The sequence below is a fragment of the Rissa tridactyla genome, chromosome 10, assembly GCF_028500815.1.
Source record: "Rissa tridactyla isolate bRisTri1 chromosome 10, bRisTri1.patW.cur.20221130, whole genome shotgun sequence".
In the NCBI taxonomy this organism is placed as follows: Eukaryota; Metazoa; Chordata; class Aves; order Charadriiformes; family Laridae; genus Rissa; species Rissa tridactyla.
The window spans coordinates 10,113,844-10,402,201 of NC_071475.1; the positions used below are offsets into that span (position 1 = coordinate 10,113,844).

At 41.4% G+C, this 288,358-nt stretch overlaps 1 protein-coding gene across 1 annotated transcript; it reads left to right on the forward strand.

Annotated features, from left to right (window-relative positions):
- Nucleotides 1-4,669: 4,669 nt before the first annotated feature.
- TAFA1 (TAFA chemokine like family member 1) lies at nucleotides 4,670-230,453 on the forward strand. Its single transcript, XM_054216409.1, has 4 exons — nucleotides 4,670-4,787; nucleotides 184,007-184,147; nucleotides 225,415-225,539; nucleotides 230,436-230,453. Exons 1-4 carry the CDS (start codon nucleotides 4,670-4,672, stop codon nucleotides 230,451-230,453), a joined length of 402 nt encoding a protein of 133 aa, XP_054072384.1.
- The last annotated feature ends 57,905 nt before the right edge of the window (nucleotides 230,454-288,358 follow it).

A 288,358-nucleotide genomic window follows, 5' to 3' on the forward strand; every position in this document is an offset into this window, starting at 1 on the left:
TCTGCAGAGCTTGTCCTGAGCAATAGCAGCATCTGTCAGGGGTTACAGTGGCATTAGCCTCATGGAGCTGGGAGTTAGCAGTGCTTGGCAGAGTGACAGTTCTGCTGTACCTTACATAAATCTGTATCTTGCATAAATATGTCTCTGCCTACTCTGTCAAGGTGTGTGGTCACAATTTGTCTGATTCCTCCTGCTGTCCACAAGGCCTTTCAGTTTCCTAGAAGATTTTATTTGCTTCTTGAGGCCCCTCTCCCTCTTCTTTCTTCACACCTCCCCCTCTATGCCCTTTCTCTCATAGCTTTCCCACAAGTCCTAGAGGCAATGTATCTTGTTAAAGCAGTGTTATTTTAAAATAAATTCCCATCACCTGCCCCTCTCAGGTGCTGCAGAAAGCTCCCCATATTCCCATGGAAAGGGGGAAGGTCTTGAGCCTCCCTCTGGCTTTGGCAGCAAACCACAGCAGCCCCCCGCCCACCCCCTTCTGCTATGGGCTGCACCTGATCCCAGGTCCTCGTTCCTCACTCATTGGTACTTAATGGTACTTGGTATGCCTTGGTTGGCTCTTAAGAGCTTTCTTGGACACTTCTAGACCTTCTGAGGCCAGAAAGTAGCAGCAATTGCCCCAGTCCTTAGCTTTCTTCCAGTCTCCAAGGAAATTCGTGGGGAAAACAAGAAAGTCTTTATTAAACAGACCGTGCCATGCATTTTCGTATAAAGCACCTGAAGAAATTATGACCTCTTGGAAAGCATCTCTGTTCACCACAAGGCTTGTCCTGAGCCACCCTCTCCTCTCCAGGGCTGCTCAGGGACCTGATGGGAGCCATGCTGTGGTGGTGGCCTGTGGTGTAGGGAGGGTCCACTCACCAGTACTCTCTCATGTCACTTTGTCACCTCCCCAGCTGCGCTATTGTTTCAAGGCTGTAATAAAGAGCTGCTCTGAGCACTGTGGCAGAGACCAGCGTAATGTTCCTGTTGGTCTGCAGGGCCAATCTCTTAATATGTATTACCCAATAAAATACAGCGGCTCCAAAGGAGCGTATGGTCTGTCAAGTAAGCTCATTGCACCTCTCTGTGAGAGTCTCCACTGAAATATGTGTCCTTGGGTGCTGAGAAGGAGGTGCTTGAGAGTAAGGGTACTTATTACTGTTATTATTTACTATCGTTTGGTGTCTGGAGCTGATAAGTGGTGAAGGTAGTACACTCTTCTACCACACGTTATCAAGGGGGGGGGGGGAAAAAGCAACCCACGTTTTGTTATAGCATGCACCCTGGGCTCTTAAAATGGAAGTTTCTGTTTCGTCTCCAAGCTTGCTTTCTTCTGTATGCAGACGTGAGAGCTGTAATGTTAAGTGAATGGTATGTATTAAGTCTATACAATGGCTCTTTAAAAAATAATTAACATATGGTACAAGAGGGAGAGGAAATAACTCCATTCCTGTAAATGGCCACTTAAGATGTGGACAATAAATAAATAACCGTAATAAATAATCTGGAGTATATGAGTTTAAGCATTTAGGAGGAGTAAATCAGCATTCTTTCTCCATTGTCTGTTGAGATGCATCAGAAATAGAGTTGGAAGTAAAGATTTCACTCAGAGCTGTGGCGAGGTGTTGGAAAGCCCATGGGCGTGTGTAGGAATCTCCTGCCCTCCCCTGTCTCTCCCCTGGCTTTTTGTTACACTTTCCCTGCACCACCCCTCCCTGTTCACAAGCATGTGCTGTGTGCTTGTGAAATGGAAGAGACTCTCTTAAGTCTCACTTGCGAATAAGTGCAAGAACAATGCCTGGGGAATAAAGCTTCTGCCGGCAGAATTAAAGCATCTCCCAGATTGCTCATTGGGTGTTCAGTCCTTCGCCTCTCCAACGGCTTTGCCTTTCCACCGGCGCTCTTCCACCCTCCTCTGCCCATTCATACCTGCTCCTCGCAGACGAAACCAGCCGCTCTTCTGGCTCTGTGCGAAGTCTGAGTGTCGGTATTTAAATGCAGCTCCAGTTGCTAAGCCCCGGTGACTAGCGGAGTGCCTAGCTGGGGCTGGCAACCGAGGGCTGTGTCGCTTTAAGGCATGTGATACTTTCCCGAGCAGGGATGTATTGAAATAGGCTACGGTACTTACAGCATCGTATAGCAGTGTACGTACAGCTGCCTTACTCTGCACCGCCCGCGCTGGAGTGAGGCTGCTCTGTCCTTAAGCATAAACTGCTCCTCGTCCTTAAGTATCCTGGAAGCTGCAAATTATCTCAAGATCACTTCAAAGGTCTCATCAGGCAGAAGGTGATGCTAGGAGATGATTTAAAGGTGAAAATGAGAAGGTTTCCACCCCTCAAACCTTGGCCACTCTTCTGACGGCAGAGTCTGAGAGCTCAGATGTCTTCTTTACTCTGGGAACAGGATTTGTAACGAAAGAGATTTTTTTTTTCTTTTAATCCTGATAAAGAAGATTATTGGGAAGCCATTAAAAATCCCTTATTGTGATACAGATGGATTTAAAAAAGTGTTAGATCTTTCCAATGAACACTAATAGAGTGCTCTGCTCTTGGTTGGATTACTCAGGTAAGGAGCTTCTTTAGGATTTAAGATTCAGAAAGCAGATCTGGAACTCATCAGATAATAACTGGAGGAATACTTGCTGCCGTGGGTTTTTTTACTAATGATAAGATGATCTGTGTGTAAAAGTGTGCATGTGGCAGCAGTTTGCTGACAAACAAGTGCATGAAGAAATGTTTGTAAGAAATGCTGGGTTTTGAGCAAAGGTAGTTTGAAATAGCATAGCTTGAGAAAGACTTTTTTTTAATTTAATAAAAAAAAGGGGGGGGGGGGAGGAGCAGAGAGCTAATAATAAAGCCTGAGTGGGTTAAGTCAGTCTGCTGTACATGTGGTTAAGAATATGATGCCCGAGGAAAGACAGAGGAACGTTTAGCAGGCTGTAGAAGTTTGGCTTTGCTTCCCTGTTTGGCTAGGATTTTTAAAGTTTGGTTTAAATAACGTGAATACCTGAAATATCCCTGTGTGAGAGTCACCTTTCCCTCTTACCTTGTATAAAAAGCATGGGAGCACCAAATATGACAAGAAGGCACTAATTCCTGAAGACACAGGAAGCCTGGGAGCTCCCAGATCTGAGGGGATTGAATCTATTTTGCAAGATAAATAGGTCTAAAAAGAGAGGAGAAAAAGTACACTGTATGCTGCAAACTAAGCAGTTGGAAATGAAATTAATTATATGCTAAGCAGTGCATCAAACACTCAGTACAGAGAAAGGAAGAGCCTCATGCTAATCAAAATAATGGTTTGGTATTTTCTTCTAATTATACTTGTCAGTTTATGTGGTTCTTTTCAATCTGACTTAAAATGCTTCCCAAAGACCGTGCTTATTTTAAAATCAGGAGCAAAAACGTATTTTATATGCATATATTTTATTGCAATTTTAACGTTGTTAATTTTCCTACTGCAGTAATCCCCCTGCCATATCATATACAGACTTTTTAAAAAATTTTTTCTTTAAGGACATGATTCTTCTATGTGAGCGATTTAATCTTTCAAAGTCTTTCTTGCTCTGTGAAAATGATGTTCAGCTGATTGGATTATTAGATAGAAGATGGCATCACGTCATTGGCTGTGAGGAGTGTGCCTGAAGTTTTGATAAATTTGGCAATATGAAATGCAGCAGAAGGTGGTGTTAAGGGAACTGGACGATGTGTAGCGTAGCTGAGCCTTGCAAACCTCCCGATCCTTGCAGGCATTGAGAAGGAGCTGTTGAAGTTAAAAAGTCAGAGGGAAATTTAGCCAGTTACTATAATAATGAATACAAGTATGAAAAATCACAGTTGCCTATATCAGGTGGCCAAGTATGCCAGCACTGGGAGACAAAGAAATTGCTCTTTCCCTTTGCAGTAGGAATCTTTACAATTTTGACACAATCTGCGTTGTGAAAAGATCAAATCTTCTGTGGAGTACATATGAAATTCAGTCTGGCCGTGCTCCAGTCCCTTTACACGCACAGGTCGAACAAAAGGAAACTGATTTCATCTGGGGATTAGAATGTAATTCTGAGAAACAATTACTTTGTTTAGCAGACAGCATCAGGATTAAAAATTAATGCTTGTAAAACTCAAAAACAATAAACTGTTACCTTCTGGGTCAGTATTAGCCTTCCAGTCTGGGGGATGGGGTATTTTTGAAATGCATCTCAGATACCTGAGTATGTTGTATGCCTCTCTGTAGTGTCTTTAAAGTAGTTTTGATACTGTCTGGACATCATGTGTATTTTTTTTTTTAGCTGGCAGTGTGATATATTTTTTTAAATTTTTTTTTAACTGCTTTGTAAACTCAGCTATGGAACAGTGTGGGGATATTTTCCAGCCTTCTATTTACATTGGGTTTTTTTAGTCCTCAGATCATTACAGTTTCATTATTACCACTGAATTATTAAAGTCACCCAGGCTCCTGTGTTGACATCTCTTACCTCAACTGTCCTTTTTGGCCATGACCTTTATTGTATGACGGTTGCATCCTGCAGGGGGGGAATAATAACACAGAGACAAAAGCCATTTAGCAAGAGGAGTAAAAAAATGTTTAAAAATAAATAATTAAAATACTGTTGTAATGGAAGCTGACTATTCTGTGTTATGTAAGGCAATGGATAATAATGTCTGTCTAATATTTTGTTTAGAGAATGGCAGTGGTCTCTGCAATGTCCTGGGTCCTGTATTTGTGGATAAGTGCCTGTGCAATGCTGCTCTGTCAGGGGTCCCTCCATCACACTTTCCAGCAGCATCACCTGCACAGACCAGGTAGGACTGAGATCAGCTGTAAGATACCATAAGAGTGCAGGCTTTCTGCCCATGCTTATGTTTGTCTTGATAATTGATTGAATAATCAAAAAATCTGTTTTGCTATTTAAGTTTTATGAGTTGCTTGCCTCTATATTGCACAGCATCTTTTTTGGGTTGGTCTAACATGTGTTGTCCTTTGCCAGTCTGATATTGGAATAGTCATCCTTTAACGTCTTCTAACAACTTCCCAACACAGGAATCCCGTTTTGGATAACTGTTCAGTTTCTCTGTCTCTTTCTCTGTCCTTATTCTATCTCCCCTTCTCCGCATTTTGTGCAGTTCCAGAGTGGGTGTGTAGCTCAAAAAACATTGTGACAGCACAGGTTTGAGTAACTTTGCAGTTATCTGACCCAAACTGGACATGGGTTTGTTACTTAAATTAATGGCACCAAACATCACTCGGAGTCACTAGTGTTTACTGGAGGTCAGGTGTTTGCCTTTAGCATAAATGAGAGAGTGAGTTATTCTCAGGTTCTGAAGTTTACCTCTGAAAATTGATGGGGTTGCGAAAGTGCAGCCCAGAGGAGAATTTGGGACTGTCTTTCAATGGAATTCAATACCTGTAAAGTCAGAATAAATCCCCAGGTTAGCAGTGGAGAATGCACCTCACTTTGACTGTTGTGATCCACAAAGACTGCACACCAGTAGTTTTACTGTGTTTTTATTAATAGAAATGGATCACATAACTTCTTCAACTGTTAATTGAGCTTTGAAGAATATGTGCCATGTTAAAAATTAAGGGGTTGGCATATTCTAGCACAGTATTATCATCTGGTTAAAATTAGAGAGGCCAAGAATGTTGCTTAACAAATTTGGATCCAAAGAAAGGTGGGAGAGGTTTTAAGAGCTTTAGAAATGAAAGATGCAAAGTGTTAACTTGCAGTGATGAATCATTTAACAATGTGGCAACTAATACTTTAATAGTTTTTCTTGATGTAATGGCATACCTTCAAAGATGAACAGTCTTGAACCGCAGGTCTTTAGCAAACTTAATGACTCAAAGCTTTTCCAACTACTTTCATTATCCAAAAGCTGTAGGTATTGGCATTGTCTTGCTTTCTTTATAAATAAAGTATGCATAGTATAGAGGAATAGACCAAAACCTTCGATAGACCAGCTCTCAGTAGCTATGGTAGAGGACCAGATTAATTAATGGTGTTATTTTTACTAGCTGGCACTGAAAGTTTGAAAGTATTTGAAGTTTTAGTGGCAAGGTTGTTATTTGGGACTTGCAGAGAAATGAACAAAATATTTATTAAAATGCATCTGTAAGTAACATTGCCGGTTACTTGAGTCTGCCCCCCAGTAAAGGAAGTTGGGGGGGTGGGTGGGATCAGCCCAGGTAAACAGATAGGTAAAAGGAAAATGTAATCTCGTTTTGTAAAATCAGTTGAAACAAGTGACATGATGAGAAAAAATGAGAGCTGGGCAGATTCCGAGCTCTGCAACATTTGCCTAAGCTTGAAAAATCACCTTTTTTATGAAGCAAGAACAGCAAGACACTGAATGCATACCAAGTGTTGGGGAAATGTGAAAAATGACAAAAATCTTTCACTCAGAGATGCGATACAGATAGAGTGAAGGTTTTACAGCTGCCTCATCACCTACTTAGAAACAGCCAAGCTTTCCCTCTTGCGAGCCTTTCTCAGGCAGCTTCTCCGCACCCTACGTGAGTAAGATTGATGGTGTTCTGATCCCAGGCAGCCAATTTCAGTCTCTCAAGAAATAATCCACTACGTTGACAGATGAGTGGAATTTGACATGATGTTCACCTCAGATTCAGATTGTGCTGCACCTGGGAAGTACCAGCTAGTGAGCGTCCTTTAGGGAAACTGTTAGAGATTTTGGACAATTTCTGCTGTCACAACAGAAAATCAAGACAGTGTTTTTTATAAGGCCATGAATTTGCAGTCTGCCAACTGAATGTGAAAGGTTGTACATAAAAGGGATGGAAATATGTTAACTAGCAAACTGAGTGATTTTAATGTATTCAACTGCAGTCCCTGAGCACACCCTATTTTTCATATTTATAATATTAGGAATGCGTCATTTACTTTTAGTTAGTCACTGTGTAAGTAAGATTAAAATGTTCAGCCAAATAAAAGTGAATAAAAAATGGATGCAGATGAGCCAGTGCATAGTTTCAGTAATTTAATATTTGGTATATGAAATTTCAACTTATTGAATCATGGCAAATATAGTTGTAATCAATAGCATGCTCAGCATACCTTTTCCTTCAGTTCGTGATCTTCCACAGATAATGAGATCCTCTGAAATAAGAGATTTTGAGCTGCTCAACCCCATCATGGGGCTACTTTCGTACAAGATAATTAAAAAGGCAGGTTCCACCCCATCTTGTGCTTCTTATACTTGATGCATAGAAGAGTCTCAGTGAGCACAGGAAGCTGCAGGTAGAAGATAAAATCCTCGTGGAGTGTATTTAACATAATAAGCTTGAACTGAACTCGGTGGATTAGCACAGTGAATATACCCATCTGTACTACTGCGGTTAATCCAGTTTTGAAACACTGGAAACAAAGGGCAATATATGAAAAGGTTAGGTCATCATCAGAGATGTCTGAGCTTGCTCTTTTCTTCTGAAACTTTCTTAAGCAAGGGTCTGAATGGGTTGAAATAGATTTCTACGCACTATGTGCAATCACAAAACCTTAAAGCTTCCATTTGGTGTAGTATAACTTTCAGTTTTATAATTCAGTACTTCTTTGTTCAGTTAGACATAGCAGAAGGTACAAACCTGAAAACAAATGCAATAAACCGCTTTACATGAAAGTATTTGTAATTGACTGTAGCTTTATTTTTCTCTGAAATGTTCACAGGTGGGCACAGATAGTAAGGGCATAGTAAACACTGCTTGAATGTAAGGTGGATGATGCTGTATTACTTGTACTTGTTCGTTCTTGTCTCATTAATGCAATGAAAAGTTTGAATGCTATTGTTAAGTAGCCTTAAGTATCGGTGGCTGTTCCTTTTGGCTATGATAGATGTGGAGGGTAGGGTACATTTTTAGGCTGCTTCACTAGGATCCAGAGGAGACCTTTGAAGTAAGCTAGCCGAACACCACTGCAGCGTAATTCCCCTTGGGTAATACGTATGGCTTTCCACAGTTTTTTTTATGATTATATTTCATTTTCATGAAAATTATGTTAGGCAAAAGACGTATGAAAGCATTCACAGGAAATAACTTTATGTAGAAACAAATCTCCATTTTTTTTCTTCAAGCATGTCATTTCTGTGTGATTTAATAAGAAAGAGCAGTAATAAGAAGAATTCCACATTGGCTGTTTTAGGCTCTGATATACGCACAGTTGTAGAGCTGTTGAATTGGCCTGAGGATTAGAGTGGACAGGTTGTGATTTGCAGAGTTAGCTGAGTGCCTGTGATAGTCCGTTGATCATCTGATTGATGGGATTGACCCTACCCAGAGGTAGGAAGTGAAGTAGATGCTGGCATTTGGTAAGACAGCAAGATATTAACAAAGCAGAGGGTTCAAGTTTTAAAAAAAAAAAAAAAAAAAAACAAAAACCACTCCCCAATCATGCAATTTTTACCAAATTTTCTGGCTTTGTTCCATAAATTAGGGATGTTTTGCTCCTAGTGAGGACGATCACCTAATACTGGATCACAGTGGACAGCACTGGCCATGTGTTGGTAAAAAATACAGAAAGCACATTAGATTCACCTGTAAGTTGATGCGAAATAATTAGCTACACATCAAGGATGCTAGGTTAGTCTTGCATACAGTGTAAAGATGTGAGGCAGACATAAGCAGAAACACGTACCTGCTGTAGCAATGCTGACATTTGCAAATATGTTAATTAAAAATAGGCCTCCTCAGAGGAAGAAATCATGGACTGAATCAAGGCTGGAACTGCATGTCTACTAAACATGAAGTACCTTTTATTGTGACAGTAGTTAATGATGTGCCCATTAAAAATCATCTCAAGAAGTGATTCTCTCTACCTCATATTACAATGAGGAAAATCCATCTCAAAGCAATTCTGCACAAACTAACAAGCAATATCAACCTAAGGATGCTCTGAGCAGGTTTCTCAGTAGGCAGCATTTTGCAGAAGCTTGAGTCTGTGCCTGTGAGCGAAGTATTTCTTAGTTCTGATCTTGGCCTTCCCACTGTTTTTTATAGCCGTGGGGGGAAAACACGTATTTTCATATTTCAAAAGGTCTGCTATTTTCATATGCCCCATATATGTGGCTATTCAGTTCAAAACAGACTGGGAAGAACGTTGGTCTGAATCTAATTCTCAGAAAGTGTAAATAAAATATTGTCTTCACTTTGCAGAGCAACTGAGATCTGGAAGATGAATTCAACAGGATTTTTACTCTTGGAATTGATAGAGCGAGTGTAGGACTAGGTAGTTAATATATAAATGTATACAGCTTTTGTGATTAGCAAGAATTGCATTACATTAATCATACACTGTGAATGCAAACTCTTGCCTTTAGTACACAATGTCCAAATTGTCATGCAACAACTTAGCCAGTATCCAGTAGATCACCTCACGGATGTGAAAGCTGACAAATGGTATTTCTTGCTGTATTAATTAAAATGAACAAATTTATAAGCTCTAAAGGCTGATTTGATCTCACTTGCACCAGTAAATGCACAGGAGGCACCATATATCCTGGTTTGTTCACGATCAGAAAATCCAGTTCACAATGAGCTATTCCAGTCGCTCGCTGGAAATCATCTCTCTCATGATACCTTTCTGTCACATACCTCTGTCCTTCACAGTCTGTTCTTGAATATGTGAAACTACCAACTGCTAAGTAAAGAAATCCAGGTTGGAGGTGCTTACTCAGTTCCTGGTCACATACAAAATACACTTGGATGTGTGTGGACAAACATATGTATTTTATATAGGCAGAGAATGTATGTAATGAAATCAATACTTAAGGATGAGGTAGGATTACTAGCAGTGTGATAGCCATGAATTGCCTACTGTGATTGTGTGGTACACTTGTTTACAACAGCAGACTTTATTAGAAGTATCGCACACTGTGATTTTTACTTATTTTTTTCCCCCTCTAAAAACATCCAAAAGAGAAAAAACGTGGCTATAGGGTGTGTTTGCAGCCAGAGGGTTAAGTATGTGTTTTTCTGGGGTCTGTAGCCTGTTACTTTAAGGGACTCCCCTCTCTCAGGTAAAGGGGAAAGGGTAGGCAGGCATTGCCAAGGAGCCACCAGTACTCAGTGGAGGGTCAAAGGCACGAGGACACCTCTCTTCACAGGAGAAGGGTGCGTAGCTGGGAGTCTCACAGCTCGGTTGCAGGTAGAGGAAAGCTGTCACCAGTCATGCTGCTGAATGTGATGCCTTGTTGCTTCTGATCCAGGTAGACGAAGCAACCTGAGGGGGAGCAGGTGTTGCAGCTTGATGGACTGTGAAGAACAGCATGGCTAAGGTGCACGGTGGGGCACTGAGCAGACCGCTGTGCCCAGCGTGGCTCTGCAGGAGCTGCTGGAAGCGTGGCCGTGTTCCCTGCGATTGTCCCCGCCACACACCTTGTGCTAAAGTGCAATGGCAAGGTGCTACCAGTGGTATTTTGAGAGAAAGGACATGCCTTTTACACATGTGGCTTGCACTGGCACTGTCTGGTGCTCTGGTTCAGTCCTCCCTGCTCTGTCCTTCCTCCCGACCCTGCTTCTGTCCCTGTCCCGTGCCACTTCAGCTCTCAGGGCCGTCTGCAGGCAGCCGCAAGCAAAGCACATCCCTCTTTACGTGGCAGAAGCTGCTCTGGGGAAACAGAGACCAGAAAGCGCCTCTTGCTGCGATGGCCCCAGCAGGCATCTTCTCCTCCCACACCCGTGTGCTGAGCCTCCATCTCCTAGTGCAGCCTGGGGGCCTTGGTGAGTCATGGAGGGACCTTTCAGTGCACCGCACTATTTGTAGCGCTTGCTGTCATGGTATTAGAGACTGTGAGAATTCATGCTATGGTGGTTAAGTCCCAAGGAAAATTTGGCACCTACAAATATAAACCCCAAAGGCAAACTACATTGCTCTGCGCTGAAGTATTTCTGCTGATAACATCAGAAACCTGCCTTTAATGATTAGCCTACTTTAGTCCAAGGCTCATTTATATTTTAAAAGGCAATATCCAAGTGCATTTCCTCATAAGATAGATGTGTTTTCTCCCATTAAGTTTCATATTGTTTTATCCTATCCCGCCTATAATCTTTGTATTTCCTTTTGAATGTTTTCTTTTCCACTCTGCTGTGAAATCAACCTTTGCTGTGAGCAAGATTTATTTTCCTGATGGGATTCAGCATTTTTGCGATTTCCAGAGATGCTCTGTACAGAACAGTTCTCTCCAGCTAAACAACTTCTTTTTTGGTTTTTTTTTTTTGTGTGGCGCTGGTGCTGGAGATTTCTTTTCATTGTGCTCTAGGCAGGGACTGCAAGGACTGCAGCACAGTTGGACTCTAAATTTATGAGACTCAGTCAATGATGCACAATGGGGAATTGAGGGTGTAAATTAAGCTGAATGAAGTTACAAAGCCTCACGTATGTATCTGTGACTCATATTTCTATGCTCTATTTAGAAGATTGTTATGTGACATCTCTCTCTTGCCTTCTGTATTCCTATCAGAACAACGGGTTTCCCCTCTTCCTTCACAGTGGGTGAAGAAACCAGTCCTGCCCTTCTTGAATGGCCACGTCAGTGGCAGCAGGTGCAGGGCCACTGTTGCTATCATATAATTCTGTCATAGTATTCCATTGTAATCCTTATTTTACTTTGAGAGAACAGCTTTGTTGGGAACTGAATTGGTGGCAGGAATGGAGGATCGTACTAGTTCTTGGATGATGTGAAAGTGATTTCCTTAAGGATCACCAAGTGAAGCACGATTCGTGGACAATCTGTTATCTCAGATGGCTGAATTTCCTTCGACCAGGGTGCCCTCATTGTGGTGTCTTTGAGCTACAAGTAATCTGGGAATAGTCTGCTCTACATCAGCAGCTCCCACCGACAGTCACGTGTGCTGGGCGCTATTTAAAATTGTGCATAAATATTTCTTCTGTGAGCTGTGAAGTTTTAATGCATATCATGCGCCTTACCTCTCACTAAATGAACAGGCAATTAAAAAGCAGTTTAAATGGTGATCCTTGTCTCTTGATTATTAGGAGAGCTGCTGGTTCAGATCAAAATATGCATTGAATCTGTCCTCATGCATAATCGAAAACTACTATTGGATTAATTTTGTTTTCTGTAGATGACAAATCTGAATTGAGAGCCTTCATTGTGAATCTATGAAACACAATGAGCAAAAATCACTTCTGTAGTTAACTTGTGTGGAAGTGAAGGTTATATTGATGGACAACTTGATTGGAAAACTCCCATGAACATAATGTCAGTTTATTGGAAAGTGGGGAACGTGGAATTGTGATTTCCTTTGCTGTAAATATCAGCAGCCAACAGGCACTATATATCAGCCTGAGTCCAGGCAAGAGCCTCACGTTCTTAACTGCACACGCTCTGATAAAACTTTATTATCTTTTTTTAGTGTCCTCATTAATGCTCTTCAAAAATGCTGTTAAATATTTCTGGCAAGCAAAGCTTCAGCATAATTTTACTCTATTGTTAAGGATTTATTAATGATAATCTTTTCTTGCAGAGTCTATTTATATTTGATCATGACATTAATTGGTTGCCAAAACAAACTACAGTTAATTGTGTTTAATTAAGTGGTTGGGAGCAAGCAAGGATAGTTTATTTGGGAAATCGGTTTCATTGATTTATATGTTTATTTTTTAGAAGAACGTGAATAAATGAAGGGAACCTATTGTTAAGCTCCTTTTTCCGTACATACTATCCAGGAATCATCAATAACACAGTTGTGACTTTGGACAGATTCAAGAGTGGAAAAGAATTTGTATTCTATATATTTGCCTATACAAATCTGTTAGGAAGTCAGTATTCACTTTCTGAATCATTCTGAATTCAAATAAAACCTAAACCCAAGCAGAAATAAGCTCAAGTAACACTGAAACTAACGGGAAGGTAGTGTTCAGAACAACACGTGTTGAAAAAATGCATTGCAGAGGAAAACTTAACTTCATTTCAGGTTTGGCTAAAGGTGTTTTGGATAAGGAAGGTGTGATAAAATACAGTAAGATATGAATAGATAAATGTTTTCTATGATAATTATAGTAATACAGTGTATAGTTATATTGTATTTCTATGATACAGTAATTTCTATATTTTCTATCATGCATTTCAAAATCCACTAATTTTACACTTCAGAAGCTTTTGAACACCAGCCTATTTCATCTTGTAATGTAAAATCAGAACTGAGTGGAGAATCCGGAGGACATAATGTTTTTTTGAGGAGTCAATTTCCTAAGTTGAAACTGTAATTTAAGAAAAATAGTAGTTTGGTATCTTTGTGCATTCCTTGTTTCTGCCTTGATATTCCTTTTTTTTTTTTTGGGGGGGGGGGGTGGGGTGGGGCGGGAGGAAATAATCTGCATAAGGTTTCTGTTATCCCAGCATCTACCTGAAAGAAGGCATCCTGATAAACGAATAAATCCTGTCTGGAAGCATATATTCAGATATGCCAGCAGCTGCCTCTTTTTCCCAAAAGAAATTGAGACCTCACAGACTTCAAATCCAATACCAATGCAAATATGAGGAAGGGTTTGTGTGTCCCCCTAGCTAGTAGCAGCTCTTCTTTTGGTTTGCAGCAGAACTGAAATTAAAGGAGAGGTCTAATGTTTTCAGAATTTGCCCTTTTTCCCCAAATCTCTGCTGATTTAATAAAAGGTATTTCCTTAACTTGTGGTTTAAGCAAGATTTTTGATATCAGGGCTACACTAATACCGTTTGCTGTGAGTATCGTCAACTCATCAAGTTGCTCCTCTTGGTTACTTGCATGAGATGCTTTCGAATTTGGGCGGTCAGTCAGCCAGAAGTCACTATTGTGTGTTGAAACAGAAACTCAAGGGATGAGCTGAAGATAAGAGGCTTTTGAGTTTGTGATTGGTTTCAGTGTACTAGGGCAGGATCTGACAGAGAATGATTGTGTCTAAGCCAGCTCCCACATCTGCAGTATAATTATTTCTGCAGTAATATCATATTTTTGTGAGGCTTTAAAATGGAGCTTCTGTGTCATCTGTCCCACCCCACCCCCCCAAGTAATTAGAAACTGTCTTTCCGTGGCTAAAACCTCAGTGCCTTCTCCATCAAGTCAGCCGCCTGGGTGGTGTTTATCTTAACCTTGTTGTGAGTTTCTCCAACAAATAGATGACTCCTTTAGTTCTAATTTAGTTTCTCTTGGTATGTCTATTATCTCTTTCTAGTTGGCAGGCAAGGAAATCAGTTGTGCATCAAATGAAACCATTTGTCATGGATTAGTGCATGCAAATGCCTTGATAACAGCAATAGACAAAAGCTGGCAAGCGTCTGAACGCTAACTTCGGAAAAGAAAATTAATAAGGCCAAAACACCAGTGACAGCAGTCCCTAAATGAGATTATTCAATGCCTGAGAGCAAGGTGACTCTTCTATCCCCTTCCTTGCCATTTTTTTTTCTCTTACTGAAATCTTAAGACATCAGGGTATTGCAGTGACCCCTGCGAAGTGGATGAGTGTCCGTGGGAGCCCCTGGCTTTCCCAGGGCTGCTTGATGTCAGGACCTTCCCTCCGTCTATTCAAACCCTTCTGTATCCACAGCAGAGTCGGGAGATGGGATTCATAGTTGTGCAAAAGTAGAGAAGACCATTGGCAGAAGATCAGCGCGTATATCCCAGTTTGTCACAGCACACTGGAATTCAGTAGAGCTGCCAGGCGGGATACCTAAGTGAATCATGTTGAAGTGGAATAGATCTTCCTCGGTGTCTTGGTTAGAAATATTTTGCATTTCCCTTTTCCCCGAGGACAGAATTGGGTAATTGTTTAATGCTGATCTCCTACAGTTGATAAGACACTGAATTGAATGAGTTGACAGCAGCTATTAGATATTTATCTCATGCTTGTGTTTGTTACTCCAGGTTTTTTTTACAAGCCTGGTTGGACTCTTTTCAGTCCTAAAATTAAGTGTGGGCTCTGCCAATTTCCCCACTCAAAGGATGGTGTGAGGAAGAGCTGAGACAGTTGTGGGAAGGAATTTTGAGATGCCCTGACTGGGAGCAGGCTATGGACAACAAGCATCTTTTGCACATTTTATTTCCAGCCCCCCCAAACCACTCTTATGAGAGCACCAGACACAGACACTGTAATTTAGTGTAAGGACCACAATGTAGACAGATTACCTGCTGTCTTCTCCTGGGGTTTTACCATGTTTCATTCCGCCCCCCCCCCCCACTGCTTATTGTATTTCTAAATCTGTCTCCCTTCCCTTAAATCAGTTTCCTTTATTTTCTTTTAAATCTTTCTTTATGTAAGCTCTTACGGCTCTCAGTTTTAAAAAAGGCTCTCTGAACCTCCTCCTCTTAGAGTCAATGTACCTTGATGTGCTGTTTTAGCAATAAAATGCCGCTTGATTTCATCCCAATTAGAACACAACCCACACTTTTATGAAATAGTTTCAAACGTTGTTATTTGGAAATAATCAAAATGGAGCTATTTGATCAAAATATTTGAAATGTTAAAATACATTTTTCACTTTCTGATATTGACACCATTTCTAACAAAAACTGTGGAAAATATAAATTATAATCTCTTTCACCCATAGGAAAAAAATTATTTCTGTTGATCAGAATTTTCCAGTGGGAAAAATTTCACAGGTACTTTGTGCCTGTCTCTGCAGCAGGCTGTATGCAAGGCAATATACTATCGGAGTTGTTCCTGGGTTTTGTTGCCCCCCCTCTGCCCCTATGCTTTGATTTTGTGTATTTGTGCTGGAAGCAGACCTTTGCTATTTACACCCCCAAAGTTTATCTCTGTTTTGATGCTGTAGCGTAGTCAAGACACCTTGTTGAGGCTGTGATGTTGCCACAGACTAACTGTGTCGGTCAGATTGGGTAAGGCAGGCTCTGGAAAGCAAACTCTTGGCTGAACAGGACTAGTTCTGAAAATGAACAAATGTCGGTGATAAAAATAGGTGCAAATTAAAGGGAAAGGGATTTTTCCTTTTAGTGTGAATCATTTGATGGTTTCCCCTAGTAAAACAGTTCCTTGACTTTTTAGATTGGATTTGAATTGGCTTTGAGCTGCCTGTTGCTGTGTGGCATTTTGTGATGATGTACCTTCTATGAGCAGTGTGGGATCAAGCAGTTCTTTTGTACTAGTCACACTCTTCTGAGGTTCAGGCTATGCAAGTCCCCCCTGAACCATGTTCTTATGTAAATTGAATTATTTGCTTAGTGTTTTTGTTTTCTAATCTATCAAAGGTGCAATCTATAGTGTCTAGAGATGGAAAGAAATTACAAAGCGGTATCGTATTTATGCTGAAGTCCTTCTGATAAGGATTGTATGTCTTTAGTATGCTGCTCCCTGCATCTGAGCGACTGTGCTCTTTAACAGGTAAGAGGAGATTATCCCTTAGTCCTGACAGAATCTGTGAATCAAATTCTGTAAGGGGAAATTCATACGGAGTTTAAAATGCAAACCCACTTTCAGATGTAACTAGCAAAATCATTTCCTCTGTATAATACGTGTACGTTGTATGAATTAGTACCTAAAGTTTCAGAGGTCATGCTGTCAGCTGTGTCCTGTCTGCTTTTAAAGTGCTTTAATGTCCAGGTTTCACAGAGGAACCAAGCAAAGATATGAACAACATTCAAATATGCCTTTGTCAGGAGGGATTTTTCTGTATTCTAGTAGCACATACAGATCTCAGAACATCCATATTTGCTATAAAGAAACCACAGTTTTACAGGACACCCGACTAACACCTGCCTTCCTGTTTCGTTCTTTTCTTTCTCTTTATGCCCAGCCGAGGGCCAGTCGATCCCCCTGTGCAGTCTGTACGCAGTATCCAGCAGTGGAATATATCATCTGAGGAAACTGAGATCTCAATCATGAACATATGCAGGGCAGCTGAGATGCAAATAAGTGGGGCTTTGTTATTCTGTTCCTCATGTAGCCTCGTTAAGTGAGATTGGTGGCTGCCAGACACTGTCCACCCAGCTGGTACCCGCAGCCAGCATCCCGTCCCTAGTGCTCCCGCCTTGGCATGGCTTGGTGTGCAAGTACAAGCATCGCTGTGAGCTGGGTGGTGGATCATGGAGGCTCTTAGCTCCCTCTTTTCATGAAATCAAGTGCTTTAGTGTAAGCCAACTTCACGCTGGCTTAAACTTTCATGGTAGTTAAGCTACAATCTATCAGACTGCCCCAGCTGTGAGGTGTAAAGAGCCTTCACGTTCACTTACTGTTACTCAATTGACAAACAAGTTGTACCGTTGTAGTGAATTTTTTCCCCTGTGTCCATGTTCTCAGCTGAACCACAGGCTCAGCGCACGCAGACAGGCAGTACAGCGGCTGCTTCAAATGTGGAACTTCCCACTTTTAACTTAATTGCTTCCTTTAAAAGATGAGAAGCTTGGGCCTGTCTTTGGACAAAAAGACTCACACTTCAAGTGTGTTTCTCAGTTGAAGGCTACGCTTCCCACCAGAGTTTTGTGCAGTGCTTCCAATCTTTCACAGGCAGCATAACACTGATTCTGCATAACTCTGAGTGTAATTTTTTGTAACATGTCTGACTTGCAAATCTTGTTAACTGCACACTGTTATCTCAATATGCTTGCAGGCCAGCTACAGCAACATAAAAACTTGTGGCAAGATAAATCATGTTAATTGTTTTTAATAGAGGGGGAAAATTCAGATCTCCTGATTGCTTCTAAAGACACAGATTGCTGTGGGGAAGGACCTAGAAGATTGGTCCCAGAAGAGGACTGTGCTCTGGGGCTTCTAGCTGGAAAATCACCTGCGAACATGTGAATGCTGTGGTTGGGTTTTGAGCCAACTACAGAAGTTTTGCTTCTTGCTTGCTGGGACCTAGAAAACCTCCAAGCTGGGGAAAGGTCTTCTCTGTTATTCACTTCTGTTTTGCCAACAGAGAGGCTCAGTGGTTATATTGCTATTTACCAGTGTCGTCATGTTTCCTGGCAGGATTTCATGCTGTTGTAGAGGCACAGCAGAAATCCCATGTCTCGGTTTATATGGGATCACCTGGTTGGACTTGGGAGTCCTGGCAAGGGATCCTCTTCCACAGGGTCCTTTTCCTCTCGTGCAATGAAAAGGTGACTGAGCTTCAGCTGATGTCCACTGCCTGCCTTGCAGAGGGTGTCTAGAGGCTCTTGTTAGGCCTTGAGAACCAAACTAGGACTTGATTCCATCTGTTTTGCTGAATTGATGTGAGAATTCCTCATTTTAACCTCTTGTGGTTATAAGCTTTTACGTGCTTGAAGAGTTGTAGCAGATTTTCTTTTCTATTGTGACAATCGTTTGTTTATTTTCGTAGGCTGAAGGAATACAGGGCAACACTCTGCATTTTGCAAAGCAGTGTTTCTTTTGTTGTGTGACTAAAGCAGTGTAAATAATTGATTTTTATTTTTTTTATTTGACAGCCAAAGCAAGATATCAAGTGTTGGTTTGGTGCAATATTTACATTTTTAAATTAGTTTAGAATAACTCGATTGTTTTTCTTACTAACTGGGAAAGAAAAAAGAAAACAAAACCTGAAACAATTTGTCAGATTTCTAAACACTGAAAGAAAAGCAAGGAAAAGGCCAGATTAAATTAATAATAATAAAAAAAAAGCCTAGAGAAGGTACTGCTTCTTTCCTTAAACAGAATTGAATCGGAGTATCTCTAATCAGAAGTTGTGCTCTGCTGTAGGTGTTGACCCTTCATCTTCTTTCTCCCAGAAATAGAGCTGTGGTGTTAAGATATTCCTGGTACCTCTTGAGTTTTCCATTTTGAATAAATAAGAAGGTAATCAGGAGAGCAGAGATTTTTTTTCTCTCATTTGCTATGAGATGGCAAAAAAAGCCAGTCCATTGCTGACAGTCTTCATGGCTAATGTAGTGTTTTATGTGAGGTTGAATGGGCTTTGAGACAGGCCCTACCCCTGCCAAAAATTGAAGAGGTGGAAGAGGTAGTGCTAAACTCGGCTGCTAAAACTGAGCATGCAGCTCTGCTCTGAGCTGGTGGGGGCTCTCGTATGGTGGTGGCAGAGGCTACTCATTGAGAACTAAATGCGTGTGAAAAGGAGGCTTTAACAAACAAAGGATGGGTATTTTAAAAATACCTCGTTGCATGGTTTAGCCTCCAGGAAGGGCATCCTTTGGGTGGTTTTGCTTTTCTTTCAGAAGGAGGAAGCTGAACCACAGCCTGCTAAATCTCAGCGTGGTGCAGTAGGCATAGATTTTCTGCCATTCTTCTGATGCGTTTGAACATATGGCTTGAACTGTGGCTTCCCTCACCCTGCTTGCAGTTTGGAGGAGGCCAAGGCTGTGCCCCAGCAGAGCACCACTCCTCGCCTCTGCTCATCCATTCAGAAAGAAGCAGGAGCCCACAGGGAGGGACAACAAAGGTTTGACAAACTGATCTTTGTCTGTGGTGCTGTTGGAGTGTTTTGCTGACTTCTCAGTCATATCAAGATCTTTGCTAATTTAATGAGGCAATTTCACTCGTCAAGGTGACAGTTATCCATGTCAGAGACCAATACTCCTTCTCCTTTACAATACACTTGTAGGAGTGATTTTGCTGTCCTTGAAGAAACACAGACTGGAATATCACTTTGAGAGATGCTTCTAGTTTGTTTGTTTTGTTGTTTTTTGTTTGTTTGGGTTTAACTTGATAGCATCTGCTTTTGTCATTTTTATGTAAACTCAGCTCTGCTTTGCAAAGCACCACTGTTCTCTTCTGGAGAAAATGTGATCATCTATCAGCAGTGTTGCTATGTCTGTGTGCTCTAATACTAACAACTGAATCCAGAAGTTATTTAATCTGTATTTACTTGTGCCTTTTTCATGACAAGTTCTTGGGGGGTGGGAGGGAGTGTGGTGGGGTTCATGAGTGGCCATACTGGATTTTAAGTAAGACTAATTACAGTAAATTAGTTAGGGATTATGTGGCAGAGACCTTTAGTGAAATACAGACTTGTAATAAATAAATAATTCTGGTAGGAACTTACTTGGCAGTTTTGTAGTTGTAGGAACCAAATTTTGGTAAAGCAGAATGAGAGAGAGGCTGAGATCTAAGGTTAAGACCAGGCTGGACGGGGCTTTGAGCAACCCGGTCTGGTGGGAGGTGTCCCCGCCTAGGGCAGGGGGTTGGAACTAGATGGTCTTTAAGGTCCCTTCTAACTCAAACCGTTCTATGAATCTATGATCTTGTCAACAACATGGCCCGTGGTGTGGTGGTTTGAGCACTTCCCTGGAAGCTGATTCAGATGAAGGACTTGAATATCAGTCTTCCACTGGGTTGTTGAGTTTGTCTGAATTTTTCCTTTCCTGGGGAGAAAGTCTGATTCAGGCAGCAAGCCGCCCGTTCAGCACACAGGGAGCTGCGGCATAGCCTGGCAGCAGCACAGCATAAAGACCAAGGATTGTTTTTTTCAGCAGCACAAAGCACAAACTTCTTTCCAAAGCCTTGTGATTTTTGTGAAATTACCAGCCTATTTCTGCATGATGCCTTTTCATGTCGTTAGCCAGCTCAGTGGACGATCTGTAGCTGTCAAATCTTGCAGAGCCCCAACTTTCTGCCAGCAGAAATAGAATGGGGTGTAAAACACTTAGGGTTGGTTTTGACAGCCCTTCATGTGGAATAGAAAATGTAGATTCACTTCATAACTGACAAAGAGCTGATTATTTATGTTTCTTAGAAAACAACTAAGAATGTCTAAGAATCTTTTTTTACCATTATTTATGACTTTCCATGTATTTTCACGTCATTCTTTTTGAATCATGACAAACTGAGATTAAACAACAAACAGCCCCTGAGATCTGTCGTTTTTTTCAATGATTTACATAGGATGGTACCCATAAACTACGGAGGCAGCTATCGGATACTGTGAATGAACAAGTACTTTATGGTGTAGTTTTGAGAAACATCCCATGAATTCTGTCTGCAGAAGGTAATGGTGCCATCCCATAAAAAAGGGGGCTTAATGTTTCAGGACACAAAGCCATGAGGCAAAGGTGTAAATTTTTAATTTTTTTTTAGCATTTTTAACATAATCCCATGAGGTTTTATGATGGATTATATCACTGTCTGCCTATCTCTTTTCTCATTGCCTTTACCATGTTTTCTAAACGTCAAAAGAACAAAAACCCACCTCCTGTATCATGAAAAGGATGAAGATTTTTCCGTCTTGGTCTGGTGCTCTGAATACTTTGATGTCTGTAATATAATTATTTTTCAGTAACTAATTTACCCACTTTTGGACACCCTCTTTTGTCTGAAGCATCTCCCTCTTCTGTAATGGGAAGTTTTGGAAAGATGTTATAAGAAAAAGAGGCTTAACTTTGTTCTGCTGCAAAGCCTTCGTATTTATGGCTAATGGTAATTATTTTATATGTTTTCTTTCATTACTGTTTGAGGAGGATGGAGGAAGGTGGCAATGTATCATCTTCCAAAATGAGAATTTGTGGATATGCATATGGCCAGACATGTCTAACCCTTCTGTTCTCAGTGGTGCAGGCGTATTCACATACAGACCTCTGTGCGCTACCTCATCTTGTAGTGCAGAGACCCATTTGTAGTGTACAGAGCTGGATTCCGCACTCATTTTCTTCACGGAACATTGTGCTTTGCTCTTTCCTTATTTCTTGTCTTCTCAAAATAGTCCATAGTGGCGGTATTCAAAGCAGCAAGGTTTAGTCAGTCTCATGGATAACTAAGTGATAAATGTTTCCCATCAGCTGACCAGGTCTTGCAGTCAGTTATTCAAATAGTCACAAGGGTTTGTGGTTTGGCTGTATTTCTGCTGGATCTTGACGAAGACTGAAATATTCCCAGTTTTGCTGTTGCCGAGGGCATCTTTCCTCATTGTACAAGTGCCACTCTGGAACAAGATGCTTCCCCCAGGACTGTGGTTTGTCACGGGCCAAAGTAGCAGTGGCGATAGCATTATAAGGGGCAGCAGAAAACCCCTATGCTGTGTTGCCCAGGGGAAATGAATGTTTCTGCTGCTTTCAGACTTCTTTTTTTGGTGTCCCCCCCCCCCCCCCGAGAGAATTCTGCAGCTACCCTAATAGCAGTAAAGACATCTGTTTGCAGCTGCAGAAGCAAGATGTGTCAATAGCCGCGCTGGGCAGGGCAGCGGCAGCAGCAATGTCACTGCAATGCTGGAAGCTCAGCACACACTCATTTTCAGTGTTTCTTGTCCGTGCACCCCCCAGGCCAGCCTAGTCCCCAGCGCACAGCCCTGTCAGACTTGAAGTGGTGCTGGCGAGCTGCGGTCCTGGTGGAAGGGGTGGTATGCGTGTCTCCTGCCAGCCCAAGGCAAAATCCCCAGCTGACCTGGGGAAGAAAAGGTGTCATCAGAGGCACAGGGCTTCTCTCGCTCTCTTCAGTTCATACGCACTTGTGATCTGCCCCCCCCCCCCCCCCCCCTTTTTTTTTCCCTGTCAGTGAAAACCTTCAGAAATATCACTCCATTGACTGGAAATATTTATCAGACTCCCTGGATCTTTATTATTTGCTTTGTTGTCTGCCTACCTCCACCCTAAAGAAAGAAGATACCCTTTTCTAACTCTTTTTTTTTTTTTATTTCTGTGCTCTGGTGGCCACATCTAGGCAGACCTCAATGCTTTCAGGGACTGTGTTTTCTAAATGGAGTACTTAAAATCATAAAGGATAAATGTATGAAACCTGGGAACAATGTCAATTATCCTGCCTTTCTTATCTAGAAACATTTTTCTTATTATATTTCGAATTATGATTCCTGTAACTAACTCTAAAGTATATACCTATTGATTCAAGTGTAGAAAATGCCCAAAGTGTCATTAAGTTTGCTATGACTGTTTCTGTCAGTATTTAATATTTGGGTAAGTGCAATTCCTGCTGTAAACAAAGCCATGGTAAATTGGTGGAAGGTAGTGCCTGTATGTGTACACATCCATACCTTTACTGTAAGCCAACTCATTTCCCTATTTACATTCCCCACACTCATATGGATTTCTTTCGTGGGGGTTTCAGGCACTATACGCTTCTGTACGTGTGGTAAGATTCAGAAGCTTCAAATCCACAAACGCAAGCTGCTTGGTGATCTTCTGGTAAATAACACCTGAGAGTTTATCGTTTGTTCAGCTTTGTGATAGATCAGAATTTGGATTTACAGCCGTTTGCCAGCCTGGTGGGCAGAGGGGTGTAAATCTCCTCCCCTCCAGGAGCCTCCAGCCTGGCAGCACCCGTGTGTCGTGCTCGGAGCCCAGCAGCGAGGGGATGCTTATGACCTCCCTGGGGAGGGACCGGTGCCTCCCTGCTCCGGCAGCTCCCGTGGCTGCCCTGTGCTGCAGCTGCCGCTTGACGTGGGCTATAGGGATCTGGTAGTTAGCAGAGAGTGGGGATTTGAGGTAGTAACAGGTTTTCTTTACAATAAGCTTGCCAAACATTTTGGTTTCATTACACTTCTGGCAGTGATAGATGTATTAATTAGCATTTTTATCACATAATAGTCTATAGCCTGAAAATGTCAAATTGTGAGCACATTTGTAGATTAGGTTTAGCTATTAGTGCTTTTCCAGGAATTATATATAGATATGTATTATTTCCTTATTGGCAATATTAAATCATCGTAGATGGAGAGCTATACATCTGTTCTTTATTCATTTTCCCCACCACCAGAAACATCAAGGCATGACAGCATCTCACCCAGCTGTCAGTATTTAAAGAGGTTTTCTCTTTTTAACTATAACTTATAATATGGCGGAGTGAAGGATATAAAGGTTTCATCAGTATGCTTTTCTGTAACTTAATTTATGTTTATTATTTTCTCAAGGAGGGAAACTTCCACGCCGACGAGGAGAAAAAGAGGTAGACTATGAAACATCATTCTTAATGGCAGCAGTGAAAGTGTTTCGTGCTTTGGGATGTTAGGGCAAGTCTGCAGGGAAATGGATTAGTAGGCCAGGAGTGGGTATTGTGATCAAAGTGCATAGTAAATTAATTTACCTCACACTCCTGCAATTTATCACGTAGATATCACCTCTGCACATGAAAAGATACATGAGTATGGATGCAATATTGCTTTAGTGCTTATATCTTATTCCAGAACTTAAATAATTTAATGCTCCTGCTTTAACCTTATTGAAATATTAAAACCCTGCAATCCCTTAGATTTGCTTTTGTTACAACTTTAACATTACACTTTTGTGTCATTATGACACGGGTTCATAATTGCAGCCCAGACAGGTCTTTGGCCATTTGAATAGAGAGTAAAACTGGTTTTGACTGGTAAATGCTAAGCAATCTCACCATGAACAAGGACACACATTATAAAGAAGGAAGAATTATAGATTCAGTGACATCAGGAGCCTTTTTTTAAATAACTTTTTCATTTGTTCACCCTTGCAACTTTTGGCTTGCGGTCATTTCCCATCTATATAACAGTTCTAAGTGATTTTTCAAGTTGCAGTAGTTACGCTTCACAATTAGACTTGCCTGGTAAACAGTTCATTAAAAATGCCTACTTCAAAGAAAGATGAAACAAATCTTTCAGCGGTTTTGATGGAGAATGGGACAAAATAAAGATCTGTCTATTGGTGAAGGGCCTCTAGGTTGGGGGTGTGTGTGCGTGCAGTGAAATTGAGCACGGAAAATGCAGTTATGTCCTGGCCTGAACTGTGGGGGCCACAGTTGTCATTTGTCATTTGCAGTTGTCATTTGCTACTCATGGTCCAGGAAAGTGCTCTGATGAGGGCATCTGTGCCTTTGACCAAAACCTGCCTTGCTCCTGGGCAACTCTTCCCCATCAAAATTACTGCCCAGTGGCTCTGCTCCTCAAAAAGTCCTCCAAAAGTTTCAACCGTACAGAATATGTGCTATTGGATTACAAAAAGATTTCCTAAAAAAAAAAAAAAGTCCCTGTTTGCTACAGTCACTGCACTTAATTGAATTTAGCTGAGCTGATCCCTGCTGCTCATGGAGCTGGCAAGCACAGTGTTGCGGAGGGAGAGGGTCTGCTCCTCTCCTGCTGTCCCATGTCCTCTTGCAAATGATTGCTTGGCTCCTGTCTGCAGAGCCACCAACTTCTTTAGCTGGAATCCCTTTATTGCCTGGGTTCCTCTAATTAATTACTTATCTCCAGGTCATTTAAAAACTTGATAATTGGTATATGTAGCTGTCTGTTTCCTCTAAAGTCTGAAACCATTTTATGTACAGCTTATCTAAGTGTACAATCAACTCAATTAATAGTAATTGCAATTTCTGAGATTCCCATGAATTCTTCAGTTTCTGAAGAGCAAAGAGTTTTCTCAATGGTTATTTCTGGGTAGAGGTCATGAATATCACTGTATTAATCTTTTTTGATTACTGAAACCTGATAACTCAAGTTTCTTCTTCCTAAAGTATTTTTTGTTCAATTAATTTGCTTTTACTGCTGGATTTAACACACGTTCTGCCATACTAAGTAACCTGCTAGTGAAACTACATCTTTTTAAAATCAGTTCAGACTTGCTTGTGACTATGATTGTTCTTGTCAGACTTACATTTGAGGAAAAACATGTACCTGAAAACTTATGGAAAAGTCAAATAAAAAAAATCCAATTACTCGCATATTTCAATTTACCTGAAATTTCTGCAGTGAAATACTGTTACTTCTAAATTTCTTGTGATTTTGACACCAACACAAGTGGGTTTAACCATCCTTTGCATAATTATTTATTTTTTTAGCATAGAATTACTAGTGTTTCTTGGAGGTCTTTTTCTGTTTACTGAAGTTGTAGGTCTCGCAGCCTTTACCTTCAGTATGAAAATACAACACACACCAGACATGGGGGTGGATATGCTAAGGGTGCTCTTTGCATCTGGCAGTGATGTCAGATCAGCCCAGGCTCTCATAGCTTGGCCACGCAGAACAAGGCAGATGCAATCAGCTGAGATCGGCTGCAGGGAATTGTGCGGGAGACAAGCTACACCGTGAGGGTGGCAGCGTTTCCAAAAGCTCGTTGAATGAGGTGGTGCAAACATTGGAACTCAGACTCCAAAACTGGCAAGAAAAAGGTGATGGAAGAAGTTGCTACTCTCATAGAGGAGGAGGAAAGCTTTCCAAAACAGGCAGTTGGCTCTCAGTTGAGTTTTCATTGTAGTGTTACTCCATTGGCAGAACGTAGGCACCAAGTAGGACCATATTGATTCAACGGTGTTTTACAAACGTTGCCCAAAAGACTTTGGGCAGTAGACAGCTGTTTTCTAGGGTTATGTATAAAAGCACCTTTAGACCCTGTTACTAAATGAGATTCATCAGTGGCTCATGTGAGAGATTTCAGATGAGCGAAGCGATTCATCACAGAAGGGAGTAAATGGTTAATCATGACATTTGATCTTAACTGGTGCAAAATTAATCTCTTCCACTGAGGTAGAAAATTTGTCGTGACAACTCTTGTTCAGGTCCACAAGAGTAAGCAGTATGTAACTAGGTCTCCAGGTGACAAAGAAGTGTTTGGGTCGTCAAAAGGGAAGAAAGAGGCAGCAATCTTCTTAGATTAGATGAGGCCAAAGCTACAGAACAGCTTTGCAATGTGCTATTCTAATCACAAATCAACGATATGCTGGGATTCAAAAAACAGATTAGAGATTTTGATGACTAATGAAAACATGTGCAGATATATTCAGATGTTGTTAGTTTTTAGCATATAAACCCCATTTTAATAGTATAAGCTTGCTATTCACCTCTTAACTTCATGTCTCTGGTGCAAATCCTGGTTATGCCTGCACTAAAAGTTGCACCTGTCTCTCTGATGTCTATGACATCTGGCTTTTAACTCTGATGCAATATAGCTGAACAAAATTCTAATCTTATGGCTAAAGCAGGACTCCTTATTGTGTCAAATCTCACTTTTCAGTATTGTCCACTGTGAATAATTCTATCCTGCCTGTAAACATGGGTGTCATCTTCAGCTCCTCAGTTTCTGTCATCCTGGCCACCTCTGAATCATACTGCATGAGCCATCTAAGATGCAATCGTTCAAGTTTACATGTGCAGCCAGAAGTTGTCTTAAGGCTCTTATCTCATGCCCTGATTATTTCTACCTTGATTTGTCTGTTCCGAAGTTTTATTATACTGTGCTAGTGTCTATCTGAAATGATGAGGCAAAGACCATCCTTAACCTGATGTACCTCGTCTTCCTTCTGTCCTGGTATCCCCTTTGCTATTGTATCAATCATAAACTGCTTGTTTTGGTATTTTTTTCTATAATAGCCTTTTTGGTCTATTCCCAGCAGATTTATTTCCTGTTTATTGTGTTGCACCTGCTTTCATGTGCATCTCGCATTGTGCAGGCTTTCATGTCGTTCATTCACATAGTACTTTGTGTATTTTTTAAAGTACCAAGCCACTGTAGTGTTAGCTGCTGTTGGGATAATGGATCAGATGTAACAATTGGTCTAATAATATATATAATAACTTCTCTGTAACTGAGGAAAGGTCTTCAAAGATCTGTACTTAGGGTAACAAATAAATTATTCTTAAACTCGGGCAACCGTGTCTGATCTACAGAGGCACCTCCTGGGACATACTGCTTTAGGAGCCCAAATGCAGGTTTGTACCCACTGTGGTTTTTTTTCAGCCAGGAGTTTTCAGGCATCTGGTTTAAAAGATCAGTTGTGTAAGGATTTCACTTCAACGGGTCTTAGTCCTCTGGATATGCCTTTCATAAAAAGAAGATTCTAGGCATATCCACACGATGCAAAGGAAAAGAGAGATGTCCTACTTGGAGCCTGTACTATCTCCAGAGCCAGCATAGCTGCACCAGGACTTACTAGCTTGAACTGATTGCTGTGTTCATTTGGTGCCCTTCTTCCCTCGCTGGGCTAGTTTCTGTACTGCTCCAGCATCACACATGATTAAAATCTACCTTCTGTGCTATGTTTTTCAGTATAGACTAGTTTTAAGATCTTTATCAGTTTAGGTGCTCATAAAAGTCAATATTTTAAACTTTATCAAAGATTATCTTAATTACACACATGTGTACGTGTGCTATGTGGTTCTCAGATTTTGTTAACAAACTGACATTATCAACAAAAAATTATTAAAAGATGTAGCCAAAACTTAATATTGATTGAATCACTTATGCATGTGAATATGCATAATATGGAGCACCCCTGATTTAATAATCTGAACCAGACTATGCTGCTCTGCAAGAAGGAAGATGTTATTAAAGTGAAGTATATGTCTATGGCCAGGCTATTGCTTTGCAAACTGTGGTGATAAACCTTGAGGCTTAGGTACTCTTGAAAATATCCCCTATAGAAAAGTGCATGCATTTGTTTATAATAATAGTCGGAGACTTAGAACAGGATTTCTGTTGGTGTTTGTAGCCCGTGCCCTGGCAGCACTCAATTAACCCAATGTTAGGGCCTCCAGGGTGACCTTCAGTAGAGGGGAGCAATCAGACACTTTTAATTTCCTAATTACTGAGTGGGGCTAATGGATGTATGGTGACATCAATTCCACAAAAACTATTCTTGTTCCTCTTGGGTTCCTCAGACTCCTTTACTTCTATTGATTGCATCTCTGCCCTGAAAAACGTATAGGTAGTGTGAAAGAAAGCTATTTTGGCTTGAGGTGCTGCAAGATCAACGCTGTCATAGTATATGTAGTGATTTTAATGTGATAGTCCAAAAAACAGGACAAGATACTGTGCTTGTCTCCCCTGAAATAATGGTTATTAATAATAATATGTTCTGTTTTTAAGGAAATAAATGTGGCACAGGGAATTCCCTCAGAGTTGAGGGGTTTAAATTGCTCCAGTCAATAGTACATATAATACCATCAGTAATAGTTATTAAACACAAACCTCCAGAAAGGAGAAGCTGACATTTAAAAACATCCATGGGTGCTCGCTACTTCTGTAGCTCAGCTGCTGGCTTACACCTACAGTGTGCTCACAAAGTGTCCCTTCTTCGCTGAGGATGGCTTCCTGAGCACGGGGACTGGGGGCTGGTGCAGAGCAGGCAGGTTCTGGGTTCCAGACCTTGCTGCAGGTCAGTGACCTGCCGTTGGGTTCGGTGGCCACACAACAAACTATTTCCTTTGCAGCGCTGGGCTACAGGATCCTGCTTTCCCCTCTCTAGCTTTTCTTACACTTCTTGGTAGCACAGCTCAAGCTCGTGTAGTGACCTAGAACTAAATAATTACTGTGCATAAAAGTACACATATTTACTGGAGTAAAATACTAATAAGTGTGGCACATAGTAATTATGCCACTTCAAAATTACCCATCTAAATCAATTTGATATGTGATGTCTTTTAATGCTTTTCACCAGTTTTGCATTATGAAGAATGGTAAATAACTGCTTGGTCTTTCATGTCATCTGCTATTTTTTATGCCTTCCTGTGTCCCTCCCCTTTATTTGTTCCTGCTGGAAATGGAGTGTTTAAATCTGTTTAGTGCCCTTGATTCCCTTCTGTCCTTTTCCTGGTCTTTCTCTCTCTCTCTCCTGTTTTTCCTCCTTTGCCTTTTTTAGGGTGTGAGTCTTAAGTTTTACCCTTTTTTAGTATGATTTAATTATATTCCTTCTCTACTAATTTTTTCTAAGCTATTATTTTTCTAGCTCCCTAATTGTCTGACATTATGGCTGAACTACCTTTTTTTTTCCCCACCTGACATTGTTTACTTTAGAAATATCTTAGAGAAGGTACAGCTGACTGTTATGACTCGAAGTGGAATTGCATCTGTTCTGTTAACTCTTGTATAATTTAATGATTTTTCCTCCTTTTTTTAAAAAACAAAAACAACTGAAAAAAAACCCAATTGAAATGCAGTTCAATGAATGAAAATAACAATTAATGTTGGCTTTCAAAGTGAAGCAGGGGGGAGTTAGTGCCGGTATTCCCTCCAGAGCCCCAATGCTATTTTTCTTCCTTTGATAATACCAACAAAGTGGAAGCAGCTTGGGCAGATTTGTGTGAGGAGGTGTAAAAGTTGTGGGAGTGTGGAAATAGCAAAATAAATTTATCTTCATCCCACTACAGTGTGTCATTGCAGCTGTTTATTTCAGTAGTTGTTCCACATAAAATACCGAAGCAGAGCCAGCTTCTCCGCTGCCTCAGACTGGCTGCAGTACATGGATATTTTCAGGTAATGGGCCAGTAGGCAACAACAGGCCTGAATGGTGCCCGTATTGCCACATGTGCCTTGGGCTAGATGCAGGTCCTGCTTCCCCATCAGTTGACAAAAAAAACCCCACTGCCAGGAACTGTGCCTGCAAATAGCAAAAAATGTGAAGCCCTCTGAGAAGGAGCTTGCGGTTGGAGGATGCTCTTGCCTCACAGATTTGGAAACCAATGTTCTGTCTCTTTCCCCCTCCCCCATGCCCTTGCTCCTGAAGGCCGCCTTCCTCTCACCAGGAAAGTGCCATAGTGATGGTTTTTGTCAGAGTTAGGCTGATGGTTGGACTAGATGATCTGAAAGGTCTCTTCCAACCTAGGCGATTCTATGATAGTGAGTCACCGTTGTTTTTTTTAAAAACAAGAGGTGACTCCAGGAGTGCCGCTGCCACTATTGACGGTATGTGGGGTGAGCTCCAACATCACTCTGATGAGCCAGCATGCCTGCCTTTGCCGGGCTATGTATTTTGGCTCTGCTATAAATTAAAGGCATTAGCACTTCCCCAGGCCTCCTATGGCACCTGTGAGTTGTTGCATTGGAAAGCAACCTCGCCGTCTGCTCCCAACTTCCCATCGTACCTGGCCAGAGACAAAGTTTTAGCTGAGGGGTGACTCTGGGTAGTAGAAAGGGGAGAAGAGACTTTGGACAATTAAATACAGATTCTTTGGTGTTTCTTAAAATATAGTAACTATCAAATTTAAATAGAAATATAGCTGTTGCAAATGCAAATTTTTTCTAAAGTTCAGCTGCTGCTAAATGAGATTCTGGTGCTCCTATACTTAGAAATGCTTAACATAAATTATGACCTAATTAACATTTGCATGGTAATCTAGACTTCCTACAGCTTATTCTGCTAATTAACACATGACAAATGATCAAGAATTAATATTTCATTGAAACATAAGTTGTCCAAGAAAGCCTATTAATGCTGTAGACAACACTTCATTCCCTTATAGTTTTATACCTGAAAAGTGTTCTGTTAGTTAAGACTATTTTATAATTGTTGTCATTAAAATTACTCGTTATTAGAAAAAGTACTGTAGTAAGGATGATTACAGGTGTTTCAATAAATTCTTCTCAGGTCTATTTGAAAATAAATAAATACATGTCCTGACATGATTCACTGGGCTGATGAGGGTTTGGGGTAGTTGAGATTCTTCTGTAATACCCCACTGGACTTCAAACAGTCAGCTTCAAACAGGTTGAAACAAGAAACAAGTGGAAAACGGTTCCTCTGTTCTCGTTTGTTTGTAATGTGATAGTACCAAAGGGTGATATCCATTCTGTGTAATGCAGTGTTATGAGCAGATCTGCAGGTGAGCTCCAAGCAGGCTAATATGAGTACAGCATAGTGGCACGCAGAGCTACCAGCTTGGGTCCTTAGCTGCCGGTGCCTCATTCGCTCTACGTTTCGTGTTTTCCCCTTTTTAAGGCTGCAAAACATCCTTGTGCCTTATCGCTACCGCAGCGGGGCCAGGCTTCCAGCACCTTCAGCGGGACCCAGCTCCTTGTCCTCGCCTTTCCTGGGGAGATGGCTCACCTCTTTGCAGGATGTGAAGGTCTAAGAGCTCCCTCTTAGACTTTCTCATCTTAAATGGATGGCAAAGTACGGCTAAAATGGAGCGCCTACTCTTCAGAAAAAATGTTTTCTTTGGATCCACAGGAAAGTGAAAAGTGCTGGAAGACTTCAGTAAATGTGTATAGGCTAAGGATAATTAATACTTAAATAATAATTAACTGGTAACTCATATAACCAAGAAACTGAAGTTTTAAATCAAGGTTGTAATTAGGATTACATGATCAATGCAGCGCAAAAATCCAATGAGTTCCTTGAGTTCAAAGTGATTAAGCATTAGCTGTTCTTACCATGTTTTTTTCAAGCATTCCTATTTCTGAGCACTGATTACCTAAAATTTGAATACAGATGTGTCTCCTTGGGTTGAAACAGTAAGTTTGATTACCCTTAAAAACCCAAAAATTAAAAATAATCAAATGAAAACAAATTATTTTCTTCTGCTTCTATTCCTATGCAAATAATACCACTAAAAGCATTAGGTATTCTTTTGCAGGAATGGAAGTCTTGTCTTCATTTTTTTTCTTTTTTTTGGTCATCAGATACATCTCTACAGGCACCACTTGCTCCATTTCTTTTAGATAATATATCATCATTTGTTCACTAAGCAATAAATCCTTAGTGATTAATCAGTCAAAATGCCTATTGGTTTCAGAAGGAATCTCAACTGCTTGCAAATACAGGATCTGCTCTCTAAGGAAAGAGCAGAAAACATGCACATATTAGAGTAACATTTGCTTTGTTTTAAAGTCAAATTAATTTTGCCTTGCCTGAAGCTGAGAAGGAACTTAATCATATATAGCGAGTCTGTAATAAATCCTGCTTGACATATGGTATTTCCCAATGAGCTTCCAAGAAGGAGGGGGACACAGCAGATATGTTGTTGAGGGACAAAGGCCTGGTATTTCTCGAGCACCAGTTGAACTCCGACATTTTGTATTTGCTTTTGTACTCCAGTTGTATGCGCTTTTCTTGGAAAGAGCTCATAACTCAGTTTTGCTGCACATGGCTGCTTGGCACCAGTCTCAGACGCAGGCGCAATGCAGAAACATGTATCTGAAAAATTGGTTTTGTGAGCTTGTCAGAGAGCTCGTCTCCAATGTATAAGGTCAATGTCTAAGGTTTGAGCTTTATGGCTGTCATTTTATAATAACTTGAATACTTACCTAATTATAAATTACTCATTTTTAATTCCGCACAGAGCAGTAAAGATATTTGGGTCTGTGTTATCGGGTTATGAGTATCTATCTTAACAGTTCAACATGCCCAAACTTCTTCAAATTTAGAGTTAATGTCTCAGACCTCTGATCATGAGGAATTGTGACTGATCAGGTTGGGGAGCCTTTTTTTCTCCCTCACTAAATGAAAAATGGAGTATAAGAATATGGGGCGTTTTGGACAAAAGGGGGAATTGCTAAGTTTGTATCTGAATGATGGCGTTACGGAGCATATCGTTTTGACTGTCAAATGAGTACTGAAATGCTGAGAATCCTTGTGCAGTTGTTCTCCCATTGCCTTCTTGGGAGAGGCCTTAGTGAGTATGGGGTGTAACCCATTGTGTAATTAACTGCTGTTGCTTTAATATTGTAATGATCTGAGTGTTAGCTGAGTCGTATCTTTGAATTTCTTGTAAGGGTTACTGTTAGAAGAGTTTGCTTTGTCCAGAGATGGGAGTGCAGACAGAAATTGGTAATATTGATCTGCCAACAGTGATATATTCTACAACTGAGTCTGAAGCATATCATCCCTTTGAAGCTCTCTTTCTTCTTTAACTCTTTTTCCTTTGTTCTAGTTATTTTTTATGTTCTGGCATTGATGCCCACAATGCTGAGAGAACTGAATGAAAAGCCCTTCAGAAATACAGCAGTTCGTGCCTGTTTACATTCTTCTGTTCTACATTAGATATTCAAACACATTTGACCCTGAAAAAAGGCTTCCTTTAAGGCTTTTGATTCACTGTGACATGTTAACGTGCGTCTGCATTATGAAGGTGGCATCATGGCATTTGCCCTCTACCATACAGCTGGAGGAGAGAAGTAATAACATAAAACTTTGTGTTGATCACTTCAACTGTAGGTGGCCTTTCAGTGCTCCCAAAACCCTGATGTACATAACTTCTCCCCCAACTTCATCGGAAACAATAGAAGGTTACTAGTCTAGGAGTTGTTCTTGTATCAAAATATAGTACCATGTTGTATGTTTTCTTCATCTAATAAACGGACTCTTGTGTATGGAGAATCTTTGAGTCTGCTCTGAAACTACAGATTTGCTACTGTTTCTCCACGACAATCCTGTTGAATTTCCTTTTCTTTGACATCCGGAGGTTGTCTTGGAATCTTGAATTTGCAGTAGTCTCTGAACCTTTGTGATTTGCAGATTTAAATGATGTTTTAGTGTTTCCCAAGAAGGATTGGCACCTGCAGCACAATACAGATGGGATGGACCATCCTTCTGACCTCAGGATGCCCTGGGTGCGGGACCGTGTCGATGCTGCTGATGTTCCAAAGGCCTGTCATATTTCCTATTTGGTTGCCATATTTTGCATAAATCTACATTTACCTAGGCTTGTGTTGCATCACGTAATTGAAGCAATCTGATTTGTGCAGCAGAGTAACACTGAAAGCCAGTGGCTCACTTTTAGAAAGTAGTTTCCTTTAAATTCAAAAGAAAATGTCTTGAATGTCTTTAATCTATGACAAAAGGTCAAAAGTTTGAGATGCAGGAGATATTGCATGTTGCCCATGGATTTGGGGGTGGCAGAAATGTCAGTCAGGCCCCTGACTGTTTGGCAGTAAGAGTGATTTCATGTCTCCAGTGATCCTACATCCTCCAAATGCAGAGTGCTCTCGCACTGGTATCCTCCAGCTTCTTTACTTTGAACTTCTGAAGGGTGACTGTAACTTGGCCTACCGACTGAAATGAATCAATAATTAACTCTCTGCTCATATGGTTATTTTGAATCAAACAGACTCTGATTCGTGTAGGTTGCTCAGCTTTCTTTATGCCAGAGTTTGGGGATTGAATATCTTGACACGGTTTTATTTTTTTTTTACATAATGAACAGCAATCTCTCATTTCTGCATTTTGTTATATCCTAGCTCTATTACATCTGAAGGTAAAACCACAGCCCTAACTGCTGCAGAAGAGGCTTTACTACTTTCCAATTGTTAGAAACAAAAATCATTTGCAAATAAACAGCAAGTTGGTAACCGTGTTCTTTAAGAAATGACCGGTCAGTGCAGTATGGAAGGAACTGCTCTTCCAATTTGTCTGTCTAAATGCAATTAAACGCTGCTAGATTTGCCATAACAAACTGCTAAATTGTCACTGTCATCTACTGAAAGAGACACCTCAAGTTATTGAGGGCACTGTTCATTTCCTCCTGGCAGATAAGGGATCTGTCTGGCTGTCAAGTGTCAGTTGTCATCAGGCGATGCAGCAATGTGCCCGGACTTCAGAGCACGCACTGTGGTTAGTGCTTGGATGGCATTTTTACTTATTCTTCTGCTTGGGTTTGCCGCTTTGGGGGTGCATATGAATTTTCAGCTTCCTAAAGAATGACTTCAGGTTGTAATGAGTCGCGGGTAACTGCTCAGAGAAAGAGCAGAATGGGAGCAGCACTTAAATGGGTAAAAAATTGGGATAGTTTGGAGACAGGGCCCAGCTCAGTTCCCTGGCCGTGGTAAAGGAACAAGCTGTGGATTTATCATTTTGGGTCTGGCTGCGTGAACTGGTAATCACAAGGTTGTTTGGTTTTCCTCACTCAAACTTATGCTTTGTTCTGAGTATCTCCATTTACGCAGACCTTGCAGACACAGCAAAGGTTAAACTGAGGGAGAGAAAAGAGTGTTGTCTTTGTTGATTTGGCAGTGAACGCATCATTAGATAGGCTTTTCTTGCTGAGAACAGGGGCTGTACTACTTGAATTTGGTCCGTCTCTAGCATTGAACTCTGTTACTCTAAGCCATTCTACCTTTTTGCATCTCATTTCCCTTTTAAAATGGGAAGACCCCACCAGAGCGTGTTTTCAGCATTAATTAGTTGGCATAATTTGAGATGCTGAAGAAAGTCATGACAGTTCAGACACTATTTTGGGCTACTGCCTCTTTTATTTGATGTTGCTTTTTCCTCACATACTTATTTAGTGGCGGGATAAAAACCCTCCCCTTTTTCAGTTTGATGTTAGACTGACTCTTCTTTCTGTCTTCTCCCATCCAAGGCATCTGGAGCTCATGGAAGCGGCTGCCTGCGTGCCAGGCCACTACCAAGCGAAAGTGGCTGTGCTCTGATGCACATGTACGCTTCTTTCTGACGCGTTCAGCTATATTGGTGTTGGAAGGCAATATTTTGGCCGCTGGAGCTGGTATTTACATTTAGAGCTGAACTGTCAGTTTTCTTCTTGGTTTGGAGATGTGAGGTTGTACGTCCATAGACCCAGCGCGAGTGTCAGAGAGCCCTTCTGCTCATAACGAACGCGAAGGGATTGCTTCGCAGTGAGTCATCCAGTCATATAATCAAAATGTTTATAGTGTTTGTGTCTTGGCAAGGCCGTCTGCAGTGCCCCAAACACAAATTCCATCAAACAGATTGTTGCAGCGCAGCCATGTGTATTAACTCTATTTATCAGATAATTAATTTTGGTAGCAGAGAGAAGGGATGACCATAATTTACAATGTGATTCAGGGCCACGTGCAAAAAAAGAACAATGCTGTAGTATCGTGGGCTGCAAACAGGGATTTTAAGTATTGCCTTAATATTTCAGTTAATATACGAAATGCATTAGGTAAACTTCTAACCAGAAGAGTGTCTGTATGGTAACAGGGGAGTCTAGTTCATGCCCTGCTTCTGGCAGGACAGGACTAATTTTCTTTTATGGGTGTCTTTGGTAAACGGTGGGGTTTGGTTTTTTTGTTTGGGATGTTTTTTGGCATTTTAGTGTTGCATTAGTCCTCAAGAAGAGATATTATTGGTTGTCTGGCAGTAGTCATATTTTAATGTTTTTAATCAATATGATGTTTATAGGCCAGCAAAAAGATTTGAAAATTATTTTAAGCCACAAATCCTGATTAGATTAGGAGGTGTGGAAATAAATTGTTCCAGACAGGGTCTGAACCCTATAAATATATAATGAGCCCTGCTGCTATTTCCTGATGCATTTTGTTGCCAAGCGCCCTACCAGGGCCTGTTAGATGACTTTACCTCTGTTTCCCAGCTCCTTGCCGGGAGAGAAGGAGCAGACATCACCTGTATCTTCTGTGGAGCACATGGAGTGCTTCTGCCTTCTATCCCTCGGCAGCAGTGCGGATCCGAGGCACAGGGGCAGGAAGCATATTTATCCTGGAGATCTCCGTATTCTCTTAGTATCGTCAGATGCCGAGTACGCCCATTTGACAAAAAGTGTACAACGTGCAAAGCTTCATCTGATTTTTTCATCATTGGGGTGACGTCAGTTTGTCAACAGCTCAATAATTATTGATATTACATTTCCTACAGAGCAGGTAACATCTTTTAAAATCTATTTTCCTTCCTTACAGTCTTCCTCCATTTTCTAGCTAGAGGGGAGAGAACCAAAATGAGCATTCAGTTTCATTTTCCATTCGGGATCCTTTTTGTTCCTGCAAACGCAGGTCACGCTGCAAGCGCTAGATAAATGGCTTGTTTTACCTCATCGCCAAGCGAAACGTTCTTGCTCGCTTTTTTTCCGTAGTTACAAGTGTTTGGTGTTGTTCCATTTGCAGCATTTGTAACAAGTTCCAGTCTGACGACCTCCTGAGATCCTCTCAGCAATACCTGCAAGTGGTGCATTGTTGTAGCAAAAGAGGGAATGGGCAAAATTTCCTTTACTGCTGCATGACTCCTTTCAGAACTGCCAATACCTTTGGAATATGCTGCATTGTCAGTTCGCCTTTTATTTTGAGTGGCTACGATCAGTTGCACCAACTGTTGTGAATGGCCGCGATGAGGCAAGGCTTGCACCGGTGGGGGTGTCAGCACTGAGAAGATGACTATGCTCCACAGCAGGTCCTGGGAAGGAGCAGCCAGGTGGGATGCCCCAGGCTGGGAGGTGCTGTGGCTCATGCTCGTCCAGTGTTCCAGCTGGCTCTTCCCTCTTCCCCACCATGGGTGGTGTGTGAGTCTCTGCAGCCGCTCTCTTCCAACAGGATATCAGGACTTGTGCTGGTTAAAATCTGGGTTTTTCATTTGTGGTTTTTTTTTTATTTGAAATAGCTTTTGTTTTCCCCCTTTTTTCATATTTTATTTATTAATTTTGCAATGCTTTTTTATGAGTGAGTAGTGGTTCAATATTTGAACTCATCTTTCATGTTGTATCTTCTTTCATGTTGTTTTGGAAATCGTTATTGCCTTGCATTGATCAAATCACAGTACCCTTTATGTAGAGCAAAGTGTCTTCTTTGAGATGCAATGTAGGGTAAGTTTGACACTTGTACAAAAATCATGCATGAAGGCATTTCAATGGTAAAGTAGTGCAAGATGCTACTACTGTCATGTTGGAAAATGTGGGCATAATAAGAACCACAGAAATAGTAAAATATATCAAATTATTTTAATACTCGACTTGAAATTTGGGGATTTTTTTTTTTTATTTTAAAGAATACCTGATTGGAATATGTTATATTCCACAATATCTTTGTTGATGTTTGTATTGAATTCAATAAAATTTGTAGAAAAAATCTTTTTTTTTTTTTTTTTTTTGACAAAGACCAGCACTTGGATCCAAGACCCTACAAACAAACAAACAATATATCATAAGGGTAAAAAGGCCCTTCATGACACCCGGATCCTCACCAGAAACTCCAGAAGATTGGTGCTCAACACGCTTTTTATTCTTGCTAGCTTTTTCTCAATCAGCCTCTATTGTGGGAGAGAGGGAAGGAAGAGCTATTCTTTCCTAAAGCCCTTTCATGATGATCTGAAATCCAAGACACAATCAAGTCTTTATATACTAGACAAGTGGGTGGTAGATGTCAACCTAAATAGATTAGATGAATTATTAATGTGCATATTTTTGAGATTGACAATAATCGGTAGAAGATGACAAATCTATTTTCGTAAGTAGTGTGCCCCCAGACACAGCACCAAATTGAGGGTCCCTTGGTTTGGAGGGAAGAAGATTGAGGGGGATATGGATATGGACATGGACATGGCTTACCAAATCACAAGGGCAGGAGAAACAGCCAATGTGGAGCTGTTCACCATGTCTTTAAAAATTAGAGCTATGGGCACCTAGTGAATGAGCAGAAAACTGATTTTAAATGGAAGTTTGTCCCCTTGAATGTCCCCAGTGCAGGGCTGTAGGTGCTGGGTTAGGATGAGGGGATGGGATGGCACAAATTGGCAGAGGCTCACTTGCTCCCCCAAACAACACCTAATTGCTGCCATGGGAGAGGGAGCGCTGACCCACGGGGCAATTCCTATCCTAATATGTCATCTCAAAAAGTCCTCAGTCTTTCCTTATTTTCTTGCCTTTTCCATATATTCTGGGAAGATGGGAAGGGAAATGGGCATATGGATTTGAGCTGAGAGAGAGGGTGCTTTGGTTGTTTTCTCAAGTCCTTGGAAAGTACCATTGTAATGATAATGTGGAGGAAAAAAAATCCTATCCAAGTTTTCCAACTTTTCTCCTTTACTGCCTTGCTGACAACCCCACAGACCCAGCTCTGGTCGTCACCAGAAGCTAGGTTGCTGCTTATGAAGAACTGGATGAAATTTCAATGATATGGACAAACACTTTTGAGATTAGTTTGCAATGTGCTTAGCTTGTTTCCAGAGTCACTTAATCTCAGATTATCCAATATAAAAAATTAATCTTCTGTTTAGCTTTCAGTTTCGCTCTGTATCGTATGTTCAAGCTTTCGACAAGGTATGCAGCTTTTGAGGGTGTAATACTGTCATGGCAAATGTGTGCATAATCTATCAAACCTATTAATAAACAAATACTGAATTATGTTTACCAACATTTGCTGTGTATCCAAGCCAGTCTTTTCAACTCAATTTATATAGATCTTTCATCCTGATTTCCACCCTTCCGATTAGGTTTTTTCGACCCATTGCCCTTAATTTTGTCCTTTGGAGCTGTAAGAATGACAGAAGTGGTGCTATTGGGTTGCTCTTTGGAGAGCTGATGGTGACAGTGGTGGTAGCTTTCATTTCAGGTCACCAAGAATCTTCAAGTCTGTGACCGATAGTCCCATATTATTTTCTCTCTCAGGTCAATTCCAAAAAAAAAAAAAAAAAAAAGGAGCAGTTAATCCAAAAACTCAATCATCCCTAAAATGAGAAGAGTGTAAAATAAAGGCATTAACGGTTGGTAGAGCAGACACCTCTGCTGCCTTTTAGAGCTTCTTATTTTAAATGACATGGACACAACAGCTTTACACGCTGATCAGAAACATAGAGGTTAAAATTTAATGCAATTGAACACTATCTCACTTGTAGGGTTGTCATGAATAGTATCTGCAGCCTACAGAATGAGAAGGATCTCCTTGACAAGATACCCCTAAATCCCAAGGCTGCATTTACTTTCTTAGAGGTGGGATTCTCCGATGTTTGCATGCATTTTCCAGTTTGGCACTTGTGACTTTAAGAACCGCTGAAATATTTATGTGTTGTGCAAATGGTGCTGCTTAGTTACTATTGGATACCTGTTGCAGTACAAGGCTGGAATCAGAATTACATGAAGTCTGAATCACAAGATGCAAAATGAACCCCTGAAAACAGCCCCATTTTGTTCAAAGAAGCTGATCCTTTAGTTTGAGGCTGAAGGAAATTCCTAATTCTGTCCATTTCCAGAGGGATTGTGCTTTTGTCTGGATTTGCTGTATCAGGAGAAAGATGAACGCTTGGCAACATGTTTTGTGAGAACAGTAAAAACACATCTTGGCTGGCGTATTATATATTCTTAGATCTACTCCACAGGGAAGAGCAGGTCGAAAGGACCATCCTGCCGGCTTTTAGCTGAGTCTCACAATGTGGTCATCAGTTAACTGATGAAGAACCACACTCTGCAAGATGCAAGGTATTTTTTATGAAAGGGTGATTACCTTCTTTTTTCCCTGGGAGCTGAAAATGCCGAGCATCTCACATGTTACATTCAGTGCTTTACAGGACTAAAGGTGACATAAGTATCTAAGGGCTAATTTTAGGGGCAAAGACCCACAGAGAGGGACTAAAAATCATGACACTGAGATGATAATTTCAGACCTGCAGCTGTCCTACAGCACCTGTTTAACTTCTTGGTCTTCTGTGGAGATTGGAGACAGGGCCACACATGCAGGCATTTATGTATGCATGTAAAATGCAGCAGGATGCTCCCAAAAAATCTCCCTGAATGTTTCTTCCCTATTATTAAATATTTTGCTCTTGTCACTCTGGCCCTTAAGTTGTGGCTCTTTCTTAAGCCTTTCCAAGCCCTGCCTGAAATAGTCTGTCTTTGTGGAAGTGTTTTGAGTTGAATTTCTGAGTCATGTTTTCACTTTGGAAAGTTTTTGACATTTGTGGCTTGGGGTTTTTTTTATTATTTTATTTTTTTAATACTGTGAATTATTTCCTGCCAATTCTGGAGTGTTGACTTTTTTTCTTTGGAGCATTGCAAGACCGATGAACTTGTTGTCATTTGATAGATACGTACAACTGTCAGTGCCATTTGCTCATTCAGGGATGAAGAAACCTTTAATAATGATAAATGGTTAATAATACCAGCTTTTAATGTCTACTCTCTGGAATTAAAAATCTTATGGAAGCTTTTACTTGCTTCCAAATTGTGGTCATCTAGTGCTTTTCTACTTTTACATACTAGGAATCTAGCAACTATCCTCTTCGTGCCCGTTAGATACAGAACTACAGTTGTCTGACTTCAAAGTCGTTAGTCAGAATGAAAATGCAAAGATTGCTAGAGCTTTCCTAAGCATTTGCTTAAAGACTTATTTTCATTTATATTACTTGGTGATTCTAATCTTTGTTTCAATTACTGTAACATGATGATAATACGATACCTGGCTATAGATATAAACCAAAATGGATGTATATGTGAATTTAATAGGTAGATCTACCTCTTTATCTGATGCAGAAAAATTTCCATGGGTATTAGTTGTCTATACAAAGTAATACTCCTGCATAATTTGCAAAACCAATTAGTGCATGGTATTACAACGCACATCTTTGGTCACCTTCTCAACAGTCTGTCCACAAACTTGTTGGTTCTGGAATAATGCTGGGTAGAATCGGCCTCTTGTACCTTAGCTGCTGCATTTAAATGAAGCCACCCTGGAACAGCTCTCTGGTATCTCCGTCAGTGTGGAACACCGGGTGGGATCAGTGTGACCATGGGCACGAGATCAGTTGCTTCTGGATTCACTCTTGGATCTATGGGAGGGCTGAGGTGCAGCCTCCAGTGTCCCTGCTGGATTAGCAGATGGAAACAGGATCCCTCTTTCGCAGACTGAGAAGTCATTCCATCAGGCCCTAAACAGTCGTATGTTACCTACCCTAAAACAAATCACTGGTGTATGGAAAGTTTCGTACAAAATTGTTTTCTGAAGTCTTTCAAATGGGTGTCAATATACCCCTGGTACTAAATTCGACCAGGTATTTAGTTGAAGCAAAAGAGAAAACTACCACAGTTAACTTTAAAACACTTTAAACTTTTTTTTGTATTCAAGTATTTTGCTTCTCGTAGTATGGATTAACGTACTCTAAGGAATTTGCAGACGTTTCTCTAGGATGACCTTCATAAATTCCTTGGGAGTTTACTATCTGCAATGGAGACATCCCCAAGGAATGCCAATTAAATATTTATACCACAACATAATATTGCACAGATACAGTGGTCACCATTAACATTTCAGAATTTGTTTACAGATGCTGCATTCTCACCACAGTTATTTGCTAATTCAGGCATATGCACAAACAAATGGTATCTCAAATAACTCTAACTGTTGGAGGAAATACTAAATTTTTAATTGTGAGCACTGTATATACACGTGGTGTGTATTGTTATTCTTAAGTATTTGGGCCCAAAAGCCCCAGCTGAGAATAGCAATCCATTGTACAAACTCATGTAGGAATCTGGCCAAGTGTCTTTGCAAGAGAAGAGAGGTGCCATTCAGAAGACCTTCAAAGATTTCTGGGTTAATGAAGGTACCTGCTAATTGACGGTAGACTGAGGGCATTCATTCACAGATTGTGTCAGAGTGTAGGACATGAATTTAGGTAACGGAGTGTTTCTCCAGTCATGTTAAAACAGAAATAATGCAAGGTGGAAAAAGTTACTTTAAAGCTAGTGAGTGATGTGTCCTTACGTAGTTTCTTCTCACTTTGGATTGAGAGTTAAATGCAATTTACAGTCCAGTGCTTGTAGTGGAAATGATGTTTCTTTTAAGTTGCAGTGATTCCTGTGCTTAAAGGGTACAGCTTAATAAAACACAACTTCTCTTTGAAATGTCTCTTGTCAAAACTAAACACTTCGGAAATTTTCAAACAAACATCAGATGAACTCGCTGTAATTGGCACTAGTGTGTTGAATGTAAAGTACATTACTCTTGTAGGATTTGTTTCACTCTACATTCATTTCAAGATACTGGGTTATTCTGCACGTTGAAAATGTTTAGTAGCGAGAAAAATAAGTGATGAATGAATGTGACTAGTGGCGAAAACCTAAAATATGCTAGTAAGTGTGCATTCATCATACTACTATGTAAACTTCGAGTTGGATAGACTCAATTCACGCACATTTTGCTGAGCACTGATCAGATTCAAGATTTTGGCTATTCCCTGTCATGTATTGTGGCCAATGGAGAGATCACATCCAGCCTAGTGATGAGCAAGTTGCGAATACGCATGGCTCATTGCTTTTGACTCTATTTAGTCCTCCCTCCAGATTTCTCAACAACATGGGCATGGCATCACTCACAGAATCTCCTCTTGATCTTCTCCGTTGTCAATGGGACTGCCTCCATCTCTGACTGTTGCAAGATGCTGTAAACTCCTGAGGGTTTTTTTTTTAAGGTATTTTGAAGTACTGTCATACTGTTGGAAAAAGAAACACTGCGTATCTCCTGTCCATAGATCTACATGCAAACACAGATGGCAGTTCAGCGTTAAGACTAAATTGCCTTTGGTTTCATATATTTAAGTAGCTGCTATTACCTCTGGCTATATGGCTTCCTGGGGAGAGCTGGGCCACAGTGGAAGAGCTGAGGTCCATCTGCAGCGCCCAGAGAGGTGTGCCCTTAAGTGGACCTGGGGTATGGCAAGACTGGGAAAGGGAGATAGGGTGTGGCTGAGAAAGGGCTAAAAAAATCATAGTGGAAAGAAAAGCAAAATAAATCAAACGAACACATAGAGAAGTGAAAAGAAGACACAGCACCCCAGAGGCAGGGACATAAGAACTAAAATTAAATTAAATTGCTGTAAAGTATTACACCTGAAATATCCCTATTATCTAGTCAAAGAAAGAAGCAGGCCTTCAAGGAAGGCCAGTACTGATATTGAAAAGGAGAAACAAAAAAGAAAACCTTATTTCCTGAAAAGGAAAGCCATGGCATGAACACCTCAAATATTTCCCCTGTTGTAACTCAGACGAGACCATCTGTCCCTTCAGAATACAATTCAGAAGATTATTTTTTTTCCTTTTTTGTCTGAAAGGAGATGGAGGGAAATACCTGGGAGCAATGCAGTAAATAAAATTAGTGCTGCATACTGAAAAGCAAAATAGTTAGGTTGTCTCTTGATTTTTGCTTCAGCTTGAAATGAAACTAAACTCCAAATGCATTCATGCTTGGTGGTGCAAGTCACCTCCCAGAAGAATCTGATAGGTGTTGTTTTGGGGTGGGTTTGTTTGGGTTATTTTTCCGGAGCTTACTAGCCAGGCTGTGCAATTTATTTCTATAAAGAGGGTGCCCCAGCAGAAGTCACTGGTTAAAAGCCTTTGGCTGCGTAGCAGTCAGGTTTGACTTAACCAACACATCAGGAATCGGAGAATAAACTTGGTGGTTCATCTTGGTGGCTGTTGGTGGGTTTCTGCACCACAGCGATAACAAGCATTGAAGCTGCAGTGACATGGGCACTGTATGTCAGCCGGTGATGCCCTGCACTGCAGTGGTTGTTTCTGGTGCCTGCTAAATCCCGATTCACTCCATAGGTTATGCAATAGGAGTGAAAATTTCCCCTGCTGTGCAAAGGATTGTCTCTTTTTGTTTTATTTTGGTTTGGTTTTTTGCAGATCTTTTTAGTTGAAAATAAGCATAGCATCTGTGTCCTAACTTCACTCCAAATAGAGAGAATGGTTGTAGAATTGACCCATTTCAATATTGCTGGACAAGTGGTGGTCTTTCATAAACGATGCTTGTGTTATCTTTACACAAAGAAGTTTCTGCTCTGCTTGCTCACTTCTAGCTGGTCTTTTCCCTCACCCATGGAGTTTATCACTCACAGCCCCAGTCTTGCTTCAAAGAGCCATTGAGGGCAGGTACCCTTGTGGAGGCACGCAGGCTCTAGCGAGAGCAGACACCTGGGATGGGGGAGGATTCTTTCCAAATTGAAGATGCTTTGGTTTAGTGATGGTTTTGGCGGTGTTAGGTTGATGATTGGACTCGATGATCTTAAAGGTCCCTTCCAACCTAGGCGATTCTATGATAAGTGAATTTAAACTTTTTTTTTTTTTGTAAATTTACCCTTTCTAAAGGACTGTAGGCCAGCTTCTAGATCCATTCTCAGTCTTGCCACTGCTGTGGTCCTCAAGCAAGAGCTGTCTTTTCACTCTTTCCTCCCTGATACACCGTGCAAACAGAGTGCACGTAAGCCACACGCACTCCTGTTCCCAGGAGTATCTCTCCTTAGGGACAGACAGAAATATCAGCGCAACGAAACGCGACGCGTGTTGCTAAAGGTACGTCACAGGCCTCAGGAAAGATGCAATCCTGGTGGCTGTGTGTTTGCTAGCTTCAGCCTAGCTGACGTGGGGAAGGTGCAGCATAAATTTCAGCACTGCCCCCTCTGCTCCTGGTTGTGTTTTTTTGTTTCCGACCTGCGTCACTGAGCTGCCGGGGTAGAACGCCCTGCTCTGCCCCGGGTGCAGAAAGGCACCGTGGGAGAACGGGGCTCTCCGTAAGAGCCAGACACAGCAGAGCTGAATGAATTTCACTCCTGTGCAATTAATCACTCAGTTCTCTGAGAATAATACAAATTATGTGCACTTGCATTAAAAAACCTCCTCCCGACAGTGCTGTTTAGAAATATGTGAGCTTCTGAAATCAATGTTTGAAGTCTTTGGTTGGGAAACCTGCCTTTTCTGAGTTCTTTTCTTACTAGAAGATGATATCAAAAGCTGACATGTTAACCGCCTACTAATTTGCTTCTAGTCAGTCAAATGATGAGTTTAGCTAAATTCCTTTTCCTCGTAACTGGCAGCATAAGTTAACATCTACCTTTTCTCCCTACACAGAGGCAAAACTACACAAATACCTTCTGACTAGGTGTGTATGAGCATTAACAGCTTCTTAAATAATCTGTTACCTAAAAAGCGGTAAACTCTGTTGCCTGTAGAGTTTCAGAATATTTACTTTAAAAACTTTGAGCAGTAAGCATTTGGGTTTATAGGCTTCTGGAATTTTTGTTTCAATAAAAGGAGTAGTTTTTGGAAAAATTGCTGTGAAAAAGTGGCACTTTCTTTCTTCACAGCAGTTCTACTCCTCAGGTGTATTCTGGATCACCTCTGCAGAAGATGGTTACAAAATATGTTCACGCAGCTCAAAGTCACACATGACCTTTCCTGTACACCCATCAGGAATGGGGCAGAAATGTTTCCTGCAGCCTAAGCACTCCAAATAAGCATACCTGGAGCAGGCGGGATTACAGGGATATTAAGAAGGGCAATCGATTTAATACTGGTTCTATGAGAGAAGTCAAGCGCTCGCAGTGCCTTTCAGCTCAGAAGCTGAGTTTGTGGGGTGTGAATTTGGGAGGTTTCTCAGCCTATTAATACCTGGGAATTGCTGACTGGTGATGTGGAAGGCCAAAACAAGAGTAACTATCATTTGTCAGAGCTTTGAAATTAGTTTGTCCTCTCTTTGCATTTCGGGGTGTTTTAGAGGGCTAGGGAGAGGCAGATACACAGCAGAATAATTAGTTTGTAGTGCATAAAGCAGTCACATGGTGAAAGCAGGCAAATAAGTTCCTCAGGGAGGATGTGGGATGCACCCGAATTAGCCTGCACGCCCGACACGAGTGATAAAGCTGACCCCATCCTGGCATAGGGGTATTAAACACTCATCGTCACAGAGACATCAGGTAGTCATGCTGCAATTTGCTACAGTAAATCACCTGGTAAACGAGAAGCAAGCAGGTGAGCAGAATTTACACAACGCTGGTATGTCATCCTTTTACACAAATAGGCACTTAAGACGTTTGGTGCGGTTATGTCTTGTTCCCCTGGGAGGCTGGAGTCATTTTTTGTAGGGGTAGTTTAGTTCAGCTCTGAGGTTTGTCTGTGCTCCTTATTTTATGGCACAGTGAAAGCTGCTGATCTATGTTAGCCTGTCTTTGCTCGCAAGTGCTTGCTGTCGAGCTGCATGATACCTCCGTTTCCCCAGCAACTTTGTTAATTCATTTAAACTCTCTCTTGAAAAGCAACTTTTGCTGTCTACCTCAGGATAGGGAATTGCAGGGGAATTACAAAATCAATATACAAACCAAACCGAAACTAAATTTAGAGAGAACTTTGCCAAAACAACGTGTGTTTGTGTTCCTTATCTAAGATAGATTTACTTTTTGTGTTGTTCGCTTTGTTCTTCTTACATCTATTCCTTTATCCATCGTATCAAACATAGGAAAAAATGCCAAAGCTACCGAGGTATGAGTTCAAGCGTGAATTTTAAAGTGTGATGAATCCGTGTTATTTTCTTCATCTAGCTGTTTCTTAAAAGAAGATGCCAGTTTGTGTAGTCTGTATGGTACGTTTATGTGGATATTTAGGAGGTACAGTGAATACTTTGAAGAGGTGAATTCTGTATGGCTGGACACAGTGCTGGAGGGAGAGGCAATCCCAGAGTTGAGCCAGGATGATTTACTTAGTTACAAACATTACATCAAAACTAGGGATGTCTGAATCTATTTTGTTGGTGACTAACTAGAGTATAAAAATTGCAATTCAGAGAAACCATGATATTTGGTGGATGCACAGCTAAGAGCTCTGCCTTTGGCTCTGGTTTAGAAAACATTGGCATTGAGATGAGAGGAGTTTCCCCCACAGTGCTGAACTCCCACAGTCTGCCCAGTTTGATTCCTTAGCACTCTAAATAAAACCCCCAGGGCGCTGGCAGAGTCTTGAAATTTCTTTGGAACTTGAGAGAATTTGAAAAATAATGGGAAATAATGGGCATTAGCCTTTAATCAATTGGCACAAACCCTTAAAAATCAAATCCTTTCCCTTTCCAGACTGTGTGACAAAGCCTCTTGGGTTGCAAGAGCTCTTTGAGTCCAGACCTTCATGGTGGCTTGACCGGAACTAGGCTCTGAAGATGTGCAAGATACCTTCTTGTGCTGAGCAGACACCAGGCCTTCTCTTGTCCATATTTGCTTCCCAGACGCTGGAGAGGAGTGGCGAGGGCACAGCCCTCTGCTGCACACCCTGCCCCATGGCAAGTGGCATTTGCAAACTTTTCCAAAGTCAACAACCTCTGCTCTGTGTTTTATAGGCATTTCCTGGGAAATCAGTGCCTGATGGGGAAAGCTGGGCCGTGTTGTCTCTGCATCCCTTGTCTGCTTCTAGGACATGAAAATTAAACTTGCAGTAGCGTATCAATCCTGAGAAAGTTGTGCAGAAGCCTATTGCCTGCAGTCTGCATGGGGGCCAATTTCACCCTGCGTTTCTTCATAGCCCGAGGCTGTCAACTCTGTGCTTTCCCTGAGCCATGAGGATTCAAAGGAGAAATAAGATAAAGAAAACAGCTTTGATTTTTATATTTTTGCTACCACCACCGAACAGCATATAATTAGCCTTTCTTTTACATATTAAAGCTAGTCTGATGATGCAATATCCATTATAACTCTAAAAGCTTAATCTTAAACAGAGCAAAAAAACCCCAGAGGAGGATCATATGCCTGGAAATTAGCATAGGGTTTTTTCCTCTTTAGAGGAATGCCTAAGCGCATGGATGCTGAGAGGATGTGACTCATGCAGAATGAGGACAAGTTGTTCTTCAGCCTCTTGATATAGTGCCTGGGATATCAAATCAAGTCCAAGCCCTGATTTGAAACTCCCTTGGAGGACCAATTTTTAATTGGATGTGAACTACTTCTAATGATGGAAGGATACCTCTTTTGGTGTTATATTTATGGGGAAAAAATGAAAAAGCAATTTTATAGGAGCAATAACATACTCTAGGGCATGCAGTCACAATCAAATAGACGTATTTCCCAGTTGCTGGATTCACAGCTGAAGCATAGAGTATATAGGCTACATGTCGCATCTCACGCAGGGCTCGGTCCTTTTTATGCTGCTATTGCTATTTTCTACAGACAGCTTCCGTCTCAGGGCAGGGGTATTTTGCCATGTTTGTCTGAAGGAGAGACTAGATCTCCCTTGAATTTCCTCTGTTCAGTGCATGTGAAGAATGGATAACTGACTGACCCTCAATTCTTTTCCCCTTTCATCAGACCCAAATTTTAGCGTATAGGCTGTGATGGACATTTCACTGCTGTATATGCTCATTATCTTTCTCGTTAGCACGGTGTGGAGGTCTTGGCACCATCCCACTGGGGAATGGGGTATTGTGTTTGTGACTTATTCCTGTGGTTACTAAGTGGTTTTAACTGTAAAATGTTTTGGGCTAGCTTTTCTTCAGTGCCAAGGTCCAAGCTTTTAGGAGATGCCACCTTCCATCCTGTACTGTGCTAGAGTCCAGGCAAAGCAATCTTTCCACCCACTGGTTGTAATCAACGTATACAGATTGTCAAACAACTCATGGGTAATTGTTACTCTTTTTTAGAAATCAGACTGTGCTGTTGGTTTTGGTTTTTTCCCCCCTCTTATTAACCAGATGAAGAATGGCTTATACAAAGCCACCATTTAGAACCTCCCCTTTTCCATTGGTCATGACAAGGTTCAATTTGAATTGCAGAGCACTGCTTTTGAAAGGAAAAAAATAACACTTGGTCTTTGCCTTGTACTTTTTCCTTTATTCAGAAATCATCAACAAACAACTACCTGGCTATTTAAATAACCTTTCATTCTAATAACTTAGTTATTTGTCTACCGTAACCTCATTATTTAACATTAACAGAAGTGTTTTGCTTTGCAAAATCCCTGTGCTCTTTCTACCCATTACTGCTGTTCTACCTGGGAACCCTCATACCAGTTGATTTTCTGTCTTTGTTTTTACAATATAAGTGAGTTTAATATTCTGCCCTATGCTTCCTGTGCCCTGGATGTCCTCACAGAGTTGTTATAGAGTCGCTAGGGCAGACTACATTTATAATTTGCTTCTCAGTAATTTTCCTGTGAGGACAAGTCCTAAAACAATTATTTTTGAACTAAAGGTCTTGGAAACTTCATTTGACTATCCAACAAGCAGAGACCTGATCTCAGGGGTGACTGCATCCATGATGTTCTTCCTATTCTCTACAGGTTTTTGTAGCCACACATCCACAACTGCACCTGAACGCCTTTATTTCAGTGTGTATTATGCAACATGGCTAATACCTGGTATGTATTTTTCTTCTCACCTGCTCCTTAGGAAGGAAAGTGTGAGCCACAGTGTGCCTGGGTGTCTTTGTTTGGTTTATGCAATATGCACATTTCTCTGAGTGAGTTTGACTCAAGTGCACGTTCTTGAAAAGAAGATGTAGAAGGGTCTGTAATTCCTGTTTCAACCTAGGAAAGCTCAGCATCCTGCACACATGAGCCTAATCCTCCTTACAGCATTTTTTTCCCCACACAATGAAGTCCTGAAGACATGGGTTTTAATCTGCATGCACCATGCGCTGCAGGAACAATGAAGCTCGGTTGTGTCAGGAGAGAGCAGTGCTGTGCACGCCTAGTGCCTGCTGGGTGGGCTCCCCAAAGCAGCATGGCCATGTCAGAGAAGCAATCTATTGCTTGTCCTGGTTATTTAGAGAAACTAGTTATAGTACCATACTGATACAGGTATTTGACTTCTAGTCTAATTAGCTGGGTGGGCACTGGGTGCCATGGATTCACGCCTTAATGTAGGTGGTCAGTTTGGATTCAGGCTGTCCAAGAAGGACTTTGAACCTTTCTGGGGGTGTTGGATGTAGAAAACAGAAGACTAATGTGATTTAGTTGCAAAGGGATTGTTGCAGCTTTCTGTCCTGGATGGGATTTCTCTGACCAGTTCTTTCGGTCCAGGACATTTGCACCAGGTGTGGACCTGACTAGGTAGGACCAGGCTGGGATGAGAGTCCTCATCTGCACCATTGAGGGGGACAGGGAGCAACCTTTGTGTGTGCAGACACTTGTAACCTCGGGTTTTATAACTACTGTGAAACTCTTCTCTAGACAGTAGGACCCTTGAATCCTATTTCATCTTGGCCACAAAGGAAAACTTCTAACAAATTTCATTATTTCCTCACTGAGAGTTGAATAGACCTCATGTTAATTGCGACACTGCTTCAAATTTTCCATTAGTATATGCTGTATCATTCTTTCATGTCAGTAATTCTTTGTTCAGTCTGCCTCACTGCAGGAATATATTAAGAATCCTTATAGCCCAGATTTAGGCATGCTTAGGCATGATGATTTTTCATTTATTGTTGTAGAATGAACATTGCAGAGCAAGCAGGAGGCTAACCATTTAACACCAAGTGTCTTATTAATCAGCTTTTGTTTATTTAATTTAATAAGCAGCTTTTGATAGCTGTAAGAGTCTGGTTGTATATTTAATTTAAGCAGCACTTACTGCTTGGGTCTTTGGAACATATGACTTCAGCCTTCCTAATACTTCGTTACTGTGTGGTGGCCTTTAGATCTCAGAAAGTTTGTTTCATCTTTTTTTCTTTTTCTTCTGAAAATTCAAGAAGTGTTTTCCCCTTAGGATTCCAGGGAGTCCACTTTTTTGGGCTGAAAGTTTTACACTGCCTTCCCCTTAATTTTGGGAGGCAAGCGTAGGCACACAAAAGCCAAGCAAATGCTTGCTTTTTGACTTCAAAACCCAGGGAAGCAAGTGCTAGAAACTTCTGCCTTTGAATCCTGTCTGGTCCTTTGGGAAGTTATGGAACCTTCTCACCACCTTCCTGACAAAAATGAGCATTATCACATCTCTGCCTTGAATAAGTCCCGAATTATTTCAAAAGCGCTACTATAAGAGATAAGGACCAGAATCCACCTCTGAGAGCACTCTCTTACAGTCCTCTAGTCACATCAGTCCATGGGTTTTCTCATACATTTGTTCTATAGAGCCATTTAAAATGCTTCCCAACACGCAGCACGCTGCGTTCCTGTGCCTGGCACTGCAAACCTTGTCTCCTTAGGGATTTGGGGTCCAGGAGGTGGTCGTCACTCTGGTCCCACTCCTCAAAATTCCCCGGGACAGAAAGCAGAGACCTGCAGGGTGACAAGGCTCTGAGAAGCCTTTCTTTAGTTTCATTTGCATTTCATGTAATCATTACTTATTAAGTAATTAAATCTGGTTTTATTTTTCTGAACTAGAAGAATGCTGTGTGCTTTTGTATCTTCCGTTAGTTCAATCATGTCACATTTACAGGATGGGTTTGCATGTACAGCCTGTAGCTCCAGTTGGCCTTGGGCATCCTTTCATGGATCCAGTCGCTGAAGCTGGACCTTGCTGTATCTAGTGAAAACTCAAGAATTCTCCTTAATATCCAGTGCTGTTTGATTCAATGAAATCTTGATAAATTGAGGACAAAATACTACTGAAATAAATATACATACATGTGAGTTCCAAGATATTGTTTTTCAAGCAAAAAAACGATATAAAAAATCCTCCTGTTACGCATGATGGTCACGTTTGTGCATTTTTAAATCACTAGATTGACATGGAGACCACATACTTTATATATATGCCGAATTCTATTCACAGTGCTGTGGGCTATAATACTGTGTTTTGAAAGACTATTCAGGATTAAGTCTCTAACTTCATGACTCCTTGCATAAATTATTTAAATACTGTGAGGGTAGGGTGGGGAAGAGAGTTCCAGAAAAATGGATAATGGTAATTGTCTTGGTGAATCCATGTTGACAATATTAATGTTTAACTATTTGATAAAACCTTTGAAAAAAGGTACTGTCTGCTGCAGTTGCAGATAGATACGTGACTGTGGAGTGCTACATGTCCTTGGCTGCGGCCCCCATTACAGCAGCCCCCTGCAAGTAGCCCCTATTATGCCATTCTGATACCTAAACAGGATGATAAGTGAGGGACAGTATTGAGTTCTGAAAAGCTTAAAAAAGACACCCCAAAACCACAACAAAACCTCCAAAAACTGTTACAATTTCTTTTTATTCTGTCTATCTGAAAAACACCATAACACCCAAAATTCCGTGCTTGGCAGAAAGCCAAGGTCATGGTCCAATTTGATTTTCAAAAGCATGGGTATACAAGTAATTAACAAAGCAAGCTTTTAAACACAATTTGAAAGGGAAGAGGGAAGTAGAGTTTTGAAGAACGTAATTCAGTTTCTCTTTCAGTTTATTCCCATGCTTTCATTGATTTTTAGGGGCCGTTGAGTAGCTCAGTTGTAGTCATTAGGATCCTAATTCTCTTAATTCACCAAATTGCTTGCTTGTGCCACCTAGTAATTCGTTGTCCTGAAATAAAAAAGAGAAGGGGCACAGACTGACATCTGAATTGTTGTTTTTCCTATTGTGTTATCTGGCAGAACAGTAAAATCAGCATTTTACGATCTTTTCTTCTCTCTGCCCTATAATCAGAATGTAAGATATCTCTAGTAATGATGGAAATGTCTCATCTAAATGGGAATACTTAAGTGTCTGTTCCCATGATTTTTTTATCCATCCAGGAACAGGCATTATTATAGGATTCTTGGTATCCAGCTCCTTCTATTTCCAGATCTCCAAAGAAAAAGACCACTCTGTGCTGGAGCAATGTAACGTTCCTTTATCCAATAACAGTGGGGACTTTGACCCATGTTTCCAAGTAGGATTTAAAACAAAGACTTTAAAGGTTGATATGGGAAACTCAGCTCTTCACTGCAAGTGAAAATGGCTGTGATGTGGAAGCAGTCATGGAAAGTTATTTTCATATGTCCATCAGCTACAAGAATGGCCTGTCTCTCAACTCTAATGCTTGTAGGGCCCATGTGGACGTCTAAAACGTATTTCTGCTGCAAATAATGTCAAAAGGTCCATAGGTTAATTATCTCTGAGCATTAAAGTTCCTTGGGGAGGCATAAGCACAAACCCAAATGTGTGCAGCAGACACAGCAAGTGCAGCAGTAATGTTTTCAGCACAGATAATGCTGAAGTGGGAAGCTAGCCCACTGCCAAGCCTTGGGTACCTTGGCTTCCCCAAAAAACAAGTGGCCATCTGCAAATTAACCTGCGATGGCTCTGCACTCTAATGGAATAGCTGATATGCCGGAGCATCAACAAGTGCTTTTTGACAGAAGAAATCCTTGATAAAAGATGTCAAAAATAGTCCCTGGGGAGGAGGGAGAAATCAAAAGCTCAGGCTGGTGGAGGAGTCAGCTTTGTAGAGCAAAAGGCGACACCAAGCTCTCCGCATGGGATGATGGGCAAGAACTGATCTTGAAAAGAGCTAGGGCCTGTTATCCTGTAGTGACCTGAAGGGATGTCAGTGTGAAGGAGCTATTAAAGGGCGGTGGAGGCTGAGGAAAGATACTCCTTTTAAGTGATAAATGAGTCATTTGAGGAATGAGTTTGCTTTTATTTTTTTATTTAATTGCTTTTCTCTCTGTCTCTATTAGCTAGATATCAGCTCTGAGAAATGTGCTATTTGGGCTTCTGGGAATTTGTCGGCAGTATTTCAAGCCTGTTTGTCTATTGGTTTTATAGATTGTCAGCAGAAAATCATGGGAGAATGCAAATCAGGAAATCTTTAATTGTGTGTAACTTACAGTTCATTTCCATGCGTATTTCTCAATAATCTTATTCCCACAACACTAAAAGCATGTATGCATTTTATTTTCATTGTGTTTATTCATTGAAAAGCTGTGTTCTAAATAGAAAAGTGTTTTCCTAAATGCCATCTTGCTAGCGTTGTAATGTCATGTCTCTGGCGCTCTCAGTTATGCCAACAGGAGTATTTACTTTTGCCAGTTCCAAAAAACAAGTCATAGTTAGCTGCTCCCTGCCTGTTTCCTGCACTGGGCTTTTTTACCCCAGATCTGTGTAGAACTCCTGTGAGAGCTTCCCATCTTCTTTGCACCTTTTGAGCCCACCCCTGCTGTTGCTGACCACCTGCCATGCAAAACTGCCACGTGAATCAAATCACCTTCTCTGGTGATACCTCCAGAGTCACTCCCCAGTAGGACACCAAGTGCTGCTCCAGGCTTCGTCCTTCCCTTGTTGCTTTTTTTCTTGTCCATCCTTTGCCTTTTTTATTTCTTGTACTCTTCAAAAAGTTTTTCTCTTCTAGACATCTCACTGCTGTTTCCTCTTTCCCTGATCACCTTGTCCCTTTCCTTTCCCATATTCCCATCTCTTAAAGGCAAACCACGGTGTTTCACCTACTCTGTCTCTCCCTCTCCCCCAGTGGTTGCTCTCCCAGTGATAACCATCCTGCTTTCCTTACCTTCTTTCTCTCCCCCTTTTTCCTGGCCCTCTAGCTTCTTTTCAGGGTGGTGGCTGACAAACAGGTTTACACGACTTTACCCGAACTAGATGAAATAGATGTGCAGCTGTTTCTGTTCATAGCAGCTTATTTCAGTTTATATCAAAACTGCTCTTACACTCTAGCACAGTGGAAGCAGCACAGAAGAGAACCAAGAGAACCTTTTTTTTTTTTTTTTTTTTAATGCTGAAGAAGCCACCCAGGGCATTTTGCTGACTGATCCCTGGCGGCTTTTGAGTAACCAGATGTGGGAGTATGTGGACAGGCTCTGAGGGCCGTGCTTCAGTTCACAGCCCCTCCATTAACTGACGCTTCTTCCACTGGTTTGTTTTCAGAGGAAAGAGACATTTCCCTTACGACTCAGCCATCTGCCTTGGTTGCACCACACTTTTTCTCTTCTGTCTCTAAATGGAGTTTGCACCATCTGGGCCTTCCCCCTCTTAGTGTAAATATCGTGATGGGTTTTCTGGTTGGTTTCCTCACGACTTCCTTCTTTTAGCAAAAGCGTGGAATCAGCAGAGCAGTCACCTCATGCATGTTAACAGAGTCGCCCTCCTCAGCACCTCTTCTGCCCCATCTTTTTCACTTCAATTTGGGTGCTTGAGCTGGAATAGCTTCCTCAGTGTCTCTGCAAACATTACAATATTTAATGGAAATAGTAGTGAATAATGCTGTTAATTCCTCCTCTCTGTGGTTTGATTTCCTTTTTTTTAAGCGTAGCTTATTAAGACTGTAGTTCATTTTTAAATTTCTTATTATCTCTTAGTTTTCAACCTAGATGCCATCCTACTGCTGATTTTCTTTAACCTCAACGTCCCACTGCAGGTCTAATGGTGTCTTACTTGGTTTCTGGGTACTGCTGAGGGCTCATCTCTGACAGCAGCCAGGCCTTTAACACTCTACGATCATATAAATCAGTCTGATTTACGTGATTTTTATTGCTGTCGATGGCACGCAATGTCTTCAATTGTAATGATAAAATATACATTTGTACCCCCACTCTCAGCTTTGCCTTGTCTGGCTCAAGCCAGCGATGGTTATTTCTCACATCGTTCAGTTTGACATAGAGGGCAACTGTTGTTTTGTCTATAACTCTGGTTGTGAGGAGAATATAAAGACACCTATAGGACATTTGCTCGTTTACAGAGGGATGGATTACCCCAGCCAGCCGTCCACTCGCAGACTCCGATGAATGGGCTTGATGCCTCCTTCAGCACTAGGTATTTACTGCTTCACTGAGCTGGTCTACTTATCTAACTGCACTGAGGGTTTTCAAATAAGTATCATTGCCTTCAGCTTAATTAATTAAATTTTCTAATTGTGCTCTCTCTTTACTGCTGTACAAGGTAATAACTGATGCTTTAATTGGGGTAATTCAAGAAAAAGTCATCTTGTTCTTATTACTGGGTTGTGGGTTGTGTTTGTTTATTTAAGGTTTCCCTCAGTATAATACCGGTAACATTTAGATTGCTTAAGACCGTGGGAAAGCGTCTTCCATATACAACACAGGAAAGACGCCGAGAGTCCTCCGTGATATGGCTCCTGGGTCAGGCTTGACTTCCTAACAGCCCTACAGCCGGTAATGTTGGATTTCATACCACTGCTGGGAACCCATATACCCCACGCTCCTTTTAGGATTAGTTTGCAGGATGAGGATCACGGGTCATTTAAGCCTGATCCCAATTTTTAATGATTTTATCGTTCCTCTGAAACGGATATTGGAGAAGAGAAATAGGCCCACTGGGTGTGTTATGATCATAGGGTGTAAACCGCAATCCGATCCTTGTGTAGTCTGTTTAATAGAACAAAACACAGCAGAAAGATCCGTTTGAATGGTTTTAAGATCATCATCTCTCTAAGTATTGTCCTTATTTTCCAGAGATGTTTCATAAATGGTAATTGCTGCTTTGGGAACAGGCCATTGAGAGTTTCTGTATATTTGGCAGCGACTGAAGTCAGAGGGCTTAAAGGCTCTTCCACATTGGGAAATTTACTGATGTAATTACACCAGTGTAATTATACAGCTGTAATTGTACCAGCATGAATACCCCATTTTTTCCAGTATGAGGGTTATTTTCATCTTGTTTATCGTGCTTGCACTGTGACATGTTGGGTGAAAAGGAGCAAACTTTGACAGGTACGTTCACCCTTACCGGGATGCTGGAGCTCAGGCTGTGCCACGTCCCAGCAAGCCATCCACAGAAGGCGTACCATCATCTACTGTACCCACAGCCACGCAGAGTTATGTCCCAGCGCCATGGAAAAATTAGGAAGGCTGCATTGCACAGCCCAGTGGGATTATTTTGTCCATGGGCCGTGCTTCAGCCGGCTGCATGGTAGGTGTTATCCCACTATTCTGCAGAATAATAGAAAGAGCTGTCTAGCAGGGACGTGTCTCTCTGGGTACCACAGATTCTGAAAAGGGATGGAACGACATGCGCTTTCAGCGAGATGATATTATAGTGTGTTATCCAACAAGCGAGCCATGGATGTCTTTTGAGAAATGTAAAAGCAGCGTGCTCAGCGAGTATTGCCTTCAGGGCTGGGAGGAGAACGCTCCCGGACTCAGAGCTTTGCTTTGAGGCTGGGTAAGTCAAGAGTAGAGGAGGCAATGCAAGTGAGGGAATTAATTTGCTGGAGTTTCTGTGCAAGGTGCAGTTAAAAGCATTAGGAGTCTTTGTGTAACCACTGTTATTTGAAGAGGCAAAACTCTAATTTTGCAGTTCTGTGTGTTTAGGACAAAGAAATGTTGCTTCTTTCTGCAAGTCAGCATCAATAGCCAGCTGGAACCTGCCTAAAAAAGTTTCTCTTTGGATTTGCAATTATTTTTTTTGATTAAATAAAAAAGAAGGACCTCATTTTGTTTCAAGTACACATTCTGCAATATTTCTGATGGTATGGGAAAGAGCATACTACGCACTTAAAAATTACTGCTCATTAATTAGCTTCTTTGATCCTAAGAGTGAAAACATGCCACCTGTGCTACAAGGTGGCTTGCAGAGTCTTCTTTAGAAAAAAGACTTTTGCTGAAAAAGCTTATCCTCTCTGCTGTGTTACACAAACAATTTTTTTTTCTTTTAGTAGGAGTGGAATATGAGGGTTTTTTTTCTTTTCCCAGCTTGCTAAAAATGTGTGATAACAAATTGACTTCAGTGGGGGTTTTGCATGGGTAAAAGCTGAAGGATCAATCCCCATATTGTATGTGATTTTGCCCTAGTAATTATTCTTCAGTTGAACAGCTTCTCCATGGCAACAGCTTCAAATAAGTCTTGTAGCTTCACCTATTTTTAAAAAAGGACATATTAGGGTGTATGTTTTAATTTTTTTTCACCCTAAAAAGAGAGGCAGGAAAAGAATCGACACAAGCGGAAGCGGACAGGATTTGGCCAAAAATGTCCTTTCTTCCACTCACATCCCCACCTTTTCTCTGTCCTAGGAAGGGAAAAAGAAAAAAAAAGCATATACAGTTGAAAATAAATTCTCTACCTTGTCTTTCCACGTCCCCTTCCTGAGCCTCTGAGACATTACGACGCTGACTTGATCAATCATCCCATGTCCACCCCAACAGCTCCTTAACACAAACTTTCTTCTTCCCTCTTTTTTTCAGCCACGGTCTGCTTTCAGTCTGGCAATTAATTGTCCTACTTCTCCTGTCCTCAGAATTGCGTTCTTGTCAGATGCCTCAGCTGAAAGTCAGGGCTTCTTAGCTGCTTGCTTTGTTTTGCGCTCTCTTACTAAAAGTAAAGAGAGGAAAATATTCTGTGGCTGGATATTCTCTTTCATGTTGGACTTACCTCACAAATTGGTGATGCCTCCACAGGCAGTTCTACTCCTAAATAAAGGGACTTTCCTAATTTTTTGCCAGAGACTAGAAAACATATCTGTTGTCAGCAATACAATAGTCAGGAAAAACATCCAATTATTTTAGACTTAATTTTCTACTTTCATTTTAGTATGGCAACTGTGCTTTCTAATAGAACTCCGAGAGCAACAGTTTCATAAGAAATCATCTTCATTTTATAGTTTTCTATTGTTGGAGGTCACTATCTTTTGAATTAATGCATCTTGAATTAATGCATCCTTTGGGAAGGTCCTTTTCCGTAATTCATTTCCAATGTGCGGTTATTGTTGTATGCTGGACATGCTATTTTTGTGTTCAGTTCTGTATGCTCTGCCACGTTTTAAAGGATAACGGGTTAAAATGGGCCCCCCTCCTTTCTGCTGAACACATGAATATGGAAGCTCCGGCAGGTAAGTTTGCCTGCCCCAGTGATGTTATTTTTGAAACACTGCTGACTGACAGTTTTGCTGGCAAGTTTTCACACGTGGCTTTTTTAAACTAATATATAAGGCCATGTTACATCTGTTTCACCTGAAAACCCACATCATGTGGCCTACAAAAGATGTTATCTAACTGGTTTCAAAAGGACCGCATCCCACGTGAGAACTGTTTTGTCATTTTTAAGGTTGGCTCTGAAAGTTTTTGCAGGTTGTGTCTAATATAAAAATCGCTGCTCAGTCTTGTGAGGCTCGGCAAATGCCGATGACTTTTAGTTGGTTTTTAGTAAATCCAGGATGACTGACACTGGCCCTGAGTCTTTCCTCCTGTAGCTGCTCGCCCCTCTGGTTATATGCTGCTCTCATCCTCCCTGTGATGCACGTTGCTTTTAGACATCCAGTCTGTATTATGACCCAATAAAGAGTTTTATCTGCAGAACTAAGATAGGCAGCAAACTGTGGCAGAAGGTGGGAAGAGTTTGCTGGAGGATAAGAATATCATAAAACAGCTTTCTCATTTAACCTGATTTATCACAGTACCCTGAGCCACAATACTCATGCATGTCAGCAGGTGCTGCTCAGTTTTCTTCTTTTCTTTGCAACACTCAGTGTCAAAAAGAGGGCTCATCAAAAAGAGGGCTCATCAGGCAGCATCCACAAGTTTGACGGTGCACGATAAAGCCTTGCCTTTTGCTGTTTCCTGACAATCAGAGTAGAGAGAGTGGTTAATACAGCTAAACTAGTATTTTTCAGTCAGAATATTGACAGCCATTTTGCAAATGCCATCTATGCTCTGACATCTTGGGAAACAGCTTAATAATTAACGTTACAGTGGAGATTTTAACTGTCTGCCAGTTCTGACTATCAGCAAAACAACACACAAACTCATGAGATGTAGCAGCGGTACCTCAGGTGGGCTGGACATCAGGCACTGAAGAGCAGCTGTCATGTTTGATACGGTGCCATCAGATAGAAGAAACTCTAACTGAATCTTAAACAGGGTGCATCTATTAAGTTTTCATTATATATATTTGGCTTAAACAGTTGCAACACCCGTTTTTTGTTGGCATTAAGAAATTAAGCCAGCAATTAAAAATGAAATAAACATAACTAGCAGTGAAAAATCTAGGATTTTTTTTTTTTTTAGTATGTCTTGGCTGTAATAGTGATTAAATGGTATACTGTCAGTCAGGTCAGGAGACCAATTTGACTCTAAAAAGCTGCGAGACAAAAATTTCTTGTTACCCTCAGTTCTACACTACCTGTTTTGTCACTTAGTCTAACACCAGAGTAATTAATTCCAAAGAGCTACCTTTGAAAAACAAATAGCCCTGCTTTCCTGCTGAAAATGATAGATATCACTCTATGGGGAGAAAAAAAACCCAAAACAATAGTTTATTTTTATCACAGAAATTTGGACCATTCTATTTCATTGAGAAGTATGCAAACTCTCCAAGTATTCTTATATATACTTAATGGGTAAAAATGGGTGTGATTTGGTACCATTCATCACTGGCTGTACTGGTCTTTTGGCCAACAAACCAAAAACTACAGAGGGTTTTCTGCAATGTTAGCTTTATTACTAAATTTTTAATAATAATTAAAAACAAACAAACAAACAAAAACCCCAACATCTACATTTTATGGCTTAATCTGGTTCCAAAGTGAAATGCTTACTGGAGCACCAGAGAAAGCTGGGACAGCAGGTGGGATCCTCACTGCGGTCCATGGAATGTCTTTGCTGAGAGTGCAGAATTTCCGTGGGCATTGCATTTCAATCAGGACCAGTTTCCCCACGTGGCAAAGAAAAATACCTTTTTGCAGCAGCAATAAAATGATTGATGCTGTTGTTTTTTATTACAGCTAGGTCTTAAAACTTCCATTTATCCCGTTCGTCCAACCCATGCAGATTTCAGACAAAGTGACATCTTCTCCATGAGTCTCCCGAGCTTGCTTCTCTCCCCGAGGCAGGGCTTCCTTCAGCGCTTGTATTTTCCTCAGGACACCCATCTCTTTGCTTGTGTAAGTAGGATAGTGAATGAAGTATTCTTTGGTGGGGAATTCAGCAAGTTTATTGTTTCATTTATTGCTGGATTTGGATTTTGAGCGAAGAGTGAAGCCAGAGGGACTGCACATTGAATGCTGAAGGGAAGAATAAATGTTGCACAGTCTGCATCATTGGCTGAACTCTACATACTGATTTGGGCAAGGTCCTGAGGAGCAGGGGGCATAGAGTTATGTATAACTCAGGAACAGGATTAATCTTGTAGGATGAGACCTGACAGCAGATGGGATCCTGCTTTCTAAGGACTTGACTTTGCAACTTTAGCATCCTTCCCAGTCACTTTGTGTCATTATTGCTTATGAAAGAGTATCTTTAGAGACCTTCCAGCAACTTTCCTTCTAGTCAAAACCTTTTCCACCCAAACCAGATCTTGTGCCCCACTGTATTATAGGAGTTATACTTCCTGATTTCAGCTGACCCCCAGATGCAGCTATCCAAACGATGAAGAATGATTGTGTGTCAAATCAAGAGCCATGGCACAAGGGAGAAGGAGAACAGGGAATAATTTGTGTGGTTGGAGACCAAAGGAGGAAAGGTTGTCATACCTACCTTGCTCTCTGACAGTAATTTACACCACCTGTTTTATAGGTTTCTGCAGGTTAGTTTTCATTTCTTGCCCCTTAAAGCTGTCTGTTCATATTTGGAATATGTAGTTACTTGAAAAGTGATATTATTTAAGATAAGATGGCAAGTGCGTCTCTGTCAGTTGTTCAGCTAGCAACAGATATCGTAAACAAGGAGGCTAAAACTCTTTTCATACCATACCGTACCGTGTCATCTCGCTGTTGCAATTAACATCTAGCAAAACAGGTATTAGGTCTCTACTCAGATCAGAGCATCCCAGCTGTTATTACAAGTGAATGACACCAGGGCACCAGACTAGATGGGAAAAACTAATTTATCAGAAGTGCAGCTTACAATTTTGAGTCTTTAAGGAAAAAAACTGCAGACAGGGCTTTGTATGTGTTAATATCTTCTAAACTTAAAAATGCTTGTTAAATGTGGTAAACCTAACACATGCTTCTGTCAAATTACATTTCTGGCTATGGAAGGTATATGAGAAGATTATAGCTTACTGTTTTTCTCAAGGTATATATGTTCAAGCTCCATCACAATGTAACTGCAAGGCCTGCTGTCTACATATATTTTGTTATATTTATATCCTATGCCCAGATGTAGGTAGCACGTAAGTGAAAATCTGTCATTTATTAAGCAGTTAAAACTGATCCTAATTTTCAAGTGTCTATTAGAATGCGAAAGGAGTCACGACATTTATCTTGCAGACTCATGCTTTTGAGATCTAAATGCATATGTAATATCCAGTAATGAAATTTGACTTGCTGGGCTGCAGTTTCAGGTCACGCTGAATTTACGCTTGTACAATCTTTTCTGAGGGAAAGAGCCTTTGCTCGTATTTTTGAAGGGATGTGAGATAATGGACTTTTACACTGAGACATTTGTACTTCCAGAAAAGCTTTTACTGGCCAAAAGCAATGCCCAGGCACTCCTGTTGCTTGGATAAAATTAATTGGTGAAGAGGCATTCCACATTCAGTGAAAATGAAAAAACAATGTTTTGATAACTTTAGGGACTTTCTTCCTTCCTAAAAATGACCATTTGAGCATGCTGAGGAAGGTATACCATCATGTTCGTCCTTTGAAATAAATCTCAGAGAAATATATTAGCAGGCAGGCGATGTAGTCGTGGATGTGGGCTAAATTATATGGCTGTGATTATAGTTACGGAGGAGAAATCCATGAGGTGAATTCCACATGTAGCTGTGTGTGCAAGTTAAACCTTTACAAAGTAATAGCAAAAGAAATAGCGTATGCTGTGAAGTCGGAGTTGAAAAATAGTCCTGCAAACTGCCTCCTTTTTAGTTAATGAAGACAGAGGAATCTTTATAATACATAGAAAATCGTGACTCTCTAATGTGTTGATTATCCTCCCATTAAACATTATCCTGGACATAGAAATGGAATATAAGTTAGCTTTATAGGGGAAATATTGACTAGACAGGCTGCTAACATAGAGATTAATTTTATTATTTAGGAAGGCAGAATATTAGGATACATGAGTGTTTCTTTTTTTAACCAAGATGCTATGCTGTCAGTGGTGAAATATTACTGCAGGAGAGTTTTCTTTTTATAAACAGTGGTAAGAAGTATGGCTTCCTTTCTCGGCACTTCAGCCACAGATGCCATCAGCTAGACCATCTGTGGTGACAGATTTGTGTTATATCACTTAGAAACTAAGCGAAACTGGTAAAGCCTCCTACTACAGGATATAAGTAGCTTCTGCTAAGGCTGGGATGTATTACGATTCCGTCTTTCTTCAGGGGGCAGAGGAGTGGGAGGATTGTGTGGATAGAAGCTCACAATAGCTTTCAATCATGTCTTCATCAAATCTTGAAATGCTGGCGTGGATCTTCTAGGGCAATGTCCACATGAAGATCCTTCTTCTGTGTGCCCACAGGGGATAGATCTGGATTCTTCTTGTGCGCTGTGAGCTACTAGCAAACATAACCAATCTGTGGAGGTCAAGTGGGGCACTAAATCCAACCTCAGAGGAAGTCTGTGTATGTACCAGGCTGTCATGTGGCCCATATCTCCTCTAGAGGAATGACTCTGTGGAAAGGACAATGTCTCCTCAAGGTTATATTGTCTGAAAGGTGGTGACATTTTGGGTCATGGTGAGTTCTTCCTCCCCAGTTGTAACTTTTCTTTTTATAATCTTCAAAATGTTCTTAATTGGTGTTCTGAGGTTTCCCAGAGGATGACAACCTTTCATGAACATTGTAGTTAGCAATTGACCGTGGTGACCATGAGCACATTTGAGCACTGGTAGGACTGAAACCATTACACCACACAGGGAAACATGGCCACACAAGGGACATGCAAGAAAAGGGTGTTGTTGGCATGTAGTGTCACGCAGCATTTCTGTGCAGTGAGATGTGGTACAAGTAGGCATTTTGGCAAAAACATTACAGAAAGCTTTGCTGAGCCAAAAATAGAAACCTTCAGTCTTCACATCTGAAGGTGTTTGGAGATGTATTAGATGGGAAAGATATTATTTTCATGTCTCCATAAACACAAAAGAAATGTGGTTTTAGACTGAGAAACAGTTTTTGCTGCTGAGAACATTGTAATGTCCTTGTTCTATGTTCAGAATCAGTGGGGTATGCTCAGATACCAAATGAGCACAACAGGATTTAACAGTATGAACGCACTCCAAGTATCTTGTGTTGAGAATTACTGGTTCCTCAGCCCATAGCACTAGCAACTCGTTCCTCATCTCAAATTCTAAGGTTGAGCACCTTTATAGGAGCTAGCATTTCATGATCTCAAGCTCCCCACGTACAAAACAGAAGAGATCATCCATTTGGTTATGTAGAGGAGTGGCCATGACTTCTTTCAGTAATAAAACCCATAAACCATCCAAAAATAAAACTATGGCATTTTACAAAATCTAAGTGATAACAAACACCTACTTGTCAGTATAAATTTGCGAAATTGTCTTTCCGTTCTTTTAAAATAAAACCCTACTGATAACTTATACTTTAAATCCAGCACAGAGGCTTTCCAACAGATGATCTCAGGAAATTGTTTTTTATCTTTGTCTTTGGGAATTTAGGCTTGCTGCATCTCACCCACAATAATTTTGCAGAGGGAAATCATAGCAGTGGTTTTCAGGGTACTGTTCCTGCACACAGTGCAGCCAGCTAAAACTTTCCGGTTGGTAAGGCAAATACTGGAAGAGTCATAAAATGAACAGCTCTTTTCTGTGAAGTCAAGTTTCCTGAAGGATAAATCAGTAGTCAGTTAAGTCCCTAGTTGGAAGATATAGCTTACATGCTTGTTGGTATCTCAGGTGTTACTACTACTCCTTTTCTTAATTTGTAGCCTTTTTATTCTTCCCTTTATCCTTCCTCCCTGCTTTCATCCCTCTGAACTTTTGGACCCCACCTTTACGAAGACTTAAAGTAATGCACCCAGAATAGCTTTACTGACTACAGCGGGTACCACAGCTATGGCGTCTGCGGTTGCCATACTGCCTCTGAGCAAAATCTCCACTCAAGTTCTCTTCTTCCTTCTTCAAAACGTCCCAAAACACCACTGCAGGGTAGAGAGCATCAGAAGAGGTTGCTGAGCCCGTCTTTTGGTCATGGTAACACAAAGAGCACCCAAAGCATGGGTCATGCTCTGATTTCTCCAGCTCGCTTGTCAGCTAGACCCCTGCAGAGCTGGCCCAGGCATGTGCCATCAGGAGGGTAGGCAGGCAGCAGGTTTGCTATTGGGCATGGCCAACATTACATCTAAGGAGAAGGGTCTGTGTATAATGTTACGCAGGCATCAGGCTGCTCCTCCACAAGGATCTGCTGGTGCACCACAAACCCTACGTCGAGCATTCCTGTGTTACTGTTTTGGGGAACGCAGTCATCACTGCACTGAGTAGGAAACAACCTTGCCCTTGACCCAACACCCTGAACCATCTCTAAATAACACTGGAAGAAGACAGACCTGGAAGCCTCAGATCCTGTCAGCAACCTCTAGTCTATTTTAGGCACCTGCTTCTCACCAAGATCTGTTGCGACTTGGTGTGCTGGAATACTTTGGAGGATTTAAATAAAACTACTTAGTATAATAAAAAGATAAGATCAGCCAGTGTGCCATACAGGAACATTTGAAATTAATTCTTTTCCCTTTTTTATTTCCAGAAAATATTATTTTTTGCTTTTAAAAATGTGAACTGGCTATCATCCATTTTAAAGCAAAATGAAACTGGCAACAAAGACTGCTGCATTTAATTATTTTTTTTTTACATATCAAAAGTATTGCCTACAATGGATGCGTATTATCTAAAAAGAGAAGAAACTGTGATTGGTTTTACTTAAGGATCAGTGGGTCTGTTTAACTAGGCTTTTATCTTTATCGGGCATTTGTCAGGAGGGTTTGTCGTATGTATGCATGTGGTAGGATTAAGCTAAACTGAGACACAGCAGATTTATTCATTTAACAGGTTTTATGGTTTATTGGGGTTTTTAGTTTGCAGTCTTCAATATAATTAACTTGTTGCTTGCTGGCTCTCTGCCCTGCTGCCCCTCATGTGAGGTGAGGGAGCTTTGTGGTGTCTTTGCAATACCTCGCTGCTCTAGGAACACACAAAGTCAAGACAGGCTTCCTGGTCCCTGCTTTTGGGGAGTCTTTCTACACAGACTTTGAGTTCCTGAGCACTTTCTTGATGCTGACATCCAAAATCCTGCCTTAGGAGAGGTTCCTTGGTGTCTGTGCTCGTCTGGTTCTCTGGCCAGCAGAGCTGTGCAGCAAGGTGGGGTGCAGTCCGTGGAGGGTTGCAGGAGGTCTGTCTGGGTTTGTCTCCAAAATTGAATACTGTTCTGTGCCGAACACTCCACTTCCAGCATGCGCACAAAGATATTTTATCCGCAGTAACTCTTCATACAGCTCAAGTGATCAATACTGGAATCCAGCTGTCCCTGATCCCCATATCCAGCGTGCTGTTGACTGGACAACGTATCGCCTTGGTAATATATTGCTATAGGGGGTGTTATAAATAATTAGAGTAGGGAGTGTTATAAATAATTAGAGATACAAGGAGTCGAACCCCGGGCTCTTCTCAGTTGGAAGGCACCTCTGGGCATCATCTAGTCTAAACTTCGGCTCGCAGCAGAGTATGTAGAAAAGCCTTCTCAGGACCTTCTCCAGTCAAGGTCTGAACAACCCATGCTACATGAGGTCCTAGCGAGGTCTGCGGGTGAAGCTAAAACTAAATGCAGACAGGAATTACTGCAATAGAAAAGGTCCTGCCAAAAAAAAGAGATTGTCACTATGCTATGCGTAAAAGGGGAGACAGAAGAAACACAAGATCTTTGGCACAGAGTCTTCTCTCTGTTATGTCCTTGTCGTGTCCTTGAAGGCAGAAAATCCACCCATTGGATAACTTGGGTCAGAACCCGGTTCTGCAGCAGAGACACGATGATTCTTCTGGAGAGAAGAGCATTTTATTAACAACATGTTTAAGTTATGTCAGCTATCAGCCATTCATGAACTTTTATTGACAGTTAAATAGAACCTGAATGGTTTGGGTTTTTGGCTGTCATTCAGGGGTGCTTTTGCTTTCAGGTCTATCTTAACCTGAAAGCATGTAATTTGTTTCATTTGTGGTGCTGCATAGGAAATGAACCTAGGTCTCTAGTGCTCAAAGGCAAATGCAGTAATCATCTGCATGACTTGATTCCTTATTCCGGTAATATGAAAATTGTCAATTATGGATGAATTATGGGCTCTACTGATACCTGTAATTTGGTTCTGCAGTTTTGTAAACATATGCAGCTGCATTTAATTGTATTTTACTAGTCATGTAATTCATTAAGGTGCACCTGCAGTCACCTAAGATACAGATATTAATGAACTGAAAAGCTGTATTTCATTGTCTACTATTTATATTGACATTTCTTACAATTGTTTCTTTTTACTCACATATCTGTGTATCTGAGATGCTGATATTAAAAAAAAATTAAATGATTGTGAAATAAACAGACAGCATAGCTAGCTGCTCTATTTTAACTTCCTGAAAGCACTTGCTAAATAATTAATTTAAATAATTGCTTTTTCCATGCAAAGCCCAAGACTGGAGGAAAGCTGTAGAATTGATTTTTGCAACAGTTATTGTGGTAAAGATGAATCATTAGATAGCTGATTCCAGGGATGGGAGCTGCTGAAGCCCTTACTCTGTATTTCCATGCTTGAGAGGTGATGGATGTTGTTCAGCTCTGCCCGAATATAGCACCTTTACCATTCATCTTCCAGTCCAAGCTCTTGGAGAAGTTATCTTCAGATTTGGAAACACACTTTTAAAATAGACATTATATTTTGCGCAGATACGTGCTTAATATGCAGAGATGCACAGCCTGTTCCTCCTCTTCTGCTTCTAGATATTCGTATCATTTGGATTAAAACAAAAAATGAGTGGTTTTATTAGCCGTATAAGCATCCCTCGGTTCAGTGCATTTTGCAGAATGCACTGGTAGAGCACTGAGAATCAGATGATGCAGGTCATACCTCGGATTTCTTTTTCCCCCTTCCTTCAGCATGTCTCATTTTGCCTATGGGGAAAAAACCCTGGTCTTATGGCAGAAGCCTGTGGCTTCAGCAGGTCTGGGGTAAACTCTGGCTCTGTGGGGAATTGTCATAACTTTACTGCACGGGGTAAAGATGGAAAAGAAGGCGACACAGAGAGCTTCAGTTACTGTCTGAGTCCCTGGGAACATTGTTCTGTGGCTGCTGTCTGTATGGGAGCGCACGGAGAAGAGTGATGAGCCCATTATCTGCAAGCTGCTAAGAGGAAACTCAAATCTTTCCATCAGCTCAGGAGACATACTCTGATCTCCTCTCAGTGTTGGTCTCTGCCTATTCCTGCTCTGTGTGTTACCTACCTCTTGTCGCCGATGAAGGACGACGGTCGGGTACCTTCTTCCTGTCGTTACTTCCTCCTTGAACAGAGTTTCAGTTTTCCCTTTTTCCCTCTACGCTACCTCAAAGGATTGTCCCCAGTCAATCACAGTTACACATATTAAAGAAGCAACACCACTAAAGTTAAATAGCGTAGTAGCTAATCAGAATGAAATTACTGAATCTGAGAACGGTGTAGAGTTGCTTACCATCAGTTACAAATGTTGGAGTTCCCATCCCTGAATCAAAGGTATTGTATATCCTGAGAAAAACCCTCTTTTCCTTGAAGAACCTGTTGGCTGGTTGAGGATCTTTCCTGGAAACAACATTAACTTGTTGTATATTCTCTTTTCAGTTAAATATTTTTTGTCAGGAAAGTTTTCTGAGCTCTAGCTGTTAGAATATGCTTTCTGCATTGCATAAAGTTGTTCCTGTGCCCTGTAATGTAGGTCCTGGGTCAATAATAGAGTGAATCCTTTTCCATATAGTTTTATGTTTTCAAGAATGTGTAACATTTTTGTTGCAGATTGGGCAGGAGGGGTGTTAATTCAGTATTTCAGAAGTTTTTGCGGTCTGAGTGAGCATGATGATATGCTAAGAAATGTTTTCTGGCCTTATCATGAGATTCTGTGATAGCTGCTTTTGCAGTTGCAATATTTGCCACAAAATGGACTAATCCCATCACTCAGATGATGTACTTTGCGGTTTGGCACCATTTAACTACACAGTGATGGTTATTGTAAGAGCAGGCTAAATATTCTTCAGCCTATCTAGGATATTAAGCACTACCAGGCATCACACCTCCATTTCTGGAGGTGCTTTACAGATACAGTTTCCAGCTAGGAAAACGTCAAGCAAGAAGATGAATTGGAATCTGAATAGCAAGACTTGTATAAGGGGACACAGGGTCCTCAGATGGAAAAGGCAGATTTCAGGACAGATGCTTAATTAGAAGGAATTAAGGATTAATGTTGTAAATAACTTCCAAAAAACACAGGAGTTGCTGGAATGAATAATCTGATTATGTCTGTCCTGACATCTGTGCAAGTGTTGGAGTGTCCAACAGTAAGAACATTTGCACGGGAACAATCAAAGTACTCATGTTCTTCTTATGCTAAAGTCTAAAAACAGATGAAAAAGTTAATTGTGTGTTTATTCTGTTTCTTTGTTATGCTTATTAAGAACATCGCAGACAACTAAAAGAGAAAGTAAAGAAAAAAGGAACTGCCATTGTTGGAGAGAGGACTGGGAGATATGGAAAGGTGGATGGGAATTTATTGTATGCCAGGACAGGGTGGTGTTATTCACTGGGGCAATACTGTTCAGAAGTCTGAGTTAATATGGCAACTTGGCCGTTTTATGATTCTGTTCTACTGACTGTATTGAAATGAAGTATTAAAGAACAACTGAAATGCAGAAAAATGTTAACAGTAGGCTACATTTTCAAATCACTTTATTCAAGCTGTTCTTTCCAAGGAAGTATAGAATAGATGAAGCATAGTTCCATTAAATTATTGTGTTGGTTGAGTCATTTTAAAGCCCTCTTTCTGCATGATACCAGAATTTGTAAGGATAATGAGGTGCCCAAATCCCACAAGTTGGTTTATCTACCAGGCATTTTAGCCAATTCCATTTAGGGTCATTTTCTTCCTTAGACTCAGATGAAGTCTCCTCCGAAGTTTGGCTTTCACTGGCCTTTGGAGAAGTTCTTTGGGTTACTGACATCTTAGCCACTTCGCTGTTCAAGGGAATAAGATTTAGCCCTTGTCTCTGCCTATACACATCATTTGAAATTGTCTTTAAAAGAGATGCTCTTCCAAGCCACATAGATACCTAGATTAGAGGTAAAATATCTCAGTCAATAAATGGTTCCTTGTCTTGCTGCACCTCATACAGTGTTGGGAATGGCTCAATTAATTTTGAGTTTGCAAACCTATTGATTTTCTGCTCCTCTCCCCCCTGTCAGGCAATAGACACTAGTTACGACAGCCCCTATCTCTGTTTTTATGAGAAAGTTCCATGTGCAGCAACAAACTTCAGAAATTAATGGCTTTATGACAAACTCACAAACTTGCATGATTGCGTTTACTTTGATCATTGATTTGTATACAGTCTGAAGTGTTACAAGAGAGGAGAGGTGTATCCAACTCTCAGCTGACCAGTAAGTGCCTGTATCTAATTGATTCTTTTGTGCCAAGTGGAAATTGAGTTTTCTTGGCTCAGAAAAAGGTATCTATTTCTGGAATTTGCTACCATTTAAAACACTTCTGTTTATGCTCATGATGCCATTGCTACGGAGCATTGTCGTTTCCTTTTTGCTGTTGGTTTCTAAGCACGCTGAACTAATGAACTTTAGTTTATAACCTTAATGCTTGTTTGTATAATTGGTTCTTGCTACATTGAACATTTACTCTTATATCTCAGGTCTTTTATTGCTGAACTCCACTCAAACACTTCAATGATGTAGGCTTATCCAGACCACAGAATTGTTCGATACACGATATGGGTAATTCAGCGTTTTGGTTTCCTGCAATCCACATCAAGGATAGTTATCCTAAACTGGGTTTGTCTTAAATAAGGACAGAACTATGATTCTTTCTGGCATCAATAGAAGGCCAAGGGGTACAAAAAAAGAATAATTTTCTCTTTTTTAACAATACTGTGAATTTCAGGATACTGCAAGACATACTTTTCGCTAACTTTGCTTGCTTCCTGCTGTCTGTTCATACTTCTGAAAGGCTCTCAGAGCAGAACTCACAGTATGAAGCACACAATGGCTGTGTATTAAACACAGCTTTAATTTGAAAATAAGCATAGGATAGTTTGTAGTTTAATTTGTTTGTGGCTTCATCTGTCTAGGGAAGGTGGGAAGAGAGTATACAAACCGTCCTCCATTCTGCAGCTTGCTTAAACCTTCACTCTCAGCGAGTAGGCCAGGAGACGGTGGGTAGTTCCAAGGGCTGGGTAACACCTTGGCTCAGCCCTCCCACTCACTGGGTCAAAATAGCTGAGCCAGCACCTGTGTGCGGGGAGGTATTAATTTAGTCCTGTTATAGGCCAGTGGTAAATCACTACCCTTTCCCTCCCACGGGGAGTAGGTGATTGTGATTCAGAGATGCGTCTCTGAGTCAGGTGGCCTCCCGGGGCTCATCGTGGGATGTTCGCTCTCGGTTTAGCGTGCAGCAATGCAGAGGAGTCGACGCTCGCCAAAACATTGCTGGAGGAGCCTAATTGCATGCAGTTTGAGAAGAAGGCATGAGGAACTGCTTTGCCTTTTGGTTCTTTCCAAACAGTGTCCCATCAGCCCTTTGGTGATAAAGAAAGGTTTAACATCCTGAAGTTGAAATTTTACATCCATTCTTTCCAACTGTTTGTTTTCTAAAGTATATATTATAATGCATAGGAATGTAATCATAGTAAAGGCTGTGCACCTGCAGAGATGTCATAAGTGTTGTTTCACGCCTGCATTTCAAAAGGCAGCACTAACAAATAGGAAAGAGGAATCTGAAATAGTTGAGGTTGTAAGAATTTTCTGGCAAATTACTTTCCAAAGGAAAATATCTTTCTTCCCAAATCCGAAAATGCCCATCATGAAAAATGTCAGCTTAATGCAAATTAATGTGGAAAAGAAAATTGGAAGTTTTCTCTGGTGTATCCCCGAAGGCTCTCCTGAAGGACCATGATGTTGCTGTCACTGCCTGTCTGCTGGAGGGAAGGGAACGTGCAAGAAATTTCCCCAGGGCAGCAATTTCAGCCATGCTTAGATGGTAGGTTTTTGTTTGTTTGGTTGGTTTTTTTCTGGAAACTCTTACTGGGGAGCACAGGGAATTATGTTTCTTTGTAGTTTACGGTGATTTTTGTAATTATCTTCCCCCCCTCCCCCCCAATAGTTTTTCCTAATATAGGAGCAAATGTTCAAACATGAGCAGAAGGGCCATGGTTGTCGAACTGCAGCAGGAGCGTGCTGTGGGTGCAGAACTGTCTTTCCTCTGCACCTCACTTTCTGATTAGGTTTGTTTCTTGAAACTGTCTATTTCCGAGATTCTTAAAAAAGATAATGACACCCTCTTGTTTCTGACCACTTCTGCTCCAAGACGAGCAAACGTGCAGGTAGAAGAAAACCCATTTACAATCCACCCAAATACACAAGAAATGTCTTGTTTCTCCTCTACTGGGCCCAGTTATTCACTAATGATTTCTAGGCAGTCAGTGCTCGTCTCGATCACAGGGAGCAACAATACTATTACTTGTAAATACATTACTAGTGAACACTTTATAAGCTAAAACGAAAGCATACTCAAAAACTTTCCTTAGGTGGGAGTGAAAGCAAATGAAAGAACAGGAGAAATTCACGATTTTGATATGTCTTAACAGTAAGTGACTCAGACTCGTACAAGGTACCTTTTATTCCAGTCTTTTGTGCACTCATGTCATGACGGATACTCGTGTCTTGTTCTCTCTGTAAAGCGGCTGTGGTACTTCTGAAACGGCTGTCATCAGTGCCAGAGAGAGAAATGCTGCGTGAAAAGTGACAGTAGAAGTTTTCCTGCTCCACAAGTGTCCTTGCCTTGATTTTTTAGGAGCCATCTAGTAGAGTAAAAGTAGTACCTCTGCTATTATGGGCCAGTCAAACAAAACTGACTATAAATACCTCTGTCAGCTCCAAGTATAGTGTAGTTTTTAACTGGAGGTGTTTGCTCAACCAGTGTCTCCTGACCATCCTCAAGCATCGTTAAGTAATGTCCCTGTAGAAGAAGGGCTGTTCTCCAGAGAAACGCCTCCCTGCAAAGCTGGAAATTTAGTCTCTCTTAAAGATTCTTGGTGAGAATTATGGTCACCTTCATCTCCTAATGTCTCAGAAAGGATGGCTTGCACCTCCGAAATGATCTGATCGTTGATGGAGTGACTGTACTGTTGGCTGTTGCTGGTGTCAGTGTGGGGAGCCTGTGGTGGTCCCAGAGCTGTGTTGTTTCAGGGCTGCTGATTTCCCAAATGATTGTGGAGGCAATCCATGCAAACCCTTTGGAGACCGTTTGTCGGAGGTGTCCAACTTTCCTTACCCAAGGAAATTATTTTTCCTCTCTTATTCTAGTACTTGTGAACGAATCCTGTAGTTCTAATCTTAAAATTCAGGTTGAACACTAGACTAAAATTTCATTCTAATATAATTGTTTCATATGAGATCATTCCACTTCATAAAAGGTGGCTTCTGATGGTCTGGAAATAATGTTATAAAACAGAAAGACTCCAGAAACACTAATGCATCCCCATCTCTAGAACTCCGCTATCTAAAAAATACTTGAAGTGCCTTTCTGCTGTGCACTGTGTCCAGAATCAAAATGAGGAAAGACAAATTTTTAAGATAAATTGGTTTGTGAAAAATTTATGTGCACTTTACTAGTGCAGGCAGGATGTAATCTGTTTTGTATTGAATCTGCTTGAAAAAAACCCCACAATGATAATGAGATTTTTTAAAGGCACTTTTAAATTCATGCTGGCAAAAGACAAATAGTCATGACTTTTAATTTCTATAAACTTAACAGCTGGGGACAAAATAAAGCGTTATTAACTTACGGGGTGTAAGGAAGTTGCTTTTGTTTCAAGGACGAAATAAGTTATTCTATTCTCAGTGTTATTCATCTAAGCTGTCTGTCTGGTCTTTCTGCTGGTACGGCCAGGCCAGTGAGAGGTTGTATTTATGTTGCTTTTACTGTTAGTAGTGAGAGAAGAGGGGCCGCAAACATCTCCGGTCATGTCTGTGTTCCCCGTCCTTGGTAATGCCTGTAAAAACATTGGTTATGAAGGAACAGGGGCAAGTTGCTCTGCTACTAAATGGGATATTCCTCGTATTCAAAACATAAATTGTATTACCAAATAATGAGGGGCTTCTTAACCTCATTTTAGTGTTTGGGAAAATGTTATTTGTCTCTTCTATCTTGACTGCCATTAATGATAAAGACATTTCTCCTTGTCAAACTGTGTTCTTACACTCATTTCAATTGCATTAAGTGCAATTTACTGTTATCAGAAGATAAATAACAGTTATTTTTCTTTATCACCATATGTCTTATATTACAACTAAGAAGTAATCTGATTTTTTTTTTTCCATTTTGATTATGAATTTAATGGTAATTCAAAGGCCAACGACAGTTTCTTCGTATTCTTATTTGCCTGCTGTTTGTTTTGCCTGTTGAATTGTATTCCATTTATATTAGTGACTTATTTTTACTGTGAATATGTTTGTTTGCCACCTACAGACTCCTCCTGTATTTTCCCAGACTTCCCCATAGAAGAAGTTGTGGAGTATATTGTGTTAACAGTAAACCACAAGTTCATGTTTACATACCGAGGGGTTTCCCTTGAGTCCCAAGTCTTTACTAACTGATTTGTCATAGAGGTGAAGGGCACAACCTCTGTGTTTAGGAAATCAATAGCAGTTGCCATTTCCATTAAGGAGTCTTGGCTGAAGTTGTTCTATCTTGCATATTACACTGCTGTCAGTATATGCTTTTGTTTGCTCGTGGCCTGAAGCTAAAAATGGAGACAGACCAAAAAGGGTAGAGGGTTTTTTCTTAAATAAGTGTATCCTCTCAGTACAACTGGGGAAGGACTGATCTGAAGATCACTTAAGCAAAGAGGGAATACAGAAAAACTGTTGTGAGTAAATGTTATAAAAGGGTGTACTTACACATGCTGAGCTAAACCAGAACAGTGGAACAAAATATAGTTTGATCTAGTGTAGAAAAAATAAGCACAAGTGCCTTAAAAAAAAAAAAAAGGGAGAAAGATCCCACTGCAGGGAAGATTTCTTAGTACATTATAGGGGTAACAGACTAATATGTCTGTTCAATAGCTGTTGGTATTCCTAGGCATCTTGAAGAATGACCAGCATTTGAAATGACTGTAGGTGGAGCAGCAGCACAGAGCCACATGCCAGTTAGGAGTGAATGCATTGCTGCCATTGTTTAGCTACCAAATTATGGCTTCCCCCAGGGGCTGACTTGGGCTACAGCCCTTTATTGGTACCCGCGCTGCTGTCCTTTTTCACTGCTTCTGATCATCAAGACATGTTTTGTTGCTGCTTACCTTTGAAGTGCAGGAATGCACACGAGTGCACCAGCGTGATGATGTCATCACAAAATGAACTTACATCACTGTAAATTCCGGGGAGAAAATGGACTGAAGCCAACCATAAGTACTCCTGAAGCCAGCATGTGAAATTACGAACCACATCTTTCATGATTTTGTATTGGCACATCCCAGTTGGCACTAACCATTTCCTCTGGGCAGGAGTGTCATTTAAAAGAGATTAAACTGCATGTGATAAGGCTAAACTCCCCTTCTCCTCCCAGGGTGCTACTCAAAGTTACCTGCTTCATACCAGCATTCGTAACCTCTTCTCTCACTATAACATCAAGTTGATTAGACCCTGAGGTCTCCATGGTAGGACTAGAGAGATGCTCACGGCGTGGGGGCACCGTCAGCAGCACTTCTCAGGACTGTGCCGGAGCACCGAGGCTGCAGGAGCCCAGCCCATGGGTGCTTGTCTGGAGCGTCTAACACCCAGGTAGTGACAGGAAAAGATTTGTCCCCCAAGGCAGTGCTAAATTCACAGCAACCACAGTGGCGTGGAAGTGGACTAATGGAAAATTTGCTAGCTCTGCTTGTGTTTTATCATATTTCTGCCTGCAGAAGAACCACTGTGCCATTATTGCTAGGTCATATACACTGTCCCATGTATTTCAAATACTTTACTTTTAAACACTGACCACCAGCAGAATGATGCTACTGCTGAATGCTGTACTCACAGATAGGATAATCTTAGGGAAGATATGTTTCTACCAAAATTATTAAAGGGACATCTGATAGCAGTGTTTCAGTTAAGGCTTATTAAGCACTCTCCATTTTATCCTCCATTTTCAGGGATTTATAATTTTGCTATAAAAATTCACTCAACCTTGAAACTTGGCATCCATGATTTCGTTCCAGAAGATATTTTTAAAGATACAAAAGCAGAAATATCCTTATTCTGGCAATGGCTTAAATGGATATTAACTTGCAATCCTGCTGCACAGCACATTGGAAAGTTGAAAAAACTGCTAAAAATTACTGCTAAAAAAAAGAAAAAGAAAAAGAAAAAAGAGAGCCTTTGCAGCAATATAGCTTGGATTATCCACTGAAATCTTGATGTCTTGAATGTGATCTTGTACATTTTGAAGGTTGTTATCCAGTTTCAGAGAGCTGCTGAGGTGCAGATACCTCTGCAGTGTACATCTTGCAGGGGGTGCAGCCACATGCTCCTTCTTCAGAGGGCCCATTGCCCCATGAAGGAACGGCCTTGTAGACAGGGAGGATGCCCAAGCACAGGCAGTCCTGGAAGCAGCGTGAGCTAATAATTTTAGCAAGTGAGCTTTAGCTTCAAGGGCTGGGAAGTCCTGTATTACATGAATGCCTGGAAATTTTGTAAGATCGATAATGGGTACGGTTGCACTGAGTTTGAGTGCTCTGGAGAATTACAGAAAAAAATCTTTCTAATTGTTAAGTCTCGGAACAAATTGCTTCAGGTCACTGTAGGGTCTCCATCATCAGACCTCAAACTGGACAGCCTAGGCTAGGTATCTGTCAGTAAAGTAACATCTCAGGTACAGTTAATTCTGCCTTAGGGCAGAGGGAGAAACGGACTCTGCCACATGCCCCCCAGCCCATTTTTCACTCGTTTTTCATCATAAAATTTGCTACATACTTTGTCATTGGTGCTGCTTATTCCTCGCCCCATTTCACCAGGTGAGTGCTTTATGGTTGTCTTAAGTGAATCCTTATTTCTTAATGCAGAGCAAAGTTTTTTGTTCTCAGTAGAGGTCTCCGTTTTCCTGTCCTTTTTACCTAACACGTCTGAGCCTGGTGTCTCCTTGATTTCATTGGCATTTAAACTGCTTGACATCTTTAGCCCTCAAGGATGCTCTGAGCTGTAAAGGCTCCTTGCTGAAACTGCTGTTCTGGAGTTATAGGTGATGCGCGATTGGTTGGCTGCATCATGCGCTAAAGAAATCAAGCAGTGTGTAGCTTCTTCCATTAAAAATTAACGCTCTGCAGTAGGCAGTAAAGACCTTAAATGTTTTGTTGTTAAGGAGCAAATAATGGAAAAACATCACTTTTTTTGTTAAAGAATGAAGTATGCTTCAAGTTAGGAGCTTTTTCTTGTTATGTGGCTAGCACCACCTTGAATCTGACAACTGGAGAACAGTGGCCAGGAATGTGTGTCTATGGGTTGCTCAGATGTTATTCCACCGTTCATAATCACACTGCTTCTACCAGAGATGGCCAATGTGTGTATGCAGTATGTTAAGAAGTGGATAAGTACCTATGTGATTTGACAGTATTTTGGGTATCATTTCATATACTTTGTGTGCGTGTAAAGTTTCACACGGCTGCAGATGGCTAATTTGAAGAGAAGCCTGTGGAAAATTTGGTGTAGAGTGCATTCGCTAATACAAATAATTCATGTGGGAAAGAGAGAAAGGATCATTTAAAATGGAGCACTGGTTCCAAAACTTTCCAGACATCCGTGAATATCCTGGGTTAAGAGGCTAAGCTCATGGTGGGGAAACTGGGGATTTGGTAATTGTTTGGTGTTATGTGATGATGACGAATTGTGGGATGTCACTGTTCATGTCTATTTTCCACACTCAGTCTGCAGCGGGAGATTTGCCTGGTGCGTGGGGCTCTTGTTGCCCTGTTGTAGCTGTCTCAAGCTGTTCTTCACTCTCTAAAACAGCGATGACTTGAAGCCTGAGAAATGTCCATAGAGCGGGATGCAGTGATTAGAGCAGACCTGTGGAAAGCAGGCACGTTTCCTCTGTCTGCCTGAAATGGCATAATGGCTTTGGCAAGGACCACAGCGAAAGAAATGAGAGGGGGCATTCTGTCCAGCCAACTGTCGCTGCTCATGTCGACCTCCCCTCCGCGCCTCTGGTACATCGGCCCTCTTTCAGTTGTACCATCTAAATGCTAAATAGCAGGGCTTCTGCACGTCTGCAACCATGCAGCGCTCTCTTGTTATACTCCATGCTGCTATCAGATGGGAAAGAAAAATAGTTACTAAGTAATTGGAGATTTAGGAGAACTGTGAAGCACTGCCATGCAAATAAGAGGAAAAAATATAATGTTATAAGAATGAAGTGTTTGGAGAAGCTCTCTAGAGTAATATAAAATGAAGTCTATCTATTTAACAGGGTTGCAGCAGAGGGGTCCTTCAGCTCATCTGGGATGTGACAGCGGCTTTTCTGGATATAAAAGCTGGTGCTCCCGGTCTTTGTCTAATTGGGAGTAATTGCAGTAAACTAGTGGTATAATAAAGACTAGTTAGAATAAATGCTACTAATGACTGTAACACGTGTTAACAGTGATATGATTGTTGGGTACTGGTGGGTAATTGCTCATTTTACTTTTAATTTTACAAAAGAAATCATGTATTGTCAACCACCCACTTGCCCAGTACAATGCAAAGGGAGGTAGTGAAGAAAGGCACCTGCATTTAGACTGCCCGTTTGCTTTACCCATGTTGCACCATGCTCCTCTTTAAAGTATGGCCACAGCCTCCAACTCACATCCTTTATGGAAAAAAAAGAGCAATGTCACTTTGAGACGGATCCACGGGGTTTAAACCAACTTTCCATTTCCTCAGTTAATTACCAACATAATCTCTAGATAATCTCTTCTCAAGTCTATGAAGATTGGCTGCCTTTGAATTCAGAGGACACTTGGTCTTTTTGGATCCTAGCCATAGATTAAACTTCTTCAGAGTGAAGATAGCTGTACTTCCCCGCTGTTGATTGAAAGACGCCGCTGAACACTTCTGAAGTTGGATAACCCCTCCAGAAATGCAAACAATTGCTGGCCTCCCTGTGTCCTCCCAGCTCAGAGGTGCCAAATCCCATTATGACTCATTTCTTTGCAGACAGTCAATCGTAGCCTTGTTGTTCGATGTGTGAGAGGATTTTCCCGTTATGCTAGGAATGCTTTATCAATAGGAAATTGCACATTATGAAAGAGCTATTTCCATCAAACTTGCAAAATTGTGTCTGTAATTGTACTGTTATGCATTTGTTGCATAACCCTAAAGAGAGGAATTTTCTCATTACGTTTTCTTAACTATCCTTATGTCCCGTGAAAGGAGAGATCTCCCATCTGCAGGAGACAGTAGCGAGGGGGGAGTCGGTCTCTTCTTCCAAGTAACAAGTGATAGGACAAGAGGAAACGGCCTCAAGTTGTACCATGGGAGGTTTGGGATGGATATTAGGAAAAAATTCTTCACCAAAAGGGTTGGGAAACCTTGGAACAGGCTGCCCAGAGAAGTGGTGGAGTCACCACCCCTGGGGGTATTTATAAGACGTGTAGATGTGGCACTTAAGGACATAGTTTAGTGGTGGACTCGGCAGTGCTAGGTTAACAATCGGACTCGATGATCTTAAAGGTCTCTTCCAACCTAAACCATTCTGTGATTCTGTGCACTTCTCATCTTAATGGGCTCACTTAAAAATGCTGGGATCTGACAGCATAAATCCATTTTGTGTCACTGTTGGGGAGTAAAAATACTAATTTTCTAAAAACATTTAGTAATTTATGAGAGAGCAAGAGAATCAAATGCTTAATATATGCTTTCCTTTAGGGCAGCATTTTAAATTAAATTTTGCTTTTGAATGGGACTTACACTTCCAAACTATTTCACATCAAAAAAATGCAGATACCTGCATGGTCTTGTTAGTGGCATTTGTCTCTGGTTTAAGGTCGAGTCTGTAGCAGCAAGTCTGTCATTTAATTTGCTGATGTTTATTTACAAACTAAACCCTACCCATGTCTGAATGTAACTCAGTAAACGTCTGCGTGGTTTCAACACAAGATATGACCCATCGTTCAGATATCCATACAGTAATTTCCCATGAGCTCAGAGGAAATCATTGCATCTCCCAGTGGACATCCAGCACCATTTTCTATTGTACTTGAAATTTTTTCGCTTGTGAATATTGCATTTCTCCCCCGCCCCAGACACACACAGTCATTCCAGTTTCTGGTAACAAGTTTTTGATCAGGTTTTCTTTGTAGTCTCAGCTTTTGAAAGCTCACCATCGGGGTAAATTTCTCTTTCATCTTCGTGTAGCCTTCTCCTCCCCTTTTCCTCTGAAAACATCTGAAATTGGTAAGGAAGAAAGTTGCAGTGCAAACATAATTTGCTTGTTTAGTTTGAAATTGTAAATCCCCTTTTTTTAAAAATTTTCCCTACAGTCAAATGAAAAAAAAAACAAACACCAACCTAAACCAACAGGTTTTTTTTTATCTTGTGACATTAAAATCTGGAATTTCTACTCATGAAGAAGGCAGCTTCACCAGCTGTATGTGTTTTTACAAATGTCAGGCTTAGTTTTGAATGAAGGAATGCATGCAAATGTAACTTCATACTTAAATATGGTGCCATAAAGGCATCTGAAAAGACAGAGTTGGGGTTGACACTCTCTGGGTAGAGGGAATTGGTGCAAAATTCGCTTCTGCCCCATTTAGGCCTGATATTTTGAATGTCGTCTGAAAAATACAATGTTGAAGAGTTTGCTAATCAAATCCTGCTCTCTACCAAAGTACTAAAGAAGTTACTATGGCTAAAATGTTTATGTCTGTGTGAAATGTAGACAAGTGGGTGAGAAATAGCTTTTAGAGAACAACAGTGATTTTGGTTTAAGACATAGGAAATTCAGACTTGTCTTTCTACCATGAAATAAATAGAAAATGAACTTAAATGCAACCTCTGAAGCCATTGACCTAACAGTCAGCAACATATGTGTTATGAAGTGTTAGAAAGGTTGACTCTGCATGCTGCCATGGGATGGAGCTGTCATCCCTGGGCCATGGGCACCCCAGCTCACTCCTGCCATGCAGCTCCGGTTTCAGCTTGGCCAGTGCCTTGTCCAGCCCCGTGGCGGAGACTGCTCCAGCATGACTTTCCTGTACAAAATGCTCAGAAAAACTATAAGCAGTTAGGCTACTCTTTACTCGTGTTCCCTCTTCCCCACCACTGCCACAGAGCATCGATTATCTGCAGGTTGGGCATGTCTTTATAAAACATCATTACAGTAACTTGCTGCATGTAGTACCATATTTGCTCTCTTCTCCTGCCATGCTCTTTATTTTCCAAAGGTTATGAACAGCATCCAAAAATCCTGTGACCTGGACATATTCTGTTAATGACTATTCTATCAGAGTCCAGAAAAAATAAAGGCTGTAGCAAGGAAAGGGCGTGCAGCTCAGCTCAGGCAGGTGAGCTCTACTGGCACTGCTGCAGCCACCTCAAATGCCACCAGCTAAAGCCCTAATCCAGAGTAAGGTGTAAAGCCAGATGTTTCAGGCAGGGATGTCAGCTGCCTTTTCGTTTTCTGAAATGAGGACTGTGAGTAATCTTGAGGTTGCCATCTCATGAGAGTGTCATGAGTGGATTTAGTAAAATTTTGGGAAGCAGTGAGTGTGTATGAAGGTATCAAAAAAATTTCATTATTTCTTGTGCCGAGCTTGTCGAATGTAAAACCTCCCTGCTCCTATCTGGTTTGCTACACAAATCACAGTTTAAAATAGAATGTACGTTTTATGTCTACATATGCATGTGTGTGTTTGTGTGTACAGTGAACACTTTAAAATGTATGAATTACCTCCATTTGGTGGTTAAAAAATTCTTAAGGGAGAGAGGACCCTCCTGAATTTCCCGATCAAACACGATCAGTTCCTGTAACATTATAAAAGGTGAGCTGGATCCCAGCTGATGTAAACTGGCATAGTCTCCGTGAAACCAAAAGAGCAGTTCAGATCAGAATCAGCTGAGAATTCAGCCTGTTTAATAAGCAAGTTTCAGAAATACACCGTTTATCCATTTTACTGTTAGAATATTTATTGTGGCAGGATGTTTTGAGGCAGCAAAAATAAGCAGCTCCCAAACTTGCTAAAAATAAAGAAGAGACTTAAGCACTACTAAAAGGTGTTATTTTTACTGAATGTGGTTTATTACTTGCATAATTGGCATAAAATAGAAAGCAGTTCATGATAATGGTATTGTTCATACTTCTGTAATTAAGATTGTATCAGTATTTCAAGGGCATAATACCCAGTTAGAAAAATGCATGCAATTATAGCATTAATTCCTTGGGAAGCAGACCTTCAGCCAGTTTTTATGGGGAAAACACCGTTTTGGTTGGCAACCAGGTAGAGGAGTCCAAAGAAAATTATTCTGGGTTCCAGCATGGCATCAGGTGTTTTGCATTCCTCACATAGTTAAAGCCTAATATGGAAGTGATGCCTTAACGGACTTAACTAGCAAAAATGCAAATATTAGACCGACTTAGTATGTTCCACTTTTACAATGTATTAATTGCTGTAAATATGCAAAGGTATGCAATTAAAAGAGCAAATGAGTATTTCTAATTAGGATGAAATGGTAGCACATTTCATCAAAGTAGGACACAGTGTGCTACTTAGCTGTGTATATGTTTTTGCCAATTAGTCAACAAGGAATTCTCGTATAACAATTGAGCCTTATATAATTGGAAAACCAGCACTGAAGCACCAAAGTCCAAAACCAACATTTATATTACCCTGTAACACAACAGGGTACTTTTGGCCTTCTTTGCATCTGGGGAAAGGGATAATTCATTGACAACACCTGCGCCCGCATGCGGGAACGTGGCTTCCTCCTTGCTGTCTGCTTCAGCGTGTGATGGGGCCGCCCGGCAGTGAGTCCTACTCGCCATCAGACAGAGCGATGCACACGGGACTGGGGAAGCAGGTCCCTTAGCAGCCCAGGGCCAGACCTGCTTTCTGACTCCTTGCATTTGTTCGTTCGTGTGTGTCTTTCAGCACGCCCAGCACTGTAGCAAGTGTCCACAGAACGTCGCAGTGTGACATTGAGGATTGGAGCCTGGTGGTCCCAGCAGTGTCTTGCAACTACCTGATTCTCAGTGGCAGAATATCACACAAACATGTTCCCAGCCCTTTCCTAGAAGCATTTAGAAACAGGTCTGAGTTGGAAGCATAATGGAAATGATAATGGATGAACAGGGAGCTCCTGGACACACTGTCACGCAAAAAGAAACTTTATAAGGAGTGGAAGGAAGGACAGCTAGAATGGGGGGCATATAAGGAAGCTGTCTGAACAGCAAGAGATCTGGTGAGAAAAGCTAAAGCTAAGTTAGAATTAAATCTAGCCAAGGGGATCAAGGGAAACAGCAAAAATTTCTATAGGTACATTAATGGTAAGAAGACGACTAGGGAGGGTGAGGGCCCCCTCAGAAAGGAAACGGGGAAGCTGGTGACAAGTGATATGGAGAAGGCCAAGGTTCTCAACAACTTCTTTTCCTCAGTCTTCACTGGCAAGGGCTCCAGCCACACTCCCGGAGTCACAGAAGACAACGGCAGGGGTTGGACAGAACTGCCCATCATAAGTGAAGATCAGGTTCATGACCATCTGATGAACCTGAAAGTGAACCAAGTCCATGGGACCTGATGGGATACACCCACGGGTACTGGAGAAACTGGCGGATGAGGTTGCTAAACCGCTATCTATTATATTCCAAAAGCCATGGCAGTCTGGTGAAGTCCCCACTGACTGGAAAAGGGGAAACATAATCCCCATTTTCAAAAAGGGAAAGAAGGAGGAACCAGGGAACTATAGGCCAGTCAGTCTCACCTCTGTGCCTGGTAAGATTATGGAGCAGATCCTCCTGGAGGCACTGTTGAGGCAGAAGAATAACGAAGAGGTGATTGGGTACAATCAACATGGCTTCAGCAAGGGCAAATCGTGCCTGACAAACCTGGTGGCCCTCTATGAGAACATCACAACGTCAATAGACAAGGGGAGAGCAACTGACGTCATTTACCTGGACCTGAGCAAAGCCTTTGACACTGTCCCGCATGACATCCTGGTCTCCAAGCCGATAAAATATGGCTTTGATGGACTGACAGTTCAGTGGATAAAGAACTGGCTTGACAGCTGCACCCAAAGAGTGGCTGTCAATGGGTTCATGTCCAAGTGGAGGCCAGTGACAAGTGGAGTCCCTCAAGGGTCAGAACTGGGACCGGTCTTGTTTAACATCTTCGTCAGCGACATGGACAGTGGCATAGAGTGCACCCTCAGCAAGTTTGCCGACGACACCAAGCTGTGTGGGGCGGCTGACATGCCGGAGGGAAGGGATGCCATCCAGAGGGACCTTGACAGGCTGAAGAGGTGGGCCCATGCCAACCTCATGAAGTATAACAAGGCCAAGTGCAAGGTCCTCCATCTGGGTCGGGGCAATCCCAAGCACCGATATAGGCTGGGCAATGACTGGCTTGAGAGCAGCCCTGAAGAAAAGGACTTGGGGGTGCTGGTGGACGAGAGGCTCAACACGAGCCGTCAGTGTGCACTAGCAGCCCAGAAAGCCAATCGTAGCCTGGACTGCATCAGGAGAAGCGTGGCCAGCAGGCCGAGGGAGGTGATTCTCCCCCTCTTCTCCACTCTCGTGAGACCCCACCTGGAGTACTGCATCCAATTCTGGAGCCCCTACTACAAGAGAAATATGGACGTGCTGGAATGTGTCCAGAGAAGGGCCACGAGGATGATCAGAGGGCTGGAGCACCTCTCCTACGAGGACAGACTTGAGAGAGTTGGGGTTGTTCAGTCTGGAGAAAAGAAGGCTCTAAGGAGACCTCATAGTGGCCTACCAGTATCTTAAGGGGGCCTACAAGAAAGCTGGGGAGGGACTTTTTAGGATCTCGGGTAATGGTAGGACTAGAGGGAATGGATCAAAACTAGAGATGGGTTGATTCAGACTGGACGTTAGGAAGAAGTTCTTCACCATGAGGGTGGTGAGACACTGGAACAGGTTGCCCAGAGAGCTGGTGGAAGCCCCATTGCTGGAAGTTTTTAAGGCCAGGCTGGACGGGGCTCTGAGCAACCTGATCTGGTGGGAGGTGTCCCTGCCCATGGCAGGGGGGTTGGAACTAGATGATCTTTAAGGTCCCTTGCAACCTTAACAATTCTATGAAATAAAACTCTTGGCTAAAATAATTTTGCTCTGATCTCCTCCATAGAGCTGCATCTTTGTTGGGTGCACGTGTGGGAGAGGGGCAATTCCATGGGGTGGCTGTCTGTGGGATGTGCCAGGACTTCACGGCCACTTGGACCGTGGCAAGCGACCTGCTGGAAGACTGGTGTAGCTGAGCACCATGCCAGCCGTGCAGCCCTCAGGCACAGATACTAAATTCGTATGCTGAACCTCACATAGTGGGGAAGCAAACCAATTTTCTGTGCAGTCCAGAATATCCCAGTGAATGCTCCACATTTTGGACAAGGGAGCACTCAGAGCAGGTGGAGTTTCTCTTAGTTGATGCCATGTGGCGCGTACACTCCCATGGGAAGATTTGTGTTTTGTGATTTAGCAAATGAACTATTTGGTAATTTTAAGACCAGTTCACTTCTTTTTTTCTCAGGTGAGGGGAATAGGATTAGATGGGGAATAACTTCGGTTCTTGACTAACACCTCTGGGGGATGCTGTATGGAAAAAGATGCTACTGATACAAATTGGAGCCACAAATATATCAGTCAAGATGTCAGTTCAGACTGATGTGAGGTTTGAAGGAAGAAGCATTTAGCCTGCCTGTCATGGGAAGCTAAAAACCTGAAACTGCTTTGAAAAGCCCTTGAAGGGGCACCGGAGCATGAGAAGGATGAGAGGAGTGGTGGAGCACACAGCAAAGACCCCAACCCAAGTGCTTGTGGGAGCTGCTCGGAACAAGAATGTGCCTCTAGTCTATGAAATGTGTTGCTGGGTTTGGGGCTGCTCTTGCCTTGCTTTTGGATAATGTTTCCTTGTGTTTGTGAGAATTCAGAATCTGTGTTTTGGATTCAGTAAGTTTAAGGAGTTCATTTGGGGGAAGGAAAAGCCATCTCTCCTTCGTATAATAATACAAATACACATAGATACAGGCTGTACTTAAAGAACTGACAGTCTCTGTGACAGACGAAATAGAACGTTCTGGGGTTGCAGAATGAAATAATATAATTCATACTGTACCGGGCAGCCTCCTGCCCTGAGCCCTGACCCCTCAACAGATATTCTTCCCATAACCTCCTGAAATATTCCCAGAGCCTCTTTCATGGTGAAAGGTAGCTTGCTTAGTGCTTCTCCTATGCTCAGAAGGCACTAGCCTGTAGCTATAAATAATTACTGACTACTCACACTGCCTAGCACAAAGTTCAGATTTGAACTTTCATTCGGATACCTCTGTGCCTGTTCGTGCTTGCTGCATGTGGTGAAAGTTGTATTTTCTACATCCACCCCGTTCGCTCCAAGTTAAAGTGATTCTGTCATCTGGTAGAGATGCTCAGACAGGGAATTAAGTTGTGGGCTTTTTTGGTGTGTTGGTTTTTTTTTTTTTCTTCTTTTCCTGAGGAAAGTTTCTAAAACCTTGTTCTTTCCAAAAGAAAGGAGGGAGTGAGTCAACTAACTCCAGGTCATCGTCGTGGGACCGTTTAATTCCCTTGTGCTCCATTTGAACCACCACAACCAAAAGACTGAGCTGCGTCCTACAACTGCCTTTCACAGGAATTAGTGAAGTCGCTTGGCACCCAAATGGAGCGGGGGTGGGGATGAGCAGATGAAGGTGGGTAACATCTACGGGTCTCTCAGTCCTGAAAATCTTTGAGTCCTGGCAGCTGCCCCAAGGTAGGACATTGACCTTCACACCACCTTTGCAGAAGCCAGGCTGGAGGTGGCACAGCCATGAGGAATAGGGATCCTCTCTGCTGGGCTTAGCTGGAAGAAGGGTCTCTCCAGGCTGGCCTCCATCGAGGGTGTACTAACTGATGGCACTTGTGTAAGATCCTTTATACATGCCCATGGGGCTGCACGTCTGTTTCCTTTTAAAAAAGACCAATTATGTGTGGTCATGGCTGAGTCTGATGTGTTGATAGCTGCACACGCACGCAGATGATGCTTCGGCAGAGTGAACCGTCTTCTCCAGCTCTAAACAAACCTCAAGGCATTTTACATCTGGTTATTTGCATGCTGCTATTTTGACAGACCTCCCACCCGAAATGCTTTGTATCAAGCTTGCCAGATATTAAGCTTTGTATTTTGAGTGAGGGTAACTTTCCTGATGTATTGAAGGTGTTTAGTACTTTCATTTGACCTTAGCTTTAACTTGCTCATATTTGTCACTGGAAAGAAAGGTGATTAGGAAGATATATGGCACTCTATACTGATGGCAGACAGTGGATATGCGGGGCTGTCAGAGTGGGCAATTGCTGATAGAACTGTTTCAAGTTTAGTACAGTTGGGATCTCGGGCTCACATCTCTGTCAGCTCCATTTGAATATCTCCTAGCACAATTTCAATATTTACTTCATGCAGAATAGAGAACATCTGGGATTTATGCGGCTTCTCACAGGAGTAAAGCAAAAAAAAGGGATTCTGGGGCCTTGCCTACAAAAGTTTCCACTTTCTGAGCAAAGCTAAATGGTGTTTGGCAGCGCTATAGTAGAAAATTAGAATGAAAATGGTATAAAGGCTCCTGTTGGTACCAAAAGAACTTGTATTTCTGCAGAATTTGGCATCGCAACATCATGCATTCCCAGAACTCTCCCTATGTATTCACAAATAATGAAGTGAAAACAAATTGGGTTTGTGGAGTACATTATATGTGCCAGCAGGCTTGTTTGTGTGTCTCTGAGATAAATGTGCGTGTGCCTATGTGTATGTGAGGTAATTGTTATCTGCTAAGTGGTGTGTGATCCCCCTCCCTCCACGAATTTACATCACTGCTGTATGCTGCGAATAACAAAGAAATATTGGGTACTACCTTTTATATGTCTGGACTCAGTTTCCATGTAAAGAGACTAATCCTAGCTAAGAATTAAGTGGTCTTCCCTTCCTGCTACTTTTGAGGCATTTGGGAATATTTTTAATCCCTTTTGCTTTTAATTGCTGTTGTCCCTGCTTCATGCTCTCCCTTGGCGCCGCTTAGTCCTTGCTGAACTGAAGAAATGGCTTTTACACAATGTTCTGTAACTATTGAGATCTTTGATTATAAAAGGTACATGCTGTTTCTGCTGCCTTCCGTAACTGCAATTTGCACAGGGAAGTAATGGTGAGGGTTGCATCGAGGGGGTGGCCGGAGCCTTAGGAAACCAGCTGACATGAAAGTGCTGCTCTGCTTTGCACGGGGTGAGGATCTGTGTCTCTTCTGTACCCTCAAAGGTGGTTATTTTTGTCAACAAAATAGGGCTTCCCTACAGTGTCAGGGCTTTATTACCCCAGAGGAAGTCAGCTGAATTTCAGGACAGCACAGAGTCTTCCCAGATGTTTGATGCTGTGATAATATACGCTCTATTGACAGCCTGCATTAGAGCTGATGCTTTGCACTCAGTATATTAAGAGCCTAATATGCTCCAGTAATTGCACAACAATTCCATTCTTACGTTGCCTTTTTTTTTTTCCATGAATCCTGATTCCTTACGTAGTTCAGAAAAAATTATTTGCATTGGGCGGTGCCTGAGCCAGCTGTTCTGTGTGAGGTAGAGTCGCTCAATGGAAGAGTCCTTGCAAGAAGTCACAGCACCTTGCTGCTAACTCGGGACTGCTGATACTATGAATTTCCAAATTCTACTATCTATCCCATCTCCTGTATTCATCATGAGTCAAACTTCAAGGTATATGTCTGAAGATTTATCTACTTGTTTTCCTTTTCAACTCTATAAATTTTTCAAAGTAAATTTTGTCTTGTTATATGATATTTTTTTTACAGCTACACAGTAGTCATTATTAATCTCAAAGGACCATCAAAAGTCTAAACTATATCTAAGCACTAGCATATATCAGTTGAGTGTTGTCTCTTATGCATAGTCCTCTCTTCTGCTTTCCTAATAACTCTGACACATCCCTTTTTTATTTTTGACACGTTTCTCCATAAGCATAGTAGTAAGATGTACCTCCCTACATGAATCTTGGTTTGTACAGACTTCCATACTCAGATTTCAGCATTAATTTCACCTTAAGATAGTTACAGGTTGTCACTGTGCCTAGTCTAGGTATATTATTTCCATATAGTTTTTGCATGGATGCGGTGATATTTATTCATACACAAACAAAGCCAATAAAGCACATATCTAGTGCATATATTATTACTAATGTAACATTTGCAGCATTTTAGTGTTAACATAAAATTATGGTACACATATAAAAAGCAAATGTTTCGGCATAAATCACTCTCAATGTTCAGCCAGCATGACCGTCTCGTGTAATGTTTCCATTTATCAATCAATATGCCAACATGCCTCGATGCAGCAGATGTAAATTATCATCTAAGGTATCTTTAACTCCTCAAAATGTCACCCATTGAACTGAGCTCATTCAAGTTCACCTTTTAACTTTTTCCCTGAGATGCTCACTGTCCATCAAATACGGGAAGGAGGTCAGAGGTTAATGAATCTTAATTGGACTTCATTACGTGGTAATATAGCACCTCGAGTGCCTAATTATGCCCCAGTGCTGAAGAGCAATGTCACAATGTAAGGATGTAATGAAGTAGAAGCCGTGCATTATCTGTAGCACTTCGTGGCTTGCTGTGGTTCTCTGCAGTGTCTCCAGTGAGGGACAAACCTTGGTGCGTACTAATACAGTCAAATTTTAGTTTTTAGAAGTCTTTAAAACACATTTGCAAGTATGAAGACTTCTGATTGATTGGATTATGCTGTAAGGCAAGCCCAGTGCTAGGTAACTTCTGTCATTACTATAATCTGTTGTTCTTCATTGCCTGTGATGGTAGAAGAGAGATTGTATTCCTTCACTGCAGGTAGGGCAAGTCAGACTGAAAAAAAAAAAATCCTTTACTCCCAAATTTTATGGTGTTAATTTGCCATGTATTAATTTTCATGTATCATTTGAGAGCAAACAATTAAAATAGTTCAGTAATAAAACTGTTTTATTCAGAGTTGTAATTAGGCTATATTATTTTCAGTTTCCCTCTGGAGGGTTGGAGGCCATGAGCAGAAAATGATTGTACTAGTGTTTCATATGTCAAAAAGTCTGCTTGTACACTAGCTTTTAGCAAAAATGGGTGTAAGATATTAGTGAAGTTAGCAGGGTGCTGCAGGATCAAAATATACTGGAACAGTAGCGTGTCTTAGGTGCATTGTAACTACCTCTGTGTGTATGTGTGTGTATATATATATATTTTTCTGCTTCCCAAAGTTTCATGTTGTGCATCAGGTGCATTTTGGCAGTTCTTTAGCAGTTGCCAGTTATATAATCAGTTTGTCCCCTTACATAAAACGGGAGCCAGGTACGATGTCCGGTTGCTAGAAACCGTATTTTATCAATAAAAGTTGTAGTAGAAAGTTTGCAAACAGCTTTTCACAGAGGTCTGTTCGCTAGCTTGGGTTTGGTGTTTTGTTTGGGCTTGGGCTTTTGGTTTGGTTTTTTTTTATTTTAGTCATTCCGGAGCAAAATATTTTTTCTTAGTGAAAGAAATCAATGACTTCAGGCTACCTAAAACATTTTGTTTGAATAAAAATGATGTTTTGTATTTGTCCTTAATTGTTGGGTACAATAACTGTTCTGGCGTTTTTTAGAATGGTATAAGCCAGATTTTAAATTGAAACAGACAAAAAAAAAATTAAATAATTTTGAAATTTTAAAAAAACAAACACCTCTTTTAGACAGAGTCTTTATGGACTTCACCCCAGAAGAAAGGCAATTTTCTGTGTGTAAACTATTTACTTTGCAATTTTTAATTTCTTGGATCTTGTATTTTTCATTATTTTTTTTCTTTTCACCTTCAGAGATTCTTTTTTTTTTTTCAGGGGAAAACCCAACCATATTCACTCCTAACATTATCTGTTTGGGCTAAATCTTGCTTAACAGTGTGTGTTATTTGCAAAACCAAAACAAATGCAACGCAAAAGATGACAAACGGTAGGGCCACTCCAAACGTTGCTTCAGAGGGAGAGAACTTTAGTTTGGTTTAAGAATTGGGCTGATTTTTCCTGGTATTGCAAATGGCAGCTAATTTACAATTGTTTCATAAATAAATGATTTTCAGTCAGCAAAAGAACACCTTCATTTCTAAGCTGAAACTGGTAATTTTCTTGTGGACTTTCTGTTGTTAGGAAATGAAACTGAGTTATACGCTGCTGCCTGTAGCGTCAGGTATCCTGCTTTGAATCCAATAAGTGAGTTCAACAGCCTCAAAAGGATATTAAACATCAATATCCTTTCCTCAGCGAGAACTAATCAGTTCCATCTCTCTAGCTTTTGAGATAAAATGAGGCTGCCTGGTTGCTGCAGGATTTATAATATTTATAGCTGCATTTTATATACTCTGTTTATACCTGTCTTTGTTTCCATCTCTCTCGTTTGCTGTATTTACATAGGATAGGCGTCAGATGAATGTAACGCTACAAATTGGTTAAAGCAACCGATCTGTAGGACGTATCTGCCTCAGGAAAGGCTCCAGCGGTTTTACTCAAGAACAGCCATGTATCTATCTTTATTTCTTATTTTCAATTTATAATAAGAGCCCCTGGGGCTAAATGGCCACTGGGGAGACTCTTTGGACACAGCAATGACGACTTAGTCATCACCTCTCTGGAAGCGCGCATATATCCTGGGAGCCTGGGCTGCAGTTGGGGCAGAGCTCTTCGGCGTTCACAGTATTTGATATGGTCATATGCTTAGGGATGGTGGGCAATGCAGATTTCTGCTATCACTAAATGTAAACTGTGTCTCCTTTTCTTCCTCCCAGGGTCTGTTCTGAATTAAATCCAGCCGTGAGCCCTGCTGGGTAGCAAGCCTTCCTCTTGCTATGTTCTTACAGCCCATAACGCGGTGGGACCCTGGTCTTGACCAGGCTGTCGTAGGACTCTTGTAATGATGTGTCTATTTTTCATTGCATCAACTGATAACTTAGTTCAGAGAAATGATTACATGAAGAAAAAAACCCCAAACACCACAAAACCAACACCCCACCCCCACCCCTGCCCCGGCATATGTGGTGTATCAATCTCAGCCCCTATTAATTTTTAGGCTGTTAAAAACCACTTTCCTAGAGCATAACACATTACTATTGTCCCTGTCCCTAGAATGTGAAATGTAATACAAATAACCAGTGGCAGCGAGAGATATATTTGCTGTATGCTCAGGTAGGGTTCACGTGGTGGAGTTCTATCACATTCTGATAGATTTATGACAGTTCAATCAGAAGTACAGCACTCGTGCGCGTGTGCTCCATACCTGCAGGGACAATACAGATCTCAGGAAACGCAACGAGCTTCCCGGCAACAATCACAATTCAGGACAACAGTGTCTTCACTCTGGATATCAGTGGCAACATCTAATTATAAAGAAGAAAATGTCAATGCTTTCCCTTTATTACTAGCATTGTGGCTGCATTAAATCTAACTTTATTTGACAGGGACTACTCAAAATTATCTCCTACAGAAATGTGCTATCAGACAGCAAGAGTATATCTTTGTCAAAACTGCAAGTAGTAGCTGCTGTTAAGCAATTTTGCAAATACGGTACCTTCAGGCACATATACTATATTTCATTCTGCATTTACTGATATGACAATTAGCCTTCAGTGTCAAGATAAAAAAGATTATGGATGCAAATATGGCTATTTCTTTTCTTCCGGTTGATTGTATCTGATCACAGCCAGATACTACTACTCAGAGTGATGAGTTTAAATATGTTTTACTTTTTTCTTAAGGAAAAAAATGGAAATTGACAGCAGAGTACTTAACTGCTGAGATTCATATGCTCACTTTATGTATATACGAAATGTAATTCAAGTGGCTGCAAACATTGACTAATCCAAGAATTCAAGCTTATTTGAGTTTTCTGTAGAGAAGCTTAGATTAGATCGAGTTGATGAGTTCTTTTGAGTTGCATATTACAATGTCATAAAAGACTAACTGAATTCACACCAAATGCGAGCTGGGCTTCTGCTCTCAGCACTGCCAAAGAACAGAATCAGGATTTGCATCTTCTCTCACAGACAGCAAATCTCCTTTTTGATTATTGATGGTGTTTTGGCAGGTTGTCTTACTCCGGAGCAGCAACATAACATGAAAAAGCCTTATAATGGAGTCAGTCCTTATATGCAGATTTTCTCATTGTCGTTTTCTATGTTGTGTGATATAAAAATATGAGCTGTTCTTCAGTTCGGCAGCCTGGAGGTGGCTTAAACTTCTCTGGGAAATTTAGTGGCAAATGTGTCTTAACAATATTCTGGAAAACTAGCTGGAATTATAAAAAAAAAATATAGTTAAAATTAGTCACTTCAGACTCCTCTATCATTGTAGTTCAGCCCCGAGGAGCTCTGCTGAAGGATTGGTGCCGTCTGAGCTTGACCTGGCAGTTCGGTTAAACCCAGCGGGCTTGTTCCCAAGTGTGCCAGGGAGGGGCGGAGCCCACCATTATCACCTCCTGCTCATGATACTGCAGACAGCAGAGATTGTTGTGCAAAACCGGCAGTCTTGAGCACAGTCTTTGTAATCAGAGGCCCTTTCCTTTGTATCTACACCAAAAACCTAGTTGCATTATTTTTTTCAGCTTTATTACCTGAAAAAAAAACAGGCATTACAATGGAAGGAGTGCATGTGATAAGGAGATGGAGTCAGGAGCTAAATAAAGAGAACAATAAATGCTGCTGAGATTATGCTGTTGGCAAAAGAACTGGATGCAGTTAAAAATCCAGCAGATCAGTTTAGTAAGATGAAATTCATTGAAGGATGCTAGGCAGCAATAAGAAAAATGTGTTCCAACCACAACAAAAACTGAAAAGAAAACACCGAGATGGCCACAGCAGGTGTACTTTATACTGCTGGCACTTGTGAGACCTGCCAGAGAACATTATAGACATGTGGCAGCAGAGCATTTGAGTATAAAAGGAGCATAAAGTTGCCTTGGCATTCACATCCAATTTAAAAGAAAAGCACTGCTTGCATACATAGAAAATACATATCTTCCAAATATTTCATATGGAGATTATGGTGCTTATGCTGCTCTAATCAAGAGGACATTCATGGAAGAGACCAGTAAACAGCAGGCTTGAATAAATGCTTTCCCAGCTCCCAAGTAGGAATTATTTTTAATCATAAGACATAAAGCATCCATTGGAGTTAACCCCTGATCAGAGTCTTGCTGTCATGTGAGTTGTTCCATTGATTTCAATGGAGCTGTTAAAGGTAAGCACATGCTTGGCTGGGTTGAATGATGAAGAGGATACGTTATTTTTGCAAAGATACCTGACAAAAACTGCACTCATTTGCAACTTACCTCCCATTTCATGGTTCTGTCCTTTCAGAAAACATTAATTCACTGAGAATGAGAAAAAAGTCATAGACCAAAGCTGCACCAAAATAGAGGAAGAATGTTTTCCCTGCAGAGATTTCAACAATGTGCAATGACCTCCAACAACTTTACTTCAAGAGAAAATGCATACAGAAGAAAACAGTGCAAAGATATAGCTAGGGCTAATAATTTAGTTCAGCATTAAAAGTCAGTAAATCAATGTGCTTCATGAAAAGCAACTGTCAGTCCTTGGCCAACAACTACAAAACGTGCTGTGATGCACTGAAACATTAGGGGGGACAAAAAAAAGTAGCTTTTCCTGACTTCTTAAAGCTGGGCACACAGTTCATATTCCTTTTAACTACCTAAGGGAATTAATTAATGAGGGGAAAAAACACCACAAAGCCAGAGTCCACTGGGAAGTTAATTACAGGTATCTGCTTTCCAGATCACCTGCTGCTTTGGCTGTTTCTATCCAGGACTGCCATCGTTAGCTGGTGCTGACCTCACCTTGCGAGACAGTTGTACGGGCTTGCATAAAATTCAAGATGCTGTAACCCGGCGTGGCGTTCACCTGAGCTGGCTTTCCCGTGATTAATCCAGGGTGGGTGATTATCAGGGAGCAGCCACCTTTCATTTCACATTAGTTGCAAACCTACAAAATTTCCATCTCTGTTAATGGACGCGGGACTAATGGACTTCTCTGCTACAGGGTTTCACTGTGTCTCTGCCCCTCCAGCTGCTTCTTTCATTGATTGCACCTCAGTCCTCTTTAAAGATACCTTTGGGGACTCCTTGCTTCCCCCTCAGAGGGATGGAAAGGCTTGAGCTGGGCAAGGGACACTGTAGGTGTTTAATCATGACCTATCTTTATCTTGGGTGCAGCCACAAAAAGCCAAAGCAGCAGTACGTTTCTTGACTTCATCTGCAAATGGTGTCTTCTGCTGTTGAGGTTTTTCACCTTGAGCAAATGTCATTCAAGAAAATATTAGGGCATGCAAATGCAGATTACTTTGTAGATTTTTCTGCAATTTTCTGGAAAAAAAACCTATGGATTTTTACCCCAAACTCTACTCTGTATTTGCATATTTGTTGGAAACTTCTGTAATGTGTAGTGATGATCAGGACAAAGGGCTTTGTCTGGGATGTCTAAAAGTCACCTGAATTGAAAGAAGTGAGGAAACAGCAGTCAGCAGCTCACGCACCAGCATCTTCCCTGCTTTGGTCCTGTGCAAACACTCCTGCAGGTGGGGAGAGAGGTTTGTTTGTATAGAAGGGGATGGGTACTGCCAAATTAGGGAATTAAATTGTAAGTAACCAGGTTGGCCAAATTATCTATAGTTAGTGCCTGAAAGTTACTGTTGAATTCAAGGCATGTTTGCTTGTTGGCAGCTCTGAGTGGAGATACCCTTTCTAGGCACTAATGGAAGCGATAGCATCACTTGAGTGGTGTCAGCTGGAGTGATATTTCTCCTTCCTTCACCTAATGGAGACTGAAAGGGCGCTGAATTCCTGGATTTAGTTGTGTGAAAGCATCAGGTATGTGGGAAGGAAAAGGAAGATAAATATAGGAACCAAGAACACTACAAAATCAACAAAGTGTAAAATAAAGATCAGTTCGTCCAGGGTTGGAGCCTGCCTGTAGCAGACCTGTCTAGTCCAGACTAGGCCAGGACGCAAATTTAAAGAAACACTATAAAAAAGTAAGGCTGAATCTTGGGGATTTATCTATCGGTTGCATTGCTTAGCTACAGATCTACATGACTAACAGTGTTCTAGTATGAACTGGACGCGATCGTTTCCCTATAAGGATGCTTTTGGAAATACAGATGGCTTGATTACAGAAAAGTAGTTGGAGAGACCTATTGAGAATTAGAGCAGGTTTGCTGTACTCTTTGTTTTGTTTACAATGCAAGGTGAATTTGTTTTATTTGAATGACTCACTCCCATACAAAGTATTACTGCAAATACTGTGTCTGAAACTGAATAGCCAGTGGTCCTGGAAGTATTTATTTCACCTTTTAATCTATGTGTGTAGATTACAGTTTGCAAATTAAAACATCAAAGAAATACTTTTATTTCTTCTGAATAAACCACCAAAATGTGTTTCGGTGGCAAATTTCGGTTCTAGTTCCAAGCAGTTTAGTAGAAGTTTTACCAGTGTAAGGATTCAAAATTGAGCTCACTGATTGCAGGCTGTCACTTCTCTGGTAGGCACAGTGATCTCAGAGAAAGTCTTCTGGCTGTTAGTGTGACATCCGTAGTAGTACAACCGCATTTCTTGTTGAAGTGTGTTTCATCTAAACTGTATCATTTAGCAAATAAAAACCATTTAGTAAGATACAGTAGACGGATGCTGAAATTGGCCTATTAAAGATGCTTTAACAAATGGTATAATGAAATTTTCTGCAGCTGAGACACTAAGCTTAATATGACTCAGAATAGATAAAGCAAATAGTGACTAAGAGTAAAAGCACTTTATAGGAGATAATTATCATTTAAGTAAGATATTCTGCAGATGTGAGGAATGTCTGTGATACACTTCTCTTTCTGCTAGCATTAAAGGTAGTTTCCTCTCGGTAGTGACTCAATGTGGAGCAATTTGTTTCATAACTTGAGAGTTTAAAACGTAGTTTGGAGGTTTGCAAAAATGTCTCAGACTCTTCATTTTCTGATGCTTTGAAATAGGTTGTGTATTTATGAATGATTTTCCCCTGAGTCTTTATTAACTATCAACCACAAGTCTCCCTCATCTTCCAATACAAACTCCTGTGAGTAGTAGATTTTCTTATTTCCTGCGTAGTATTTTCATATGCTACAAGAAGCTCTGCTTTATAGACAGATACTCCAGTAGAATTCTGGCTGACTAATAAGCTGTATGATTTAAGGTCAGATTTCAAGTAAAAGTTGGAGAAAACCCTTTTTTTGCTTACATATAATAGTTGGATGAGTGTACTAGGTCTGGCTGGGTTAGAAATATGTGTGTGTCTTATAAATATCTTATCTGTTCCCACTGTGTTATAACTATGATCTCAGTAGCCTTGTAGCCTTAGCTTGATAGCTCTTTCAGACACATGGAGACCGTTGTCAATTCTTTATGAACCAGGTTTTGATTTCCAGAATCAAATTGATTCCAGTTGTGCTAGTTTTTCCTCTCTGCTGTTGTGTTCAAATCAATGACTGAAGTTATCCTCACATACTAGTGACTCCTTAATTTTATCTGTAGATAACAGTAAACTAAAAGTTAAGAGTAAGTCTGTGTCTAGGTCATACATGGTCAAGGTCCAAAGCCTGGCCTAATCCAAAGCCAAATGAAATGACAAAGATGCCTCATGAGCTGTTCTTCACAGTCCTTTGAAGTCAGCTTTCTCTTCTGGGCAGAGGGACTGCTCCTGAGTAGGGCTTCTGGTGGGACAAGCTTCCCGAGATGAGGTGGAAAAGGTTGACACACATAAATCATTTTACCTGCTTAAGATGTCTTCTGAGATACGTGATTACTGAGTCACTTTTTAAGTAGGTGACTTACTTGATTAATTAGTTTTCTGCAATACGTGTTATTCATGAGCAGCTAGGAAGCTTTTCCACTTCATGACAAAGCACTTCTATTTTGCCAGACATTATTTTTGTTTAATATGCAATCTATTCAGCAACTGATTGCAGTGCCCCATACAAGACTTTTATAAGTGTTGCTGTATGTTTTAGTAGTCAATGTAGTTATTGCAAGGTTTAATGTTCTCAGCACTTCTGAAACAAATGGCTTTTCAGTGTCCATATTATTTTATCATATCAGTAATAAGCTATTACATGAATATGGAACAAGTTTTATGTGACACAGCAGAGAAACAGTATTAATTTCCCATACCATTACATTCTCATTTTGAATTAGCAGAGGTGTGACTGAGAACCGTTTCTACAGAAGGCATTGTGCCATATATTGCTGTATGAGGAATGTCCTGATAAGGAGTTGCTGCAGTTACAAAGAGGATAAACGGAACCTTGATTTTAGATGAAAATCCGTTCTTTACGTATCTTTCTCCATCTGTGATGCTGCAGAGCAGAGTATGACCATGCTGTTTAGATGCTGGCCAGGTGGCCCACGGGAGTCCTGCAGTAGTCGCTTGCACGTTCGATTTAATTTCTCCCAGGCACATTTGATTTAATTTCTCCCAGGCTGAATCCCATAGCAAGGTGACTCTGAGATCTCCTCTTACCCACTGCTTTCCCATGCAACTGGTATATTTTGTACCACTGCCTGTAACACGTCTTGCCTGTGGCTTTCCACCTTGAAAGGGCTCTACAGCTTGCACAATGAGTGTTTCAGGTTAAGATTAGATTTAGGGTTAGGTAAATGTTTTTCAGGGATTAAGTTATTCACACGCAGAGGTTGGAGCTATCCCAAAACTCCTCACCGAGAGTTTAAAATCAAATCTGCTGAATAAAATATTTCAGGCTAAATCCAATTGGGGGCTTGGGCTATCAGCACACAAGGAAAAATTCTGCATTTAAAGGAGAGCAGAAGGCAGCGTGAGGAGGAGGGTAGGGGCTGCCCTGGCTGAGCATCCTTCTGACCTCACTCCACGCAGCAGCCGGCGCTGCTCTGCACACGCTGCTTGGCGACGTCTGCGCGGCTCCTGCCCTCGTCCAGACACCCACAAAACCTGCCACAGACTCCCCTCATTTTCACTTTGTGTCGCACTGTATCTCCAGAGCCAGCTGAGTCCCAGTTTGCACTGGCACATCGGATTTGCCTTCCACACAGTGGTACTTCGCACTCGTCTTCAGTGAATTTCATTTTCTCCGTTTCAGTCCGTTTCTTCAATTTATCAAGATCGTTTTTCTGTGCCTGTCCCTGAGAGACTTCCCCGTCTCTCCCAGCCTCTTGTCATGTGCATGTTTCAGCAGTGGGCTCTCTTTTCTAATTATTCACTGTGTAAAAAGCAGTACTGTCGCCATTGATAAAGAACGGTAATCATTTCTTTGCAGCCTGCAGAATTTAACCAGTGTTGCACTTCTGCTCTAGAAAGCTATAAATGGGCTTAAAAATCTCCAGAAGGTGTATAATTATTTATTTAAATGGAACGGGCTTATCGATTCCTGTTGAATCCAATTGATTTCATACCTGTTAAAACCCAGGTAACTAAAGAATGTAGCCTCTTTGATAAATTAATAATTGAATGTAATGAATTATTAATCACAGCTCTTGTTCTGCCTTTGGTGACACAAAGTGCAAAGACCCCAATTAATCCCCCCCCCCCAGTTTCATTCAGTGAGCAGTTTCCGCACCAAATTCAGGTCTATTATAAATCTAGCAGAGGAATAATATTAGATATGCTGTTGGTCTATTTAGTCTGTAGAATGAACTACATATTTGCAGTGTTTGAGGCTTACTGAAGTTATTTCAGGTTGGTTTTTTTAACATACCAGCAGAAACTCTTGTATTCCACAGGTGTAAGTTTCACTATATGGATGTTATCATTGGGTGTGAAGATGGGCATTCATTCACCTCCGAGTTATGGATAAAAATTACAAGTGTTCCAAAACAATCATTAAAATTATAAATCAGATAGTTATGTGGCAGAAATAGCTGTGTGGAAAAAAAGAAAAAAGCCTGAAAAATCAGGTCTTGAACATCGTGTAGGGCAATAAGTGGAAGTCACCCATGGTACAAGAAAACTTGGCTTAAGGAAGCCTTGCCCGTGTTACAGGAGGAATCAGCCAAATGCACCGCACTCTGCTATTGGCTTCCATTTCAACATCACTGTTTGCTCTAAAGACCCCGTTTACTGCAGCTGCACACATCACTTTTTCTCAGGATCTTGACTTATCTTCTTATTGACCTAATGGGGAGAACTCAATATATTTTCTGGAAGATGGGATTACAGACAGCACTGAACAAATGATCTCTCCTTCTCTTATCCTGGCCTCAGGTACCAGGTCCCTCACTGGCCTAGTGACTAGCAAAAGGTGCTGCTCAGCGTCATCGCCTTGCCTTAGGAAGTGGTAGCCCTCCTAAGTGTTGATCTTGCCAAAGGATTTTTAAGTAGAACTACCTCATTCCTAAGATTCTTTTCTCTTTCCTCTGAATTATTTTAAACCAAGATATTCTCTAAAAGGATTTATAACTTACCATTAGAAATCCTCTTCATTGCTTTTTAGCCCTTTAGGATTTTGTCAGGATTACTAACGGGATTTTTATCACTAGGGAAATATGGCTTCAGACATTATACCTTAAAAAAATAAATCTGAAGCATAGACTGTCAATGAAGCAGCCAACAAATTTATATTCTTCTCCAGAATAGTTTGCCTTGTAAACCAGAGGGTTCTTTGGCAAGGTGTTTTAATTTTTTATGTGTCAGAATAAAGCAAATTTCTGACTGAGGAAAACCATCTGTATAGATGAAAGCTTCACCATCCTGGCTTACTGTTTTGCTAACATGTACCTGCCACGTAGGTTTAAAATATTTCACCATGTTTTGCTGCAGCTGCATTCTTACTCGTTCTCGTCCCATACTTAAATATATTCTTAAGTCTAGCTCTGCTCAGCAATTCATTCAGGATTACAAGCATGTACCTAAGTAAATCAAACAGTCTCTCAAGCATTCCCCGGCGTCAAGATCTCTCTTCTTGTGTATAGAGGATGAGTAAAGAAGGAATTAAGGACATTAGTTCCTTCTGTGCTAGACCCAAGAGGCACTGTAGGGTAAAAAGCATTCAAGCTCTCCCCTACGTTTATCTCTGGGCGTACAGATCATGGGGCAAAAACTTGGGTGGGCTTGAATACAAAAGGGAACAGTATATATGACTTCATTTAATGGCTTTTCTACACATGCTTCTTTGTCTTGACTTAAGGTTGTTATCATCATCCCACCTAGAGGAAGGATGATCAGCAGGTTTTTACAGCCTCAGCTTACTGCGTACCCATTGTAAATGCCCTGAGTGAGCAACGGAGGCAGCTCACCTGCAGTATTTATGTAGAGACCTGTCTGTGACCTTGTCATATCTCCGTGTTACACCTAGCATATCAATAGCTGGGGAATGGGAGTCAAATTAGGAAGGAAATGGTCCTGAGGAAATGTTGCACTGCAGTAGAAAATGTGTTAACTTTAGATACGGTCTTCAGGGACACAAGAGATGAAGTCCATGCAAAAGCAGATTTTACTTCAAAAAACGCTTCCTGTGACCAGATTCCTCTCATTGTTTGTCAGATGAAGCAAGAAAGAAATACATTTCCTCTCCTCTCCCTTTAAGACTGTCCTCACATGGTGTTTTAGAAGAGCCCTGTGTCTTTGGTAGGCTATTTCTGCCTCCATTGCCTCCTGCCCAGTGCAGACTGTTGATCTGGAGTAAGGAAGGCTGGACCACTGTCACAGCAGAGCGGTTCCAGGTTGGAGCTGGAGGAGGCCCTTAAAATAGGAGGTAACGAGTCTCTCTTTCTGAAAGTGTTTTTTCCAAGTCTTGGTTTTGCCCAGGGGGTAGGCTCCCGTGGTGGGCCTCTGTGCTCCAGGTTCACTGAGGCTCAGCATGTTCTTGTTGTAAACTGGTCAAAACCATTTTCTAAATAACTGCTTTATTTAGAAAAATCCTGTGGGTTTTTCTTCTCCTGTTTGGTTTTTTTTTGTGTGTGTTTTTTTTTCTGATCGATAAACAGCATAGTTCATTGGTTAAAATGCATGACACTGCAGAGGTTAGGGGGTCACATAAATCTTTTAGAGCCAATATTTGAAAAAGCTTATTTAAAATTGTGTGTCTGGGCATGTACTGTCAAGGCTATTTTAGTTCCATATCAACTATAATTATTTAAATGACCTCTGATCTGTTACATCTTAGAAAGTCTAAAATGCAATAGTAGGAATGACATCCTGTGAGTACAACCTTTCTAGCCACTTACAGGACTATCCTTAGCAATTCTCCAGTGCTTTGGGAGGTGGGGATGAACAGACCTTTCTGAGATATTTTCCTGTATCATTGATAAAAACTTTCTGGATCACTTACACAACAGGTTTGGATTAATTAACAAGTGCAAAATACAGAGATTCCTGGGAATGACAGAAGAAACCCAAGAAATAATAAGCATGATCCATCCACATCCAAGTGCCGAGGGCTTTGTCAAGCTGTGACCATATGATGTCCATGAGCTGCATGCTCATCTTCCGTTTATAGCAGTATTTAGGATGTTCTCCAGCTCATCTTCATTTGCCTGAAGAGTATAAAGAGGTTTTGCAAAAAACGGTCACAATAAAATACTATTAATTTTTAAACTGATGAGTACAAGCCTCACAGCTGGTAGCTCGGTGCTATTTACAGCAGAAGCGATCTTTCTGTTTATGTATTTATAACAGGCCAGGTAGTGACTAATGTCTGGGGCGCCGGGGGGGCAGCTTGCCTCAGCAGGCACTTCCATCACAGGGTCCCTGGAGCAGAGTCCCTGCTCCCCCCGCCTCGCCCAGCCCACCTCACCTTTGTCTCTCCGTGAACTACACGTCCTGCTCCTGCACCGCTGAATTATGTGAGTCAAATATCATGCGATAGGATTAAATGCGTGTGATCTTTAAAAAGAAGTCTGTGTCAGGTAACTTTTATTTCCATCCTTGGCTTTGACCCTCCAGGCTTTAATCAGCTTTCATTTTCAAACTCATCTTTGAACCCACAAAGGCTCTCTTGTCAAAGGCGAGATATTGTATCTACTCACTCGATTTCAAGAGCTGGGCTTTAAAATTAAAGTACCAGATATTCAAGTTCACGATAAGGACAGGAAAAGTCATCCTTAAAACAAAAGTTAGCAGGACTTCTTTCATCCTCTTCCGTGCCATCCCTGAACCCGCGGCACAGCCCCGCGGCCGGAGCCGGCTGTCGGCAGCACCCGCGAGGGGCAGGCGCATGGCAGCTCCTTTCCTGAGTCAAATTTCACGAATACCGAACTTGGCAGCTGGCCTCATGCGCGGGGTTTGTTTTAGCAGGGGAGCAAACAGTTTAATTGCTCAGATTCCAGGCCCTGACCTCAGCTAACCTTAATTAATTAATTAGATATCGGCACAAGTCATCAAGCCTGTAGGTGAGGAGAGGAAAAAGCTTCTATTTTGAGGCCTGCTCTAGGACCTTCTTGGTTGTCTTTGCCAGAGGAGGGGAGTGGGGAAGCGCTTTCTGCTGCTGTTAAAACAAGACCTGGCATGGCTCAGGTGAGGGCGATGTGGACTTTGGACTCTCCTACAGCGCCCGTCATACAGGAGGAGTTCATGTCGCTCCTGTCACCTCAAGGAGGCTAGCATCCATGCCCAAGCTTATTTGCTGATCAGATGAATTGATTTTTTAGAAACTAAACATGCATCAAGGCAGAAGGGCTGCAGCTGGAATGGATGTTAGGTGCCGTCTCACACAGGAGTTGGTGGTAGGCTGTCCATCAGAGGCTGGGTTGTTACAGGGTAGACTTAACCCCAGGTGGAGGATTGTAAGACCCTCTAGGCTCTCTGGACAGCAAGAAGAAAAAGGTCCACGCAGTAAGGAATTCAGGAGACAGGTCCAACCGGACAGAAGTCCCCTCTCTTGCTTACAAGGAGTCCTGGAGCTGCCCTCCTGGGAGCAGCAGCCTCTGCAAACATGTCGATGGATGCCAAGAGGGAGATGGAGGAGTTGCAGCAATTGCTCTCATGCAGCTCGGGGTGGCTGTAACTCAGCAGGACAGGCTTGTTTGTCTGCAGGCTCAGATTTGGGACATAAAAGCTTCTTTTGGGAAGGGAAACACAGCTCTCCTGAATAATCCATGTTTTTTTCTTAATTATTCAATAATAGGTGCCCATTTTTTGGTATTGAGATCCAAGATAAAATGCCAACAGTATATTATGTCTCTAAATCTCATTTTCTGGAGCAGTTTAAGGCCAAATTTTCAAGGTTATAAAAGCATCTTAACATAGAGATAGCAATTTTCAAGCCCGGTATTTAAGCTGGGCATCTAATTCCCTAGGAGCACAACCTCTGTAGGCATTTTGTAAATGTATCTTTTGGCACCAAATGACCTTGGCGTCTTTCTCAAGAACAGAGAACGGAGGGACTTTGGATGACTTCCTATGGCTAAATTGCAGTGGAAGCCTTTGTTAAATAGGAAATGCAAAAAAGGTCTTTTGGCATGTTTATTTTGTTAGCTGCTCTTTTATGATGCAGCAGAAAAGACAGGTCTTGTAAAAAGCTGAAGTGACAACCAAACCTGTTATTTTGAGGGTGAAAAAATAAGTAATGCCATGTTTTTTCCTTCTAGTTCATTTAAAATTTTATGTCTGAGACTATGGTACCAACTTGATGTGGCATCATTAGAATATCTTTGCTTAAAATAACTTTCATTTCTTAGAAAGTCTGAAATGCAGCTAACAAATGCTAAATCTTTTAAGCATAGTCTTCCCAGCTGCACAACACTACTACTTGTCTTGGCAGATTCCCAGCATGGCTGCGAGTCCGCTCTCTGCTTCCTGTCCTCAAAACATTTTCTGGATCAGAGCTTTTGACAATTAGAAACTGTGGGAATGTCATGTTCGACAGCTCCAAAACATTAGGAAGAACTTGGAGTAAATCAGCATTCCTGCACTGGCCATGGTAGTGCTGTATTTGTTTTGGTTGGTTGAGATCCATTTAAGAAAAGATTAAATTTAGATGAATGTTTTAAAGTGTTAATTGATGAGGAGTTTACATAAACAATCTCTTTAATGAAATATTGCTTTGGTTCACGGATTTATACATGTGCATCTTTTATTTACTTTATAGTCAATTAAATAATAACATAAACTGTAACAACTTAATAGAATGATTTAATAAATAATAGAAAGCAGCGGAGTTTGTGATGCTTTGATTTCCGTTAGACTGGAGTCTGAGCACCCCACTGCTGTGCTCCAGTTGCCTTGTGGAGAGGGAAAACCCCGTCCCCTCTCTGCCTTTTTGGGGACCGGCAGGGAGCGGGGGAGCTTTCTGTATTCCCCGGTCCTGCCTGGTGAGCTGCTCAGTCCCAGGAGCAGCATGGCCATGTCAGCAGGCACTGGGAGCAGAGTTAATTCTGCTGGTTGGTCTCAGCTTGGGGATCAATTGCGTTGGATATTATTTATAATATAGATTTGCCCTAAGGCTCGAGTCTTTAAATGTATTTAGGAACCTAAATATGCAAGTGGTTTCCTGATGGACTTGCCCGAGATCCCAGATGAGGACTGTGACCAAATGCTGTAAACCTTTCTAGTCCCCAGAAGGAGAGCAAACATTTCTGGGAATGGCAAAGTGTGTTGGACTATGTTAGCATTCTGGGAAAAGAAAAATATTTAATTTGCAAAAGGGAATGAGAAAAATTCACATAACCCTGCCATGAAGATTATCTAGCCCCTGCTGAGCGTGTGCTAACCACACACCACTCCAGCTTCTGACATTGTAAACTTGCAGCTGATCACTTATGAATAAGCTAAAGCACACTAATTATTTACAGAAATTATATGGTAAATAACTGTGCACAACAAATATACTTGCTTAAATGATAATCTGCTCGTGGATAATTCACAAAGAGGAAAAATGTGATGCTTTATTTATGGCAAATTATTCACTACTGTGAAGTCGTTTGCTAGTGAAATGCCGATTCTTGCCAGGTATTTATAGAGCTGTGCCCAAATTTATTAAATATTTCAAGAAAGAGTCACGAGAACATTGCATAGCAGAGTTAGTGCTTGTGCGTAAAATGCTGGTCATGATCGCTTAGCATGAAGGTTTGGCTCAAGAAAATCAGCCAATACTTTACACCAGTATTAGATTTTTCTTTACATACATTTCAGATCAGAACATCGCTGCCTTGCTAACTTTAACTTGTATGTGGAAAGGAGGGGAAAGCAAGTGAAATGACAAAAATAATTGTTTGCCAGGCTCTTGCTTCAGAAGGGCCTTTCACAAACATCAGCTTTTGCAATAGGTTTCTCTGGTGCCCAGATTAACAGCAGCAGCTCCTGGTAGTTGGACTGCCCTGCGTGTTACTTGGCAGCTGTCAGTCAATCACTGCTGAAATTTACTTCTTTGTTCTATGTATTTTATGAAAAAAATGGGAGACCATTCACACAACCTAAGTGGACTTCATTAGCATAATGACAATAATGTAGCACTTCCAGAGAAAAAAACAGCTTAAGGGAAGTTTAACCTGCCTTCCAGCCCAGTCTCTGCATAGAATGGGAGTTTTCTAACCAAAGAATTGAATCTCATTTCCTAAATCTCTAGACTGATAGTGGAAATAGTATAGGGAATAGAGAAGTGATTACTCCGTGTGGCTGGTTATTGCCATTTGAATCTGAGCGGGACACTTGCGAGATCGATGCCAGTGGAGGCTGGCTTCTTAATTGGAGCACTTCGCCTTCTTACTGCCTGGCTTAGTCTTGACCAAGATGGTTGTGGCTTTTGTCTCTGTTTTACTTCGTGCTCCTGGGAAGTGTGGTGAGGAGCCTTGCCTTGATTCAGCATTTATAATATACTTGCATGATTCAGTTAATATTATCTGGATGTTCAGAATTAACACTACAGCGTGCGTGTCACATACGTGTTTTGTCACTAGCTAAGTCAGCAGCACTAAGGCTGTAACGACAATACTGGTGATAGCAAAGCCCTGTTCAGGTTAGTAACCACGTAGTCTTCAACTTCAGGGATCCCTGAATTTCAGCTTGCATGAATTGGTGTGTGGTAAAGCTAATTTTTTAAGGCTCTAAATACATTGCCCAAACTGTTTGTGACATTATATATTGTAGTGAATACAGAGCTATGCTGATTTTTCCCAGCTAAAGACTGACAACCTAGTCCCGGTGCTTTGAAATTGCTTTTCTGACTTTTTACAAGACTCCAAGGGAAAAAAAAACTGTGATGAGAGGCCCAGCTTTGAAAATGTAGCAGGATTCCTTTTCTGTGGTAGCTAGGGAACAGGCTTGAAAGTCAAGTTTATCCATATATGTGCATATATACGTGCACGTTTGAGATGTGTATATGTATATTTTGAAGCTTTTAAATATATACTTATATATTCACAAATATATATTTGCATTTATATGTTATACATATGTATTTTTTAAAAAATCAGTTCATGCTAAATCATTTATAATCCTTAAATGAAGAACCAAAGTTTTCTTCCTTGCACGAGATAAAACCTATATAGTGTGCCAAGCAAAACACCACAGTTTGCGTGCCAAGCTACTGGAGGTTCTGCCGTTTTAAGGAAGTTAAATATAGTTGATTTCAGATGTTTAAAGAAAATGCTTGCTTTCTTTCACACTGGTGCTGTTTATTTTTGTCAAACTCTGGCTGGTTTGTTAAATATCACTAAATGATATTTACAAGTTTGCAGTGCTCCCACGGACCAGGTGCAAAGATTTTTATGTATCTATCTATCTATATATTACATATATATAGATACATATATAATGTAATAATACATACATAAACATTCTTGATTTGCATAATCAAAAGGAGAAATTAATGACAAATTCCCACTTACCCACCATCAGGCACATCACAAATATAATCTCATTTTATTTGTATTCAGTTTAATGCTCAGGGAAATGGATCAGACGTTACAGCCCAAAAGACTGAATATCAAGTAGTTGTCTATGAAACTTTCCAGCAGATTCAGGTTTGCATAACTCTGTCATGGACTCATCCCTTTATTTTACCAGAAACTTCATCTCAATTCCTATACAAACCCACAGCTGCTGGTGTTTGAATTCCCTCCTCTTTGCAGCCCCAGCCATCTGGAAGGACTGGTGTGCGTAACTCCACTGCAATAACTCTCCATCTATTTTCAAATATCAGCCATAAATACCTTCTTCCCCTTGCCCATAACCCTCAATTTCTCACCCCATCTGAAGCCACATTTTAAGTGTTCATTTTGCAATTGGACTGTCTAATTGTGGATTGCGCTTTGAGACGTGAGTTGCCGTCCCAGGCAAGGAGGTAGATGTTTGGGTGCCTGCCCGGGGGGCACCCAAGGGAAGGACCACAGCCACCAAGGACAGGGTCCCTTTGACCCGCTCATGATCCTGGTAACTTCAGCTACTCTCCGGTGGCAAGCTCAGCACTGCGGGTCCTGTCAGTATCCCTGCAAGCTTTGTGTCCCAGATGGCTTTTGCCATTATTTGGATGCTTCCTTCAAGTACATTTGAAGAAAAGTGCATTTTCAGCCAGTTCTCTTTGTTGTCCTGAATTATGGAGAGCAAATCATTTTAACATCATTTTTCCCAAATTGCCAGTTAAAACTATTTCTGAATTTTCTCATAAAAATGATGATGTCAGTTTAATTGATTACCGTATGGCATCAATCAAACACTAGTCTTAAAATATTTTCAGGTGCCAAACAGAGTAAACGTAGCCACTAAGTACCTTAGCCTTTACTTCTTCAAAGAACTCTGTGGGCATTAATAACTGGCACGTTCATCTGGGCTGCCCAGGGCCTTAATACGCATGTCTGACTCCACCTGCATTTATTTCTTAGCAAGGTTACAATACATTATGGGATGTATATGGTGGTCAGTGCCACCTCAGAATACCTTAGAGCACATCAGTAAACAGTCTGCAAGGTCAGAATCAAGTTTTTCTGCTTAATTCTAAGGCATTTTGGATGATCCAAGAACAAGGTATCACATTCACCACATCAGTGAAAAATTCTTAATTCTTGCATGGAAGCGTAGTCAGTATATCAAACGCTGAAGATAAATTTATGACAGCAATTCTAATTCGAGCCACGTTCTTGAGTTCAGTCCACCTGAGCACAAAGACTATTTGATTGATAGAAAAAATGTGTGATCTATCTGTCTCTAGGGTGCCGTCTTTTCCCATTGTCCCTTTGAGCTCTTAGTTCTGACACAATCGAAAACAAGGGGTCAGGTTACTGCTCAAAACGGAATGATTTTATGCCACTTACTAATGCGATTTCCTTGTAGGCCAGCCAAAAAAAGATGGAAGAGATTGACATGCTTTTATGCCCCTTGAAATGTGGTATTGAAGACCGTATTAGCATACACATATTTGCTCTGTCTTTCTTCTAATGTACAGCTAACATGTTCTAAAATTAGTCTGAAGCAGGTTTCTCCTAGAGTTAGGAATATGCTTATTTGAAAGATTTCTTACCTTGATTTCTAACGTAAAATATCTGAGCCGTATTTTAGATTTAGTTATGACTAGATAAAGCTTATTGATAGACAAATGATACCCCTGATGCTTTGCCTTCCTGTTATTTTGACATTTTGCTTGTGATTGGTGATTGTGAAACTTGAAAATTAGCAAGATGGAATTATCTGATACATAGAGAATACATTGAAATTTCTGTTACTGAAATGGAATAGAAATATATCTGCCACCATTTTCCTGTATTTTTTTTTCCAAAATCATTTCAGGTGGGTGTTTATGTTTCAGAAACTGCAATTTATTCTGCATAGCTCCTTTCATCCAGAAGAAATGGACTACAAGGTGTTTTATAGACTGTGGTAATTTAACTTACAGCGGTAATATAGGCACAACATGGCAAACAGACCTTCTAACTGGCAGAGCACTTAATTCATGCTGAACATTAAGCGCCTCAGTAGTCCCATGATGAAATCCACTTTGAGACTGCTGACAGGCCGTTCTGATGTTAATCACATGCTTACAACCTTTGCCGTATCAAGGACTTAATTTACCAACACTTGAAGAGTATGCAGCAAAAGAAGGAGAAAATAGGGAAGACGGTAAGAAATCGTTTCCATATAGAAAGCACACTACACTTCAAAAGTTACTGAAATGGCCACACTTTCAGAAATCTTATTGGCGCTTGACTTTATGCCAGGATGTTGTTATTTCCCTCAGAACCAAAACAAGATACAACAGGTGAACTAGGGAAAGACAAAAGCTTACTCCTTCCATCCAGAAACCCTTCACTGCAAAATTTGGCACCATTTGGCTTTGTCACAAGCACCAGTAAGAGCAAGATCTTGCTCAGTCTTCCCTTTATGGTAAGCAGTCTCTCTTGTGGCATTAGTATGTTGAATCCTAATATTCTTGACCTCATTCAGAGTAGTCACAGTCCAGCTGTTTCCCTGTAGCTCCACAGGCAAACGAAAAATGCAGCCTGCTGCCAACACAGCGGAAAGGGTAGGAGTCAGCCTTTGCCTTCGTGGGGATGGGGTTGTCACCAGTCGAGGGGAACAGAGGGAATTCTCTAAAATATCTTTTCATTCGTAGGTGAGAAAATGCATCCTTCACTAAGTGTGATTACTGATAGAGATGATGTTAGAACTCTAGCATGTTGAGTTTAGGGATTTGGTGAGCAAATGGAAGGGAATATGATGAATGGGGATCAGAGTTGATCCTCCTAGATTTCAGGCAACGTGTGAGATTTGTGCACTGTCAGTGGCTGCTGAGAGATTTCTGAATCCTTAAGAGATTTCAGTGACGGAAACAGTTTGGGGTTTGGTTTGCATCCTATTGTGTGTCTAATTGAGTGTTTTGTAGATTTCTTTTGTAGATGTCTTCAATTTCAGAGGGTTGAATTCAGTGGTTTTGGCACTTCCTCACTTGTTTCCTTTTAAATATAAAGATATACCCTTTTAAAGATACATAGATTAATCTTCTGGGGAAAAAAAAGCCCCAAACCCAACATTTCTTCTCTTATCATTACAAATACAAGTGCAATCTAAATGAAATATCACACAAAATGGAAGACAGAGAGAAGATGTGTGCTGACTCTATGCTGACAGCAGTAAAACTTTTGCAGAACGCATTTAAACTTCTGTCACTAGAACTATTTTATTGCAGCTGGGAATAACAAGAACAGTGAAAACTAATCATTAGAGACAATACAAACAATGGTTTTTTCCTCCAGATAGGTAAATCACATTTTGAGAGGTAATTGATAAACTAATGCTACACAGCCAGCTGTAAGTAAACCATCCATCCCAAGGATGAAATATATACTTTCTTCAGACACAATCCTAAACCTTCATCAAAGATCTAATTTCCTCCTTTTAGCAGGGGAGAATACAAGCCTTTATGAAACAGTAATCCTTTTAACAGAAATGCCAATTAAAACTACCCTTTTCTTTATACTATATGGGTTCATACCATCTGTCTTGCAACTCTGTACTGTAAATAAGAAGGAAAATAAAAGGATTTTCTGTTTATTATAGCTTTAACTGCAGGAAACAAAATTCAAGCGTTCCCTTGATGTCAACAAATACCTCTCTTGGCACCCAGTGGAAACATGATTGTACTCTTGCGCTTCTGCTTGAATTAATGAATTTGAGCTTAGTGCTCAGGGTGCAGGGCTGAGAGCCAGAGGCTTGTAACCTATAATCCAGGGCTGGAGAGACTTTTCTTCACCGAGGGCAAACAGGCCTTTGAAATGCCTTTGGCAGACCACACAGCAACACCTAACTGGAGTGGCAGTCACCATGACTTCTTATTTGGAAACGGGATATCTTTCCAGGGTATTAAAGCTAGGAGAAGTCTTCTGCACTTTTCTATGATGTTGTACATTGAGTCAGAGCAAGGTCATGGATCATATTTCGAAGTAATCTCTCTCTCTCTCTCCTTTCTCTATCATGCCTACATAAATGCCTATCCCACTGCTCAAAACCAGGAGATGTGATAGCCAAGCCCATCCAAACTAATAGCAGTTTAAAAATGAAGTTAGAGTCACTACTTCTTGAAGCTGCAGCATATTTTCAAAATGGTACCATGAAAATAGCGCAACAATTTGCAAAGGTGCTCAAGGCATCACGTATAAGCATATTTTGAGTATTCCATGACCCCTTTTCTTTCATTTTTAGCAAGTGATGCATAAGTTTATTTCCATGTCCTGTGGGACTGATGTCCTCACAAGCTTTTTCTGTTCTGACAACAACCTGATCAGTTGGCCAAGAGGAATCTGTCTGTGTGCAGAAAAGCTGCAAGCCTCCAAATTTGGATGAGCCGTAAGCTGTGATGAAAAATGGCATTAAATGTTATTAAAAATGGGGTCCAGAGATTTGTTTTTCTTACTCACTGTGTTAGTTCTGTTTCCCAGAAGTGCCCGTGTTGTCTGGCAGTGGCACACAGTAGTTAGACAGCGGTGGACTATGGTATGATGTGGGAGTGAGTGTGGTGAAAAGGACATAATGGGTAGCCATTGCTTAAGCTGTGACATTGATATTGGTTTTGGTAGATGGACTCATTGCAGTATGGGGAATTCAGCATTTTATTTTGGGCCAGCTCCTGTGAAATTGTTATAAATTTGCAAACAGTTCAGGGAGGGAAGGTTGCATTTGATTGTGTGATCAGGTGGAAAAGTAATCATATAAAATTTCTCATTTCAATTAAGATATCTTTTTTACCCCAAATACCTTTTTTAAACCCATTTTAAGATCTAGGAGATCACAGAAATTATACGTTACAACAGGTATTAGACTGAATTTCAAGGAAAAAAGTATTCTCCCACCTGCGTGCAACAAGAGAGATGTCTACCTTCATGCCTTTATTCAGGACTTAATTAATAATGTGCTTATCAGTGTTAAAAAACTTAACAAAATTACCTTCTTTTTTTTTTTTTCCTGATTTTTCCTGTTCTTTCAGCTTTGCTTCTGTTGGCCTCATAGTTTTGCTGATTATTAATTCTGCTTCAGATATACCTTGTGTAGACCTAACCATATGTTTCTCCAAATTGTAAATCAGTGCCTTCTCCTCTGGGACTGGAGTGGCAATGCCTTAATTCCCCTTTGCATTCAGGAAGTCCACGGAAAGGCTTGCTGCCAAGCTACTTCCTATCCTTTTAATAACTCCTTTAACTCTCCCATCTCCAGTTTGATGGCTTGTGTTTTATTGCAAAGTGAGCTTTCCTCTTAAAGATAATGACACCCTTTGGTTTCTAAGTACCTAGTAAATTGGTCCCAAGGTGTCTTACGACTTTGACTTGTTGAAACATCCACCCTGTTCCTTGTGCTTATAAAAGTATCCTTACCAAGTTTGTGGCAGTGATGGAGTTTCCCTGTTACACTAGTGATCATGTCATAATTGATTAATAATCTGCACATCTGTAACGTTGAGATGTGTTTGCTGCTTCCTGTACACACGCAGAACTCCAGTCAACGTATATACCTAACACAGACAAAAATTTTATTAATGGAAAAGACGTTCTGTGCAACATAGAAATTACTGCTTGAATTATTTGTTAGATGTTTCTCATCAAAAAAATCTAAGAAATGGGAGAAAAATAAGATAAACTATTGAAATAATCAAGTCCTATATACCAGATCATACTTCCACCACAGCAGCCCCAATCTTATGGTGAGCCTGAGGAATATGATATGTTTTTCAGACAAGACCAGTCTGAAATATCAGATCTATATTCTGGTGTAATTGTGCTGCCTAGGAAGTCTGATGGTGTATAAGGGACAGTGTCATATGTGATCCTAGGTGGCAATAAAGGTTAGGATATTCCTAGTCCATGAATATGTATAACCAAAGATAATCAAAACTGTGCTATATTTGTCTCAGAAGAATATAAAGGACTTCAGTTCCCTTTCCAGTAATGTGTATTAATGCACTAATCAATGTAAAATGTGAACCAGAATGTCTCCATGACAAAATACTGTAGCGTCTAAAAAGGACTCGCATCCTTCCCATGGAAAATTTAAACCAACTCAGAAAAATTCAGAAGAGCAGATACCTCCTTCTAAATGCTCTAGCTTCTGCATAGCACACATAGGTTTTAATTTCATAAGAATTTCATAACAGTAGCTACAGGTGTCAATTTACTTCAGACAAATGTAAGAGAAATTGGAAATTCTTTGGCAGAGCACCAGTTCTGGTGAGGAACGCTACTGTCTTTTTGGCAAATTTCACCAGATCAATTGATACTCATAAATAGTAATTAATTAGAATAATTTACTATATAACAAAGAAAGTGGCTTTCTTGTGAACATTGTGTAATGAATATAATTAATACCACACGGAGGGGGTTGTAAATTCTCCTCAGTACCCCTTTCTGAATACTTTTCTCTGAACGATCCACTTGGCCTGTCATTCTTGTGGTTTTTGAAATAAAACACTCCTCCTTGTATGAACACTCGGTGTAATTACTAAGGCCACTGCGTAAATGACTCTGCTGGAGTCACCCCATCTGTGAACTGCATGAGGCTACTTAAAATAATTCACTACACATGTGAGAAGAAAGGGAGAGACATGCAGGAAAATTGCAGATAACCTGGGGGCTTAGCAGTAGGTCTACTACAATTAAATAAAAGATTTTCTGAAGGTGACCTTGCGGATGTTCATTTCTTACTCTTGTCAACAGTGGGCCATGATGACAAGGCGGGCAGAAGGTAGTAATGAGACAGTTTGATTGATCAGTGAATGTCAAATTAATTCAGCTGGAAGCTCGCCAGAGCAAAACACAAAACTGCATGGCGGAATAAATAGAAGAGCGGATTTGATACTTTAGCTAGAACAATGCCCTGAAACCACTGCAAAGATGGCTTGGGCATGGAAAGGTAAAAAATGAATTCTGTAATGAATTATTTGTCATTCAAAACAAATTTGGTTTTACAACAGGAGATAAAACCTATACGCAAATCTTAGCGGCTTTGCCAAAAGGAGAAGCAATATATTAGAAAAATGTTAGTGGGACAGGTGAGAAATATTCATTTATCTTTAGGCAATCTGCAAATTCAGCCTCTTAGATTAAAATCAAAAGCATCAGTCTGGAGAATTCAGTAGTTTAAAACACGAAGGAAAAAACCCCTTTTTTTACTTTATTTTATATGTACAAGCACGTATAATTTTATAGAGCTTCTTCACAATCAATCTTGAGAAGATTGGTCTATTAAATATATTTATTTGTATTTGATTGCAATCATTTATGAAATGTTTATGGTCTGCTTTATACACAGAGGGAAACCCCGGTCTGCGGAATGAATGGCAAAGCCTCCCTGACTTCACTAGGTGCTGGGTATTACTGCTACACGTACAAGGGAAAATTGTCCCTGCTGAAATCAGGGTTTTATCTGATAATCCAATATATTGGCTATTTTGAAACTTACTTAATTCAACCCACTTCACTCCTATTAGCATAAGAAATAATATTCACCTCCTTAACAATACTCTTCCTTGAGAAAAAGTATCCCCATAACTTATGCCTTAAAATAGCACGTTGCTCCTGTTGGGCAGCGCCCTCCTTTTCCATGTGGCTGCACATCCAGAAAACCACCTGGCTCCTCAATGTAGTTTTTTTTGATGTAAATTTTTTTGCGTGGAGTTTTTTCCTTTTGGAGGAAGGAAAGTGGTGGCCTTATGGAGAGATGGGCTAAAAGGTGGGAAAGCCTCCAGCATAGCCCTATCAGCTGTATCATCCCATCCTGCGTTTCCCCAGAGATGTTTTCCGTGGATGCCCGTGCTGTTGTCAGGTGCTGTCTTTACAACCATCTTTAAAACCAAAAAGCTGGCACAGCAAATGTGAAATCTACACCATAGAAATGTCCGCACGTGAGTTGTATCAGCTACCAGCAGCGTGTAATTACATACCTGTATGTTGCTAAATATTTTTTTTTTTCCATAAAATAAGTAGCATTGTCCTGTTTAGACTGTAAAGGTACTTATATGAGCTTTGTGTTGTGAACATAAGGCCTACAGTAGGAATTTGCTACAGTTTTACTCAGGACCGATATTTACGCTGCAATTTCAAGACCTGCTTTTACCAGTGTAGAAAGATATCTAACTGGACTTCATTATCAGCCCTTTGTGCATCTGCTGTTCTGCTGGAGGTAGAAGAATTTTTCTTCTAAGTGTAATGCTGATGTTGAAAACATGGAGAGAGCTGTTATAACTAGGGTTAGTTCAATTGCTCAGTGTCTCCTGGGAATATTCATGCCATCGCACTTGTAAATTAATTTCCTGTGGCTATTCTGTGTTCCACTTCTGTTAATTTTCTATGAACGTTTCTACACTATGGTTTTATCAACACAAATATTCATAGAACGACTGTTTCTAAGCCAAGGCATATTTGCAGGGGCTGCTCCTGGTGCTCATGCATGTACCTGTTCTGAAAGGACAGAGTGCTTTTGTATTGTTTGTAAGAAATTCTTGTTTTTAAAAACGCCTACCGAAAACAATAGCAGCTTTGACAAGTAATTTTGCTCCAGTGTTAACAGAGTTTTAAGGCTGCAAATGTAATTTGCTGAATGCCAGGAAAGGCTGATAGTAATATTCTTTGTGCGGTCACAACTCCATCATCTTCGGTGTATATGCTAAAAATCAGGTTTTGTATCCAAAGGGATAGAAGCAAATTCCTCGAGGTGCGCTGCTTATGCTGGTGTTCGTTTGCACCACAGGACTGGCCAAAACTGGAAGTTTGATATTGTGGAGGCTCAAGCACCAGGAGCTCATTCTGCACGGTGCGGAGGGAGCGAGGGGAGAGTACGAGGCGGTGGGACATGGGTCCTGTGGGTTTTCCCCACAGGCGCTGCTGGGAAAATCCGCTGGTGCCAGCACACTTATTCCAACATGACACCGGGACTGCTGTGAACACATCTGGGCCTCACGGCACAGATTAGATGGTGGGTAGGAACCAGACAGGGGAATTTTGCCACCAACTTCAGTGGGAAACAGATCGAGGTGTTGTCTTTTTATGCATTTATCTGCAGTGATTAATTTTTTAGGGAGTCAGGGACAGCCAGCTGCCACTGAGCTATCTGTTCCTAGGCTCCAACTGTTCGATAACTTCCCAGCCGGAGATGCCTTTGTCCCCACCTCATCTCTTTTTCGGTCGTTCACATTATTACTTGATAAATATCTCATGACATGATGCTCTGTTTTACCCAGACCTGCACCTCAGAGACCTCCTTGCAACTTCTGCCGTCTCAACCCCAGGAATGTAATGCATCAATAAAAAAAAATAATGACTTGATGTGACATGAAGTGAGACCTGAAATACCCTTGATATTGTGCGTTAGGTACATTTCAAACCTTCATGCGCTATGGGGTTTAATGGCTTACTACAGTTCTGTTGAAAAACTTCACTTTTTTCATCTGAGTAGAAATTTGTCATATACAGAGGAACAATTAGTCAACCTGATAGACAAAAGAGTCTCTTGATCCAATCTGGATAATTATATGATGCATATTAGATTCTTAGCTTGTTCTTTTCCTGCAACTGTATCAAAATACTTGTTTGAGCACTACCTGCCTTTGATAAAAACTCCTACTTTTTTTAATAGAGGTCAGCACACCCTGTTAGCGCAGTGAAATACCCTGTGGATGAGAAACTTCAGTGCAAAACCTCAGGCACCCAGTTTGAATGCCCTGCATCAGGAGCCTGGGCTGAGCCTGGTCTCTGATGAGAGGAACACCTTCAGGAGGTGCCAATTCCTTTCCACCATGAGGGGAAGCTCATGAGTCATTTGGGTGCCTGAGCGAAGAGCTTAAACTATGGATTCTCTGCAAAGGGATACAATTTTGAAGTGGTCTCTAAAACCGCACAGGCCATCTTTCCTCCGGGAGCAGACATTTGCACATTGGTAAATCTCACTTGACTTAATTTCAGCACAGAAATGGTATCTTGTTTTTAGTGATGCAGATTCCTCACGCGCGCAGGGGAAAGCACAAGCCTGCAGTTGCACTTTCAACGATTTCCACAGAAAAGTGGTCCTTTGGAGCTTGTGATCTTTTAACTCTCAAGGCAGGAAACTGCTGCATTTCAAAGCAATCATTTTGTTGGTCTGAGTTTGCTCCTCTTGAAGTCTGTCACTGAATTCAATGGGAAGGATCTCAGCCCACCCACTGCCTTGAAATACCACCTATTCTGTCCTGGAATAGTAATAACTAACTTTTTCTCTGCTGTGATAATCCTGTTTAACTCTGCAATTCGTTTACAATAATATCCTCCCCTAATATTTATTGTACGTGCTGATAATTTTTACTTGATCTGCATTTCCAGATAATGTCCATATGTCCATGTGATAATATTTTGATTTTCCAGCTGATGTACATTTCTCAGTGCTGCAGCGCTCAAATGCATAGCTATTGCTCTGAACTTTGAAGAGATATCATAGGACTGAAATGAACCTAAAAGTCGCTTTAAAAGCCTCTCTTATCTATAAACAATTCCCACAAAAAGTCAAGTACAAAGCATTCCACTGATTAAAGATTATTTGGAATGTTTGACTAGCTTTCCAAAAAAGCCACATATCTAAAACGTCGTCACATTTCTGTAAGCCTGTGCTGGTGATTCTGACATGATTTTTATTAATGTTAAAGAAGGGAAATGATTTTGATTTTTCACGAAGGAAATACCAGGTTTTAACGCGGTGAAAGGACAACCATGGTTTGCTGAGATTTCTGTTGCCGTGACTCATTTACTTGTCCTCCTCTTTCAGTAATTAGCCTAGTTGAGCTCTCTTTCTGCCAGTTGGCATCCCCAGAGCGTCTGAGGGGAATCCTGGCGCTTTTCTGTTTGCATCAGTTGAAATGAGAAAGGTCCCGGGTCGCTCCTGAGCACAGACTTTGGCATCGTACCCCACTGCGCAATCAGCCTGGCTCGCGGGGCTCGCTGCCTCCCCAGCTCTGTGCTCGTCCTCACCTCCCGCTAATTAAAGTGTCGAGGCAGAGCAGCTGGCTTCGGTAGGGGTGTGCTCACGCCAGGGATGTGGCATCTCAGAAGGGGCACCTTTGGGGAGGGAACATTTAAAAACATATGGGAGGAAAATGCTACTTGGGAGATTTTTGACACCTTGTGTTTCTCAATTGGCACTTGGATATGAGGAGAGATTACTGCAGTGAGGTTTTCCCCTTCTTCCTAAAATCCTTTGCCACAACATTTTGCAGTACAAAGCATTTTTTTAAGTGGAGGGAGAGGGAAGGGAGGGAAGCGTTAAAGATAAGGGTTATATTAAGGGAAGTGGCCAACTTTGGAAGCCAAGCAGCGTGACAAGATTGAGGTAGAAGAGCAGAGGCTGATTTTTGATGTGGGATAATTTAACTTAAGACCATGACTATCACTCACAGTTCTACACATTGTAATGAATGCAGGCATGCGGCAAGAACAGTTTGGGAGCATCTGATACATGAAAGCATGAGTATGATATTAGCCGCTTTTAATTGTTGAATTCGTGGTGTCTCTGGCGCTTTTTTAATAATTTCCATTGTTGTTATTATTTTTTAAGAAGATATAAGGGTGCTCCTTAGCTGTACAGAGTGTATTGGACATGGAAACGTAGAAACCAATTGAATTGTTTCTATACTTTATGCTACTAAATGATTCTTTTTTGTACAAGAGCAGCTTTTGTAATGCGTGTCCCTAATTAAGCTACTTCAAGCACCCTTCTAAGCGCAGTGTATGTTGGCCCAAATTCAAGATCTGCTCAGTGCAATGGAGGGGTGTACCAGGGAGCTGATTATGGGTCTCAGACTCCCAAAACCCATCTGCTCCGGCCTTGATTTCAATTTGAGCATCTGAAGGGGTGGCTCCAGGTTGCACCAAGTTGTTTTGTGGCCTCGGAGACTCTCAGCTAGCTGGGAACTGAGGAAATGCAGATTTCTACCCATTATACACATTGTGGCTGGGTCTGTGACAGCTGATTGTTTCCCCAGCTGGGGCCGTACTCAGGATGTTCTCTGTCAGTGGCTGGGATGAGTGGGAAGAAGAAGTGGCCCTTTTATTGTAATCCTACTTCACTTACATCTGTCTTGTCTCAACAATGTCCGTTAGTCTCAAACGCCTTGATGTGAGATGAGTGAATACTGCTCTCCCCAGGCTTCCATGCTTATAATGAAGTAATTACAAATGGTATGAAAATTTAGTCACAATACTTCAGAAGTTTCCTTAGGATATGTTTCTAAACGAATTCTTTCATAAAGCGCAGAGAAAAAAGTGATAGCTTCACTGAATTCAAATGGGGGTCTGTGATGTGTTGATATTCTTGGTATATTTCTGTCAGAAGCAGAAGTTTGGCTGTAACTATTTTGGCCAAAAAAATATTTGAGATGCGCTGTTGGGAAGACAGATACCAATCTTGGGACTGGGGGAAGATGCATTTATTGAATAAATGCTCATAAAAAATTATCCACAGAGCAGTTCTAAATACCGTTGATATTTGCAAATACCATATTAACTTAAAAAAAAAAAGGAGAGAATCTATTGTCCTTGCTTAAGTGAAATCAAGTGTCTGTAGGCTGCCATTTTGTAGCTCATTTACTGACACCTGAGGCATTTAAACTCACCTGTGAAGGCTTCTTGCCAAAAGAGGGGTTGTGCTTGAGCAGCTCTGAAAGCAGCACTGGTGATTGGAAATTGTAAAATTACTCAAAGAAAATCTTCCTGCTGGAAGTATCAAGGGCAAACCTGAAGTTAAAGGGAATTGAATCAGATTTTTTTTGCAAATTATACTCCCAGGCTACTTAAGAAGAAAGTTTTAGGGATGTGAGGAAAAATAACTCCTTGAGCTTGATATCTACCATTTCCGAGATAGCTGGTGAGGGCTTTTATTGTGAATGTGTTTATGTTTTTATGACTTGCGAGGAGATTAAAAACTTTGAACTAGTTTAACAAAATAAAATCATAGCGGGAACGCTTGCGGAAGGTGCCGGGAGGCCACCGGGGGACTTTGTCAGCGCTGGTGGGTCTGCTGGAGACTGTCCCTGCACAGTTTGTGCAACAAGCATCTTTGCTGGAAGTGAAACTTCCAAACAAATGTCTCTCTCTGATCTCCAGAAATCTTATTTTGTATAGGGCTCCCAAGTGTCTTTTGGTAGAATTCCCCAACACATTGAAGCAGAAACATCTATGTTTCTGATGGAGTTTATTCTGTCTCTAAATACTGACAGATTGTCCTTGCCAGAGACACCTTACACCTGAGCTTGGTAAAAAAAGCATACATCAAAATGTTCTTTTTCTCTTTGTGGTTTTTTTTTTTTTCATTCTTCAATAAAGTAAATGAAGGGTATTTACAGTAAAATAGATCACCAGAAGAGGATGCTTTTGGTGCCATAGTATCCAGTTCTCTACCATCAATATCCACAGGATGATATCCAGGTCTAACATAGAAACGTTAATGAAAAAGAGGATCTTAATAAAAGCAGCTTTTTTGTATTTGGTTTTTTTCAAGTTGCAGAGTTATTGCTTTGCAAAAGCCATTAGAAGGCTCCTGTAACTGCATTCTCTGTTGGAGACGGATGTCATGTCTAAAAATGTTGTCACCTTCAGAATCCTGTGAAAGTCAGGGGCAAGTTATTTTAATAAGACAGTGCTAGAAGTTGTGGGTAGAATCACAATGGAAAAGCAACGTTTTCCTTTCTATGGCCGATGCAGTAATCTCAGCTTCTCTGGGGAGATGCTAAGAATTATGTGGATGGTGAGGTTAGTGTATTACTAAGGCATTTAACAGCAAGAACAGCTACTGTGTTACCTCTCTAATACATTAATAATACTTGGCGTTTCTGAGTTGTATAACCCATTTCTTTACAGGTTTGTTATACCCAGGCTGCCTTCCCTGCAGTCAGCTCTCGCTACCTTGAGAGACAGCGAAATAGGAAGGCTTTCTTAGGAGTGATTGATTGGGGTGAGATTGGGGTTCCTGCGGGAAACGATGGAAGCTGCCAGGCTCGTGCCTTGGAAAACGCCACTGAACAACATTGCAGTTTCCATAAAGGAAGAGACTTTCTGGTAGGGGAGAGATGTTGCATTGCGCAGGAAGAGCTTGATGGTGATTCTTGGGGGAAGGGTTAATAGGAGAGTTGTTTTGTAGCCAACATAAAACTCGGCTTGCATTGATGGCTTCTTCACTTGGAAAACTCGTTCTTTCTGCAGGGGAAATCACAATAGGTGAGAGTGGGAATAAAGGAGATTTCTTACCTGTTCTCCTCTGACTGACCCCAGGCCTCACAATTTATGCGTTGTGCTCTTTTCTCTCCCTTGCTCCATTAGCTGCCCCCACCAACGCTGATGCCAGTAGTTAAACTGCTTCCAGTTCGGGTTTTTCACAGGCTTTGCTTTAAAGTTTCATCTCACTTGTGGAGACTTCCATCCCAGATTCCCTGTACTTACTTGTTTATGCATAAAAGCTGCTTCTCAGCAAAAGCGCAGACCTGGGCAGGAGGCACAGTGACACGTCTAATGTTTCTACTGTCTAATAGCAGGATTGCTGGAGGGGTCAAGCCAGCACAGCAGAAGCAACACGCTTCCACAGGGCCCAGGCAACGCAGAGGAGAGCTCTGCTCAGGCTTGGGTTTATTTGCAGTCTCCGATTAACAGCATTACCATCCCGAGTCTCCTGCTGTGTCATGTCTTGCTTGCCTGTCTGCTCTTAACTGAGACCCAAAGAGCATCATGTTCTCACACAACCTTGGTAATTATCCCGGCTACCTTGGCTCCTACCTCCCAGGACAAGGCTGCCAATCTCTTTTCTATCACTGGCTAGCCAGACTTGCCTTGTAAGTCCTCTTAATTGGCTTTTTGGGATAACTGAAGTTTACCTATTCTGCCTGGCCAATTTGCTAACAAGGCTCAGCTGCCTCTGCTGGACCTTGATAGGCTGGAAAAGGATTTTCAGGGCTTGGCTGAGCTCAGAGCCTTTGGAACAGCTGCCAGTAGCACCTGAGGGCTGCTGGTGGTGGTCTCACCTCTTCTGGAAGAGACTTCTTTTGCGTCTCCAAAATGGGGATTTTTCTCATTGAAAAAAGATGGGTGAGTGTTCCTTCATCATTCCCTAAACATTCTCTTTCCCTTCTCACAAAACTGTACAACAAGTGGTGTATGCTAAGGAAAATAATGAACCTGTATGGCATATTTTACTCCTGCTTTTCTATCCATGTATACTAAGTCACATATATGAAAAGTAATGGGATTTATAACACTGTTATGGTTCTGATAGTTGGCCATATCTATGGCTAATCTTATTTCTTATCTGAGCTCCACTGTCCTTTGCTGCACTCTGATTTGATTTTTTTTTTTAACGTAGTGATACCAATCTCTAGGAGGCAATGTTCTGTCACAATTAGAGTTATTAGATGGCACTGTATATAAAAAGAGGCCAAAGTGACTTGATAGTTATTTCCTTTTTTTTTTTTTCATAGCTATAGACTCATTAGAAGAGCCTCATCCACTTGTGGCAGGCAGGCTAGAGCATACCTTATTAGTGTTTAGTATGAGAAAATCCTGGCATGCAGCACCAAAGGTTAGTTACAGATGTATTTCATGATACATCTAACGCTCTCTATTTTAAACACTTGCTCTAAAGTAAAGCTACTGAACCGTGGCTCTGTATTGCAGTACACTAAAATGCAATGATAATTACCCTTATTATGAAAACATCTCCGCATAGCTCTTGCAATACTTGCCTCAAAAAATGTATTAAGAGGGAGTACACTTGGAATGCAATCCACAGAAGTGGGGGGTGAAGGCTCGGGAAGCAGGAAGGGTGGTGAAGAGATGTCCCTCCCTGACTGAATCATACTGCAAGCTGCTGTCTCTCAGAAAAGGTCTAATTCTAAGGTCTAAGCACTCGCCAGTCAGGGGTTTCCCCTAGTACCCCCTGGAAACAGCACTCCGTGAGTCCCAGTGGTCCCCGTTTGTCTTATACAGGTCTGGCATAGGACTGACCCATGAAATGGGTTTTGTGTAGGTGCGTGCCTACCTGGTACTCCCTCACACAGAATTTCTGCTTTTGGTAGTTTTGAGGTGACAAAGTGAAAGGTGTTTTAGCTGAAAACAGAACTCATTAAAAGTTAGGTTTGTATTTCCAGCCTGTCCGTGCACACAGGGGGAAAAATAGTTCTTGTATGTAATACGTAACCCACAGGATTTGGTTTGAAGAGCTGTATTAGCCTGGAGACAAAAGAGGGAAGCCTTAATTAGAAATAAAACAAGCAGGCTTTCAACCACCCCGCACTTGGTGGGATACAGAAGAGGCCTTGCAGTAAGAAAACTCCTTGATCAACCAAGTTTCCACAACTACCGCTGCCTCAAAAAGCTGTTATGTTGAGCAAGAGAACAAAAATAGGATCTATCTCCCCATACCAAGCAGTGGTAAGGTTTTCTGAAATGTGATTCTTAGCAGGGGACAGCAGTTTGATATGGATCAACATCTGATCCTTACAGTTCAGAGGAAAACTGTGATGACATATGTATGTCTTACAGTTTGTTGCTCGTTCGTAGCTTCCAGGAGACATACGAGCAGAAAACCAGTCAGTTGGGTAATCGTGGTAATTAAGAGAGATGTAAACTTTCAAAGTAGCTGACACTTAGTCATTACGCCAAGCTGCCATGCTTGACTGAGCTAACGTTAATTTCGATATCCCATTATATCCAGCTGATATCAGTTTAAAAGATAGCTGCAGTGTTTCTTTAGCAACTTGCAGCTACAGTCATAAAAGTATTGATTGCAGTGCACGTTTGACAGATGTGAGATGTATTTAAGAGAAATTGTGCCATAGATATTATTTTACTTAAACTGCTTAATGCCATATGGATTCCAGATACATCGTTCTGGATTTCACCAGTAAGGTCCTGTGGAATCTACCTAAGAGGTGCAAGATGAAGGAAACACCTTCTTTTGGGCTGCATTTTTAGTTTCTTAGCATAGATTTTTTTGATTTTGGTATCTGACTACAGAGGTGATGAAAAATGGGAGAACAAGCAGGTTTTTTAGCTAGCTTCACCATTTTCTTTGAACCTTCACCACATGTTAAGTTATAGACCTCAGCCAAAGTGCAGTCTTCTAATTGACTTCAGCAGCCTTTGATGGAGGGGCTGAGCACTGAAGTTTTCTATTCCTTGGGAATTATCCACATATTTAAGAGTTATTTTATCTTGTCTGTCTTTCGGGCATCAAATAGATTTCCCAGTAGTGAATTATTATTTTTGAGATCTTGTTAGATTTCATTAGATACTAAAACCTCAACTAGTGGAAGCTGGTGGGAGCCGTAAGGGAGCTATGGAGAAGTTTTCACTTGGAAGACATAAACTCTATGGAAGCGGCAAGCAGGGCTGCTCCCAGCAGACTTCGTTCTTACAGATGGCTAGAGGACGTGAAGTTTCTTTGTTCAACCCTTAAATGACTTCTATTTTCTTTTCCTAAGTATCCCACCCCTTGCTATCTTGTGAGCTAAAATAAGATTTTTTTATTAGACAATCCATTCTCAGTTTCTTCATTTCTGCGTGCAGTTTTGAATCAGTCCGTGTGCCCACACTGAAGCATAAGGAAAATGCTGGCAATTGTTCTAAGATAAGAAAACATAAGAAAAGAAAAAGATTTTCATTTCCCTTAAAAAAATTAAAAAAACAGCAACTTGAAAAACCCAATAAGCTTAATTACTTTTATCTCTTTCTTTAAAATTATGTGCTAGCTTATAGCATGGCAGGAAGAAAGTCAGGAGCAGGCCCACAAACTTGCATGAGAAATGGGAATAGTGAAATGAAATGGCAAAAGAATTATTCATAGATTTATTTCTCTGGGTTTGGCAAAAAAAATTGTGACTCCGAGGGCTTTCACAGAGACAGGCTTGCTGGCATTATGAAAAAAAGGCCAAAGTTCAACTCTATCTAAAGATTCAAAAGCTGTCATCAGATGAATGTATGCCTTACAGTGTAGCTTGCAAAAATCGTTTCTCAGCTAATATCCTCAAGGACAAGATGTAGTTTGATTTGGCTCTTCCAGGAGGTATTCTTGACTGCTTTGGAAAGCAATATTTTAAAATGGGGGCGAGGGAGGGTGGTGTGGAGTTTTATTTTTAAAGCTCTGCAAATCACATCAGTCAGCCGTGAGGATGGAGACTCTTTCTTTCTTTATAATATGAATCTTGAATCTTCTATTTTATGCCTAATTGGGAATTGTTTTAATGAGTTTATGAAAATCAGTCTGCCTTCCAAAATGTTTCTGGGGTTGTTTTTGTTTGGGTTAGTGCCGCCTTCTGTTTGTTGGTTTCTACACTGCAATGTAGAGGGGTTTTGAATTTTTTTTTTTTGCTCTTTTTTGTCAACCTTTGCATTTGTTTCTTATGTGGATAGACCCTTAACACTGTGTAAGTAGATTGGCTAGCAAATCTTATGAAAAACTGCATAGAAAGATGCCGGAGACAACAATCTAGTATTTCAGTGTTCCTGTACTGAAGCATTGTAGAGACCAACAATTTACTGCTATTTTTTTTTTTTCTCCCCCAAAGCTGATTGACACGGAAAATGAAAATGGTAAATAAATGTTCATGCTAGTTTATTTAAAGAGGCGCACAGGCTTTTGGCATGCATCCGACAGGTTATTTAATAAGATTTGTGCACAAGGTTCCCCCACAGTGCTCACCCCCTGATGGGCAAATATGCATGCTACGTGGCTACTTTTAAATGCGGGAGTCTAAGAGGCCTAATTCCTATTTCTTTGTTCAGTCAGCAGTGTCATTATTACTACTGAAGAAAGGGATCTTATTTTGAAAAGCCCCAGTCTTCCCCCCCACAGCCCTACCCTGGCAGCGGTAGCTCCAATGAATCACATGTGAGGAATTTCTGATGGAGAAGTACCTGCTTTAAAACTTCTCAGGAAAATGCTTACAGAGATGCTCTTACACAGGAGACCCTACAAAGACCACTAAAGTAACAGGCAGCTATTGCAGGTCAGAGTTTTCTTTATTTTGCTCTTGGTCTGATGAGAGATTTGGTCAGAAGGCAAATTCGCAGTGTGCTGGTAGTTGACTTAATTCATTAAGCAAAGTCTTAAAAGGGCCAGGGTCCCAGCTGACCTGTGCTTGGCTCAAAAAAGGAAGAGATCCTGTGAATTTGAAGTGTTTTACAGCATAGTCTTGCAGATGAAACTAAACCAGGGACAGGATTTGAGCATACCTATAAATGGCTGCTGATAGTGGGAGAGCTGTTTTCAGGGGCAGTGGCACCCATCTGTGTGTCTACATTTATCACCTTGAATGCTTCTACCAGCCCCCTTGCTTGGTTTGCTCCTGTAGCTGATAATTTCACATTTTAAAAAAAAAAAAAAAGGAAGTAAGTTACATGGCTGTTTTGCATCAACTGGAGAAAGCCATTTTTTCCCAATTGTTCTGGCCTTAAAGTTGTAATGGAAAATGTGTCTCATCACTGGAGTGTCTGGAGGATACATCCAGCGTACACAGCTGAACATCAGTGCAGGGAATCTGAAGGAGCAGGTCCTGTACGGGAGTCTTTTTAACAGTCTTTGTAACCAGTTAAGATACTGGTGGACTGCTACATCAGGACTGGCCAAGCCAGATTTGCAGAGCCATCCTTTATAATGTGAAATGCAGAAGTAGCATGCAGCGTAAAGGAAACAGCAGGACAAAATTCCTTTCTCTTCTTCTCATGTATGTCACTATAGTCTACAATGGCACAAATCAACATTGATTTTTCCATCTCTTTACTAAAGTGGATTTCGTCTGCCTTTTGGTAAGATGTGGAAATTCCTAAATGTTCAAGGGTGTACATCAGCATGGAAAGCGTGTCTGTGAGAAAATGAAGCGCATGTTTTTAACAGCTCTGTTTCCTATAGGAACTTGAAATTGTATTTTTTTCACTTAGAAAAACTTCTAAATGTGTGCTCTATCCCGGCAGTGCTGTGTAGTAAGGGCATCCATGGAAGTGAGCTGGTTTCACCTCCAGCCCTGGCTTTGTCAAATTAACTCAGGCCGTAGTTTCCCAAGTCCCTGGAGCTGTTTCTGCCCCTCTGACACCAGGCTTGCCCCGGGTGTGAGCTTGCAGGAGTGTCAGGCCTAGGGTGCTATTGGTTAAAGAAAAAAACAACTTGGCATCCAGCTCCAAGATGGTAAAAGTTACTGAGAAGGAGAAAATTTGTAACTTGGCAAGACTTGGCAAGGCTTTGTCTTTTTTTTCCCCCCAGTTATTTCTCTGAGTGCTGCTTCACCTTGTGGGTTTAAAGGGTGTTTGTCCTCCACATCCTGGTGCTTTTATCATTTAGGGAGAGTTGAAAAACAGATTTTTATAAAACTCGACAATTTGAACTCGAATATAATCACCTATAAAAAATGCACCCTTAAAGATGTAGGTATCTTTCATTTAGTGTCCTGTGCAATGATACTGGGCTGATAGTTGTAATTGTTTCTCACTCTTTAAGGTGATCGATACGGTAGCTAACCGCAGTTCTCTCTTTCAATACCATTGATTGAAACAGCTCTGACTGACAGTCGCTTCGTGTACATTACAGCTGTAGCAACAATTAACATGACTTCTGAATGGCTGGGGAGATTTAGACTCAAAGGATGCTATTCGTCACTGATTTACAGCCCTTACAGTATTCCTGAGGCTACACAGAATGTAGATCAATGGAAAAGTTGGCCTAGGTGATGAGCTAGTCCATTACAGAGAAACATTTCCATTTTGGTGTATTTGCAGTATAATGCACTTAGCTCCTCAGGTATTACCTCTAAAGTGAAGCAGGGGTGCAATATTGGCATTGAAAATTAATAAAACCTATTTGTTCTTTGAACACATTCACTTACAAAGTTATTACTTGCCTTTTTCATGGTGTTTGAGTAAGCACGTGTGCACAAACATCAGAGATGCAGTCCTGCCAAACTCCCTTCTGTCTGACACCAGTTCACTGCACGCACCTTACTTTTATACTCTGTGCTTTGCTTACTTGCACTTGGAGGATTATTCACATGAGTGAGCTGTGAACCCTCTCTGCAGATTGCTGTCCTTCGGCAGGAAGATCCCGAGACAGACCATGGACCAGTTAAGTTTGCTTTGAGCCATTTCAATTTGCTGTCAGGCAAAGGGCTCTCAATGGATCTGCCCAGTGGTAGGGTCTTGCAAACACCTGGTTTTATGGCAGTGCTCAGCCTGTGATACCGGCACTGGGGCAGGATTTGGATGTGTGCAGATCACCGAAATTGCTTCATTGTGTTTTGGGCCAACCCAGCTCCAGATCTGGGAGCAGATGGATGTCAACCTTTGTTTCCTCCAGACTTAGAGAGTAGATTTGTGTTCTTGCTCCTTAAAAGTTTATTCCTTGGTTTGTTGGTTTTGGTTTTTTTTTCTTGATGATGAGTATGAATAGTGGTAGTTAATTACCTATCAGGATGAAGCTACTGCTACGCCCTCTCGAGCCCTGGCCATTAACCAGGCTGAATGAATTGATGGTAGTGCTTCAGTTGTTTATCAACAACTGTTAAGTTTCTCCTCAGCCTATGCACAATGCTTATCTGGATTAGTGTGGGGGTCTACTAAATAATCTATTAACACTACAGGTTATTGAAAGATCACCTTGAAACACTTTTAAATTATGTTTGTGGGAGTCGGTCTAGAAATAATTGACTATAAATGTTTTGAAAAAAAAAAAAATACTCCCCTCTCACCCTGTTGAGTGTAGTTGGTTTCTGTGCACTGGGCAAATCAAACCGATCAAAGTAGTGCTGTGATGCCACTGGGTGACAGGCTGGTTGTGAAGTAGGTTTGTGCATACATGGCCTTGGTTTGTACAGCCTACATACCATTCCATTGGTACGATGCTGTTCTTCACCGTGTTTTCAATAGGGCTGCAGCTTTGTCACTGCAAAATTTTACAGTGTGTCCCCTCCCTGAACACTGTGAGATGCAGGAGTTGCACCACATGCAGCTGTTAGAAGCTGTAGTAAGAAGAAAATAGCTTAGAATTTGTTGGTGCTGTTGCCACCAGTCTTGGCTGATAATAGAACAAATAATGAAAAGTAGAGTCTCCTGCCCCATGGATGCCAATGTAATCATGATTTCTTTTTACTGCTTGCCTTTTCAAAGCCAGCCCATGTCAAAGTTAGAGTCATGGTATTGAGCGGCCCAGAGCATGAAAAAGCAGCTGTCCTACATAAAATAAGTTTTGTTTCTATTTTTCTTTTCTTTGCTGCTCTTACCTCCTCAAATCACTAATCACAGGCACGGAGACGAAATCTGCCCTCAGCCGTATCTATAGACTCCCACTGACTTGTAGTGAGAGATTATACAGTGGGACCTGAGGCTAGAGGTTTTGCCTTGGTTTTATTTTTTATGCTGTAAAAAAAAAAACAAAGCAAGGGACTAGTCGGAGCTCAGAATTGGAAATTAAAGACCCCAAATATATATGTGCACCTGCAGCTTGAAAACAGGTTGTTTTCCTACTTCTTTATGTTGGTGTCTCACATGCTGATAGCCTTATTAACAAGCTGATGCGATCTCCACTGCTGAATAACTGAGCAAATGAGGATATTGTTACATATGTGTTACTTGAAGGACATGCTTCAGTTGGGATTTCCTTCAGCATCTCGTTATCTTTGAAAACCTAATGAAACTGCTTTGTATTTAGTGCTTGGGATGGTGCTTCTGACCTTTTGTGCTTCCTCTCCCTTCTTGGATAAGGCACCTGCATTTTGGACTGACTTGCCATGCATGTAAATAACTGTAAGTGGTGAAATGACTTTTCCACGATTTGACAGAGAGCACTAAGTATTGTGCTTTTGTTCCCCACGCTACTGAATATAAGAGTTGGCTAACTATCCGTACTGTGAGAGCTATTGTATCACGCTGTTAAAACCTAAGGAGCTTTTTATTGGACTTTCATGCTAAATAACTTTAAAGGTACCACCTGGTGTTTTTATATAAATTATAAATGTTTTAAAAATACATCAGAAAAAATACTTTAATAGCACATTTTCCCCACTGCGCAGTCTCACGCTACGTAAACTTTCGATTACGGCTATTTATCCCTTCCCCCACCAATGACAGTCAGTTTCACGAGATTCAATTGCAGCTATTTATTCAGCTTGAATAAAAGATTTCTTTAGATATTTGGCCTTGGAGCATTCATCTTTATTTTGTATGTGTGGTAGGAAGTACCCACAAACATGATTTCTGCTGCAGTCCCGCAGATAGTGGTTGTTTGTGAAACTTGGCATAAAGACCATCATAAAATAAAATCACCTGCAGTTTCAGAGAGGGACACCGAGTTTTCTGCGAGTTTGATCTTGCTCAGTTTTATTGGGAGCTGTGACGCCAGTAGCTCTGATGTTCAGAACTGCACGACTATTGGGAGTGTAGACCTGCAACAAATCTGAAAGATCGGTTTCAGTGGTTTTCCCACTGAAACAGAAATCCAGTGGCTGATGCATCTCCTGAAGCCTCCCCCATTAATTATTAAGCTGTAATAACAACATGGTCAGTCAGCTGAACCCCGGTAACTGTCTACAGTCTTTGTGGTGAACACAAGGTAACAGAGCTTCTCCTAAGAGCCGTTTCCCGAAGGTGTAAGAGAAGCTGCATTAGCTTGTACTCACCGAGGGCAAAGAGCACACACCTAGATGGTCAGTGCACCTCTGCTAGCCTGGTGTAACTTGTTAAGCCACAGTAACTTGACGGAAAGTCTAAAATGCAAGTCACTGGTGCTCCTCAATGATAAAAGAAATGTCCCAGGGTCACGGAGTCTTTCCTGTTTGCCTTTTATGTAGGGGATTTGCTTGTTATCCTTCTGCTAAGGATTGTTTCAGAACTGTCTCTGATAACTCCTAGGACAAGAGAAGCTGCAAACCTTCCCGCTGCAGGCAAAGGTGGTGAGCGAGCCCTTCGCCGCGCACGGCTCTGCATGCGGATGAAGGCAAGCAGCATCACTTCTCGCCTCGCCGCAGGCACGAGGGAGCGTTTTATATGTGTGTTTCTCTATTGAGCTGTGCTGCCCTGGAGTGAACATTTGTGTTGGCACCTCTGAAAACGGCAGAGAGAAAACCAGGTTGACAAAACGCGCTTGGTGTACTTGTAGGTGATACATAACAGGCTGTGACGTTAAGGATAGCACAAGGATGATGCTCTCCTGTGAGACAGGCTATATGAGACCAATGTTCAGTCCTCATAAACAGGACTGAAGCGCTGCCCACAGGGCAAAAGTCACTTGCCTTTTTAACTTTTATTTTATCTAGACAATCTTTCTTCCTCTACTTTTCTGCTTTCCTTATTAATGTTGACTTTAGGGTAATCCTTTGTACCCCTTCTAATGAATATACAGTCTTTCATACAAAAGTCTTTGTGCGTGCTGGGGCTGGGTATGTTCAGTCAGCTGCATTTAGTAATGGAGCTTCAGCAAGGAAGGGGGATACTTCGATCCCTCATTTCCAATGTGGTCCACAGCCTTCAGGTGGAATTCGGGTGGTGGTGAAGCCGGATCGTCTCTATACCGCTGAGTTTGGTGGTGATACTCAGCAAATACTCCCGAGTATTTGCATATCACTGGCCTAGGTGGTCTCGTGAATTCAACAATAAAGGAGACTTAGTGAGGCAGCTGGGCATTTGATTCCAAATAAAGGCTTTTCCTAGAATAGGTGGCTATTTTCTGTACATAACTCTTGTGACCATCAGCTCTGCGTGGGCTTACAATACACTATAGATCAAAGTATTATTCTTGATGGCCTCAAAACTGCTGTCTGGAGTGAGATAATATCTGCAAATGATGCATTGTAACTGTTGATATGGGAAAACTGTTTCGCAATCTAGTACAGCAAAAAAAAATTTAAAAAAGCGACCGTAGAACTTGCAAATCCAACAGTCCTGCAAATATTATTTCTCTTTGCCTTTCTATTTATTCATACATTTGTAAATGCCAAAATGTCTTTTATCTGCCCTTTCTCAAGGGCAGTTCCCCAGTGTCATAGTAATTGAAAATTAAGAATTTACAGTATCGTAATTAAATTCTACCCTTTGAACTCTTGTAGACTGTAGCTGCATATTAACAACATCCCACTCAGATCATGAGTGGCAAGAAGTATTTTGAACACCAACTGCTGCAAGATAACATAACAAGCTCTGACAGCTCCCTAATTACCAGACTACCCACTAGTTAAAAATTCTTTAATACTGTAGCAATTCTCTTCTTCACACATAAGTCAAAAGGTATAAGTAATTTGTCCTTTAATTGATATCTATATTGCTGTTTAAATAAAGGGCACGTACTCCCCCAATATGCTTAAGCATTAATTTGTCACCTATGAACTGAATTTGGAAAATAATTGGAATGACTGTAAAGGCTTCTTTCATTGGTTTTTATCACTTTCACCAGGAAACTTTTACCTCCGATTTGATCATTAGTCATGTTAAGTGATCGGCAAATCATGTAAAGTGATCCTAAGCAAAGCTGAAGTTCAAATGCTTCTGTACGTGTAAAAGATTCCCACCACGCCATGTCCTAGTGCTTGTAGCTGAGTTGTAAAATAAATAATTAGGCCTAAAATAAAGGTTGCAGAGCCATGGTGCGGGTAGGCCTATCCCCAGAACAACAGCAGAGGGAACAAAGTCCTGCCAGCAGCACAGCACCCCATTTCTAGTCTACAAACCTAGCAAGATTATACTGGTGGCTCACTGGGGGTTTGCTCCCCACAGCAAGGAGTGGGCGATGGCACTGCTGGGCTCAGCTCCTCCAAACCCCACCGAAACTGGCCCCCTGTCCAATACTCATTGCCGTCTCTCTGCTTTTCCTGACGGTGGTTATAACTGAGGGAAAAAAAGAGGTTCTGATGGCTTGCCAGTTTGGAAGAAAGAGTGGGAAAGTGACATGGAAGCTGCTGTAACTCGATTTTCAGCACAGACACAAAAAGTGAATTCTGGAGGGGTCTGAAAGTAGAAGAGGGTAAAACCAGTATGTCCTGCTCTTAGCAGTGTAGTTATTTCCAGGAGAGACGAGGACATCCGAAAGATGTGACCAGGACTGCTGTGCAGCCTCTCCGAAGGAGGCAGCTTGCAGAGATCAATACATGTGTCTGCCTGAAAAGCTGCTAGAGAAATGCACATCTCTCCCAGGGCTATTAATGAATATGCTGCGGGTTTCTGAACAACTTCTGGCTTTGTCTTCTTCGGCACTTTGTGATCGTGTCATGATTGAAGCCTTTCCTTAGATTGCAGCTAGAGGAGGTGGGAGACCACTAATGAGGCTGGTTTTTTGGGACGTTCCTCACGCTGTGTAAATACTCCTCAGAGAAAGTACCATTGGCAAAGATAGTAAATGCTGGTTTCATTTCTGCTTTTCTCTTTTGTTCAATACCTGGTATGAATTTAATAGCAATGTTGCTTTCAGTGCATGTAAATACAATGTTATGTTTTGATGAAGTTGACTAAGATTACCTACGTTATTAAGGCAGCTAAAAACGCAGGGAAGCGCTTCTGAGAGCATCCCTCTGTGCCTTGCTCCCATCTAGGCTCCAGCAAGAGCAGAGGTTCAAATGAACTCACATGTACTAGGTGTACCTTAGGCTGCTTCTGACTTTAAAACCACTCCATCCTTTTCCTCTGCCTTTTACAATACAGAAAACAGGCTCTACTGTTTATATGAATCTTCTCCCTTCAACAATACCATATCGTTTGCATGTATTCTTTTAGTGTATCACCAATACATTCAAACTGCTTGCATTCAGTCAGTGAATGGTACAACAGATCTATGCTCTTACAGTACACATAGAGGTTTAAGTTCTCTGAAGCACAAAAAAGGGCTCAAAATGTTTTTCAAAACTTTTTTTTTTTCATGCTTCAGTTTCTCAAAATGGTAGGGCAGAACATTATTGATCTAGCTAAGAAAAGCCTCTCCGTAGCAGAAAAATAACAGGTCACCCAGAACAAGAATATGATGACCTGTGTATAAGTTATTCAAGAGAATCAGTAGTTAAAACTTTAAATTATTTTGGCAATCACTTTTTCTTTGTAAGGAATTTCTGGGTCATGCTTGTAGTTCTGGACAAAGCAGAGTCTGAACTGACTGCAACTCGGGATGGTAGCAGTGAGGAAAAATGTAATAATTGATAGAGGAATAGCTGATGGGGGGGAAGTATCATTGTGGCTGTATGTAACATCTGTCATTAAAATGTTTTTAACAAGCTGCATTGCTACAAAGGAATACTTATGTCTGCTTACTTTTCCACTGTAAAGAGATAGAAAATATCAGCACAATGTAACAGGAGAAGAACGGCTGGCAATCTGAGATTTTGGTAAACGTTCACTTATGCCGATCAGCAGAAAGTCCCCAAAATTCATTTATGAGTAAGCCAAAAGCTCAAATGTAGACCTGACTTAATGACGCTGTGGAGAGGAAGAGTGGATGCTTACTCAAGTAACGGATTTATATGCTCATATTCTGTAATGAATGTTAGCCCCAAGTGGCACTGATTATAGACACGCACATGACCATTAAGTACGGTATGTTGTGTACAATGTGTGCGTGGGGCCAGTCCACTGCCCTGGTTACAGAAAATCTAATGAAAGTCATCTCCGCGTCTACCAAAAGAAGGAATATTTCTATATAGCCTGTGACAGAAGGTTTATATTCATGTGGTTTTTCCACTGCTTATGTGTTTGCTTTGGACCCTTTTGAAGTCTCTTTCCTTCTATATGCCACTATGGGTCATGTGAAACATAGATTGTCTTAACACCTTTGCGGGGTGACAAGTTGGTCATGGCCCATCTCATCAGAACAAAACCAGTAGAGCCAGATGAAGGGAGGGAAGCGAGGAGATACCACTGGTTTAATGAAAATCCCAGTTCTCTCTGTTTTTCTGGATACAGCAACCTGGCTTTTTGTATCGACTGCTGAAACGTGCGGTAATCATGTAAAAGGTACCTCTAGACAGAAATCTATTTTTTGTTCCTCCTCTTCTTTGTATTAAGTGAGCTCTTTTGTAATGTTACTTTTTATAGCCTATAATCATGGTAATTATGTTTTGTTGAATCTTTCACAGTAGTCTAACATTTAGTAACATTTATCTCACTGTGCTGGGACTTGAAATCTTCCCTGCCATCAGATGCTAATACGGTTATATTATTGTGGCAATATGGGAGCTAAGCCTAAGTACAGTTGTTACTTGTTACCGTTGTTACCTTTGGCAAATTACTTCTGGTTATTATGAGTAGCTGAAATCAGAAGGTCAGTGTTAAGCAAACCGTGAAGAAGGTAAAAGCAATAGACGTGTTTAAATATCCACACAAAGCACGTAGTTGTTGGGATCTCTAATGCATTGGTTAGCATCCAGCAATCAACAGGGCTTGCTTTCAGCATTGTGCTCGTTGCAATGATTATTTCTTGTTGAAGATCCCCTCGTGTGCTTTTTCAACAGAATGCACATGTGTCCAAAGCTAACTCAACCAGATAAATTCTCCTAAATGCTAATATTAGTACACTTCTGCCAGCTTATTTCTATAAATGCTGAACTATATAGCATCCTAGTATCATCAGATCAATATAAGGAGGTAGCTCAAAGGAAAGAAATTTAGAAAATGAATACTGTAGTTTCTGTAACGTGCTCTGGGAAAGGGAAATGCATATCCCTTTCTCGCCCTGTCATCTGCTCACTTGCTCTCCCACTTTATTACTGGTATTGCACTCTGTGCTGTAAACAATCACCATTAAACTCAATTGAGGCACTTGAAGACAACAGCAGAACTTACACCAAGTGTTTATTTCTCGTTATGTTCCCCCAGCCTGGGCTGCTGTCATTGTTCCAAGGCAAGATCCTCAGCTGGCAAAAATCAGCTGAGTAAATTTGTGTCAGTTAGGATGTATCCCGTAATAAATGTGCTTTTATAAAATGCTTATCAGGTTGTCGGGTGCTTGAGCTGGTTGTTCAGAAGCCACAAATCCTCTCAGTGGGAGAGGCATGATCCACCCAGATCGTGTCTGCTACTCGTAGCTCAGTAAGTTACAGCATGGACCTTAATGTTTTCATGTTCACATCAAGCTGGAGTAACATTGATCAAATGACTGATATTTAACTAAAAGCATTGCTGCTACTTCTTTTTCTCTTCCTTCTACAACCTTTTCTCAGATGCTCATTAGCTAGGAAACATAGTCACTACGGTCTCTGCCCTGAGGCGAATCCTGTGATATACCCTGCACACTTAACAGAGAGATACTGCTTCGGCAGGAGAATAAAGGAAGAGATAACACTTCTGCCTTATATAGGATGACACGACAGTGGTTCAGAACAGCATAATTTTGAGCTTTTGTGGGTTTTGTGTGACAGAACTGAAAGCCCTTTGAAATCATATATCTGTATTTCCACCTGGACCCAACAGGTCCATGGTGCACCCAGGAGGGGTGGCCAGGGCCTCCTCTTCGCCTTGCGGAGTAGGGCCTACTTGCACTCAGGGCAGCACAAACACTCACAGAGGCCTGACCTGACATCTTGGGTAATTCTAAATTATTTTTGAACTGCTGTAAAGGCAAATGGATTTCAACGAAGGCAGGTTGCCATGGGTAGCGTACGGTGTGTCATGACTGTCTGAGAACCAGAAAGGAGTGTCTCATCACCTTTTGCAGCTCCTTCCAGGCATCGGTTGGCATCCTTTCACCAAGAGGTTCCCCTTCCTCCGGGTTTTCTTGAACTTGTCATCCTTTCTGTCTGGAGGCACCAACACTTCTCCCTATAGGGTTTTGGTTTCAACTCAACACGGAGAGGGAAAGTGAACTTCACATTCCCTGAAGATGCCGTAGGGAGTACGGTAATTTGTGACATGCTGGCAGAAAGATCATCTTTGCAGTAGAGTTCTAAGGAAACACAGCAGAGTGAGCATCAAGATGCAGTGTAATCATGGTAATTTTTTTTTCCATTTTTTTTTTTTTTTTTTGTAATAAGAACATCATTCAGATGACCTTGCTGCTGCTGCTTTCAAGAAAAGCCTGGTGATGCCCTGGGAAATGCAGCTTTCCTTCCTCTAGAAGAGCTGGCTTAGCACCAAATCTCCCAGTGCTCTGTTCACCGATAGTGTCTCTATGCCTCCAAATTTTATAAAAGAACAATGATATGTGCAGCATCTGATTGCAGAGCTTTGTGCTGCAACAAACTTGTAATATAAGAAAAGTTGTTATTGATTTGTAGTGCTATCAGAGTTTCTTTGCCCTCTCACCACTCTGCTTCAATGCCTCTGACAAGCAATTGGCTCTCAGGTCCCCGAGTAGGAACGAGCAAGACAAATCCAATAAAGGATTTAGGCATCACTGTAAGGATCGGGCAAAATTCAGGTTCCTGTGTCTGAAATTGCAACTTTGAAAGCTTATCCAGCTACCTACTTCTGGGGATACCTAAATGCTTTGGTTTAACAGCATGTCTTGAGTGATTGGACAAAATGTGCCAGTACTTCTGGAATCAGGGTCCAGGATCCCAGGGCTCCTACTTTTCCAGAGGTAGTTATCAGCTTTGTCATTATCTCCTCTACCCAGCAGCATGGGGCTGCTCTGCCTGTCATGTAGTGACCAGGGTGTTCAGTAGAGCTGGGTGATGAGGAGGACATCTGTCTCTCTGCTTTGCTGGTTGAATACTGTAGCTGCAAAACTTCTGTGCAATAAAAAGGAAAGTTTCAGCACCATCAACTACATTTTAAAAGCTAAAGGACTGATCATAGCCCATGTTTTGAAAGAAAGGAGGTGAGTGCATGTGTTCAGAGGGGGTCCTGGGTGGGACCTTACCACAGAAATGAGCTGTGAGTTGGGCATTTGGCGAGTGGGGGTTAAGATCTGCATCTGCGGATGGCTAGATAGACATGAGTGCTGATTTCAGATGCTCTGTGGTCCAAGCATGGGATGTTTCATACTCATTTGGATGCACTGTGTAAGTGTAGGAGTTGTGGCACCAAAGTCCTTCACTAGATCTGCTCAGAAAATTAAAATATTCTTCTTGCATTTTATCTGTCCAAGAAATTCTTCCTCGTTTCATGCTTTCTAACTATACTTTTAAAAACGTCTGAAAAACATTAACTACGTATCAGTGAAGGACAAATGCAAGTTGTAGCATCAGCCATAATTATTTGCTTGTTTTGCTTGAAATGCCGTTTTTAGTCACTTTCGCACATTATACAAATGCCTTCCATGCCAAATCACCCATGGAACGTACAAATCATCTCAATTGTTAAATTCATTAACCTAACAAACTGTGGACTAAAAGCCACATTTAAAGCATGCGTCCTAAATAGTATTCTCATTATGTGGAATCAGATTAGTCCCTAATCAAATTTGACTTGGAGCTTGGAGCAAAAGGTAATGGAGTATGACCCCTGATGTAAAACAAGGATAGGTGAAGTAAGTATCTAGCTCCACGATACCTCCATTTTGTGCTGTGCCAACTAATTCCATCCTTTCTGAGCATTTTGATCATTTTGTAAACAGATTTGTGCTTGTTTAGCTCCTTACCTCAGCTTCTTGCACACACATGACATCTGCTGAGATATTTACAGATATTCTTCCCAGCAGCTTGATGTTTTTGCACATTTGTGTCACTGATGTGACTTTAATAGCATGGACCAATAATAATTATAAAGTCTATGATTGTTGTGCCAACAGACTGGGCGTTGATGGGACACCGTGGTTTGAGACACAGCACAGACAGAACAGGAGAAAGTCTCTGTTCAAGAAGTTTGCTGTGTAAATAGAAAAGGCAGGAGGAGGTAGAACATGCAAAGAGAAGGGGGAAAAAAAGCCTAAATGGAGACAAATATCACAGTCAATTACTTTCATCCCAGAAAACTATTGAGAGATCAGGAGAGAGACTCACAATAGAAAGGAGAGGATGGACTGAGAAAGACGGACCATAGTCATATTATGCATTTGGATGCTGGATTTTCTCCAGGGATTTCCAGGCATGTCTTAAAGACATTCCTTAAAGAAGATTTAGGAAAGCATATATTCCCCCTGAGTAATACTTCACCAGCTTGAGTTAGCCAGTGTAAGGCCCTCTTCCCCATCTGTTGAGCAGTTGGGACTCCAACGTGGGTTGCTTACCATCAGCACCAGCCTGGTTTATGGGAACACAACAATGGTAGGAGAGGGTTTTATTCCCCACCTCCTCCAGACTGGGATCAGTAAGCCGACTCTGGCACGTGGTGGGACCATCCTTACCTGCCCATTTTCCTTCCAGTTGAAATAGGAGCGTTCAAGGGGACAACGAATAATATCCACCATGAGGTGGTGTACACCAAACCCAGGAGGTGGGATGATGCAGTCTTTGGTCCCCTAGTTAACTCACTGGGGTGTCCTATTTATTTCATGCAGGAATGTTCAGTGTGTATTAAAAAAAAAATCAACACCTGTCCTATAGCTATTGTAAAGTACCTACATACAAAAGACTGGTTTGTGTTGAGGTTTTCTACTGGTTTTTAAATCCTTCCTTTTTGAAAAACTGCTGTTTTTTCTTTTTCACCGGATGCTTTCTTACAGCATCCTTTGAAACTGTCCCATTTCATGCACTGCCAAAGGTAATTCTTTCATTTGCCAGCTCCCCGTTGGCTAATTAAAGCTGTAGCTGTTCATGTGATAAATGAACACCGTCAAACCGTTGGTTTAGCTCTTTAGTTGTGTATTGGTAGTAAGGAGGAATGGACTGCATCTATAAATAAAAAAAAAAAAGGGCAAAAATAGTTAATAAATTAAAAAACCCCACATCCTTATGATACTCAGAAGCCCCAGAGAAGAACTGTCAGTTCTTTGGAAAGCAACAGCCAAACACTTTTAAAAAGTGTGGTCAAGGACATAAGATGAGCTTACCGCAAAGCAATTTAGCAGATAAGAGTGTGTGTGATGGTGCTGAGGTCATTGCAAGCCTGCTCGTGTGCTGTTAGCAGGCTGCTTTGTGATAGAGTTTTAGATACCTAATATTTGTTGCTGTCTGTCTGCAGCATTTAATGCTCTATCCTATGCATGCTGTCCTGTGGTAGGGTAATATACAGTTCCTTATTCTCCCTACTCGCTGCAATCGACTTGACTGACAGTCTCAGTGTCTGTTTATGAATTTGCAAGTACTTGTTCTTTTCTCTTTTTTAATTTCTGTCATTTCATATAATATTGATGACTTCAGTATGTAAACAAATGCTTTCAAAAACTGTTCTGGAGGCAGCTTGCATTACTTAATCAGATCTGTAGTTGTGGTACAAGGTGCATCATGTGATTCTAAAAATCTCAGTGTGATGTTTGGTGGGTTTGGGTGTGCTGCAGCCACCACAAAGCCATCATTAGTAATCTGGTGCAGACAGCAGCTTTTGCTAATGAAAGGGTAAGGACTGAGTTAGCACAATTTCCAATTATTTTTTTCAGAACTTGCACCTAAAAGTAAGATCACTTTTTCCTTTTTCCCTGCAGAATTAAGAGTCATCCATTTGCTTTACCTCTTTGCAGGTCATTTCTTTTCTTCAATCTTCTCAAACAAATTGGAGATTAAAAAAAGCTTCTCGGACCAGACTCTTCAGACAGATCCAGTAAATGAATGGGGTAGCTGGCTCTCTTATGATTCTCCTTTTTAAGCTACTGAAGTTTTAGATTTTTAACTTTTTGGCCCTTCTAAGTAAATGGGAGTTTTGATTTTTGACTTCAATAAGGTCTGTCTTTCTCCTTCTAGAAGAAAATGTGAGTTGATAATTTGAACTATATCAAAACCTTTCTGCTTGCTAAAATAAAAGAACCTGTTTCTGCCAGTTTAACCATTTCCAATAAGCAGTCTTTGCGGCCACTTCTGGAGTGCTATTTGGTGTCAGCAGCTGGGCAAGAATTTGCCTCCAATAAATTGCTTCAGATTGAAAACCATAACACAACATGAATATGGAAAAACAGTAGGGGTAGAAAACAGTAAAAAAAAAAAAAAAAAAAAAAAAAAAACCCCAAACCTGAGCGAGCATGCTGCGGTCGCTGCTTTGCAGCTCATAACACAGCTCCTCAACAAAACCCAGATTTTGTTCTGGATATCTGGTTCAGTTAATATATGTACTAGGAGAAAACTTGGTGGCTCTCATATCCCAAACCCTTCTTTCGTTGGCCATAGAAATATGGCCGTTCCCATCCAAGTCCTCACCCAGTGCACAAGTTGCTGTTTAAATGCATGGAAATTCATGGGAATTAGTGGCATGTGTTGCAAAGGAGGGGGTACAGCTCCAAATCCCAGCATCGGGGCCTGGAGGATGGCAGAACAGGAGCACTAATGTGATTTCATAACAGATACTTGGGCTTCGACATATGTATGAGGCATGAAAACGGTGCCTGCAGGCTGACGTGGGGTAAGGAATATGTCATCAAATAAGAGAAGCTGCATTTTGAAGACACCGTTTGTCTATTCCGAGGGCCCCTTCTCAGGAAATATTTTGAAAAATAGAAATGCAGTAAGAAAAGGCTTATCTTCCCATTGTTCTCCCTTTCTGGGGCGTTAAGAGTCTTTTTTTGACTGCTTTCTTTAAATGACTAAACTGATGCTACCTTTAGATCTGGGCACTACTTTAGTGGACAACTAATAAATTAGTTGAAAAATAGGAGCTGGCTGGGGAGAAGAGAATTTGGGTCAAATCCCATAAATAGCTCCTGATGAAAAATATAGGAACAAGAGAGAATTCAAAACCATTTCATGGGAAATGCCAAAATGTTTCATTTCAGCGCTTTAACGATCCAACTTCTTAGTTTTTTCTTCAAATCAGCGTTTTTTAGTTTAAATAAAAAAAAAAAGCTCTACAAACTAAAAAAAGGAAACAGTCCTTTGTTCAGGAGTTAAATAAACGCAAAACATAATAAAACACTTTTTATTTTAGGTTAAATGAAGCATTTCAGATTGTGCCTCTGCTAAATGTGGAGGCTTTGTTGTTGTTGAAAAAGCATATATATATTTTGACCTAAACCATTTTCCTTCTGAATCTCAGAATTGGCTGGGAAACGGCAGAAGCTATTTTTTCTCTCTCCTTCTCCCTATTCCAGAATTCTTGAAGCATTACGTTTCCTTAGCAGACTTTTTGAGAGTGGACAGGCTTTCCTGGAAGCAAAACTATCTGTCTGCGACGAGCAAGAGAATTTCTTCTGCTGAAATATTTTGCATGTGTGTTCTTTCTGAGACAGACTCTGTTGCTGCAAAATACTTTGCAGAGCGGTTTCCTTGGACAGGCACTCAATGAACAGTTATTCCATGTTTATTTTTGTTAAAGCTTTGATTATTACGGCAAATGCAGCCTTTAAATTGCTGTAATATTTTGTGAGCAGTAGAAACATCTCCGTCGCCTTTGGACTGTAGTCTTAGGGGTCAAACAATGGGTGTTTGCTAACCACCAAAGCTCGCAGGTTAGCACTGGGTCATCAGGATTACTGCAGAACCCCTGCAATCACATCCAATTGTTTTCCAGCTAAGTTGGCTCCTGGTTGGAAAACACACCTCTAAAAGCTGCCCTGACACTTTCAATGATGTCCAAGTGCTGTAAAAGTTTAGTGCCGCACTACAGTATCCTTATCTCTCACTCTGGTATTTTTATCTCTTTCAATAATGTTGAAAAATACTTCAGGACTGTGAAGAGCAAGGAGTTGCAGAGGCAGAGAAGACAAAAATGGAATGTTTTTGCTCAGGACGCAGCTGTTCAAGTGGGTGCCACATCTATTGCTTTGTCTGCAATAGAGTGAGAAGGCGGGCAGCGCTCCTCTGTTCTGCTCTCTGTAACTGGCACGCTCCGCAAATGGGGGAAAAGCAATGCACATCTAGGACCCCTCTTAAGGTCCTCTTCTTATGATGGCTGAGAGGGTAGCAAGGTGGTAGAAAGGACGGCTAGATAACCAAAAAGAGGGCAGCTGCTGTTGTCCTAGTTACTCACAATATTTGCCTTTTAAATTTCCCATATGACCTGGGACTGAGCATGCTGGGGGATGTGATGCAGGGAAGCTGAAGTCACCTGGGGTCCAGCAACAAGCTTCCAGCCAGCCCCACCAGGCTCAGGCTCACACACAGAGGGTCTGGCAGAAAGAGGAATTAGCCCCAAAACTCTAAGTGATGTCAGCGATGGGCTCTCTGTTGCTCTTCTCTGGCACAGCTGAACACTAAAATACAGCCCTAATCGTACAGACGAGTGCTGTGGCTTTTTGGTGAGTTATCTGTGCGTTCGCATGCCTTCACAGCGCAGGATTCCTTTTAATTCAGTCTTTGCACCATCTTACCATTTTTCTGTTTGAGAAGAGACAGGTCCGTAGCTGAAATCAAATTTCTGCCTACTCTTTGCTGCTCTGCCGTGACTGCGTGTATAGGGAGGAAAAGAGAGGAGAGAAAATTTAGGCTCTTGTGATGTTATGGGAGAAGGAAATAGAGAAAATGTTCATGAGGAAAAAAAATGATTTGTGTGGATTTACTGTAACTTAGAGTAAAACATTTCCTAGATGTATGAATGTTATTATCTAGATCAAGAGTATTATATGGAAATATCATTTAAGTTTCGTGCCCAAGTCCCAGTTTAACTTCCACTAAGTCAATAGAAAAGATTGCAATGTGTTGAATGGAAGTGAGATGTAGGTCTATAAAAGAGGTTTTCTTTTCACAGGGGACATTGCTTTGCTATTTGTACTCTTTGTTTCTCAGGAATGTCTCTCAGAGGTACTCCCTCTTTCATTTCTCTCGTCAGAGACATGTGATTAATGATCTCTTTTTAAGCTTTATTATTCAATTTAGCTCACTAATCCAGTACACATGTGCATAGTTCTGAAACCCTGAATTGTCACCACATTCATCCAGGCTGGTATATGTAGACTTGCAACTATCCTGGAATCTGACAAATCAAATCACTTTAATGAACCACAGCAAACAGTTCATGTTGAAACAGCTGTAAGCACAATATGCAAATCATGTTTACTGGTAGCTTATGCTCCAGAGAAATAATCTTTATATGACTGCTTTATTATTTACAGTCGTTCCAAAATTTAATTTTAGTCAACATTGACAGATGCCATCCATGTTAATACTTGGACTGCTATATAAGGAAAATGCTAAACATATGCAGAGATCTCATGTTTGTGAGTTGATAATGTGGTTGACAAATGGGTTTAACAATATCCACTCATTTCTGAGCAGTCGGCTAAAATTCACCTGAGGTCTGTGGTAACAGAGTGAAGAGGAAGGTCAGAGGAATATGAATGAAGAAGAAATAAAGGAATGACTCTAGAGAGCGGTGGGTATAATAAAAGCATGACAGAGGATGATTAATTATATTTTAGAGTCAGATAATTCCCAGAGAATATGTGCGCATGATAAAACTTTCTAACCTTTCAAGTTGTAATTAAATGAGATACACTAATCTGACCAAGTAGAGACTATTCTGTTCCTAAAACAGCACTAATGCTTATATTAAAAATGTGTTATTTTAAATAAGCAATCCTACCTGGCATGAATAAAGTCAGAGGCATTAAGTGCAAAAGACAGAACTGAGAGTAAAAGAGCTAAATTAAAAGAAAAGTAAAGGAGATTTTGAGATGTGAATTACAACGTGTAAGATGCAAGGAACAGAATTGGTAGGAACAGCTACTGCTGGAAGATAGGGGTGAAACCCTCCAAAATTGTTCTCTACTTATTATCCTGTGTCCTTTGTTTTGAAGGTGCCCATGTAAGACTTTGCATGCTTGCTGTCAGTGAGTTCAGTGACTCTATAAGAAGCAACATGGGTTTCTCTTCAGCTCTTGAGCAGCTGGCAGGTTGATTTAGAGAAACATTCTGAAAAGACTCAAGAGTGTAAACTAGTTCATATGTGTTCAGCAAAGTAAACATGGAACATAGAGCATGGTTTCTCCTCTTTGACTTGTTACTGCAGTTCAAAAAGTATCTTAAACTATTTCTGGATCTTGACATCAGCAGAGCTGCTCCTTTAGCTGAAATCTTAGAGCAGGGTCGGTAGGAGCTGTTCTGGATTGCATGGGCATGGACCTTCAGTTTTCAATTATTTTCTATTTAACTCTATTCCTTAATATCAATTACTGAGGTGCTAGAATCTCGGGTACAAAACCACTGTGCTTTAATTCTTAATTAACCCCAAATGAAGACCTTAAGTACAATGAGCCGTGTCCCCCTATTTAGTGGACTTCACTTTAGTAGGAGTCAATATGTTCGTTTATAGTTAATGCTACAAGAGACGGTACAACCCTCATTGCCCTTCTCTGGTTTTAGTACAGGGGCTGTGTAAACCACGTTTGCAGTGGACCAGAAACACTCAGCTTGTTCCCAAGGGAAACCTGGTTTCAAAGTTCATGCTCTCTACTGCAATTCATGCTGATTTTTGAAGGGGAAGACTATGAAATTGGGGTCACACTATTTCGAGATAGATGTGCTGGTGGTAGACTGGTCTTGTTCTGCCTTCATAAGAAACTTGTTAATTGCCTTTCTCTCTCCGTTGGCTGAAAACGTGCAGGGGAAAGTGGCCATAGCAAATGACTCCAGTATTTCTGTTGTGGCTTTGTTCTGATTTGGTAGCAGTCCTTGGGAGAGGAGTGCCTGAAGGAGCTCAGCAATCCCACCCTTTTCCTCCAGTTGACCTTGGGGCCATCCCCTTTCCAGCCTGTGGTTTCCTCTCAGCCTCCTCACTCTTCCCCTGTGTGTCTTGCTGTATGAGACACCAGCTGGGGACAATGATGCTCTCTATCTTCTTCATTTTCAAGTTGTTTCACTCATCTTCTGTGCCATGTTTCCTGGAAGCTCAAAGCTGTTCAACCCCTGCTTTGTGGTTATGGCTGAAGGTCAGGTAAAGTAGAGATGCTCCTAAGATGTTTGCAAGAAGTGCGGGATCTTGTGTTTTTCTTTTTCTTCATCTTCTTCGGGATGACTTCTGGTAGTAAATTTGCATAGCAAATTAGGGACTCTTGCCAAAAGGAGTAGTTGAAGAATTATGTTGGGTCTTCCATTTCTCTTTGAAATTAATATTGAAATAGTAATAACGCTGTTGACTCTTTTTTAAGCGTATTAAAATAGGAAGCATTTCATTGAGGTGATTGGTCACGTCACTAAAAAAAAAAGAAAACACAAACAAAAAAACCACAACAAAAAAAAACAACAAAAAAACCAACAAACCAACCAAACAAAAAAAAATTCCCCAAAACAAACAAAAAAACCAAACCCCAACCCCCCAGAACCCCTGAACTGTTGTATTTGAGCAGGAAGATTTCCTTTTTAATAGATCTGGATGTGTCACAGAAGCACTAGCATACAGCAAGCCTTTATGTTCATGGTCTGCTTAACAGAAGCCTATCATTTGGCATTAAAATCTGAATCTGTGAAATGGTTAAGCACATGTTTAATCATAATGGATTGTGGACCCACTCACGTATATCATTCTAACATTTTTTCAGCTTTCTGAAGCACATTTTTCCTTAAGTTTTAAAATAATAATGCAGTGAATTATGCTGATTTCACCCTGATCTCACATTTTTAATGTTGCAGGCTTGATCAGCAAATTTTAAATCAAAGCATTTCCTGTGGCTTCTTAGATTAAAGTAAAAAAAAAAAAATGCAGCTCAGCTGTTTATATACAAACATGCAGCAGTTATAATGAAAGAATTACCCACAATGCCAGTGTCACTATAGTAACCTGCATTCATAAAGATCTACATTTAGCGGTGGTTAAAGCCAAATACATATTTGTTTCACATAGACAATATCATTTTTGCAACAGAACACAACAGCAAAAAAAGGACCTATGGATGCAAACTGTAGTTAGGGGTGGAGTTTCCTCCAAAATAAACTCTGCCTTTGCTGACAGTGTGCACCCTCCCAGGCTGCTCCAAGCATGTCAGAAGACAAAGTCATTCAAAGTGTTATGTCAGAAGACAAAGTCATTCAAAGCGTTATTTCAGCACGAAGTCAGGTGAACACCCAGTTCTCTCAACCCTCGTCCACAGCAGTCTCCACTGGGGGAGGCCCCCTTCTGCACAGAGCACCGCTGACTTCAGGCAGGATGGCGCGGGACCAATGCTCTCTAACCTGCAGCAACTCCTGCGTCTGACTGCTATAAATGTGAAAAATCAGGTGTTTGACTGGCAGAGCTGTTATTGATTCTAAGCCACGGAAAAAGAAAGTAGTAAAAAAACAAACAGAAGGCAGATAGAGGAAATAAAATAACGTGTGGATGTACACTGTAATCAAAAGCTCCTCTCTAGTTTTGATGCACTTTATGATGATGCTCTGTTAAAGACAGGCAGGGGTTTTTCAAGTTGGTGGCTGATTGCAAGCAAAAATAACTACTGATCAATAGAAACCTCCACTGGGAATGGAACATTGCCTGGAAATGATCTTAGCAAAACTCTCTGGCTTATTGCCTTGCAAGTTTATGCAACTACTTCGTTATAGTTGTTTCAATTCCTCTTGTACGCAGAAAAGGCACTATTGGCCTGTATCCACCTTTGTAGCTTGGTAGTTTCAGGGAATATAAGGGTACAAAAGATGACTATTTCTTCTACTTTTCTCTTAAACACTGTCTTTTTAGTTTTGTCCAAACATCCTGCACTGAGACTGCAAAGCATTCAGGACACTAATGGTGCGTGGTTGGCAGAGGACAGGAGGGAGGTGGCAGTCCAGGCGCCTTCTGAAGTGGAAGGTACTTGGATGATCCCAGCAAGAAAGCCTCACCTCTCCTAAAGAGAAGGGCACAACCATCCTGCAAGCCCTGCAGATCTGACACAGGGGGGAAAAGATATAATTATTCCCAGCCCCAAAACTGGTAAGTGAGGAAAGCACAACAGCAGAGTCTGTGAACGCGTGTTCTCTGTGCCACCTCCTTTGTTAGTCCACAGCAGCCCCTCTTCAGCAGCTGCGGCCCTGTGCTCATCCTTCAGAGCAAGATAGAAGAAAACCCTCAGATTTTATCTAGGCACTTCTTTGTTTCATAGAAAGAAACCAAAATAATAGGTATGACCAGGTGTATCTGAGACAAGTGAGTGGTTTCAAGCCTGGAAATACCAATACAATATTGACCAAGGATTCTCAGGGTTCAGAATAATTCTGAACCAGTGTTTGTTCCAGCAAAACTTAAAGCATGCTGTATTTTCCACAAGACCCAGTTGTTACATTATATTGTAATATTATATCGCTGTCATATTCATGTCTGTGTATCCCTTTGTCCCCAAATGTTGCTTTCCTATTCCCAAATACGTGGAGGAAACATCAGGGTATAAAATGGGTACGTAAAAGGTTAAAATCGAACACCTGCATTGCGGGTCAGTGCAGATTTTTACAAGTTTGGTGTGGTAACCTGTATGGTTAAACCAGTTTCTATAGTGGCCTAGCATGGAAGATCGTGGTAGCCGGTACCTTACCCGCCTGGCTGATGTGGTACCCACTTACTGCTGCCTTGGCTGCTGACGTCCCCTGGCGCAAGGAGGCGTTATCTGCACCAAGAAGCTGTGTCCGCATTGTCTCTGTGACTTTGAAATAAAAAGGCAATATAAAGCAGCTTGAAATTAGCTGCATTTTGTTATAGCTGAAAACAAGAACATAATTTCAAAAGAACAGCACAGAGCTGTCAGTTGCTATGTTCTTTACATCTAAAAGTTTAATGCGATTCATTGTACGTGAATGAAGAAAAAGAAGAGAAAGAAAGTGTGTGTATATGGAGGGAAGGTTAAGGGCTGACAGGTGGAAGGGCCTGTTCTTTAGTACATTTCCATCAGATCTGAAGTAAAATTGAGACAGTGAGTAAAAATGTAAATGACTTATATAAATAGAAAGAGAATTGAAAATAGACAAGTAGGCAACAGTACAGCCGGGATATAATATTCATAATGACGTGTTCACAACATAGGACAGAAGTTTAAAATCTTGTTCCTAAATCAATAAAGAATAAAAAATGGCATACTTTACTCCAGTCAAATAGCTCTTTGAATTTCCATTTCAAATAAAGTGAAAGCAGGTTGCCATGGCTACTGAGTGTTATTGAATGTCTTCATATCTGTATAATTGCTGAATATTTGTAGACAAACAGTTGAAATGCATCTTTTGCTTTCACTTGAAAACTTGGAAGCTAACTAGTTGTTAATGTGAGTCCCCTGGTGTCTTTGTGAATAATTGGCTCAACATTAAGCTACAATTATCTCTATCCAGACAAAGAGATAGCTATTCAAACAGCCATCATACATATATCAGACCCGGATGTCATTATGTGTTAATGTACAGTATATCTTAATTTTACAGAGCTTTCCCCATTTAGGTAAATCAAGGGCTTCTAACATGGTCGACATGGTTTTATGAAGCTTGGTTTTGGGCTGTTTGATCTTTGCTTCCAAAACTCAATAGCTTTTCTCAGAGAAGTGGATCTCTTCAGCACAGCTGCGGAGGTCCTGTGCGTGGAGAGCTGGTGGCTTCCTTGGGCTTGTCAGGGACCTGCCATGGGGCTATTTCGTACAGTGTTTGCCCATAGTGTTTCCCCTCATCTGGTAGGTGGGAGATCAGATCTAACAGGCATCACTTATGATTTACTCTTTTTTTTTTTTTTTTAATGTATATATTTGTAGTGAAGATTTTGGTTAAACTGCTCACATGCAAAATGACATGTGGAATTTCCACTGTCTTCATATATTATACATACATACGCTGCTCCATTTGCCTGCTAAATGCAGCGTTTCCCACTGTCATAGAACTAATTGATGTTTAATCCTGTATAAGCAAGAATAGCCCCCAGTGAAGCTAATTCAGATAGCTATAACTTTCAACAACGGTACAAAACTAAAATTTTTATTAATCGGTATCTTAACTTAATCATGTGTAAGTTACCTGGTTACCTGCACAGTTTGTACTTAGCGTTCAGCTTTTTTTTTTTTGCCTCTTTTTTATTTTTCTCCCCTGTGGCTTGCCTTTGAGAAGATCTGGTCCTAAAACCAGAAGGAAAATATTTGGAAAGACAATAAAATCACCTTAATAATTTCCTTGCTTTTCATCCAACTTAGAAATATAATTAAATGCTAGGAAAACCAAAAGCACTGTTACTCCTGTCCGGGCAGGACTTGAGGTCTATATATAAATCAAGTTTACATTTTACTGTCTTTACATAGTTCCAATCCACTAGTAGTAGAAAAGAAGTGCTGCATTAAGGTCTTTGGCCTTCCTACCAGAGGTCGTTATGCCTCTAAAGAGCACTTGGTTAGTTCTCTAATCGCTTAGAAGTTTTCTGTCAAGCTGTATTAGTCTCTGTTCAGGTTCCGCTAGATTTAAGTTTCTCTTTCTTGGAGTTTGCTTAATAGTATGAGTGGAATTTCTTTTCCCTTGCACAGTCTTTAGAGAAAGCTCCACACCTTGAGCCTCAGCATAAAATAGCCCGGTTGTCCCCAAGTGATACGTATTTTATTGCTTCTTTGACTAATTCTCTGCTCTTCCTATTTTGCAAACTTTTCTCCTTCATTGTTGAGCTCATCCATGCCTCTGGTGTGAGGCAAATGGTTCTTTTGAAGAAGAGTTTATACAAATAGCGCTGTTATTCATTTTCCTGGGGTTTCTTCATAGTCGTGGGTTTTCCCTTGTGACTCTACAGAAAGCAGCTTGGGTAGCTCCGTGTATAGTGTGCCTTCCACCTCACAAGCCCCTGTCATCCCTTTGTAGCTCTGAAAGCCACTGGAGTATCTTTGTTGGCCCGTTTTAGGCTAGGAGAAACTCAGTCTGTGGTACTTGGGCCTGAACTATGTCTCCAACATTTCGTACATGTAACTCAGGTGTTTTTTCCCCGAGTACTGATAAATTTCATACACTTTTCCCTTTTTCATAATAAGTAGTCTCTGCTTTATCATTGTAATGAGAATAATTTATGATATTTTGAAGTATTTTCTTGTATTATATATTGACACCAGTGAATTAGGCAGAGATATAATTACATTGAATTCTAGACTTTATCCTCTATGTATATGAACGTCTTTAATATCTGAACAATGGAAAAAAGGAACTAAGTTAGAAAAGGGAATACATGCAGTTAATCCTTTCAGGGTTCATGGACTCAGTATTTCAAAGATGTGTGAAACTTTTTTTTTACAGTTATTCCATTGACTCAAAGGGTTTTAAGGTCAGAAAGCGTTACTAGAATTATGTATTCCATTCTCTTGTGTAATACAGGTCACAGGATTTCATCCGGCTGTTTCAGTGCTGAGCCTCATAAACTCTGTTGAATAAGCATATTCACTGAGGCATAAGTCAATGAACTGGAGAAATGAACTGAGTTCTCCCCTCTCAACCTGGCGAATCCCCTCTATCCTATTCCATTTTTACTCAAAATGCCCATCTTACTATTAAAAAAGTATTTATGTACACAGAGATTATGTCATTTTTTTAGAACTAGCATCTAATGTGTTCTTTATAGTGAAGAAAATACATATGATGTACTCCTCCGAATACACACGTGCACACTCCCCAGACTCATGCTACTTCCTCTACTTGGTAAAGTCTCCCTGAGAATAAATAGTATTAGTTCTGCAAACATTTGTAATCCCTCTGTCATGATCATCTCTGCATCTATAATCCATTTGTTTTAGACAATGGAAACTCTTCAGAAACTTCATAAAAGCTTTACAGATCAAATTTACAAGGTGGAGAAAATTCTAACTTACAGAAGTAACACTGCTGGAATGAAGAACAAAGGTATGGGGTCTGTGCTTATTTGTATAATTTTCTGGGAACAAACCTTTGGTAAATTGTTTAGGACATCTGCAGCTCATCTGTCCACTAGCCTGAAACATTGCAGTAAAATGCAGAGAAAGAAATTATTCTCTAATTATGTTGAGCTCTCAGTATGGTAAAAAAAAATAAATAAATGTGTCCCTTATCAAAGGTGCTCTGCTTATCGCTAATCCTGTCACCTGAGAGCTGCTAAACACTTCTGAAAGCCCCAGCATGGTTCCCCAGGTGCCACTGATGGCCAGGCATCCTGTGTGCCTGCTGGCTCCGAGAGCGCCCTGGGATGCTGGTGGCCAGCCTGATGCTTTCCAAGAGGGCAAAGAAGCCTTTGGGCCTGAGGTGGGGTTCTTCCCGGCCCATCCCTGGTAGGGAGGTGGCTGCAATTCATTAGGTGGCAGGCTGGGGTTTGAATGGTGTTAGGTGAGGAGCTTTTTCTGTGACCAAATAGAGCAGAAGCTCAAATGTCACCATCATGTGGCCAGCACCATGCTACAGAAAAGCACGCAAAGGTGCTTTATGTAGTTCCAATGCAGAAGGGATGATAGATAACTTGAAAAAATGAAAGAAATGCAATGTATCAGCTACACTGCAAAATTCATCAGTTGTGCATGTAGAACCTTAGAAAAAAAATAAAGGCGGAAATATAGGCCCTGAACCTGTGTCTGTAGAAAGTGCTGATAAAGCTCTCATTTTCAATAAGTCTAATACCTCGGGAAAATTTCAGGACAGGTCCATGTACCCAAAAAGCTTGAAAGCTTTTAAGCTATTTTGTCTGTAAATAAATAGGTACCATACATTTCTCAAGCGTATTATTATACCATATCACACTGTGGCACTGCGTGTATATTTGGTAGGAGGTTGTACAGAGGTTGTAACCGCCCCCCTGCTACGTGCCTGCTGCGGCGGCTCGTCCTGGACAGGGGGACGGTTGCCACAGCGAGCAGGTGTGGTGTCAGCTTAAAGGAGCGATATTTGTGCTGATGCACTGAAGCGGCGCTGCAAAGGCTGGCGGTGTGCTGGGAATGGCGAGCCAGCCGGAGCCAGTCTCCCAAATGGCTTTCCAACGCAATGGTGCACTTCTCTACTGAACTGGCTGCAGTGGGCGAGGGGGAGACCACATCGTGCCTTGAATGCAGGGGCTGAAGTTTAGCAAATGCTGGAAAAGCTTATGTCAAGGCTAAGCACTACTTAAAAAAATTTATTCTCTTGTGTTAAGCATAAAATCTTGTTGAAAATAAGATTTTCCATGTCTTAATTGTAATACAGAAAGTGTCTTTTCTTCTTCCTATGCTTGAGATAGCAAGGTAATTCCAGAACTGAAACTGATTGTCTCAGACATTCACGACTCAAATATTTAATCTAAAGGGTAAAAATCCCAGAGTACTTCTCTCATCATTTCGTAGTTCTATAGAGAATAAAAGCTTCAGCTTTATATGATCTGATATTATTTCCATTATTGGTATTATGCTGGAGGCAAATATCCTTCAAAAAGCAAAATCCACTTCCCCAGTGCTCAGTAAGTTGAGCACCACAAAGGCTCCGTCTCTCCTGTGCACTGTGTTCTGGAGATGCCTTGTAATCTGCTGAGAATTTAATAACAATTATTTTACTTCTTGTAGTGAAGAACCTTTAAGATGTAACATAAAATATTCATCTGAAATCTGATGTATCCAAATTTCAGGGCGGTTTAGGACTGAAGGATGAGTTTTCCAGCTAACTGAAGAGTTTCGGTAGTAGTATGCCTCTACATATGTGCACCTGTGTACCTCTCCCCACGCGTGTGCGAGGACTTTCTTTGGCACCACTCTGGTGTTATTGTTCTAATATATGCAAAGACTGTGATAAGTAATAGCTTACTCCTAAATGGTTCATACGTTTTGGGAGCTCTGCCTCTGGAAACAGAAATAAAAATAAGCATTTGCCTTAGTGGTAAGCAAAGACATCACATTCTTTTTTTCCAATAACCCCTCAAATTCTTTATCTCCTTAATAACACCTCCAAGATTTTTGTGTGATCCAAGCCCAATTGCTTCCATCTGAAAGCGGTAAGAGCTGCTAAATAAGAACTTCTAAACAGCGTGCAGTGTAATATGACAAAGTGTAAAATATTCTGCAATTGAAAATAGTGGGTAATACAACACACCTTACTTGTAATACAGAAAGGACTTCTTAATAATATCAGACAAATTCTTGATGTCTGTCTTTTCAGTTCTTACTGAGTAGAAATCCCATTGACTCTATCACCTCAGTGGGGCTGCAGGATTTTATCCATCCTGCCTGCTATCGTAACAACATGAATATGGATTGCTTTCTATATTTATTGTAATACAAGGGAATATGCTTTGTAATTATGCGTAATGAGGTCTGTAAGGCTATGAGGTGTGTGTGTCTGCGCATTAGCCACAGACAGGCAGGCAGGAGATGGATACAATTTCTCTGCTATCGATCATTTCTAAACATAAAATGAGATGGTAGGGAAGATTGCTTACCACTGTTGCACAAAGCAGTTACTGCATCTACAGAAGGAACTTGTGCAAAGAAGCATTTGCATGAGTGAAGGAGTGAGGACCAGAATAAATACATGAAAATTCAGGGGCACGTGGTTGATAATTGTATAATGGTATATACAGGGAGCAGCAAGATCAAAGATTAGACTGGAACATTGAAGTAGGCAAAGGCTTTGCATCACTAAAACTTGTTGCTTTCTGTATCCAAAATATCTTTGAAAAACATTACGTGCTGCATGTAATTGTCACACAACTAATTTGTAGATGACACAGTTGGGCTTTGATCAAACAAAGAAACAAGGGAACTGAAGACCAGGAATAAGCAATCGTGACTCAGGTCTGTGCAACAGACTGCGAAAAGAGAAATTGCAACCTGTGCCAAAGAACGAGAGCATTAGTGTGTGCATTGTATGAGTTTTCCGTAGCAGTCCAAACCAGGAAAGTGAGAATAATTCAGGGTAGATGCTAAACAGTGGCAAAAAAATAAAATAACAAAACAAACCCCCACAACATTCCCTTCTCTGTTAACGACAAAGAGAAGAAGGATTTATTTCATGGTGGTTTCAATGGTTACAATACAAACGTTTACGTCTGAGCTCAAAGATCCCCTTGCAGTCGAAAGCTTTGCAGGGTGTAATGCGCAAAAGGCTACTGCCAGGCAGCAGGTGCCTGACAATGTTGCTAATGCCATGGAGATAATGCAAGACAACCCAAGTAAGTTGCAGATGTTTTGTATATATTGACATGCTAAAACAAAGACCTGAAAGACACTAATAAAGAAGAGAAGCACCAAATTGTGTTAGAAAGGGCAATCATTTTGCAGGAGGTGCTGCATCTAGTCCATGGCAATTTTAGCTTTGTGGACCAGATTTTAAATCACTGAGGTTATATCAAGTAGATATATCAAGCAGTAATAGCTGTGATGATCCTCATTAGTCATGGATCCGTTTCAGGATTCTGGTTCTGGTATTTTTCAAATAGTAGAGAACAGAAAAATAATCCAATGAGTTATTAACTCTGATATAGTTAATTTACATAATAGATCATCGCTTCTGCTATCTGGAGGTATGTGAGGTTAGTATTCATTGGGTGAGTTACGTTTATCACCAAAATGTGACATTTTATTGTAGAAAATGATCTGTATATTCAATTTTTTACCTAAGTTGCAAATAGCTAGTAAATGTCAGAATATGCCAGATGACATTAAGAAAGTTATTCAAGCAAAGATGGTTTGAAACACTTACTAGTGCCTGTGGTGCTTTTAGATGGAGAGTAGAAGACATCACTCAGTTTCCTCTGATAATAGCAGCAGGTAAAGGCAGAGTGGTTTTTTGAATGTACCTGAAGCTATCTGCTAACTGCATATATCTTTCAAGATAGTCAGAGACTCCTGAGGAAAATACAATTGAATTTTAAATTCTAAGCTAGCTGAACCTCTGTGCATATATATGTTTAAAAATGAGTATGTGTTTGTACACCTGTATGCAGACTTTCGAGATATTCACTCTGAGTATGTGCAAATACATCCTTAAATGGCATTATAATCTCCACTTAAGTAGAGAATATGCCCTGCTTCAAAGTCAATACATAACATTCCTCTCATTCTCCTTTATTCGCTTTTTTCAAAGAGGATTGTACGAGTGAAGTTACACTCAGTCTCTGATTTTATAGGTGAAAGTAGATAATATCATTTAGCATTAATTGATGACCCTTTTATTATGTTCTGTTGCTTGGTCTTTTGAACAAACATAATGCAGCCTACTGTTGCATGAAAGTCGTAATTACAATTGCTATTTGTTGGCTTGAAACAGGTTTCCTCAGCTTTAGCAGAGCTGGTATTTCTCAAGTGGTTTTGTGGTTAAGTATTTTATTTTGCGTTTATAGCAGCTACTTGCTGCGTTATCTGGCTTTTCAAGGGACAAGACTCTAGGAGACATCAGTATTCAGGAACAGTTGTCGGACAGTGCAAGGATTAAAAAAGAATTAGAGGAACAGCAAGAAAGCAGCAGATAAATAATAAGAGGCATAGTCACTAAGAAAATGGGTTTGCCACCTGTGTTGGGAAGAATGATGACTAAATGTTGTGCTCCATGTACAAAATACCCCCACAAATAAAAGCACTCATTCTCATTTTATTTGGTGAATAGGCTCTACAGTGACGGACACCGTTCAAATTACGTTGATGAATCTACAATATCTAATTAGTGAAATGACAGAATAATCTCATGAAATTCCTGGGGATGGGATCAAATTTGTTGTGTGCATGTTGCCATTAAACATCTTTATATTTTGAGGAAGAGGCAACGACTCTTGCTCCCCTGGACCATTTCAGAAGCTGGTCATGAGGGAGTTTATGGGGTTAGGGGAGCATCTCCCCCATGCTGGGAAACGCTGAGAGCTAAAGAGGGTCCCAGCCCAGGCAGGAGGAATGAAGTCTTGCAGGGAGCTGTGAAGTTTGTAGGAAATCCAGGCGATGCAGAGCATCAGTCACCTTTAATGAGACAGGGCTTTTTATCTGGATTTAAAATAATAAATGAGGCAAGCCCAATAGAAGCCATTATCAAGGTTCCTGACTTTTTTAGTTAAGATATAATTATTACTTCGTTATAATAAGGACTATTTTTTTAACATGTTGTAAATGATGTTATATATATGTAACTAATGATAACTATATATATAGTATATATATAATTATATAGATTTTATATGTATATAACTAATTTATAACTATAAATGCTTTAATAGTTATTTGCTTGAGTTGGAAAACAGCAAAACCAACTGAAAAAGCATTTATGTTTTAAACATTTTGCATTACTGCCCAACTCTTGTAGTAAAAAAGGGAAAATCTCAGCCGTACAAGCTAAGTGCAGGAATCAAAGAATCAAATCCTTTCTGAAACTCTGTTTTCTTTCCAAAATGAAACAAGCTGCCAAGTAACTTCCAGTCACTCTTGCTGTGGCAATAACCTTTCTCAAATAAATCGATGCACCGTTGCTTTATTAACTTGTCCAGGTTGAAAACTGTCTCCAGCCAGCCAAATAAGTGCTCCTTTAAGAAAATACAATAAATTTAAGCATATAGCAGGGAGTTACTTCATGCTATGATGGCCACAGTAGATCACTAGGAAGAGGTGATACAGTTGTTCATAAAGCAGTTAGTGTGGGATACACGTTCCTAAAGATGCTCTTCCCTAGCAGTGATCACCTCGTGCAGCCATTAGAGATGTGATGGAGCTCTTCAGCTAGGGATGAGTATGATTCTACAACGTCAAAACTAGATGATTCCACAACATTATTTCTAATGAAAATTAGGTGTTTGGGGTCTAATGAGAAAGTTTCCTGCCAAAAAGGAAAGTTTCCCAAAAAGCTTTGGGAATTGTGGTTGTATAATTGCCCAAATACATAAATACACCATGCAGGACCAACTGGTTTCAATGTTTTATACCTGATGCCTATGAATTTTCTTAGGAAAACTATGGAAGTGTTTCAATTTTCTGTAATATTGTCATCAGAGTCAAAAAAGTAAATGTTATGATATATGGATAGTGTTCATTATTTTCACACGTACTTTGGAGTAGTTTTGTAAGGGCTGTTGAAGGAAGTTGTGAAGGAGTTTGGATGCTGCGTGGACACAATTAGGACACTCTTTGACCCTGTTTTGTACGTAATTGGCTGTAATGTTTAAGCTGTTCCATAATAAAGCTGGAGGACTGGAGAGCAAACATCAAAGCATATAAATTGGTCACCTGAACACCTAAAATGCCTTTTCTGAGAATGCGTACCTCATCAGGGACTGAGCTGATTGCTGCCTGGTTAACTTCTGCTTTTCATGTTGTTCCAGGTGTAAGTGACAGGACTCATTAGTTATTGGATCTCAGTGGTATTATTGTCATGGCTAATTCAAAACTTCCTTCAATAACAAGTTCCCAACTTGCATTGTCACCTGCTAAGTATTGAGAGACAAAAGGGTCTGCAGCTGGAAGAGACAGGGCAAAATTTGCTTTGTTAGTTATTCGGAAGATTTGTGCTGTGATGCAATGGCTTGAGAATTCGCTAAATTTGTATTACTAGTCTTGTTCTAGTCACTTGAAATACATTCTGTACAAATAAATATGACATATGCAACCGTTTAAATTCACAGTTTGGCATCAGGCTAAGACACAAAGATGTTTAAAAGACTGATTTATGTGTAGATCTTACTGGTTTATGCCGAACAAGAAACCACTGTCCTACACATTAATATGGTTACAGTATAATGAAAGAGGGAGAAAAAAGTTTTATCATACTTTAATGAAAACAATAATGTATTTACTTCCATAATGGTTTCCATAGGCTTGGTCAATACTTTATATTTTTTGAAATCAAATTATTAGGGGTTCATAAATCAACCGTGGTGCTGTTTCTGTTGTTCCTGTGTAGCATTTTGCTGATGGAGAGTAGAAATCCATCACGTAAAAGGAATCCACAGGTTGTGGGAGGAGGCATCCCTTAATGACAATATAGCATTGATTTATTTATTTTACTCTTGCTTATAGTTAGAGTAGGCACCAAATTTACTCCAGATTAAATATTAATGGAACTAAGAGTAAAGCCTCATCGTCTGTTTTACTCAAGCAAAAACTATCAGGGCATAATTCAGTTGATATTTTATATTGTAGGTAATGCTTGATATTAAAAGTGAAGCTTCTGCAAAGGTCGTAAGAATACTGTGGGTTTACTGAAGTTTTCAGGAAGCACTGGTTCACATCATTTCGGGGCATTGCTTTAGAAGCAGTGAAGGTTTGCAACGCTGCCTTTATTAGAGTAGGTTTCTTGGCTGGATCCCGTCAGCTGCAACAGCCAGACATATCGATCTGGTGTTGCATGTTCCTTTGAACGTTTTATTTCATCCTTCCTTTCGCTTCCTTGAACTATTTTGCTAGAAAATGAAAACAATAAACCCATCCAATCTTGGAGGCTAACATATATAGAAAGATACAAGTATGACAAAATTTACTAGGGAAAGACCTGGATTCCTGGGAGTGTGGTGAATAAACTTTAGAGACTTTTTGATGATGTCCTAGTAATTGAGTCATTTACAGCCCGGAACAGGGGAGAAAGGAGCAATTCCACAAAATTAACTTTCAAATTCCACTCTTGCATTTAGAGGTTGGAATCCTTCACCAGTGGCTGGAAAAAGGCCGCACAGATAGAATGAAGGCAGATTAATTTTGTGCAGTCCACATTCCATAAATAAGGCATTTTGCAGTTTAAATAATTAGGCAGATAGAGTGAAGTCCTGTCCACATTTGCCAATTTCTTCAGTGGGACCAGGATTTCACCTTGAGATTTTTGTGTGTCATGCAGGGAACAAATTTGTTGTCAACTTTACCACTATGAGCTGTCTTGATGAGTTAGTTTTCTTTTCAGCTACTTGAATTCCTGACAAGCGTCTTAGAAAGGTACTTTAGTGTATTTTGCTACGTATGCTTGGAATAGCTGGGGAAATTCAAAGTGAGTGAGAACTGAGCCAGAGACAGAAATGTCTGTATTCTTCAAGTTCCTGATGCTGCTGAATCTGAAATTCAGCTTTTTTTTCTTTCTCCGTTCCACTTTTTCTGTATGTTATTGCCACCTGATTAGTTAATTATTGCTATTGATTCTACTGCATTATCAGAGAGACAGCTTTTCCCTTCTGTTTTACCTGTGAATTATGTTTAGACACCCAGTAATTATTTTTATAATAGTAGGTATAGGAATGAAGGAATACCTCCTCGCTCCATATGTAACACCTAGCTTGAGGCTGAGAAGTTGAAGCTGAGTGCTACAGATCCTTATCGGTGTTGCTGTTCAGTTAAACTGACGTGCGTGTGGCCCGCTGCAATCAAAAGAAAAATCGGAGTGGACAGGAGCTAGTTTGTGAAAAGGCTGAAGCATAAGGGCATTAACTTATTCCTGTATTTGGGAAAGGGAATCAACATCTCTTATTTACAATCTAAAGTATGTTTTAAAAACCGTATACAAGGGTGATAGTGTTTTATCTTTTCTCCAGTTGCTCTTTGATGATTGGCATCAAGAATCAAGCAGTCTGGCTGAAAGACCTTGACGTATCCCTTACTGACATACGATACCTTGTAGGCATGAATGGTATCCAGCAGAATTGGCTTTCCATGAATAAAATTCTAACGCTTCCACACAAACCCCCGATGTCAAATATCTGCCCTCCACGACTTCAGATGTAATACACAGCCTTCCAATGACGGCCACAGTTCACAACTCTGTCTGAAATATTGTCACTCTGGCAATTAAGTTTGTGAAGCTCAAGGCAGTAATAGTAAAACACAAAATATGCAGTACACAGTGTTTAATATTGCTTAGCGTTACTGTAAGAGTAGCCTAGTGGAATTATAGATATGTGAGCATGTTTGTGCATGTATTTAATGAACTGAGCTAAAAATATATTATGGAACATATTTTAATGCTCTGAAAAAATATAGAAAAATGTACTGCTCATCCCTAATGAACACAGATTTTCTGTAATAGGCCCTATGGGTATAACATGGAAAACTCTTTATATCTGCACACAGACCACAGTCAGGCATGCTGAGCACTGACGGCTGCAGACCTGGATGGATGCTGATGTGCACAATTGCCCACCCTGTGCATGAACATCCAGAGTTTTTACAGGCTGATGTGCACAACTGCTGCTCAAAAGAGTGTGTGGATTTTGGTCTGTGCTGTAATACGAAGTTCTTTCACACTGCATGCAGGCCAGTCTTAAAATTAAACCTCATGTTTGGGTAGCCAAGACAATGTAAAGAGAAATAATGCTCATATAACAGTGTGTGTACATGCGGGTGTGTGTATGTGCAAATAATGGAATTAGCTTCAGTAATGCCTTAAATGTGGTAGCACTACTTTCAAATATTTCCAGAGGTACGCAGAAATATTTGTTACAGTTATATCTTATTTTTAATGTTAATTAATTAGCACTAAGAGATGTGTTTACCATAAATTAAATTTACTAAAGGTTTGGGCAATGATCTGGCAAGTCTGGAAAAGTATGGCATAATTATTTTTTTTTTATGAAGCATGTGAAGAGACTTGACTTAGACTGATACAGTTGACAATCTTGGGTGATGGAGAACATCACTAAGAGTTTCACAAGGAATAAGAAAACTAGATGAATGAGTATTAAAAGGGCAGATGACTTTCAGTGTTGATAAAACCAGGAAAAATAAAACAAAAAATGTGTGCGTAGGAGGAAAATCACAAAGGCTGATTTTAGCCTTGGGGCATTATTCTGCCTTTATATTCAATGGAGGGAGATGGGCATTTAAAGTGCCACTTGATCATCTGTGAGCTAGTCCTCGTGGATGTCCCTCGCATTACTGGACTGTAATTAAATCCTAACTACTCAATTCAAAGACCTGATTCATCTCCTGAGCAGAACATCTGCTCATTGTGCACTATAGTTAACATGATCCAACATGTGATGTGGTTAGCAATATTCCGCTCTGAAAATGAATAATGGATCTATGAAGGATCATGTAAGTGAAGGACTAGGGAAGATGATGATGTCAGGATGTAAACTGCAGAGAGACAAGAGCATCCAGGGGAACGTGTGGTGAATTGTTTCTAGGGGTAGCAGAGACTGCAGAATAGCGTAACAGGAGTTCAAGCCCAAGAGGATAGGAAGAAAATAGAGAAAGAGGCCAAGAATTACTAGAAAGCAGAGCTAGGGTAGTCCAAGGGGTGAGTCACCATGGGCCCTACTGCTCTTCTAGTGGTGAGGGAAAAATCACCCGTCTGGTGGAACTGCTGAGGATGATTTATTATGAAAACATTGGTTATTGGCAAAAACAGTGTCAAAGTGAAACAGGTGTGGCCAAATTGGTGACTACTGAAATGCTTGCTCCGGCACGCTAGGATAAAAACGGGACAGGAAATACTGGATTGAGTACTGAATTTTTGAATCATGGAATCATAGAATTTCCTAGGTTGGAAGGGACCTTTCAGATCATCTAGTCCAACCATCAGCCTTACTCTGACAAAAACCATCACTAAACCATATCTCTAAGTATTATGTCTACCCGTCTTTTAAAAAGCTCCAGGGATGGTGAGAATTTAAGATGTGTCTACTTAGTGATTCACATCCCCCTTTCTATCATCGAATGCAAAGCACCAGTGAAAACTAAAAGAGGAGCCATATAATAGGTTTGAGAGACAAGGAAATAGCTTTATATGAGCAAAAATTGATGTGTCAGTGACCACATACAGTAGAGAAAAACTCGTGAAGAGGCATGAAACAGAACAGCAGACTAAGTTCTACTTGCAGCTCTCTCAATGAATGAGTGCAGACACTCAAGAAATTTAAGGATTTGATGTAGGGAAATAGGTTTAAAATATTTATTAATACAACGTGTAACGTATGTGAAATGCACAGCGTACTAGTAGTACCAGGGACATAAAATAACACGGATGTTTTGCTGGATCATTTGAACATCGTGACTTTGCATAAAATGAAAAATGTTTCCAAAGGAATAGGAGCTCTTATTCCCCAGGATATAAATGTGTAAGCAGGCTATATTGTAATTGTCCTATTTTTGGGCTTCTTTAATGTTCCTTTGAAGCCCTTTGTGCTTCATCTGTCAAGAATGAGTAGAGAACAGGTGACGGACAATTGTTCTGATCTAGTTTGGCAGTATTTTATGTTCCAGGTTTGTACATGTTTGAGGGCCATTTAGCAGTGACCCTGGGACGCTCTGAGGATTTCTCAGGTGCATGGGAGATTCATCCTTAGCTTGAAGCCTAACACAAAGAAGTTTTGCAGAGGGAGTGGCTTGCAGCAGAAGTCGAAGAACTGGGGAGATTTGGGGAATGTGCATGACAACTTTGACATTTCCTTCCTTGTTCTGTCCTGTAGCAGTGACTCTGGACAAGGCTCTGCAAAGCTGGCTGTCAGATGATGACTGGAATAAATAAAACTTCAAGTGTGTACTTCTGATGGCATTTCATAGCACAAGTCTTCTTTTGAGAGAGCATGTCAATACTGATGTAGTTTGAGTACAAAGAGAATACAGGAGATGGAAGCGTGAAGGAGATTGGCTCTGGATGAGAACAGAAATAATGGAAATGGAAGCCCTGCAAAGGGATATTAAATTCCCAATATATAATTTATGTTAGGAATGCGTGTCCTAAATAACTTGGTGATACTTTGCAGTGGGTTGCTATTTTCAGATGACTAGAAGAATGACCTCTGGGACATCACGACCATCTCTGGGAATATAACAACCACCATACTAGGTCAGGCAAGGAATCCAGTATTTTGTCTCCTGTAGCGGTCACAGCACATGCTAAGGCAGAGTATAGGAGTGATAAACAAATAGGGAGAGTTTGTCCCTGGACCTTTCCAGTTTTCAGTAGTTCGTGACTTGTGGATTGTGTTTAGTAACTCTTAAAATAATTTTCTCCCATTTGCTTTTCTAACCACTTCATGAACTCATGGAAAACTCATGTCAGTTTGTGTGCCTTGTGTGACAAAGTCTACGTTACTTGTTTGAACCTTCAACTGCATATTCTGTCATGACTCCTGGATTTGGTACTGTAAGACACGGTGAAACTTCGTATTTCCCTGATGTAGAATCATAGAATGGTTTAGGTTGGAAGGGACCTTAAAGATCATCTCGTTCCAACCCCCCTGCCCTGGGCAGGGACACCTCCCACTAGACCAGGCTGCTCAGAGCCCCATCCAGCCTGGTCTTGAACACCTCCAGGGAAGGGACATCCACAGCTCTCTGGACAACGTGTTCCAGCAGTACCCTGATTACACATCATTTCAAACCACACCTCGTGTTCAGAACTCCTAATAATAGTCTTTTCCAGAAAGTCTCTCTTATTTTGGTTAGAAATATTCAAATTTTGTTCTGACCTAATATTAGTCACCACCAGTTTAATATTTACTTTTTACAGTTGGGCAAACCTAATCTCCTCATATGGGGCTTTGGGGGGTGTGTTAATGAGTTGTAGTTAACGTTTTGTCCTCTTTTATTCACTTTATATTGTTTTGTTAACAAATGTTTACTGGCTTCATTATGAATAAAGTCAGACCTAAGGCAAACACCTTCCAGAATAGCGAGTGATTTTGGAGGACTGTTTTGGAGCCAAAATGGAAGTTTCTGAAAGGTGCCTTGTTTTCAGCATCTTTGACTCAGGTCACTTAGCACATCTCCAAGTAGACACCCAAAATCAGCAGCTACTGTGGGAAAATTTAATTTAGTTATTCTTTTAGCTAGCAGGGTCAGTGGAGAATTGCCTTGTTCGCAGGAGTTAAGTGCTAACATTGTGTGCAGGCTGAGCGCTGCAGAATTGCTGTTATATGTCATATCAGCTGTTCAGAGGACTGTCATGTGTAGCAGCTGCCCTTATAACTGTCATTTACTGTTCCTGAGAGACTAAAAGTATGTTCAAAAGTTTTTTAAACACAGAATTATGAACCTTCCCTTGAAGATATATATATATATATATAGGTACTTTCTTGTAGCTTGTATTTTTTCTTTCTGAATTTTGAATGAATTATAAGCCCCAGTTTTTACCCTTCTCTAGTAGTGGCTTCCATGTTAAAATCTCAGACCTCTACAAATAAGAGAGAAAGCATGTTCTTTATATAACTACATTAATTTGAGAAGTCACATCAGGATACGTTAGGTCCATTTGCCGAGTAAGCTTCATAAAAGATGTTCTACCTCATGTGAAGGAGTGGGAAATATGTAACGTTGTTGTGAATCGTGCTATGGTGCAATCTTCTCTGTGGTGGGACGTGGTGACACACAGCCAAACTGCAGGCAGTTCCAGGAGCGAAGAGAAGAGTATATTCACCTGCATCATGAATTTAAGTGCAGTGCAATTATCCAAGTCAGAATCCTGTCCCTTTTCTAATGGTTTATATTGGCATTCACCATCATAGTCTATAAGGGAACATTCCATAATGTTCCATGAGAAACATTAACACTGCCATCTTCTTTGCCTCATGGAACAGGCTACTTGTATTTTGGTTTTCTTCATTTCAGTTCTTATAGCATACAGAAGAACGTGAGTGGTATCTGCTCTGGCTTTATGGAAGGAAACTGGGTAGAGAGGTTGAGTCTTTTGTGACGGTGAATGTTCCTAAATCATCTGGAAATGAGTTTCACAATCTAATTTAGCTCTTCAAAGTTTTTGTTTCCTGTTGCACACGTACCAAAGCCACCTGCTATCAGGAAGCAATGAGTGAGGCTGTGGTGGACATCATGGCTTGATAACCAGGTTAGTGAAGCCTAATTCTATGGAGGGCTTTCAAAAATCTGCAGGGTTTCAGCTGGGAACTAGACCTTGCTGTCTTATGGGACTGATACAAAGAGCAGTGCACAATACTTCTCAGAAAATAATCATGATGAAATCATTCCTACCCAAGGTAATCTGGCCAAAACAGGACATTTGATTTCATCTCTTGCCATTGACATTTGCAATCTTAAATCTTTTTCAAGATGATCGCCATCATCTTTTGCCAAAATTACTTTTTTCTCTCCCGCTCTTTTTCTTTTTTTTTTTTTTTTTTTTTTTTTTTGGTTAAATCAACAGCCAAAAGTATCTGGGGAGTTTAGCTTAAACATTCACTTTAACTAAATCTGTATTTCTTCAAGAAATTTCAACACCAATTTACACTTTTCTTTCTTTGCTTTGCTCTGATGCCCAAGTGCTTACTCTCTGTCTCTTGAGGATCGGAAAGAAAGCCATAAAACCAAGAGCAGTTGACTGGAAAGCCCATATGTTAAGTAACTGGCCAGAAGGGATCAGAGCTATCATCAGTCCATCATGCTGATGACCATCTGATGAAATTCACAGCATGATAAAAGGCATTTCTTACTGACTGAGGGTCAGTGAGTGAGCATCAACAGCCAAGAGCTTGTTTGTCTAGGGCATTGATCAGTGCATATTTTCAATCATCTTAAATATCAACCCTGTTGAAGCAGTCACAGTTAGTAATTTATTTAGGACACAAAACCTCTAACATAAACAAGGATTAATCTTGGAAGAAAACTAACAGAGACAACGGCTTTGTGCCATTTCTTTTGTTTGTATAATTAATGTTCAACATTAAGTGTTCACTCGGCTGATACATGCATGGTACCAGCAAAGTAAATTCATTCAAATGCAAACAGTTTCTCTTGTATTGTTTTTGGAAGTATACGGTACATTTGTTCAGCTCCCTGGTAATACTTTAAAAGCTAATTACTTTGAAAAGTAAACAAGTATGCAAATATACATCAAGAAGTGCCAATTGGTTGGTTTTGAGGTTTTGGGTTGAAAGAGCCCAAGAAGAGAGAACCATGGATTTGCTGAATTACTGACAGTGCTGTATTTTCTATTTTCTGTTGTAGCTCTCTGCAGTAGTTTTTTTCTATTGTCAGTCTCTACAATACTTTCTTTATCCAACCTAGTTTAAAAAGAACTGGAATCAATGCTTCAAGATCGTGCAAATTTTCAGCTGAAACAAGTCAACAAAATAGTGATAGTGTGGAGGACACTACGAATGCCCATGAGATTTGATCTGTTTGGAAAGCAGCAAGCAGTGGAATATTTATGCACCAATTGAATAGACCTCACAGACAGCGTGCCTACATTGGCTGGGGATGATAGGCTTTTGATTGCTGCAATGAAAACATGAACGAACAAAGCAGGGAAGGAGATAGGAAATTTGGGGCAGCTGTGTCCCATTGTGCCTCTTCCCAGCCTAGCTTTCTCTCGTGCACTGAGCTGAAAAGTCTTGGGGTTAAGGATTCCCTCCCTGACTCTGCCTCTGCTGCAGCTCAGGACCAGGAGCTCAGACGTTACAAGCCCATGTGCTTTCTGCTTCATGCCCTCTACACAGACACCGTTATCTTAGATGCAAAGGGGAAGGCACAGAAATTTGCATTTCACTAGTTGCTAGTTATGCCAAACATCTTAGTATTCAACTGTGCCAATGAAACATCTGCACTCAAGTGTTCTCACCAATCTTGCGTGGGTGGAGGAGACCATGTGCTCATCTTTGCTCCTTGCAGGTCATCACCAGGAGTATGGGAACCACAGTTGTTCCTGGATCCCCCACTGGTGGTACTGCGTGAGGCTGTTCCCCAAGCGTAACCAGTGAGCAGGGGGACAAAGTTTAAGCCTTCCAGATCTAGCCAGAACCTTAGATTTTTCAATGATAAAACCATACACATAACACTTAGAGACTGGACAATGTTCAGTAACTTCTCAAAGGCAGATAATAATAATAATAATTCATGACCTTGATATAAGGAAGCTCATGGTTCATGTTTTTAAGGGAGTAGTCAGATTATTAAATCCCTCGTCCAAAACCTGTGCCCAGCAGCCTCAGCATCTTCTGACATAACAGTTATTTAGGACCTGGTGCTATCTCACTGAGCCAGAAAATTTCTCACAAGACCGTCTCCTGGTCTCAGAAAGTCCTGCCATAAGATTTCTGTTCCAGCACCATTAATTCACTACTCTGTCTCTCAGTATGATCCTGTGCTTGCATATCAATCCCTCAGAATGGTCTTAAAGTCTAAAATTCCGTTTCCAGTATGGCTGAATGTTGTTTATTGATGTGAAAAGAAGTATCTGATCCTGAAAGTATTAACATATATATTCAGATATTGAAGAGGTGATTTGTCCCACAGAGAAAATTATGCTTTCTAAATAAGAGAAGGGCTACAATGCATGAGACTGTGAGAAGGTGATTGCAATATCAAAGGAGGAAATAGAATAAATGAACTTTCCAATTATTTCAGTAGCTTACCTGCTTGATAGAGTATGTAAATTATTGTAATTTATTTAGATGAAATTTGTGTAAGCAAAAGTATTTTTCTAGATACACTAATTTGTCAGAAGAAGAATTTTTTAGATGTTTTCTGTGGACTTCTTTTTCTGGTGATTGAAATAAGACCCACGTCCTAAAGCTATTATTGTAGCAACATGGATTTTTCTGGCTGCATTACTTGTTCACAGATGGTTAGCCTTTGACATGGCAATGAGATTGTTCACTTCTGCAAGATGTTAGCACAGATCAATAAGAAAACTGTCTTACAGAGAGAACACCTGTTTGTCAACCAAGCCTGCCTTAAAGGTATTTCTGATATTACATTTTTGTTTGTTCAGTGGCAAGTCAGTAGTTTCCCTGGCTGCAGGGTTAAATTCCCTCATTGCAGTTTGATAGCACTAAGGAGAAGGCTCTTTCTGGAAAAAAAGGGAAACCCACATCTTTACAGTGCTGGATATCTCAGCGGGTTGGGCTTAAAACTCTGTTCCCCTTACTCCATTTTGGGCCACAGAGTCATTGCAAGTGTTAGTTTAGTTTTCTGCCAAGCAAAAAATCACTTTCATCATCCCTTTCAAGTTTTGAAATAAATATTTGGGGACTGCTTTATCCAGGTTGTGGCTCATAGGAAACAGAGCCTCCGCCCCTTTACCAGTGATACTAAAATATGTGTTATCACAGATGTCACCGAAGTCCAAGACTCATAATAAAAAGGATCAGAAAAATTTGTAGGCCCAGGAAATAATGTGAGTGGAACTAGAAAAATGTGAACTAATATATCTGGGGAAAAAAAGTATTCAAGTATTAATGCTGGAAAATTGCTAGCTGCTACAGCGGGGATGAAAAAAAATAGGAAAGTGATGGCATTTTCTCAAAGAGCAGGAGGTAATAGTCTCTCTCCTTGTTGAGAACACTGCTGGAAAGCACAGAGCGCCATTTCAATTAGATGTGGCATTCCTCTTCTACACTCAGACTGTTGGCTAGATTTTCTATTACATAGCATCTGTCTCTGTTTCTGTCTATCTCTTGTTTTTCATTCCTTGTCTATCTCCATAGTGCCTATGTGCCTAAGCAGTAATAGATATCTGTGTATCTGGTAGTTTATACACTGATGCTCAAATATTTTTGAAACTTGAGCAACTCACGTTGGTTGTCTACGTTTTAGGTATCAGTACGGAAAGGCAGACTAGAGATAAATGCTGGGTTGGGAAAATAGGGCAGATTTCCTCTCTTAAATGGAGATAATAATAGTCATCAACTTAAGAGCACAGAATTTCTATCACTGTTAATAATAATGTTATTGTTATATAGTGGAAGCTTAAAAACATCAGTACCAGTGATGTCAATGATGCAGAGAAGGGCTATAGACATAATTAAGGTGATGGAGGCAGGCTTATGAAGAAAGATGAAGAGAAGCAGCAAATGCACAGCTTGGCTAAGTGGTGATAATGATGATGGGGGATGTGATGACCATCTGAAACGTATCTGACATCTGTAAACATAGAATAGGGAATAGCTGTGTTCAGTTGGTCATAGCATTACAATTAGGGTTAATGAGGAAAACTGAGCAAAAGAAAACACAGAACATTTTTTTGCTGTTCAGCCCAATGGTAGATCACATTAAACGCTAGGATGGTATCTTCAAAGGATCCCCTGTTGCACCAGCAGAAGCCCAATTGCTTAAATAATGTGAAAATAAATTGAGCAAGATGCTCATGAGTGTGCAGAGGGAAACATTTTGATACTGGGAAAGGACTGGGCAAGATGACCTCTTCTGCTTCTAATTTCCAACACTCTATTAGAAAGAGCTGGCAGAGGTGCCCCATTTCTAGTTTGCAGTCATTTCTCATTTTTTTGTTTGTAATGAGAGTCCAGTTTATATCCAAAATTATCCAAAACTTTCAAGATTGGAAATCCAGGTAGCTGAAGTGAGGGTTCAGAGCATTAGGGTAGTTTCTCTGGTGGGGTTCGCCTGAAGCTGCGCACTCCGGATGCACGAGCCCCACGGATGGCAGTTAAACCTGAGCTATCTGAAGCAAAACATTTGGGGTTGAATTAAAGAATGTTTTTCCAAGAAGCTCGAAAGCAGAGAAAGCTGGACATATATCAGGACAAGCCTAAGAAGAATTGAGGGAAGGAGAACCATTTGCATGCAGTGTTGGCAATTGGCACAGCATCTGCAGTGCGTTAGACGAGCTGCTTTTCCTTAGGAAGTTGCAGTACGTGCATAAGGACACGTGCATATTTTTGTTTCTCTTGCATGATTGCCTTGAAATATTGTTTGGTTTATTTTGGACTAAAAGTTGATTTTTTTAATTTTTTTTTTAAATGTAAAGCGGCTGCTCCATGATGGTAAGAGAGATACTTCAAGTAATTTCCAGTTTCCTTCTCTGTCTGGACTTCAGCTTTCAAGATGCTTTCCCTTTTTGATGAGGATATGAGTGTGTCATAATGTTTCTTGTCTGTAGTACTGTACAGGAAAGAAACTGGAAATCAAAAAGTAGTTGAGTTACATGAATTATAACCCCCCCTGAGACACAGGGATTTCATCTTGAATTGAAATTTATTGATGTTTGCCAATGAAGTGTCAATTTAAAATAAATAAATAAATATTTTAAAAAATCTGTTTAAAAAGCAACTTTAATTTTAAAAAGCCTACTCCAGACTCTCAGAGATAGTATTTGGATGAATACTGATCATTACCAAGGGTAAACAGGAAAGAGAAAAATAAATGTATTTTATGCCTGGCCTCCTTTGTTCTGCTAACTACAGAACTCCCAGCGCACTGCTGCTGTTTAACTAATAAAAAATAAATTAATATGAATTTCAAGCCAATGCTGTAATGTATCACACCTTGCTTTCAAAGTAGGAAATTATTTGCTCGCTAGACTTCACGTATTTCCACTCAAGTATGCAGTCCTTTTTATTCATATTATAAGGGAACAGAGTGAACTGAATTGCACATGTATTCAAAGAAGCAGTACAAATCTGAGCAGGAGCCAGATGATCAATTATTAGGAGGTAGTACTGCATTGTGTTGTTCACCAGGAGCTTCAAGAGAGATGAGAAAGAAATTGTCAAAGAGAGAAACATTCAATGCAGTTACAAAAAAAAGGTAAAAATAGAGAGAGAGAGAGAGAGGGGAACCAGAATAAATCACAGTTAGAATTGTATGCTGAGAGCTGGAGCAGAAAGACAGAGCAAATCAAGGTGACAGGAAATAAAATATTGCTCATCAACAGAAACAGGGAGGAGAGAGACATCAAAACATGGAGACTCATGCAAAAAAAGGCAGCTCAGGATAGTGACTGTGGGAAAATGTAGGGGAAAGGAGGTCTTGGGAGCTTTTGGAAAAAGAGAAAATCAGTCAGACTCCTTTTCTTTGAGGTGAATGTCATTGAAACAAAAGGAAGAAAATAAAAGGAATCAAAATTTATCATGAAATAAAATATTGCCGTTGTCTTCTCCCTTAAAACTTTGGTGAGGAGGAGGCAGCCACTCTTCCACTAAGGCTTCCCATAGAAGTGGCCACAATGAAGTGTTAAATTTTGAGAACAGTAAGGTCTGACTCCCGGATCATCCTCTGCTTCCCTCCCTCTTCCTCAGAAGTAGTTTGGTCCTGACCAGTTGTAAAACAGCTAATCATGCTTGGGTCTGGATGGCATAGCTTATTTTGAGGGAGAATTTTTTTAACTCGTTAATTTATAACCACAGTATAGTAGCCTGAAAATTAATATATTGCTGTTCACATATCCAGTCTGTAACATTTACTGAAGTGTTTGACTGTGCTTGAAGCTAAATAAAGTTCAGTAATGAGTGTGCTATAAATTCCTTAGGCTGGAGACTACCAGGTTCTTCTGCTATGGATAATGTATGCAGTGTAAAACGCTTTCCATGCAAAAACAACTGATTGCTTCTGTTCCTTCGCTTCCATCCTCTGCCCTTCTGTGCCATCGTACAGTCAGTTCCTGGAAAAGGTATCATTTTCTACTCAAATGTAGGACCAGCTGCTAGTGGTCACGGTGTGAGTGACTCTAGGAATCTATGGGGTGGGATAATGTGCACACTTGTCCACTGAAAAATGACTGAGAAATGATTGCTCGACATTGCTTAGCTGCAGCAGAGTATAGAATTTACTGCTACCGTGCGTGGCACACAGCACCTGTACAGTGACATTTTCATTACACGTGCTGTAACTCATGGTCCTTTGTTTTCCTTTTTGTGGATTTCGTAACACGTGGGCAACCCCATTGATGAAAATGTTACTGCCACTATAGCAAGACAACTCATCTGTAAGACATCCTATTCAAAACGTGGTCATTTTGATCCCACCCTAACATCCTAGTTTTATACATTGGCCAACTTCTTTTAGTCCCATTCTTCCTTGTTGTTTTATTTATTGCCATTCTTTGGAAGATTAATGCAGCTTCTGCACTGGGTATAATTCTCCATATCAGCCTGTCTGTAGCATCTCTGCAATCCTAGCTCTTCATCACTGTACGTTCTTTATGGATCACATTACTTTCACCACCCCTTATCTAACTACTTCATAAAGACCACCTCTCACATTTATAAAGCATGACAAGAGTATTACCATAAACTATGTTACTCTGCTCAGTAAACACATCATAGACTCTCCATAGGCTAATCACCTTAGTGGGTAAAATTACCTGGGGATGAATTTATCTGCAGCAATTGTATCAAAAGACAAACTGTAGAGAACAGCACTGTTCTGCTTTTCCATCATTTTGTCTCGACTGAAAGCCTGGATTTTAAAGTTGGTTATTGCTGATCTTCTTTGTAAGCAGTAGACTTATTTGTGAATATTTAACAGAAATCCTCAAAGTGTGAGATTTTCGTGTATCTCATGAAACAATAAAGTTATGAGTGTAATAAGCAATTTTGGGTCTCCTTTGAGGCTGATGGGAAAAGTAATAAAGTTTCCCAATTTGGAGAGTAGGCTGAAGATAAAGGCATTTAATAAAAGGATTAGGCGGCTTTAGAGAACTGGAAACATCAAGGTGCTTGGGGAGAGCCTGTTGGGCAAGAGCGAGACTCTGGCAGGACCAAACAGTGCTCGCATGGTTGACATAGCATAATTTCTAAATCCTTTCTTAGTACCTACTTCTCATGCACACTTCTATATTCATTTCTCATCAGCAGCTGTGCCGAAATCACATATTTCTTACCAGTCTAATTATTCCATCTGAAAGGAGAGTTATCCTGTCTTTCTTTCATTGCGTGCCTTTTCTAAGACTCATTTAACTTAACATCCATTTGGATGCCTTTTGCTGGCAGCATTTAGAAGAACAACATTTTGATGCCCTAAGAACTATATTCTGTGGTTCACCCAAATTTTGTTGCTAGGATGTTTTCAGGCCTAATTCCACTTAGGATTTTCCCTGTGCTCTGGCAAGGAACCGGAGAAGCCAATATTGGAAATGTTCATTTCTGTTCAGCAGCACAAATGTTCATTTCTCCACAGCTTTGTTACCTAGAAAATTTGTTCTGGGGAAGAATTGTGCAGCTGCAAAGTGATGATCAGAATAGCGTAGTAGGTCTTTTTAATCTCTAGTTTTATACTGCTGCCTGCAGTTTAAGTTATAGGAGGAGCACTGCTTCAATGCAGGCATATTACATCTATTTTGCCCAAACTGGTTTTTTTATCCTCTCTGACAAATCAAATATTAAATTTTCCAAACCACCCAAGTGACTAAGGGCAAGATTTTTTTAAAGATACTTCCAGATTTCATGCTCAGCCTTACTTAGGTCTACATCATTTAGAGCAAAAAATCCCATTTACAAGTGATATAGACCTTTAGGAGTGTCATATCTCACTGAAAGTCGATGAAATTTAGAGTCATAATACCTATTACTTTTTGATATGTTACTTTGATTGATAAATTCTTCTTTTTCTGAGTTTTCAAAGTCCTGTCTCTTCACATACATCTCTCAATGGCGTTCCAGAGCTGTAAATCCCACCAAAACTTCTAATTTCTAACCTCCATTTCTCAAAGTTGCTCTAAATTGATCTCCCTTTGAAGTAAAAAAATCTTATTAAAAGACTGAAGATACCTCCACTAAGAGAACATTGGATTCTCGGCTGCCTCGTGGGTTACATACCTGCTTTTTGTAGTTCATCAATACAAGAATGCTAATAGTACCTATTACAATTCACTTTCGATACTCCCTGTGACAAAAAAAAGCAATCAAACGTATGGGGTTTGTGTACGGTCCTCTACAGGCAGCTCTGCCTGATTGCTTGGGCTCTGCTGTCTGTCAGGGCCAGCACAACACACACACAGCACGTGGGATTTTCTCATAAACTCTCTCAATTTTGTGTTTAGGTATACTGTACACGTGCGTGCAAAATCATAATTAAAACTACCCATAACTCTGCTTCAGTAACAGCTAGAAGCAAATTCCTCATCAGCATTCCTCTCCAGCCACTCTTGCCCTCTTGTCCTCCTGAATGCCTCAGCCGAGCTGGTTATTGCGCTGCCATTGGAGACGCCATGTGCCAGAGGCAGTGGTTGCTAGAAGACTGCCTTGTTTTTCTGGATACCATTTTCTCTTTGATTCATCTTTAAGAGATTTTTTTTTTTTTTTTTAATATGCATAAGAATAAGGTCCTGTGCAAATTTCTCAGGAGATCAATTTGCAAGGCTCTTTAGTAGAAAGACCTATTCTCTAGTGTGTATATTGGTTTGATATGGAAATCCATAAGCCTGCCCTAGATCCACCCACATCTCATACATTGGTGTGCTCGGGGTTTTCTTTGTGAATTCAAGAGTAGAATCCGTGCCGTTTCTCCTTTACAAAAAATACTTATTTTTAATTTCTGCGAATAAACCAGTTCTTGAGGATCAGAGTCTATTCTGTGTGTAAGCATAAGAATCTGTAAATCTCTCAGATAAAAAGCCTCCTGTGGCTGATGGTAGGGAGCATTAGTAGAAAGTTGTAAAAGACTACAAATCCATGTGCTAATTAGAACTTTGCATATCTCTGTTTCCCCTGTTATACTGAGTGGGAAATAAAATACAAATAAAAAAAAAAAGAGTTAGCATTCAAATGAAATATTAATATTCTGCTGAACAAAATATTTTAAAGATATTGTTTTCCTCTAGAAATTCTTCTGTTATGGATTTTTGTAGAAAAGTTTGATTTCGTAGAAATGGCCTTTTGTGTTGAAACTGGTCTTAGAAAATTAGGTTATACCACCATAAATAACCAGAGGTGCCTGTGCTGAATGCACATTGCCCCTCTTAGCTTTCAAATTCTGCCTTCAGAATCTTTCAAAAATTAGGCTTAGTATGAAATTAATTTCCATCTGTAGCTGACCTCCTTTGTCCAGCGGTTCTCCTCCAGACTCTGACCGAGTGTGCATTGGGTCAACACGAAGGGAGACAGTAACTCTTCTGGTCTTACTAGAAATAGCGTTGTTGTATCAGTGATCCAGGAATCAGGGCCCGAACGCAACGGGAATGTCGCACCACCCCCCAGGAAAGAATTCCGTGGGCTCCCGGCTGAGCTGTGAGCTCCACGAGTATTCTTTTATGTGACCTCGACATTGGAAGAAGCTTCAATAGGAGTTTGAAATGAGCCATAAGATGCAAATCCACGGGAAACCAAATCTCACTAGCTGCACTCCTCATGGAACCGCTTGTTCTGGTCTTTTGTAAACAAAAAGCGTTTTCTTTAGAGGGGATACCCTGTGTCTCCGGAACCCTTTCATAGCAACACCATTTGAGAAAATAATATCCCAACCTAAAACTTAATGACCCACAGCGGGAATCGCTTATGTTCCTGCAGTTGCATAGAGCCTTCCCAAACTGAAAGTAATATATATTCCATATAATGAACAATGAAAATACTGAATATTAATGAAAACATAAATGTAAATTCAGGAAACAGACCACTGCAGTCTATTCTGATCCACTGGGCAAAAAAAAATCCATTATATAACCAGGAGGCTTGCGGAGCATGTGCTGTTCGTTACAAATTCCCACAATTATTTTAACTCCATATATAATGAGTAGCCCATGAATCTATTTGTATCAGTTATCATAATGAGAAAGAATTAACTATAGCTTAATGCTAACTTTTTATACTTGGGTCCATTTTTTCGTGGTACCTTTGTGCTACTTAAAAGTTCATGGGCCAAATTCAGCAGTTTTGTAGCATCATTGGAACTGGTGTCCCTCTGGCAGCTGGGGCACAGTTACCCTCACGCTTATAAAAATGAATGCAAACCCTAAGCCTGTCTGATGGCTCTGCAGCCATTGTCACTCTCCATGCGCAGAAGTGCACACTCCTTTGTGTGCAAAAATGCATCCCGTAGGCTTGATCCTTTTCCCTCTGGAGCAGATACAGAATGTCAGAGAATTATATGTAAAACAAAAATTGGAGTGTAATTGCACTGTGACTATGAGGAGTCTTTTATTTGTTCACTTATGAAGTGGCTCCTGGAGTAGCATGGGACTTTGTTTTTCCATCTGTTACATATTCCCGTCAGAAGCAAAAATGTTATTTTGTAAGTAACATAGTAGTGGCTTATTATTTCTTAAAGTAAAGTATAGTATTTTCCCCTGAGCGCAGTGTAGTCTGTAGTTCTGGCACATTAGCTGGCATAAACATTTTGATTAAAGCTTATGAATGTATTAATTACACCTGGGAAGTTTCCAAAGCTTATTCAAACTGCAAACTCTTCAAACTGCAGCCCCCAAATCTGCGTTCTTTTTAGCAGATGTAAAAATGGCTATCACATGATTGCCTTTTCTTTCTCTAGAATGTTTATACAAAGACATGAGGTGGCAAGGGTGCAAATTTTTTTACCCATTAGTTTCTGTAGGCACTTTTTCAGAAAGTCTTCAAGTGTCTGAAGAATTTTTTTACTGTCACGTTGTTAAACATTTGCTTGAAGTCTAAAGAACTTCAATTCTCTTTAAAATTTTCTGTGATCTCCTTGGTCTAGCAACATCTGCACGTACTTAAGCATTTATCAGAATAACATCACTGGGTGTATGACCCCAAACAGGATGACAGCACTGGAACATAGACTGTCTAGCTGAGTCTCTAAAAATAAACAGAGCTAGGAAAACCAGTAATAGTTGTAATGGACTCTGAAGTATCGATAGAATTGGTCCATATGATTTCCTTTGCTCATGTTCCCATGGTGTGGTGCTTATGGTGTAACAGAGGGTAGAATTTGACCAGCAAAGCTCATAAAGTTGTTTGGGTATCGCTATGTTTTTGCGAGTAACACGAACAATTTCCTACAAGAACCTTCAACTGGATTAAGTTGCGTGGTGCATTGGCAATGAGATGGAAGCAAATGTAACAGAGGATCTGAATTCTAAAATCACTGGGCGTATGACCCCAAAAAGAAAGGCATATCTTATCTATCAACTGTCTGCGCCTCCGCCAAACAACCCAAGAAGTCTCACCTAAGCGGTGCTTTGCTCATGCATTCATGCACGCGTGCATTCATTATGACTGACCTGCCCTAGGAAGGTCCATTAAGTGGAATTCATTTCAAGCACAGATGGTCCTGAATAGCTTAATGTCTGCCTGGTGGCCAGAATAAGTGAATTCTTGATGGCCTTAGACTTCTGATCACATACATGCAGCCAAGGAGAAAATGAAAACATGTTTATCATTTTGATAAACAACCTCTCTCATTGCTGCAGGATGCTCCACGTAACTCAGCAGAGTCAAATACTATTAAATTGTCATCACTGTCAAAGAGAGAACGTATAAGTTTTGCTACCTGAGTCATAGTTAATGACTTCCACAATGTATAACACAAATCAGTACTGCCGTTTGCCTTTTTTATGTTTGTTTACTGATAAGTTCAGGCTTGGCTAGAATAGAGAGGCGAGTTATAATTTTGAAGTGCAAAATATGCTTTTGTTATTACCTCTCAGTTAGGGATATAAAAGCCAGAGATGACTAGAAGATGGCTTTTTGGCTTCTGGCAGGCATGCACTCAGACCCTATAGGTGATTAGGTATTTTAAATCACAGCCACCCACAGTAGGCTCATATGTATGATAAAATATTTCACTCTGCAGTTTGTAAACTCAAGGTGGCTTTATAACAGAGACAAAAATGAACATGTTTTCAGGAGTTTAGTGTCCTCCAATTAGAATTAAACCATTTGCAGGAGTAACAAAAAGTTGTCCCTGTTCTACAGTAAGCATGATGCACAGTTTCTGCCATTTCACATTTTAAGCCTATGCACAACAAAGACTTCCAGAAGGCTAAGAAATATGAGCAGAGTCATCATGCTGCAGAGAGCTGCCATCTTCAGCATCCCAGAATCCTTCCCAGCAGTCAATTCCGTCCCTGTTGCTTCGGTGTAGGCATCACATTTCCTTCGGGCAAAGTTCAGGGCATCCTGTGAACTGAGCACTCAGAAAGGGTCAGCTGTTCTCACTGTCAAGTTTTGTGTGAAGAGAATATGAGTTATGTTAGGACATTTTCATTCATCTCTGAAGCTTCCTGAAGAAAGAGCAAAGCTATTCCTGATTTGCAAGTTCCTGTTTAATTTCTAGTCTTTTTTCTTATTTTCTTGGGGCAGGAGGGAATTAAAAAAAACGTATGCTATCTTTCTTACCAGGTGGACAAAGCGGCCACTTCATGAAATGTAACTGTCAACAAAACGTTCAGGAGACACTTACTTAGAGGATTTTAGGGCCCTTCCCTCTCCTTTTAAGATCAATGGCAAAGCCACTATTGACTTCAATGAGTTGGATGAGGCTGTTATTGTGGAAACAAAGCAAGAAGCTACCTTAGCTCAATCGACCATAAAATTCCAAAAAAAAGACATTTCTGTTCTTTGTGACAAGGATTTAAACTTTTGCTGCACTCACAGCCTATCGGGTCAATAATTCACATTTTTTTCAGGGCTCCCAGCACTGTAACATCTTGCCAGGTCTTCCCATAATCTGGAAGAACGACTGAGAAAAAAATCACTGGCTCAGGAGCAGAAGTCCTCAGATATTGGTATTACAGCATTTCTTGGCGCTTCCCTACCCCCCAACCCCCTCCTCCCCGCCAAAAAAGAGTTGGAAATAAAAATTAAGAATCACAGAATAAACAGGTACTTCACTTTTATATGTGAACATATTAATTCTTTTTCAGTGGAACTGAAGACTGATTCGTGTTCCTCTCCCTGCTCTAAATTGTTTCCTCGTTTGCACAGCTGAAATACAGATTTAAGTTGCAACACACACACACAGTATATTTGTGGTTTATATATTTCTGTGAATAACGTAATCAAGAGTGTGCTTTTTCAATGAGTTTTTTTCCTAGTCTCACTGTGTCCATTTGTATTTATCTGGGAGCTTCTATCCCCATTTTGTATATAGCTTTTAAAAAGTCTAACATGTATCTGCACGGTTGTGAAATATATACCCGTAAAACACATTGCATGCAATGCTATCCAGTAATCATTCATAGGCTAAAGATGCTTTAATGGAAAAATCTGATCCCACGTAATAAATTTTCCAGGAAAACCGGGTGTGTAACATGCACAACTTCCTCCATGTAAGATGGATTTTTTCTTCTGTGTCAGCTCTGGGAAAGGTCTTTTTATTATTGTTATTAGTATTTGCATTACAGTTATAGTCCATGCAGATAAAAGTTTCAATTGATGTACTTAACTGTCTAGTGGTAAAAAAAAGTGGGTTTTCATTGCTTTTGTAGTTTCATTATGTTTTGCCACTCCTAAACAACTATACACTTTGAGTTGAAGTCTTTATTGCCACAGCAACTCGAGCTTCCACATAACAATTAAAGGTGTTATAAAGCTCATCTACCACAACCCATTATTTTGAATAGATAACCAAATAAGCAAGACTAGCTCATGTGGTTATTAGTAATAGCAAATTAATAGAGCAAATAAAGCATTTAGCATATTCACAGATATTTACCACACAGACTATGTCGTCTAAAATTAGAAATGCTTATTACTGCGTACATTATCTTTATTGTTGAGGTTGCAATCAATAAAATCACAAATCTTTCTTCTCTTAGGGCATGACCATAAGATAAATTAAACCAATGAGAATCTTTTCATTGCTTTCAATATGATTTGGATGGGGGAACAGGGAGTTTATCTGAAGAATTACTTCATAGAAAAATACGAGCATTTGAGGCTGAGTTGATTGTCAGAATTCCTCTTACTCCTAAGAGACACTTAAAAGACCATTTGTCAGATGATGGCTTTCTGAATTGTTGGGATCTCTATTCTGTGGCATCTATGGGCTTTCAAAAAGCTTGTGTCAGCAGGCCAAATGCACCTAATAACTAATACATGAAGCAGCATTTCTCTCCAGATGAGTTAAATATTTACTGCAGAGTTAGTCTTGTCTCAGGCTTGCAAACTCGTTGGTGCTTAACCCCATGACCACGCAACCTCAGCTCATTTACCCTAATGGATGTTCACAGGTTTTTCATCTGCTGATTCACCCTGGAAGGTCAGCGGTTTGAAAATTTAATATTATAAAACATTTCCACGCTTTGCAGAGTCCCTCTTCATTGGTCATTGTTGTACCACTCAGTACTGTGGGTCCACCTCACGGCACACCACCATGTGACCTTAACAACATATAGTCCGGGGAGATTCCTCCCTGCCCTTCGTACACAAACCTTCTTGCACAAACCTTCTTGCACACTCTGATCCTTAATAGGCTGTGTACAATGTTTTGTGCTAAGTTTAAACAAATCCTGCCAAATTTATTCGGCAATTTCATAAAGTAGCCAAATACGTGTGGGGAACAGACTGGCACTATTAAATACTTGGTGATTATCAGCTAAATACAATCTGAACTGAGGAATCAAGAAATTATCTGGGCAATGCATAAGCCCGTGTCTCCTCTCCTTGCACTGCACTGTGAAGGTGAATGGCAATAATACACTTGACGCTTTGTTTCTGTGCGTAGCATATGCCACAAACACCGACTATTCATAAACCCTAAGCCACCATCTATCTGTCTGTTACTCTTTTGTGTTCTCCACCTAATCAAACTATTGCAAATGTTCATAAAGAACGATTAGGGAGAAGACAAGCCTGGTGATGTTGCACACAATGGGAAGGTTTCCTGCCTTAAAACTGCCGGTTTAGCGAGTGGGGTAGCAAAAGGAAGTGGTGTTGGACCATCCTGTAATTTGGAGAGGCTGATTGTCATCCCCTAAGGGCTGAGTACTGGCATAGAATCAAAATATTTAGTGAAAAGCCTTATTTCTAGATGTATTCCCTTGGCCCCTGTTCTTGTGTGAGAGAATATTTGAGGGAAGTGGCCTCCAATATTACAAGCGTAAAACCAGTCAACAGTTGTTGCACATTTACTGTAGTACGTTACCTACATTGCTTCAGGCCTAGACCCTGACACCGTCATCTTCTAAGCCAAAAATTCTGCTGATGTCAGGGAAGCTTCTAATATAAGACAGGCAAGCTGTATCTACTGTAGAGGTACATTTATCTGCATTTCCTATTAAAATTGAAGTATAGCAGCACCTGGCTTATTCAGGAGCACACATCATGGGGAAATGACGCTGTAATCCCACCTGTATAGAAGCCGTGCAGAGACGCAGACAGGAGCACGCCTGGGTGCTTTGATTAGCCACTGCTGCTCTTCCTAATCAGAGTGTCAATATTCTCTTTTTCTTTTTTTCTTTTTTTTTTTTCTTTTTTTTCTTTTTTTGCCAGAAGGAGGAACGTGTGAAGTTATAGCAGCACACAGATGCTGTAATAAGAATCGAATTGAGGAAAGATCACAAACAGTAAAATGCTCCTGTCTACCTGGGAAAGTGGCTGGGACTACGAGAAACAGACCTTCCTGTGTTGATGGCAAGTAGCTCCTCCTGTATATACGTCTCTGTTTGTGTACCATCCAGTAAATAGCTTTAAGTTTATAGATTCTGCATAGGAATTTTGTTGTATTCTCTGTTTAACGAAACGGAAAAACTATAAAGCATAAGCATACATTTACACCACCTTGCCTGCTACTTTAGCACACGGTTCTGTGCATGTGGGCCACGTTAAGATTTACTCCCAAAAAGGAGAGTACAGTACAGGCACTTAGATAAATATAACAGATTCTGTGGCAGGATCGAGCCCTTAATAAATAACTGGACAAAACTGCGTCACTTCACAGCCCCTCCCCCCTTTGCCACATTAGTTTTGAATCATAAATATTTTGAAAGACAACAGCCATTCGTTTTGATTTAATTCGCCGTTTTAGTCAGTGGCAAAAAAAAGATAAATAAATGAATCCTGTGGTCTTGTCCTGTAACAAACATTACAAAAAGCTAGGAAAAAATCTTTGTGTTTTGAAATCACTCGTGCCGTTTCTTGTCATGGGGATTTTTTCGCTGAAAGAAAAACACCGTGTTATTTGTGTCTGGGTTTCATATCGGGTCTAGCTCCACAGCGTGTATTCCTCTCTGGGGCTCCGCTGCCACCGCTGCAGGGTGAAACCATGGAGCAATCGTCAAGAAAGCCACGGCTTGGAAGTGCTTAGCAAAATATAAATCGCATAAGAAGACGGGGAGTAAGTGGTGCTAATCCCATTAGTTACCCTTCCCAAACAAGTGTCTCTGTGTTGCAGAATCCCTCTGTGCAGCAGCTTTGTGAAACAGAATATCTCATCGAAATTCCTCACTACTCTTTATGGTACATATCTGGTGCCACTGTTTTATACCATCCCACAGCCCAAAGGTGCTCTGAAGACCCCAGGGGTCATTTCAGCCAGAGCTGAGGTGGGCTCTGCCGTGGGCTCTGCCCTGGGCTCTCCTCATCCTTCCCACAGCTGGACTTCCAGGGGTGGTGGTGTAGCTGCAGGTTTTGGAAGCACCCGATGTTTCGTCTTGGGGTGTCATTTGGCATTCAGCCTGCCCCCAAGTGAGTGAGAGGGGGAGCTGTACAAGCAAACACTGGGAAAAATGGTTTCTTCTGGGTACCTGTCCTCCATCACATCCTGAAAAGGCAGTAGCAAGGGAGCAGGGGCTGGTCCAGTTGTAGCCCTAAGTTAGACAGGAGTATTGGTGGGCGCAGTGGACTCTGTAGACGAGGCTCTGAGGCTTGCATGGTCAACACTAAAACCAGGAGAGATTGGGGGTGCCTTGGAGGAATGAGAATCTCATGTGTTCTCAGCAAGTATTTGTGGTGTGTATGTATCTGGTTTATAGATTAAGGATAGAAAGAAAATATTTTATTATTTAAAAAATGCTTTCAAATTTTGAAATTATGAGATGAGGCAGTAATTCATAGCTTGTTACATTGGGAATGGGATTCAGCTTCTGAATTCATGACTAAAAACACGCTATGAATGCATCTGTGAATGATTACACTTTAATCCACATTCTGTCATTCTGTTATTGCTTAATTACCCTGATAAAAAGAAGCTTTTCTTTTCCTGTTAAGCACACTCATAAAACTGTAGGTGAAACCCACAGCTGGTCTGAACCAAAGATCAGCTGTACAAGCCTTGAAGAATTTCATGTTCTTCAGCAGGTCATGAAAAACAGAGGCGCGAGATAGAGCAGAGAGACACCATTAATTCAGATCTCATAATTCTGTTCAGAGAAGAGGACCTCAAAGAATGCTGTGTTAAGAAAAAAAGTCGGGTGCAGGTGTGGACTGGAGCCTAATTGCTCTGTCAGGATTACAATGAAAAGAAATGTTATTGTCTGGAATTTTGAAAGGAGTAAGGATAAAACAATGACTAATATAAAAGTGCAAAGCTAGTCCCATTGAAGTCACTGGTAAGACTCACAGTGACTTCAAAGCCAGCAAACCTGAACTACAAAGGAATGTCTTCCCCTTTCAAGTTTAGTTGTTGTAGTCAGCCCATAGCTTCTTTTGTAGATGGCTGGTGAGCAGTTCAAAAGCCCAATATGCTCCTTGTAAAAATTAACAGAAGGGGCATTTTCCTTGGCCTTTGTTTTATCCCAGACTTTGCTTTGTGACTTTTGACATACTGACCTGTTTTAAGCCAAAACTTTGACCTATTTAGTGGTTCTGTTCTTGCTAAGGCAAAGCTCCCAAAACTTCCCATGGGAGTCCCATTGACGTCAATACTTTAACTCCCACAAAGATTTGGGATTTGCTGTTTGTTTTGTGCATTAAGCCATTTCAAAAGGTCATCTGCAACTTTTTACCTTCTTTGCCTACCATATTGAAAGGGTTAAGGCTGTTTAATCTCACACTGTATAGGATTACAAGCCATAAACTATCATTAAGAAAGCTTGCTTGGATCCATTACTTAAAAACCCATGGATGCTCGGGTACAGCAACACACTCACAGCCAGACTGCAGACTGATCGCCTTTGAGAGGTGACAAGGACTGGGAGATCCCATGTTAGCAGGTTGACTCCCATCTGTGATTATTGCTTTGAGCAATCACCACCTGACGGCTATTTAGTTGAGATGAACCTCAGTTCTTTCCCTGTTTATACTGTTGGCTAAACTGTGACTCAGTGGGATCAGAATCAAGCTTTTGGTGTTTCTCAGTCCAATTTTGTCAGAAAACACCTCATCAAGACTGATGCTTTGACAGTTTGAGTTCACGTTACAGAGGAGAGATTGCATTGCCTTCTACTTCTACCAGCCATTGCTCCAGGACACAGCTGGGCTGTGTGGGTGGGACTGTGTGGAGAGCTATCTTTGTTTTCTGTTTAAGAGAAAATACAGTTATTTGTAGAAGTCAGCTTAACCTTTTTATTAAGTATCAAGAGTGATAAACGGTCCTTTTGTCCTCTTGTTGTGAGATCTCATCCTGGGCAGCACACCGTCACAGTACCTGGGATGCACATATGCAATCCTTCTCCTGAACGGCCTGAAGTTCAGGCTGAGTATGTGTTATTGGTACTGTGAAGGGCGGGAAGTTGCTGTGTATTCCCAAGGATCGCTTCCTGACAAGTCCAGCAAACTTTTTCTTTGGAGCCTCATCTTAAAAAAGTACAGTGAGTCCAGGCTGTGGCAGCCTCTGAAGTTAGAAATTATTCCTTGCCGCTCATTCAGTTGAGGCTGTCCTAAAACCTGCCTCAGTCACCAATGAATTATGTAGTAGCAACAGCGAGAGCAAAACAAAAGCAAAATCTTGTCATGAAACAGAGATGCCAGTTTCTGGTTTTTTGCCTCTTCTGTCCCTTCACTACCTCAAGGTCTTTTTTTTTTTTTTTTGAAGGATGATTTGAATGCTCCCTTCCCTCCTTACAATTTATCTTGCATGTCACTTGGCTGTAGCTCATAGCGTGGGCATCAGTCTGTTCAGCTCTCTGTCATGGCTGTTATTATTTCCTCCATTTGCCCAAATACCTCTCCAGAGCAAGTCCCAAATGGGTTTAGTTCATGTGTGTTACAGCACCTTGAGAGGGTCCTTTTTTTGGGGGGGAAAGCAGTGTCGAGCATGTCCAGGGAGTCCCCAGCCCTCTGCCTCCCGAGCACGAGGGACTGTGCAGCTTAGAGGGGTACTGACCCACCCCGCGGCAGTGCTCTCGGACACAGCGTGTGCATCGGCTGTCGGAAGGTACCAGAGCAACTCATCTACCGTCCTGCCCACCCACTTCAGAGATGGTCGGGGACTCCAAATGGCTCGAATTTGCATCTCAGACTAGCACGCAGACCCCTCTAGTGTCATGCTTTAATGGAACCGCTCTCTCTCATTTTCCTCTTACTGCAGACACTTTGTGTGTGACGTGCAGGTTATTTCTGCAAAGGTTTCTTAGCCATGCTTCTGAATTCGCACCTTCCCTCTCTATTGTGCTTACAAACAGCTTGTCTTCCTCATTTCAGAAGCCCATGAATTTTCCTCCTCCCGCAATAGGCTCTGTGGGCTTATGAGGGCACTCGGGTGTCAGCATAAAAATAGCTGGGATTTGTCCCCTTGCTAGCTGTTGCGTGGCTGGTACGATTTCTCCTGTGGGTTCAGGTTTTATTCCTTTGTCTTTGTTAACTGATTTCTCCTTCTGGTACTGTGGTTATCAAAGAGAGATGTTCCCAGTAATGTCCTCTGCTTCTTCATAGCAAGTTCTCTTGCATCTTCCTGATAGGGTCAGTGGCCACGTGACGATTGTCCTTTCAGGCGTCAAGCCCACAACCTTTAGGAAATCTGTTGACCCCTGTGAATAAAGATCAGTCATTGGCTCCAAAATTTTAGTTGTTGTTTCTTAATTTAATTTTCTGTTATTCCACGTAAAACTGAAGAATACACTAAAATGAAAAAGAAAAAAACACCCTCTTATATTTCTCTTTTTTGAAAACAGATATTTGGGTTTTTAAAGAATTTTTCACCATTCCCAGTACAACTTTCACATTAAGTGGGACCAACATTCCTTCTGGTGTTCATGGGTAATGCGGAGTTATCCTTAATCTTGTTCATTACTTCATCAGAGCTTTCTTTTCCTGCCCCATCTTCCTTCTCAGTACGGAACGCACTGAGCACAGTGAAATTCTGATGAAAAAAACGTGGCTTTTAAATACCTTTAAAATTGCTGTTTGAATGTTTTCTACACGTACTCAGCATATTCTCAAAATATTTAAATACTGTTGGGGGATTTGCATTCACAGTGCTGCCACAAAAGCTGTTTTTATTTTGTTTTTGCTTTCTTACAACCCAAGACACTTTCTTCACATAAATGGCTGCTGACTGCTCCAGGTTTGGTGGTTCTACCAGATCGTGGCATCATGTGAGGTTTCATAACATTAAAATACCTTTGTTGTGACAGTATCAAATGTAAAGCTTGTACCAACGCTGTCATATTTGGGTCAGGGCTGTAATGTCCACCTCTTATTCTTCATTGACCTAATCTTCATGCAAAATTGATGTCACCTTTCTGAGTGTTGTTCTGCAGCATGAATAAAGCTGGCTGCGTGAGCTAGAGAGCAACAAGGAGCAAATGGCAGCAGTAAATTGATTAATGCACTTACATCGTGTTGTTGTTCTCTGTGGCTGGTCTGCACATTGCTTGCAGTTTTCTTTGGCTGCTTCCATTAGCTAAAGAGTCTTGTGTCCACTTCATTAATTTATTTCTTTGTTTTGGTTTGTTGTTTTGGGTTTTTTTAAGCCGTTCGTTTTTGAACTCAGTATAAACAACATGAATGGTTGGATGTGGGAGTCTCCACCTTTTCTACACTCTAGTTGGAGGCATGCAAAAATACTCCTATTTGGAAGTTTCCCATTCCCTGTAAGGACACACACTTTTACTTTCCAGTGCACTTCGCAGCGGCTGCTCACGTTCCTCCCAGGATCTCGGTAAACAGGACAAATAGCCAGTGAAGGAGGTGGGAACAGAGGCCAAGTGAGCCTGTGGAGTTACTGAGTAAATATTAACAGAAAAGCTCTGATAATATTCTCTCAGTTCTAATACTTCACATGATTGCTATAAAAATGTGATAAGAATACAAGATATTTATAATTTTAATACTGTCACTTTTACGCTGTGAATAATGTGCTTTGTACCGTATCATTTACAATGATATTGAACCTTTCTGTACAATCAGCAGGTGGTTATGTCTGTGTGTTCTTTGAGGCCTTTAAATAATATATAATTTGTTCATCTATACTGGAGTTTACTGTGTTATGGTTAATGATGCTCTCAGGCACACTTTTTTTTTAATGCTTGAATTTTTTGTTCCCTTCTCTTCAGTCTTCTTCTAGTCTTTTTTAAACTCTTTCAGAGGCAACCTCAATATTTCTTGCACAATTATCTGTGAAATTTGTTGGACCACAGAGTATGGGATAACAGAAAAGCACCTGCACTGGCTTTTGAAATCCATCACAAAGGGACTTTCATGCAGGCTGTGCATGTTGCCAGTGCTTTCAGGAAATGAGGTGGTTTTAACACTGGTCAAAACCAATGAGGAAAAAGGAAGGTGCTCCTGAAGTGCTGTGCGATATCTCTCTCTCTAAGTTATTCCTGCAAGAAAGGTCTCTGCAGAGATCTGAGATGATCCGATTCCATGCTGTACACAACAGAGGATTTGAAGCATTAGCTGTGAGGCAGCAGGACTAGTGTTTTAACTCTCCATGGCCTGCTGTTGTCCTATTTTATACCCGTCATGCATCAGGGGAAAGGGAAATCACTCACTGATACAAAACAATAAAATGAAATGAATCCAGTATTTCCCTTTCTCACAGGACTGGCTTTGGATCACATCAAGTTTGAAATCATTTGGTAATATATGAAACACTATGGTGCATGTACATACATACTTCAGATTTCTATTAGTTTGAGGATTATCCATCACTAGCCACCGTGCTGCCCTGTGAATTTACATCAGGCTTCATCAGGGCAGCATTAACAAAACAAGATAAGTCTTAGTGACTGATGAGAGTACTGTGACTTTTAATGGCCCTCTGGGCCAGCACCTCACAGCTCCCCAGTCATGCTCCGGGGTGGTTGGTACCGCTCATCCTTACGTTTCCATGTGCGGCAGTGGGAGCAGAGAGAGGACAGCATTCATCAGCACACGTTCCCTTTACTGGCCTTTGCCCTCCTGTCTCTCACCCAGGACCTGCAAACGAAAAGGTCATACCTGCTATGTCACGCCTTGGGCAAACAGCGAGTTCAGCCGCTCTGTTGACATGAGCTAATTTATTTTATTTTTTAAATTATGGATAAGATGCCTACAGTAGGGCGAGCATTCACGATTCAAGGGTGCTGTGTTCCTGCAGCCCAGAGGTGTAGCGTATCCCTCAGCCCACGCACCCTCCCACAGCTCCCGTGCTGCCCCACTCCCACCGCTCAGAGGGACATACGGAGAGTTCCTGGCTCTCCCTGGAGTGAGTGCAGGATTCGAGCCCTGTAGAGTCAAATGAAAGACTCCTATTGACTTTGGGTCGGGTCCTTAGTAAATGCTTTGTTAGATATAATCCTGTATCTATCAGCACTTACATCAACTGAAAGCGGTTCACAGTCACAAAGCCAATAGTTTTCTATTTATCTAATGTGTACTTTAGGTGGTATCACCAGAAAGCCTTTTTTTTTCTCCACTCTGTGAAAACACTTTCAATCAATTCTTATTTCTCCAAGAAAGGGGGGAAAAATGCTTTTTGAAATCCAAGGAGTCAGCTTCTCATCCTTCTAGCTGTGCTTCGGCCTAGATAAGAAGAGATCTCAGGGTCCCATATTATTAATGCACTGTCTATATGAATAACGAGCAGGCTTGGTGAATTATTCCACACTCCTGGGAAAATCTATAACCCCGTCCTTCTGCAGCACCACTGGAACTAAGCAGGAGACTCGTATTTTCTTGATTTGCTGAATTCAGATGACTTCATTTGTAAGGAGGAAAAAAATGTAGCTGTTCCCCACTGACACCCATTTAGTAAGCTCAAAAAAAATTCACGGCGTGTCAACGTGCGCTATTAAAAAAGGAGAAGGAGAGAGAGAATCCCAACTGTGCAGTGGAATATTTTAAGACTTTGCTTTTGTCCAGAAACGTGTCTTCTTGAATCGCCCTTGCAGCCACCCTGAAATTGCAGCCAGATCCTGAGAGGTGCTGACTTCGGTGGGAGCAAAAGCAAAACTGGCAGTGATGACGCAGAGTAATTAGTTCATTTACCAAGGCACTGCGGCTCTCGTTACCAGTTTGCCTTCTAGTCTGCAGGGCAGGGGCTGAACGGAGCAGATGGGAGGTATGTGCCTGACCCTGCCGATGGTGGGTGAGCTTTTGTGTCAGAGCACAGTAGCATTTCCTGAACCCAGACCGTCAGTGAGCAACCTGGGGAGAGCCGAGAGGCCACACTTCTCCCTGAACAAGCATATCTACAAATATATATATATGTGTGTGTGTGTGTGCGTGTATCTGTGCACATGCTGTAGAGTCATTCTGCCATGGGCAGTACATCAAAATGCTGTTCAGATGCGTATGTGTGTGTTTCCAGTTATTAAGGTGCAGAGGGGGAGGATATGTGAGGGTCAGATTTGTAGCCAACCTGAGCCACATTCGGCAATGAGGGCTGCTGAATTAGGCGCTTCCCCATCTCTCGGCGAGGGCTGTGTTGTTTGTGCCGCATGCAAACATCTGCCAGGCATTAGGGAGAAGTAGACGGATGATGATGTCTTTCTGGTGTGAAGATGGTGCAACTAATGAGATCATCTGACTGTGGGTTTATGTGAGTACATCTTCATTTCGGCTATAATTTATCTCCCTACCTATGTCTTATATTTCTTTCTTTTCCAATTGACATTGCGGTTTCCTATGTAGCAAAGCAACCACCCTTTTAATATCAAACCCATACAACAGCTGACTAATCCACCCCGATGAAGTGCAGAGAGCTCACTTAAATCCCAATTTCTGCAGAAAAAACATTTTCTTTTTCTACTTAAGAGGGGAAAAAAGCCATAAGTCGTGGCACTATCTCCATCTGCGTGAGGGGTGGTCATTTTTCCAGGCTCCAGCTGATAGGTTTCAGTGCCGACACAGAGGGAGCAGAGCCCTCGCAGCCAACCAAGGTGCACAAGCAGCAGCCTTACAGTGAAATTAGAGAACAGCACGGCCATGAAGCAGTGTGAAGACACTCAGGAACATATAATTACTTCACCTCCATACAGAAGAAAGTAACCTTTCTCTAAAATACTTGCAATAAGCCTGCTAGAGGTTAAGGAGAAAAACAGTAGGAGTTTTCTCCTCTTGTAGGTAGCATTAAGTGTTAATCACAGCACTGGAAAGAGCCTGGTAAAGGGTTTTGGAGGCAGCGAGCGCAGGCATGGAGGGTAGCCAGCAAAAAGAAGCACAAGCTAGGTGGGGAAAAAGCCTAAAGTAGAGAAAATTCCCTTGCGGGGGTGAAGACACAGGTAAGACCATGCAGGTGAGCCCCGTGAGTTCAGGTGGGAGGAGGATCAGGCATGCTGCCTGGCCAAGCACGGAGAGCAACCAGGAGAAGGGGTTTTCACAGCTTTTGTGTGCACAGATCTTTTGTGTGCGCCAGCCCAGGTTAGCCCAGAAGGGGGGCAGCAGCCCTCTGCTAACCCGACAAATCTATCTGCAAATCTACAGATGGTAGTTGTAGGGGGGGAAAAAATCTTCAGCGATGCTGAGGAAGAGATTTCCAAATGTCAGGAACTAGATGGAAAAAGCCTGTCCAAGAGCACATCACAAGGCTGGGGTGAGCAGAGGTGTGTCAGAGCCAAAAAGCTTTGTTTGGGGGGGTGCCACAGAAGTAGCTCAGAAGAGTAAGATCTGGATATCTGGGAGGGACCTGTGTGTAAGACCCTTGATGTGTCCACATCCGTCATGGCCACCATGAGGTGTGGAGCCTGTAGCTGCCCTGTGTGGCAGCAGCAAGGCAGCGAGAGAAAGAGCTTTGCTACCACTTTCTAAATCTGCGTGGAGTGATGTTGCCAGCTGATACAGGATGTGTGGTGTCTTAGGCGCAAAAGGCTTAAACCTTTATACCATGCCTTTAAAACAACACGGGGTCTATCTGTGTCTTGTGTGACAAAGCGCACGTGTGCAGTCCAAGCACAGTATTTAAGATGCACTCAAAAAGCGGACTGACACCCAGAGACAGATTTTCAGCTGGTGTAAACTGGCTCTTGAAATCCCCAGTGAGATGCTAGTTTGTGCCAAATGAGGACACGGTTTGTTGAGTCTAGGAAAATGAACAGAATGGCAACTGGCTATTAATCCTTGCGCACGGTCTTTAGGGAATATATGGGACCAGCGTTCAGCTAATCAGTGGCCAAGAGTAGCTTAGAGAAACGTTAAAGTCAGGTTAGCTTCTGTGCTCTATCCCCTTACACCAAACCTCTGCAGCAATTCAGATGATAATCTATCTCTGCCAGGAAGGACCGTATTACTAGACGGCTAATTCTGCATAAGCTCACATCATACTTTTTTTCTGCATTGGATACTGTATTTTCAGTGCACCCGGGCTGTGAAATGCTGCTTGTCTACAGGAGGCTCTAATATATTATAGAAAATATGTGATCAGAGTATTGCAAAGCATTAAGTCTTTTTTTCTTTTCTATCTATAAACATGGAGCTAGTTCACAAGGCTTGAATGTGGTTCGTAGGATTAGGATTCAGACACAAAAGAAGTGGATGATTAAGTAAAAATGGAAAGTGCTGCTACATAGTGTGTTCTCTTTAAATTAAGAGACAAGAACCTGAAGTTATTACACACTGAAATTTTAAAGAGACAAGGACCAAATCTGTGTAAGAATACACTTCGTTAATCCTTTTATTGATGCAGTGAGTTCAAATAAGAGTCACTATTTAGCACTGGGATTCTCCGTTGTGTTGAATTACATTAATTAATCTGGCAACTGCAACTAGAGGCGGACAAGTCAAGAAGTGTTTAACTGATTTCGGAGGATTGATTAGCCATAAAATTGATCACAGACACATTTCCAGTTCCTCCCCTCAGAATACCGCCAGGTAGCTGTAGCACCCAAACCCCGCAGCAGTTTGTCAGCCCTTTAGTCTCTTTAGCCTCTTTTGGGTGATTTTCACGCATTAATGTTGCAGAATTGCCTTACATTTAGGGATCAAGTAAGTACATGTCAAGTGAGGGATTTATTTCAAATCTTAGACTTTGTGCCGAGGAAGTACATGTACACAGCCTGCAGGTTTTGGAACGGGTCCCTATACGTAGGTGTCAGAAAGCAGTTTATTAATCCAGTATCTCAAAAAAAGAAGCATTATTCCTTTCTGGGAGGTGTTTCCATAGACCATTCAGTTTGCTACAATAACTGCTCAAGGTTAAGCAAGCACAAGTGCTGATGTAGTATGCCAAAATTCAATAATTTTTAAAAAGTGCTGCCTCTCCCTTTTGAAACTATCACGCAAAAGACAGCGGTGTGGAAAGGAGCTGTGCTCTACCATTTAAGCATTCTGTCCTGTGTCATTAGTACATAAAACCTGTTCTGCAGGCAGATGGATTGTTTTTAATATGCGGTCTTGTGTAATCATTTCCTTTTGATTACAGTTCCTAGGCAGCAAGCATACAGCAGAGTTTTCAAGATGCATGTGCATGGTCAGTACATTTTTTTTTTTATCTTCCTAATGTGCCCAGAACTCACAAACAGCAAGGTGAAACATCAGCACAAACCATCACTCAGGAACAAAATTGAGAAGCAAATGACACCGTCCTAACTGAGGACAATGGCAAATCTCCCATTAACTCAAATGAGAGTAGAAAACATATCTCTGTATTGGTTTTATTATTACAAAGTGCCCTGTCCTTTTTCTTCAGGCCCCTCCACGAAATACCATCAAATGCGGTTGCATGTAATATAGTTATGCAAATACAAAATGAACTCTGTTTCCTTGGGAAATTTCCTTTCCTCCTCTTGAAAATAGCTAACTGGATGGACACGTTTTAAAACAAGAGCACCTGTAGTCCCTGTTAAATAAAAAAAACAAAGCCCATTAGTGTAATGAACACTTGTATCCCATTAGTGAGATCGTTAGCCAGGGACACAGATACCCATTGCTCTAAGCAGGACAGGGGAGAGGAGGGTGAGCACTACTTTGAACCACAGAGCACAGGAACGAAGTAGTAAAGGAGAAAATCCGTATAGTTTTTGACAGGTTGTGTTTCCTCTGGGGTTCAGCTCAGTAGCAAAGTCCCGGCCTCATTATTGCACTGGTGCTGTTCATTTCTTGTTCGTCTGTGTGTTGTGATGAATTTGGTTCGTCCGGATGTCAGTCAGGGAATCAGGCGAGGAATTTGTGGCAGAGCGGGAGATGCGTAATGCTTCTGGGTAGCACGGTGACGGGTCCTTTCCTGGGATGGATACGCAGTTCTGGCCACTCAGCTTCAAAAAAGGAGGTGAATTAACCTGGAGGCCCCGGTGTGGAGAGAGGCTTTGGCTGCTCAGCAGAGTTCGCAGCCTCTATTGAAAGAAAAGAGTTGTTGGGTGGCAAAGCAAAGGATGGCATATGAATGTGCTGTCAGATCAGTGCATGAGCACCAGGAATGAAGGCTAAGAAAACAGTGGAGGATTTAATAAACTCCCCATCATTAGACGTAGGTTGGAAATTAGAAGAACAGTCCTAACTCTTAGAGGAGGTTGGCAACAGCTTCCCAGTAGGATGCCAGCTAGTTTTGTAGACTTCCAGTGTCTTTTGACGTACCCAGAAAATGTAAAGAAATTAGTGTTATTTCATAAAATAATACTGCAGCATACTAGTGAAGAATGGACAGACCCCAGTCTGACATAAGCCAAGAAAAAGAGCTGTAGAGCAGACTCATAAGAATTCATTCGCGTGTTAAGAGACGCAAACAACTGTATATACGCTTTGTCTTTAATATAGCAAGAATTGATTCAGTCTGGGCCAAAAAAAAAGATCTTATAACAAACAAATCACATTAGTGTTCAGGCAGCTGCATTTCATACCAACTAAAGGGTAAAGTCTGGGGGGATTGTGTGATCGTTCTTGAAATGCAACTTTTGAAAACAAAAACGGTTTGTCAATGTTGTGAATTTACTAATAAAAGAAAGAGGGGAAAAGTTGCCAAGCAGATATATGGAAAAGTTTCATCCTATTTTGAAGTCTTCAGTTACAATTTGACTTTATTTGATACAGTAATTTTTTATTGTTTGGTTGGCCAACATGGATATTTTTTTTATCCATTTATTTGCAATAACGTGCTGATAAATCAGTTTTAGCAGTGGAACCAATTAATTCTCCATTGTAAGTATTGACTTAGATTTTTTTTTAATCTATTCTATCCGTCGGAGATGGCAGTGCTGTACTTCCCTGGATGAGCGATAATGAGGGTGTGTTGCAGAATCCATCTCTACTACTCCTCTGAAACAGTGCTTGTAAGTTCTGTGTGGTCATTGCGGGGAAAAAAAAAAACATTTGCAAACACAAATTAAGTAAATTATAGCCTTGCTACCTGGCTTGTGTTCTTCAAATGACCCCTGGTGCCCACAAGTGGGGATTCTAGCAAGAAGTATCAGTTCGAGATTGCAGATTTCCCATCTGTGTTTGCTCATTAAAACACTGCAGGATGGAAACTATGATCAGAAATGACCTGTGGTTACAATGGATGTGGTCTAATTGTATTGTGTAGAGTCAGGTTTGGTAAAAAAATGAATGGGGGAGGTTTTGAAATTCCTAAAATTCAAATGTAATTACGTACCACCCAGATCTGTGTTCTGCTGTTACTGTTTACTGGCACTGAAAACCTTTTGAAAGCTGATACAATTTCCTAATAGAAGGAATAAATTGACAAAGCAGGTTAGAAGCTTGCACGCCAAATGTAGCCACCTTTATGCAAAAGCCTTTAGTGAAAACTCCTGCAAGTGTGGGCTGTGTCGAATCAGTATATTTCTGAAATAATCAGGAACGCTCATTTGTAACAAGCTTTGGATTAGACCCTTTCCATGTGAACCACTTTCACTTTAAACTCATTATTTATGGTAAGCATCACCACACTCTTCATGCATTTTGCATATTCAATTTTCAGGCCAAAATATAGGAGCTGCATTAGCTTCAGTGCTCCCAGCAGGTAATCAGCCTCCTGCAGTATCAAACCTTATGTCACCCAACAGTAATAGGCTGAAATAGTCAGAGCCTCGTAAGGACTGTGCCTGCCCAGTTCCTATTAAAATTAATGGGGACTGGGCATCCATTCCCTCTAGGCAGCTTTGAAAATACCAGCCAAAATGTAGTTGTAAGTATTAACCTTTAGGAAGTTAGTGTTGGCAGCCTCCCGCTGCTCTGTACTAGTTTCCAAAACCAGTAGCTCCGATTTGGCACGAGCCCTGCGTGAGAGCATCCAGCTCCGGTGTGATGGGATCACGTCCTCAGGGGCTCCTGGTCCACAGCTGCCGGTGGGGAGCAGCTGTGGGCAATTCCCACCTTCAGGCTGTTTTGGCTGAGCGGATCCTGGGAAGTCAGAAGGCAAATTGTGAGCCTGCTCTGCCACTTGTACCAGGAGCAGCCTGAAGTGAGCCTGGTGGGTCTTTTTTTCCTGGTCTTCAGAAGCAAGGAAGCCAGTCCCATAAAGGTCAGTAGAGGTGGTGTGAAAAGGCTACCCTGACTCTGAATATAATGCAATACGGAACTTTGGGGCAGAAACGCCAAAAAAATTACAGCCTAACTGTTAAACATATTTTGTATAGGAAAAAACCTGCCTGTGGATGCTTTTATATATTAAACCCTGTAAGGAACTTCTGCCCTGCTGATTTAACCTTCTTTAATTAGGGTTTTTTTCCCTTTCCTGTCTGTATTTGTAGAGAAAAATAGTCTGGCATTTGAAAAGAAAAAGGGGATTAGAGTCATTTATTATTGGATCACTATTAAACTAATAGAAATAGCAATAGAAAGTCATGTTTTTAAACAACTTCCAGGTCTCGGGTCTAATCCATGCAGATGATGACCTGTGAGGAAGTAGTGTTATAGGAATAAATTGGCTGTGGTTTAGACGGGAGGATTTCAACCCAGCTACTAAACTCTCAGTAGGGCATGCCTGAAATGTTACCACAGTAGCTGGAGACCAAACTGTCCTCTTTTTATATTTTTTTCACCAAATAGTTCTAAAATAACCAAAGTGTAATCGACACACTCCGTGAGCAGATTGTTCACGGACACAAAATACATTCCTGAATCAAATAAATTGCCAACTGTGAAGCATTTCCTAGGCTCTGCTTTGTGTAGTAGGAGATAAGAAGCAAATATAACGCGCTGGTCTCTAATATTAACTGCTATTAAAAATGCAAGGCGATAAGTGCTCTCTTTCTATTTCAACGGTGCATCATTGGTAGAAATCCTGTAAGGACCGACTGGATCTTAATGACCTGTTACACTGCATCTTTGCCACCTTTGTGAGTCCCAGCTCTGGTTTTTTTGGTGGACAACTGTGCCATTTTAGGAAGTACTAATTGCGTTTTGCTGAATTTTGCTGCATTTTTATTCTGACGTTCTTAATTTTTTACTTTCCCTTCCTAAATATGACTGCCTAGATGTCATGGACCTGGAGGAAATGTGTAGCCAGGAACATTAGCAGTGCTGGCAGATCTCAGAAGCAGCAAAAGTGCCAGCCAGAGCCCTTCCTGGCTCTGCTGAGTCCACAGGTTTTGAGTAGAATTATGGGCAAGGCTTACTGCAGTATCCCTGTGCTTAGGGTACGGATCGTGCGCTTGTGCTGCTAGCTTTTCCTGAAATACTAGGTCTTGCTAAATGTAGCTTTCTGTAGAATATAAATCAGCTACGTTAGTGTAGTGTCCTGCTTGTGCAACATATTTTGGTTATGTCTACCCTTATATTCGCTCCCTTCATGGCATGCTACGAGATGTCAAAGAAAGTAGATGCTCCTGCTTCCTACCACATTTTTCAGCTAAAAATGGCAGGTGCCTGGAATTATTACAGTTGTATTTTTGTTTGTTTTTTTCACTAAGAAAACGACACCGTAGATGTTGAGAGGTTCTTGCCAGGAGTTTTGCAGAGACCAAGGGGACTATATTTGCGCTCTGCAGCCTAACAGGGAACCACAGTCTACCAGCTTATGCTGCAAAACGAGGTAGGCATCCAGCGAGGGCAAGAGCACAGGCTTTTTGTAGTGGAAAAAAAAAAGAAAGATTGGGCTTTGGGCACCACAGAGGTGAAGAGAGGTTATGCTGCGGAGTGGGAGCAGACTTGCTGTTTTAGGCAATACTGGATAGAGTGAAAAATCTCAAAGATTTGGAATTTTTTTCTTTCTTAGAAACCTGAAAAAGTGTGCAGTAACTACATAGATTAAAACCATACACTGTTTGGATCACTATTTCTGTATCTGTAAAGGATGAAAGAAAAACATACAGCATGGGGGGCAGACCCACAGGGTCCTGTTCTACACGCAGTCTGGGGAAACCCTAAAGTAAAAGGAGATATTCCTACAGCATGCTTTCTGTTCCTATCCCAAAATACTCTTTCTTCCAATTTGTCTTTGGTGTCAAAATAAATGGAAATGTTTCATAGTGATTAATGGTGTGCTGGCTACACAGTGAATGCTGGTAGGGATACAGCCGATCAGTGAAGAGGAAATTTTCAGAAAACCTCATCATATTTTGTTTTGACTTTATGCTGACATGTTGAATTTTGGCAAAGAAGTGATGAAATTCAGCCAGTTACATAGGCATGCATGTGTGCACATAGGCACACACAGAGGGAGAGAGTCGCTTGACAATTCTGCTCCTGGAAGGAGATACCTCTCTGGAGAAATACTCCATTGCTTGACCCATGCTGGACTGTTGGTCGCTATTTGCACCTGGATTGTCCTCTTGAAGGATTATGTCTGCAGGACAGGACTGAAGGAGCATGCCTGTGGTCCTCAAAGCCACCCAGTGTTGCGTGGCACTGTGGGATCCAACAGTGGCTGCAAGGCGGGTTGATGGAGGCTTACCTGCCCCTCACCTTCCTCTGTGCACCTCCTCCTGAGCCGCTTTTGGGAATAAAAGGAGGTGACAAACGCCACCCCATTCCTGTTTTCTTTAGGAAAATGGCTTATTTAAACAGTGCTTATAAGGTTTTGCAGAGAGGTCCAAAGAAACCTGCACCCTAATGCAAATCAACTCAAAACTTCTTCCAGGTTTTGATAGAGCTCATTATACATAAAGTCTATACTGTATTTATTCACCTAGAGACATAAACTATTATGTACAAAAAAGAACAACTAAGCACAATATTGTTTCTTGTGCTACCATTGATCTTTAGTTTCATAATTCAGTTTTGCCCTCTAGATTAAGGGTGGGTTTTTTGTACTGCTGTGTATGTGAGATGTTTAAAACTTCCTTGAGATTTCGACTTCCAGAAGGTTCTGCGAGACTGAGGTTGCAGTTTATCTAATATTTTGACAATGTCCAAGCTCTGCGTTGTAAAAATCAATTTAGTTTTAAGTTGTTGTTTTCACCACTACAGTGAATAATCCAGTTTTTAATTATTTTATGTGTTATTTTATTATTTTTATGTATTTTTAGCTTAAAATTTAGTTGTTTGTCATTACTATAATTTTAGTGGAAGGGACACTGGAGGAACCAAGCCTTGCTGGAATAGATTGTTATCCCGTGTAATGTATTGATCAGGTCAGGCAGTAAATTAACAGGAGCAGAACACCATTAAATTTTGAACTTAATTGCCTTCTACTCTTAATTTCTATTGGATATAATCAATAGGTGCCAGAGGAAAGTTAAAAGAGTTATTTAGCTAGCCGCTATTTCCTGCAGCATAATGGAAAACTACTGTTTCATCCTCTAGTTGATGCAAATAATTTGCAGTTCAAGTGTAGCCACTTAAGCGTTTTATCAAAGACTCACTTTTAGTTCTGTCTTGATTAATCTTCATCCCTTCCAGAAAGAAATGTGATTTCGTGACGCAATCTGTTTTGGTTTAGCTGCCCCTTTGGTCTTTGCGCTTACACTGGTGTTGCAGCAACGCCGCTTCCCTCCAGGATTTCTCCAGCCTGTATTCCTGTCTCTAGCCCTGTACACACAGCGTGTCTTCAGGGGGATATTCTCGGGCCAGCATCTTTTAATATCATTTCCTTCTCCAAGGAATGCAATGTTAAAGCCAGTGGAAATGAAGACCATAACCTTGGTCTTGACTTTTCTTCTTGGTTCTTCTACTAGCTTGTTCGGGCAAGTTGCTCATCACTCTTATTTTCCCTACCTGCAAAACACTAAGTTAATGAATTGCCTTCACCAAGGTCTAGTGTCAAGCTGATGTGTTGTACTCTCTTCTCCCTGTGCCAATGATACACCTTGTTCTGTTCTCCAGCCTACTGTTGGGTTTGTTGCTCCTTGTGTCTCACGTTTCCCTCTGTAGTAATATTTTAGAAACTTTTTTTTTTTACTTGATGTTGAATTTAAGTATTGCTTATCCTGCTGTAATCTAAAACCATTTCCTTATAAATCAATATCTCAGTGCTATTATTATTTTTACACCTCTTTGAACGCTCTTTCCATTACCTAGTCTTTTGCTAATAAAATACAGCAAAGGAAACACCATATTTCAGGTGGCCCCCTGCCAAAGCAGTGTGCCCGGTATCAGTGCCCTGTGGAATCACAGGGACATTAAAAAGCCATTGACTGGAGGATAGACATCTTATGCAAATTAGGCGATTATTGCAAACTTTGGTGGGCCTTGGAAGCTGTATTACTGAAGCAGCATGCAGAATAAAACAGGCCAAGGTAATCATACCTCATATTTTACAATAGTGTCAGTTCTGTGCCAGTGGTGCTATTCCATATTTATAACTTTATATTGGCATAAGGCAATTCACATTCAAGCTAATGGGAGTTTTCCAGGAGTGTTGATTCAGGTTCTTGATGAGAAATGAGTATAGCCCCTTTTGCACATCTTTACAGCAGAAATAGCAGTTAGAGTAGAGAAGAGTCTACTTGAGATTTTATGAAGTGGTGCATAATGATGCACCAAATGGACAGACCTTCACAGAAGTCTCATTTTCTGAGCTGACCCGTACTCTTTCTGAAAACCAAATATCTTCAGGGAGTGGCAAGTTACCCACCTCAAAACAGAGTCAACACATCTAGTGAGTCTTGCTCTGAAATCTTGACCTGTGTCTGCCCACAGTTCTCTCCTTTATGAAATGTTGATAACGGGTATTTTACTGTGAGCACCTTTGATTTTATTCAAGTCCAGTATGTCTGAAAAAGCATTTCTTGCTGTCTATGCAAATTTAAAAAATGCCAAATCATCAAAAGAGCTGAGTATGAATTTACCTCTTTGACAATTATTCCTTGTCACATTATTTTGTTTAACAGGGAATTCATCACAGGGGAGAAGAAAAAATAAAGCCTCTTGACAGCTACAAGGAATTAACTGTGCTTACAATAATATATTTTCCAAGAGAAGGCTGGAGGGCAGAGTTTGACAGTGCTGAAGCTGTACCATGTACAGTGGTGTCCTGTGACTTTCATTGTCCTGGACTTAACCTCGACAGAGGGAGGACTTCGAATCATAGAATTGTTAGGGTTGGAAGGGACCTTAAAGGTCATGTAGTTCCAACCCCGCTGCCCTGGGCAGGGACACCTCCCACTAGATCAGGTTGTTCAGAGCCCCGTCCAGCCTGGCCTTAAAAACTTCCAGCAATGGGGCTTCCACCAGCTCTCTGGGCAACCTGTTCCAGTGTCTCACCACCCTCATGGTGAAGAACTTCTTCCTAACGTCTAGTCTGAATCAACCCATCTCTAGTTTTGATCCATTCCCTCTAGTCCTACCATTACCCGAGTCCTAAAAAGTCCCTCCCCAGCTTTCTTGTAGGCCCCCTTAAGATACTGGTAGGCCACTATGAGGTCTCCTTGGAGCCTTCTTTTCTCCAGACTGAACAACCCCAACTCTCTCAAGTCTGTCCTCGTAGGAGAGGTGCTCCAGCCCTCTGATCGTCCTTGTGGCCCTTCTCTGGACACATTCCAGCACATCCATATCTTTGTTGGTCTGTGTTATAGACCAGCGTGAATTGTGCAAGACTCGCAGTCCCAGCTCCCAGGAGAGGCTGAAATTCTCCTGTTCTGGTCATTCCACCGGTGCCCATTCACTGGTCCTCATATTATGAGCAGGCAGAGAGAAGAGTTGGTGTTGTGCCTACAGTGTATTTAGCAAACTGAATCGCAAAGCCCAGGTGCCCACAGAAGCCTATGGCCAAGAAGGGAATTGGACGTGGGGCTAATTGAGTATCTCTGGCCAGGGTGGTGTCAGCAATTATAATAGCATTCCTTATTTCCCATGGAGAAGAGCTTGTCCTCATGTTCCACGCTTCTGCCAAGAAAAGGATAAAAGGAGATTTTTCTCTGTGTCACTGAGGAGAATCCCCTTTTCATCCAAATGAATTATGCTGTCTCCAAGGCGCCAGATTAATCTGTCTATGATATCCCTTGTGTATTGTTTCTAGACTAACACATATCTGTGTTTCGTCTTTCATGGTCTAGTGGTACAAATGAAAGCTAACTCACATGGTAGTCTTTCGCTGCTACTCACTGCCATGAAAAACTACAGGAATGATTCAGCCCTGTGGAAGAAGAGAGGTACGGGTAGACTGCTCACTAAGCAAGCAAAGATTTGCTGTGCATTGGGGTAAAGTTTCACCCTTGAGTTGCCTCGTAAGAAGCCTCTGGAGGAGATGCTTTAAGCATCTGACACGGTTCCCTGGAAGAGCAGCAGAGGCAGGCAGCTGAGATGATATTGCGAGGCTGTGCCTGATCCTCTTGAAACTCCCCTGGCTTCTTCTGAGCCTCTTGAAAGGGAAGTAGCTGCCTGTGCCATGCAGCAGCCTAGGTCCAGTCCAAAGTTCTACATGAGCTAGACATTTGCAACAAACCCCAACTATGTTGGAGTAAAATGTGGATAACAGCACAACATTTATGTTAAGGCTGATGATGAGGATGGTTTGGCTCCATTGAAGCTCCTTCTCTGGCTTGTCATCATCATAAAAACCTCGTGAACTATAGATTATTGCATTATAGGTATGCACACCAGGAGAGGTAGACAAGGTAGGAAGTCTCAGAGACACACATGAATTAGGATTAAATAGAGCAAACTAATTCTCAATCAGATCTACTCACCACTAAAACGAAGAAGATAGAAAGAGACAGAATCAAAATTAGTGAGATAACAGATTGCATTTCTGGTTAGGAAGAAGTCCTGCATTATGAAAGGCTGGTGGATTTAATGTTCAATTCTACCCTTATTTGTCATGCACATTGTAAAGCATATTTCCAGTCATCACCTTCTAGTTGAATCAGGGCAGTGAGTTTTTGTTTTTCTTAGAGTACTTTATGTTTTATAGCTTAGAGCCTTGGCAGAAGTCCATCTACAGTAATATATGATTCACATTGTCGTTGGGCTGGGGACTGCAATTGTTGCTGTTCTGTCTGTACTCTGCTGTGTTTATGGAAGGATCAGAATTAGAGCCGTGAGGTTTTTCTCATGATCCCTAAATCCAGAAGTGTATTTGCACCGTTTTTATCCCTACAAGGTTATCTACTGCTTACGACTCGCTTTCCTGAGAAATGGTCAGACAAGACATATTGGAAAGCAGCCTTATTTTGTGAATTTATACCAGAAATTATACCAGACAGTAACCCTGTTATGACCCAAAAAACCCACCACACAACAATAACAACCCCTCTAAAAAAACACTACAAGAAACGAAAGACAGACCACCCCCAAAAAAACCAACCACCCAGCTCTTTGGAGGCTTTGCAAGACAGTTCTGGGAGTTTCAGGTAAAGATAATATATTCTTCACATAATTGTTCAAATTGAATGTGTTGACTCAATATGTAGATTGTTTTCAACTCTCTCTTGTTGTTCAGCCTGAAGATAGTTTCAGTTGCACCTTGGTGGAGTTTCTCAAAACATTGGTACTGGCAGATATAAGATGGCCTGCTTCATCTGGAGGCAAGTTTTCTGGGGAAAACTTTGCCCTTAATTTCATGGCCAGCAGACCTAATAAATCATGGCTGCAAGAAAACTCTGTAACATGCTGCAAGTGGAAAGTTCTTTACACTGCATCACTGGAAATACAACATGAGTGTGAAACCCCACCACTTTTATGCACACATCTTCCAACAGTTTCAGCAAAATCAGGGGATTTCCAGATCTTTCTCCTGAATGATAAGCAAGCACATTTTATAAAGATGTGCTCAACATCCCCATAGATACCAATTTCTGTGTTTGCCTTTGCAAGCCATCATCAGAAGGTGAAAACTTCACTTCCTCATTGCTATCCTTCATCTGCCTACATAGCCGTAACAGCATGCATGTAAAAATGCATTAAAATTTCAGCCTTGCAATTTGAATGTCGAGTCTTCAATCTTATCCCAGTACATTTGGACCCTCTTTTGCATACAGTATGGCTGACTTCTTACAAATCTAGTTTTCTTTAAAATGACAGAAGATGCGTCTGTGGCCCTTTCTGATAGTCCCATTTGTTACTCTACCCTTGCAGAACAGAAACGTAATGCAGCGTGCTACGCTGAGAGATCGGCCACAGACAGCCCCTTAGGGATATTAAACAGATAGTTATGTTGTCTTTGTGGAGCTGATCTGACTCCCCTTTGCTTCACTAAAGTTTAGCAAGGTCTCACCGAAATGCTGCTGGGATTTAGCTTCACTGTGATACAACCAGGCACCTCTGCATGGGGAGATGATGTCGCAAAGGTGTGTCCCTGTTGCCCATCTCTTTCAGTGCCCTGAAAAAAAGAAAAGACAGCACAGAAATATATATGTGTGTATATATATATGTAATCTATTTCACAGCTATCTAGTTGTCTAGATTATTTTTTTTCTCCCATCCTGTATGATTTCCTCAGGTATATATTGAGAGAAGGTGTTTGCAGTCATGCTGAGTGATGATCTGGGGGGGGTGTTGCACAGACTGATGAAGAAAGACCCGGAATACAGGCACAACAGGCTGCACTAACGAAGCTGCAGACGTAGCCCATTCCTCTCTCTCTCTATAGCACAAACTAGTATTTAGGATCTCGCTTTCAAAGACTGAGGGCTTCCAGTGAGTCATCCAAGTTCCACATTTGGGCACCTAAATTACTTACCCTCAGTGGTTTTCTAAATTAAAAATTACAATTTAAAACAAAACAACTGTACAATTTGTTTTCTCAGACTCATTCCATTTGAAAGTAATAGCAAATACAATGACTTAAAAAAACAGGTTTATGTAACTTGTTAGCTTTTGAAGAGTTTACTTCCAAAGAGTAATAATAAATGTACATGTGTACGTTGAAAGCTCTCTCTTGGGTCAGACATTTTTAGTATTAGAAAAAACTTATTTTTATAGCTATATAAAATATTATGGCCATTCCTAAAGAATTCATGAGTGCTTTTTTATTCCACTGCCCACAGAAAGTGGAAGGGATCTTTCCACTAATCTCTCTCTCCAGCCAAGAGGGCTCAAATATAACTTAGTATTTCCACTGAAGGATAGCGGATATTTTTACCATTTCTGCCCACATCCTTCGGAACAGCTTGTACAATCCATAGTGATCCAGGGACTGGAATATACTTTCTCTTCCACCTTGGCAGGGCTTTACTGTGTTAAGGCAGAGCTTGGAAACTGCTTTGAGTCCCTTGCAGTTGATGGGATAAAAAGACACAGGGAATTGCCATGGCCTGATGATGCACCAACTTTGCTGCAGCATGAGCCTCCCCGTTACTACAAAAGCCTTTAGAGGTCAAAAGCTGTCCTAGTTTGACTCTTTCTACCTGCTTTTTAATGAACAAATGCTGATGCTGTTTGAATAATTCATTTATATTAAAATACAAAATCTTGAAGCACATCAGCCACTAAAGACGCTTTATTGCAGAAGACGTTCTGCATTTCCCTGTCCAGGACTGGTGCTCCCTGCAAGGCAGAGCTCGAAGGGCTCCCCATGAGCTCCCAATGCAGAATTGAAGTCTTGAATGCGCCCTGGCCACGAATTGAGCCCCTGAATGCACAGGGACTGAATATTCATTTTGTCCATTCTTCAAAAAAATACTTACAATTTAAAGTACAAGAATAGCTCCATTTATAAGCCGCTATGCGAGACAACTCTCTGTCACCGGTGCCGTATCTACATTTCTTAATAAGAAGTGAACAAAGCCGATATATTGCCACGTATAAAAATAATGAAAAAAAGATATCCAGAGAGAGAAATTACCTTTTTGTCATAAAGTGATGTGGGTTGATTATAAGCATGCGTATTATTTCTCTTTGTTGTGCACTTCATTGTGCAGTCCGGGAGAACAGGGAAGCTGTGTGCTCCTGCTGTATGGCTGGATGATATTAGGGTTTCAACGTTTCGAACAGCAGATACTTAGGGTAAAACTTTCCCCTGATTTGAGCTGAACTATTCATCACACACGTAGCTGTCATTAATCTTACATGCAGAGCCAGGCTTCTCATATTTCAAAATCTTTGGAGAGGCAGCTTTTTAATCTATATTTGGTTCCTCTTTTTTCCCCCTCTGAGATTGATTTCTCTTTGCATATAATGCTGTAGTAGTTTCAATTTAAACAGAACCCTGAAATAAAATAGTTGAATATGAAACCTTAGCAGAGAGAAAGGAAACAATTATCTTGAAATTCTTTTTATTTTGGAGGTAAAAAACTTCAATGACAGCACCGCTGACTGACAAAATTGACGTGTTATTTTAACTTCTGTTTCAAGCGATGGATTATCTTAATCACAACAAGAGGGCATATACTCCTGGATGGGGCCATAAATTCAATTAATCTCAGTAGTGATTCTCAAAGTAATTTATTTTAATATAATGCAGCACCTTGAAGTATCTAAATTACAGCAGCTGAAGCTGGTTAAAGATGAGAGGCAGATGCAGAAGCTGCCCAGCAGGTCCTGGTGGCCAGGTCTACCTCCTCCTATCTCTGCCACACCAGCTTGGGCAAAAGGTAGGGTTGCTGGAGCTGATCCTGTGAGCCTGGGCAGGAAAATGAAGGAAAAGGACAAGGAAAGGAAAATGGCAGGGAAAACAGGAAAAAAGGCAGAATGGATGTGAGGGCAGTAAATGGTAGGGGGTACAATCTAAGCTTATTCTAAAAAATTTATGAACTATGATAGCTGCAGGTTATAAAGTAGCTCTATCAAAAGTTTCTGGTGACTCAGAGCAAAATTTTTAAGTGGTTTGCATATCTCTCTGGGCTCTTGAGATAATAATACTGCTCTCTGTTCCGTATTTTGTAGGCCATTTTTACAGCTCCTAATCTAAACCCTTCTCTCTGCTAATACTCAGAAAAGGATGTTATTGGAAACCCAAACTCCTTGCCATTTTGCAGAGCTGAATCTGGACACGTAACATTATAAATTCAGCAATGTGTGTCACTATGGGAACTGTTTCTCCTGCCAGACAGCGTTGGGAATGAACTGGGAACGGGCTGTTTAGACACACGTACATAAACATTCAAATGCAGATATGTAAATTTTACCATTAAGTGTTTGCATTTCTTTGCTTCACCATTTTTTCTTATTTTGCTTCATTTAGCATAGATTATCTCTGTAAGTCTGGCAACTGGTCAATTACTGAATTCCTTTTCAAAGGAAGGAAAAGGAAGATTACTAAATTCATCAAACTAGCATAAATCACCATATCTTCCCCACCTGAGGATCTGACCCTCTAACGGTAGTTTCCTTCCTCTTTATAAAGGTAATTATTCTATTAAAATTAATAGTAAAATGAATACTGCTGTGACTGAATTACATGAGATAAGCGTGAAATACTGTGATCTGTTCTGCTATGAATTAGTAATTATAGTGTGCCCAGTGAAATTTGCATACTTTCCTCTCCTTCCCTGCTATCCACCTTGGTTTAGTTGCTAAAACTCTCTCCAGGGTTGGAGCTGGAGATTGCCGGTGGTTTACACCAGCGCAGCAAGTTTGCAGAACGTGATACCCCTGAGTTTTAAGACAGCAGAAGAAGCTACAAGATAAGCATGGATCTGTTTGGTATTTGAACTATCTGTGATTGCCTTTCTAAATATGGTTGGGGGGGGGGGGGGTTGTGCTTATATAGATGAGGTGAAAAAAAAAAAGGGGGGGGGGCAGGAATCTGTCTCCTCTCCACCTGCTATTTCTGCATGAAAAGTTTGGCTTCGTGATATGACTTTGAGTTCACACTGCCTGGAGGAGGGAAAGTAGCTGGTATCTCAAAGGGACATCACTCAGGATAAGAGAGCCCCCGAACTCATGCAGGGGTTCATGGGCCTGCGATACTTCTGTTTCAGAAAGAGCTGCGTGCGCCTGCTTGCACTTAGGTGGTTCGTGGAAAGTTGAAAGTTAACCTTGAAGTGTGTAAATGATAGCGGGGCAAAAGGCAACCTTTCCCACGCACGTCTTGAGAGAGATGCCTTGAGCCAGCAATAGCAATTACTTATTAACTAGAGGACGGCAGGAAAAGACAGTTTTTTCAGTGCTGTGTGGATGTAGGGCAGAAGTCAAGTGTGGGGTCCGGGCTGGTTTCTGAGGACGAGAGCGAGCCTGCCCCGCACCGGCAGGGAAGTTTTGCCCTGCAGCCTGTCCAGCCCTGCTACGCCAGGGTACGCGCTCAGCTCGGCGAGGTGGGCTCTTCGCCTCAGCACAAGCTAAATAGACACAACCTGAGAGAAAGAGACATACGGGAGAAGATGGATAGGGAGAGCTATTTCCTTCTGACCCATGGTAGACTGAATCCTTGCAAGTGTCTGACGAGAGCCGTGTGTTCGACTTTGTTTCAGAGGCAGAGGGAGGAAATCACTGCTGCCCGGGCAGCCTGGGAAAGCCCTAGCTGGCTGGAGTCCCGTGAAGTAATTGCTTTTGTTAATAGGATTTTATTGTTATTAACCATATTAGGATGGTCGCAGACTGGTTTAGATAGCCTGTGCTTAAATAATGATCTGCTGTAGGGATAAATGCAAACTTGTCTCAATGAATGAAAAACCGTTTTCGCTTTCCTAAGAATCGTATGCAGCCACAATTGCTCAAAACAAGAGAAGAAGGAAAGAAAAGAGGAAAAAAAAAAAAAGACATATTGACATGCTTAATTAATACAGTGTATTTTGTTTCTTTGGATAAACCTTGATCTTGATGATCCCCAAGCTAATAGAAGGTCATCCTTTTTTCCGTTCTAGAAGTCCTAAATAGTCTGTGCAGTGCCTAGCTTAACCAGCTCAACATAAGCACGTTTTCACCCCTAGAAAGCAACTTCAGACAATTTGTAAAAAGTTCATATAAACTTTAGTTGCAAGCCATTATTTTTAATTCATGTGGTCTATCTGCGTTTCCTAGCACCTGAACAGTCCTTCCTGCAAATTACATTCTTTTTGTGAATATAAACAGTTTATTAAAACTCCTGTATTAATTATTTAAATGAGTTTATAAATATTTGAGGAAGCCCATGCAAAAGGCACTCATAATAAATTCTCATATTCTACCTTCATTGAAAGTTAAATTACAAAACTCTGAAGACTGCCTTCTGTAACAAAGACATTGTGTCATCACAAGGTCCAGTGTAAGAGCATTATCTCTAGGGAACATAAAAAAAAAAAAATCAGTACCTGATGTTTAAAGGGAAATAACAACACTTCGGTCTTAGAGTGGTTGTACTAAATGTGACACACAATCAAATCTGTGACTGTTTAATTACCCATGCTCAATGTCTTACGGCAGGAGCCATCAGTTTCCAGCCTTGACTTTGAGATCACAGGTGTGGAGACTGAATTAATGAGCAGAAGGGGACATAGAGGTACGGAGGAGAAGCCTGGAGCAAGTGAAACAAGAAATCATTCACACAGATCAACTGATTGAATGAGAAGTCAGATGCTGTAAGTGGTAGTGGAAGGAATATCAATACAACAACTCTATGGCAGATCAGACTGAACATTGCAAGGGGTTTTCTTATATGAGAGGACAGGCAAAAAATAAAAATTAAATTCAAAAAATAGCAGCCCCAGGATAGCAAAAACTTCACTGGAGAAACTGTTGGAATTCTTTTGCAGATTGGCGGAAGCTTCAGCTTCAGAGTTGTTGGGTTTGCAGAGTTGGTTGGTAATGTGAACACTGCCTTTGTAGACATTCCCATCTTTTGAGTCCCAGTCGCCATGCACGTGGTCGTGTCTGGCTGTCAAGGACATTGCACGTGACAAATAGCAGGTGCCAATCAGGACAGAAGCACTTCTGCAGAATTCAGGTAATGGATAATTTAACTGGTTAAACAGAAGGAGATGTCTGATGATGATCCCCTTCACCACGTGCTTGTGTTTTAACCATCCTGTGTTCCAGGAGGCTCTTGAGGCAGACACTCGCATATCCTGAGAACTTGATAAAGTCAGTTTGTGATCATGCAGGATAGACCAAGAGGTGCTCCTGCTGTAAAGCCTGAGACTGTGAGCTCGTGATGGTTGATAAAACCAAAGCACTTGTAAAGATGGACTCACCTCTGTGAGGAATGACAGTTCAGATTAGCTCCACATATCCCGCCTTTACAGTTTTCCCAACACTTTTCTTCTCACCTGCTTCTTTTCTTCATCCGTCTTCTCTTTCATTGGTGATCACTGCTAAAGCAGAAAATCAGAGATCTTACTAGCCTGGGGACTGCAACGTAATGCCCAGATTTAGGGGCTTCACTAGCCAATTATCTTTCGTATTTGATCTACTTTAAAGTATTTGTGCAGGTGACTGTTTAGAAAGAAAACCCAGCTATTTCAGCCTTGTGCTGTTTTAAAGTGCTTTCTTTAAAGTGTTCATCTTTAACAAAGAGTATTATAAAATTTCATCTAAAACAACTTCCTTGTGGGTCTGCTGGTAACTATAGCAATTCTCAGTACCTTTGTTCAGCTATTCATCTTTGGAGGGCTTCTGCTTGCACACATTTTGCAACTGGCAGAGCTGATGATATTCTGCAAAGCATTTAACGCTAATTCATGCCCAGATCTGTAAAAGAACTTGCACCGGGCATGCTCAGGCTCCGTTTACATTCATTTTGTATGAACATTAATGAGATCAAGTAGAACAAGGACAGATGTTTGTGAAAAATAAAATGTTAAACTCCTATTTGTAGTGATGAGAACAGAGCTTACGGCTTCATAGCTAAGAATCATCTGACCGGAGTGTGCACGAGATTCCTGGAGTATCTGGAGTCTAAGACTCACAGCTCCTTCCATCTGGTTATTTTTTTCAAGAGCACATCTTGTGCATTACGTAGGATATAATGATCCCTGTATAAATTCAGGATTATTCACTCTAAGGACAACCGAGTAAGGTCATCATATAAATTGTTTATAGCAAAGACTTACCTAGAAGTGCAATCCAGGGACTCTTCCAAGGTAAAAAAAAAAAAAAAAAAAAAAACAAAAAAAACCAAAACCAAACAAACCAAAAAACCCAAAACTAACCCAAAAAAAACCCACTGTAAATGGTAGTGAATTTTCGTCTTTTAAAATAATAGAACTTGGAGTTAAATTGAATGGAGGCAAAGAGACATGAGCTGTGCCAATACCAACACAGCCATGAAATTTCAAGTGCCCATTAACAGACTTCTCAGCTCTGTAAAACGTTGCAGAGTAAATAAGCATTATGAGCACTGAAGGAAAACATAATTTCAAAGAAAAGCTTGTCAGTTAAGGTCAGTTTAATATCCAGTCATGAATTTCACTCTTTTTAAGTCTTGCTGATAAGCTTTTATAATTGAGTTACTTCTCTTATTCCATGCATATTGAAGCAGTAATTAAGCTATGTTATGAGATACAAAGTATCGTGTGCTCAATTCATCAATTTTTGTTCAGTCTCGCAGTTCTTGTTCCGATTGTGCTGGCATTGTTGCACTGAAATATCTCAAAATCTATCATGTCAAGATTATGCATGATGTGGTTTGTAATAGTGGCTAGGGATTTGTTTACAAAAAAACAAATGTTCCTTTAATCTTTAAAACAAGATTAGACTTGTCTTACATCACAGAACAAAGAGATTTGGATTAATACAACAATTTTAATAAATCAGTAATTACCTTGTGGAGTGGCAGTTGGCTCATTTACCTTAACCTTTGAAAACAGCTTCCGCCACACAGATTTTAAGCTGTGCCCTTCTGAGATAAATTTTGATAGCTGGACCGTAGATTTAAGTGCTCTATAGGTGTATTTTTTATACCACAGCAATCGCCAATTCATGGAATTTGGACCGTACCGTCTCTTCGCCACACAGATAATTGCAAGTTAACGAAACTACCTCTGAAAGACTTTTGCAAGCTCTGCTTTTGGTAGCACCGTGCATAAAGTGACGCACCACGTGGGAGTTCATAGTACCATCATTAGGACAATAAAACCTGCCTTAGTTTATCATTTCAAATTCAGTTATCCCTATGAGGGGAGCACAGGGCGCCTGACCCTAGTTGGCAGCGTGAGTTTGTTTGTTGATGGGGCTTTAAGTAACGCTCCACGGGCTGTAAGCCAGTCCGCCATAAGCGTGTTTCTGTAGATGATATGGTCTGAAAATAGCTGGTGGGTGCAGACAACAGCAAAGTGCTGCTCCCATCCTTTCCCAGAGCACCCTGGGTCATCCGTGGTTACACTCGTCAGGGCTTTGACCCACGTCACTTTGCTCTGAAAATCAAATAGCCACATGCTAACAGGCGATTAATGAAGGCTGCAGTTCTTCTGCATGTTGGATAATAGATTTGTGCATATTTTATTAGGTTGCAGGACAGGCAGAAAATTTTTGGGGAAAGAGAATGTACCAGGAAGGTATTATGAGATGTTAGGTCAAGCACAGATGAACTTCAGCTACTTGAGAGGTGTTTTAGTCACCAGCCATGAACCAGTTAGGCAGCTTTACTCTACTAGACAGGACAAAGACATGAGATGGTGGGTGTTTTGGACATAAGGATGGCTGCACCAGCAGGTTCTTACACTGGTGGGACTAAGGAGAACAAGAAGGTCCCTCCAAAGCCATGTCCTGCCACCGTGACAATGCCAGCAAACAGCTGCTCGCACCCCAAGCCATCTTCACAGGGGGTTGGCCTGTCTGAAAGGGTGATACCTCAAGCAAGGCTTCTCCAATAAAATTGCAAACCTGACTCACGAAAGTGATGGCTGAAATCCGTATTTGATCAGACACCTCAACGTATTGCTGAATCTGGCCCTACCACTCAACCCAGGCAGAAGCTCAGACCAGCGGTGACGTGCAGACCCTTTTAAGACATTAGATTCTTATAACGAGCTCAAAATTATGGAGTGTTTTGATTCAGGAATTTTCCAGCTCTGATTATTATCCTATTCTCGTCTGTTTTAAGGGAAAATAGCAGATGGCTTCATGCACGTCACACCTCTTAGCAGTCTCTTTTTCCAAAAATTCCTTGATAGACAGATTTTAGGAGAAACATCATCCTTTTACTACTCACACCGATCTCTGATTGTTGTCCTTTCAGTTCTTTTGCAACTTCTCCTGTCCTCACATGCTTTCTTCGGCAGCAGGTACCCCACCTGACAGCCCTCACCATTACAGAGAGACACTTGGAACCCCAACCACATAGTTCCACACTTTCTAAACGTAGAGATTCAGCTTTAGGCCTTTAAAGCACAGAGAATTTTGTAATTTTCACAGGAAAAAAAAAAACAAACCAAAACCCCAAACAGCAACAATGTAATAGCTTGCATTTAAGAAAATAATAATTCTGGAAAAACATATACAAAGCTTAAAAAAAAAGGTGTTTTTCACTGACCAATAACACATAATCGTATTATGTGTTATTAATTTCTAAATATTCAATAGAAGAATTTTCCTTATTTATTTGTTTACAGAAATCTTCTCGGTGGACTGGAAACAACAAGAGAGACACACTACACAATTTATACCCAAGCAGCACACCAGATCTTAATTTCATAACGGATAACTATCCAATATATTATGCATGCTTTGTTATGCCTTATAAATACATTACAGTTATATAATTTATTCATTTTCAGTGTTCTTTCATAGAGTGCTTTGCTGCTAAGCTGTGTTTCTGGCACCTCATTCAGTCAAAATTTTGTCAGACTTTCACCCTTCAGAGCCCATCTTGCAGCTTTTCCCTTCCACCTCGCTAAACCCAGCCTCCTGCGGCGCGGGGGATCCACGTCTGAGCAAACGGCAACTTTTACAGACACCAGATTTGGTCCAAAGCCTGCAAAAACTAAGGAGGATTTTTTTTCCTGTTTCTTCAGTAACTCTTGGATCAGACCCTAAACACGGATCATTGGTTTCTAATGCAAAAACAGGCAATAATTGTTCCTCTTGGGTGCTCACTTCCACCATCGTGAGGGACGGAGACATAGCAATTATATCTTTGGTTCAACACAGTCATTTCCCAGCAATACTGGTTGTGTGAGCAAACATCTCCACAGCAGCATCAGGACCACAGCAGCTCATCATATGTATTTTTATATATATATATATATATATATATATATATATATATGAATGACTTAGGGTCCCCGCAGCCACGGGAGGAATAGCATTGCAAGGCCACCCAGAAACCCCTGTGTACCTCCGGTATCCTCATCTCACAGCCTGGCTCTTCTCTCTCTGCATTTCAACTCATTCATTTACTTTATTAATGAATTATTATTAATGAAAAATTAACGTTGCATGGAGACATTTTTCTTCTTTGATGGCACACCAGTCCTCAACCCTGGCCTGAAACATGTGTGTGAATATTTATAAGCAGCTTGCTATTGTCCTTCCAAAAATGTATAATTATGCTGCACTTCATTGGCATTTCATTAAATATATAACAATAAGATTAAGCTTTCACTAGGCTGTCTAGAAGCAGTTCAAATAGGGTGTAAATAACACTGCTACGCTGGACAAATATTTTATCAGGCTGCTCTCAGCTTTGTTCTGCAGCGAGGGACGGATTCAGTTCCAAACTTCAGCAGCAATGGGTCTCCCTACCCTACCAGAGAGCGATTTTCCCCCTACGGTTTGGGAAGGGATCCTCAGTCACCTGCATTCATTTCAGCTCCCTGCATGTGACCATTTCGTGTTTTCATTAGTCTCATTAGCACTTATTAGTGTCAGCAGGTTGCTCTCAAATGACCCACTGTCTTTGCAGCGAGGTTATGTCAAACACCAATAAACTCAATCGCATACCATTATAAATAAAGGCGGGCGGCTCAGCACGTGCCTTAGATGCATGATGCTGTGCGTGAATTCAAGAATTTCCAAGAAAAAAAAATGCAAGGCTGTGTCCTAGCACTCTGGAAGGTCATAGAATAAACTATGTGCTTTCGGGGAGACAAGTTTATCATACATGGTTTATTTATCATTTCACGTCCTTTCCTGCTGCCACAGATATCTGCAAAAACCTGTTTTGCCGGGGCTTGCGCTGCCTTGCATTGTAGAAATCAAGTTTCCAGGCAGATAATGCAGTGGAGGTTCAGTTATAATATCAACTGCGATCCATAACTTTCAGAGAAAAAAACCTGAAGCATTGGTCATGTCTGAGCTCAGTGCAATGTGGAATAATTAAAAAAGCTAACGATGCCTTTCAAGTACGGTATTAGCAACTAAGAACCGTACAGGGGGGAGAGCCAGCTGCCAAGCACAATTTGGCTGACCTGGGACCTGCTGACACCTCTGGGAAGGAGTGCTACAACCTGCTGGCCTCCGAGCCTGACAGCTTCTGGTGGCTCCATTTTTTATTTCCTTAAAATCTGAGACTTCAGAAAGATCTCACAAGTTGAACTCTAGGGACCAAGAAAAACCTTGATTGCTTTCCATTGGCCTGTACTGGGTGCTGCTGAGATTTCTGAGATCTACCCAACTCAGAAGATAAATATGCAAATCCTACGAGTTCTCCTTAAAATCTGGGTGTTTACATCTGTGTACCTAGCTAACAATAAAGAGTTTTTTACCCCTGAACAGCAGTATACACTTCATAAGTACTCAGAGGACTTGAGTTCTGTCATTTTGGTGCACTCATGGAGGTGAAGATGCACGTTCACTCACCATGAAGGTGCCACCCATGAGAAATCGTGGTCCTACTTCAGTTATGGATGCCCCTCAGCCATATGTCTGAGCAACGTTTGTTTCCACAAGTGCAAAGAGGGGGCCATGGAAAAACGACAAAGCTGCAGCGTATGACCCTCCCAGGCTGAACAGCATTGAGGGCTAGAAATTCCTTTGCAAGATCTAAGCTATTTTATATGAAATCTGCTCTTTAACAGACCATGTCTATTCAGCTGAAAGTCAGGCATGAGCTTAAAAACCTTCTGGCAGCGCACAGACTTCATATAATTTTAATGTTATTATTTATTGTCGTAAACCTAGGAAACCCAGGCTCAGGCTAAGACACCGTTCTTCTAGTTGTACAAACGCAGAAAAAAGGTCAGTCCCAAATTGCTGCAATACAGTGTTGGAGCTCAGCAGGTCAGTAAAGACAGAGGGGAACATACAAGGAAACAATGCAAAAAATAACTCATCCTCTTAAGTAAATAAAGTTACAAATAGAAAATTGGTTTAGCAAGAAGATGATTTACCTGCAGTAATAGAGAAAGTCAGAAGCAGAGCTGGGATTAAACGAGCCTCAGGAGTTTCTGGTTCCCAGGCCATTAGCCAACACCATCTCCATTAGTCATATCGTTATGAGGGAAGTATACAACATGCTTGTGCCATTTATTCCAATTTACCTAACAGTATGCCAACTGTTAGAAAATGGCAATGTAAGTGTTTTTTCACTGGTGAGTCTTCTCACGCTGTTGAATTAGCACCCTTTTTGCTGATTTATGCAGCCCTTAAATGGAAATTCTTCATGGATTCTTTGTGTCTAATTTCCCCTTTCATATTTTATGGGTATATTTTAGTGCAGCCAATAGGGTTGTTCAGACACGTATTACACTCTTAAAAGTATCCCACTCTGGCCACTGAATATATTGCAATGAAAAATCAAGAATTCTGGATAAAAAAATTACAAAAACCTTAAATTCTTTCTAAAGTTTCTGCCAGTGAATAAAACATTGTTCAAAAACCTGGAGAATATTGCAAAGATCAGAAAGCTCTAAAAGAAAAAAAAAATTAATATGATGATCTCTTTTTAATGTTTACTACAATTAAAAAATATTAAATTAACTCAGCAAGACTGGATCTGAGGCAACTAGGAGATAGGAGACATCACTTGCCAGACTGATTGCACTGTGCTTGTATTTTAAACTGGAGGAATGTCAGTTTTCCCAGGGTTATGAGAGGTCTGTTATCAAAGTCTGCAAAGTATTACACTGCCTGAGCATTAGATTGATGCTTCTAAAATTGAGCAAGATGGAATTAAAGCAGATAGTTGGACGGACTCCCTGTAGGAAGCATCATGTATTTCTCCTAGACAGCATTATTCAACCTGAAATCTTTTGTTTCGGATTTCTATTCTTTAACTTATCAGACTACTGCTTTACAACTCCCAGAGTAAATAGTATCTCAGCCTGTTTGTGAAATACATAACCCTTCAGATGACACGTTCTTTCACTCCAGTTTTTTCATCCTCCTAGAAAGTGTGTTCCTACCCCTGTAATTCATTCTGCGCCCCATGACATCCCCATAAAGTAAGAGAAACTACATGTCTCATTCAATTTTCTGAGATTTTGTTTTATAAGGAATAGGTGAGCTCAGGGTTACAGATTCTCCTGTTCTAGTTTATAGCAGTTTTTTTTAAGAAACAAAACGGCCTGAAAGATTTTACCTACCTCTGTGCTATTCCCATTGCCAAAAGTCTCCATCAGTGCAAGAGTCTCTCGCAGGGAGCTTGAACTTTCCTTTAATCTAATCCATTTAGAAAATGACTCACAATTTATTGAATAAAGTGGAGAAAATTGATATCTTTTCATTAAGCTGACAAAGTCTTTTTCACTGCTGGCATCTGTGAAATGTGTTCTCTATTTAAATTTTATTTATATCAATCTTCTCTGGCGGAAACTAGATTAAAATGGAATGCTTTATACTTACAGTAAAAACTTTCCCATCCTGCAACGAGTGCCATGCTGGTATTGAAAATGAACTCTGTTTCTTATTCCTTGGAGTAACATGATACCTATGATCAGGAGGAAGCGCAATCTAATATCTCTACCCCTTTGTATTCTATTTCTATATAAACAAAATGTGTACACTTTATCACAAGCAAAAAGAGATAGCTGCAGCGGCTTTATAATGGCAAATGCAGAAGCAATCTTGGAACATTTTAATACATAGCATGTTCCCTCTAAACTGTTGAAAAATGCATGATGATGCTTTGCTCTGTTTTCGTATTTCAGGGTCTTCCATAAACATGAATTAAAGATATATATTGGGCTGTGAGTATTGTCATATTGTTACATTGTAAAATATAATGCCTTTATACTTATTGTCATATACGGTTTGTCATGTTGTTAATGCAGTTTCCTAGATACAAATGCAGAAAAGTTAAAGGAGAATTCTATCTGCAAAAAAAGTCTTTGCGTTTTTTCATACACACTGGAGTAGCAAACGTGACACCAGCAAGTGCCTGCGAGTTTCTGGGCTTGTGTGCACGTGTTCTGCCAGACCACCCTCTGCCCACGTCCTGATAATCACCCGTACGGGGGCAGTTAGTCACTGCTTTGAATGACTGAGTAGCTGCAGTTTAATGCAAGAACTTGAAGACTGAGAAATGTGAAACTCGACAAGTTGGGGACTTTCAAGAAGTAAGGAAGTTTTAATCAAATGGATTGTGTAGTTTTTTCCAACTGTTGCTTGATTCGAGAGAAAGATGATGGAATGGTTGGTGTTGCCATGTGGATTTGATCTCAGTTTAGGTGCAGATATTTGAAGGTGTTCGGTGCATTTTTACTGGGATCCCGTAATAGAGTAATTTGTTACGGAAATTCAAGGGGGAAGCGTCCCCAGCCAGCTCTCTGCCTGCACCAAACCTCTGTGCTCCAGATGGTGCACAAGAACAAGTCAAAACGCGGTCACTACTTGCAGGCTGAAGGCCATTGAAGTCAGTCTAGGCTGGAAGTTCCCTGCAGCCACCTAAGATCTGGGCATTATATTTGGGAACAAATTCATTTTAAAATGCAATAGAATTGTGTAAACACTAGCAAACATAAGCTATTCTCTTGCTCTTTCCCTGTATGCAGTCTGATTGCCAGATCTTTTCTCTGTAGTTTATTTCTCTGTTTGGTACACGATTAGCAAATGCCATTCCAACCAAATGGTTTTTTGTCTGTTAATCCATGCAGACTAAATACATCAGAAGTTAAATATTTTGATCAAAAATTTTCTATAGCTTTGCAAACAAAGACTAAAAAAAAAACCCCAGTGTGAACTGGACTGGAAAAAAAAATCTCAATAATTTTTTGAAGAAAGTTGCTCCATTAGTTATATGATTAGAGTTTAATATTCTTATAAAAGAGGCATTTTCTTGAAAAGAACTCAGATATTAGCAATCCCTTATTTACCCTAGCAGGAGGTGGGTAAAAAAACCCAAACCAAAACAAAACACAGACAAGGCAGGAGCAGCCAAGCCTCTTTTATATCTTTTTTTTTTCCCCCCCATGGCTGAGGGTATCTGTCTCAGTCAAATCAGCCTTGCATGAAATCTCTATGCTTCATGTATTCCCTAGACAGTGAGAAGTGCACAACGAAAACCACTCCAAAACGTTACAGGCATCTAATTCAGCGTGATGTGAGCGCTCACAGCCTGGGATACCTGGTGACTAACGGGAGTCTGTAATTCGTATCCAGAATTAGCAGTTCGGGTCACCGAGATGCTCAGGTTCTTCGGGATCTGGGAGATCTTGAACACACACCGCCCCGAGGGAAAGCATCTTAACTTGAACAATTCTGTCTCTCACACGACTGCTTCGGCACATCTCAGAATCTCAGAGTGACATAACCTAAATGTAGAGAAGCTGAATTGTATTTCCCAGGGAAGCTTTTTCGGTCCCTCCACCCCTCCCCCTACAGGTGTACCTAATCTCAAACGCAGCAAACTGTGATCCATTTTAAGGCTTTTTCCTGCCTCTTTGAACAGAGCTGGAGGTGTAAAACTTTGAAATCAAGTAGACCTCAAAGGATCAGCAGTGCCCAAGAAGGACAACTGGTCCTAAAGATTAAAAGGCTCTTAATAGAAGAGAGAACCTATAAACACAAGACTCAAAGGAAATAATTTTCATTGGGCTCTGGACACCTCTACCACAGCGTGGTGGTGAGGACTAGACTACAGCGAGCTTTGTAGTGCTTCAGACTTACAAAAGGATTTTGCCCACTTACATATTAGAGACAAATAGGAACTTTTCATCTGCAAATGGCCCTAGTTTCCCCCTTTATGAAAGAAGCCTTGTCTCCAGCCCAGCTATGGTGGGTAGGGACAGGTGAGGGTGCTCACTGGTGGACCTGTGGGTGGGCGGGCTACCCTGTGATTGCAACTGCACTTTGATCACAAATTAATGTACATATATATATATATACTAACATCTGCACAGTATTACATGAATCAGTTGACATTAGGGTTCAGCACTGACTTTGCATTCGATTATTTTTCAAGGTCAATGCGCGAATACTTGGGCTGTGTTTAACAGCATTACTAAGCAGTTAAATCATTTTAATTGCTATGAACAGCATTGCTTCTCCATTCCGTCTCTCAGTCTGTATTCATCTCCTGTCTCTGTTTTACATTGTCAACTCCCTAGGCCAGGGCGTTCAGTTTTGTGGGTTTTAGTACCTTGCACCATAGGATCCTTCTCCATGGTAATTTAATGCTACAGCACTGCTACTAGTAAATAATTATGATCATGGCTTTTGATTCCATCTAGCAGGATTCTCCTCACGTACTCTGAGGATGCTCTGTTCTGATGATTGCTGTGAAGGCCAGTATTTAGCAGGATACGGTTTTTCAGTTTGCCCACTGCACAATCTATTATTAGAGTGCAGATTCAGCCCTCATGTGCCTTTTCATGCATTGCAAAGAGAGATACTTCTTTTCTCCACTGTTAGCAGCATTAATGATACCCTCCTGAAAATGATGTGTGAATAGCATCACTAAACTGCCTTGCAAGCACAGGTGTAAAGGGGGTTTTTTTATACGTATGGAGAAAACATAAATTACATGATAAAAATGAGGTATAAGCTGTGAGAAGGAATAGGAAAGACAACACAGAGAGCTAGATGATCATTGTAGATCCCTTCCAACTACTATTCTATTCTATTCTGTTCTGTTCTGTTCTAAGCTTACTTGCTCCAATTCACTCAACTCTTCTTCCAGACCAAAGGAGTTTTCAAACTCAAGGTTTTTCTCCCTGTGTTTCAAGAAAACTCAGCGGGTGAAAACCATCTCCCTATAGGGACAGTTATTCAGCAAGTCTGCTGGTATAATCACATACCAAGTGAACGCCTATTTTAGTGATACTCACTTGGACTTCTGAGTTGCAGGAGCTTCCCATTAGAGTTAATTAGCTGGCCCAGAAGTATTGCTTCTCATTCTGGTTTATTTTTCACTAAGGTGGGCTATACTTGGGTGCACTCCAGCATGGCCCACCAGATATCTTGACCATATGCCATTCAGATCAACCTTGTACACCAACAAGCAGCGGAGGCTGGTTTATCCGGCTTATCTGAGGAACAACGATCTCACCTTTCTGAAGGACATCTTAATTGCACTTTAAATGAAACAAAATTGAAATTTAATGCCTTGACCTTCTTTACAGAATTTCCCACTCCATATTTACCATTTTTATTTCCCAGAGTTTACTACCAACTTACATAAAAAACAGTTTCCTTTCTGGGCCTGTGACATATTTTCATGTTTGTTTAACCAAACTAAGTTATTTCTCTCTGTTACATTCTTACCTAAATAATACAGTATTTGACTTAGTTTGGGTGTAAGCATGTGTACGTAAGTCTCCCATTTGTAAATACACATTTATAGTATTACACACCTACATGCCTCCACCTGTGTGTGTGCTGTTTGTTAGTCTGAAGCAGAAGCAGCTGGATCAGAAAGTGAGGGCAACGTTAAGGAGAGGGAATTATGTGAGACTGCCAGACAAAGTGGCTGAGGGCTGGCCCCTCAGAGGCTCATTTTTCAGGGACCACAATGGAAAACAACATGCTAAATTGGAAGAGGCTTACGAAAAGTTAGTTTTCCTTTCAGAACTAAGATCAAAAGGGGAACCACTCCTAGTAAATTAGGATTGGAGCAATGAAGTCAGCTGCCTAGGTGGGATGACAGGAGGTCTGCTGAGACAACGTGATGGGTATAACTCCTGTAGATAATGCTGATGATACATAACTTTGGCTCATGCCCACCTCTCCTAACCTGAAAATGAGAGTGCAGTTCAAATGGAAGTGCTGGAGTCCCTCCATTTTGCCTTGTTGAGTTTCTTTCTTCTACAGTCTCCTGCTCTGGTGCCACAGTGTGGGTTGTTCATATGTTAGAGATTAAAAAAAAAAAGGACTTCATCTGTGTATCTGTGAATTAAGGTAATGGACATTAGTAGCAGCTGCAGATACATCTTTAGGTGTTTCCTTAGGACTTTGTGAGCATAAACAGATTACAAGTAGATAAAAAATAAATCACGACTTTAATTATAAACTCTGAAATGTTGCATGCACAACAGGGCATTTTCCATAGCTGAATGGTGTGATAGAAAGGTAGTCTGCTGCTTCAAATGTATTTTATGGGCTTGCTGCAGCTATGTGGGGAGATACGAAAGGGTTAAGCATCTCTCTTGGAGCCAGTGTGAGAAGCTTTGACAGTTAGGCTTCCTGAGTGCAACCATGAAATTAATTCTTGCCAGGGAAAACAAACCACAGAGAGAGCCACTCATGCACCGACTAGTCACAGTTTGCAAGGTTAGCTAAAGTTTATCAAAATCCCCAGACAAAAAATGTCATTAAGATACAGTTAAAGTTATAGACAGATACCAATTCCCAGGCAAGAAACTTCATTAAGGTACACTCAAGGTTGTAAACATATGTGCCAATTAAATTCAAACAACAAGATCCAAACTCTGTCATTATTTACAACGTTAAATATTTGGAAATTAAAAGTTACTGCTAGAGATAATATGGTTGCTATAAAATTCATAATCATGTTTCAACAAACTGAACTTCTGGTGCTGTTCAGTATTACCTTACCTTCTATTTCTAGTTGTGATGCTCTCTGCCATGGGATACTGTGAAAGCTAAAAGTCTACGTGGATTCTGCATGAGAATTCTGCAGACATTTGTGGAAGAAAAAGGCAGCTGTAGGTACTGAAAGCAAAGCAGACACCGTTTATTCTGGAGTACCCTGAGCCACAAGTCCTGGAGACCTGAAGAATATTCTGGGGAAGATCTCTTTTGACTTGCCTTGTTCTTACATATGTCCATAACGATCGGATTGGCCACTCTCAGAGACAGGCTGTTGGCGTGGATGGTCCTTTGGTCTGGAGAAGCGTTGCTGTCATCACGGCATTCCCCGCAGTCCCAGCATGATAGCAGAGCAGATCTCGCGTATAAGGAAGCTACGGCAAGCAGTGCACTGTCTTAGAGAATATAGGATGCAAACCAAGTAATTAAATGTGGAATCCTTGCAACGACATTTCAATTGAAGGGTTTAGAAGGGACACTGCCTCTTAAATGCAGTGTTAGACCCTTGAGATATTATTAGATTTTTCATTATAACATAGTTGTAAACATTGTCTTTTCTCTTTTAGCTTCAATAGTGATTGGGAAATGGTGGTGTGAGATGGAGCCCTGCCTAGAAGGAGAGGAATGTAAGACATTGCCTGATAATTCTGGATGGATGTGTGCAACTGGCAATAAAATCAAGACCACCAGAGTAAGTCTTTCTGCCTATACCTAGGAGGTATTAATAGGAAAGGGAGTCACTAATAATTGCTCATACATATCTTTTCCATCATCATGCCTACTGTAAAAGTCTTAAAGATCACTGCATACCTCCTCAGCCACCCAGTTCTTCTGGTTGGGTGAAATTCAGTGAAAATTTGCATGGATTCAGGCTGGTCAGCTGAGTCCAGGCTTGATAGCCAGCAGCTTGGAGCTGCTGAATCGCCAGGTCACTTTCTTACAGACATTGTCACCTCAGGAAAAAAGCTAGTGCACATCACTGGGTCCCTTTCTGGTGGCAAAAGGGAAGAACATTAGACCGAAGGGATCTGCTGGATCCCATATCCATTCCTTGGCTGTTCCAGGCCACATCTGTACCAGCAGCTGTGCAGGTGTTTAGTAGCATGAAACGATGTTGAGGACTCAAATCTGCATTTCAGGTCTTACTTCAGAGTAGCTCTAGCCCCGTGCGCCCATTAGTGACATACTCTTGAGATGCTGAAGATTCAGGTAACATAGGCCAACAATTTTCACCGTATATTTCTAGGAAAATGCGGAGATACAGCTGCAAAGAGAGCAAGCGTGAATGAGCTGGCTAAACTTCTCCTATTATGAGATTACCTTTGGAGAAAAAAGTGTTTTTCCAAAATAGATTCTAGCTTTACTTTTGCATTGTGCAATTTTTTCACAACCATTTTCTTAAAACTGCCACCTATACCTCTATTCAGCAATTTTTAATTAAAATATTTTCACACCGCAATTGAATATTTTTCCAAGAAAATTACATGGTTGCCAAGATATTATTTTTTTTTATAAATGAATAAATTTCGCTTTTCAATGAAGTGGAAAATAACTTTTGAAACCTGCTAAATGAAAAAAAGCAAATTTTCAAGAATTTTTCTGTGGTTACGAAGAAGTTCTACATACTCATACACAACTACTAATTCACACAGGAACGTGAAGCTCAGTGTTATGATTTCCTGACTTCTTCCTTTTTCTACAATCCTAAATCTAGTGTTACGATTTCCTGACTTCTTCCTTTTTCTACAATCCTAAAACTAGTCATTTTTTATGCCTTCTAGGCCTTTTGTTGTAGGAGGAGGTTTTACCCCAGCTGATCCCCATGCCTTCTGAATTCTTTTCTTTCCCTGCATATGACTTACCCAAGGATGAATGATTTGTGCTGCAACTCTAGTTCCTTGAAAGGTGCCTTCTGCCACGGCTAATCTCACCGCCACATCAAATTACCAGGATACGGATTATCAGAGGAGGTTTTCTTTGCAGAAGGCAGTAAGTGGCCTCTGAAAACGGGATGCATATTACCTCTTTGCCATCTCCCAGAGCAAAGCAGAAAGTACATTGGAAACTGTGATTCCTTGGCACAGTTTCTTCTTGGAATGTCGTTGTTGCTGCAAACCACTCTGTGCTCACAACTGAACCACCACGGGAAGATTGTGCCCTCCCAAGTGTGCCTTGCAGTGCGATTGAAAAAAAAAAAAACAAGCAACACCCAAACTTACTACTTGCCCTTTTCAGTGAGGCAACATTTTTCTCTCACTGAATTAGGGATTTAAAATGGAAGAAAGTGATATTAAAGAAGCAATAAGCAACATGAAAAAGAATGTTATACTTTTGTTAAATTACAATAATTCAGTACTTCTGCAGTCTGTCTGCAAATTATATAATTTAGGAATTGCATTTGCTTTTTTCTGTGAAATTGTCCTGCTCTTAACTCCCCCAACCCTCATCATATAAACTAGTTTTAGGCGATAGCCTCCATCTAGAAGTGATTGCTAGAAATTTAGCAGCTTCATTAATATGCAGATGCATGGTCCAATCTATTCAGTATGCATTATTGTATTTCATTTAAATTAAATACTTACAGAGTGAGTGCTCATAACTGAAAAAATATTTCTTCATTTACCCACAGGAATTATTTTAATTAGCTTGTGAGGGGAGTACCTTATGGTGCTGCTTCCAGTAGAATTTTGCTTTGTTGCTTTAGAATATCATTAAGGAACCCAACTGACAAAGGCAACATGACAAGATGTGTTTAGCAACCGTCTCTTGCATTATCTAAGCAAAAATTCTGCTTCAGAATCTCTGAAACTTTGCTTGAATCCGTACCGCTGCATCAAGTCTAGCAACATAAATATAAAAGAATAGAAGCAATCAGATCCTGAAACAGGCATTTTTTTTCTTTGTTTTGTCATTTCAGATGGCATCAGAGAAAGAGATTACACTATAATCTGTACTGACCCCAGTCCGGGCTGCAAGATTGGGCCATGTGTGTCTAATTTATGTAGTTAAGGAAGTTAAGAAAGCAGAAGAAACAAGACAAATCAGTCAACATCCTAGATAGTTCTGTGGTGATTAGCCAGAAAGTTAGAACAAGTCAGCATGGGCTGTAAACTGTTTTCATGAAGCCTCTTCCTTACACTAAATACATTTACATTGGGCAGCTGCTGTCCTGACAAGGGAAATATTCACATTTATGATTCCCAGGATTAAAATATCTATTAGTATATTCTTCAAGGCCCACAGTAAATCACAGATAAGCATGTGTGAATGTGTGTATATATATATATACACACACACACACACACGTATATATACACAATATATGTAATTTTACAGTGTCGTATATTACTTTGTGGTTGGTTCTCGGATGTGATTAACACTGATTAGTGTCAGAAGGTAGACAACAGATCCAGTGAAAGCTTTACCAGCACATCCTCCATTCCTTCCTTTTCATGCAGTTATTCCTGTGTTTAGTCCTTTAGCATAGCTCACTAATTAAGTTGTTAAAGCCAAAGATATAAAGCTCACGGCCTCTGTAAATCGATTTGTTTTCTATTGATGGTCAGAGCAGGTGACAAACACTGGAAAGAAATCATTTTGTAATTCAATTTTTGGAGCAGTTTCAACACTTTTTTTAATCCCTATTCACTCCTTTTTTTTTTTTTTTTTTAAGAATGTAAGTTTCAGTGCTTTCCTTAAAAATCTGGGGCTCTTGGAGCTGTACTAGGACCTGGCTGGAGATCCCTCACTACATTTCAACAGAGCAAGCGACACCGGGGGAAATGCAAGAGCACGGTCTCAGTTGGGATGCTGGGAGATGGTGCCCACAAGGGCACATAAATGCCTGTAAGAACCAGAGCTGCTGAAAACACATGGAGTCATGGCTCTTCATGCAGCCCATGTTTTGTTACTTCCCACCTGAGCAAGGGAGTCGCTCACAAACTCTTGACATTGGATTGGCGTCTACACACAACTTCCTGTGGGCGCTTTGCAGGGCCCTCGAGGAGCGCGGTGCTCCCCCCTGGGCTCATGTGCACGCTGCACTGCAAAATGCCCTTTTTACGTAATCCACCCTAATATCACCTGGTGTTCATGTACTAGCCCTCTGAATACTTCAACAAGCTGTTTTTCTGCTGATACTGTGGAGGATAGATATTAAAGCATTGAGCACTTGGGGACCAGCAGAGAAGCTCAGCTCGGAGCATCTCTCCAGCTTCACTGCCTGCACCCTCCATGACAGCCCACCCACCCCCCAGTTTCCAGTGCAATACTTGGTTTACCCTACGTTTTGCCATCAGAGAAATGCAGGCCATTTTATGGTGCTGAGCATCCATTTCTTAGCAGCCACTGGTCATCTCTTGCTGCAGCAAATAGGACCTGAGGTGCCCAAGGCCCCTTGGCACCGTGGTCACTTGTCATTCCCTGCTCCTACTCCAACCGCACAAACGCGTGAGGCAGTGTACAAACAAGAATGGGATGCATTCATCCCAGAGAGAGAAAACCCAGCAGGGTCACTCGTCAGTGGCAAACCAGGAGAGCAGAAAATGGGAACTGGGGGAAGGAAGGAAATGGTAAATGAACCCAGAGTTTCATTTTCTTTTTTTAAGCTGTCCAACTCGGTTAATATGTCAGATGATTTCCAGATTAAGTTTTTCTTTAGAGCACTGAAGAAACCCCTCTATTTTTTTGATAACAGTTCCTGTAATTAAGAGGTCAGTTCAAAGCAGTAGAGCACAAGATAGTAAATATCTCTTGCTATAAGACTTACTGCTGCATTTCATCATATCACCTAGTGCTTAGCTAATAATTTGTAGTCTGGATTTAATGCCCGAGCCTGTTCATATTCAAGTCTATTTGAGTTTCATTGCTGACCTAGTCATCTGGCAAAGGGCTGGACCCCTTGTGCCATTGATCTGTGTGTGTCAGTGTGGGAAAGAAACAAAAGCCTTATCTCGAGAGTGCTATTTTTGCTTCTGGTCAGTCATTCTTATTTCAGCATCCTAAAAAAAAGCCCTCTGGGCGGTGGTGTTTCCTCTCCAAGCCATTAGTGCGCTCACTCAGATCAATTGTGGTGTTAGTCATAAAGAGCGACGGTTTTATGGTCTGTTGCAGGCCGTGTTATCTCACCCGAGGTGACTAGGTGAAGTTGGTCAGAGTTTCCAGTCTATTTTATAGCTAGTCACTGCTATCCTGCCCCTCTTTGGGGAAGTGGGTTTGTAGGGGTCCAAATGAACCTGAAAGATGGGTCCGTCTGCATGTCCTTGTCTAGCAGAAGCTACTAGACTCTGCGAAGGGGAGGGTGGAAGGCTGGGGTGAGCATGGCCCCATGCCCAAAGCTGTCGTGGCATCTCCTGCACCACCAGCCCAAGTGACGGATGCACATCCAGGGTCTCCCAAGCTACAGGCACGGTCTGCCCCGAGCACATCGTGAAATCCCTGCAGCCCCGAGAGAAAAGAACCCCTCCAAAATATTGCTGTTTAAACTCAGCTATATCATGAGCAGGGCAAAGTGCCACGAAACCTAGGTCTGTCTTTCCTCTCATAACATATTTCATACAACTGACTCTTTCGCACTTCCTTACTGCAGATCCACCCGAGGACCTAACAGAATGCCAGCTGCATGGAGACAGTGAAAGCCCTGCTGATTTATGAGGACAAAGTCATGGAAGTTTAAAATCATCTCAGCATTTACAAGCCAAATGGATTTCTTATTTGCACTTTGACTGTTTACCAGATAACAACAGTGGCTTCACTGTGTGAAAGAAAGTATTCAGTGGAAATAATGCCCCTGATTTTTGACAGCTGAAAATAAAAATGAAGAAAATGGTTCCTTTGGTAAAGTTTCTGAGATTGCGAAGTACAAGCAACAGTATAAATTTGGATCTACAATTTACTTTATACCAGTTGAAGTATATATATAGAAATATATATATATTAATATACGATATTTTGAAATAAAAGCCTCACTCTTCAAGAAATTGAATAGTACCACACTTTGCTGCAGCTGCTGTAATTTTTTTTTTCTTTTTTGTAATGGTCTGGAAGATCCCTACCTGTATCAGAGAGAAATGTGGCAGTGAAGAGGCAAAGCAAACCTGCTGCGGTACAAGGACGCCTAAGAGCTACACGAATCCTACCGATGTGGCATCCAGAGCTTCCTGTTCCCTTCGGCAGAATTTCGAGGGCATTTGTTGTTCCACTTTGTGTTCTGGAGGCTTTTCCCCTTGTGCAATACTAGCATGCTGGCTTTGCTTCATTAACCATACTTGATTGATATATAACAATGATAATTCTATCCTCTTCCAAGAAAATATTTTTAGAGCTGTTAGATATTCCATGAAGAAGAGATGGACAACTACTGAGTGAAGTACAGTATGTATTAAAAGTTTATTTGGCAGAGTTTGGTAGACTGTGAGCTCCCTTCTTATTAAAGATGTACTGTACGTACAATGTCTTCAGACTTTGTATAGCTCGTAGAGACTACAGTAAAAACCCAGAAACCAACTCCACAGCTTTGCGTTGTTGGCTCACTAGTTCTTTGAAACAACAACAAAGCTATTTCTTTCCAGACCAACATGCGAGAGGGCTTTTACATACGGTTTGGTTTTTTATGAGCCCATTTGCAATTGGTGAACAAGCATTTCAGCTTAAGTGAATGCCTCTGTCGACAGCTCGAATGCTGAGGCAGACCCTCACACAAGGGACTGCCTGGCCGTGTGCTCTTATGCCACAGCACACGCGGGAGAAAAACCTAAATTTGACTTTCCCCATTGCAGGCCAGGCTAATTCTCATCGAGAATTCTCATTTGGCAGCAGCTAAAAGCATACACCTGGGCAATTCCATGGCACAGCAAAGGCACAACAGTTTGTGGTGAGCAAACTGTGTCTGAGCCCTGCTCTCGTTTCAGGAATAATTTCTTTCAGTTTAATTTTAATCTTTTTCTTACTAAGGTGAATTCAGCTGAGCTGAGATGCTCTTCAGCAAGGATGCGTCCACAGAGCCACCGATCTACGCGCTGCGAGCGGTTTGAATTCACACTCGTAGCTAAGCTGTTGCTGTTCACCATGCAGCCTGGGCCTTGCGTTGCTGAAGAAGGATCAAATCTGAGCGCTGAAATCTGCAAGCCTAGTTCACATTCCCAGGCACTTTTGTGAGCAGTCCAATTAATTTCAGGGGGTTTATTCGTGTGGAAAAGTATCTTGCTGTCACGCATAAGTCTTTGCGATCTACCCTTTGGTACACCTAATGCTACCAAATCAAAGAGGAATAGGGAATTGTAAAACTTGTTCTATCCAGTCGAGCTTCATTTCTTTAATATTTCCAGTTTCTTTTCAGCCTGCTTACCTGTCTCTCACAGGACCCCTTTGGCCATGCTCATCGCTTTTAATCCAATGCAGAAGTGCTGCACTTCCCGACTTAGAATTAGTCAAAATTCTCCCACTAACTTTCTTTCTCCTTCAGGGCAACCATTCAATCCCTGATGCTTCAAGAGGCAGAAATTTGTCACTGTAATTACACTGTGTATTAAAGCAGCTACATGACGTGTCACGCCATACTCCATGCAGGCTTTCCCTGCTGGTCCTTGCCTGATGCTCACAGTGGAAATGGATGTGCTGTTTCCAAGTACTTCTGTTATTTCCCCTTCAAAAAGATATGAGAGTGAAAAGCGTCCAGGGAAAAAAATTGTTTTTATTCTGTGCACAGAAAGACTAAATAGAAGCATGAGCCTCACCACCAGTTGTAGGTCCTGTAGATGGAGACCAGCGTCACTGGTGGCCCAGCTGGACAGGCCGTGTATTTTCTGGCCACAGCCACCTGCCTAAACCACAGAAAATACCTGGACCCTAGACTATGTTTTAGATACAGTCTGTCACAGCCATGTGTCCCTAGTGCCATCATCTCAATTCGGAGAGGACCACTGCCTGCCTGGTTACCTTACAGGTAGGTGTGGTCCCAAAATGAGATCATCAGACCAGCTCTAGGCTCACCTGCCACAAGTAAGGAGAAACTCCTCCAAAATAAATCCTAAGCATTTCTCCATTTTACTAGATCAGCGCTTCAAAAACCCCAGGACCCTGTAGGGCTCGGAAGCCCTTGGTGCACTGGGAGACAGACTCTGCCACCAGGAGATAAGTTGATTAAAAGCCAGGGTATATTATAACCTCTTTAACAGTGGGAACTGAGGCACACAAAGCTAAATGGCCACTCAAAATCACATTGGAGGTCTATGGAAAATTGAGCAGAAATTCAACTTTGGTTTCTTTATTCCCAGCCTACTGATATTCTGCAAGATGATCCACACACAACAAATTAACCTCTTTGCCAAAGCCCGAGGTATCACCGTTGAGAGGTATCTACCCCATCGCAGTGCCTCTGACACGGCTCACACTGCGAGCAGACAACAATGCTTATGCCTGTGTCTATGAAATATGCCTGTTGAGATTGGGAAATATTAGACTTGCTAAAATATAAGGAGGAAATGTTGTCATTACCACAGCAAAGTTTCTTAGACATGTTTATGAATTTTTCTTTGCCAGTAGGCAGCCTCAAATATCACCACACCAAATTCAGCAAACATCTGCGTCTCTTTGAAGTTGCTTCAAAAATCTGCTCATGAAGTGCGGCACTGAGAAGTTGCTGTTTTAATTAAAATGTTTTAGAGGGGAATTAAGGCCTTTGCAAAAAATAATGACTAATAAAACGTGAAGTCAAATTAAGAGCCGGATGCAGCTAACCTTCATTGTTTCAGTGAACCAAAGTGAAAATAATAATAAAAAAATTCAACCAGCCTGGAGTCACAATGATCATGTATTTCAGTGATAGCACAGTAACACAGTGTGTAGTGGGAAGATGTCAGAGCTGCTTACCTTGGCCAATGGAAGCCCAGTTCATTTCAGTGGTGGAGTGAACGGGTCCCACATCCTCATGAGAAAGTGTGAGTCGTGCCATTCTCTGCACAATGTTAAAAGGTATTTACATCAACAGAAGAGAAAGTTAAAGCTCCTGCTTTCTGGCAGAGGTCTAGATATGTCAGGGGGGAAAAGAAAAATATTTGTAAATGCATCAAAGATAAACTTAGATTTATGTCGGTGTTTCTTCTTCAGATATGTGAAACCAAGTTATGTAAATCTAGAATGTACAAGTTGGAAAAAAATACTGAAAAAAAAGAAAAAATTAGCTACCATCTGCCTATTGATTCAGAAAATCTAGATTATGTGCTTCTGTCCAAAAATCTCTGGTAATAAAAAGCTCAGTGTGGTATGACTTGATATTGCTTTGAATATGCTACATGCTATAGTTGAAGAAAAAAGACCCACAGAGAAAGCCCACTGCTATGGCAAACAATTATGAAGTGCATGATGTGCACCCAAGCCTGGCATTACACAGAGAAAGGCCCATGAAAAATTACTGAAGGTGATATAATTTGTGATGCGTGATGCTTTTATCAGACCTATTGATCGACCATTAACAGGGTTTGCAGATACTTTCAGTGGTGTATTGCTTGTATGTTTTCCAATTATAAAATGATTAGTTATGTTCCTAACTCTCCTCATTTGCCACTTTTCTGTTTCACTGTATGATCCAAATATAATTACAGATGATAGAGAAGTTGTAGAGATAAACATACCATAGCTTGGAAGGTGCATCCACTTCATCTGAAGGTGGCAGTCTTTGTTTCTTCTTCAGTGACAGGATGAATATTGTGGCCTAAAATGAGCTTCTCTTGTATCAATACCTCAGTCACATCCCAGTAAGCAGGGTTTAGAGCTTGCCTGACAAAGAAATGGGTCATGCTTCTTTGCTTGGTATTCTATTTTTTGTCAGAGAAAAATAGAAATACATTCCACAAATAATCTTTCAGGTAGACAGAAGGAGATGTGTGTACAGGGCAGTTGGTTTAAGGCTGTCAATGCTTTTTCTAGTTCACCGGTTTGAATTCAGATCATAGGCCTGACACATATTTATGGTTCCTTCTCTGAATGCTCACACAGTCAAAACACTTAACTTCACAACTATTTATACTTTATAAAACTATGCTGCTCTGGAGAAAAGAAACTGAATCCTCTGCTTTGCAGGTAGGATACAGACTCATAAAATTTGAGACCTGTCCAGGGCTATGCTAAAAAACTTCAGCAGAGCCGGTAGTAGAACTGAGGACTCCTGGATTTCAGGTCATCATCGCAGATGGTTCATCTACGGTTCACATCAGTGAAATTTCACTGACAGCAGGCCCTGGCTTTTAGTCTGGGTCACAGAGAGCAGAATTAGGGTGCCTGCAGTCAAGTGCGGACAATCACTCCCTTCAGCTGGGATTTGCAAACCACTGATGCATGGAAGACCACCACTGGACCTACTCCAACATCTTCTGCTCCCACAGGGACACAGCCCTGCCCTAGTTTGGTTTCATGGTTCCTGACCATAAGCTGCTTCGAGCCTTTCAGAGCAGAACGGAGATGAGAAAAGGCACAGAATTGGCTGTGCTTAATCCTGGTGGGATGAGAAACAGATGTAGTCAACAGTCCTTCTTTTGGAGGTCAGGATTTCTCGGAGTTGCCGATCTGATAGAACAATTTTCAGGTAAAAGTTCACTTTAAGCAGAGATAGCACACATTCCCTGACACGAGGAAGTGCCTGAACCAGCTAACAAGAAGCACAAATAACTAGGGAAGTAACTAAGTCATGGGGGAAAAAAATCATTTTGTTTTTGACAAATGATCATCTGTGAGCACACATGGCAGATCTTTGATAAAACCTTTTGCTGTTGCTTGACAAGTACCTCTAATTCCTGACTGTGTCTCAAAAATATACAGAGAGCTTTCCCACATAACAGGCCTGGGTATCACATCTTTTCATCCAGCACTTATTGTCGGATTATTTTTGTTTTCCCACCATGTGGCAATATGGTCAACTTTGTATGCCCAGAAATACTATACGTGTTTGACCATCAGGTTACTGACCCACTTCCAAACACCAGTACAGGTTAGGGGTGGATATGCTGGGAAGCAGCTCTGAGGAGAAGGACCTGGGGGTCCTAGTAGACAGCAAATTATCCATGAGCCAGCAGCGTGCCCTTGTCGCCAAGAAGGCCAATGGCATCCTGGGCTGCATAGGAAAGACTGTGGCCAGTAGGTCGAGGGAGGTCATTCTCCCCCTCTACTCTGCACTGGTGAGGCCACAACTGGAGTACTGTGTCCAGTTTTGGGCTCCCCAGTTCAAGGGGGACAGAGAACTATTGGAGCGAGTCCAGCAAAGGGCAACCAAGATGATTATGGGACTGGAGCACCTCCCTTATGAGGAAAGGCTGAGAGAGCTGGGACTCTTTAGCCTGGAGAAGAGAAGGTTGAGGGGGGACCTGATTAATGTTTACAAGTACCTAAAGGGTGGGTTTAAGGAGGACGGAGCCAGGCTCTTTTCAATGGTTCCCAGCGACAGGACAAGGGGCAATGGGCACAAGCTAGAACATCGGAAGTTCCTTTCAAATACACGGAAAAACTTCTTTACAGTGAGGGTGACAGAGCACTGGAACAGGCTGCCCAGGGAGGTTGTGGAGTCCCCTTCTCTGGAGATTTTCAAGACCCGCCTGGATGCAGCCCTGAGGGATGTGCTTTAGATAATCCTGCTCTAGCAGGGGAGTTGGACTAGATGATCTCTAGAGGTCCCTTCCAACTCTGAAGATTCCGTGATTCCGTGATTCCCATTATTTCTCATCTCCTTTCTTTGTCAGATGACTGTCCTTGATTCAGTTAGAAAGGAGGGCTAGCGACCCACCTAGGTTTGAATCAAACTACCCATAACCTAAAATATTGCTCAGGTGAATATGCAATTTCTTCCTCCCACCTGCCATTCCTCTTCATTTCCTATTTCATTTCATTTTCCTTTCAACCCATCCCCTCTCTTTCACACCACTTAATTATTTTCATCCATCTCTATTAGTCCTTTATCAGCACTACTACCCCACAGACTAAAGAAAAGCAGCTGCGCTGTCAAGACCCAATTCAAGGAGCTGTTCCCCCCACCAACAACAGCAGTGATTTATGTGATCTTCTTTCTTTCCCTTTTTCCAGTGTACTGTGCAAGACGAGATCCTGACCTCGCTGCAGCTGCTGTGCTGGCAGCTCCCCGTATTTGCACTGCCCACACCAGCAATCCCCAGCTCAGGGCCAGAGGGTCCATCTCAGCTGTGCCCTAGAGTGCAAAGCAGATGCTACTGGTACCTGATTTGCAGCAGAGGAGTTAATTGTCAGTTCCTCACCTTCGCTGAACCTGTCCTGTTTGTTGCTTTTCCTACAGTCTCGTGTACCTTGACCAGAACTGAGAACTCAGCACACTGACTATTGAGGGCTTGCCATTAGTTTATGACTCTGCAAGAGGAAAGTTTATCACTATTGATTTGATCAGACTTTTCTCAGACTTGAAATAAAGAGTGAAGAACAGGCGGCCAGGTTGCTGTTAAATGCACAATATGGGTGCCAAGCACAGACGCGTTAGGCTTTTTCTGGGCTCTTTTTTCCCCTAGTGCTCTTTCAGTTACATTTTCTTTCTGAAAGACACTGCTATCTAGACATGTAGAGCCTACATGGTGTCTCACATAAAGTGGTCCAGATTTTTTACAAATCTGGAACCAAGTCCCTAAAGCTCTCGTATCTCACAGAGAAACAGTTAGCCTGAAGACAATGGTCTCTGTCATCACAAAATCATGGAATGATTAGAGTTGGAAGGGACCTTAAAGAAAGGCAAGGGCAGGGGGGAATTCTGGCATCTAGAGCCCCAAAACTGTTACAAGCCTAAGGCTATAGTGGCCTTTTCTGCCCAGCTGTGCTGAGATGTGACTATTATAAGAATATCATGTTCTCTGTTAGCTTTTCTACTCTCTCAGCACCTGATTTCTAAATATTATTATAGCCTATTTCCTTTTCAGGCCATCTCCACCCTGCCTTTGTCCTAGGCAGAGAAAATGATATTCTGCTTACACTAAAGCCTATTATTTTACGCGACATACAAAACAAGACAGATCATAAGAGCTCGTTGGTCTTATTCAGCAAAGCTAATCTCATCACTTGCTTCACTGGGGGGTTATAAACAGTATTCCATCCTATCCCCATAATCGAAACACCATTTTTATATCACATCTTTTTTTTTTTTAATGTCAGACAATTTTTATTTGTTTAGAGCTCTAGATCCTGTAACCTGCTTCTAATTTTCTGATTTGAGCAGAATTGAATGGAGATTTCAAAATGGCAGGCCCAATCTTACCATTTTTCCCTGTAGATGTTGTGGCCATATAATCTGCGACTTCCACCTTCCGATGCTCTTTCCAGCAGCGTCTTGTTACAGTTGACACCATCCCTGGGTAATAGAAACCAAAACAGACAATTCTGAATTGAATGTCCAGGCATTCACATATTTTACAATATAAAATACACGTTAGACAGATTAATATTTAATGCTAGTTTTATCCTTTAGTGACTGACCTCAATGGAGGGTACAGCAAAATTTCACCAATGCCCAGCAGGGTTAGGGGAAAGATAGGGACAGGAGCTAAATAGGAAAGCGTTACCTACACACACGGATTTACCTGCTGCCTAGAAAGATTCCGCAGACTGAAGTTACTGAGTTCACCCCAGAGGACTGAACAGTAAGGGTCAACACCCGTTTTCTGCCAAAAAGTACTTCAGTTTCCCTCATACGTGGATTTGACCCACGGTATTTGCTGGCTCATAATGTTGCTTTGCAGCCCCACTGCTGAGTTAAAAATGTCCTTTTTTTCCCCCAACAATTATTCCTATTGTGGCTCTTGGGACTGCTTGTTACATATGATCTATGAGACCTTGGAGTTAAAGATGGCCCTCAAAAGTTCTCAAATGTGTCACAGGGGGGTTTCTCAACAATAACATCTTGACTGTGCATCTAGCAGCAACACACAAAAAATACTTATGATGGGATCACAATACATACCTTCCTCCACCATGGAATAAAGCTGCGAAGGAAAATAAGGATGACAGAATTTCTTACAGTCAGCGCTGTTCAAGATCTGAATGCAAAATAAGGAAAAGCAGCCCAAACCTTTAAAAACTGGCTTAGCACATAGTTGTCATTGATTTCTAGTCCATGTGCTCCTCCCTTAATATACTCCACAAATCTCCCTGGAGACTACAGTGACTCCACCTTGAAGCACCTCCTGTAGCAATACCATTCGAAGCCTTGACACTTGCAAAGGAGACCCAAAAGCCACCCACACCACCTCAAGTGAGCGTAGACCTGTCAGTGCGTTGCTGTCTCCAGTTTCCCTTTCAGCTGCTGCCCTCCCACTCCCAGCAGAATTTGACCAGAACAGCTACGTTCTCCACAAACTGCTGTGAGACATAAAAGTCATCTTATGCCTGAATAATTGAGGCACTTGTCTCTACCAACAGCCAGTTGGTTTCTGTAGTCCTCGATTAACCCACAGCAGCCCTATTTAAACTGATCTAATTAGTCCCTTGCAATCAAAGGCAGTGGTTTGGGTAGAAGAACTGAAAAACGGGAGTTCACAACAGGTAAAGTCCTTGATCAGGACGATTATTATTTCTTCAAATCAAACCCAAAGTTTGATAATGAGATTTCTGGGAAGATACTACATAGGAAATCCTATTACATAGGAAAATCAGTTGTTCATCACTAATTGACTCCATCCTTCTCAGATGCTTTTTCACAGACACCTAGAATCAGGATTTCTGAGCACATACAAACCTAGCATTAAGTTAAATGAAAATTGAAGAACTGACCTGAAAGCGAAGATTACCAACCTTAACTTTCAATTTATCGTAACCTTGCCATGATTTAAACACAGGCTGCTCTGCTGAAATACAGACAGTTTCTACCTGTGGCTCTCCATTTTCTTCACTGCTCTACAAAGCACAAGCTAAACTGAGTGCAAAACACTACCCGTGCAAAATGCCCTGCACACCTCAGTGGTAACTTTCCTCACCAGTTAGCACTAAGATGCCCTGAGACACAGGTGAACCCACCAAACACAACCCAACATACAGCGGTGGGAATGATACCAGCTCTTCCGTTTCAAGTTTACACGGTATAGAGGCAAAACAGACCAGTAACAGGAGCAACTTGATATTATAACCCATGCCTGGACAGTAGAAGATCCGCATCTCACAGATGACTTGCATATAAAGAGAGTAGATACAATGGCTATGCTGATCATTTCCTTAGGATTTAGAGAAATGAGCAACTTTAGCTTTACAGACTTCATGGTTCCTTGATCTCACTACAGTAAACAGCTCCATATTTTTCCTTTTTGTGTTTTATCCTGAAGCAACAGAGCATTACATTAATTGACTTGTCTTATTAATTCAATAAGCTGCTTCCAAGATGAAATGCTTAGCTATGCTTGCTTGTTTTTGGCACTTTTTGGTTGTTGGAAGAAAAGGTTTAAGGCTAGAATTGCTCTGATGTTTTCCACAGTTCACTGAATAATTTTATGCACTACTGAAGATTTGCCACATTTGGAATTACTACAAACTGCTACTTTTTCATCATAATTTAATTCACACTTTTAGTATGATAAGAAAACATTTAACAGTTTGCATATTAGAGAAGTGTATTTGTTCTGCCATAAAGTTGTGGTTAAGAATTCATTATAGGTCATTCCTTTCTAGGATTTATAATTTGGACATAAGATGCATTTAGAAAATTAAAGATGACATAGAAGCCACCCCATTCAAGTGAATTGTATGCAAGAAAATTCAGGGAGGAAAAACTGACCTTGCTGTAAACATATAGCAAAAATAATTTACTGCAAACTTGAATAAGATTGAGAATTTTTTTAGTATTTCAGCAAGCTATTAGAGGGGAGGTGAACGTATTTTGAACTTTAAGAAACTTGAATCCAAATAAAAATATCCAATAGTCCTTGAGGGGAAAATACTCGTGTAACTGTGGATTCTTAGATTTCAACTTCTTTAGGAAACATGAATTCTGGGTTTGCCTTTCAGCTGGTGAAAAAGCTCATTTTTTTGCTCTGTGAACTGAGTGAAAATGAAATTTCTTTTCTTCACTGAGCTTGTTCGATTTCAAGAAGGCTGGCCAGGGGTTGTCAATGCTTGTACTTTTGAAAACTCTCCTTCCATCCATTGCCTGACTCTAGGCTATGCCCATACAGTCTGTTTCAAAGCAAGGTAGAGCATGGTTGTCCTTGCTCAGCACATGGCACACACCTCGGACTGGCACAAGCATCATTTAGCTTGTTAATGTCACCCTTCAGGAGCCATTGCTGGTGTCCATCAACCTCTCCATGTCCCTTGGAGGGTCCTGTGACACCGTGAGCTATTGCCCTAGAGGTAAAACTCTCCATTTAATTTCTTGGAGTGAAAGCTCAGGGTGAAGCCTCTAAGGCGAGGTCTCTGAAAGTTAACTGTGAATATTCTCCCTCCACCTTCACACTGCAAGGGGCTGTGGGCACCTCCAGCCTCTCTGATGAGGAAAGGGGGTGAGCCCACATCCAGGATTGCTTCTCAATCTGTAGGTAGTACAACTCCCCAAAGTCCTGTTCCACTGCACGGCACCCACCAGAGCCCCTTACAGAGCTCCTGGAGATAGTGCTGCCTTTAGCTTTTTTGAGGGTGATGGCTGGACTGGGCTGGGCTGCTGCAGGGAGCAAGGGCTGGACACAAACGGGAGTAAAAACCAGAATGCTACAAAAAGGAGTCAGTCCCTGGAGAACCCGGTCAGTTGTTCCTGCTCCTATGGGTAGGAAGGCATGTCTGCTGTCACAGTGCGGGCCGGGTTGCCCAGTGACAAAATGACAAACGTTGTCCTCCACCGGTCGCTCCAAAGAGAGGATGAAGAGAGAGAAAGAGATTTATGAGTTTAGAAAAAAATAAACTACTTTAATGAAATATTACTAATAGAATTAAAAAATGAAATAATGAAATAGATACAATATACACAAAACCGTATCAAGCTCCCAGGGAGATGTCACCAGCAGGCTGGTGGAAGTCCTGGGAAAGTTCCAGACTGGCCTCGGTGAGGAATGGGAACTGGATTCCAGAACACACGGACAGGGATCAAAGGCAGACAAACCAACAGAGCCCTCCCCACACATCAGCCCTCGCAGGAGAGGCCAAGACCCTTTGCTCCCTCAGCTTTATACCGAGCATGGCAGACGGCACGGAACACCCGATTGGTCAGTGTGGGTCACCTGACCTGTCCCCCCTCCCCACAGGTGTGACCCCTCCATGGGGTAACACCGGGTCAGCTGACCCCGGTTGCCACGGCAACGGGTGTGGGCCCCGGCCTCTCCTGAGCAGAATGTGGCCCTGCTGCACCCCAGACCGGGCCATCAGCACAAACTGCTCTTCACGCCCTCCCTCACCTGCAGCAAGCAAAATTTTGTCCCCCAGCACTAGGTCCGGCAGCCTCGTGCTCAGCGGTAATGCCGGTGGTCGGGGCAGTGACAACCCGCGTGGGTTGGTGCAACAGGTGACGAACCCTCTCCTCACCACAGAGCCAGTTACAATCGCAGCTGCAGCAAACCCAAGCTGGTAATCGCAAGGCTTTGAGTCAAAATAAAGACTTTGCCTGCAGTGAGGTCCTATTTTTAAATGAAGGCTATTGATCAGGTTTCTGGCCTTTAAGAAAAGAAATGAAAACATAATTTATGCTCAGAGTGACCTGTAGGTGTTTGGACAACAATTAATACCCACAGTTATGGTCATGCAGCTGGACACGTGGCAGTAGATCTTTTCCTTGAAACATTTTACCCTTACAGCCACTGCCTCTTACTCTTCATTATGTGTCCCCATACTCTTCGCATTTCAAAATTATCATACTAAGCAAAGCTCAATACACTGGTTAAATGAGTAAGGAACATCTGGTAAACTGAGACTGCTGGGACTCCACGGACAGATAAAGTTGTAGCACTTTTCCTCTGTATATGGAAATGCATTGTAAATTAAATCTACAAATCGTCTGAAAAGGCATAGGTCAGAAAGCAGGTGGAGAAACGCCATCATTTGTGCCAAGGTCAAATTCCATGCAGCTTAGCTTAAAGTCAGTGCATTTTTGTCCGTTCAGCCACAAAGCAGTGTGGTGTTCACTCATTTTTTTGTATTTTAATGGTTTTGTAAAGATGCTTGTGACATCATATTTTGGCCTTCACGATAAAACTGACAAATCTTGTGAGTATGAAAATATTTCTCTCCCAACCCCATTTTTTTCTTTCGTTTGCTTTAAAGAAATGTGGGATAATACTGAAATCTGAACCCAGAGCTGCCTGAGACTGAACCACTGCCTGCTGATCTACCTTAGTTAAAAAAAAGAACAAGTTGTGCAGGAGGCCATCTGCCGTGAAACATAAATGTCTTGTAACAGCAATGAGCCGAGAGCCATGAACCACTTAGCCTGAGGGAGAAGATGTTTCAGCAGGGTAAGCAGCAAGGAAAGCCTCAAAGAGACGGGTGACGCTCCCTTTCAGCTCCAGCTGCTGCAGCGTGGAAGGCCAGCTCTCCACAGCCTGCTAAATTCCTGCACAGCCTGATAGCTCCTGCTGCGTCACCTCTTCACCTTTGCTTTCATGCAGAGAGATTGAACCCTTGGGAAGATAAGAGCCACTTTTTTCTGTGTTACTCTGTGGTCAGACATCCTCCACATCCCACTGTGCCAGGGGAGGATGTTACCATACCTGGAGGTTTTCACCACCTCCCTGCCAAAGAGGATCTGCCTCCCTGACATGCTGGCGTTCCGCTGGCGCAATTTGTCTGACACAGATTAGGGAGTATTCGTACATCGGTAGACCTGAGGTCCTTGCAGAAAGCGAGGAGAAGGCACTACAAGCTGGTGGAACTATAACGCTTTGCAGACCAGAGCTGCATCTGGAAGGCAGTGATGCCATAGATGTGCCAGTCAGCGCCGATACCATTCTGTTGCTGTTAATCCTGTTGCACATGAGGCCATGTGTTTGCAAAATATTCACGCACATTTTGGCTTTTGTCTTTGCATGGCAAAGGGGTAAAAAGCATCTGGGAGAGCGCAGTCTACATCTCTGCAAGAAGTTTTACCACCATTGTCTGCAAAATTCTTAAAACACCCTTTATTCATTGTACATCTATACCTCAGGAATTACTCCAGCACACTTTGCAACCACAGCCCAAATGTCAAATGGGATTAATATGAACCGGTAGGACATTTCAAACTGGAACACAACTAATAACAGCTAATAACACAACTAATAAAAGACAAGCAGCTTTCAATAGAAGGTGGTGTTATCTCAGGTCACAACAGCTAACTAGTATCATTTTAAAACACCAAAGGCAAAACTTAAGAAAATGTCTTCCAGAAAAATTCCTTCCCTTGTTACCAGTTCAAGAACAAACAGCAGGACCATGACACCTTTGTCTTGTTGGTGTAATAATGGTACTAAGTACATGGGAAGATAGCGTGCTAATTGTTTATTGTGTGATCAGTGATATTCCCAGGTGGATACAAAGGAAGAGGTTGAAAGGGAGTAAGCAATCCTTTGTATTTCTCCTTTCAAGAAATCATGTAAACAGAGGCATGAATAAAAGGAGTGGCAAGACTAAATCTGCAGATGGCTCCAGTGTCAGGGAACGTTTATCTGAAAGACAATAAAAATGTGACAGTCTCCTGTTTTCCCAGGCCATTTAACTTCATCTTGATGACTGTTTTGAGATAAGACAATAATCGATGTAGAAGGACACACCTCCTTTTTAGCACAGCAGTGGGCACCGGGAGAGCAGCACTGCCGTTATGGCACACGCTCTCCCGCAGCTGCCTGCCCGGTGCTGCTGCTCCACCTCCACCCACCGTGTGATTCCCCCGGGTAATAACACCCAGCAGTTCTGCATCATCTTGCAGACTTGCCCCAGCCTCTTCCCCCCGTTTTCCCCCACCCCGTGTGGCTCATCAACTTGGCTGATCCTTTTCTGGACCTGCCGGTGCCATCCATCTCCATAGCTCTCGCAGCAGCTTGTGCCAGCACCTTACTGCCACTGCCCACTGTGTAAAGAAATTTCCTTTTAAAATCAATCTCCTGCTCATGTATCGTGTGCTTCTAACCCTAATTTTGAAGGACCTGGTGGACAGCTCCACATTGTCCACATTTCCCACTCTCATGATTTGGTAACCGTTAGCTATGTCCCTTCTCCTCAGTCTTCTCCCCTCCAGACCGAGAGCTCCCAGCCCAGACCCTTGATTTGATGCTGTGTCTGGGGATATATTTGTTTTAAGCCACCAGCCCCAAACCCATCTGAGGATAATCCTCAACTTTGTGCCCACGGATTTCACAGCTCCTGCCCCATCTCAGGAGACCCTTTACCTGCCTGAAGAAGATGCAGCCCTGCAGCCTCTTTTTTACCTTCCCAACATGCAGATCTGTGGTATGGAACAATGAAGTTTCCATCCCTTTGAGCAGGGCTCAATGCAGCTGAGGAGAAAGGAAGGCAAAGGTGCCCCACATCTGGACAAAACACATCTTCTCATTCAGAAAGGTCTGCCACTCATTTTCTACCAGCTGAGTGCTACAAAGGATGGTGGAGAATCACTCTGGCAGTTCTCTTATATGAGATTATCTGACATAGCTGATATTAATCGATGCCCAAGGGCAAAGTGACTGGTATTAACCTAGCTACCCTCTCAATGCCACGAAAAATAAGTACATCCTTTGTATATTCCTAGAACAAGGAAATAAAGCTAGAAACAAAGTGCTTAAAAACCTGCATTTGTCAGACTGATCCTGTTTAATTAAACAGGAAATTGCAGGGCAATTAAATCAATCTTTACAAAGAAAAGCTGTTTGTCTGTTTACAGAAGAGAAACTTGCGGTGATTTATCTTAAAGAATGTAATTGCCTAATGATTAATAGTGACCAGAAGTAGTCAGAGGGAGGAAATGAGGAGCAGGAGTGACTTCTCTTGGTGCGTATTTGAAGCATGGGAGAGCTATATGCCCCTGCCACTGTAAGTACTAAACAACCAAAATTTCCTGGTTTATAGAAAGGTACTGCTGTTCTTCCTCTAGTTTCTTCTGTTGATACAGAAGTTACCACCACTGGAGAAACCCAGATACGCTGGTAGATCTTTGGAGATTTGTGTCAAGATGTACATTTAGGTTTTTTTCCTTTCTGCTCATGATAATACAAAGTCAGATTTTCACCTTCGCAGTTCTCATCTGGGCCCACTGCCTTTTGAATGCAAGACTGTAAAAGAATAGGTGTCGCCTGCCTGGGCTTGAGACTTATTTTTCTTTGCCTGAGTTTAAAGCAGATTTGGAACTGCTGCAATGTATGATGAGTAGATAAGGCTCTCAAAAGCAGAACAGAGCTAACGTGCTGGCCTGCAGGCAACCTTTGTCTGTCCACAGGCTACCTATGGCTGCCTGTAGGCTACCTACAGCGGTTTACAGGCTACCTGTAGCTGCTTATGCTGTGGCAGTGCACCGGGGACTGGAACATGCAGCTGTGTGTATACGCATATCTCTGTATATGCATAGTGGCACTGGGTAGCCTTAACTCTGGATATATTTTCTTTATCATACAGACACTATGAAGCCAGAAGCAGCTCTTATTGTTCCTAAAAAACAGATAGGAATTAATACTTGAGGGACACTTGGCCTTCAGATAAATCTATCATCTTGCTTAAAAGGACAGCCTGTGCTTTTCATAACACGATCAGGGTCTTCCTGCAGCCATTCATCTCAGGATATCCTCAAAAATATAGATCACTGGTGACAGGATAGACAAATGAGCACGTCAGGGTTATTTTTTCATTATATTTATTTACTCGTGCGCTGAAGTATTCCAGCCTGACAAAAGCAGTGTGAGTAAGACAGTGGGATGATTTGATTGTCCAGAGAACAGCTAGTTCATGGATAGTTTCTAATAAGGCTGCTTTATTATACCACTAATACAGCACAACTTTCCATTTTAGTGATCCTCACTATCTCACAAGGTCTCTTCATAAATTGCCATTCAGTTCTGTCATTTTCTGTCAGGTTTGTGGCTTCCAAGAATGATGTTGGATGATATGACTGCTTCCATTAAAAATAAGGTTTATTTTCAGAGTCATAGATTTGGGGCCCTTCCCTCTCTGAGACATGTCTAGACCATGTCAACACAAGCCGCTGTTCAACCTGAGTGTCCTGTTGGCACCCCCATGTTTCAGAGGTGCCCAAGACGCAGCACATCTCAGGAGGGCACTGGTTTGAGGTGATCTTCTAGCACTTACCTGCCCAGTCTGAGGAACAGGAGACGGACCTGGTTTGTGCTGTAGCTCCAACATGGTTAGGTCTCCCCCAGGAAGCATGTCCCGAGGCTGCCCCTCCACGACAGGTTGAACATACAGCTGATTTTCTGAGGTGTTGCTGTCGGCCTCCATCTTCCTGCTGAAGCTGAGCCGCAGTGCAATGAAGAACGCAGGAAAATAAGCGTAACCACACAAGATGCTGACTTCGTAAGCTGAAGTGCTTTTACAGGAAGTCTTGAAATTTCCCTGTATATTTTTAGGAAAAACGTAAATTTCCCAGGAGCTGAGAAAAGACCCTGGAGGTCCTTTCCTCCCTAGGTTGAAGAGTCAGGCTCCGTCTTGCCTATTCCCTTTTTCTGACCCCATTGATTTTCTTTCTTAATTCCCCAGCATCCCAGCAGGAGAGGGAGCAGGTGGTGTCCCATCCCCTTTTCAGCAACCTGACATGGAAACCAGTGGGCTTTACGGCTATATGGTACCTCCATGAGCATCACAGTGAAGTGAAGTGTCCAAATACTTCCTGCAGTCCCATCCTGGTTCTGAATCCTGCCCTGACTGCAGGACACTTGTGACAGAGGCAGGAACTGAACCCAGATTAACTGCATCTCACTGCAGGACCTCAACCATTAAATACCTCTTTCCATTCCAAAGCATGTCTGCTCACAGTTTTCCAAGAGATAAATCAAATTTGCTGTTCACTATTGACGGCTGGCAGGGCTTAGAAATGTGGATTTCTCACACAGACAAAACCAGATACCATGACTGCAGAGTGCTGGTAGGACAGTAAGACATCCCCCCGCCTCCAGGATTGCATTTGTGAAAGTAATACCCTGGAATTTAAATAGGAAGCAGCTGTTGCCAGTACCTTCTGCAGGGAAGGCAAAAGGAGGCACTGCCAACTTGTCAGAGGAGCAGCACGCCCTTGGCTGCTGAGCGTGCAGCAGGGCTTCCCGAACAGCCGTGGGAAGAGGGCTCTGCTCAACTGTATGCATGTAATTCAGACTAAACACACACAACCACCCTTTTGTGGGACTGACCAAATGACTGGAGAGTTTGATGAACCGTGATTCAACTCGAGAGCGTCTGATAAGGTCAGTAACAGCGTCCCCTGCAGCCACATACAGCAATCCCATCGCAGCCAAACACAGAAGTGCCATCCATGCTGTCCTTCTCCTCACCAAATGGATTAACAGATGGAAACGATTTCTACTCACTTGGAACTGGTAGAGGTGAAGATAAGACAGTAACCTTTTAATGAGCTGAAGTTTTTTGATTGCTTATGAGGAAATGAAGGCAGAGGTCTCACAAGCCAGTTAGAAAGCCCTGATTAGTGAAACCTCATGGTTTAAGCAAATGAGGAATGTTTTTTATTACTCTAAGGTGGCTTGCACTCAGAGGAAAGTTTGAAAGGCTAGTGACGCCTCTGAAAGAGGTGTCTTAAACTTAGCCAGCATGTTAGAGGACTAATATTACAAGTGTGTCTCTATTTTGCTGTTGTAGCTGAACTGAAGCAACATACTGCTCATTTTTTCAGCTCAGTCATGTTTCATCCGCACCTCCAGCAGGACAGCTCTGATCCCTAGAGCTAATGTTCTTTCCCTAGGAAAATGCTTTGCTAGCATTTCAGTCCCTTACATTAAAGCACACGTTATTCTCTCCGCTACACATTTTTTCCCCATTTCCTTTAAATGACTCAAGGAAAATCTTCTCTCAGTCTGTTGCAGAAAGGAATCCATCTGGTTTTAACCCATAACCTTTTTGTGCTCTACTGACCTAAAAGGCTGCTGTCTATAAGGCAGACTCACATTTTAGAGCATCTGTCTCCATAATTTAGGGATGGCCATAAAACATCGTCAAAGCACATCTGCTCTCTTTTCCCATAGATCATTTACTGATTATTTATAGGCAGCATCCTAGCTACCTGTTTGATGAGTGCTTTCATTACTATGCCTCTGTATGAAGTTATTCAGCTAGACTAATATTCACAGATTGCAGTATAAATTCCCTGTTAAATCCTAACCCTTGTAATTACTCAATCCTAAATACTCACATTTCTTCCTCTGTAGGTTCCAAAAATATCTAGCACATGAGGATTTCACAGCCACCCTCACTGATCCCCTGCCACCACTTAATTGAATTATAACACCATAAATAATCTGGAGGCTATCTCAGAGGCACCCCATACAATTTTCAGGGATGCTGCCTGGCGGGTGACCTATTTGGAGAGGTGCAGACAGGTTTCTCAGGATTTTCTTCAAGCTGATTATCTCCATATTCCCTGATGGGCCCTTGCTGCAAAAGCATTAAAAAAAAAAAAAAAAAAAAGTGTTAAACTCTTTAATTTATTAACAGCTAGTCCCAAACCACATTCCCAAGGTGGAGAAATACTGAACAGATAAACCTAAACTTCTGGAATTGAGAGCACGAGGACAGCAAAATGTTTTTAAGATGGGGATCTGAATTTCGCAGCTAAAGACCGTCTTCAGGCACTGAGTGGATTATGGAGTCTGTGCAGGGAGCCAAATGCAGAAGGCACTTATTGCCAAGAACCTTCTGGCATCCACAGACATAATCTCCCAAAAAAGAAGATTTCCACCACAAAGAGATGCTTCACATATACAGCCAGAAACATGGTTTCTTATCTGAATTAAAACTTCAAGGGCATTAAGGCTAATCTATTGGCAGCAGTGGGTCTACACTTCAGGTAGATGGAGTGCTTGTGCTGTATTGTAGCCCTGCAGCCACTCAGCAGAAGGCATTCAGAAAATTGCTCTTCTCTTTGCTTGCCCAGCTGCTGTATGGATGCCTGCCACACTTGTGAGACAATAGATGCGGTATGGGAGCGGTCCAGCATCCTGGCCTCATCCCCACAAGTGCTATTGTATTAAGCAGAGCTCTGCAGAGTGGATCTACACAACATGCGTCTCCTTTTGTTACCAGCCTGCACAAATAAGCATCTTCTGCTGTCCCAGGAAGAGACGTGGCCCATGCTCCTCAGGAAACCTTTTCCCATCTGTTTGTTCCCCAAGAAGCACATGCTGTTCTCCTGCGAGCTGGGACAATGTGAAGAGCCCGCTGTCACTGAGCATGACCGTGTGCCATTCAGAAGCACAAGGCCATGCACTTTGAAGCATGACAACCATTTCATCATCCACGTGCCTTACCCCTTGTCGTGGTTTGAGGACTCCTCCCTCTACTTTGCTTTGTTCTCCACCAGGTTCAGACAACTCGGTACATTCTGAGCCCACTTTTGCTGAAATAAAACATGTACATTTTTTTCCTACACTGATTTCTGGAGGAATGTGCTCACTTGTAGGAGCCCAGCACCTGCCAGACTGCCATGGCTGATCAACTGGTGCCACTCAGCCCCTTGCAGCCTCAGCCCCAAATGCTGCTCCCTCCCTCTGCATTTTCCAGTACCTTTCATACTAGGGAAACTGAAAGAGGAGGGGGAAACAGTATTGCAGCTGTTTTCTTCGTTAAACTGGAAAGTCTGTCAGCTTCATAAGCATTTGTAGAACTGACAGACTGGAGAGCTGACACCAGGGTGTGTAAAACAAATCCCGTAATAGGGAAGTGGCAACTTAAAAAAACACCAGCACCACCAAAGAGCATCAAACCTTTGGTCAGTCGTTCCAGCGTTCTTGGCAGCAGGGTCTACCCAGAGCTTTCACAGAAACGTGTGTGGGCAGTTGTGTGAGCATCACAAGGCACCTCTGAAAGAGAATAGGTCTTGTAAGCCGGGAACAGGACTAAGTGTTACCAATCGTTACTAGAGATTTCCTCCAGCACATCACTTCTTTTTAACATTAACAGTCTTTTTAGTCTCCTCTTTCCCTCTGATGAGTATGTAAACACTTACCATCTGCATTTTGTTTCTCTCTCTCAGATAGCGGATACGCTGGGGGGGTGGGGGGGCGCGGATCCCAGAGCACGGGGCACACACCAGGTTGCGGCTCACAGGGGCTGCAGCCAACAGGAGGCTGCGGGTGGTGAGGCCACATGCCATGTCCACCACCAGAAATTTTCCCAAAATACCAAAAGTTAGGAGAAAAGCGGGCTAGTGAAGCTGCATTAAAATCTCTACGTAAGCACTAAAATTTGCCTAATAGTGTAAGCATCTGTGTGCATGCTCTTAGTCTGTAAATAAACTTAACCTGGCCAGTGCAGGCTAAATAAAAATCAAATGATGTCTTCTTTGCCTCTGCTTGAGAGCATTCAACATAATTGTCACCTGTCTGTTAGCCTGCAGTAACTTATCTCACTTCCAACGTGACCAAACCGAACCAAATTACGAAAACCCGTATCCTGAGCGCATTCACACTGGGCCCTAATTCAGTTTAACACATCTACTGAGACTCGACGCATTTGATAATAGATGAGAACTGCCTGTGAATGGTTACAGAGCAGGTTAGAAAGCTTTCTGGCTTAGTGGTGTTTCTCGGGGAGACTGTCCAGCACAACCGCAGTGCTTTGACTGCTTATCCATAAAAACTGGTGGGACAGATCTGCCATGGAGCATCTCCCACCCTGTTCCTACAGCCACTTCCCCTTGCACTGCTCCTACCTGTCCTCCATGTATACCACACCACGCTTTGCAGTAGGAAGGGATGCTGCTCGGCTTGCAGCAACATGCAGGCTCTCATCGCCATGACGTGCAGCTGAGTGTTTTGGGTTCCTTTCTTCTTTCTCCCTGGTCCCATGGCTGCTTCTTTGAGTGTCCCACACGTGCAAGCCGGGATGTGTGCAAGTGCTGCCAGAGGATCACAAAGGTGTTGAGACCCGATGTTTTTCCCAGCCCCTCTGTTGCTCTGTGTGTGTGTGTTTTTGTGTAACCAGAAGCTGCTGAAGCTTGATGTATTAATATATAATCCCTACACTGGGAAGCAGCAGGTCTCCCCTCCTGCTGCTCATAGAGCACCTTTACATCTTCCCCGCTTCCCAAGGAGGGGTTGGGGATAAAAAGCCAAACCCTCAGGCAGGGGTCTGCTCTTTTTGCCTTCTTAACACGCTCTGCATGAGGTCTCACGAGGGGTGTGAGCCAAGCCTTATCCTCACCCCAACCTTCAATTAAGGAAAGAGTATGCAGGGAGCCTCGGCAAGCACCAGCACCACACCAAAGCCCAGAGCTGTCAGAGTGGCTGTCTGCAGCGAGCTCCCAGGAGCTAACTGCAAATACTAAGAAAACAAGGGCAAAGAAACCCAAAACAAACACCTGAGCCCAAATTTCTAATTAAATAACACTAAAGTGCCTAATGTAAACTGCTGCATACAAAGGCACCTGGAAGGAGTGCAGAGTGTCTATGCTGGGAAACCCCAGCTGGACAATGGCTCTGAGAGCATCCTCTGCTTTCGGCCAGGAGACGAGAAGAGGAGCTCCTGGAGGAACGGCTATTTAGGGCCAGAGAAGACAACCAAACACAGAACAACTCAGAAGGAGGCAGAGCCTGGAGCAACGATACCCAATGCTCATCCTCACCAGCAGCTAATGGGCTCCTGCTCATCTGTTTGACCGACTTTCTGCTAACTCCCCCCAGAAGTTTTGCCCAGCCCACGGGGAGAGCCTGAGCCTCTGTCCACCGAGCATGAGACAGCCATGGGGAGCTAAACCTGGGGCCTGACCTACGTCCTTCAGAGCCAATGGCAGATGCAGCCTGGCGTTTTTAGTTCCAAAGATTTTTTTGTTGTAAGATAGGACCAAGTAAGTAGCAATTTAGGCTACTTTACTCCACTGTTAGAGTGTCGGGTATCTAGTTAACCCCAATACCATAGCAGGGTTTACAGCAGACCAAAACCTTCTTTCCAAAGTTTCAGGGACTTCTGGGGTGCAGCTGAGGCTCAGTATAGGGCTGACCTGCACAGAGAAGAGAAGACATTTTCAAGTGCAAATTCCACTTATTCCATTATCACCGACCCCAGTGCTGAGTGCTGCGATGGAAGGGAGGGACAGGGGGATGCTCGGTGCTCTGGGTACCTGGCTGGCTCTACCTCCCTAGGGCAGCGAAATCCTACCGCTGCCTCTTTGCTCTGTATCACCGAATTCCCAACAGCAACGGGGTCAGATGCGTCTGTCACATAAAGGAGAATTTAAACAGGTTATCAATAAAAAAAAAAAGCCACTCCATTAAAGAAAGTAAGTAAACACCCTCCACTGAGTGACTGATGCTTTGAAAAGTTACACAGCCTAATGAAGAGCACGATGAGTTGCTGGCATTGTTACATTTGCTGTGACCTTAAAAAAGAATAGCTCCAGTTGTCTCCAGAGTACGGCCTTGTATGTTCTTGGATTTCTAAAACTAGTGGGAGCACAAAATCCAGCACTGATTAAAATCATAGAAGCTTTTGCTTCTACAACAAGGAAAGAGTGAAAATGGATTGTATTACAGACATTTTGACAGAAAAAATATTTGCTTTCTCGGGGGGAGATATAATCTGTCATCTAGTCAAATAGCAGGCAGGCCTGCTTCCACTCAAACGCGGTTTCGGGGAAGTCTGGTTTTACTCTATTACACGTTCCACAGCGCATGAGCCCAGGCTGTGTGCAAACACCTCTAAGAAGCCCCTTTGCAGATGCTCCTGCTGCCAGTGGAATCGGTTGGCCAGGGGAGGGTGGGCAGGATTGCAATTAAAAAAGGGGCTGTGGTAGCAGAGGTGGCCAGGGAAAAGCACAGCCACGATGAGCGAGTTCGCGAAGCATGAGGCTGCTGAGTTGTGGCTGTGGTGCCCACGGAGCCGTGGACCAGCAAGAGCTGCAGAGGATGCCCTCGACAGGTTTTCCCCTCCACCTTGATGCCATGTCCATGCTGTCCCACAAGGAAGAAAGGGGATTGCTACAAGCCTTCCATACCGCCAGCCCTTGAAGCACCCCTAGCCCTGTTCCCTGACACATATCTCATATCATAACTACCACAAGATACTGGTTTGTGACTCAAAGTACCAGAAAAGCTATCTATGCAGCTGTGCCCACAGGAAACGTGGGTTACGCTTACATCAGGTTACTTAACCTCCCTGGTCTAAGCACATTTAGCAACAGGATTGCTGTGAAACTAAAACAGACTCAACAAAACCAGCTTCAGGGACAGCAGCAAATTTCAATTGCGTTTTCATTTCTGTAGAGAGGCTGATGGTGGGTATTGTGCCATCTAATGTCAGTATTCAACACTATGTGACTAATTACACCAGAAATGAAATAAAGTCAATACATTTCTAACTTCATTGGCTTCCAGTTAGGGCTTTATTAAACAAAAAAAAAAAAAAAGAGGTCTGTCTGTTTGAGATTGAACTAGATGATTTAAATGCACATTTTCAGTATTTATATCATTCTTTCTTATTTAATCTTTCTTTTTCAGGTGTGGTTATAAGCTTTCAAGTGATCAGAATGTCTTATTCTTAAGATACTCATTTTTTTTGGAAGGTACATGGGAAGATTTCAGGAAAGAGAAAGTTAGTTTTCACCTGCTTTCTCTAGAGTGTATGAGAAGAGGAATACAATGTTTTAATTAAATGTATTTATAGAACAGTGTCTGGCAAAGCATATTTCTCCTGTTGTTGAGAAAACAATGGTGGTTTTCCCTCTTTTGTTATATTATGTAGAAAATGAATCATTTCCCTTACCCATTGTTTTTAATAAAATGTTTGTGTTTTTATCAATATGAAATGTCAGATTGAACCACATAACTATTTGCTTTGGAGTAATCATAATATTACCCACAGCTCTATTCAAAGCACCAAAGAACATAATAGTGTTAACTGTAATTAGATTATTTTCAAGAGAGTTCGAAAGATTCATTGTAGAGCAGGGGTTTTCATAAGGAAACAGAACAAGTTACTTTGCTGAAACCCTCAAATACCTCTGCACAAAATGGTTCTGGAGAATTAACTCCCCTTTGTGTCTGGACTTTAATTATTGTCTTTTTTCCTTGGTAATGCATGGATTCTAATTATCACATTTTAACAACATAATAGATGACTCAATAGACAAATGTGCTTTCAGACTATGGTATTAGCTTATCCCACTGCTACTCTGAACCCCCTGGGTCTGCAGCAGGTAGTACAACTACTCTTGAGGACCACCCATTACCTTCTGCATGGCCCAGGAGCACGAGACGCAGATTTCCTCCGGAGAAGAATTTCCTTTCCTTGTCATGCACAGCATCCTTCCCAGCGGTGTTCAGGGGTCAGCATTTCACTCCTACCCTGAAAACGGATGGCACAACACTCTTGCTAAAACAGTTCTGTTAGCACGATGCTACAGGGCTGAAAACATTTAATCAGACATTGCAAGGCTGCATCTTCCTGACACAAAACAGGCAGGCCATCACAAGAAATCATATCATCGATTTTATCAGTTATTTCTAAGCAAGCAGGTGATCATGGCTTAAATTACTTTTACTCGAGAAAGTCTCTGTAATTGTTGTCTTTTTTCGCACCTGAGGTCTGTGTCCTAATGGAGGTTGCATGGATGACTCATCTGGCATCTGAATCAGAGACTGAAGCCTCTATTGACCTGTTTGGTAGGAAGTCAGTGCTGATCATCATTGTATCTGACAAGTTTTAGGAAATTCCAGATAAACAGGAGTTGATAAACTACTTGCTGTTATACACCTGGCACTTTTGGATTTACAGGATTTATAGTGGCTGTTTCATCTCCAGTTTCTTGGAAAGTAAAAGAAACTTGGGAAATCTTGAAATGCAGGTAACTTAAACAATAGCTTAAAAGGACACTACACAGCTCAATGGCAATTTTGCTATGGAAGTGATACCCTTTTTTGTGAATTATATTGATTTACAGTCATAAAGACCTTTTCATTTCCAAGCATCCCTAAAGTACACTAAGTGCTACCTACGGGAAACCCCATCACTGTGGTTCCGCACAGCTGGTCTGGGAAGCAAGAAATAAACACCGGTGTACTCCATCTCACATCTAGCTGGACACTGGACCTGAATTAAACAATTCTTCAACATTAGCCTGGGTCTCTAAATGAATTTATTTCCAGTTCTGGTGAGTCCCCGTGTGTTTTCACTCTCTGTGAACACTGAAAAGATCAAGCTCACACCTAAAATGCTTGCAGGAAGGGAATTTTAAGTGAGTAAGCTATTGAGCCATAGAGTTGTGCCTCCAGCTGGGTGGCAGAGTAGTTCCTGGGGGTAATCATAGTCAAAAGAAGGGAGAGCAAATTTCAAATACTTTCGGTCAGAGCAGAAGATAAAACTATGTCTCAACCAGGAATTAATTTGAGAAACTCATCAACATGTCATATGGTCTTGGACTCCAGCACAGGTAAGTGTAGTCTTGTAAGGTCTCTGGGGAAAAGGCAGCATCTGCCCATGGTTGGTACAATATCCCTACCAGGCTGTTAAGCACCACACCATCAACTGCTAAAAGACATTGCAGTTCTCTCTGTTCAAAGAACTGAGGAAATTGATAAAAAACCTGGTTAGGAATGGCCCTTGTTTTGGAAAAGGTGTTCAATGATCTCTACTGATTTATTTTCATATATCTTCCTAGAGATGACATCTCTCAAAGCAGAGGAACCTGTCTTGAGCCATTGGACCAGCACTGAGCAGAAGAGTGCCACTTTATTGAATTATTATGGTCGATTTTACCCATATCCCAGACTGTTCTTGGAGGTCTTCCATTCACAGTGGACAAGGCCCAAATTAGCTTACCTTGCAAGACTTCTGTCCAAGTTTCTGTGGCTGCAGATACATGAACATATTTGCTTCAGAGAGAGCTGAGACCAGCAGGAACCGTTAACGATGCTACGGCTGGCAGCAAGCTAGATTTTTTGTATCAGCACTGGGACTTCACAGATAGTAGCACTGGCTGTGGAAATTGGGTTAGTAGCTCCAACTAAACAGAGCTTAAGCCATTATAAAGTCAGTGGGAGGTTCTGATTGACCTCAGTGTGCTTTGGATCAAATCCCAGGAAGAGCAGGACTGAACTAGATGGTGTTACTGCAATGTATTGTTCCTCGAAGAGCCCTTTGCCCATGACAGCGATGTTGTTAGTGAACAGCTTTCTAACGGAGAGCCTGGGCTACTGGGAGGATTGGTTGGCTGGTTTTTGAAGGCAGTTTCTGGAGTCGCTGGCTGTTGAAGACAAGTGTCAGACAGGGAACTGAAAATCTGGTCTAGTCCAATTTTCTTTTGCTGTGATCTAATCAACTCTGGGTGTTATTAACCACATTTGCTCACAGGTGCTTCCCCCTCTTAAAGTCTCTTGGTGGGGCTGGAGGGTTTTTCTGGGCACTTCCAGGGCAAGTTCTCCTCTCTGCTCCTTCTGCCCTCCCTGTAAAAGCGCAGAATGGTGCCACTTGAGATGCACCAATGGAATCTGCCACCTAAACCTTGGGACAGCTACTTCTTTTTGTAAAAAAAGATAAATATAGTGAATACATAAATTTGAACTTTGACTCTCCTTTTCCAAACCTGTTATTAAACTGGGGGAAAAAAATGTTTTGGGGGCACCAGAAACCCTCAATCCTAGCACTATACAGAGAAAAAAAGAAAGATATGGTCCAAAGCCTGCCATTAAATGTTTCTCATGATTACTTGTTGTTAGCAGGGAGCTGCAGCTATGCTAATACAGCGTGCTCACTACAAAAAACCCTGTAATTGGGACAAGGCAGCCGCAAAGCTTCCCACAGCTGGCAGGAATTGTGACTGTTCTCTTTGGTTTTAATTGTGGCTTTTAAAGCAGATCAGTAACAGCAACAATTAGCCTTTTAGATTGGTCTCAGAAAATACCATTTTTAAAATATGGTGACTCTGCAGGCACAAACCCAAAAGCTCTGAGCTCTGCATAAAATGAGCAGCCGTACACTCCGGCTTGTTTGTCACCAGTTTGGTTTCTCCTTTGTTTCTGCTGAATTGTGGTTTTGAAAAGCAGACAGGAACTCGCACAGATACTTGTAAGGAAATATCCTTAGTCACCTCCTTTTCCTCAAGAAACCTACCCTTTGAGACAGCTTCTGCTCTGAAGAACCGTCTGGCACTCCAGCTGTGTAAGGAGAAAAAGGAGGCAGGAGCACATGGTTACGCAGACTGATGCCCGACAAGATTGCTGGTTCTTAGTCAGCAGAATGACTTTGACTCTTACCTAGGAGGAAAGGATTAAAGCACAGCCATTTGGAATACAGACAGGAAAGAACAAAGCGGAGAAAGAGGCAAGAAAATTTTCGATCCAACAAAGGACCCAGAAGATTCACATCCCTGGGTAGAATATAAAAAGCAGCATAGGAATAAGAACAAGTGCCTCATCAGAGCACATGGTGTTGTGCCCTTGGTTGCTGTTGAGAGGGTCCTTCGATTCATCTCCACAAACAGCAAGGAGGTCTCGGCACCGCTGTCAGGAGATCACTCTGCTCATACCTGCCTCTGCTAGGCCACGCTGAAATTTTTTGCCTGCACAGCAAGGTCACTCAGTGACCCTAACAGCTTTTGTGAACCCTCTGTATCATCCAGACAAGTCCCGGCATACAAAGCTGGGTATCCCTACATAAAACCTCTTTCCCTACTCTGTGTGGCATCGCACACGCCTCATCCCTTCTAGGAGGGGTTGCCAGCACAGCAACACAAAGGAGCCTTTTCAAGTACAGATCTGGCCTTTGTGCCTCGGGGCTTAATTCTCTGATGCTAGGACTTCTTTGTACCACTCTGGCTTACAGAGGCTTTAAAGTACAAGTGTAAGTGCACTTCGATGTATCTACGTGTCAGGTGGTAACAGGATGTTTCTTGCCTACCTCAAAGAGCGACGGAGAGGTGCTATCAACCAACACTTCCACCGGGCTTTGATTTCTCTCAAAAAAGCACTTTAACATTGACACTCATCGCTCAGTCTCCTTGAAGTCCGCTGCAAATCCCACACGTGAGCTTCACAGCATTGTGTCCCTGCCAGACTTTTGTGCCAGCTGCTCTCCAACTTCTTTAGTCCCAAAACTTATTTACCTGTCCTGAAGCTGCACGTGCCCCAGGCAGCAGAGAGTTTAGAAAGAAAACGTAGCTATGGGATGTCTCTGGCAGAGGCGAGTAGACCACAGTCTGCTGTATGATGTCCTATTTCTACGAAAGCAACAGAAAGACAATGCACCCTGTACCAAGTTTTCTAACCAATGCAATTATAAAATAGCCAAATGATAAAATCCATATATACAAGAAATGCTGAAAGACCATACTCCATAGCTAGCTGATCTATCGCTAAATGATTCTGACATTTCCTTGCTTTATTTCTGTCACAAAATTGTTGGAAAATTTAGAAAGTCGTCATTTTTCAACATCATAATTTGTCTTTCTCTATATGCACCATAGGCCTAGGAAGAAAAGAGTAGAAGCCGCAATTACAGGAGGCTTTCAAAGAAGCAAAGGAAAATCAGCTTTATGGAGCAATCCTGCATGATTAATAATATGTGGAGCTTAGGCTGAGTCTTTCATCTCAATGGGCTCCATGTACATGTGGACAGAAGTGCAAAGTACCTATTTTTTTACTTCAAGCCTGTCATTCACTACGTACATTCAATCAAACGGCATTGAAAGGTGGAAGTGCTGATTTTGTCCATGATGACTGATAATGGGTTTAACACCTCCCTAGGAAAGTGCAATAGGAATTGGCAGGAATATAAACCTTATATTTCCCAAGGTCATATTTTGCTTTTAAAATGGGATTTTTTGCTGCTGTAAATACGGTGAATGCTGAGCCGGAGCCATCATTAAGGCTTGCATGTTCCACATTTTACATTACTACACTTGCCTACATCAAAATCTGCACATAACAGACACAGCAGGTGTCTGATAAACCAAATGCTTTTGAATGCAGCTACTACTTTAACGCTGGGCTTTCATTTATTCCTACCTTATGAAGTTATTCATTGAGGCAATGTGCATTAACAGTAAACCAAAAGGTATCTTAGCCAACCAGGACGTTGCAAGGAGAAATGTTGTTGTAATAACTATGAACAATTGCTATTATAAATAGCCACGACTCCATATAGGAAAGCAAAGGGTAATGTGTTTATTTCAAACACCAAAATGGGCAGTATTTCCATTCCATAACTTTAAGGGGCCAGAAAGCATATTCTTTTTTTATCTATATGCAATAATTGACCCTAGGACGGAGCACAAGGAAATGACTTAGTGCTCGAGTTAGCCTTGCACCGCTGACCTGCTTCCTCCATACTCACCATTTCTAAATGTTACAACTTGAGGCAAACATCCTCTTCATTGCTTACTCTTTCACTCTACATCGTTCTCCACTTCCAATAGTATCTCCTAGTAACGCAAGCACCAAGCATTAATAGAAGTGTTTTAATAGCAAATGCAGGAAAACTTGCCTGTAACAAGAGCATTATTCAAAGCTGGATGATGCTGATGGATTTATGGTAAATGTGCAGCATGCTCACAATGTATCAAGTGGTTGCTGTAGCCTCGATTTTCTTTTATTATGACATTCAATAAAACGCAGTTATTTTAATTCAGAATTTCTGTCCTGGGGAAAATAACAGGCTTTTTCCCTCTTTCCCATCCCAAAATGGGAAGGAAAAGATCTCAAAAAACTGAACTTTTGAGCGTAAAGTTTCAACCTTTTTTCAAGAGCAAAATATCGTAGGTTGGTGCAACAGCTACCCTCGCTGCCTCACGGGAGGTGTAATTTCACGTTTCCTGCAAAGGCCAGCGTCCCTAGCCAGGTTATGTTTTTCTGTGTTGCACGGAGGACATGTGGTCTCACAACACACAGGCTGCAGTGTTTCATGGGAAATCATCTCAGTTTCATTGGGGATCTCTGTGACACCCACATTGTATTTCCCCATAACTCACCCAGCAGGTCCTCCAGGCCGATCTGCCACAAAACCAGCCATTGCACCCAGAGTTCTCCATCCCCTCAAGAAATCACCTGGGTTTGGATGCATGTTTTCTCTTTCAGTAAATGGTTCTCTGGAAACCACGTGTACCTAGAGATGAAACAAGCATCAAAATATTAAATTAGCCGTTTATATTAAACCATCAACTCTTTACCCTTCAAGAAAAAAAAATAGAGATAGAAATGTTCTTTACACTCCGTGAAGAATGCTAGCACAAAGACGTGTAACCTTGTGGATGTCCTTTAGATCATAAAGATCTCATAAGCATGTTTTCTTTATCATGATTCGGGCTTTATAAACAGCTGTTGTCTAAACTTTTGAAAGTTATTTTCCCAGAAAACCTTTTTTTTTCCAGAAATAACTGATTAAAAATTGAACATCTTGTGAAAAATTCAAGAAAAACTGTCCCTTATAATGAAAATTTTAATTGATATCTGCTTGAATATGTTATCAGATTCATTATTGAAATTCTATTTTTGCTAAGCATTTTTATTAAAAAATTCCAGGGTTTCATTAAAAGAAAAGTGACAAGTCTGAATGCCTTGAGATGAAAACTATTTTGCTTAATGAATTGTGTGGCATTCAAGCCAATCTCATCGTCTGCCACTGTATCTAATAATGCTGCATGGTATAGATAGCTACTCACATCTATAGCAACGTAACATTTGACACCATTACTTTTGCAATCGCTATATTAGCAAGTAATGCAACTGCATTTCCCTCGGTCTCGGGATGAGGATTATGGATTTGCCCAAGGGGGCAGTACAGATGATACAAACAAATCAACTAACCTGCCCATCGGTTTAACTTCTTGCAGTGAGCAATACTTGATAAGACTATCAACTCTGAAGAAACATCTAGCAAAATTTTCTCAGCCTGAATGCAGAAGCCACTTTATTAATGGAGAGTATTTAACTTGCTGGTTGAATAAAAGGAAATGTTTTAGGAAAATAACTTGCAAAAAAGGCAATTGTCTATTTCTGCCTAAGACGCTCTGTAACTTCTAGACAGTGTCCTGTCTAGAAGCTAATTGCAAAAAACATGAGGCATTCAAGTTATAAATCAGCATTTCTCAAGGCAGCCAAAATAGCCTTTAAAATTCATTGTGGTATGACTGCTTTATTGCAGCACTGAAACCACAGTTTCTCAACAGCAGGTCCCTATTCAATGCAAATATCTCCGCCAAGATTTGATAAGACAAATAGGGAGGCCAGGGTGGAAAAGAGGGAAATGATGAAAGAAAACTTTGCTGCAAATTAGTTACAAAATGGTTTTAAGCTATCTCGTTTCAAAGTGTCTTTTTCCTCCGCCACATCTTACAGTAACTCTTCCAGGAGGTCTGGATTATGCTAACAAATGATCAGCCTTGACTCATTCCTTATTCAGGCAATCTCTCAACGGCAGTGTTCCCCAGCAAGAGATGGGGAGGGACCTTAAGGATTTCACACACGCCACATGAAACAGCAAGCGGGACCTGGCCACCGAGCAATTTGCAGCTGATAGCTCTCTTTCCAGGGATCTATCTTCCGCCTCCCTATGTTTCGCCTCATTCTTTCTGTTCCGTCCCAGATTTATGTCCCTTTTTCTTTCCTATCTTACTCAGCCTCTCCCTCCTGCATATCATCTCCCTGCAATGTCTTCCCGATCACGAGGAAAAAGTGATTATTCTGTAGCTCTTACTGATGCTCACACTGACGCTCGAGCTCCATCACTTGAAGGGTTTTTCAGGGTGATGATTTCCAGCCCTCCTGAAATTGAGTCAAAATTAACATGTAAAAACCTCAGAATCTGTGGGCTGTTGATCTGACCCCAGGCAAAACATGGCTCTGGCTGTGGCTGTTTTACATCTAATCACAGCAGAAGAACAGCTTCCAACCAGTCTTATTTGTAGTTTTTTATCTCACTGTCCAGCTAAGTCAATCAATTGCTGCAAACTGTGTTGTGCTGCAGGGTGAAGAATAATAGAGAAATATTCAGCCAAACTGTACAAAAATTCTTCCTACCACTGTGTATATATGTTGAAGCAGCAGCCTGGGCCCTGCTTGCCAGGTGGTGCCACCAGGCCTTGATAAGACTGTTACAGCTCATCCACTTTCAGGGGAAAAAAAATAAAAAGAGCCATCATTCACCTCAGGAAGCATCCATGGAATAATTACTCCCTCCAAAACAATTATATCTGCAAAAAGCTCCTTTTCCTCAGAGGGAAAATCCTTGTGGAGACTGTTCCCAATTAAGGTTTAATATATGCCTCTGTTTCTTCAGGAAAAGGGTTGTTCTAGTTCCCGTTGGAACCTCTCAGAAACTTTAATGGTCTTTGAACCGACCCCAGTGACGATGTATCTTCATTAGTGATAGGAGTGCTCCCTTGGTTCAGGTTTTTCTGTGGTTTGAATGCTTATCCATCACACGGTGGCATGCTGGGGACAAGAAATTGGACATAAACTTGCACAAAGAACTGAGATTTCCTAGCAACTCGACCACTCCTTATGCCTGCTTCAAGGGCTGCCTGGACGATGGTATTTTTGGTAACTTTTGCTCTGGTGGCACTGTTGGGACCAATCCCTGCCTTCAGCTTCAGGACATCTTGGAAATCGTTGCACGATCGTCACAGAATCATAGAATACCAGGTTGGAAGGGAATATCAAGGATCATCTGGCCCAACCTTTCCTGACAAAAGCATGGCCCAGACAAGATGGCCCAGCACCCTGTCCAGCTGAATCTTAAAAGTGTCCAATCTCGGGGAATCCACCACTTCCCTGGGGAGATTATTCCAATGGCTGATTGTTCTCATTGTGAAACATTTTCCTCTTGTGTCCTATCGGAATCTGCCCAGGAGCAACTTGTACCCCTTACCCCTCTTCTTTTCCATGTGACTCCTTGTAAAGAGGGAGTCTCCATCTTCTTTGTAGCCACCCTTTAAATGCTGGAACATGGTGATAAGGTCTCCCTTAAGCCTCTTTTCTCAAGGCTGAACAATCCCAGTTCTGTCAGCCTTTCCTCATACATCAGCCTTCCCAGTCCTTTGATCATCTCGGTGGCCCTTCTCTGGACCCTCTGCAGCCTGTCCACAGCTTTTTGGTATAGCACGGACCAAAACTGAACACAGTATTCCAGGTGTGGCCTGACAAGCGCTGGGTAGAGTGGGATAAGACTTTATCTGCTGGTGATGCCCTTGTTGATGCAACCCAGAACTGGGGTTGGGTAGCTCAGTGCTGGTGCTGGACACACTCCAGCATCCCCAGCTGCCAACTGATATCCTCTAGGCCATCAGTGGAGGAGCAGGACATATTCTCCTGAGCCGTCATGCCCACTCCGGCCCTTCAGTGGTCCTTAATTTTGGGGACTGGAAGCCGGCAAGGCAAGGGAAAGAAATAATTAAGCAACAATCTTTCTTGATTTGTACCTCTGCAAAACAACTTCAGAGTGACTTCAGAGTGCCCCACAGCAACTACATCTAAGCTGCCTGGGAGGAGCAGGGATTTTTTTTTAAATTGAATTACCATTTAATTTCTGTGTCTTTTAAGCAAACAAACTGCCAGGCTGCTAGCCCAGGAACTCTCTGCAGGGTCCCTCTTACCAAACGCCTGGCAAGGGAGAAAAGAGATTCCCTCTGACTCCCATGGGCTCTTTCATCAGCTCTTCCATGTTTCCATCACCTGGCTTATGTTTTTCCTGTATATCCATTACTTTTCTCAACAAACTGGGTGCAGTTCCAATATTGATGGCCATTCTTCTTTCTCTCACACACAGACACGCTTAAACACTTCTCTCCCACTTTCTGTCATCATACAGTCTTCAATCTTTTCTCTTACCCCATTTTAGGTATTGTACAAGGTTTTCTTTGTATTATCCCACTGCTGTTCAGTAAATGACACTTCTCTATTGAATCTGTGCTACAAAATCTTTCACTGTGCTGTTTACCTGAAGCTCCCTCTAATTCTTCCAGTGTCGTGCTTTCCAAAGCTTTGCTTTCTTGCTACAGCTGTCTGTGCAGGATTTCACGCTGTTCCCTTACAGGATTGCTTTTCTTAGCTTCTCCAGCAGTGTAGGGTTTTCTTCTAAAATATCCACGGTTCTTCTTGGTATTCAGGTGCCTGTAGCCCCTTGCAATGACAAAGGAAGCAAAGCCAGTTGTCAGCTGCAGACGGGGACCCAGGACAAGGTGGTTGTGGCAGTCTGTAAATCACCAGAGCATCTAAATGTTCCTTAAAAAAACACAATGATAAGCACTCTGTCATCAAACGTATTACTCAAAACGCTATTGGATTTGAATCAAATGAGAACAAGTGCAGTATTCAATGGCTCCCATTCGTCTCAAAGGCATGTTAATTCTGGTTCCTAATATTGGTAAAACTGAGATGAATAGGACCTAGGGGCACTACTGGCAGAGTTAACTCTTGACTACTGATCATACTTAGAGAAGCTGAGACTTTAATGCCTACCTATCAAGTGGTCTTTTTTTAACGGAGAGCCTTTTCAAAGGAGAACCCAGCTCCACCAGGGTGGAATCCCCCCCAGCTCTACCAGCCTGCACCCCGGGGGCAGCCCAGCTTCCACACGAGTGTGCTGCAGCCTGAGGGGTCATTTCCAGCGCCACCATGATTCTCTTTGCTCAAAGGAAGCGATACTGTGGACAGTAAACCAGTATTTGTGTTTGATGGTATCTGCATTGCTTATCAAATTTCTGAACTCTGTGAGAAATATGAGAAACACATGTGAGAATTCCTTGTGAATATACGATGGAATTCTTCCATTCAGGGCAGCTGAGCTGCTTATCAAATAAATAAATAAAACAAAGTATGCCTTCTTAACGTGGAACTTACTTCTTTAATAAACATCAGCTTCGTGTTCTCATGAGAATCCTATTATACAACTTCCTTCATTGATTCATGTGTTAATATCATTTTATATTAAGCTAGTACATAATTGATGATATGGAAGTGTTTTCACATAACAACTCTTTCACTGCATAATATAACCCACTTATCATATTTTCAGCTCCAAATTCAGAAAGTTCATAGATGCATTATACACTGGAATGGACAAATCAACTATATAAAAGTAGAGTATATCATTTGCAAATTGCATGCAAACCAAAGTAAATATGCAATGCTAAATGCTGACTTTGATATAGCTCAGTTTGAAAGGCATAAATCAACTAATAGAAAAAAAATTTATGAGTGCAATAGAATGGAAAAATCCGCCACAGAAAACAAGACCTGATCTAGTGATTTGGGTGCAATGTGTATCTTATATGGCTAGGATTAGCACATAGGTTAGCCATTCAGGGACTAGGCTGTCCCCCAGAAAAACAGCCTTGTCTCACAGGACCACTCGCTATAAGCAGAAGAAAGAGTGAAATCCCTGAAGGGATTTATTTTTCTTTTTGGTTTAGGGGTATTTTTTGTTTTCTTTTATTTTGCCTGCAATTGCATAACGGGCTTCAGCAATACTTCAATATCTAATATAGTGAGATTACAAAAGGCTCAGGAGCCTGCTCTGTTTTATAAAATCTATTTAAAACTAAGCTCAGAAAGACAGACAAGGAAACCTTTTTCCTGCCAAGAAGCGTACCAGGGCAACGATGCTGCACACCGTACTCTGCAGCCCTGTGAGTCTAGTGATTCCCTGTGTTGACTTACAAGGTTTTCATCCCGTGGAGCTCATTTTACAGATGCTCAGGCAAAACCGTTAATATCAGAGAGCTCTTATGAATATGTTCACTAATGGGAAAAATGGTGGTTTGCAGGAGGAAAACGCACGCAACTTCAGTCTTATGCAAACACAGGGAGGGTCCGATTCTGTGCTGCTGCTCCGGCACCAGCTCCCTGCCCCAGCCTAGCAATGGGACCGTGAGAGATGCCACCACCTTTCATGGACTTGTGCCAGCGCAGAATTTTTTCAGACGCTGTTCAATTACCTGTTATCTCCACCACGCTGCTACACAGCTAAATAGCTGTAAGGTTTAATTGAACTTGGGGAAAATAAGTGAGGAAAAACATTTTTTTAAAGATATCGACTGACTGCGACTATTCTATTCAAATTCCTGGTTTCTGCTTCATCACACTTCAATGTTCCTTGAATGTCAAGGCATTGTACCAGTGTTATACCACAAAGTGAGTATAATACTACAAATGCACACTTTGCCTTCAAGCTTGTTTTCAGTCGGAGTCAGTCTTCACGTCTGTTACCTATTCTGACTCTGATCCTCAAGGTTATGTCAGTGGCCAACACCAGCTGCTCCAAAGATGCTCTTTGTGACACTCAGAGCCTTTCTTCTTCTCTGAGAAGGGTCTCATTGCTACTCTTACAGTCACTGCCGTACAGGCAAGGAGTTCAACTGCATCAGAAGACATTATATACAATTCATCCTCTCTCTCCTTCCATTGCACCATCATACACTTTCCTACCCACTAATAATGTCCATCCTGTACTCAGAAAAGTGATTATTAAATATTCATGTCTCAGGAACAGACACTTCATCCACAGATCTGCCCACACATACCATCAAGTACAGTACTTCACTAATCTTCTCCATTCTTTCTGCCTTCTACCGTATAATTTAGAGCAGACTTAAAATATGAGTTAATGCATCTTTTTTCATTACCTTCTCCCCAGCTTGAAAATTTATTATGTATTCCAGCTACTTTGATGGGGGTCAGATGCTTATGGGATGCTTCAGCTTCATAAGCTGCATTTCATTTCAAATAAGGCACAGATTTTAGATGTCTTGAATAGAGTGTAGCTGTCCCTGCCCAGCGGTGACAGTGACAAAAGTCACATTGGCCTGAATAATACAAGATAAGAGCCCAAATAGTGCCCTATTTCCTATTATTCATAAATGTTCCTACACCTATATTAATTGAACTGCAAATACTGAAAATGCACCTATTGCTCATTTGGCTGTTTTCTTACAATACTTTAATCTCAGGTGCATTTATAACAACAAACTATGACTATGGGAGATTCTTTTGCTATCTGACTTGATCAAAGTCAAAAAGATCTTTCAAACAAGGAGAACAGCTAGTATTTCTGCTTGGCCTTTTTGGTAAGCAGATTACTAACAGAAGGCACGTTTTTTTTCCAGAAATCATCCTCACCTTTTGCCTAACTAGCATTGCACGTGTGAGTTTACCTGTCAGTGCTTCAAAACCGATGTGTTAGCAGGAAGCAATGCAAATACTTTCCATATGTTGAACCATTAAAAATATATTGCTTGTTGAATCTCCTGGCTCTTCCCCCTCCACCGCAACACTGACTCATCACTTCTCCACTGTTAGAAATGGTCCTCAGGACTCTGGGTTACCTTCCAGCTCCCTTGGGCAAGTGACGAGCCACACTTCATAGCCTTTTAACTCCCTCCCCTCAAAATGACCTGTCACTTCCCAACCCCCTGGTTCCTCGGGGCAGTAAACAAGCCTTGCTCCAGGAGCAGTGCGATCCATTATTAATCCTGCATCACGATGTCTGGGACTTTCAGTCCAAGACAGAAATAAAAAGACTGCAGCAGAGGCAGACTAGGACTGCAATCAGAGCAGGGTTTGTAATTTAATAGAGCTACCTGGAGTGATGCTATAATCTCAAACAGCCTTCATAAGTTGTTCAGAGAGAGATTCCCTAAATCCTCAAATCAGCTACAAATATATAGTTGCATTACTACCATGGATTTAAATGCCTTTGAAGTCAATAGAGAGATTCTTATGGATTTTTATAGGCTCATGTGTTTTTTATATATATATATACACACACGTATAAATATATATATAAATCTCCCTAGGGGTTTAATCTGAAGAACTCATAGCTGAGGCTCTAAGGAAAGGTACAGTCTGAAAGCTCTCCATCTGTAGGGTTTTGCTATAACGTCTTTTGAACAGAGTTTTTATTCCATTAACCACCATTTTTCTTTCCTTCTCTTTTTTGGCAAGGCGAGACTTGTCTCTATTCGGTAATGTAGACATCACCGTCTCAGAGCACGTTCCCAAGGAGGCCAATTTAAAGACTGACAAGAAAATCACCCATTCTATTTGGACAGAGAGAAAATGATATTTTTCCAGCTGGAAAGAAAAAAAGAAAAAAAAAAAAGTAGTAAATCCTGCTGTGTAATCCTGATCGGGTTTGCTGGACAAATCAAGGAAAGCTTGAGGTTTTGCCAACCTGAGGATCACAATTATGGGAAAAGCTTACTGAGCTTTATTTGCTTGCACTGTTGCACTAATTTTCCCAAAACTGTTTTTTTTCCCTTGGTACAGAAGCACACCCAGACCAAGGCCAGTTGGATGCTTATGGTGACCTGCACAGGTCCACCAGCATCCTCACCGCTGCCAATGCCACTGAGGCTGGGCTGGGTCACCCATTAGTTTTTCATTCTCATTTTTACCTTGCTCATCTTGCTCCCTTTCCAGCTCCTTTCTCAGAGTCTCCTGTTACCAGAGCCCCCTCCTCTTCAATCTTGAGCAATGTTCCTCCTTCTGCCTTTTCTCAGCTCCTGCTGAAAGGGGCCGAGGGATGCCAAGGGATGACCCCAGCTCAGTGCATCCCCAGCATCAGCGATAGCTTTGAACGGGTGGGTTCGGAGGTAACAGCAGCAACAGTTCTCTAACAGTCAAAAACACTGTCAAGCAAGATAAGAGACCAAAAGACAGAGTTTTCAACCCATTTCTGCTGGAGGGCTTGACAGAGCAGCTCCAAGAAGACAAAGGGAAACTAGGCGAGAGACGGGTTAAAAACACAGGTATCCTTCGGAGGACACAGATCAGATGAAAAGCCTCTGACATTTTAACTTAACCGATGGCTGAGAAAGCACTTCCAAATCAGAGAGCAGCTTGCTGCTGAAGGAGGGGAAAGTGCTTTGGTAAGGGAAAATCCATTTATTTTTTTTTGATTCAGGAAAAAGGAAGGTATTCTTCCATTATTTTTCTCATATTGATTTGGGCATAGGGGTTAAAAATAAAATAAAATACCTGTTTTGCAGGATAAGGGCTGTCTCTCCCCTCGGCGTTCCTGTCAGTACTGGAAAACAAACCTTTTCATAGGAGTCCAGTACAGGTTCAGCACATCAAGTCCTGCTGCCGCTGCTCAGCGATGGCCAAGCCTGCCCTGCAAAATCCCAAGGAAAGTCACAGCATCAGCATGGACTCAGTCTGCTGTTGCTGCAGGCTCTAAATGAGCTCTGCCTGGGGATCACATGAGGCTTAACACCTGGAAGTAGGTGCCGGTGCCATACAAACATAGAGGAAAAGTTAATATAAAAATTAGCTGAAAACCCAAATGCATTTTTTTAACCAAGCAATTTACAATTTTGCTCTACATTTCTTTATTTCAAAGCAGGAGGGGGAAAAAAAAATAAAAATAACCCCACCCACAACAGAAACTGCACATGTAGACCAAGAACAAAAGACTAAGTGAGGTGCATGTAGTGGAAGAGTAAAGCACGGGTAAGGAAGAAGAAGCCTCAAGCTTCTTTACATGTCTTTCTATTGCTAATTAAAACACCGTGCAGAATTTCCCATGGGAGGAATCATGGAAATCGAGCTTTGCGGCGTGAGTCTGAGAGAGGGCAGGATGTAACCACTTCCCTCTGAGATGGAATTCTCTCCCACACTTCTTTCTGCTGTCCCATCTCACCGCAGCTCCCCACATCCCCTCACCACGCTGCTGCCCATCCCGGAGCCGAAAATCAAAGAAGCTGAGCAGAGGAGTGCCCCCGTACCCCTAGGCTTCACATGAAGTCTGTTAATTGAGGGTAAGGCAATCTGGGGACACATGATGGGCCAGCTGTGGGTGACTTACTCCGTTCCATGGTAGACTCACCTTGGATGTAGCAAGGTAACCAACTGGGCTACAATTAAGTGCCTGCAGGCTGCAGGGCAATTTGTCCCAGGGGTGTATCGTGTGCTTGGTTTCTGCAGCTTTGCTTCTGCAGCCCTGGTCTGGAGCAGAGGACACCTTTGTAGCCCTTTCCTTGTCTCCGAAACAGTGCAGAGCCCCCTTGCCACAGCCCCTCTCCCAGCCTGTCTCCACATCCCTGCTCGCTGCCCGCTTGCAACAGGAAAATCTCAACCTCCACACTTGCTGGAATAATCTTCTGTCATGTTCACAGAGATCAGACAGGATTTATTTCTAAATGAAACTTGGCTGATAATATAAAGCAAGTTATTAATCCACTCAGGCCAGCCATCTAACACCCAAAGCCTGTTACTCTTGCTGGCTGGAAGGAGGTATTTGATTGAATCAAGAGGGATTTGTCTAGCTCTCTCTTCTTGTTTAAGTTAGAAGCTGCTTAAAATTTGCAGCTGGGGTTTGTGCCCCTGCATCTACCACCCGACTGTTGGCTCTTCATTAACAGCAACTGAACCTGTGAACTGAGACTTCGCAGTAAAAATAGGAAAAAAAGTCAGGATTCGTGTTCTTTCTTCTACATTTTCCTTTAGTATGAAGATGCCAGGACTAGAAATAAGACCAACTCTGATTATTCATGGCATTTTTCTGTCTTGAATATTAATGAAATTTCTCTTCCTCTCAGGCTATGAACTCAGCCTCCCTGTCCCTCCTCTAGTTATGGCTCGCCACCTCTCATCTTCCCCGCTCCCATCGTAAGACTCAAGCTGATACCCCAGCACCTCTCTCTGATGGCCTATCTTTCAGCATCCCCCCACCAGAGCCCTGTTCCCAACCACGGCATGTCCCCACACACCCTGGTCCCCAAGGAGAGGCCCGTGCCCACGGCTCGGGCAAGAGCCAAGGTAACCCCCTTCAGCTCTTACCACCATTCCTTATCACGAAAAATCGGCACTTTGGGAAATTCAGGGTGCACAGGACGCTTTGAAGATCAGGGGAGTTTCAAGCAGTTGTGTTTACGTACCTCCACACCGTAAAACTCTGATTTCTCCATAGCAGTGGTTTAGATCTGTCAAAACTCTGTGTTTAGTTGCTGTTTTAACCAGCAGGGACTGGATTTTCTCTCTTTTTCTGTCAGAGGGTTTGATGAGAGAACTGGTATCAAGAGGATCAGCCAGAGAGTGATGATAATGCTTTTAGCATCTGAGCCAAAGCCCACTGCCTTTACTGAAAGTCTTTCCATTGACTTCAGTGGGGTTTGACCAGCCCTACGCACTGCCATGGGACTGGGCAGGCTTTGCTTTGAACATGTCTTCAGAGGTAGACACCAAAGTTTCCAAAGGCCAGCATGTGATCCGGTCACAGAATTCTGCAAACGGGCAGGTGGACAAGGGAGAAGAAAGGAAGACTATTTTTTTTTACCACACGTCCACTTCCTTAAACACCTTTCTCACCGGCCCTCCCATTATATTTCTTTTTCAAGTATTCCCTAACATCTCCTAAAGGATCCAAAAAGAAAGACGTATCGACTCATTTTTAACAGAGAGGTAAAACCAAAAGAGCTTGTACTAATAAATAAAAATGAGGGGAGAGAAGAAAGTAAACACAAAAAGATGATTACATGTTTTGAGAGGCTGACAGAAAGGCATTCGTTTAACTCCTCCTCCGCATAGTCTGAGATGAGCTAAACGTAAGTAACACAATTCTCCCTGTCTCCATTTATTGCATTATGCATAAACTCTGCTATCTGGGGAACGGAGCAGATCCTGACATGCTGTGACAAGCTGCCAAAGTTTCCACAAACAGGAGGTTCCTGAGCAGCCCCAATAAATGCGGGCAGCCCACACGTGCTCCTGAGGAAGCGAGCGTGGTGCGACACCGAGTGCCCGCCTCCTGCCGCCCTTCGCACCCCTGCCGGGAACTCCCGAAATAAATGAACAAATGGCATGTGGAAACGCCTGGCAAAGGCAGCAGCACTCAGGCTCCCGCGACGGTAACGAAGGTGAACTTCTACATCTCCTAACAGCCATTGTTGCTGCTTTAAATCAGCAATTAAATGAGCAGTTGTGGGCCTGAGCCTGTGACCATCCAAGGGTTTAAACAAACATACTCATTAAGATGCCGTCTGATACTGTATATTTTGGGGGGGTGAGGCCACAGTCTCCCATTTCCTTTTTTGGCTTTCTGCCTCGTTACACACTAAAAACTGGAAGCTAATTAGCTGCTTGCACAAAATGGAGGAGGGATGAAGGAAAGTGTGACAGAGCCAGGTGGCTGTCACGGGGGGACGTCTCTTTGTGTAAATGCTGGTATCCATTCGCAGGCTCCAGAAAACCTTGTCCCCGAGAAAATATACGCCAGATGCAAAGCACGTGATACGTGCTCTGCTCCTCCATAGCGGCTTCCCCTTTGCAGCCCCCGGTTAATTATAACTTTGAGGAATAGCAGCCTATAATCACGTACATGGAAACTCATTTCTCTTCAAATGAAACCTGGCTAACGGTTGCTTTTTGCTGGAACAATTTTCAAATAAACAAGCTCTGAAACTTAAAAGGAATCTTAAACTCCATTAAATAATACAGTTCCTTCACAGGAATTTCTCCTGGGAAGGGATGTCTTCTATTCAAGTGCCATGTTATGACAAGCATGACAGACTTGATAGCGATCTGTTCCAACTCATGACATTGCTTAAATTAGGTTAGATAGAATCTGCACAGGCTTTCTAAGGAAAGCTCCTCTGGGTGAAAGCACTATTATTTTTGTTAATGGCTGTGAATTATGATTTTCCTCTCCTAGGAGTCATAAACTATGTTGCTACACAGTAGTACATCATGTAATGTATGTAATACATGATTCCTTAGTAGGGGAGGAAACTATTACATTTGCATACATTAGAGCCAGAGTTGTAATCAGAATGTGTTTTCCCACTTCCTTCATTGAATATTTATAGATTTCTTTCTCGCTTCCCCTTCTGCCGCACATGTCTCCTGCTTGACCCGGTGTCTTGCTCTATCTTACTCAGACTTTGGAAGGGTACATGTTTATGGCACGTCCCTGTTGCTTTGCAAACACCAAGTGACTGGCTTGCTTTCAGATTGCTTCCTGAGCCTCTCGCACGCTCCCGTGCATACGCAGCCGCAGCCTCAGCCGTGTGAAAAGACAGATGGAGGCAGAAAGCAACTTAACTCCGTCGCCGTGGGCTCACAAGCACATCAGGGCACTAGACAGCAGCTGATGACACCAAGGACACTTGCAGGTAAACAAGGGGATTTTAAGGTCGTAGCAACACCTGAGTAAGCTCAGAAATGCCACAGACAACAAGTGACACTTTAGACTTTCAAGAGCTGCCAGACCAGGGCTATGAGAGAGGACAAGCCAGCCCATCCTGCTGTTCCAGTCCTCTCACAGTGTAACGTCTCAGCACGGCTGTTAGCAGAAGGGCAGAAAAGCACAGGGAGATGCCTTCAGTGCTGTGACACTGTTTCCAGTGCATTCCATACAGTTGTTTCCGAGGGCTCGGATCTTCAAAGGTGCTCTTGGGCTCCTAAGTCACTGAGGTTTTATTCAGAAATCCTGCTCAGCAGTCTGCCAGGCAAACCCACACTTGTATTCTCCCACATCGTTGATCACTCATGTCTTGAATTTAATAAAAGCCATTCAAGTGCAAACCCGGATCATTAGGAGATAGACTTAAAGGGTTTGTTCTGAGCTTACATGAACACCCCTATTTCTCCATCAATAAAATGCAAGCTGAGAGAAGACTGACACCCATTTGTAATTTGCAAAGAGGAGCTGGAGGCCATCTGAGCAACTTGGACAAAGAGAAGCAGCAAGTGCACTGGTTTTGATAATACACATGAGCTCATAAACAAAGCAGCAAAGCTGGAAGGCTTTCATAAGGATCAGAAGGCAATATACACCAGGATAAATTAACACTCAGGACTTTGGAAGAAATTCCTTTTGAATCCTATAAAGCAACAAGAAGTATATAAAGTTCTCAGAAATGCTCCTGTGTCTCCACTACACAAAACCAAACTTGGCCTGTTTTGCTAATTACCGTATCTGCAACCTGTGTAACAGCAATTCTCCAGCCTCCCCTCCAGAGAGTCAAAACGCAAGGTCAGGTGAGACATCCCCCACCGGTGCCTGAAGCCTTGCTAAAGCACTCAGACACTGACAAAAGTGACCAATTATGGATGTGCTCCCAAAAACACTGATGCTGATCAAAACAGAGCAGACGTTCTCGATGTCCATCACGCAGGCAAAGGCTCAGCCAGGTTAAGAAGAGGTTTCACATCCGCGTATCAAAGGCTTACGGTAATAACAGGCTGCACGTTCAGAACTGAGTTATTGTTGGTGCAGGGAGGGTGGAGAGAAACCAAGAGCATTTCTTACTGACTCAAACCAATTTCAGCTCAGATTTCCCGAGTGACAGGTTGTTATTTGTTAGCTGAGAGATCACTCAAGGCAAACTTCAACCTTGCAGGCAGCCCGTGGGTAGCACAGCGTGCAGCCATGGGCAGGGACCTGTGTTTGCGGGCAGCAGGAGCTGAGAGCACTGCACGGTTGTAGGCCACTGTCACCAAAGAGACACGTAAAGATCTCTGTTTTGCCATATAGAAATGTTCTCTCTCTCTCAGAGCAGATTTATCATGGGGCTGCCAGGGAAGAGCTGCCTTTGCTCCTTTTTCGTTAGAGAGAGGGTGGTTACAGTGTGAGACTTCTGAGTGCGCATGGAGGAGGAGGAGACGGCTTTACATGGTGCTCCAAGGCTTTTAATGTATGACCAAAGATGTACTCAGTGCTAAAAGATGTTTAGGCACCGAAAGCTTTTCCTGGGTAGGGCTTAGTGGAATTTCCAAGTCCTTCCAGTCAAGGGAAATACAATACTAGGACTGCAGCACCTCTCTGCTTTGGTGCTCTCTGCATTTTAAAGATGCCAAAATGCCTCTGCAGAATTGGCCTTTGTGCTAAAGAACAGTTACAAAACTAAAAGGGGGAAAAAAAAATAAATAAGGTGTTGCAATTTCTGAGCCATCAGGACAGGCACAAAACACACCGTAGCAGGTGGTTTTACTTCCTGCATTGGAATTCGTGACAAGTTGAAATTAAAAAAAAAAAAAAAAAAAAAAAAAAAAAACAAACAAACAAAAAAAAAAACAAAAAAACAAAACAAAAAATGCGAAAAGCATCTTGAAATAACTTTGCTCTCTCTCTTCGTACATGGGACACTAGCCACAATTATCTAGTAATTACATTATAGTCATTTGCCATGCTAGGATGGACAGACACAGTTACTCTGCTCCGGGATTCAGCCTGGACAGGTCGTTAATGTAAAGCAAACAAGGAGGGAACATACTTTAAAACACTGTTCAAACTCACAGTCCCTAAAGGAGGAGAAGTCACATACCACGGCACAGACATGTGTCCTGAATGCCCACTCAGTTCAGGGCAGATGCCATTACAACTGCAATATGTGGAGAAGTTTGTGATTGTATTGTGTCATGAGTTTTCAGTTGATAAACAGCAGACTTCAGCCTGCAGCACTGTTAATCTAGCATCTTTATGAAAACAACATTATTTTCAAAAAGACCTTGATATTTATGGCTTATAAGTGTTATTTGATCATTTTCACTAAATTAAATTTAAGTTCATACTGCAGGCTCTCCAAACTACTCTATAAAATTACACTTAAAGCAAAAATGGTATAAATCATAGACCAACTGATACAATCCTTACCCCTTAAAAGTACTGCATGGGTATTATTTAACCATGATGTATGCAAATAAAATGCAAATTAAATAGCGGTGGGTGTGGTGTATATGCAAATTTCAAACCCTACTCCATCCCAATTTCCCCTTCATGAACTGCCTACAGCTATAACTCTCAGACTTTATGAGCTGCTCAGCTTCTAATACAATCTTTGTCATTGTAATGAGGCAAAAAAGAATGGAAAATGATACAAAGTCAACCTACTGCCATAAACCCCATTGCTCTTCAGGGGTTTGGCCACTAGAGAAATGCTGTCTTGAAGATGGACAAGGAAGGCATAGCGTGGAGAGGTCTGGGTACTCGTGAAAAATCCTGTATATGGAGGGCACCTGAAGCTTTCTGTGTTATCCAGCAGAGCTGAGACACGGGGGCTGGGGTTCATACATGGAAGACAGCACAAACTAACAGCTGCCCCTTCCAGCTCCTTCCAGCATCTCGTGAGTACAACTAATCAAGAAAAAAACCTGCAGCTTCTCTACACCTCGTACCCGCTGCTCCAACCTACATCTCTCCGTTTCCATCTGACGTAGCCCACTTTTCTGCAGCACAAACCGCTTTCATCAGCATCTCCCCACAGTTTCAATGCAATCTGTCTCTGTTTTCCATCAATAATGCGAAATGACAAATTCCATGAAGAACTCTCTCCCACCTCTACCTATAGGGAATATTTTTACGTGCCGGAGACATAAATGCCTGGATTTAATTTTTATAAAAGCAGATCCCAGGTTTTTGGACAGAAAGTGTCCCCTATTTCAAACCACATAAACATTTTGGGGCAGTCTTTACAGCTAGGTGTAACCTGGGTGTAGAAATGACCTGTGCTTGGGGCACAGTTACTATGCAGGCATCAATATTTTTCTGGAGGAAACATGACCTACAAGACATCCAGCCCTGAAAGGGAAATACCCACAGCTTGAGCTAAGCCCTATAGAGGGGCGTACTTCAAACACAAGCCTCTCCAACACTGGTCCCAGAGGGAAATTTTCCATACGCTAGGCTGATGAAGCATTACAAGCATTCCCCTCCATCATCTCCGGATATCTGAAGGCCTGCCTTTGATTTCCTTTGAAATTTCCTTTTCCATCATTTATTTGAGCATTCTCACAAGGGCAGTGGGGACTTCCACCCTGTGACAGCCTCACCATGTTTTCCTCGAGATTTTGCAGAGAGCCTTCCAGCGGCTTCGTCTCCCTCCAGGGCCCTCACCAGGCAACTGAGACATCAGATTTAGTTGCAAGAGACTTGACAACACAGAAGCTGTCTTCCAGACCTGGCAGACTCAGACTTAACGGAGGAGTTGCTCCTCCATCCTGGCATGTAAAGGGGTTTCCTTCACAGTTTCAAAAGCAATAGGATAAAGCAGCCAGTCTCTCCTTCACTTTTTTCCTTTCTATGTCTCATAACGTAAGAGGAATTTGGCTGTTTTTTGCTCCTGTTTTGGACTCATTGCATTTGTCATTAGGACCTTTCTCTGAGGACACACCTATAGACACACCTTTTTTCTGAAAACAGTTCCCCATCACCACCCACAGCAAATCTGAAGAGCAAACACCGGTATTTACTGAGCGAGAGAAGGGGGCACCATCCAGCCCCCCTGGGCAGAAACACAAAACTCACTTCAGCAATAGCCTTTGGAGATCAGCATTGCCATGAAGAGCAGAGACCACCCCAGACAGAGCAGGAGGAGGAGAAGGGACAGAAACTGAGGTTTTCCAAACCCCACTGATTGAGGACTTGGGGGGAGGATGGACCAAAACACACAAGATTGATCAGTAGTTCTGTCTGGTTCAGAGATCCACCAGGACTCCCGGCTGTAGCCCACCATTCACAGCTATGGTAACCAAGTGTATTTGCTAAGTGTGATTACATTTTCTGTTTTTATTAGACATTTGCTAGCCACCTGGCCTGTCATAGCCATGTAGAAGGGATATATGTGGAACAGAGACAGGCCACAACAAACAGGATAAAATAATTAATTTTGGTTCTGAGTAAGCAGCTCCAAGAGGCACAAATCAGAGCCTGCTTTTTATTTCAAACTCAGTGAAGCCAAATCTTGTGTTCCTGGAGACTGGGAAAGCTGCCTTTTCCTCTATGAATTCCTTTTGGAGATAGCAGCGTTCCTCTGAGCCCGGAGTAGCCTAGAAATCTCTGCACCAGGGTATTTGAAGAGGAAAACAAGCAAAAATGCAGTTCTGAGCATAACGTGCATGAAAAACCATCCACTGCAAATAGAACACCCTAATTTGTGACTGCAGACCTTGGAGTAACACAATCAAAGGCAGCGTCTGATAACACAGCATTTGCGACTTGTTCCTGTTTGTTCTGTTCCCAGCTAATTATCCCTTCCTTAGGTGAACGGAAAATAGTTTAATCTGATTGTGCAAAGCTCATTCCATCAAATTAGTCAGCGAGGTACACAGCACTTTCACTGCCAGTAAAACCTCTACCTAGAAACTGCTGAAGACAGTAAAGCCATCTCTCAATGTGATATTCTCTATTTGACAAACTCAACCATTTCCTCCAAGGGGGAAGGAAGAAAATGTGCAGGAAAATGCTCAGCATACACCACCCCTTCATTTGGCACACGAATCACTTGGCTTCCTCCCATCCACCTCCAGGTGCAAAGGATGGTGGTGAGCATTCAACAGACCCACTCCTTTTTCCCTACCAATAGCAAGAAACAAACTAAAACCCCACTGCACCTTCTCCTCTCCCCAGTCCACCCTCTTTCCACAGGAGCACAGGATTTCCCAGCACCGATGGTCACAGCTCACCAAGACTGATGCCGTACAGGATGTTATCCTCAGCCTTTCCAAGATTTCATAATGTACGCTTACTCACACTAGGGATTATGTAGCTCTGGTGAAAATCGCACAGCTTCGCAAGGATAGAGAGAGCACACAGCTTTTGGATTAGCAGGGTTATCCACCATTTAGGAGTGTCTTAGCCTATTCTTAGCCTTGGATGGTAGCAAGAAGGGATGGCTCCTACCCAAATAGTGTTCTCCTTGGAGTATTAGCAGTTCTGCACTTTGGGAGCCCTCATTGGCAGTCAGCACTTCTTTTATCGGTTGCTGTTAGGCTGCACCTGTGCTTTGGTCTCATGAGTCTGTCAAAGTAATAATCCACCTGACATCCCCTCAGTCTGCTGTTCATTTTATGGTTTTATAGCTTATTCCTCTACACCATCACTATGTACATGCGCTTCATGCGGGCTGACCTTGAGAGGCAGAAGCTACTGTTAGATAACTATATGCCATAAATCCAGCTCAGTCTTTGTGTCCCATTGATCCTTCTCCATACCGAGCCTATCCCAGGTCCTGCTGAAACTCATGGGAAACCTCGGGTCCTAGATGTATTTCTATTTATCCTGTCTCCATCCTTCTCTGACCAAGTAAGCTGTAGTGTTACTAAGCTCTTCTTATAAAAAACATTCCTTCCTTACTTGGAATAAAATTAAAGCAGTGAATTACAGAAGACAGACCCACAGGGGGACTGAAAAAGGTTATCCAGCCTATTCCCCCAGTCCCAACAGAGGACCATTACTATTCATGAAAAGTCTTGTTTAAGCTATTCTGAGAATTTCCAGGAGTGAAACCTGCTGCACTTATATTTAGACATGTTTTTTTTTATTATTTGCACAGTTTGGTCCTTGCACAGGTTTTTATACAAATTCTAGCTCCATGGAGTGAATCAAATTAAAGATCATTATTACTGGGGGGCCATCGGGGGGTGGTGTTTGCATTAAGCCAGTGTGTAAAATACACAAGGCAACGTCAAAACAAATTGGGAGTCTCTTTGTCTGCACTTCCCAGTCTGAAAAGATTCCAAACTATACAATGCAAAACACGCGCGAAGTTGGAAAGTATCCTATGGGGAGAAATAACGCATAAAATAATTTGATGCCTTTCTAATCTGACAAAACAAAGAAACAGTTCTCAGGGATAAAAATCATTGAGCTTTTCATTATATGTGTTAATTTATTCTTTACATATTTTAAAAAACAGTAAATTTGCGACTTGAAAACCTGCTATTACATCTCACTATGAGCGTCACTCATGCAATACGCAGAGAAGCACTGGTAGATCTAAGCAGCAAGGATGCTGCATTTGCAGTCACTACCAACACTTGCTAGTTTAGCGTGGGATGGCACTCCGCTGAATAATTTTTTTTCCTAACCATAGATGGCCATCTCCTTCCCAAGCACAGCTCTGGCCTCAGTGACATCAGTGGGAGGAAAGTCTTAAGGCATTTGGCTCTGTCATCTTACAAGAACATCCACCCTTTGAAGTATACTTTTGCTCGTTAAACCAGTTGCATCCAACTAAGGAACAAATGCAAATCTCCTTATACAGGGTCCAGTAGAGCAGAGACAAGCCAGCCCCTCCAGGGCTCAAGAACTGGAAACCATCAGGATGAAGTTTCTGGAATAACATTGCCCTAAACTTTCTCAATCCACAGAAAATATTTCTTCCAACTGCACCATATGTTGAATCAGTCTGAAGCCAGTTGCTCATTCTGCAACACCATTAAACAAAAAGGAAGGGGGAGGAAAAAGGCCTAATGCTCAAGCAGCTGACTGCAAGATCAGATGCCAGTAAAACCGGTTAGACTAGACAGGGTTTCAGTTTGGTGGTTGAATTTAGTCGTGATTGCATCATTGAGACAGGATTCAATGATGCTTTTGGCTCTTGAAAAGATAGATCTTTCACCTTTGCTCCTCATTAAAAGGTCTTAATTCACACTTCAGGAAGTATTTTAGTATGTACCAGACAAATGAAGAGGAGAGGTTAGCTGTTTTTCAGTTTCAGGTGCGGAAAGCATTCCTGTATTGAATAAGCAGAAATAAAAATTAAACAAACGAAAAATAAAGAAAAACCACCACCAAAAAAAAACCCCAAACAGACAACGATCTGGAAAATCCGATGATCAACAGCATATTCCCCTGCAAATGGAAAGCCTTCTGACTCTCTCAAAGAAATAATTGATCAATTGCTTACCATCATGTGGAAACTTCATATAGAGACATTCAGCTATAGGAAAATTCATAAACTCATTCCTATTTTGAAAACTGCGTTATTATCTGGATTTTCTTATGAGGCAGACATATTTTGCATCATATTTTCTATACGAAATCAGAAATCTTGTATTCTGGAAGCACTACAAATGTAGCACACCATTGGAATAATTACCAACTAATGCGAACAGAGATCAGAGGTTAAACTATACACCAGCACAGCTGAGAACAACTGAAACTGGTTTGCCTTGGAAACGCTCAACTTGTCACAGACAAGCAAACCTGCCAGAGAGAAATTCATTACATATCATCTGCTACTGTTTAGGTAGCCTCACCCCATCTATTCCCCCTTATACCTACCGAGAAGATCACTCTATGAATATGTAAACCAGCAAAACAAATACTTGTGGAGAACTGTGAGCTTATTAATCATCTACATACGGCTCTTCCTGGAAAAGAAACCTTCACCTACAAGCAAACTGTTTATGTCTCTCTGCTCCAGCTAAGTTCAGCCCATCACACATGCCAGATCATTACGAGTTCTGAAAAAAATAAAATAAAAATTAGAGTCATTATATGTGAAAGAGATCGATGACTTTCCTGCCTGATAAAAGTCAGTGAAGAATAAAAATGCCATATTTTAAACAGAAGTAAACAATATCTTTTTCAAGAAAGCCAGGATTCGAGGTAAATAATAATAATAAAAAAGTCTTCAAAGCACTTCTTTCAAAAATAAATAGTTTCTTCGAGCTTTTCAAAAGCTGATCCTTGACCTTGAAGATTCTTACATGCATTCTTCTCTTACCACCTCCCTGCTACCTGCCAACAGTATCACGTTGGCCAACATCCTGTATACAGCACAGAGGGATATAGCCTGTGTAACAACACAGGCAGCTCTGCTGACACCCAAAGATATCCCGGTGGACACCACCATCCTCCTGAATCAGTCTGCAGCCTTTCATACAAAGATTGAAGAAACTATTCATATCAGTATGTACCAGAAGTAGACAGTTCATCCTCAACATAGTTGCTGTCACTCGGGTCCAGCAAACCGAAAAGCGGAGACAGGTTCTGTTCTCTCTTCCTTGAACAGCCCATAGGCGTCCACATAGTCCTTCCTTCTCTCCATTAATTATACAAGATGACTGGGAGAGGTGCTGCAGGCTTGGTTACCAACAGTCTGGGGATGACAGTCAGTGTCCTCGTTCTCCACGGATACAACCATTGACGCCAACAGCACACCAGAACACCTCCAGGAAAATAGCTCTTGGAGAGGAACAGATGGCTTGAACCGAATCCAAGCAAGGCTGAAGTGAATGAATCCAAGCACAGCCAAAATACAGGATGAGAAGAACGATTTCTTTAAACAACTCCTGGAAACATCGTCTCCCCCTCTGTGGGAAAGCATGCTGCCCACATTTGTCAAAGCTGTGCCTTGGGTCTGACACCTTGCAAAGTCTGACCGCTTAGGTGGCATCAGTAATCCATGAATTTGTCACCTCTGGGCTGGATTATAATAACTCAACGTGTTTTGAAGCTCAATGTGGGAACTGTACACCAGCTCCAGCCAGCTGGGAATGGGGAACAACTGCTTTTTCTATGGCTTATTTTGCCAAGGGCGTATTGGGTTTCTGCTCAAGTCTTTGCCATAGCTCCCAGTCAGCATCTGATCCCAATTTAAGGCCCCAGTCCTATTTTTCAAAGTAATTAGTGTCTCAAGACCCAACCACATCAAAGTCTGAATTTTCATCCATGAACCCCCATGGCAACCGTGCTCCTTTGAGAGGTCTTAAAGCTCAGAACAAAGCATCTAGGAGAGCTGTGGAGAAAACAGGCCCTTTTTATCAATAGCTAAGGAATATTTTTCTAGTGGAGATCAGGCAAATCCAGATTCTGTTATGCTTCAGGTATAATTTCTTTAAGGTGGATTTACTTCTTAACTTTAATGCATGACTCAGGTAACTGTTTTCGTTCCAAAACTCTTCCCAACTTCCTCACCTTAGCAACTGTCATGAGTTTCTACTCCCTTTGTGAAGAACTGGAAGAGGCTCTACAAAGTCCATTAGACACTTAACACTGACACTGAACTGGCGCACAATGGACAGATGCTCCAGCAGTTTAATACCCTTAGAGAAAGTACAGAAAAACAAGAGCCAAGCACAATTTAGTTGTGCTTCAATCCATCCTTGACAATTTTCTTTTATGACACACCATTATCAAAGAGGAAGTTAAAAATAATTTTCATTTGGTATACACCTACCTTCTCGCATCCGGCAGTTTTGCAGCTTCCTTATGTGTATTCTTTGGTTCATTCCTCTTATGAATTAAAAACAGATTTGGGAAGCTTGCTATTTACTCCTCCAGCTCAACCACCTTGACAAGCGTCCAGGGTGATGTTATCCTACCTAGTATACCAGCGTGCAGGAAGACTGATTTGTCTCCAGTATTGACTAGTGGAAGTACCAGGTTTATTTGCATTGAAAGAAGTTTGGTTTTCCAGCTCCCCGTGCTTTTAAGAATTACAAAGGGACAGTCTTTTGCAGATGGATGTGACCTTATGCGTTGCTAAGCCAACTTCAAAAACGCCGTTTCTTCAGGAACTGCATTTTTTCAGAATGCTGCTTTCACTAGCCTCAACCATTCTCCTCCTATTTTGTTCCTCTTGCCAGAACTTCCCTCTCCCGCTGAACTTTCTCAGCATCGAGTCCTGCTAGTGGTAGATGCAATTATCTTGCTGTTCCCACCAACGTCCATGGCATCAGATGTTAAAAACACACTCAGAGTAGCACAGGCATCCCCTCACATTCATCATATTCTGCCCTTAAGCAGACAAGATTAAAGACCTTTCAGTAATTAAAGATGGAAGGATGTCATTGAAAGGTAGAGGGTAGCTGGGGAAGGTGAGTTATCTAAGTGACACATCTATGATTCTCTTGTCTCTTCTGACCCCTTGTTCTGAAGGCTACTGTTTGTAAATCAAGATTAATGAGAAGAACAGCACTTAAGTGCACCTGATCATAAATCTGGGAGAGTTAGTACACTCTCTGACAAGATTAATATATTTTATATCTGACACTGGCTGTGTAACACTCTGTGTTCAATTTATTACCATCTCGGACCTGAAAGTGGAGCATGGATTTACTTGCAGTACAACTTTCACTTTTTTGCAGAGCATTTCATTTACAACTCTATATCCATTTTTATCTCTCTTGAGGTTATTTTCATTATGAAAAAACTTTTTTCTTTTAACATAATTTCAGTATAATTATACATAAAAGAACATATTGGCAAAAAGCCACTGAAGAGTGTTGTTAGTTAGATCATGAGGACAACAGGATGGAATTTTTTGAGGAAACACATTAGAAAATGACATTTTACCTTAATCAAAACATTCTGTATATAAAGGATAGTTCAAAAATTTGTTACTTAGGAAAAAAGATTCTAATTTACTTTTTTATACATGTTTTTACTTGAAACAGACTGCATTTCATATATAATAGCTTTCTTCCTTTGAAATTTATGACGATCAGCAAATACTTCTTTTAAATTCAAAAAAGTCTGAACTCAAACTGCAGTAATCGCAATTTTACTGAAATGTCTTTTTTTTAACTGAACCAGTTTCCTCCTCTGAAATTCCCCCAGCTGATGAATGAAAATTGTTGAGATTTTGGCTTTCTGTCTTAATTTGAGACAAAGATATTTTCCAAATCTTGAATTTCTCATAGATTAGGAAAACAATTTCCATTGACCTGTAACAGACACACAAACTCTATGAGAAACCGTAAACCACTTGGAGCAATTCCTTTAGCAGACCTTTGGGCATCCAGAAGTCGTTGGCTGTGGTCAGGGAACATGCTGATAAACAGTTGTCTCCTTGGTGAGCTAAGCACACCTGGGATCAGCATCAGACATTGCAGAAAAAATTCTTTTGTGCACCAGCTGTACCAGCGACAATGACAATTTGGTGTAACTACATAACAAAAGTAATACAGTCCAACAGATTCCACATAGCTGAACGCATGGAGCAAGGAGAAATGGAATTCAGTCCTTTTGAAGGAACTCCTCACCAGTTGCTTCCTCCCCATTCACTTCTCCTGGAGCCACTCCTGTCTCACTCCTGCGGCCCACTGAGGACCCCCAGGCATGAGGGCTGGTGGCACATCTCCTCCCATGGCCTGTCCCTCCTTCCAGGACTGTATGTTCACAATCACGTGTGCCAGACAAATAGCTCCTGTCTCCTCCTGAATCAAAATCAAAGCTAGAGAGTAATCAGCACAGGCCCCCGGTTTTATTCCTCTGGAGAGCAACATATGGGCATAGATAGTCCATCTTTCAAAATGCTCTTCTAATTCACATCAGAACTCCAGTGGCCTCCAGGCTGACATATGCCAGGAAAAGTACACGCATGAGAGAAGCTGATTTCTCTCCCAAGACTCATTCCTGTTCATGGTTCCCATCCTTACACACTTTGTTTCTCCTTTGCACACACAGCCATGCTCTCACCGGTCCCTGCCCTCTGCCACAGCATCTCCTAAAGTCGGCACCCTACCAAAAGTTTATTTCTCATTATATTTCTTGCTCTTCAGTACCACTGTCACCTCCTCCCACCACACCATATGTTCCTCATCTCTTTCCCGCTGAGCAGTCTCTGGTCTCTGAGATCTGACAGCTGAAGTGACCTCCCCCTCCTTGGCCCCCAGTTCTGTCTCAGCAGAAGTCGGTTGGCGTGCTCTACTCTCCTTGGGAACCAGATCCACACCTATGAATGAGGGTAAAAGCATGTCCTCATTCCCAGCCTTGAGCTACTCCATCTCCTCATTCTGCGGGCTTTTGGGGACACAGAGGTCTCCTGTTATTTGGCTATGGAGCACTTAGGCAGTGCCTTGCATCTGACTGAGGTTGCTGGGTGCTTTCAGAGCACAGGTAGCTAAAGGTGCTCCCCATTACTTGTGACTAGCCATTTCTAAAGTCTTTTTGTCGCTAAAAGCTTCCAGCATAACAAGAACTCTCAAAGAGATTCTCAAGATGCAAGGTCAGAATCTTGCCCATAAACAAACTAGTTACTCCCTGTTCGTGCTCCATCTTTGCAGCTGGGACTAATATAAAGCAAAGTCAAGTTTTCTAATCTTCCACAGTATAAAACACCCAGCAATCAGAGGCTTATTAGCAGATAATGATTTACTTTCTACCCACCAGCTATTTGCAAAGATCATCCACTCTCCCTGTCTGAAGTACCGTCAGGGTTTCTCCATAAGTCTACTCCATTTATCATTAGGGGGATTTACACTGTAAACAGGACAGCTGCATTACCGAGTCTAATTATACCCTGAGAAGACAAAGCACCGTGTGCCCACACATTGCACTGGAATTAGAAGTCCAGGTAGAACAGAGGAGAGGCTTTTAATTAAACAATGTCAGTTACCTTTCACAGAAAGCCTACGATTTAATTTAAACGCACACACAGGAAGAACAGTAGGTCAAGCACCTTCCCCATCTTGTGAACTTCAGGCCTAGTCATTGCCAAACACGACACAATCATTTCTGCCCACCTGCCTCACATTTCTGTTTAGAAGTACTTCATCCTTCCTTTTTTTTTTTTTTGGCTTGCTTTCCTTTAATTAGGAGTAAGGAAAAGGTTGTAGTGACTTCATAGCATGTCAGATTTAATCTGCATAAGACCCCATCACATGTTGGGGGGTGTGTGGCAGGAGTTTTTAATAAAGGATTACAGAATGCACCTGCTGTGGCTGAAATATTGTGAGCTTTTTCTAAGCTCTGGGAGGCCTGCATTAGGTCAGGTTTGACTGCAACATTTATTACTTATCAACCTTTGGCGTTGGGATGGAGTCGGAAGCAGGGTGATGATGCCAGCTGATTTAAATTGCCAAAAAAGTGATCAGGTTGTTTGCACGAAAGCAGATAAGTGTTTGTCTTAATGGCTGGTTCAAAGATGGGCAGAATTCCTTTGCCCCAGACAACACATTTTTTTGTTCCCAGATGTCATTGGATAATGACTTTTATGCCAACAAGTTAATTGCAAAAGCAAAGCAATGCAAAAATATACTGAACTACAGCGATGCATTTTCTACAATTGCTTCAAATTTAATGTAATGAACAGAGTGTTTTCTGAAGGACGATTGCTGATGCCATGGAAAATAAATGCTGTTTCTGAGTGCAACCATCATCCATCCAGATGATTTGCAAATTCTCCCCTTTGCCCACACCTCTCATACTGCTCATTGCTTACTTCTTTCACAGGATGTGGGACATGGGAGTCAATTGCTTTCTCCATCTGAAGGAGTTCACCCCAAAGCCCCCCAGCACACACCATTGCCATTTGGTGTAGGCATGGGAAGGACACTCTCACTCCAACCAGCTGAAGCAGCTCCATATTGTGCAGGAGGATCCAGGGTTACTGGGACAGATGGAGACAGAGGAGCACCTGCACACTCTCTTAACAGGTTTGAGAAGTCTCCTGCTCACACTTCTGTTCCATTTTTATAGAATCATAAAATTGTCTAGGTTGGAAGGGACCTTTCAGATCATCGAGTCCAACCATCAACCTAACAGTGCCAAAACCACCACTAAACCATGTTCCTCAGCACCACGTCTACCCATCTTTTAAATACCTCCAAGGATGGTAACTCCACCGCTTCCCTGGGCAGCCCGTTCCAATGTTTTATAACCCCTTCAGTGAAGTTTTTCGTAATATCCAATCTAAACCTCCCGTGGCATAACTTGAGGCCATTTCCTCTTGTCCTATTGCTTGTTACT

Bases quoted from the DNA above. Each gene is read 5' to 3' on its own strand.
- TAFA1 (XM_054216409.1), top strand. From the start codon at position 4,670: ATGGCAGTGGTCTCTGCAATGTCCTGGGTCCTGTATTTGTGGATAAGT. The intron at 4,788-184,006 runs GTAGGACTGAGA...TTTTTTTGCCAG, and splicing joins GCATCACCTGCACAGACCAG to AAGGAGGAACGTGTGAAGTT. The intron at 184,148-225,414 runs GCAAGTAGCTCC...TTTCTCTTTTAG, and splicing joins CAGACCTTCCTGTGTTGATG to CTTCAATAGTGATTGGGAAA.